General features: G+C 38.2%; 1 pseudogene across 1 annotated transcript; it reads left to right on the top strand.

Moving 5' to 3' along the window:
• The first annotated feature begins 125800 nt into the window (after window positions 1–125800).
• On the top strand, window positions 125801–268380 carry LOC311180067 (elongation factor 1-alpha 1-like; annotated as a pseudogene). Its single transcript has 2 exons — window positions 125801–125870; window positions 267592–268380. The product of its transcript is annotated as an elongation factor 1-alpha 1-like (transcript).
• The last annotated feature ends 19978 nt before the right edge of the window (window positions 268381–288358 follow it).

The following is a 288358-nucleotide window of genomic DNA, read 5'->3' as shown; positions in this document are numbered from 1 at the left end:
CTATTCATTTGGACTAAGGCTATTTGTATACAATGTTGTAGTTTCCATGGAAAAAGTGAATATAACTGTGCTAGATTATTGTGGTTTTAAGGATTAAATGTTAAATCAGCTTTTGTGAATTTGCATGCATGATTTATGCCTGCATGATATTCTTTCTTATTAAAGATTTCTTGTACCTCTTACTAGACTAGATAACCCCCCAAAATATGGAGCATTTGAATTTACCATGTTTTTTTATATTTGAGAATGAATGAAAAAATGTGAGGATTTCAGAGTACAAGAAATTAACTTATGCTTAATTCTCAGCATATAAACAATGAGGTGCCCTTCCCTGAGACCCCCATTGCACTTTCTAGTCTTATCTGTAATTTCTACCCCTAAATGCTAACTCCCTGTTCTGCTGCAGGTATGTAATTACTTCTCAAGAGGTTTTTGCCTCTGGATCTTCATATATACTTTCCTCTCCTCCTGAATCACTTTGGTCCAAGAAATTTTGTTTCTTCATCTCAGATATCTGTCCAAGCATCAACCTATAAATGAGTACTCCTCTGACAAATAAAAGAGCAACAATCCATCCTCAACTCAACACTTGCTATCTGCTTAGACATGTATTTTTTTTCTCCAACATTTACTGACCTCTGAAAAAAAGATATTTCCATTTAAAAATGTATTTTCTGTTTCCATTTGCTTGTTGCTGTAGTTCTATACACAGTAGTTCCTGGCACATCATTGGCAAATGATACATATCATCTAAAAGACTAAGCAGGGCCTACCTGGTGGCGCAAAGGGTTAAGACACAGCACTATGAAGATATCCACAGCCATTGCAGCACAAGTTCGATCCCCGGCCAGGAAGGTGACCCACATGGCCCAGCAGACCTCTCCTGTCTCGCCCACTGCTCCCCTCAGCAATGTATTTGTCAATCCACCTGTTCTGTTCCCCACTCTGTCTCTGGTGAAGCCTCTCATCCCCCACACCTTTGGCCTGTACCCCAGTTCTTGTATGCATAAATAAATCTTTTAAAAAATAAAATAAAAGACTAAGCAGTGAATGCAATGTAGTCCCAAGAATTAAGAGCCCTGAAAGGCAGAGTTCTTCTAGTCTAATCTGTGACTTAACTCTAATGCCAATTCAAGATAAAAGTTTAAAAGTGGCATAAGGGCTGCTAGGCAATGCACATTAGTCACAAGAAGGGATATTACATCTTTAAAGGAAGATACTGTTGTGCTTTTCCTCCTTGATTGCTAAACATATCTGTATTAGAGAAATAATTGTGTTAAGTAGAGTGTCAGAGTCATCGCTTGGGGAAAATACATTTTACAAATGATCCTTCAATGACACTCTCAAGTTGAAATCAATGTTTTTATAGGTTTTCATCACAGGAAGTCACTGTCGTTGGTTCAATGAAGTGCCTGTGAAGATAGAGAAAGGCAGTCAAGGCAACCCCATTACCTGCAGGGAAAGGATATCTCTTTGTAACTGAATTCTAAGGAATTTTCATCTAGGTCATTCATCTATTTTCAAACTGAAGATAAATGAAATTATCCTCAAAATATCTGCCCTTCTACTGAGCAGGTAAAGTCTGGTCATGACTTTTTGAAGTCATTGAAAACTCTTCTTGTAGATTCCCATTTCCTCCCCTTGTAGCTTCTAAATGATCTTCACCAGTACCTGCATGTCCAGGTTTGCACAGAAAACAGACATGAAAACAGAAACATGAAGACAAAGAAACAGAAACACACCGAAATGGGAAACAAACAGATGTAGAAACATACAAGACACTAGAAATATACAGGTCTAGTATATGCAGACATGGAGATGGAAACACACATTTGTGTAAATTGAAACATGGAGATGCTGGATAAAGAAGATGTGCTATAAATTTGCAGCAACATGGATGGCGCTGGAAGGGATCATGCTCAGCGAAATAAGCCAGAAAGAAAAAGAAAAATACCGGATGGTCTCACTCATAGCAGGAATCTAGAAAACTTAAATAAGGGACCAGGAAAACGAATAACTATAAGAAAGTGAAAATCAAAATCAACAAAAACTATGAACCAGAGACACTTTTTGGGGGGTGGGGGGTGGGAGAGGAGGGATTGGGGTCAGAATGGGGGGTTGCAATTGTATGGGGAATATAAAAATAAAATTTATTATTTTAAAAAAGAAGATGTGCTATATATACACAATGCAATACTACTCAGCTATCAAAGAAAATAAACTCATGGCATTTACATCAACATGGATGAAGCTAGAAGGGATATGCTCAGTGAAATAAGTTAGAAAAAGAAAACTGTTGGATGGTTTCACTTATAGGGTGAATATAGGGGACCCAAAGAAGGGATCAGGGGAAAAAAAAAAAAAACTAGCAGACAATCTATCCATCAGAGGCATTCAGCAGGAGAGTGGGAGGAAAAGGGATTAAAACAGGGGAGGGAAAACCACAAGAGATTATCATGACAGTTCATGGTGTCTTGGTGGTAATTTTATGGGGATTACACCTGAGAGGAGAAATCAAAGTTGTACTAAAATGAACAATGATGTAAAAAGAAAGAAAGAAGGAAGGTTGGGAGGGAGGGAAGGAAGGAAGGAAGGAAGGAAGGAAGGAAGGAAGGAAGGAAGGAAAGAAGGAAGGAAGGAAGGAAGGAAGGAAGGAAGGAAGGAAGGAAGGAAGGGAGGGAGGAAGGAAGGAAGGAAGGGAGGAAGGAAGGAAGGAAGGGAGGAAGGAAGGAAGGAAAGAAAGAAGGAAAGAAAGAAGGAAAGAAAGAAGGAAACAAAGAAGGAAACAAAGAAAGAAGGAAACAAAGAAGGAAACAAAGAAGGAAAGAAGGAGAACACAGATGCAGAAAAAGACATGGGGAAGATGAAGATGTGGAAAAATACCCTCAGGGAGAAAATATACACTAAGGAACACACAAATGAAAAAAACATTTAGGCACAGAAACATACCGCTAAGGAAGCAGGCAGATGCAGGAGCTTTCAGGCAAAGAAACTAAAATAAAATTTTCACAATGCAATGTTTACAGGCTCATTATTTTCCAAGTGCTTCAATATTTACTATTTAATTCTTTTGCATTTTCTTTATCTTGAAGTTTACATTTTATCTTATATCTTTTATCTTAAAACCTACTAATTTATTTCACTGCTTTCTTTGGATCAAAATCAGCAGTTGAAAAACACTGATAGAAGGCAAAATTCAAACTTCTTAACATAACAGGCTATACTTTTTTACAAGATGACCAAACTTGTCCTTCTTCTACATAAATTTCCCCTCCCACACAGAACCATGGCTTCCCAAATACACCTGTACTTCTGTAATCTCCACTGTTGTTGTCCACATTTGTTGTCCATATTTGAAGTGTGTCCAGGCCATATTTGAAGTGGGCATTTCTGGGCTTCACAATCTAGTTCTAGTCTCCAGATCACTATCTGGATGTCCCCTATACAGTGTTACAGGAGGTTTTTCTGTGTCTTTGTTATTTGTCTGAACACACAGCAATTACCAGGTACAACAGTCATGCACATAGCGTTTTTTATCTTGTAATATCAGTACCTGACACAATAACCAACACAGAGTTAGGGATCCATTGACAGTAAAGATGATGATTTTTAGAGACTGGGCAAGAAATTATGAAAGTGATTCAGTGATCTACCACTATCTCCTTCTTGAGACATACAGTGGCCTTGTTCAAGATGTTGTTTGTGACTTAACAATGACATGAAAAATTCACTTCATTATGCTTAAGTAGAAAGGGGGAAAGCACTTTGAAAGAACTGGAGTTTTTCGTTACCACAAAAACACTTTATTCTTACAGGATAAGCTCTTGAAGTTTTGACATGTTGTGATATGCTCCTACAAATTCATGACCCCATTGGTCATGTCAGTTCCTAGTCCACTTACTCAATGTGCCACCGGCAATCCTCTTTTCCCCAAGGGCCCACTTTCATTCCTGCACACACACTGTTGAATCTATGTTGAAAGCACTTTCCCGCTCTTTATTTTCTGGGATCTCCTGTACTGCTCAGAGAAACAGGAAATATGCATGGGGGGAAAAGGTGATTTTTTTTTTTACTTCCTTATTTCCATTGATCTCTGCCCCTGATCCGCAGCAGCTCCTTCAACAGAGCTGCTAAAACAATTCCATTTCAGGAGCTGCCTTTCCTCTTCCTATCATCATCCACCGATCTCCGTAAATAGTTTCCATCTGATCTTCAGGATAATTGTGACTCCTATCCCTTAACAGGGATACTTCCTTCCTCTCTATCAGTCTTGTTCTCAATTTTCTGTGGTCCTGAACAAACTCAGAGAAAATTATTGTCTTTCAGTCACTGTCTTACTAACTCTCCAATTTAGACTTACATGTTTTCATACCCACCTGGAAAAAGCACAACCCTAAATATCACATGAAGTGCGTGTCTTCTCAATACATTCCAGATGTTGACACAAAAATAATGTCCCATCTTTAGATTCCCAATATTAAGAAGTAATCCAGCTATATGTATGTTTAACATACTTACTTTTACACTTCTTTAAAATGATAACAATTTCTTCAACCTTTGCCACTGTCAATGTATGCCTCTTAGATGAGTGTGATGTGTTAACATACATCTGAAGAGGTGTGAAACTATACCCATGGATCATGATGGTGTTGAGACCAACATTACCTCAATTAAAAAAAATATGATTTAAAAAATAAAAAGAGAGGAATTCCACCCAATTCATGGTGAAACAGAGAGGTTGTGATCAATATTTCCCCTAAAAATGACTGTAAAATTGATAATCTTCTCAAAGGAAGACTCAGAAGTTCCCCAACATAGTTCCAGGACTTTCATGGAAGACTCAACTTGAGATTAGTGGCTGGCAGCAAGGAGGAGTATGGAGAAACAAAGGAAGGTATGGATTGCAGAGTAGATACCAGATCAGGCAGTGTGGGCTGAGAGTCAGTATCCATACATGATTGAGGATTCTGGGGATGCAAGAATTTCCCTGGAGGAACTTAGCAGAAAGGACGTGCATTCTCACATAGGCACAAGAATGATCTGGAAATTTGGGAACTCCACAACTAGAGTAGGCAAAAAAGTGTTCCCACCAACCCCCTCCCAATGTAAGCAAAGAAAGTGCTCCCATCACCCCCCTCCAAGAAGTAAGAAGCCAAAGAGTCACCAGGAAAAATCAGGCCAGTCTACATAATGGGTGCAATAAGAGAGAAGGATTGGTGAAAGAGAACTCACCAATCCCTTGGAAGCTATCAACTGGCACACAAAGATTACACCACTAGTCCCTTAGTACACAGTAGCTCGGGCTACTGTGGTACTAAGCCATACAACAGGGTACAAACTCACTACAGCATCTCCTGCCTGCCAGTCCCAACTGAGTCCAGGAGCATAAGCTGTGTGGACCAGAGATAGATCCCTAAGCAGAAGACTCAAGTTTCGTAGATCACGATCCTCAGAAAAAAGGCAAATGGGAAGTGGGTGGGAAGCTAGGATTACTGAAGCACCAATTAGAGCATGAAATGGAGAGAGAGAAAAGGTGATGGCAGTGACCAACACCACGTTTCAACAAAACTGAAATTAAGAATGTAAGCCCCAGACGTTCTCCTGGCCCTGCCTCACACCAAGTTAATCTAAAAAGAGAAACAAGCAACATTAAATTCCTAGTGCTCCAACCACAAAAATAACAAAGAAGTCAGCATATGTGTCTATGAAGCAAGGAACATATGAACACGAGATGGAAAAGTAAAAGAAGAAGCTTTGTGACATATAAAAATGGTGCAGAAATATAGGTCATACCATACGTTTTAAAGGAAAAATATTGAAAATATGAAGTGAGCTTCTAGGTCAAAGGCAGATAGACAGATGCAAAATGTTAGGAGATACAAGAACAAAGATAGTTTAACATGAAAATATTAAAATATTAAAATAACCCAAAAAGACCCTGAATGAAATAAGACTAATGTAGAAAGTGTTTTAAATAGAATTGAACTGCAGAAGAATTACAGAAATAGAAGATACAAGTGTACAAATCACTCAATTAGAAAAAGAGAGAGAAAAAAAACACAGGGAAAATGAGGAAATTATGAGAAATATAGGAGTCAGTTAGAAGAGGAAATATAAGGATAATGGCTGTTCCAGAGGTGACAGTGAGAGAAGAGAGCAGAGACCCTATTCAAAGACATAACAACTGAGAATTTCCCAAACCTAAGGGATGAATTAAGAATGGATATCCAGGAAGCAGAGTGAGCACCCAAATTTCTAAATGTAAAAGGACATTCACAAAGACACCTCATTGTCAAATTATCAGAAATCAAATATAAAGAAAAAAAATATAAGAAAAGGAAGAAAATTCACAAAGACACCCAAATTTGGCTTTGCCCAGATTTTACTCAATCACTCTCCAGGCAAGAAACTAGTAGAAGGAATGTTTATACTGAAAAGAAAAGAACTGTAAGTCAATAAAAATCTATTCTACAAAACTGTCATTCAAATATGAAAGTGAAATAAATGCTTTTCCAGACAGAGGCTAATGCAGTTTACCACTTTCAGAACTGCCCTACAAGAAATGTTGAAAAGAATCCCTCTATAAGAAAAGAAAACAAAAAAGAAAATCTCTGAGCAAAAGGAGAGTAGAATATAAAATCAGAACTATGAGAAAGAATACTGTGAGTTAACAACAAAATACTAAAAAGGAGGAATAAATGGACATGGCCTGGTGAAGGGTGAGTATAATATGTACACCTATGGAGAAGTAAAAATGTAATTCCAAAATTAAAATAAGAATTACTCATTTTCAGTGTCTCTAATTTCTCAGTAGTCACCTACCATTCTGCTTTCTCATCTTTTAGTTTCCCCTAGAAATCATTTGATACTGTTCTTGCTTATTAATAATGGACAAATAAATAAGTGAATGGAGCATCATGAGGGCTTCATGCATACAGTGTGCAGGGAACAGCTGATTCAAATTTCAAGTTTTTAAGAAAGTTCCCAAGAGTGATTTTCTTTTTTTTTTTAAAGATTTCTTTTTTTTCTTTTTTTTTTTAAGATTTATTTATTTATGCATACAAGAGCTGGGGTACAGGCCAGAGTTGCGGGGAGTGAGAGGATTCACCAGAGACAGAGTGGGGAACAGAACAGGCAGATTGACTGAAGTACACTGCTGAGGGGAGCAGCAGGAGAGTCAGGAGAGGTCTCCTGCACCATGCGGGGTTCTCCCTGGCCAGCGGGAAATCGAACTGGCGCTGCAAAGGCTGAGGACAGCTTCACAGTGCGGCGTTCAACCACTGTGCCACCGGGGAGGCCCAAGAGTGATTTTCTTAATTCAGGTGAAGAAATATTATCAGATCTTCAGGTATATCACATGGGGAGAGATGATATGGCATGTTCAGAAACATGGCAGTAAAGTAGAATAATCTCAGTACAGACTTAGGTATGAATGTCAGGGGACATCTTGACTGAAATAGAGCCAATATATGGGCAAATAGGACCTACAGACTAGATTCATATGAAAATGGTAACTTAGTCTGCCAAACATGTAATGACTAGTTTTAAATTTCTTCACCATGTACTACAAAGGAAACATAGGTAAAAAACATGTTTCCAATGAATTCAGAAATGAGAGTGGTAGCCTGTTTTGCACATCTACTCAGGAATATTTGGGTACAGATAATGTGTCAAGAACTGGATGGAGTACACTCAAGAGTACATTTGAAAATACAAGATACAAATTTTCAAAGAATTTATGACTGCGATAATGAAAAGAAATTCAATGCATGAAAAATCCCAAAGCAGGGCCTCCTTGGCGGTGCAAGGGGTTAAGACACAACCTATGAAGCTGTCTGCAGCCTCTGCAGCACATGTTTAATTCCCCAGCCAGGGAGCAATCCACATGGTGCAGCAGACCTCTCCTGACTTGCTCATTACTCCCCTCAGCAGTGTATTTCGGTCAATCTGCCTGTTCTGTTCCCCACTCTGTCTCTGGTGATTCTACTCACCCCCCACATCTCTGGCCTGTACCCTAGCTCTTGTATGCATAAATAAATAAATCCTTTAAAAAAATCCCAAAGCAATGGTGCAAAATATACTGCAATAAAAAAGTCATATGTCAGAATTTGCTGAGCATTTGTAGGCCTATAATTAAATATGAACAATGACATTTAATTGCAACCTTTACTCATCAGTATAATGGAAATTATTTTTAATATTAGAAAATCATGACCCAGATCTTGGAAGTGATTATTTGTATGCTAAAGAACTAGCAACAAGCCTGACTGCATGAAATGAAAAAAAAACTTTTGCACAGCAAAGAAGTAATCAGCAATGAAAAACCAATTTAGAGAATGAAAAAAATAAATGAATGTTTTATGTATATATATATATATATATATACACACACACACACACATATAAGGGGTTAATAATCAAAACATATAAAAACTTCATGCAACTCAATGATAAAATCATCATCATTATCATTATCCAATGAAAATTGGGAAAATGACTTCAATAGACATAGACATATTATGAAGTGGTATTTCATGGTGGTTTTGATTTGTATTTCCCTGATCATTAGTGAGTCTCAGCATTTTTTTTTCACATTCCTGTTGGCCATGTGGAAGATGTTTTCTTTACAGAATGTAAATTGGTGTGGTCACTTTGGAAAAGAGTGTAGAATTTTCTCAAAAATAAATAAAAAATATAATTCAACATTTCCTTTTCTGGGAGCTATCAAAAGAAGCAAAAACACTGAAAGAGAGCTATCTATCACCCCATGTTCATAGACTCATTGAAGAATTATTTACTTTTGCCAAGTCACGGAAGCAACTTAAGTATTTATGGGCAAGTGATTGGATAAAGTATTTGTGAGACATAGATATACACAGAGATAGAGAGAGATTACATATAAATAAAGATGATAGGTATAGGTACAGATATTGTTCAGTCACAGAAACAGAAGGAAATCCTGATACTTGTGACAACAAAGATGGGGCTTGAAGGCATTTTGCTAAATGAGATAAATCAGACAAAGAACTACAAATTATATAAAATGTTATCACTGTTTCTGACATTTTAAAACAGAAAATAATGATCATATTTATTGTTACTAGAAAAAGAGAGGGAGAGGGAACTTGGATTAGGAAGCATACAAGGAAGATATTCAAAAGTTACAAACTTCCAGTTACAAAATAAAGTACTATGGTTGTAATGAACAACTTGAACACTATATTTAGCACACCTGAATGGTATATTTAAAAGTTAGAAGTCTCATCACAATGGAAAAATCATGGTTTTTCTCTTTTTTTTCACATCTATGTGGATGATGGATGTTAACTAAACTTTTTGTGGTAGTCAGTTGATAACTTGTAAGTCAAATCACTATGCTGAATACCTTAAACTCACATAGCTGCATGAAGGTTAAATTTCAATAAAACTGGTGGGATAGGAGAAAGGAAATTATGTAAATGTCACAGAAGATACTAATGTCACTGAACAAGCAGACTTCCACTCTTTCTAATGTAACCTTTCTTTTCCTTGAAGAGAAATGTTTCCCTCATGTAAGTGAAAGCATAAGTTAATGCAGCTGATTTTCGAACCATGGATCCAAAAGTTGGTGGGGATCAGTGTAATGTCATGGTCATCCAGGAATCCATGTAGGGCAAAGGATACCGCCCACTGTAGACTTTGTAGAGGGTAAAAGTGACTCAAGTCAGAGGAGCTGATTTATGATAGAACTGTATGGGGAGGCGGCTAGAACTCACTGTTGTGAAGTTAAGCACTAATGATACTAGTCATCATAGCTTAAATAACATTTTAAAGCATTAACCAAAATAATTAGAGCAAGTTGGAATGTAGGCATTATGTGGAGAAAGCAAGTGTCTTAAAGACTTGAGTAAGGCCATTTGGATTCAGTGCTAAAGGCTCATATTTAGTCTGTGTTGACTTCACGATACCATTACCTGGTTAAAATGTTAAAACAACCATGTTATGGAGCCTATTGTAGAACATCTTAATCATGTATCACTCAGATTCTTTTTGGAAATGTTCAGTGCCAAAAAACTCAAGGCATTCTTATAAAGATATCACTATAAATTACATTTGTTTAATTTTTTTAAATGTGTATTAGGATACAATAAATTCCCAAGTATATTGCCCCTAGAGTTGGAATAGAGAAATATAGGACTTTATATACTGCTAAAATGTACTGCAACTTCCTAATAATTTTCAATTTTTTCAATTAGAGGCTGCTGCCAGGAATAAGTTAGTAACACCTAATGATCTAGTTCTATGTTCTGCCCTGCATGTAGAAATAGCCTTTTGAAATGAAAGATGGCTAAGTAAAATAAAGAAAACTTCTATAGGCCCTCAAGTCATATGGTCTATCTATTCAGGAACCCAGGGAATGACACAATGATTTATGGTCTGAATAAGCAGTTAAAGCATCTGCACAGAGTGAAACACACAAATTAATAACCACAAAGAGGAAATGCATACTTTGTACACTGAGATCCTTTTTTTTTTTCTTGTTATCTACTATCCTATCAAGCCTAACAGTGATTTAACAGGATGAAATCATTGTTTCCTTTTTACAAATCCACCTGGGTAGCATTTGAATGAAGAAAGTTTCAATATTCTACCCTTGTGGGAAAAATCCTAGTTACAATGGCATTTTCACAGATATTTTTAACTTTCAACTCAAAGTAACTCTACAGGATCTATATCCTTGTGCCAAAATTACAAGTTAAGGAACCAAGCCTCACATTGACTCTCATACATAGTGGCATACTATGATAATTTAGGTAAGTAAAGCAATGTCTCAATGATGGAATAATTTTTAAAAATCCATGTTTGAAGCTTCTGGGACAGAATATAAGACTATATTATCTTGTATATAAGATATGAGGCCATAAGATTCTGAAATTATATAGTCTGGATCAAAATCTGGATCTGCTGCAATTCTCAGTTACTTTATGTCCCAGTTTTCTCATCTGAAAAATAGATTGTTATAACATCTATTGCACCATAAGATAATGCAGAAAAATAATGAAAAAATAAGGCACAAGTAATGCAAAAATATTTCATTTTATCTGCTATTTGTTATTCTTTGAATACTAAGCATGATGTTACTGATATTATTTTTCTTGTTTTCAAAAGTTATAGTAATGACAGACCCAATAGTCAAGAACTGTAGAAAATTAAGTCCACACTGAGCCCTGATGTGACCAGAGTGGCAGAATAAATACTGACCAGATGTTATAGACTGTGTAAATATATCATTAGTAAGCCATGAAAATGCAGATGTCACGAGCAGACGTCCAGAACAAGAATCCCTCCATCCTCTAGCCCCTACACACTCCTTCTGCTCTGTGCATTGTCATGGTTACCCACCCAATATTTATGATATATTCCTATTTCCCAGTGAGCAGGGAATACAGGAGGAGATTGGCAAAAAGGGAATGCAGCAGGTAGAAAAGGAAAGGATCTGTAGAGAGAGAGACTAAGTTGGTAAAAAACATCAGGAGAAAAATTCAAGTGCATGAAAGAATTTGGAAGATAGAAGAAAGAAGAGATGATATGATGGCCTCCCCTGGTGGTGCAGTGCCTGAGCGCTGGTCTGCAAAGCTGCCCGCAGCCTCTGCAGCGGAGGTTCGATCCCCGGCCGCCTGCGAGGGTCCCACATGGCGTGACAGACCTCTCCTGCCACGTCCGCTGCTCCCCTCAGCAATGTATTTCATCAGTCTACCTGTTCTGTTCCCCGCTCTGGCTCTGCTTAATTCTCTCACCCTCCCGTGCTTCTGACTGTACCCAGTACTGTATAAACAAATAAATGAATCTTAAAAAAAAAAAAAAAAGAAGAAGAAGAAGAGATGATATGAGCAAGGGCATGAAAGGCAGAATGGGGGCTTTGGCTCCCCAGGCCCCTCATTATGTACACTCCTCTGGGAGAATTAACTCTGGAGACATGGTTCCCATAGGAGAAAGTCACAACAAATTCTCTCTTCCTTCCCTCTTGCATTATTTAATGGAGATTTTGATGAAAAAGAAAAGAAAATTTAAAAAATTCTCCCTCTTGAAATGTTTTATTTTTCTTACCCTTTTCGGATCACTTTTTAAGGTATGGATATTAGTGTACTCCAGGACAATGGTAGGCTTCAGGTTCTTATCTGGCTCCAATAAATGCTATATCTGAGACAATGGACTTAACATTTATAACCAATGAAAAGGCATAAGGATACATAGCTCTTTCTAAGTTATTGGAAAGAATAAACTAAATACTTATGTGGCACATACAACTCACAATATGGTTTTCAGAGTGCTGTCATATAGCTTAAGCCATCACCAAGCACAATATCTCTTAGTAAATAAAGGTTTATTAAACATCTTCTGGAGTAAAGAAGAAACAGACAAAAAAAAAGAATAAATAAAATGAATACAGACATACATCAACTTGGTCTTGAAATAGAGATGTAACTTAAGGATAAGACTATTGGGCCTCCCTGGTGGCACAGGCGGTTGAGCACAGCGCTGTGAAGCTGTCCACAGCCTCTGCAGTGCCAATTCGATCCCGACCGGCCAGTGAATGGCCCACATGGTGAAGCAGACCTCTCCTGTCTCACCCGCTGCTCCCCTCAGCAGTGTATTTCATCAGTCTACCTGTTCTGTTCCCCGCTCTGTCTCTGGTGAATCCTCTCACCCTCCCGTGCATCTGGCTTGTACCCCGGTTCTTCTATAAATAAATAAATAAATCTTTAAAAAAATTCAATCTTAGAACAAAGCCAAATTTTTGTTATTTCTTCAACTTCATCCAAAAGAAACCTTCCAGCCAAATGGACATGAAGACTTCAATGCATAGGACATGGAGGAAGCTGATCTCATAGGCTCACGGCAGGGGATTCACAACCTCCTTCCTGGAGAACAAACATTTCCAGTTCACAGATTCTGGCATGGCTAGAGCCACCCCAACCTTGTACTGAATCCCTTGCTCTCAGTCATTAAGTGCTAATGGAACAGAGTATTATTTCATATGTTACGTGAAAAGAAAATGACATCTGGAATTAACTGTGAATGTAAACGATACTGACCTCATAGACAAAGAGGATCAAAAATGGCATAAAACCCCAGGCACAGTTCGCAACCTCAGGCACTGAAGATTGAAGATATAAACTAATTTATTTTAACATTGATGTGCAAAAAAGGAAGTTTTCTCTGAGAACCAGACTTTTATATGTAACTATATTTATGATTTTTATTGACATTTCCTTTTTAGTTGAAAGCAGGCTGGGAGATAAACAGGAATGGTCTTTAAAATCAGATAAACACACGTCAGACCCTGTTTTTCACTAAAAAAATTGGTTGTGTAAGGAAGAAAAACTCAAATTGTAGTACTAAGTTTAGGTTAACAGATAAAATACAGTACTACCAGGTAAATTCAAATCTCAGATAAAATAATGTTTTATTATAAATATATAACAATATAACATGTGGCATTCATACATAAAAATGATCTGCTGTTAATCTGAAATTCAAATTTTATTTGAAATTCTGTATTTCTCTTTGCATATTTGACCACCCTTTTTGGAGACTTTTCTTTGACAACAGGGTCATAAATATTGATCTATGTGATTGTTAAGATTTGGGATGTTTGAGACAAAACACCTTGCATAGGAAATACTCTAAATAATAATTATTATGTATTTTTATTTTAACATCAAAAATGAGGATCATGGGTTACAAATCTGTATACTCCCATTACCTTTCACTCATTTCTTAGATTCATTTCAGTTAAAATATGAAGTGAATTTGGGTAAATTCAGTATGAAAACTTGAAAAGCACTTAGTATTAATAAATAAAATTGGATACATATTCACACATGAATATTACAGTTAAGTAATCCATCTTTGAACTTGTGTGAGTCCATGTATGTGAGGACTTTTTTCCCAACAGGTAAGCTGGAGCTTTCTATGTCACAAGCTCCATGTACAGTGATTTGATCAACCACAGATGTTGGTTGAATCTACAAAGGCAGAACCAACAGACATGGAGGGAATATTATAAGGGGCTTGAGTGTCTGTGGATTTTGGTAACTGAGGGAAATTCTGAAACCAATTCTCCCTTTCATATCAAGGATGACTGTAGTTAAGTGTTTTGGGGGAGTCCAAAGTTATACTCAGATTTTTTGGCTGCATGGGATCATCTCCCCTACCCCCCCACATTATAAAAGATTCAACCTTACATACACACACCTATATATGCACATATATATTTTCTCTACCTTTACCAACATACCTAGATTGGGCATTAGGGTCATCAGACTGTCCTCCATTCTGGGCCCTGCCATGAAAATCTATAGTTATGAATGCATGTGTCATATACTGATGGTGCTTTGTAAGTCTGGGCACATCATAGCACTTGACTTTGCCTGGCTGGGAGAAGGAAGATAAGATTTAAGGAAATCAGATCTTTGTTGACTGTGACCAAAAGAGTAAAATTAAAGACCTATTAAATTTGCACAACCTATCCCTCAGGACACAAACATTGCAATTGTTTTCAAGTAAATGTTCTAATGCCCTACATTTGCTAGTGATTTCCACATTTAACTTGTATGTGTGGTCCTTCTGCTGAGCTCCAAACCCATGCATCTAAGTGCCTATCAGAAACTTCCCATGAACAAAATTGAGTTCATCATCTTTTCTCTTCCACATCCCTAACTTGCCTACCATCTGTTTAATAAAAAACAAAATTAAGAAGTGGGGAATAACAAAATAGACATAACCCTTCCTTAAAAGAAGTTATGTTCACTCAGGTAAGGGCACCTGGTCTCCCCAAGCATCCCCATTCACTGTCTTCAATAGCTGTGCTTTGCTTGAACCACATGATCCTTCACTACAAGAAAAATGTCACATGATAGATAAGAACAAGGGCTTCAAAAGACCCACTAATTCCTTCATATTGGACATAGAACCATACAACATCAGTGGACATTTGATTATCCCCAAAGTTTACCTTTTACAGCCAATGTCACACTTTACCTCTGCTATTGTGAGCAAGTCTCACCGGAAGACGTCTACAAGCTGAAGGGGCAACTTCGTGAATGTACCCTTCAAACTTACATATTTCTGAATTATGCTGTAAAGCTATAACAATTTAAGGGCAATCAAGCAAGCAAAATGCCTGTTCACATCTTCAGTACTTTTTGTATGTCACATTGCTGTACTCTTGCCAATCTGATTGTGTGAAGAGCTTTCTCAATGTTGGCTGAATTCCCGTGTCCTTGTTTACTAGACAGACTGAAACTCTTTTAGATGTTTACAAATCATTCAGAATTCCTTATGTATAAACTTTTTGCTTGTATTTTGACAATTTATCTATGTGGTTGCTTGTTTATTTTCCAATTAATTTTCATGAGTTTTTCTATTACCCTGAAGACTATTTAGTTTGTTATATATGTTGTTAATATCTTTGCCCAAACAGCTAAGCTACCTGATACTTTTAACTTTGTTCTAGTTTTTATGTTCATCGAAAGGAAATTTTTACCGTTAATCTAGACCAATATTTGTTTCCTTCTTTAATAAGTTGTTGTATATTTTGGCTAAGATGTAATTTCCATTTTAGGATATCATAAAGAGTTTGTATATGTTTTATGAAAAATTATATCAATACCGTATCTACATCTTTAACTTGGTTCTCTCCTCTGTTTCATTGCTACCTGTGCAAGTTCCTAGGTTAATTTTATTATGGATTTGAAATAATTTTGATAAATGTCAGGTCAATACCTTCTCTATTTATCTTTTTGGATGTTTTACTATTTTAAGTGTGTTCTAGAACATGTGTGCTAACTCTTATTGCTCACTTAGAAATGTATGGAGTCATAACTTTGATTAGGTTATTAGTAATAGCTTTATGATTTTGAAACTTCTTGTACTTGAATATCATCTATCTCATTATTAGGAAATTCTTTAATATCTTTATTAATATTCTAAATATTTTTTCAAATTGTTTGCACTTTATTACCTTGATTCTTTGGCTCATCCAGTTTTGTTTTTTTTTCTTTTTTTTTCCCATTATAAGAGGTACTTTTCCTGCTTTTACATTTTTTTATGTTGATTCTATAGCATATGACACTGGCACATTTTCTTTTAAATTTTTTTAAAGATTTATATTTACATAGAAGAGCTACAGTGTAGGCCAGAGATGGGAAAGTGGAGGATTCACCAGAGACAGAGTGGGAAGCAGAGTAGGAGAATTTACTGATACAATGCTAAGGGGAACAGCAGTTGAGAGAGGAGAGGTCTGCTGCCCATGTGGGTTAGCTCCCTGGCCAGGCGTCGAACGCAGGCTATCACTGGAATCAAATGGAGATTTTTATTTTGACTAATTTTCAATCCAGTATCTCTAGTACCTATGCTATTTACTCAAGTTATTTTGGGGCAAATTTATTTCAGCCAAATAATTTATCCTACTCATTAACATTCTACTTACTAGAATTTTCTCCCATAAAGATCTTCCTCTTATGTATTTTTTCCTCTCAGAAGCTTCCATAGTCAGTTATGTGAACAGCCCATGATCATCTTCCACTGTCTGCTTCAACTTCCACATTGTTTCCCAAGTTAGAGATTGTAAGTCCCTAAAAGTATGTCCTCAAGATTTCTCCAGGTATCTTAGTCTTCCAGTCTTAGAACAAAGTTCCATTTATTGTACCCAACACTTGCCACTTAATGTTTGACTGAACCATATGTGTTTGGTGAACCAATGAGTGACTACTTGCTATTTTCTTTGTGTACTTGGTTTCCAAACACTTACCAAACTTTTCTGAGAAATAAAACCCTTTGGTGACTCTAATCACTCAGAGGCTTTCACCAATACCATCTCTACCCCATTCCTGCCATATCTCACACATCAACTTCACCAAAGAACTTCTGAGTGGGAAGTACCCAAGAACATATTCAGTGTTTAGTTTGTTTGTAAAGCCTATTCTGTTACTATGGTCCCTGCAAATTATAGATGAACTGGAAATATTTAATTCAGAATTTGTTTAAAATAACACATTTAAAAAAGAATTAAGAAACAAGTTTGGGCTGTAGATGGAGGACAGAGATTTGTTTTCTCAAAACCAGTAGAAGAAACAAGAAATTTTGGAGGCTCCTTGACAGAGAGCATGACTGATGACAGGAAATTACCAGACTTATTCCAGGGAAAGGCAATGCAGGTTTGTATATGCATCTGGGAGCTATTTGACTCATAAGATGAAGCCAGAAACTCAGGGTATATTTTACCATTTATTTTATGTACATCACAAATATACACATTGGTGTATATCTGGGAAGAAAAATATGGAACAGCCTCCAAATAATTTAGCACGTGCAAACATTTTTTTTTTATTCACTTCTATTTTACTTTATTTTATTTATATTTTAAATATATTTCTTACATCATTTTTCCACAATTAATGCATTTTCATCTTGGTTATATTCCCCATACAATTGCACCCCCCTTATTTTGACCCCAATCCCTCCTCTCCCCGACCCTCCCCCCATAGTGTACCTCTGGTTTATAGTTGCTTGTTGATTTTGATTTTTTCTTTATTATAGTTATTTTTCCTGGTCCCTTATTTAGGTTTTCTAAACTCCTGCTATGAGTGAGACCATCCAATATTTTTCTTTTTCTTACTGGCTTATTTCACTGAACATGGTCCCTGCCAGCTCCATCCATGTTGCTGCAAATGGCATGAGTTTATCTTTTTTATTGCTGAGTAATATTCCATTGTGTATATACACCACATCTTCTTGATCCAGTCATCTATTTTTGGGCATTTGGGTTGTTTCCAAAGCTTAGCTATTGGAAATAGTGCTGCTATAAACATAGGGGAGCAGGTGCCCTTTTGAATTAATGTTTCTGTGTCCTTTGGGTTAATACCTAGGAGTGGAATTGCTGGATCATATGGAAGTTCTATCTTTAGTAGGTTGAGGAATCTCCACACAGCTCTCCATAGTGGTTGGACCAATTTGCACTCCCACCAGCAACTTTAAAGAGCTTCTGCACAGCAAAAGAGATAATAACCAAAATGAGGAGAAACCCCACTGACCGGGAGAAAATTTTTGCACACAACTCTAATGATAAAGGACTGATCACAAAAATCTACAAAAAGCTGATGAGACTCAACAAAAACAGAGAAAATAATCTAGTCAAAAAATGGGTCAAAGAACTAAAAAGTAACTTCTCCAAAGAGGAAATGGAAATGGCCAACAAGCATATGAAAAAAAGGTTCAACATCACTTGTAATCAGGGAAATGCAAATCAAAACTACAATGAGATACCATCTTACACATATTAAAAAAACTAGCAACAACAAATGTTGGTGAGGATGTGGAGAAAAAGGAACTCTCCTGCACTGCTGGTGGGAATGCAAACTGGTCCAATCACTATGGAAAGCAAATATATATTTTTTTTAAGATTTATTTATTTATACATGGAAGAACTGGCTTACAGGCCAGAGTTGTAGGAGGTGAGAGGATTCACCAGAGATAGATTGGGGAACAGAACAGGCAGATTGACTGAAATACACTGCTGAAGGGAGCAATGGGTGACTCAAGAGAGGTCTGCTGGCCAGGGATTGAACTTGTGCTGCCGTGGCTGTGGTGAGTCTCACAGGTTGTGTATTAATCTCTTGTGCCACCAGGGAGGCCCCATCTTGCAAATAATTTTTGATACATATATGTACCTTAAATGTCCAAGGTCATGCTGTGTTCTTGCCATACTCTGTAAGTATATGCCTTACTGTTCTTAGTTGGAATCACTGAAAATAGAGCTATGAATCATCTTTATTTATTTCTCACTTATAATTGTTATGCAGATTTGGAATTATTTTCAAGGATAATTTTTCTTGTACTTTTTAGCTATTATTAAAAAGAAAACAATAAATTTTAATTTTTGATGTTGATTATTATCTAGTTTACTAAACTAGAAAATATTTTTTAAAAAGAACAAATACTCATTTTCACAATCAAAATACTTTTTTATGGAGAATATCTAAATATTAACACTGAAGTCCATATATGGTAATAGTGTCTTTTATACAAACAAGGAGACAATTGACAACTAAATCTTAAATTTACTAATGAATTTTGGTAGGGATTTTATTATTTGTAGGTTGTTGTTTTTTCCCTAAACTTGTAACAGTCAAATAAATGTGGATGAATTTCAGAAGGTTTAGGCAGCATCTATTATTTCACAAGAAAATCTTCATGTACTTGAGTCTCCAACTGGCTATATTTCAAAGTTGAAATGCTTCAATGTGTAACATGATAGTGTGTAGGAGTGAGGTAATACCTGGAACTGCCTCTGAAAATGGAAAATGAGATGTGACAGCTTTTTCTATTCAAAGCTGTTCCAGGTAGCTGGTGATGGGACTTTAAATTTGGGTTATTTAGCATGCATAATCTTTCTTGGCATGGTAGTTCATTTCTTTTTCTGCTGAACAATAATACTTTGTGGGACATCCCTGGTGGCTCAGAGGTTAAAAACACAGCACTTTAAAGCTGTCTATACCCAGCCACTGCAACATGAGTTCCATCCCCGGCCAAGGGGATAACTCACATGGTGCAGCAGACCTCTTCTATCTCTCCCGCTGCTCCTCTCAACATTGTATTTCAGTAGATTGATTGGCCTGTTCTGCTCCCCACACTCTTGCTGGTGAATCCTCTCACACCCCACTCCTCTGGCTACACCCCAGTTTTTGTATACATAAATAAATAAATCTTTAATAAAATATTACTTTGTAAGGTATACATTAGTTTATCACCTATTAAAAGGTTTCTTAGTTGCTTTCAATTTTGGGAGTTTTCTGAATAAAGTTACTGTAAGATTTGGGTGAAGATCTCTTGTGTGCAGAAGTTTGGAAATCATTAGGGTAAATCTTTAGGAGTGTGAATTCTGTGTTGTATGGTAAGTACAAGTTTAGCTTTGACTGGAAGGGCCAACCATCTTCCAAAGTGGCTACACTATTTCATTTCCACCAGTGTGATAATTCTTATTTCTCTGTTAAATACATTATCTATTAGAATTGCCAACTGCTGCTGCTGTTTGTTTCAGCACTTGTAATAATTTTGTATTTCTATCTCATTATTGTTTAAACATATAGTTCCCAACTGTCCAATCATATTGAGCACCTTTTTATATGCTTGTCGTTTGTATATCTACCTCAGTGAAGTGTCAGCTCAGAAATTTGCCTGTATTTTATTTTTTAAATTTTTTTTTTTATTAGAGGCATGCTTTATTTATTTATTTTATTTGTTTGTTTGTTTTGTTTATACATGCACTGGGTACAGTCAGAAGCGTGGGAGGGTGAGAGAATTCACCAGAGCCAGAGCGGGGAGCAGAGCAGGCAGAAGGACCGAAGTACACTGCTGAGGGGAGCAGCGGGCGGCAGGAGAGGTCTGCGCGCCATGTGGGACCCTCCTCCGGTGGCCTGGGAGCAGCCGGGGATCGAACCGGCGCTGCAGAGGCTGCGCGCAGCTTCGTAACCCAGCACTCAACCGCTGCGCCACCGGGGAGGCCCAGAAATTTGCCTGTATTTTAAATATTCTTTTTTTTTCTTATTGTTGAGTTTTAAATATATAGTTATATTCAAGTATATAATTATACCTGTATTTTGTTTTTTTTGTTTTTTAAGAATTTTTTTTTAAGAATATTTATTTATGCAAGCACTGGGTACAGTCAGAAGCACAGGAGGGTGAGAGAATCCACCAGAGCCAGAGCAGGGAACAGAACAGGCAGAATGATGAAGTTTACTGCTGAGGGGAGCAGCGGGTGGCAGGAGAGGTCTGCGCACCATGTGGGACCCTCGCCCGGCAGCCGGGGATCGAACCAGTGCTGCAGAGGCTGCGGGCAGCTTCGCAACCAAGCGCTCAACCTCTGCGCCACTGGGGAGGTCCTACCTGTATTTTGGATACAATTATTTTATCTGATGTGTGTGTTATCTTTTCCCCCATCTTGTTTCTAGTTTTCCTTTTATAGATGGTGTTTTTTTCAGAGCTAAAGTTTTTAATTTTAATAAAGTCCAATTTTTTTACTTCTCATTTTGTGGATTGTACATTCAGTGTTCTCAACACCACCTAGTTGGTTTTTATTTTCTATATTTTCTTCAAGAAGTCTAAATGCTGTTTATCTTACTTCTAGGTAAATGATTAATTTTAAGCTAATTTTTTTCAAAAAGTATATGGTTTATATCTATTCACTCTTTTGAATGTTAACTTCTAATTATTCTAGCAACATTTCTTGAAAAAACTTTCTCCATTGAATTATCTTTGTTCATTTGTCAGAGGTCAGTTGACAATATTTGTGTGAACCTATTTCTAAACTCTCTATTCTGGTCTATTAATCTATGTATTTATTCTTTCACCGTTATCATTTTGTCTTAATTTGTGTAGCTCTGTAATAAATCATCAAGCAAGCTAATGTGAGTCTACAACTTTGTTCTTTTTCTTCTGTATGGGATTGGACACTTTGGTTCTTTTGTCTTTTAATTCAAAGTTTTAAATCAGTTTGTAAATATCTATAAAATATCTTTATGAGATTTTTGTTGAGATTACATAGAATCTATAAATCAATAGGGGAAAGTTAATATCTGACAACATTTATTCTTCCAACTATTTTTTTAAAGATCAATTAATTAATTAATTAATTAATATAAGCACTGGGTACAATCAGAAGTGCGGGAGGGTGAGAGAATTCACCAGAGCCAGAGCAGGGAGCAGAACAGACAGACTGACAAAGTACACTGCTGAGGGGAGAAGCAGGCTCAGCAGGAGAGGTCTGCGCACCATATGGGACCCTCGCTGGTGCCCGGGGATTGAACCAGCACTGCAGAGGCTGTGGGCAGCTTCGCAGTCCAGCCCTCAACTGCTGCGCCACTGGGGAGGCCCAATTTTCCAACTATTAACACATTTATTTATTTAGTTCTTCTCTGATGTCTTTGATCATTTTAGCTTTGTTGAATTTAGTTCATGTACATATATTATTGCAAATATATTCAAGTATTTCATTTTTGTACTATTGTAAATGACAGTCTGCTTTTAATTTTCTAATTCTAATTATTTTATTCTGCCACATAGGAAAGTGTTTTTGTATGTTAACATTATTTCCTGCACGATGATAGCAAAGCTATCATTGCTTATTGACTCCAGACTATTTTTGTCATTTCTTTTGCACTTTTGCTTAGGTAATCATATCATTTGTGAAATAAGACAGGTGTGAAAATTTCTTTCTTTCCAGTGTATGAATGTTTTATTTCCTTTTCTTATATTATTACACTAGCTAGTACCTCTAGTACAATGTTGAATGAAAGCGTTGAGATGGAACAACCTTGGCTTTTTCTCTATCTGAAATGGGAAACATCAAATTTCTCACAATAAAGTATGATATTATCTGTAGGGTTTTAGTATATATTTTTATCAAGTTGAGGGAAGTCCCCTTCCATTGCTATAAAATAGATAATTGCTATTAAAATATCACCATTGGGTGTTTTTTTATCAAATGCTTCAATTAATATGATCATGATTTTCTCTATTTTATTGATTAAAAATGTATTGTAACAATTCATTTTTTTTTGAAAATTGAATCAGACTTCCAAATATGAAATGCATCCCATTTGATTAGGGTATATACTTCTTTTTTCACATCTCTATTTGTTGGGGAAAATCCATTTATAGCTTCACTTTCTTTGAAAGCCTTTATCTTGTGTTTTCAGTTTGTGGTGATGGCTTCATAGTATGAGTTAGGAAATGTTTCCTCTGTTTCTCTTTTCTGGAAGAGATTATAGAATATTGGTATAATTTCTCACTTTACTGTTTGGTACAATTCCTTAGTGAAACTATCTGAGTTGCTACTTTTTTAAGTCAATAATTATAAGTTCAATGTTTTTAATAGATAATGCCTTTGCAGATTAGTTCCTTTTCTGAATTTTGATATTTGTGCCTTTTAAGGAACTGGCCCATTTCATCAAACTAACCACACTGCAGGCATAGAATTATTCATAATATTCCTTTATCATATTTTTTTATGTCTATGGGATCATTTGTGATTGTTCTTTCATTTCTGATACTGGCAATTTATTCTTCCTCTTATGTTTTCTTGATTACCTGAATGTACTGTTTATGTTTTATGCCTACAAACATAATGTTTTATGCATACAAACATATGTTATATGTTTTGGGTTATGTTTCGGATTATGGACATATATTATGTTTTATGCATACAAACAATGCATTAAACCTGCACTGTTTATGTTTTATGCATACAGGCCAGAGGTGTGGGGGGTGAGAGGATTCACTAGAGACAGAGTGGGGAACAGAACAGGCAGACTGACTGAAATACACTGCTGTGGGGAGCAGCAGACAAGCCAGGAGGGGTGTTCTGCCAATGTGGGTTGTTCCCTATCTGGTGGGGGATCAATCTTGTGCTGTAGAAGCTGTGGATAGCTTCACAGTGCTATGTTTTACCCCTTGTGCCACCAGGGAGGCCTATATAGTTCTTTGAAAAAAACAATAAAATTGATAACTAACTTGATCTGATTAATAATAAATTTTTGTTAATCTTCTCAAATGATCACTTGTTTCCAATTTCACTTATTACTATAATAATTTCTATGATTTGTCCCTTCTGGCTCTAAGGTTGAAATTACTATTTTTTCTCTTTTCCTACAAGAAATTAAAAATGTTGATCATTTATGTTTATTATTTTGTACTATTTTTTTTGTTTTTTTAAAGATTTATTTATATTTTTAATTTATACAATAGCTAGGGTACAGGCCAGAGGTGCGGGATGGTGAGAGGATTCACCAGAGATGGGGTGGGGAGCAGAACAGACAGAGAGACCAAAAGCACTGCTGAAGCGAACAGAGGGCACGACAGGAGAGGTCTTCTGCGCCATGTGGGAATATCCCTGGCAGGCAGGGAATCAAACCCACGGTGCCGAGTCTGCAGACAGCTTCACAGCACTGTGCTCAACCTGCTGCGCCACCAGGGAGGCCCTGTACTAAATATGTTTAAACTAGTAAATTTCCCTCTAAACATTATTTGCCCTGCATTTCATCAATTTGATGTTATATTTTCATTTTTATATAGATAAAAATATTTTATAACTTTTGATAGCTCTTTTATGACCCATGTGTTAACTATAAGTATGTTGTTCAACATTCAAATATTTAGATATTGTCCAGTTATCTATCTGCTAATAATTCCTATTTGAATTCCATGTGGTCTAAGAGTACACTTTGCTTTATTTCTCCATTTTACATTTTCTATGGTGTTTTTTATGGCTCAAAAAGTGATCCATCAGGTGACCGTGTCATGTGAACTTGAATGAATATCTATTATGCCATTCTGGATGGGGTGTTTTGTAAATATTAATCAGATAAAGTTAGTTGATGTTGTTTAGATTAATGATATTTATGAAATTTTCGAACTGCTTGATCAATCAAACACTGAAAGGGGACCACTGAAGTGTCTACTGCAGAAGTTTTGTTTTTGTTTTTAATTTCTCCTTGAAGTACTATAGGTCTTTGTATCACATAATCTTGCATTATGTCTTCTTAGAGAATTTACCTCTTTATCATTATTTAGAACCCTCTTAACCCTGATGATTTCCCATTTTCTGAAGTGAAGGACAGTATATTATTACCTTACAATCTTATGAGAAATCTCAAACTTTGGTGTGTTCACATCCCCGGATTGTGATCATCATTATTGTTTCTTTTGTTCTCTTCCTCTCCTATGAGATAGGAAGGTTAGAAGGGTCAGGAGGTGTTTAATTATACTTTAGCCTTTGTGCGGTAAGGCTGTGGAAAAGTCTTTTCCCCTGGAGGATAGTTCTTTGCTATGGAGACATTCTGGGTTTATTTCATAATAGTTATGTCACACCTCCATGCCTCCCTATTCCACCCCACTCTTCTAGCCTTGCCAGACACAGGAGAATATTTTTCTTGGCTCTTCTCCAGTGCAGTTCCTGGAAGTGAAACTCATGACATTGTGAGGGACTATCAAAACTCTGGCCTTACAATTTTTTCACTCTTAAAATAATCCATAGCATTTTGTCAAAAATCATCATTTATGTACCAGTTTATTTGTCAAGAGCCTTACAGATGAACAGATCTTGGATGTGCCTTTTATGCACCTCTCTCTCCAGATTTCAGGGTGGTGGGTCTAAATTTATTCATTTGTCAAAACAAAGCAGTTTTTTCAGTTTGTTCAGCCCTTTTTTGTGTAATTATGTGACTGATTACCTTGAAGGTCTGTGCATTTCAGAGCAGAAAACCTATTAATATTTTTCTTTAACACTTACCTGAGGTAGAAACTCCTCATGTGTACAGAATTTGGTACTCAAAGCAGTAAGTTTCTTTATATTGTTTTGCTCTTATCCCTTGATTTATTTCCTGGGAATTTCTGTCTTCACATCAGCTAGACTAAGGATTCTAATGGGCTAGAAATCAAAGTAAATATACCACAAAAAGAAAACAGTACAAGTCAATTATTTCCAAATAACTTTCTTTGTATAATAGTATCTTTGTAATCCAATTCTAACATGAAATTAAAAATTTAAAGTTTGTATTTAAGCAGAACTAATTTATCCTTGTTTTATACAAACTCTCAGTATTGAAACCTTGATTCAACTGCTCTTAATTGAATAAATTGAATTAAAAAACACTTTTAAATGTTATTTTCCATAGTTGACATAGCAATGTATCGAAAAATATGTATGGGAAAGAGACAAGAGTTAGATGCTTTCCTCCTGTGTTATGTTTTTCATATTGTAGTCTAGAGAAGAGGAGATAAGAAAAAAAGAATACTGTCAGTAATAGTAAAACTGGAAACCCCAATAAAATAATGTGCTAAAAAAACATATTAAATGAGACATTAATTTTCTGGCTAGGAATTCCAATACTATGTCAAACAATAGTGGTGACAGTGGACATCCTTGTCTTATTCCTGATCTGACTTGAAATATTTCCAGTTTTTCACAATTGAGTTTTATATTAGCTATGGGTTTTTCATATATGATTTTTATAAGATTTTTGTAAGATTTAGATAAGTTCCATTTGTACATACTTTATCGAGTGTTTTTTTTTATTAATGGATGTTGTCAAACACATTTTTGGCATCTATTGAAATTATCATGTTATTTTTATTATTTTTCTTGTTGATTTGGTGAATGGCATTGATTGATTTTCATATGTTTATAAAACCTACATTCCTAAAATAAGGTCTATTTGATTCTCTTAATATATTGATGTATTTCATTTGCTAAGATTTTATTGGGGATTTTTGCATTTATGTTCCTCAGGATTATCAGTGTAAACTTTTCTTTTTTTTTTTTTTTCACTTTCCATGCTTAGGTTTTTTTTTTTAATTTTTTTTTTTTTAATAGAGGCATTATTTATTTATTTATTTATTTGTTTGTTTTGTTTATACATGCACTGGGTACAGTCAGAAGCGCGGGAGGGTGAGAGAATTCACCAGAGCCAGAGCGGGGAGCAGAGCAGGCAGAAGGACCGAAGTACAATGCTGAGGGGAGCAGCGGGCGGCAGGAGAGGTCTGCGCGCCATGTGGGACCCTCCTCCGGTGGCCGGGGAGCATCCGGGGATCGAACCGGTGCTGCAGAGGCTGCGGGCAGCTTCGCAACCCAGCGCTCAACCGCTGCGCCACCGGGGAGGCCCCGTGCTTGGTTTTGTGTTCAGGATAAAGCTGACCTCATTGAATGTGCTGGGGAGTTTTCCATCATTCTCAAGTATTATTTTATGAATTTGAATGATGTAAAAATGATATATATATAATAAAAATATATATTTAAAAAAAAGAATTTGACTAGAATAACTGTTAAGATCTCTTTGAGGGCCTCCCTGTGGAAAGTTTTGTAGAATTCAATGGAGAAGTCATGTAGTCCTGGATTTTTGTTCTTAGGGAGAATTTTTATTACCCTTTCAATTTCTGTGCTTGTATTGCACTGTTTAAACTGTTTCATATTAAGTCAGTATTTGAAGTTTGTGTGAATCTAAAAATATTCTCCATTTCTCTTAGCTTGTCCAATTTGTTTGCAGCATCTGTTATTCTTTTCCCTTCCGTTTCTGACCCATAATTATTTAGATTTTCTTTCATTATCCATGGCATAATAATGGGAAATCTAGGAAACTTTGAGTATCACGGAAAGGGCTTTTTCCTGGTGTTTCTGACTTTGTTCTACCGCAATTTATCTGTAAGTATAGAAAGGAGATCCCATCATCTTCACTTTGCCTTCATTACTCTCACAGCTTCTAAACCATGAGACATTGTGAGAAAACAATGAGGAAAGTCCCACAGAGTATGCCTAATATGTTCCCTTGCCAGCTCATACAGGTATTAGAGGCACTCAGAAGTGCAAGAAACTGCATGGGAAGATAAAACTTATTCAACCCAAAGATATAATCCTTAGCTATTCTCTTTCAGTCTTTTGGTATTCATACATACAAGATAGAAGATAGGAGCTATTATTTTTGCAGTTTTTTAATTTCAACATATAAAAATCTATAATTAAAAATCCCAAGGTCTATATTATAAACAGCAGGTAAACATAAAACAAAGACAAAAAAAAAAGTTTAGGTAAGAACACAAAGGAACTTGGGCCTCCCCTGGTGGTTCAGCAGTTGAGCGCTGGGCTGCGAAGCTGCCCACAGCCTCTGCAGCACGGGTTTGATCCCCGGCCACCAGCGAGGGTCCCACATGGCACGAGAGACCTCTCCTCACCTCTCCTGTCTCGCCTGCTGCTCCCCCCAGCAGTGTACCTTGGTCCCTCTGCCTGTTCTGCTCCCTGCTCTGGCTCTGGTGAATTCTCTCACCCTCCCGCGCTTCTGACTGTACCCAGTGCTTGTATAAATAAATAAATAAATCCTTTTTTTAAAAAAAAGAATACAAAGGAACTTGAGGTAGAATATAAATTAATATAGAATGCTTGAAAAAATACTTTGACATTAACTATTGTATGTGAACAAACCTATTTCCAATGGCCCAACAATTCTAGTTCTAGTAAGTAATTGCCAAGAAAGAGACATTCACATTTTTAGCAGAAAACATATGAAACATGGTAATTGAAAGATTATTTATAAGAACCCAGGAATGGATAAATATATTATTTATATGGTATACGCTAAAAAGACAAGTGGGCTGTGGTATATTTATACAATAGGATTTTACTCAGTCATGAAAGTAAACAGACTGCTTCTGTGTGGGCCATTTAGATAAGACTGAAATATAACATATTAAGTCAAATAAAGTAATGCAAGATAGCATGTATAATGTACATAAGGCATATTGTGTTTGTTTACATGAAACAAAGTTCTAAAACTAACATAACTTTGCTATGATAGAAAACTAGGAATGGGAGGGAGAGTGATCCAGAGACCACAGAGGGGCCTTGTTCTGATTTGCCCACATAGCTGTTGGTTACAGGGCTGATTCTCAATAATAATTTATTTGTGGTAGATTTGTCTTTTATTTTAATTTTCAGTATGTGGATTTCACTTCACAATAAACAATTTTTTTTAAATGAAACTAGTTAAACATATAATAAAAGGGTTTATATATAACACTAACAGACTTGGGATGATAGAATACAGAGTCCATGTGTAGGAATTTGAGGGTCTGGAAACAAGCATGTTACAGAGATTAGACTTAAATGTTAGGGGAAGTGTGAAACCTCATGATACAGTATACTCAAAAGAGAAGAAAAAAGAGTTTGAATTCTATAAAATGTGATGTGTTTAGGCACTCACTTATAAATCAGATTTATAAGTTGATTTATGATGATGTACACCTGAAACCTATATAAGGTTATAAACCAATCTTATTTCAATAAAAGTATTTTCTAAAAGGGATGTACTTGATTTGCTCAAAATTACATTTTCAATTACAAGTTTCATTTATAAGTTTGAAAGACATCATTCATCTTAAAAATGTGAACAAAGAAGAAAGGTCTACCTCTTTATTTATTACCTGTATCCTATATTCTTCCTGAAAGATTGGGATGTATGCACATCTTCAGAACTGGGCCCAACATAACAGCCCAGATGTCCACATGTACAGGCAGTAGGAAAGGAAGCACCATTGCAAAGGCTTCCTCTAGGACTCTACACCAAAAGTCAGAGAAGCCTGGCCTAGAGACCCTCAAGGTCACTAAAATGTCCATAATCATATGGACAGAAGACAGTGTAGTGCAGGTGGGAGAAGTAGAGCTTGACTTCCAGGGGCTCCCTAGATGTGTGCACACTCAAACATAGTCTACTTCACACAGCCATTTCTGCATTTTTGACTTTGCTCATAACCAATAAATAAATAACCTATTTGTAAATACCATATAGCTTACAGTTCTAAAAATAAATTGTCAGGCAAGGTATATAGGAGGCAAGCTGACTCCCTGCAGCCCCCTCCTTTCTCTCTCTCCAGCCCTCACTTTCAGCCCTCCAGGCAATTGCACACTACTATGCAGAGGGATGAGTTATGTTGGTTGATAAAAGGCCCAAGAACTGATGTTCTTTCTAGGATTTGGGGATCCCATGGGGCAGCTGGTCTGCTCAGGTCCACATGTAGCATAGTGTGAAACTAAAATGGCTTGGGAGAATGTGAAAGTCACCCTTTGGTTACAATTTCTCTATATTCTTTACCTAGGGATCTCATAATAAGCAATTCTCATATTTTATGACAATTTTTCATGGAACAATGACCTGGATATGATAGCACTCAATCCTCCAAATAAATTTTGAATGGCAGCGCATGTGGTGACTTGTGGATGTACACTACTTTGCATTGTCCCTGCTCTATTGTGATTTTTTTTTCCTCCCCCGCTACCAAACTCTGATTGTCTTAGTTTTTCTTTCTTTTTCTTTTCTTTTTTCATTGGAGTAAGAGAAGTTACTTGAAGCAAATATTACAACTTGTTCTCTACGAGCTAATCATGTCCCTGCATTGGCAACTCAGCCTTGCATAAGATATCCTGTATTTTCTGCAAACAAAAAGAGGACATTCTTAAAATGGGGACACTTGTGACAGGATAAAATTTGCATAACTTTGATTTTATCCTTCATATTACACATTTATTTATTTATTTCAATTTTTTTACATCTTTGCTCATTTTTAAACAATATTTGCTTCCCCCAACCCCTTCAGGTGTAGTCACCACAGAGTTTCCTTCACCAATGCACCCACGCACCATCACCTCAGTCCCCCGTGCTCCTTCCTCCCTCCCTTTGATCCCTCTCCCTCCTCCTCCCCTGAAGTATGTCTCTGATTTATAATTGTCTGTTTTTGCTTTGTTGTGTTATTATTCCTGCTATAAGTGAAACCATGTGATGTTTTTCTTTTTCCTTCTGGCTTATTTCACTGAGCACTAAAAATTGAGCTACCATATGACCTGGCAATTCCACTCCTAGGGATCTGCCCAAAGGACACAAAAACATTGATTCAAAAGACACCTGTACCCTATGTTTATTGCAGCACTATTTACAATAGGTAAAACCTGGAATCAACCCAAATGCCCAAAAACAGATGTCTGGATAAGGGGGATGTTGTGTGTGTGTATATATATATATATTGTGTGTGTGTGTATATATATATATATATATATATATATACACACACACACACACATATTGTGTGTGTATATATATACATATATATACATATTGTATATATATATATTGTGTGTGTATATATATACATGTTGTGTGTATATATACATTGTGTGTATATATATATAGTGTGTATATATATATTGTGTGTATATATATATATGTTGTGTGTATATATATATACACACATATATATATATATGAGTATTATTCAGAAATCAAAAAAGGTAAACTCATGCCATTCACAGCAACATGGATAGACATACTACACTTTGAAATGCCCACTGATTCCCTCCAAAATGGTGTGTAATATTTTTCCTTAAAATCATCCATTCATTCATGTTTTTTTATTTTTAATATATTTTATTTTATATAATTCTTACATTATTTTTCATTTTTGCACAATAGATACATTTTAATTTTGGTGATATTCCCCATACAGTTCTGCCCCCTTTATTTTGACCCTAATCCCACTTCTCCACCCCGCCCCCCCCAAATTCATGTTTTTTTTTAAGAGATTATTATTTAGTGTGCTGGCCCAAGGACCTAATTTCCAAGTACTTAATATAATTTGGTGATTTTTTTTTTGATAATCTAAAGTGAAGGGATTTTCTATCAAGGTCCAAAATTCTTATTGTTACTCAGTTATCTTATTCAAACTACCAATACAGTTCATGAAATTACTGGAACTTAAGTGAGACATAAGCTTCTATAAACAGCTTCATCAAGGAATTTAATACACAATCTAAGCAAAATATATCGATCATCCAAGCTCTGGTTCATTTACTCATTTATACAACAGATAAAAGAACTAAGAAATTGTCTTACTAACTGCTGGAATTTTAAAATTACATATATGTCAGCAATGTTATGGTCTCAAATCCAAGAGCCCATATAACAATTAGTTGTAAAAGGACAGCAGAATTAATGATATAATTCAAAAAAAGTTACTATAAATGCATAAATATAGGCATTATCAGTTTTTTTTTTTTTCCTGGATTGTCAGAAGGCTTTAGAAGGACTGTTACCCCAAAACAATTTAAATGTCCACTAGGAGTTTCAAAATTATGAAATGGAAGGGGCAGTCTCAGGGAATGTGTAGACAAAAGTTCTAAAGTCAAAAACAAATGAGGAACTAGGGCCTCTCCAGTTGCTCATCGGTTGAGCACTGGGCTGCGAAGCTGCCAGCAGCCTCTGCAGTGCCGGTTCAATCCCTGGCTGCTGGCGAGGGTCCCACATGGTGCTCAGACCTCTCCTGCCACGCCCGCTGCTCCCCTCAGCACTGTATTTCGTCAGTCTGCCTGTTCTGCTCCCCACTCTGGCTCTGGTGAATTCTCTCACCCTCCTGCACTTCTGACTGTACCCAGTGCTTGTATAAATAAATAAATAATTCATTTAAAAAAAAATAACAAATGATGACTAAAGTCACTGGACCTGGTCAAAACATAGAACATGGTCTCTGCTGTTATGAATGGTGAGGCTGGAAGCACAGACAGGTACTAGTCCTGGGGACCTCCTCTGACATGCTAAGGAGCTTTGACTACACAAGAGGCAGATTCTGTAGTCTGGGCTCCTTAAATTTCACACTTCCTAGACCCTGAGCTATACCAAGGCTATTCCTTTCAGATTTCATAACCAAACCCTGTCAGTAGCCAAGATGTTTTCAAGGGCTATTTTGTTTGTATTAAACAAGTCCTCATGATTCAACATGTAACAACAGTATACTTTCAAAAGTGAAGTCAGTGCCATAAAATAGAAGATTTATGTCACTGAAGTGCAATTTAATCTTGCCTCATCTATATTCCTCTACCCACAATAACTCTGGTCCCACATGGTCAAGCTTTGGCTGTCTGTTTCACAACCTCATACACCCCTTTTAATAACACTTGCAATGGTGTTGGTCCACTCCTTTCATTTCAATTCTCCCTGGGGCTGTGTATCTTCTCACTCTCAACCTCCATCCTAAACCCTGCCTTGAACTTAAACATATAAGCAAAAATAGTCCTCACAACTCTTCAAAACCTATCAAAGCCATCATAAATCTTGCTTTTCATATGAAGCACTTGCCAGTAATGACTACTGAAACAATGATGGTGAGCACTCTGAGGCGAGAGGTTATATCCATAAAATGTTCTCACCACCTGAGATTCAATGAGTATTTGCTGAATGAGATAAATGATCGATTAACCTCTCCCGCTATATTCCAGGAGGGATGTGATCATGCCCGATTTATTCCTGGCATTATGTCTGGTACTAGATAAGCGGTTAATAAATGTTTATTAAATGACCTTCCCCCCTTTTCTCATAGTACAAAACATATGTAATATATGCCATATGTTTCAGTACATGATTATCACCACATGGGCAAGTTATTTCTTCTCTCTCCTATTGCCTTTATTTTTATGACTGCCTGTCTTTTAACCTAACAGGAGGCACCTTTTTCCATTATTCTTTTCTGTCTGTTAATGTAGAAAACATTAAATGAGCATTCACTGAGCCAAGAAATTCTGTTAGATATTTCAAGGATAAAATAATAAATAAGGCATAATGCCTGAAGGAACTCATTAAACAAACATGTAAATACCTAGCCACACACAACAATCTATGAAAGTTTGTAGGAGATGAAGTTTAATTAAAAATGGAGTAAAAATATAAAAATTTATAAATGTCTCTTGATTTGTCTTTGTTGAGCATTCAGTCAGCATTTTGAGGAGTTATTAAAAAGTATTATAAGGATGTGGGATACATGAAAAAACATGGTGAGAAAAATCACCTGAAAAATTGTGACGATTAAATTCACTTAGTACTTTTTGAGAGCTATTAGGATTCACCAAGTACATTTAATGAAGGGAGAAAATTGATTTGCATTGAAGGTTTTAAATAGCCACCAAATTCACAGAAAAAATATTAGTCTTATCTTTCATTTGACAATTGTGTCACTCCCTCTAATCTCTCCTTCTTTCTTCTCCCTCACCCATTTAAATGCCACCTAGACCAAGCAAGCTTATTAGCCACACAAATGGCAAATAAGAGAGAGAGGCCAGAGAAAGAGCACAAAGACTCATTGGGGACTGGGAGGTTCAGTTGCCTGTCTGTCGTCCAGAACCCCTGCTGGGCCATCTCTGCCTCCTTGCATGCCAGCCTCCCTGCCTGTGTACCTGAGAGAAGTTGTCTCCCTGAGAGAGCATTAAAGGTCTGTAGAATTTGTTAAGGGCTCCAGGACTCTATCCTCCTGCCCAAATCCACAGTGAACCTGCCCAGTGTATGACTGCAAATGATACTGCAATTCCCTGATGATGCATGCTCAGCCAAACAGGGTTGAGCTGAAGCTGGGCCACTATGGCCCACACGCTTGCCACAAGTATAAGGCAGCTTCTGGAGGAGAAACAAGAAAGTGGTGAAAGTGCAGGAGGAAGTAACTTGAGAATGTAGGCATTTAAGACCATGGGGGCCCTCAGCCTTGATAATAGCCTGGAAAATGGGAAATTCAACAGGTTGGTCCACCACATCTGTGTTGGCCAAATTAGCACCATATGCATTCCAAGATCCAGATGTTATCTGGTCAAGGAGACACTGGACCCAATTGATGATGAGTGGCAAAAACCAGCCAGAGAGGACCAATCATGGAGCCCTATAGGCAAAAAGACACACCACAGTCACTGCTCCCCCTCATTTTTGAATAAAAAATATAACCTCCTGTTTCCTGCCCCAGGGAATCCTTTTGGGTAGCTATCCTCTTTGGACCTATATTTGCTCAGAGAGGTTTCCTGTCCTTCTCCTTACCTGACAATAAATTTCTTACTTTGCTACCTAATTCTAGTCTTGACATTGAATTCTTTTTTTGCTAAGACAAAGATTAAGGACTGAGTTTTTGGGGTCTGGCTGTTAGACCCCAGCCCAATTCAAAAGGGACCATGCAAGTCTAGGGAAAAAGAAGTAAATTATAAGTTCAAGTTAAGATGACAGCTATTGTCTCTGCCAAGGATGTCCTTCACGTGATTCCTCAAAGTTCTCCTAAGTCCCTGGGTACAAGTCCAAGGTGGACAAGCAAGTGCTCACCTGCCTTCTGTGTTATATAGCGTCACCTGACAACTCAGCTCCAATCCCCATTTCCATTCACTAATTCAAGGTGGCTGCATGTAAGTGGCTCCTCTAACAAATAGTGTCTATACAGATGGACTATGCAGGCAGGTCTACGTAAAAATTTCAATAGGAAAAAGGTAACCCACATATTGAGGCACCCTGGAATGGAATTTTAGAACCCAAATAGGGTGAGGAAACATCAGTTTATGAAAATGGCCAGGTATTGTGCTAGGGCCTGTGTAAGGTAGAGAGGTTGTTGGTATATGTGGGATGGTTCATAGTTTTTCATTAAGGGACTATCAGGATGAAAAATGCATCCACACAAGCCAAGTATAGTCTAAGATCCTGGTACAGCTCAGGAGGTCATCTATATGGTAGGACAGCCTAAAACAGGGAGGACACCCAAGTGGAGTGAGAAGAGAATAACAAACAGGGTGTAACCATTTGTAGCACAGGTGTTAGATCCTAGAGTAAGTCAAGCAGACCTTCATGCAGGAGTGGATTATGTTGGATGTGAGAAGAGAAAGGATATTTGGAAAATGAGAAAAGAATGGCACCAGAATAATGATATTAGTTACAAATAAGAGGAAAGATTAAGCAAAGAAAAAAAGGTGAAAACAGTTCTTCACTGATAATAGAGTTACAAATATCAAAAGCAAGAAAATATAAACATGCTAGTTTTGGATTAGTTTGATATCTGTGTGAGCTTGTGGTTTTCATTATGGATGATTGGTAGATAGATGAATAATAGATAAATACAAACTAGACTGATTAAAAAGATGGACATATTAAACATAGATATACATTCATATATGTGTATATAAAAACATATTTCCTAGTTCTTTCCTTTTTTTTAAGATTTATACATTTATTTATACAAGAACCAGGGTACAGGCCAGATGCAAGGGAGGGTGAGAGGATTCACCAGAGACAGAGTGGGGAACAGAATAGGCAGACTGACGAAATACACTGCTGAGGGGAGCAGCGGGCGCAACAGGAGAGGTCTGCTGCGCCACGTGGGACCCCTGCTGGCTGGTCAGGATCATGGAACCATCACACAAGAGGCTACAGACAGCTTCACAGTGCTGCACTAAACCACCTGCGCCACCAGGGGAGGCCCATATTTCCTAGTTCTTTCTAAGAGAACTTGCAAATGGCAAGATCTCGATAGCACTGAGTATACTAAGCACATGGATTTTGGCTGCTAAATACTATTTTCTCCTAATTGCAATTGGTGATGCTAGGGAAATTGTTAAATCCAGGCCTAGGAAAAGGAAAGTACAAATTGAGTTTGGAACTCTTATTCCACCATAAGGAAAGAAGAATTCAAAATAGATATACACCTTCAAAAGAACAAAGTAGTCAACTTGAGATACAATCATCACACACAAAAAAAATCTACAGACAATTTGAGAATTATAACAGTCATAGTAAAAATGACCCAAAGATAAACTAGGAATCACATATCAATATAAATAAGTGAGTAAATTATTTGAAAATTTGTTGAAGAATCATGTATTTACATAATATCAAAATACCTCACCTCAAAATAATTACCAATTACAAAGTGTGATAGATGGTACACACAACTTTAAAAAGTGATCAAAGTGAATGTCATCAATTATGAACAAATTGGAATCACTCACCACTTGATATGATGAGAATGTACAATATTAATCTTAGATAGTTCTGTGAATAATATGGAACCAAGATCTGATTATGACAAGCTCAACTTGAAGTTCATACTACAAAATAACCTTTCCTGTAATCTTCAAAATGGTCAAGGTTATAAAATTTGTGGAGGCAGTCCATATTAAAGAAGAATGAACTCAGTGACACACATCTGAAGTTTATGTAATGTTATACATCATCTCTTCAATAAACATACAAAACATAAAAAATAAAGAAGAATAAAGATATGTGATCACTGAATACATTATGTGATTCTGAATTAAATCTTTCTACTACAATGTGTATGGGAGAATGGTGACAATTAAATGGAGGTCTATGGTTAGATGGTTGCAATATATATTTTTTAATCTGTCATTTTGATGATAGCATTTTTCTATATTTAAAAGAATGTTTTTGTAATAAATAATATACTATAGTATATGGTCAGATGCTTACTTTCACATAGTTTATGAAAAGCAAATAATTTGTAGTGATACTGCATTTTATTTCAAACAAAGCTATTTAGGTAGAAAGTGAAACAAAGTCAGAGTTTTGTGTTGGTCTCACCCTATTGATATGACTGGGCCAGACTTGGGGTTCTGATTGTGATATAAAAATGCCCTTACACAAAAATTAAAAATTTACTATTTATAAGACCTATAAGTCACACAATATGGTATGTGTTTGTGTTTGTGTGTGTGTGTGTGTGTGTATGTGGTTGAGGAGCATATGCAGATCTAGGATTCTGCATTTATTAAGAATGAGGGTAGGTGGTCTAGGGCTTCTCAGACTTATTGTTTATTGCTGAATTTAAAACTTCAAAGCAGGAAATTGAAGTGCACATAAAGGGAGACGGAAAGAAAAAGGCAAGACATTCAGTCCCAACTGACCGATTATCTAAATAAATCAGTATCTATAAAACAAAATGTGGCCTAATGGGGAGAAGCAGTCTAGTTCTTATCTAGTAATATGAATGGCCATATGTTAAAATAAATCCTCTTTGAAGTGGATACTCTTAATATAGATGCCTAGACCATCAAAGCGAAGTCAATTCTGAGAGCTTAAAATATAGTCAGATACCACATAGTTCACATTATGTGATTGCATCTAAATGAAGTTCTATAACAGGCAAAACTAATCTGTGTCTATTTAGTCAGTTATGGATTGCCTGATGAGCAAAATGGGGGAATTAACTCTGAAGACACTTGAGCAAACTTTCTAAAAACATGGAAATGTTATATATTGTGACAAGGATGTGGATTTTAGGTCTTATCAAAATTGAATAACCAAAATTCATCAGTTTTATTCATTTGTCAATTTATACAAATAAAAATATATAAACCTAATATATATAAACCTAAAAATATATAAACCTAATATATTGTTTTATATTTATTTATTTCTATTTAAATTTTGGACAATACATGTTTTCTCCACTCAGTAGTCATCACTATAGTTCTCCCACTACCATAGCACCCATAGTGCATCAGCATATTCCTTTGCACTCCCTCTTGCCATTTTCATCACGCCAAACTCTGCCCTCTTTTCATGGATATCTTTTATCTGTGTTAAGCTTTCTTTTTTTTTTAAGATTTATCTGTTTATGCATACAAGAACTGGGGTGTAAGCCAGAGGTGCGGGGAGTGAGAGGATTTACCAGAGAGAGTGGGGAGCAGAAGAGGCAGATCCAGTGCAATACACTGTGAGAGGTAGGACAGGAGAGGCAGGAGAGGTCTGCTGCGCCATGTGGGTTGCTCCCTGGATGGCCAGGATAGAACTCATGCTGCAGTGACTGACAATAGCTTGATAGCATTGTCTTTAACCCCTGTGCCACCACTGAGGCTCTATGCTCAGCTTTTAAGGTTTATCATTATCTTATTCTTTATTTAGTTTTTCTATATTCCACATACAGTGAAAACATATGATATTTATAGTTTTCCTTTTGCAGATCCACCCATGTAGATGTACTTTGCTTTCATTTATTGTTTTTGATCACTGAATACTATTCCATTGTGTGTGTATACAATAACTTCTTGATCCATTTTTGAGTCAAAATGCCCAAACAATGTCAAACAGTTTTGAGGCATTTGGGTTGTTTCCATATCTTGGCAATAGGAAATAGTGCTGCAGTAAACATAGGAGTGCAGGTGTCCTTTTGAAGCACTGTTTTTGTGTTCCTTGGGGAGTATCCTAGAATTGGAATTGCTGGGTCTTATTACAGGTCCATTTCTAGTGTTTTGAGGAGCCTCCACACAGCTTTCCATAGTGGCTGGTCTAGTTTACATCCCACCAACAGTATAAGAGGGTTCCATTTTCTCCAGTACATTTTTTCTTTTTTTTAATATGGGTCATTCTCATAGGTGTGAGGTGGTGTATCATTGTGTTTTTGATTTGCATCTCCCTGATAAAATGGTGATGGATTTTTTCCCCATATGCCTGTTGACCATTTGCATTTCATTTTTGAAGAAGTATCTACTTCTCTTCTACAATATATATTTCCAGAATTTTATCTTTTTACATAACCTTCTCAATAACATACTAAGCAACTTTCCTACATTTGCTAATCTCTCTGCTTTCATTATTTCTCCACTTTCTACTTTCATTCTCCACAACATCCAATGAAATATTTCCAAATAACTCAAATATGTTACCCCTTAAAAAAAAACCCTTCAATATTTCCCTCATTTGAGAAGAAATATAAGGTCTTCCTAGTATTACCAGACACCATGTAGACCGGTCTTTGATGCCCCAATTTTATTTCCTGAAACAGCTCCATCTCCAGCGCTCAGTCTACCCCAATAGCCCTTAATCTTCCAAGATAGTTCCCATCACAGATCCTTGCACTTATACTTACTTTTGACTTAATGAATATCCTCCAAGTTTTCAGGGGAAACATTATTACTTGTCTCCTCAATTATCGCCCACTCAAAGAGGGATTTTATGCTGGTCCATTCTAAGTAGTCCATCTACTCTTACCATTCAGCTGTTTTTTGCTTTATTTATAACAAAATCAAAACAAGCTACAACATTGTGTATCATCCTGTGGCACCTTTGCCCTCTCTTTCTCACAGAATGTAAATGCCTCATGGGCTAAAATTTTGTCTTTTTTTAAAGATTTATCTATTTATGCATACAAGAGCTGGGGTACCAGCCAGAGGTGGGGGGGAGGGGTAAAAGGATTCACCAGAGACAGAGTGAGGAACAGAACAGGCAGATCGAATGAAATACACTGCTGAGGGGAGCAGCAGGCAAGACAGGAGAGGTCTGCTGTACCATGTGGCTAGCTCCCTGGCTGGCCAGAGATCGAACTTGTGCTGCAGAGGCTGCAGATAGCTTCATAGTGCTACTTCTTAACCCCTTGCACAACAAGGGAGGCCCAAACTTTGTGTTTCTAATGTCTGCATCTCCAGCATGTAGAACATTTATGGAACCCAAAAGACTTCAATATCTGGTGAATTAACAACCATATGTGACTACCACCTTCTCAAGAATAACATTAAAAGGGCCTCCCTGGTGGCACAAGTTGTTGAGCACAGCACTATGAAGCAGTCTGCAGCCTCTGCAGCATGAGTTTGATCCCCGGTGGCCAGGGAACACCCACATGGCACAGCAGACCTCTTCTGCTGCTCCCCTCAGCAGTGTGTTTCAGTCAGTCTGCCTGTTCTGTTCCCCACTCTGTCTCTGGTGAATCCTCTCACCCCCTGTATCTCTGGCCTGTACCCCAGCTCTTGTATGCATAAACAAATAAATATTAAAAAAAATAAAGGAATGACATTAAAAGATTTTGTCCACTACTGGGTAGGAACAAAATTTTCTATTACAAAGTTATAAAACAACATTAAAATAATTTTCTATATAGTGTAATTCTAGACCATGTGTAATAATTTAGAATGAGGCAATATATGAGGCAAATATATACGGCAAACTTCTGTTTCAAACCACCAGACATATTTTGTTCATCAATTTTCAGTTGTTTTCCATGAGAGGATTTGTTTGTTTGTTTTTAAAATAGCCTCCCATTCTTTATATAACAAGAATAGAAACAAAAAGAAAAATTATAAAAACAATGTATGATTGAATAAATGAATAAAAAATGACATTCTGAAACCTTGTCTTGATCTTTTACATATTTCTGCCATTGCCTTTTAAATTGTAACCATGTTTATTCTGAGGATGTGTACAAGGAAGCTTCCATATTGAAAGATTCTAGCAAATACCTTGTGGTGCTAATTCCTTCTCTTGTCAAGACTATCATTTCACTTAAGCTTGACCCTAAAAATAATATGCAATATTGTGAAAAATATGCATGGTAACTACATGATAATATAGTTTTACTTATTCTTGCAAGGCACTGATAAAAAAAAAACTAGTAGAATCATTGTCAATAGAGTAAAAATAAGCATTTTAATTATTTACCATAATCTTTTTGTTTCTATAGACAGATGACTGAATGCATAAGTGACTGCCACTCCATATTTCCGAACATTAACATGCAAAAATAAATAGTGACACTAATTCAACCAAATGCATGTCAGGGTGTAGACATTAAGTACCCTGGCACCATGATAGGACATGAGTTGTTTTGAGAAACAAATGTACCAGAATAAATATATATAAATATCAAATACTTAAGAAAACATCTGTAGTATTTATTCAATAACAACTCTCAGTTGTTTTGCTTGTTCATAAAAACACATATTTGTCAAATTAAATGCTGAGGGATTTTACCAATCATTTGCTGAGTTTCTTTTGAAATAAAGATTAGAGTGAAAAGTAAGTTATAACACAAAATTTCTGCAGGACACAGCAACTAGGGTCAATGATAAAAAAGATGTACTAGGGGAGGGAAATACTTGTTGTCTCAACTTAGCTTGTGAATATTTTCAAAAATGCTGAAATTACATTCAAAAGTAATTTACCCTCTTCTCAAGTACACACTGAACATTCCTCAGGATATGAAATCTCTTATGTCACAAAAAAAAATCTTAGAAAATTTAATAAATTTGAGATTTATGCCAAATATCTTTGCCAATCACAATCATGTTAAAGTAGAAAATGTAAAATTGGAAAACCAGAAAAAAAATTAAATGTGCAGAAATTAAACAATTCCTCAACAAATTAAAAAATTAAAGGGGAAATTAAAAAAAAAACTTGAAGTGGAACACAGCATATGAAAACATATGGGATGTAGCAAAAGCAGTTCTGGGGGGAGTTTATAATGATAAACTCTTATGTTAAAGAAAATAAAATCAGAAAAACAACCTGGCTTTGTGCCTCAAAGATTAGGGAAAATGCAACAAGCATAGCTCAAATTTATTTATTTATTTACATATTTTATAAATATTTGTTTTTATTTATTTGTGCATGCAAGGACTAAGGTATAAGCAAGAGGTGTGGAGGGTGAGAGGATTCACCAGGGCAGAGTGGGGAGCAGAGAGGCAGATCTACTGAGATACACTGCTAAGGGGAGTAATGTACTGAAATACACTGCTAAGGGGAGTAGTGGATAAGACAGGAGAGGTCTGCTCTGTCATATGGCACAGCTCCATGGCTGGGGATTGAGCTCAGGCCATACGGCTGGTGATATCTTGATAACACTGAGACTTTAACCCCAGTGCCACCAAGGAAGCCCCATAGCTCAAATTTGCAGAAAAAAAGGAGACAAGAAAGATGAGAGAAGAAATGAGTGAAAGAGAAACAAAAAGTAGAAAATATCAACAAAATAAACAACTTTTTTTTTTCTAAGATTTATTTATTTATACAAGCACTGGGTATAGTCAGAAGCGCAAGAGGGTGAGAGAATTCACCAGAGCCAGAGCGGAGAGTAGAACAGGCAGAGTGATGAAGTACACTGCTGAGGGGAGCAGCAGGCGGCAGGAGAGGTCTGTGTGCCATGTGGCACCCTCCTCCGGTGGCTGGGGAGCAGCTGGGGATCGAACCGGCACTGTAGAGGCCTCGGGCAGCTTCGCAACCCAGTGCTCAACCGTTGCGCCACCAGGGAGGCCCCCAAATCAACAACTTTTTAAAGACAATAAAATGAGCAAATTTTTAGCTAGAGTAAGAAGGAACAGCAAAGAAACGGAGTCAAAAATGAAAGAGGAGACAATATAAATGACATTACAAAAATGTAAAATATCTTGAGATACTATTGTGAAAAACTATATGTCAAAAATTATGTAACCTAGAAGAAATGGAAAAATTAGTAGAAATGCACAATCTACCAATACTGAATGAGAAAGAAAGAGAAAATCTAAAACAGTATGATTAATAATATCAAATCAATGAACAAAATCTTTCCAACAAAGAAAATGTCAAGAATAGGTGAATTCATTGGTGAATTCTAGCAAATAAAGAAAACAAATTCCAAACTTACACAACTCTTTCATGGTACTGAAGTGAAGGGAACATTCCTAAACTCATTTTATGAGGCAGGTATTACCCTGATACTGAAGCCAGAGAGGGACAATACAAGAAACTGCAATCCAATATGCCTACATGATGAACACAGAAACAAAAATTATTGAGAAAATAATTAAAAGTCATCAATAAAATTTCTAGAAGAACCTACCTCAGCATAAAGGTGATCCAATAGCTAACATCACACTCAATAGTGAAAGTTTGAAACTTTTCATCTAAAATCAGGAGCAAGATAAAGATGACTCTTTGCTACTTACACCATTTTATTCAACACTGTTCTAGAAGACCAAGCCCAGGTAATCAAAAGAAATTAAATGAAAAAGAAATAAAAAGTCCCCACCAAAATCCTGTAAGAACAAAGAGTATGTCACTGTCTAAAAATAGACATATAGACAACCAATAGAAAATAATTGTGAGCCACGAAATAAAGCATTGTGTATATGATCAACTAATATTTAACAAAGGTGTCAAATATATTCAAAGGGGAAAGGATAATCTCTTCAGTAAATGGTTTTACAAAAACTGGATACTACATTAAGAACAACATTGGACACCTTTCTTACACTATTTACAAAAATTAACTTGAAATGCATTAAAAATTTAAACATATCACAGGAAACTGTAAAATTCTTAGAAGAAAACAGGGAAAATGACCCTTGACTTCAGTTTTGGCAAGTTTTGGGGATAGCACAAAGTAACAAGTAACCCAAAGCACAAATAAAAATAGCAAAAATAGCACAACAATAGCAAAAATAGACAAATGATACCTACCATGTCAAAACAAAAAGCACTTTTGCCCCGAAAAAGAAATAATCAAAATATGAAAGGTCACTCTACAGAACAGGGAAATTGATTCTACAAATAATTTATCTACTAAGCTGTTAATATTCAAAATATATGAGGAACTCATAAAACTCAATGCCAAAAAAGTAAATCAAAGAATGAAGAAAGGACATATATAGACAGTTTTCCAAAGAAGACATACAAATGGCCAACAGGTAAATGGGAAGAAGCTCAACATCATTGATCATAAGGGAAATGCAACTCAAAACCACAACTAACTACCCCCAAAAATGAAAAATAACAAATTTTATTGTAACCAGTATGGGAAACAATATGGAATGTCATCAAAATTAAATACCAGATGATTCTTCAACCTCATTTGATAATACATATCTAAAGGAAATAAAATCAGAAGGTCTCTAAGAAATATCTGTGGCTCCATGTTTATTGCAGCATTTGAAACAATAGTAAAGAATGTAAAGGACCAAATTTTCCATCAATTAATGAGTCTTGTTGGCTTGTAGGATCATTTTTCAGCCTTTTACTTTAAGCCATTTTTTACCTTTGGTGCTTTGACAAGACTCCTGGAAGCAGCAGAAAGTTGGGTTTTGTTTTTTGATATACAGCTAGTCATTTTAATTACTGAATTCAGTTCATGTATGCTAGAAGTTATGCATATACTAGGGATTGTAGCCATTCTGTCTTTAGATTTTCTGGTTCTACTTTTATGTTCCATTTTTTGGTGTGAATTTTTTTTCTCTTTGACTTAGATAGGAGAGCAATTTTCAACATTTTTATAAGGAGGCCTAGTGAACAATTTCCTTCAGCTTTTATTTCTCTTTACCCTTTTTAGGCCCTTGCTGTGTCAACATCCCTACCACATTTGTCTCTTAACCCAGACCATACCCACAAGGATTCCTCCCCACCTGCTTCCTATGCAATGAAACATGACTCTTTTCTATGTCTTCTCTGTATATTATGTGCTACTCTGGTGTCCTACCAGTATTCTGTCTCCATAAGGCACAGGACTCTCTGAGAGTACTGTCCCTCTGGTAACTTTTAAATGATATTCTGGGAGTAAAACAAGGGATTTCCTCTCTCTCCATCTTCTTGGCATCTCTCACAATTGTTTTTCATGAGTTATGCTTTTTTTATGTTTTATCTTAAACTTGATCACAAACTCCCAGTGTTATCTAGATTTTCTTGTAAATCTAGAAGTTTAACAGTTTGGAATTGTATTCATTATCTGATTTGAATTATTTTTAAGGCATGTAAGATTTATAGCTAGATTTTTTTTTTTTTTTGGCTGTAGATGTCCAGTTTTTCAAGTTATCATTTGCAAAAGGATCGTTATTTCATCATTGACTATCTTTACTTCTTTGGCAAAGATCAGTTGACGTTATTTTTGGTGAACTGTTTCTGGTCTCCATTATATTTAACTGATTTATGTGTATATTACTCTCAAATGCACTGTCTTAACAACTATATATTTAGCATATGTACATGCCACCCAGCTGAGAAAATTAGCTGTGACCTCTAGGTACATACCGGGATCCTACTTATATGTTATCTTTGAATCATTAACCAAAAGTTCTAGTAAGCTCAGCAATCTGTAAGAAGACTGAAATCTTGTGATCTCTATTATCTTTGCTATACTTTTAATTTAAAAGTCATATAAACTACTTAAAATAATTTAAAGTGTACAAAGTTTATAAAGTAAAAAGAAAACCCTCACTATCCGACCCATCATTCAATCCCACTGGCAGCTGCCAATTGCATTACTCAAGGCTAACAATGTGAATTATAATGTTGTAATGTTGATTCCTTTTTGCAAAAATTTTAAATTTCCTAATTTCTAAAAATTGTCCATGCCTTAAATATATAGAAAAAATCCTGGAGAATTCAAATAAATTAATGTTTGAAAAAAATCTAACATGTGAAATACCATATTATCTATATTTGCCAAAATGTTAATAATTAATCTCTCTTTTTCTGTGTCTTTCCCTTTCATATTCTGTTATTTTCTATATGGCACACCTGTACTAATACTCTTCACTTTTCTTTTTTTTTTTTTTAAGATTTATTCATTTATTTTATTTATTTATTTATACAAGCACTGGGTACAGTCAGAAGCGCGGGAGGGTGAGAGAATTCACCAGAGCCAGAGCGGGGAGCAGAGCAGGCAGAAGGACCGAAGTACACTGCTGAGGGGAGCAGCGGGCGGCAGGAGGGGTCTGCGCGCCATGTGGGACCCTCCTCCGGTGGCCGGGGAGCAGCCGGGGATCGAACCGGCACCGCAGACGCAGCGGGCAGCTTCGCAACCCAGAGCTCAACCGCTGCGCCACCAGGGAGGCCCACTCTTCACTTTTCAATGTCATACCTTAGAATCATTCTAACTCAAATAGGTATATAACATGAATGTTTGAAGAGAACAGTTTATTTTTTATTTAAAGGGGAGGCAACTTTATTTTTTTAATAACTTTTTTTAAAGAGTCGTTTATTTATTTATTTATTTGTTTGTTTGTTTGTTTGTTTATTTATTTATACAAGCACTGGGTACAGTCAGATGTGCCGGGGCGGGTGGCAGGTGAGAGGATTCACCAGACAGAGCGGGGAACAGAACAGGCAGACTGCCGACGGCAGGAGAGGTCTTCGTGCCATGTGGGACCCTCGCCAGTGGCCTGGGATCAAACTGGTGCTGCAGAGGCTGCAGGCAGCTTTGCAGCCCAGTGCTCAACAGCTGAGCCACCGGGGAGGCCCTGAAGAGAACAGTTTTTAAGAAAAATTAGGTGTGTGCTTACTCCACTTAAATAAAATATAAAATTTTATTTGCTTCTGAGGAGGAGGATTCTTCCTGAGAAGAGCCATGCTGAATGTTTCAACAATGTCTTTTCCACGAACAAATGCCTAATCATGCCTGTACTCTCTGGAGCTCCAATTTGAGTAGGTGATGGAGGGTATCTGGCCATGTCTACTATTTATCTATCTGTATGTCCTATCTATCTATCTATCTATCTATCTATCTATCTATCTATCTATCTATCTATCTATCTATCTATTTATCTATCTACCTACCTACCTACCTACCTATGTATGTATGATCTATCTAGTATACTTCTAATTCACTCTGCTCTTTGTGGGCACTTAAGTTGTATCCATAACTTGGCTATTGTAAATAAATCTGCAATGAACACTGGTGCACATGAATTCCTTGAAATTGGTGCATTTGCATTCTGCACATAGATACTGAGAAGTGGAATTGCTGAGTCATATGCAATTTCTCATATAAAGAGAAACCTCCATACTATTTTCCATAGGCACTGGACAAGTAGGTCTATATCCCCACCCACAGTGTACAAGTGTTCCTTTTCCTTAATGCTCCCCAACACTTATAGTTTATGATATTTTGATATGGACCTTTCTCACAGGTGTGAGATGGTATCTAATTGTGGCTTTGATAAACGATGAGCATTTTTCTCATGTGCCTGTTGGACATCTGCTTATCTTCTTTGGAGAAGTATCTATTTAGGTTTTCTTTACATGGTTTGATTGGGTTAATTGCTTTCTTTTTATGGTGATTCTGGAGTTCTTTATATGTTTTGGATATTAGGCTTTTGTCAGATATATGATGTGCACATATTTTCTCCTATTTAATAGGATGTCTCTTTGTTTTACTAACAGTCTCACTGTGCAGAAGCTTTTGAATCTAATATAAACCCATTAATTTATAATTATTTATGTTTCTCTTGCCATTGGAGATAAATCCCCAAAGATATCTCTAAAAGCAATGTCATATAGTGTTTTACTTAAGTTTTCTTAAATTTGCTTTATAGTTCTAGTCTTATATCAATTTTTTATGCATTTTGGGTTAATTTTTGTGTAAAGTGTGAGATGGTGATCTAGCTTCATTTTTTTAAGATTTATTTTTATTTATTTATGCATACAAGAACTGGTGTGTAGGCCAAAGGTGTGGGGGCATGAGAGGATTTACCAGAGGCATGCACATCTACTGAAATACACTGCTGAGAGGAGCAGTGGGCGAGACAGGAGAAGTCTGTTGCATCATGTGGGTTAGCTCCCTGGCCAGGGGTCCAACTCAGGCCACAATGACTGGCAATAGCTTGATAGCACTGAGACTTTAACTCCTGAACCACAAGGGAGGCCCTAGTTTCATTCTTTTGCATACAGCTGTTTATTTTAATATAACCATCTGTGAAAATGACTCTCCTCCCTCCAGTGTGTACTTTTGGTTCATTTATTACAGATTTATTGTCCATAGAGGTGTGGTTATATTTCTCAAATCTCAATTATATTTTATTGTCCTGTGTGTCTGATTTTGCTGAGTACCATACTGTTTTGGTTATGATAGCTTAGTAGTACAGTTAGAAGTCTAGAACTGGGACTGTGATACAGCCACTCTTCCTCTGTTTTATCAGGATTGTTTTGACTATTTGTCATCCTTTGTGATTCCAAATGAATCTAATATTGTTTGTTCTGTTTCTTTGAAGAATATCATTAGAAACCTAATAGAGATTGCACTGAATATATTTATTGGTATAGATATTATGACCATTTTCAAAATGTTAATTCTGGGCCTCCCTGGTGGCACAAGGGATTAAGACACAACCTATGAAGCTATCTGCAGCTATTACAGCACGAGTTCAATACCTGGCCGGGGAGATACCCACATGGAGCAGCAGACCTCTCCTGACTTGCCTGCTGCTCCCCTCAGCAGTGTATTTCAGTCTGTCTGCCTGTTCTGTTCCCCACTCTGTCTTTGGTCAATCTTCTCACCCCATCCCCCATACCTCTGGCCTATACCAAGTTCTTGTATGCATAAATAAATAAATCTTTTTTAAAAAAATGTTAATTCTACCAACTCATGACAGGGAATATCTTTCCTTTTTTTTGTTGTTGTCTTTTATTTGTTTTAATAATGTCTTATGGTTTTGTTTGTATAGGCCCTTCACCTTCTTTTTAAACTTCTATGTATTTGATTATTTTTATTGTAATTCTGAATGGAATAGTTTTCTAGATTTTTTTTCTCTTCTACTTGTTTGTATACAGAAATGCAGTTAACATTTTGAAAGTTGATATTTTACTGTTCCACCACTTTATTGAATTATTAGTTCCATTGTTTTGTTCTTGATGTTTTTAGGTTTTTCCATGGGTACTATCACTTTATCTGTAAATGATGATAGTTTTATTTCATTCCCAAATTGGATTCCTTTTATATCTGTCTCTTGCCTGATTGTTCTATTTAGGGTTTCTAATATTTTGATGAATAGTGGTAAAATTGGATATACTAGAGGAAAATCTTTAACCTGTCATGATTGAGTATGATGTCTTCTTGGTGTTTATTATCTTTGTTTTTTATGATGTTGAAAAATGTTCTACTCACCCCATAGTGTTGCTTATTTGAGGACTTCTTTTTATCATAAATGAATATGGAATCTTATCACATGCTTTCCTGAATCAATTGACATAATCATGATTTTTTCTTATGTGGAGGTAATTAATTATATTGATTTATTTTCAAATGTTGAATCATTCTTGTGTCCTTGTAATAAATCCCTCTTGGTTATGATGTAAGATCCTATCATGTATTGTGGTATTTGTTTTGCCAAGATTCTGGTTAGGATTTTTGCATATTTATTTATCTGGAAATTGATTTGTAATTCTCATTTTTAGGCAATGTCTTGGTAAGGTTTTTGTATAAAATTGATGCTGACCTCATAAAATGTGCTTGTAAGATTTTCCTTTTTATATATATTTTTGGAAGAGTTTGATAGGATAGGTGTTAATTTATCTTTTAAAGTTTAGTAAAACTTACTAATGAAAGTGGCTGAACTTGGGATCTTATTTTATGAGAGGGTTTTGATTACTGTTTCAATTTCCTTGCTTGTGATTTTCTGTTATTATTTACTTTCTTCCTGATTCAGTCCAGGAGCATTTCAGAAATCTAAAAATTTATCATTTTTTCTGGGTTATTTAATTTTCTGGCATATATATATTCATAATATTATCATGAGTCTATACTTCTGAAGTATCATAATGTCTCCTTTCTTGTCTACTTTTATTGATTAGATTTTATTAGTGAGTCTAGCTAGAGCTTTGTCTATTTTTATTGATTTATTTTTCATAGAACTAGTTTTTGGTTTCATTGATTTTTTTACTTCTATTTCATGTCTGCTTTCTCTGACTTTTTATTATTTCTTTCCTTTTACTGTGTTATGTTTTTTTCTTCTTTTTCTAATATCTGTTGACTATGTAGCCTGAAAAAAACTCATAACATCTCTAAGTTTCAGTTTTCTCATATGAAAAACAGAGATTTGTATATATCTCACAGGAATTTCACAAGAATTAAATGAAAATCTACACTATAAAGTATAAATTATTGTGTGGCGATATTGCTTAATATTAGTGATAAGTAGATTGAGGGAATTACAGGACAAAGGAGCAATTTTGTGATACCTGGAATTCTGTAGTTACTCCAGGGAGATAAAAAAAAAAAAAAAGTATGTACCCTGATTTAAAAAAAAAAAAAGTTAAAGTGTGATCAGTTCCCTTTTAAGGGAATTTTACCCAATGGATGTGCATCAAATTGGAAAAGATAAATGCAAACTCTCTGCACAGAATGCCACTAAAAACATTTGTCTAGATATGGATTTGTGTTGAATGGTCTTTATTTTTATTGATTATGGGGAATTAGTTTATGTCGGAGTAACTGAATTAAGAAGTCAAGATTCCACACTAATTGATCTTGTTCATTTTCCTTATGAGTTATTTCACTGGAATTGTCAAAAAATGAATCCTGTTAAGTGTATTTATTATTTCTGGTGATGAGTATAATAGTGAAGGCAAATAGTAGATTCCCCTTAACTGGCTATTTTCACTGAGGCAAATAACTTTATTATTTATTTATTTTTTAAAAAAGGTTTGCTTATTTATTTGTACAAGCACTGGGTACAGTCAGAAGTGTGGGAGGGTGAGAGAATTCACCAGAGCCAGATAGGAAAGCAGAACAGGCAGACGGACGAAATACACTGCTGAGGGGAGCAGCGGGCACAGCAGGAGAGGTCTAAGGCCATGTGGGACCCTGCCAGAGGCGGGGATGGAACTGGTGCTGCAGAGGCTGCAGGCAGCTTCGCAGCCCAGTGCTCAACCACTGCACCACCAGGGAGGCCCTAAGGCAATTAACTTTATATAAGTATTTCCTCATTTTGTTTCCATAACCTCTTGGAGTATAATTGTTATTGTTTATTATTGAATATCTTGAAATAAGAAATAATTTGAATATCTGAAGGAGCAAGTGAGTTCCTCGTGTAGGTTTCATAGTCTTTTATGTGCCTTGAGAAGAAAAATAGTCATTAGCTAGGCAAGTTTTACCTTTAAAAACTATCTCCTTAGCTACTAGAAATGAGGGGTTTTATAAGGAGGTAATACAGGATAAAACACCCTGGACTCCACACCCTCGCCAATATTTGTTGTTGCTAGTTTTTTTAATATGTGTCGTTCTCACTGGTGTAAGATGGTATCTCATGGTAGTTTTGATTTGCATTTCCCTGATTACAAGTGATGTTGAACATTTTTTCATATACCTGTTGGCCATTTGCATTTCCTCTTCAGAGAAGTTCCTTTTTAGCTCTTCTGCCCATTTTTGACTGGATTATTTTCTTTGTTGTTGTTGAGTCTCATCAGCTCTTTGCAGATTTTTGTGATCAGTCCTTTATCATTAGTGTTGTGTGCAAAAATGTTCTCCCAGTTGGTGGGGAAAAAGGAACTCTCCTGCACTGCTGGTGGGAGTGCAAACTGGTCCAACCACTTTGGAGAGCTGTGTGGAGATTTCTGGACCTACTAAACATAGAGCTTCCATATGATCCAGCAATTCCACTCCTAGGTATTTACCCAAAGAACACAGAAACATCAATTCCAAAGAACACCTGCACCCCTATGTTTATAGCAGCACTGTTTACAATAGCTAAGCTTTGGAAACAGCCCAAATGCCCAAAAATAGATGACTGGATCCAGAAGATGTGGTACATATACACCATGGAATATTACTCAGCATTCAAAAAAATAAACACATGCAATTTGCAGCAACATGGATGGCGCTGGAAGGGATCATGCTCAGCGAAATAAGCCAGAAAGAAAAAGAAAATTACTGGATGGTCTCACTCATAGCAGGAATCTAGAAAACTTAAATAAGGGACCAGGAAAATGAATAACTATAAGAAAGTGAAAATCAAAATCAACAAAAAACTATGAACCAGAGACACTTTTTGGGGGGTGGGGGGCGGAAGGGGAGGGATTGGGGTCAAAATGGGGGGGTTGCAATTGTATGGGGAATATAAAAATAAAATTTATTATTTAAAAACAAAAAAACAAAACACCCTGGACTGAGTTTTGTGGTTAGCATTAGACATTGGACAACACAAGATTATGAAATAAATAGCTAAATGGTCTATAACTGTGTGTTAATTATAACTCAACATCCACTTTCTAATACTCTTACGCAAATGCAAACAACTTTAATGCTCATGGGTGAACTCAATGTTTCTTCAACAGAAGAGATAGAGATGATAGTGGAAGGTCTACCAACCACTGTAGTGAATGGAATTTTAAATTTGTTAAAATAATACAGCAGCCCAACAAGTAGTACCTTTGCAGTCTTCTGAAGACATTTAAATATCCATGAGTGTTGGGTCTGCCTTTATTTTCGTTTTCTTTAAGATTTATTTATTTATTTGTTTGTTTGTTTGTTTGTTTATTTATTTATTTATGCAAGCACTGGGTACAATCAGAAGCTCTTCGGTGGCCGGGGATCATACCGGCGCTGCAGAGGCTGCGGGCAGCTTCGCAGCCCAGTGCTCAACCACTGCGCCACCAGGGGAAGCCCTGGTCTGCCTTTATATATTTGCATTAAGAGAATATCTGTGACAATAAAGGAGAGGAAATATATATAAACAAATTGAAAATTCACTTTGGATAGGATACTTCTCACGATCAAACATTCTTAGTTAGTCTACCTCAGCCTATAGATTCCTGTATTCCTATAATTTTTAAGGGAATATAGTAAAATTCTCATCATAGTGCAAATCACATAATAAAGTTTCAGCCTTAGTATTGGAATAAACATAATTAATATCAATATATGGAGTTAATTAATTACTATAATTAATTCAAGGAGATAATTCTGCTAAAGATTTACAAAAGAGAAATCTTGAATGATTTTGTTTCCGAGACAGAAGAGAGTAATTAGATTTATCTGCTTAATTTATCAGGTGGAAGGTGAGCTATGATAGCTAGTTAAGAAGAAGAATGAGTTAAAAAATGCTGATAAAGATTAGATAGGAATACAAGGAAACTAAAATGAAAAAATCACACTAGGGAGCTAAATCCATAATCTAGTAAAACATAATATTCTTAGATATCCTGGAGTAGTAGTATAATCAGGAAGTATACAGAATTTAAGACAATCTTCACAGACTCAAATCCTTTCTATCACTACAGGGTGCTTTGGCAAAGGATATATATTCATGCTTTCCTTCTTCTTCATTCTCTACTAAATGAAAGTGTTATTTGACAGTAATTTTATGGTGAGAAGTAAATAAATACTTACATAGATTCTTTACAAGTTTGATCCAGTATCTGGCACATCATAAACACACAAAAGCAAATCATAGCTCTGATTATTATTAGTACACAATATAAATCCATTATGTAAAAGCCAAAGGCATAGAACTAATGTGAATAATGTGGAAAGAACATAGGCAAGCCAAAGAGCCTTGGAATCTCTACAGAAGAAACAAAAAATCACAAAAATACAGATAAAAATAGAATATTTTCCATAGCAAAAAAAGTCTTTAAAAAATCTTCACCTATTCTAACAAAATTAGGAAAATAATTCACATATAAATATTTAATGTATTCTTTAATTTGAAGAGAATTAGGTTACTATTTTCACCATTTATTTGAAAATGTGCTCTCCATTAGCTTTGATTGTTATGAAAGAAAAATGAGGTAATATTTCAACAGTTGAATTAACAACTGTGTTTCACAAGTAACAAAAACAGATTTTCACATGGAAAATTACATGTAAAACTATTAGGGAGAAATCTCCAGAAAGAGTGCTAAGTAGGAATAGCATATTAACATTTATTTATGGAATTGGAGGAGGAGTATGTGTTATTATTTAGTTTTAATTACACAATATTATATTAGTTTAGGGTGAAAATATAATGATCAAATATTCATTAATATTGTGAAATGATGATGACAATATGTCTAGTCAAGATCCATCATGGTACATATTTACATGTATTACTCCTGTGATGAGAAACTTCCTGTGGAAGTTTGTACCTTTGATCATCATCCTCATTTTACCTAACCCCCATGTCCATCTCCTACAACCACCAATCTGTTCTCTGTATCTTTGAGACTACATCTTTCTTCTTGTATATGTTTTAGAGTCCACATATAAGTGAGGTCATATTGTGTTTGACTTTTTCTATTTTACTTATTTCACTTAGTAAAATGAACTCAAGGTCCATGCACGTTGTTGAAAATGGCAATATTTCCTCCTTTATATGACTGAATTATATTCCATTATATAGATATATTTTACATTTATTTATCCATTGATCAATTGATGAACAATTATGTTCCTTTAATGTCATGAATATCATTAATAATTCTGCAGTGAACATAGGAATACATATATACATATATGTATATGTAATATATGTGTATATTTAAGAATATACATATATTCTTGAGTTAGAATTGTTTATTTTCTGTGGAAAATACTAAGAAGTAGAATTGGGTGATATATGGTAGCTATATTTTAAAATTATAGAGTACCCTCCATATTTTCTTCCATAGCAACCACAAAAATTTACATATCCAACAGTGCACAAAAGTTCCCCTTATTCCACATCTTTGCCTATACTTGTAATTTCTTGTCTGTTTTCTTCTAGTTATTCTTAAAGACAGGAGGTAAAACTTCATTGAGGTTATTACTTTTATTTCTATGATGACTAGTGATGTTGTACACCTTTTCATGAACTTGTGGATTATTTGTATGTTTTCTTTGGGGAAAAAAATCCATTCAGAGTTTCCGCTAAACTTCTAATTGGATTGTCTTTTTTGCTATTGAATTTTATTAGTTCTTCATATATTTTAGTATTAATTCCTTATCAAATATAAAATTTGCAAATATATCTTCCCATTTAATAAGTACTTTTCCTATTTTGTTAATGGTTTCCTTTGCTGTGCAAAACTTTTCAGTTTGATTTAATGACTTTTTTATTTTTGGCTTTTGCTCCATTGGATTTTGGTATCAATTCCAAAAATATCACCAAGATTGATGTCAAGGAATGTCTCATCTATGTTCTCTTCCAAGAACAGTATGGGTTCAGGTCTTATGTTCAAGTATTTAATATATTTTTGCATTTATTTGTCTAATGTAATATAAATGTTCCAGTTTCATTTTTTTTAAAGATCTATTTATTTATTTATTTATACAAGCACTGTATACAATCAGAAGCATGGGAGGGTGAGAGAATTCACCAGAGCCAGAGCAGGGAACAGAAAAGCTGACTGACAAAGTACACTGCTGAGAGGAGCAGCTGGGCATGGCAGAAGAGGTCGGTTGCATCATGTGGGACCCTCACCAGTGGCTGGGGATCAAACCCCTGCAGCTTCGCAGCCTAGCACTCAACTGCTGCACCACCAGGGAGGCCCCAGTTTCATTCTTTTGCAGATAGCTGTTCAGGTTTCCCAGCACCAATTGTTGCAAATACTTTACTTTCCCAACTTTTGGACTCAGAAATGTTTTGGGATGCTTTGTGGTAAGTTAATTAACTAATTAACCATGGATGTGTCAGTATGTTTCCACACTGTCTATTTTGGTCCATTGATCTGCATGACTTTTTTAGACCAAATACCTTACTGTTTCTATTAGTATAACTTTATAGCATAGTTTGAGATTAAAAACATGATGTCTCAACTTTGTTCTTTCTTAAGATTTATTTTGCTATTTGGGATCCTTTAAAGTTCCATACAGGGGCCTTCCCAGTGAAGCAGTGGTTGAGTGCTGGGTTGCGAAGCTGCCCGCAGCCTCTGCAGTGCCGGTTGGATCCCCAGCTACTCCCCGGCCACCGGAGGAGGGTCCCACATGGCATGCAGACCTCTCCTGCCGCCCACTGCTCCCCTCAGCAGTGTAATTCCGTCCTTCTGCCAGCTCTGCTCCCCGCTCTGGCTCTGGTGAATTCTCTCACCCTCCTGCACTTCTGACTATACCCAGTGCTTGTATGTATAAATAAATAAATAAATCTTAAAAAAAATAAATAAATGATGAATGAATAAATAAATAAAATTCCATACAAATTTTAAGATTGGTTCTTCTATTTCTATGAAAACTATCATTGAAAATTTATAGGGATTTCATTATATTTCTAGATTGCTTTGAGTGATATGGGCATTTTAAAAATATTCATTCTTCCAATTATGAAAAAGTAATATATTTTTGCTTGTATTTTTTGGTTTTTCCCATCAATGTCTTATGATTTTCTGTATGTATGTTTTCACATCCTTAGTTAAATTTATTTGTAAATATTTTACTCTTGATTTAATTTGGTGATTTTTTTTCTCTCTAAAAACTTTATTTTTGTAATTTTACAATTTTATTGAGATAGCAATGGTTGATTTTTTTCTTAATTTTTTTTTTATTTTATACATTTTTTAACATCATTTTTCATTTTTGCACAATGTAATGTGTTTTCATCTTGGTTAAACAAAGAAGTGCAGGTTTCCTTTTGAATTAACGTTTCTGTGTCCTTTGGGTAGATTCCTAGGGTGGAATTGCTGTGCATATGGTAGCTCTATTTTTAGTAGATTGACGACCCTCCACACAGCTTTCCATAGTGCTTGGGCCAGTTTGCAATCCCACCAAAATTGCAGGAGAGTTCATTTTTCTGCACATCCTCACCAACAATTGTTATTGCTAGTTTTTTTTAATATGTGCCATACTCTGCTGTAAGATGGTATCTCATTGTAGTTTTGATTTGCATTTCCCTGATTACAAGTGATGTTGAACATATGCCTGTTGGCCATCTGCATTTCCTCTTTGGAGATGTCTCTTTTTAGTTCTTGGCCCCATTTTTTGACTGGATTATTTTCTTTGTTTTTGTTAAGTCTCATCAGCTCTTTGTAGATTTTTGTGATCAGTCCTTTATCATTAGCGTTGTGTGTAAAAATTTTCTCCCAGTTGGTGGGGTTTCTCTTTGTTTTTGTTGTTGTCTCTTTTGCTGTGCATAAGCTCTTTAATTTGATGTAGTCCCACCTGTTGATCTTTGCCTTCACTATCACAGCTTTGGGTGATGTGTCTGTATAGATGTTACTGAGGTGTATATCATGTAGTGTTTCGCCTGTATTTCCTTCTATATATTTTATGGTTTCTGGTCTTATGTGTAGTTCTTTAATTCATTTTGAGTTGGTTTTTGTGCATGGTATGAGGTAGTAGTCAAACTTCATTCTTTTGCATGTAGTGACCCAGTTTTCCCAGCACCATTTATTGAACAAACTTTCTTTGCTCCAATGCATATTCTTTGCTCCTTTGTCAAAGATTAGTTGACCATAAATCTGTGGGTTTATTTCTGGATTTTCTATTTGATTCCATTGGTCTGTGTCTCTGTTCTTGTTCCAATGCCATGCAGTTTTGATGATTATGGCTTTGTAGTATAGATTGATGTCTGGGAGTGTGATACTTCCATTCCCCCCCCCCTTTTTTTTTCAGGAGAGCTTTGGCTCTTCAGGATTTTTGGTGATTCCATATGAATTTCATCAATATTTGTTCTATATCTTTGAAGAATGACATTGAAATTTTTATTGGAATAGCACTGAATCTGTAAATTGCTTTTGGTAGGATGGCCATTTTGATTATGTTAATTCTTCCAATCCATGAGCAGAGGATCTCTTTCTATGTCTTTGCGTCCTCTTCTATTTCTTTTAACAGTGTTTTATAGTTTTCTTTGTATAGGTCCTTTACCACTTTTGTTAGGTTTATTCCCAAGTATTTGATTTTTTTGTTTCAATAATAAAAGGAATGGATTTCTTGATTTCTACTTCTTCATATTTATTGTTTGTGTACAGGAAAGCTACTATTTTTGTGTGTTGATTTTGTATCCTGCTACTTTACTAAACTGATTGATTAGTTTGATTAGTTTTTCTGTGTAGTTTCTGGGATTCTCTATGTTTATTATCATATCATCTGCAAATAGTGATAGTTTGACTTCTTCTTTCCCTATTTGGATTCCTACTATGTCTTTCTCTTGTCTTATTGCTCTGACTAGGTCTTCCAGTATTATATTGAAAAGCAGTGGTGAGTGTGACATCCTTGTCTTGTTCCAGTTCTTAATGCAAATGATTTTAACTTTTCACCATTGAGAATGATATTGGCTATGGGCTTGTCATATATGGCCTATACGATGTTGAGGAATGTTCCTTGTATCCTGAGAATTTCAAGGGCCTTTATCATAAATGGGTGTTGTACTTTGTTGAAAGCTTTCTCAGCATCTATTGATATAATCATTTGGTTTTTATATTTCTTTTTGTTAATGTGTTGGATAACATTGATTGATTTTCAGATGTTGAACTATACTTGTGTCCCTGGAATAAATCCTACTTGTTCATGGTGAATTATCTTATCTATACATTGTTGAATTCTGTTAGCTAAAATTCTATTGAGTATTTTTGCATTTGCAATCTAGTATTTTGCATTTGCAATCTAGTATTTTTATCTAGATTTATCCAGTTCATTAGATTCTTTATCTAGCTTTGAGTGGTTGTAAAGTTGTAGGAATTTGTCCATCCCTTCTGGATTGTTGCATTTGTTTGCATATAACTGTTCATAGCAGTTTATTATTATTATTCTGATTACTGCTGTGTCTTCTGTGATTTCTCCTCTTTCATTTATGATCCTATTTATTTGTGCTTTCACCTGTTTTTGCTTTTTGAGCCTGGGTAGGGGTTTTCTGTTTTATTTTTATTTTTTTTTTCGAAGAACCAACTTTTGGTTTCATTGATCTTTTGGATTTTTTTTTTTTTTTAGTTTCTATTTCATTTATTTCTGCTTTGATTTTTATTATTTCCTTTCTTCTACTGATTTTAGTTTTTTTGTTGTTCTTTTTCTAATTCTTTGAGATGAAGACACTGTTGTTTCTTTCAGTTCTTTCTTGTTTTGATGTGAGCCTGTATAGCTACATATTTTCCTCTTATTATTGCTTTTGCTGCATCCCATACATTTAGGTAATTGGTGTCCCCCTTGTCATTCAACTCAAATTATTTTTTAATTTCTTTGATCTCCTCTTTAGTCCAGTGGTCTTCCAGTAGTGTACATTTCAATCTCCATAAGGTAGGGGGGTCCTTGCCTTCTTTTTATGGTTTATTTCTAGTTTGATTCCTTCATGGTCAGAGAAGATGGTTGGTATGGTTTCAATCTTGGTGTATCTGTTGATGTTTGTCTTATGTCCCAGTATGTAATCGATCCTGGAGAATGATCTGTGTGTGCTTGAGAAAAATCTGTACTAGGATTTTTTTGGGGGTTTAATATTCTAGAGATATCAGTTAAGCTCATGAGGTCTAGATCCTTATTTTGAGCTTTAGTGTCCTTACTTATTTTTTGACTCATTGATCTATCCATTGTTGATAGTGGTGTGTTGAAGTCTCCTACTACATATGTGTTTTCTCTGATGTCTGTTTTTAGAGATGATAATAGTTGCCTGATATATTTTGGTGCTCCTTCATTTGGTGAGTATATGTTAATGAATGTTATTTCTTCTTGAAGTATTGTCCCCTTGATCATAATGTAGTGACTATTGAGGTCTCTTTTTACCTTTTTGAGTTTGAAATCTATTTTATCTGATATAAGTATAGCTGTTCCTGCTTTCTTTTTTGGTCCATTTGCTTGTAGGATTGTTTTCCATCCTTTAACTTTGAGTCTATTTTTATCTTTTGTAGCTAAATGTGTTTTCTGGAGGCAGAAAGTGGTTGGATTTTGCTTCTTAATCCAGCCTGCAACTCTGTGTCTTTTTATTGAAGACTTTAGTCCATTTACATTTAGAGTTAATATCAATATGTTAGTGTCTGTATTTGCCATTTTGTTTTCTTTTCTCTGGTTTTATTTATTTATTTATTTATTTTCTTATTTCATTCTTATTCATTCCAGAGTTTCTGTTTGTCTGGGAAGGTCCTTATTCTTGTTTCATAGAGGAAGGAAAGCTTTGCAGGATAGAGTATTTTGGAGTTGTTGACTATGTCCCTCCACTCTCTTCTTGCCCATAGTGTTTCTTCAGAGAAGTCTGATGTCAGCCCGATTGGTTTTCTTTTGTATGTTATCTTTTCTTCCCTTTTGTCAGCTTCATTATTTTTTCCTTATCTTAGATTCTTGGGAGCTTTACTATTATGTGTCTTGCTGTATTTTTCCTTTTATCATGGAAGTTTGGTGTTCTTCTTGCTTCTTGTATATCTATTTTCAGCTCCTTCTTCATGTTTGGGAAGTTCTCTTCAATTATTTCCTTGAATATTTTCTCTGTTCCTATGTCTCTCTTCTCTCCTTCTGGGATTCCTATAACTCATATCTCCTTTCCTCATGAAGTCAGATAGTTCCCGAAGTCTTTCTTCATTTTTTATCCTTCATACTTCTCTTTCCTTTTCTGTTTTGGTTCTTTTTATTTCTGTGTCTTGGAGAGTACTGATTCATTCTTCCATTTCATCTATTCTGCTTTCATTGTTTTACCCAGAGTTCTTTAGCTCCTCCATTAATCCTTTGATCTCCTGCATTTCTTTCACTTCCCTCTTTAGGGACTCAATATCTTTTCTTTTTTTTTTTATAGTTTTTTTTTTTTTTATATATATAGAGGCATGCTTTATTTATTTATTTGTTTGTTTGTTTGTTTTGTTTATGCATGCACTGGGTACAATCAGAAGCGCGGGAGGGTGAGAGAATTCACCAAGCCAGAGCGGAAGCAGAGCAGCAGAAGGACCGAAGTACACTGCTGAGGGGAGTAGCGGGCGGCAGGAGATGTCTGCACGCCATGTGGGACCCTCCTCCGGTGGCCGGGGAGCAGCTGGGGATCGAACCAGCACCGCAGAGGCCGTGGGCATCTTCGCAACCCAGCGCTCAACCGCTGCGCCACAGGGGAGACCCTAGGGACTCAATTTCTGATCGTTGATTATTTTTCCGATATCATTTTCGACTTCTTTCAGTTTTTTAATCATGGTGATTTTAAATTCTCTATGGGGAAGACTCATGAGTTCCTCTAAGTCACTCTTGTTGCAGTCTGGCATTTGATTGTCTTTTTGTGGTGTGTCATTTCCCTGGGTATGTGTTTGGTTGCCTGTAATTTTTCTTCTCCCTGCTGCTTGTTTTCTAATGTGCCCCATACATTGGGACACTGTGTCACTGGTATTGGCTGGCATCTCTTTGGTCTGCTCTTTCTGGGATGTCGGGAACTAGTGGTCCAATTGAGTCCAATACTGTTATGCCAAAAGTCAGTAGGGCAGTGATATTACGGATATGTTAATTGTCACTGTCCCTGAAAATCTCCTCCTTTCTATATTTTTTGAATTCCAGAGGTGGGTCTTGAGGTCACACAGAGTGCCCTTGTGGTGGCTGGATTGCCCTCTGCGCTCCAAACTGCTAGATCCCCCTCTGGGCTCTGAATCACTGCCAGGTGGGTCCTGGCTTGTGGGGGCCTTCAGCAAACTTCTGACCAGGGGGACAGCCCTTTCTCAGATCCACACAACAGCTTTAGTGAGGTCCTGATGCACACAGAACTCCCTGTCTTCCAGGGGTTGATTTTTGTGCGTATAGATCCATACCTCTTCAGATGTGTGTTATAATATCATACCCACCATCAAAACACCTATGATCCTCCACCATAGTCCATTGGACATCCTGCCCTCTACATATTTTATTGCTTGTGATGAAATTGTAATAGATATGTTTTTTAATTTCTCACTGATAGTTTATTAGTGTTTAGTAATGTGACAGATTTTTGTGTATTGATTTTGTATCTGCAACTTCATTGAGTTTTTTAAATTATTTCTAACAATTTCACTGGTAGAGTTTGTAGGGTTTTTTAATGTATTAGCATGTCATATGAAAAGAGTAGGTAGACTTGTCTTGTTTTTGATCTTAGTGGAAAAGTTTCTAGCTTTATGTTATTGCATATAATGTTAGCTGTAAGCTTGTCATATATGGACTTTATCTGTACATTGATATATACGTATCTCATTATGTCAGTCCCAGACTATACTGATTACTGTAATTTTTTATGAGGTTTTAAAATCAGGATATCTAAGTCATCCAATTTTGTTTTTTTTTTAAGACTGTTTTAACTTGACTGGATAAGTTATAATTCCACATGCATCTTGGATGAACTTGTGAATTTATTCAATAAGGAAATGAGGAATTTGATAAAGATTATGTTGAATCTGTAAAGCAAAATGGAATTTATTACCATCATAACATTATTAAATCTTCTGATTCATAACTATGGGGTGTTTTCACATTTATTTAGATCTTCTTTAATTTATTTTGAATGTTATAGTTTTCAATGTACAAGTTTTATACTTCTTTCATTAAATATACCCCTAAAACATTTATCATTGATTCTATTATAAAATGAATTTATTATTTTCATTGACCACTGCCAGTATCTGAAAATGAAACTTATATTTGTAATTGACTTGTATCCTGAAATTGCATAACTTTTACATTATTCTTGATTTTGTGTGAGCCCTTCTATTATATTTAATATGTAAGAGCATTGGGCATGGAAATAAAATCTATATTTTTTTTTGTTTCCATTATGCCTGCTTTTATTTAATTTTCTTGCCTATTTCCATGACTAGAACTTCTTGTACAATTCTGATAACTATTTTTTAAAAAAAGATGGAAAATGACAAATAATGGTGATTATGTGAAGACTTTGAAACACTTATGCACTGCTGTTGGGAATATAAAGTGTTTGCCACCAATGCCAGACACAAACAAGTAAAATCCTACATTTCAAAGCATTGTCTATTTCTAGGTGAACCTGATCTTATATCATAGGGTAATGCCAAGAATTTCTGATAGCAGATTTCTATCCCTGCACATAAAATGCCACCTACCAGATAAGAAGAAAACTTTTGCATTTAAGGATCCTTAATGTGTATGTATCATGTGGAGAAAAATGAGTAGAAGGAAAGAAGGGGAAGTAGAGAAAAAAAGGAGGGAAGTAAGCTGAATGGTGGAGCAAGACAGGGAGCAGGGAGAAGGGAGAAGAAAGAGGGGAAATAAGAAGTAGGAAATAGTAGAAGAGAAGAAAAAAAAAAACCTACATTATTGCCAGAGTGTGATCTTGATCACTGGGCCCTCAGCCAAGGCAGCCCTGTTGTTCTCTCATAGAATCTGGGTCTAGCAGTGCATTTTGCATGCAGTTTCATGTCCCCCAACAAATTTGTCCAGATTAACGTCTAGATCTTATGTGCCCAATGTTATTGATGAATCTAAGAAATCTGAATATTGCTCATGACACTTACGAAGCTTAAATATTGTCTCCTGTTCTATACGTACTGCTATGGGCTGATTGTGTCTTCACAAAATTCTTGTGTTGGAGAACTCCCCACCCCACAGGATGGTACTGTGATATGGGGTCTTATAAATAATTAGGGTTAGATGACATCTTAAGCATGGAAGTCCATGATGGAATTAGAACCCATATAAGAAGAGACATGAAGAAGTTCTCCACTCCCCTGCCCTTCCCTCCTCTCCTTTCTTCCCCATCCTCTTTTCCCCTTCTCCTTTCCTCTCCTCTCCTCTCCTCTCCTCTCCTCTCCTCTCCTCTCCTCTCCTCTCCTCTCCTCTCCTCTCCTCTCCTCTCCTCTCCTCTCCTCTCCTCTCCTCTCCTCTCCTCTCCTCTCCTCTCCTCTCCTCTCCTCCTCTCCTCTCCTCTCCTCTCGTCTCCTCTCGCTCTCATCTATTTCTCTCTCTACCATGTGAGGACACAAGAAGAAGGTGTTCATCTTCAACCAAGGAAAAGAGTTCTCAGCTGAACACAACCTTACTGGCATCCTGATCTTGGATTTGTAGTCTGCACAACTAAAAAATGAACACCTGCTATTTATAAACCACCCCTCCCTTCCAACACACAGTCTAAGATATTTTGTTGTGACAGACTGTCTGAGATGACAAAGACAGGACACCTATTGAGGAAAATTTTTGATAGTGAAATACAGAAAGGAAGCTCAGGCAACAACTCACTTTATTTCATCTGTCCTTAGGAAACTCTGTCATATAAAATTAAAATGGGCATCTATATAAAAAAACTTAGAAACACTAATTTGAAAGGAAATTTGGTCTCCCATTTTTATTGCAGTGGTATTTACAGTAGCTAAACTATGGAAACACACTTAATGTCCCAGAATAGATGAGTAGATCAAGAAAATGTGGTATACACAATGGAATACTACTCAGTGATAAAAAAAGATAAACTCATGTTATCTGCAGCAACATGGATGGAGCTTGAAAGGATAATGCTAAGTGTAATGGTCAGAAGTAGAAAGAGAAACATATGACGGTGTCACCAATATGTGGAATATACAGTAACTAAATTAGTAGTCAAATAAAACATGCTGAAAAACTGCTCCCTGGTAGTTGACTACAGAACTGAAGCATCAAGAAGGGGAGTGGGTAGGGGAAGGGAAACAAGGAAGGAAGGATGCACAATGGTATATGGTGTTGGAATATGGGTGAGTTGGTGGTGGGTGCATTGTAGTGGAGGCACCCCAATATGAGCTCAGTTAAAAATAAATTAATTAGTTAAAAAATAAATATATCAGATATAATATTCACACAATAAAAAGCAATCTTTTCAATTGTTCAGCTTGACGAGTTTTGACAATTATACATCCCTTTAATAGCAGAAGTGCACTACAGAATATTCAGGATACAGAATATTCCTATCATCTGTCAGAGTTTTCTCATACCATTTGTAGTTCAAAGTCTTGACTGCCATACCACGAGCCCCAGAAAATCATTGATTTTTTCTGTTACAACAAATTGATTTTGCCTTCCCTGTCCTATCATTTATATGAAATTTACAGTAAAAAAAATCTTAGTGGTTTCTTTAGGGTTTACACTATGCATATTAACTTTTCTGAATGTACTTCCTAATTATATTTTCTAAATCCAAGGAAACTTTACCCCATAGAATTCTAGTGGTGCTATCATTTTATAATTGTTGATCATATTATATTTTGTATTATATAAACCCAATAACACATTATAACTTTGTTTTATGTTATTGCCTTTTCAGAAATTAAGATGAAAAGCAAGTAATTTGTTACATTAATCTTCTCATTTACAATTTCTGGTTTACTTTATTTCTTTTTGTGAAATTGAGGTACCATATGGTGGGATTTCTTTGTACTAATATAGCTTTCTTCCTATTCATCTTCTATGTGATGAATTTCAAATGCATTATATATATAAATATATATATAGTTAGTTCAAATAATGTGTGTACATACACATTATTTTATGCAATGAATTTTCAATAAGACAAAATAGAGAAAAAATGCAATTATATCACCCTTTACAATTACCCTTTCTGGCAATTTTTATCAAGTAATGTGGATTTGCATTAGAAATGTCACTTTTTCTTAACCTAAAGAGCTTCTTTAGTATTTACGTAATTTGATTTGCTCACAACACTCAGGGTTTTTAGTGTGGAAATGACATGTTTTTCTATCTTTTTCCCTCTTGATGTGTTCTTTTTTAAAGAAAACGTAATTGAAAACAGTTTTCAAACTCGTTTTAAATACACAGAAAAATAGAACAGAAAGTTCCCACATCTAGTTTTTCATATTTTAAGCTTCTAATGTATGTTACATTTGTTAAAATGAATCGGTATAATGTATCAGTATTGATACATTAGAAAATGAAGTTCATGCTTAGATTTACTTAGTTTTTACCTAATAAATTCTATTTCAAAATTCCATCAAGTGATTTTATGATCCCATTTTCTCTCTTCAGAATATTGTTTCTCTATTTTTATTGGTTGCTATAGAATTTGCAATATGTCTTTACAACTAATATAAATCCATTTTCAAATAAAACAGTATGATTTCATGGATATTACAGTCTTGTTTTAAGAGAACATCCCCAGTACTTTTTTATCCTAGTCCTGATAAATTTGCTGTTATTCACATCACTTGCCCATATACTGGTATCACATACTTGGGTGGGGGAGACATGAGAGAAATGAGGATAATTATTTTTTTAAAAAACTCAGTTCTTCTCTGCTATGTGTCTTCCTTCACATGTTTCCTCTCTGGGTATCTCCATTGCTACTCACACAGAACACTTCAGTTTGACACTTGTGGTCACTAAATATGTGTGTTTTTATTTTGTCTACACCAATTCATTCTGTGATGTCAGCTGGGTGTCTTACTTAATTCTGACAGTATCCATCTGGAGATAACATCAGATCCCAAAGGTTATGGGCTCAGGCCCACACAAGTCCCCACCCTTCAGACACCAGCCACAAGTCCAGGCTGAAACCTGTGCTTTTGACCAGCTATACATCAGAAGTTCCAACTACCACATCCTTGGGTTCAACAATTTTTCTCGAGAAGCTTGCAGAACTCTATTTATTATAAATGGTATGATAAAAGATACAAATGAACATCTGGATGGAAGAGATATATAAAGAAAGATATGTGGGAAGGAGATCACTGTGGACAACTGTATCTGCAGCCAAAAGTAGCAGATATGAGGTAAAGTCAAACTTAGATGGTAGGCAATGACCAAAGATGAGCAAAGTGGCTCATAAGCTTGCCCACTGATTATTTCCCTGAAAGTCAATGGTACTTACAGACCCAGATGCAAATAAGATAAACAATAGGTCCAATATCTTTAAATGTTTCATTTAAACCATAGTTTTGATTCAACCAAATTAGAGAACTTAATTTTTTAAGATTTATTTATTTTTATACAAGAACCGGGGTACAGGCCAGATGTGCAGAAGGGTGAGATAATTCATCAGAGCCAGAGCGGGGAACAGAACAGGCAGACTGATGAAATACACTGCTGAGGGGAGCAGCGGGTGAGACATGAGAGGTCTGCTTCACCATGTGGGATTCTCGCCGGCCGGCAGGGATCGAACTCATGCTGCAGTGGCTGCGGACAGCTTCATAGGTTGCGTCTTAACCCCTTACACCACCAGGAGAGGCCCAAGATTCTAGTATTGAGAAAAAAGTCCCCCTTTTTCATTAGATTTGAGTTTTATTGGTGTTAAAAATTTAGACTCTGCTACCTATTCATCCTCGCTGATTTTTTAACCATGTTAATAGCTGCCATGCTTTATGCATAGATGTGCAACTCCTACAGGGACCTCTGTATTAGATGATTCAATTATTCCTTTACATATGGGCTGTCTCTTTTTCAGAGAAGGAGACCATAATGCAGAGTGGGATTGAGTGACTTGTCAAGATCAAACATCTAAGAGTGAGTGTTTGGGGTCTCTCTGGGGCATTTTTCTTTCAAGCCCCGTTATCCTCCCTGCATGCTTGTGGCCCTGCTGGTGATGTCAGCTTGCTTGGGTCTTCCGGCTTCCCATGTGATCTGCTCACTGCTTTGCTTTCTCATGGGTTCGTGTCATGATCCCAATTACTGATGCTATGTCTCTCACTGTTTGTATGTAATACTCCTAAGGACTAAGACGGTTTCTTCAATGAAACCAGTTTAGTTCAAGTTTTGTTTCCCTCCAACTGAGAATTTCTGTGTATTTATGTTTTATTTCATATCCTGTGGTACCTGGTGAACAATAGTTCATTGTGTTATTTTGTTGTTTTTCCCCAGGAAGACTCTCTTTGTTTGCATCATTATTTTCTTTGAATGGTTAAATGGGTATTGAGAATAATTTCAAATCTTACTCATGCAGTTATTATTGCTATTGTTTCCCTTTCTCTTCCCATTGTTTTCTTTTCTTTTTTTTTCTTTTTACATTTTATTCCTGTGGTTTATTCCCATTGTCACCCTGCAAACAACTCCAAACCAACCCAACACATTTATTCGTTCTCTCACTGGTGAACTTCTAATTATTCTGCAAAATGCTATTTGGCTTAGTCTTTCCTTTTTTCTACATGCATAACAATGCCTTCCACTCCATAACTACCTCTTACTCTCAACTTCTTTATCATTTTTACCAGACTCCAAACCCACCACAAACTGGAATGTGCGCCTCAGCCACTTGGCATTGCAAATCTCAAAATCTGGGGAATTCAGTGTTCATATAAGTTTGAAAGTAATCAGCAATGCTCCTTATTCAATTAATCAATAACAAGATATATAATGGAACATCGATGTGTAATTTATACTATTATTTATAGCAATAAAATTATTTTGAAACAGAGATATGATAAATTGTAGGGTTTTGTTCTAGTGGAAGTAAATTTTGTTGTTTTCTAAAATGTCAGAATAGGTGCTAATTCCATAGTCAAGAATATAATTTTATTAGGCATTCAAAAGAGAGTAATTTTCTGGGACACATTCATGGCATATGACACAGTGGGTTTAGCATAGCGCTGTGAGGCTGTCTGCAGCCTCCTCAATGTGGGTTTGATTCCCGGCCGGCCAGGGAGATACCCACATGGTGCAGCAGAACTCTCCTGCCGTGCCTGCTGCTCCCCTCAGCAGTGTACTTTGTCAGTCTGCCTGTTCTGTTCCCCGCTCTGGCTCTGTAAAAAAATTACATATAAACATAAAATAGGCTCTAATTTCAGATGTTAAAATGTAAGCAAAATTTTTCACTATAGAATCAAGAAAATACAAAAACACACTGGATCTTTTCCCCATAGCAGTTTCCTGCCTCTGCAAACTGTGCTAGTAAGTGGGCTTGCTCCCAGCATGGAACGTGTCTTGTCTCCAGTTCAGGAGACAAGAAAAGTGTCAGGTCTCCTCAGTATGTGTATCAGGTAATGCGTAGTTCAGAACATTTTAAAGACTTGTGAGCATCTTTGATGTGCCAGAACTTTGCTGTATAAAGATTAAGAAGGAAAAAAAGTAAGCTGTGACCCTGTGAAATCAGCCAGGCTGAAACCACAGAAAATGTGATAGAGGGCAGGGAATTGATTTATTCCAGTAAGGGAATAAAAACAGTATTTTCATCCTCCCAAGAGTAAGAGGAGGAAGAGTCTTCAAGTGACCTTGTTCTCTCCTTCCTCTTTTTCCCTGCTTCTTCTTCACCCTTTCTTTCCCCCCTATTTTCCTTCTGTTCCACTTTCTTGCCTCCTTTTCTCTTTATTTCAAGTGTCCTGGAAATATCAGATAGCATGTACATGAACATATGCAATAATGCAAACCAACTTTCAAACCACCTCTTCCCAGTCTCACCATCTGATTGGCAGCACAGGCTGAGACCCTCAGAGGCAGACTCTCCAGACTGCTCCAGCCGATGGCTTCTATGGTAAGTGACAGTTCCCCGCCTACATAAGTGAACACTGTCTGATGTGTCAGGAAGAGGAATGGGTCTTACCTGATGTACTTAAGGAAAATGGTTTTCTCGGAGATAATTGAGGAGAACATCTTACTTGAAATATCATCCCTCTGGGCTGCCTACTTATTCAAGTTACACTATCTTCCATCCCCCTCCCCACCCGTGTTCCCAGCATCAGTCCATCATGGCCTCTTTTGGCAAAGATGTCATGTAATTTTTCTCCTTTAATGGTGTGATGGGGTACATTAATTGATTTTCAAATATTCATCCAGCTCAGCTGGGGTAAATACCACTTGGTTCTGGAATCTACTAATTTTTTATACCATATTGGATTTGATTCCTTATAGTGTTTCATTATTTTCATTTTAATGTCCATGAGATCTGTAGTAATATTCCCCTCTTTCATTTCTGACATTAGTAATTTGTTTAATCTTTCTTTTTGGTTATTTAGTCTGGCTAGGCTTATAATTTCATTGATATTAACAGAGGATCGGTTTTTCGTTTGGTTGATTTCCTATTACTGATTTTTTGTTCTCAGTTTCATTGACTTCTGCCCTATATATATATTTTTTATTTTCTTTTGGTAGAATCTTAAATAACTGCCTTTAGGCGTTTCCTCTTTCTCATATGTACATTCAGTCTCATAAATTTCTAAGCACTATCTTACTGCACTCAAAAAAAAAATAAAAATATTGTTATTTTGTTTGAAATATTTTAAATACTTCAAAATTTACTTTATTTCTCCTTTGATCCAAGTGTTGTTTAGAAGAAGGTTATTTAATTTTCAAGTATTTTGGAATTTTTAGCTCTAGATTTTTATTTATTTCCATTGTAATCTGAGAGCATACATTTCTATTCTTTAAAATTTTAAGATGTGTTTTATAATGCAGAATGTAGTCTTTCTTGGCCAATGATCCATGTCAACTTAAGAAGAATTTGCATTTTCTGTTGTTTAATGAAGTAGTCTCTAGATGTCAAATATATCCAATTAATTGGTAGTACTGTTGAGTTAAACTGCAACCTTATAGATTTTTCAGATTTTCTTTTTGCTGGGTCTATCCATTTCTTATAGTGGAGTGTTTAAGTATCCATCTACAATAAGGAGTCATCTATTTCTCCCTTCAATTCTATCAGTTTATCTATCTTCATGTATTTTGAGCAAAATACTGAGCAAAAACCTATTGCGGGTGGATATGTTTCTTTAGGAAGCAGATCCATTTATCATTGTGTCATTTCCCTCTCTATCCCTATTCCTTACTCTTAAGTCCATTCAGCCTGAAATAATTATAGCTATTCTTACTTTCTTTTGATTAGTGCTAGCATGGTATATCTTTCTTCTTCCATTTTTTTACTTATATTATATATATGGCTTTATATTTAACATCAACTTCTTGGATGTTATTGCTCAGTCTTGTTTTTTGAGATAACAGGGCTGTTTGTGTGTGTGTGTGTGTGTGTATTACTCTATGAAAACATAGTGCTTCTGTCCATCATTAACTTAACATCCTTTCAGTTTGTTAAGTGCTTTAGATTAGGCAATAAATTATAAGGTCACAGTACCATAAAGGAAAAGAAAAATCAGACTGTCATCAGAATTTATAGAAATCATATAGAATCACCTTAAATATCCTAAATAAAACATAAGTTGTGGGTTTTAAACAAATGAGCCCCCAAATCTTCTAAAGGATTACTATTCACATGAGCCCTTTCTATAAAAATTATTAGATAACAAACTTCAGAACAAAGAAAGTAAAATGAAAAATAAAATCTAATTTGAGGTTGTATATATTTAATTGTAGAACTAAGACTAAATTGTCAATAAATGGGTCAGACCATATTATATACTACTGGATGTACTGACAACACAAACAATATATAATTAACAAAAATGAAATGAAAATGAGTACAGCAGGCTAAAAGAAGAATACACTCATTTGTTAATTCAATGGTATTATTTAGTATTAAAAGCAATAAGAAGCATGGGAGAAAAAAAGTGGATGAAAATAACATTATTACCTACGTCTGTTGTCACTCATAGTAGAAAAACAATAGAGTGACCAAATGAGATCATTAAGAATATTATAAATATATTGATTTTGATTATGATAATTTAGGGGTTACACTTTTACTCCTACGTATGTGCACAAGTTCTAGCCATAGTCCATCAAACCACTCATTCCAATACTTTATATCCTGCTCCCTCCCACCTGTTTCCTCTGGTAACAGTAAATTTTTTCACTAAGGTCAAAATTTGTCTTTTCTCTTTTTTCTATTATGTGTTTTATTTTGTTTGTTCTTGTTTATAATTCACAGATAAGTGAAATGATCCAATATCTGTCTTTCACATTCTGACTTAATACACTTAGTATAATTACCTTGCGATCCAACCATTTTGTCCAAAAAGGCACTATTTCATCTCTTTGAATAGCTGCATAGTATGTGATTGAGTATGCCTTCCACAATTTCTTTATCCATTCATCTGTTAAGGGGTATCTAGGTTGGTTCCATGACTTGGCAATTGCAGACAGTGCCACTATGAATATAAATCTTTTGCAGTAGAGTTCTCATATTTTGAAAGTAAATACCTAGCAGAGGTACTATTGAATCACATAGTATTTCCATTAATATCTTCTTAAAAATATCTCCATATAGGACCTCCCTGGTGGCCTAGGGGTTAAGTCTCAATACCACTACAGCTGAGTTCAATTCCTGGCCAGGGAGCTAACCCACATGGTGCAACAGATCTCTCCTGTCTCGTCCACTGTTCCCCTTAGCAGCGTATTACAGTCAATCCACCTGTTGCGCTCCCCACTCTGTCTCTGGTGAACTCTCTCAGTCCCTGCACCTCAGGTCTACACCCCAGTTCTTCTACGCAAAAATAAACAAAATAAAATAATAATCCCCATACTGTTTTCAATAGAGGCCACACCAATGTGGTTTCCTACCAAAGGTGGATTAGAGTTCCTTTTCCTCCACATCTTCATTAACACATTTTTTCCATCCTTTTTGATGCAGTTCATTCTCACAGGGGTAAGGTGATATCTCATTGTAGTTTTGATTTGCACTTTCTTAGAATAAGTGATTTTGTTTGTTTCTTTAAAGATTTATTTATTTTTATGCAAGAACTGGGGTACCGGCCGGAGGCGCAGAGCAGAGCAGTCAGGCAACAGAAATACACTGCTGAGGGGAGCAGCCAGCGAGACAGGAGAGGTCTGCTGCACCATGTGGGACCCTCGCCAGGTGGCCGGGATAGAACCCACACTGCAGAGGCTGCGGACAGCTTCACAGCGCGGCGCTCAACCTGCTGTGCCACCGGGAGAGCCCTAGAATAAGTAATGTTTAACAAATTTTCATGTGCCAGGAAGCCAACCGAATGTCTTCTTTGGAAAAAAATGTCTATTTAGGTCTTTTGCCCATTTTTTGATTGAGTTGTCTGGATTTTGCTGTTGTTACATTGTATAAACAATTTATAAGTTTTGGAAAATAGTTTCATGTTAGATGTGTAAATGTCATCTCCCAATCTATAAATTGCCTTTTTGTTTTCATGATGGTTTCTTTTGAGTAGCAAAAACTCTCTATTTTGGTGTATCCTCAGTTATTTATTTTTGCTTGTCATTCTCTTGGCATTGGAGTTGTGTCTCCAAATATATATTTCCATAGATGTTCCATAGTACATCTCCTATGTTTTCATCTAAGTATTTTATGGTTTCAATTCTTATGCCCAAATATTTAATCTATTTTGAATTAATTTTTGTGTATGCAATTAAGTCTGGCTCTAGTTTCATTTTATTTTCATGTGGTTATCCATGTTTCTTAACACTCTTTGTTAGAGGCTTTTCTTTCTGCATTGCATGATTGTGGCTCCTTTGTCAAAGATTAACTGCCCATATTTGTGTGGGTTTATCTCTGGTATTTTGATTCTACTCCATTCTGCTATATTCATTTGTTAGGTGTAATAGTTTGGTAGAGTCTTGTGGATTCTCACTTCTATTACATCATCTGCAAATAGTGGCAGTTCTACTCTTTTCCAATTTATATTCCTTTTATGGCTTTCTCTTGCCTAATTGCCCTTCCTGGGACTCCTAATGCCGTGTTGAACAATAGTGGTGACAATGAACATCCATGTCTTGTCTCTGATTTTAGAAATATTTACATTTTTTCACATTGAATGTGCTACTGGCTGACAGTTTATTACATATGGCACTTTTTTGTTAATGTTTATTGATCATTTATGTGGTTTGGTAAAATGCATATACTATCTTCTTAATCCCAACAATAAATTTATATATAATATAATTATATATGTTGCACAAATAAGAAACTGAGAATTATTTGGATTTCATAATGTCCCAAAGACACCAAGCTAGTGAATGGTTATTTTATATTTGTTATTTCATTTTACTTGAGTTTCTCTTTGTTCTTTCATTTGGATTCTGTGTGCCTCTAGTTTAGATTTTTGGTTAGTTTTTTACCATGGAAGTTGCACCTAACATTATGTCTAAAAAAGTCCTTTTGGGGCTGGTATTTGCTCTCTCTTTAAATATGCAGGTTATGGTGTTTTGCTGTTGACTCATAGTATTCCAGTTCATACTTCTGATTTTGTATTCCTTTTGGCATTTCATTTAGTGTCTTGTGTTTTGTTTTATTTCCACCTTTTCCTGAAGAGCTCCTTTCAACCTTTATAGTAGAGTAGAACTGTTGGTGATAAATGCCATTAACTTCTGCTGGCCTGGAAAATTCTATATTTCATTTTCATATTTAAATAATAATTTTGAAAGACAGAGTGTATTTGATTGGCAGTACTTGTCTTTTAAGACTGTGAACACTTCTGGGCCTCCCCTGGTGGTATAGCGGTTAAGCGCTGGGCTGAGAAGTTGCCCACAGCCGCTGCAGCACCGGTTCAATCCCCAACTGCAGGCAAGGGTCCCAGATGGTGCTACAGACCTCTTCTGCTGTGCCCACAGCTCCTCTCAGCAGTGTATTTTGTCAGTCTGCCAGTTGTGTTCCCCGCTCTGGCTCTGGTGAATTCTCTCACCCTCCTGCGCTTCTGACTGTATACAGTTCTTGTATAAATAAATAAATAAATCTTTTTTTTTAAAAAAAGACATTTGAACCCTTGATTCAACTTTGTTCTTATTTGGAGAGTAACTGAGTGAAATCTAAGGAAAGCCTAATTTGGATACCTTTGTAAATTATTTTCTTTTTCTGGCTTCCTATAAATATTTTTCTTTATATTTGATTCTTGATAATCTGACAATGATGTTTGTTCGTGCAGGTCATTTTGCATTTAGAAATTTGGGTATTCCCTCTAATTCCTAGACAGCCACCATGCTTATTTAGAATTTTCTCATATTTTTCTGTCTTATTTCTCATTTTCTATTTGAGTAAGTTGTACATATGTGTCATCTATTTCTAGTTCTGAAATTCTTCAGTCTGTTTAATTACATTTAAAACATTTTACATATCTGTCTTATTTCATTCACATTCTCTATTTGATTTTTTTTAATAATTTCAATCTGTTTGGTGAAGAATTCCCCTTTATCCTGGTTCTCCTTTCTAACATTTTGTACCTATGTACTTTTGACTATCCTTCTACGAGTTCATCTACCATTTTTAATATTGTTGTTTTAAAGTTTTTGTATGATAGGTCCTCTATTTCTGTATCCTTTATATATGACCCAGAACTTCTGATCTTCTCTTTTTGCTTTCTTCTTGTCTTCAGATATTCTTTGCTTCCTTGGCATGTGCATTGTCTTATTTGCAGCTAGGGTGCTGCAAGTTTAATTTTGTTTACCTTGGTGTGAGATGGGTGTATGAGAGGAATTCAGGGTTTAAACATTCAATCTGAGTTATGCTTGTTACCTCTGCACTCTCTTCCCTCTCTCCACGGTAAGCTCTGTTCCATGTTTCAGTTGTCTTGACTCTCCATCCTGCCTCCCTGTTCCTTCATTATACCATAGATGAGGATCTACAATGTATACGTCTACTGGTAAGGGGGGCTAAATCTGGCCCGTGGGGCTCACATTCTGGTACTCAATCAGGCCTTTCAGGCAGGGGAAGCCTTATTGGGTTGTGTGCTCTATTGTCAATCTATGACTGTAGTTAGTGGACTCCACTGGAGCCACCACCACTGCCACCTCCCAAAGGACATAGGCTTCATGCTCTGTACATTCACTTGGTATTTTCCACAAGGGTGATATATTCTTTCTCTTTTTCTCTCTCTTCCCTCTCCAGTCCTTCCTTCTGTTATTGGCCCATATTGATCCCATTCTGGCTCTGACTGAAAACTCATTGATCTCTTATTTCTGGGATGGGGTTGGGGGAACAGCTTTCTTTGACCATGTTGATCACAGAACTTCCAGAAACTCAGGCTGGGCTTGCACTATGTGTGACTGTACACTGTTTCTGAAAAATCCCTCCAGGGAAATTCACAATGCCCTCGAGCACACTATGGGTCCATAGATCATCAATCCCAGCCTGTTCCACTCAGTGGGGTATCTTCTTTCCTTGCCATGCACCCCTTCACCTCTTTCTCTCCTCCCCTATAGAAAGTCACTAACCTTAGTACAAGTCTCCATGAGAAATTCATAGGACAGAGTAACATCACTTCCAAATCTTCCTTTGAGTAAATATTTTTAACTGTTGTTTTAGGGGGAGAAGATGGTCTGAATCTCTCTATTCTGCCACAATGTGGCTAAAGTCCTAATATATTGAATTAGAGGGATAACTGCTTTATACAGAAATATAAACACCAGAATTAAAACACCTTAAGACAATATTGGAGGACCAGTTGTTTTGGGAATGTGATTCTAAGCAGACCTGGTATGAGTTGGTAAAGTCCTACAGGGAAGAGAAAGACACCAATTCGTAACTGGTAGTAATCCTGTAGGCAGTTTGGGCTCAATCTAATGGGTATTTTTGGTATATTATGTAGATCATACCCCAAAGCTGATCTTTAAAAATATTAGGAATGCTACAGAATGCACATATCTATTTTTACCCCCATTTCACTGCAGACTGCTCCTGATGAAATAAATAGTTATTCTGGTGTTCTCAACTGAAGTCAAGAATACTCCTCTAGGGCCTACCTAGTGGCTCAGGGATTAAAGACAGCACTATTAAGCTATAACCAGTCACTACAGCATGAGTTCCATCTCCTGCAGGCCAGGGAGAAACCCACATTGTGCAGCAGACCTCTCCTGTCTTGCCCACTGCTCCCCTCAACAGTGTATTTCAGTAGATCTTCCTGTTCTGCTCCCCACTCTCTTTGGTGAATCCTCTCACCACCTCCCTCCTGAACCTCTGGCTTATGCTTCAGTGTATGAAGATTGACAAAATCTGCTTTAAATTCATTCCAAAACATATAAGTCAATGCCAAAAATGAAAACAAAAGATAAATAATCCATATATTCAAAGACTTCATACACATAGCAAATAAAATCAGAAAATCATTTTACAGGGAGTATCTGCCTCTAGAAAAAATGGAGTACACATACTTTTCCCTATTCCTCCTGAAATGCATGGCTAAAGCCACTGGACAGTATATACAGGCATACCTCATTGTATTGTTCTTTGCAAGTATTTCATATATATATATATATATATATATAAAGATTATATTTATTTATACAAGAGCTGGGGTACAGGCCAGAGGTGTGGGAGGATGAAAGGATTCACCAGAGACAGAGCAGGGAGCAGCGCAGGCAGATGGATTGAAAGCACTGCTGAGGGGAGCAGCAGGCAAGTCAGGAGAGGTCTACTGTGCCATGTGGGTAGCTCCCTGGCCAGGGATAAAACTGGTGCTGCATAGATTATGGACAGCTTCATAGCATTGTGTTCAACCCATTGTGCCACCAGGGAGGCCCACACATATTATATTTTTTACAAATCAAAAGTTTATGGAAAGTCTGCATTGAGCACCATCATGTCATCACCACTTTTCCCAGAGCATGTGCTCAATTGGTATCTCTGTCACATATTGGTAACTCTAACAATAATTCAAACTCTTCATTATTACTGTATTTGTCATGGTCATCTGCAACTGGTTGTCTCTGAATTGTGTTGCCATTGTTTGGGGGTACAGTGAAACATGTCCATACAAGCCAGATAATTTAATCAAAAAATGTGTTGTTCTGATTGTTCCATAATCCCATTATTCCCTGTCTCTCTCCTTTACCTTATCTGTATTTCTTGAGATAGAACAATATTTATATTAGTCCAATTAACAATCCAACAATGGTTTCTAAATGATCAAGTGAAAGGAAGAGTCTCTTGTCTTTCATTTATCAAAAGTTAGAAATTATTAAGCTTATTGAGAAAAGTGTGTCAAAAGTTGAGACAGGTAGAGATGTAGGCCTACTGGGCCAGTTCAACAAGGAGTGCATGCATAGCAAAATTTCTTTAAGGAAATAAAAAGTGTTATTCAGCCTTATTGCTGATAAAAAGGACGTTCTAGGGTTCTGGATAAAAGATCAAATTTTCTAAAACATTTCCTTAAGCGAAAGCCTAATTAAAAGTGACATCTTAACTCTCTTCAATTCTGTGAAGACAGAGAAAAGAGGTAACTTCACACAAAAAATTTGAAGCTAGCAGATATTGTGTTCATAAGGTTTAAAGAAATAATTTGTCTCCATAGCTTATCAGTACATGGGGAAGTGAAAATATTAATGTAGAAGCTGCAGCAAGGTACCAAGAAGATCTTCCTAACATAATTGATGAAGATGGCTACACTAAATAATAGATTTTCAAGGAAGACAAATTAGTCTTATATTTGGAAGAAACTATCTAGGGCTTTCATTAATAGAGAAGAAAAGAATAAGCTTCATTTCACAGCTTCAAAGTATAGGCTGACGTTCTTTTTGTTTTTTTAAGATTTATTTATTTATACATACAGGAACTGGGTCATAGGCCAAGGGTGTGGGGGGTGAGAGGATTCATACCAGACAGACTGGGGAGCAGAACAGGCAAGCCTACCAAAATACACTGCTCAGGGGAGCAGCCAGCAAAACAGGAGAGGTCTGCCTCGCCATGTGGGCGGCTCCCTGGCTGGCTGGGGATCGAACTCATGCTGCAGTGGCTGCCAGTAGCTTGATAGAGCTGTCTTTAACCCCTGCACAACCAGGGAGGCCTTAGGCTGGCATCCTTGTTAGGGGCTAGTACTGCTGGTGGCTCTGGGTTAGAGCCAATGGTCATTTATCATTCCAAAAATCCAATAGTCCTTTAGAATTATTCTAAATCAACTCTGCCTGTGCACTATAAATAAAACAACATGCCTGGATGACAGCATGTCCATTTACAAAATGGTTTACTAAATATTTTAAGCCCACTCTTGAGCTTGAGATCTTCTTTTCAGGAATATATATATCTCATATCTAAAAAATGATGTATATGTACAGGGAGATTAATGTTATTTTCATGCCTGGTAACATAGCATCTAGTCTGCAGCCTATGGATAAAGGAATAATTTCGACTTTAAAATTATTACAAATTAAGAATTTTTTTTTTTTTTTTAATAGCTACAGCTGTCATAGATAGTGATTCCTCTGCTGGATCTGGGCAAAGTAAAGTGAAAACCTTCTGGAAATAATTCACCATTCTAGATGCTATTAAGATCATCCATTACTTAGGGGCCTCACTGGTGGCGCAAGGGGTTAAATCTCAACACTACCAAGTTAAACCACCTACTGCAGCATGAGTTCGAGTTCAACCCTGGCCAGGGAGCTGACCCACATGGCACAGCAGACCTCTCCTGCTTCTCCTGCTGCTCCCCTCAGCAGTGTATTTCAGTAAATCTGCCTGTTTTGCTCCCCACTCTGTCTCTGGTGACTCCTCTCACCCCTTTCCTGCACCTCTGGCCTATACCCCAGTTCTTCGATGCATAAATAAATAAATGTTTTAAAAAAAAAGATCATCCATAATTTAGAGGAAGTCAAAGTTTCAACATTAACAAAAGTTTGGAAAAAGTAGACTTCAACCCTTGCAGGGTAACATTGACAGTTTTAAAATTTCAAAAGAGGAAGTAACAGCAGATGTGTTGGGAACAGCATGAGAGCTAGATTTAGAAGTGGGACCTAAAGACATCACTGAATTATTGCAATCCCATGATAAATATTGAATGATTGAGGAATTTCTTCCTATTAATGAGCAAAGAAAATGGTTTCTTGAGAGGGAATATAAATAGGATGATTCTGTGAACTTTGTTGAAATGACAACAAATAATTTAAAACATAACATAAACTTAGTTGATAAAGTAGCAGCAGGTTTTGAGATGTTTGTAACCAATTTTGAAAGTAATTATACTGTAGGCAAAATATTATTATTTTTTTAAAAAGCTATGGATTTTTTTTAAAGATTTATTTATTTATTTATACAAGAACCAGGGTACAGGCCAAATGCATGGGAGGGTGAGAGAATTCACCAGAGCCAGAGTGGGGAACAGAACAGGCAGAGTGATAAAGTACACTGCTAAGGGGAGCAGCAGGCGCAGCAGGAGAGGTCTGTCACGCCATGTGGGACCCTTGCAGGCGGCCAGGGATTGAACCGGAGCTTCAGAGGCTGCAGGCAGCTTCACAGCCCAGCGCTCAACCACTGCGCCACCAGGGTAGGCCCTGTAGGCAAAATATTATTACACAGCATTGTATGCTACCAACAAATCTTTTATGAAAGGAAGAGTCATTTTACGTAGCAAACTTTAAGAAATTGTCACAGTCCTCCTCCCATACATATCAGTCAATAGCCACCAAACATATCAATCATATCAATTGAGGTAGCCTCTCCACCAACAAAAAGATTATAATTTGCTGAAGATTTAAATGGGAAGAGCAAAATTTTAGCACTAAAGTATTTTTTTAATTAAGGTGCATACCTTGTGTTCTTAGGTTTAAGACTATTGCACACTTCTGAGACCAAAATACATTATAAACATAACTTTCACATGCACTGGAAAATTAAAAGTAAATGCGACACATTTTATTGCAATATTTGCTTTATAGTAGACTGGAAACAATATCTCTCAGGGGGTGCCTGTGCATAATAAACATGAGAAGGCTTTAAAGAGTGAGGGAGAAGAATAAGTAGCAGAAACCCCTCTAGGAGACACCCTGGGTTTCCCTACTTCCTCCCATATCCTAGATGAGAGTTGGAGAATATGACAACTGAAAAATTCCAATGGAGGCACAAAGAGTAAACCCAAAAGCAATCTATTCACACTACCAGAGGGAATAGACAGCATACAGACAGAAAGTTGTTAAATGATGATGATCCATTTTAACTGAATCCCATAAAACAAACTAGTACCAGAGAGGACTTTATTTTTTTTAATATTTATTTATTTATGCATACAAGAACTGGGTGAAAGCCAGAGTTTCAGGGAGTGAGAGGATTCACAGAGACAGAGTGGGGAGCAGAACAGGAGGATCTACTGAAATACACTGCTGAAGGGAACAGCGGGCGAGACAGGAGAGATCTTTTATGCCATGTGTCTTGCTCCCTGGCCAGCCAGGATGGAACTCATTCTGTAGTGGCTGGTGATAGCTTAATAGTGCTGTCTGTAGCCCCTGTGCCACCAGAGAGGCCCTCACCAGAGATGACTTTAGATGCAAGGAGACAACCTGACCTTCCTGGGTGAATCCAGAAGAAGAACACTGGAAGCCAGGTACCTCCTATTTGCCCATCAGAAATGAAGTTGCTTCCCACCCCACACTTCATGAGAATCACAGGAGACTGGCTTTCCATTCCCACCTATTCCTATTTCCCTGCTGGGGCGGTGGCAGAGGAACCCTGCTGAGCACCAAGTCTTTTTCCACAACACCTGTGGTGTCAGAGCAGCATCCAGTGGGAAGAGGTTTAAAAATAAATAGGGAAGGAAGCACAAAGGACAAATGCGGTGGACTGTGGGTGATTTGTTGTTGGATGCACTACGGCGGCAATGCCTGATGGGAGATCCTAATATTATCTCAACTGAAAATAAATAAATTTGATTTATAAAATGTTCAAAATGTATGAATAAATTGTTCCCAAATAGGAAATAAGGATTGAAGTAAGCACATAAAAAGATGTTCAAAGCCAGTAGCTATTAGGGAAATGTAACTTAAAAACATGGTAAGGTATCACTACATACATGTTAGAACAGATATATTCAAAATTATCAACAACATTAAAAGGGAACAAGGTCACAGAGTCTTTAGTTAGAATGTAAAATGATGCTGCTACCAGGAAAAATAATTTGACATTTTCTTATAAAACTAAACATACAATCACAATATAACACAATAAATCACTCCTGGATATTTAACCAAGAGAAGTATAAACATGTTCACATAGAAACCTGTATGAACTTATTAATTACTGCCTTATATTTAATAGCCTAAACTAGAAAGAACCAATGTTTTCTCAGCAGATGAATGGCTAAACAAACTGTAGTAGATATATAAGAACAATGTAACTCAACTGTGAAAAGAAATAAATTATTTATGTACGTAATTTTTATTGATCTCAAAGGCAGTAAGTTGAGTGGAAAACAAGCCAATATTGGAAGGCCACATACATTGTGAGTCAATATTTATAAGTACTTCAAAGTGCAAAATGACCACAAACCAAGGATAGTGTAGAGATGGGTGTTGGTATCACTCTAAAGGGTAATAGGAGGGAGATTTTTGTGATAACAAAATGGTTTTGTTTCAATTATTGTGATGATGGTGTCATACATCTATATACATGCTAAAATGAGGTAAAACCACACTAGCATTGTATTTCTATCACATTCCTGGTGTCAACACTGTACTACAGCTACAATGGATAAACTGGGTGAAGGGTATGTCAGGTCTCTCTGTATGAACTTTCAGCATTCTACAAATGCATGATTATTGCAAAAATTTAAAGAGAAAGAGAATGAGTGGATGAAACTAGTCATTTTAAAGAGTATAATTCTCAGTGAGAATTTAAATTATTAAGATATAGCCACTAAATAAAGAACAATAAAGAAAGTATTTCAGATAATACAAGCAGACTATATTTGTAACCATTAAAATAATGGAAAATACTAAACAAGTGGGTTTTCAAAAAAGTTAGCAAAATAAAATATTACAATTTTTGATAAAAGAAAGAACCCAAATGCCTAAGTTTAAATGTGAGAAGGAAAAAAAATTCCCCCATAAAGGGTCTATTTTGTACAAGTCTATAGAAATAGTAATTAATGATTCCAGGTTCTGGGAAGGAATGACTCAAAGAGATCCTGGGGCATCTTCTATAGTGGAAAAAGGGGGTCATCCTGTCTCTATGAAGCAAATAACTGAATTCATTTGAAAGGATTCACATGTGCTTTGTGATGGCTTATTTCATGTGCCGACTTGACTGGACCATGGGGTGCCCAAATATTTGAAGAAATATTTTGGTGTATCTGTGAGGATTTTTCTGAATAAGATCAAGAATTGAATAATTGACAGAGTGAAGCAGGATGACTGTCCCCAGTGTACATGGGCCTCATCCAATCTTTGGAAAATCTGAATGGAATAAATTGTTGAGTAAGGACTAGCTCTCTCTGCCCCAATTTTTTTTGAGCTGAGACATTGGTCTTCTAACTTTGGGCTCAGATTCAGTCTGAAACTTAGCTCATCTGTTCTTCTGGTTTTCACAATATTAGACTAAGACTGAATCTTGAACCCCATCAGCTTTCTTGGGTCTCCAGCTTTCTAACTATAGATCTTGGGCTCTATATATATATATGTGTGTGTGTGTGTGTGTGTGTGTGTATTATATATACATACTCTTTATATAAGTAATACATATAATATGTGTGTGCATATAAAATTATAACTAGTTGGGCTTTTGATAATAGAGAGAACCCAAATTCATAAATTTAAAAATTATGATGACAAAAAAAACTTCCTTTACCTATAAGTTCTGGGGTTTTTGTTTGTTTGTTTGTTTGTTTAAACTCATATTAGCACATGCTCAAAATGGAATAATTTGAGCAATAAAAAGAATAATAACTATATGGGCCTCCCTGGTGGCCCAAAGGGTTAAGATGCAACCTATGAAGCTGTCCGCAGCCTCTGCAGTACATGTTCAATCTCCAGCTGGCCAGGAAGCAACCCACATGGCAAAGCAGACCTCTCCTGTCTTGCCTGCTGCACCTCTCAGCAGTGTACTTTGGTCAATCTGCCTGTTCTGCTCCCTACTCTGTCTCTGGTGAATCCAATACCCCCTGCACCTCTGTCCTGTACCCCAGCTCTTATATGCATAAATAAATAAATCTTTTTTAAAAAAGAATAACTAAATTATTAAACATATCAGATAGATAAAATGTCAACCTATGCGAATGATACAAAATAAAGGGCAACCCATGTACCTCCTCCAGGTCTACTTCTTGATCTCCTTCCTTCACCCTGTCCTCTCTAGCTTCCCCTCCCTGCCCAGCTCCATCCCTTCTTAGGATGAGTCAGGGTACTTGAACCTCCTCCTTCCCTTCCACAGAATTAATACAGGGCAGGACAATGAATATCAAAGATTTGCACTTCCCCACATATCAGCAATTCATCTATGAATGACAATTAACATGCATTCAACCTCATGGGTTCCAAGGAAAATTTGAAAGACTGTATTGTCAGGTTTTGAATACATGCATCAGAAAGCCAGGGCAAGATTGATTGGAACTTGAGTTATCAGTGTGGCTGAATATCACAGCCTGGAGATGAGAGGGAGCTGGTACAAATTTCAGAGTACAAAAGAGAGAGATAGGAGAGAGAACACAAATTTCCTTCCTTTGTAGGCCCCCACCATAGTGGTGCCTTGGTACAGCTAAGCTTTTATCTTTCCTTAAATCTTGAATGTCTTTGCATTCATTCCTTAATCAATGAGAGGTGACTTTTTTTTTTTAATTGGTAACTAAAGTCACTCCATCTTAGTTGTCCTTACCTCTTTGTCACATGCTAGTTTGCAGTTGTCTGTTTCTGACCCTTGGCTGATATCTGAGTTTTAATGACGTTTCAACTTTAAGTCAGTTACTTTCTGAGAATTCTAGTTAAAAGCAAGGCTCCTGTGGGTTGTTAGGAGTACCCAGGATTGTTCTTTCTCATGGGGTTGGAAGAACCCCTTGTGTGGATGGCATTTTCAAGAGACATAATTTTCAAAAGACATCTCCATGTCAGCAGTCATTATGTTTGATTTGTTCATTTTCAAGGAGTGCACAAAGAAAGGACTTTCTTACCAAGTTAGCAATATCAACGAAAGTTTTAGTAAGTTCCTGGCAGTAACTGAGGATACCATCTTTGAGATGGGCTAGTTTATAGACTCCTTCACTAAATACCTAAGCCTCACATTAACAATTTTAAAAGTAAACAAGTGATGTTTATTGAAATACAAAGATCTAGTTTGTTATCCCAATATTTTAAAATTGGACTTATAGTAACACAATTATTGTAAACTATTATAATTTAGACAGTAAACAATCTTACATGAATAACATTTATGTGTTACACCTAATTTTTGACCCAAATGAATGGTTGTAAGCACATTATTTTGAATAAAAATCTCACTTTCAATTTCAAGTTTTTATTTGACAATTTTCCTTAAACTATAATGTGTATATGGATGCACAGTAGTAACAGTATTTATGTAAGTACATTTATTTACATATACTTAAATTTCTGTAGAAGATGTGAAAGCTTTCTCAGATCTACAGGATTTCCTATTGCAGAGTCATATTTAATACCATTATGATTTTCTTCTACTACACTTTGTCAGCATTTCATTTCTTTCAGGAAAATGAAATGTTTTAACTTTAACAAGGTTATAAATTTAAAGTTATTCAAAGTGTTATACCAAAATATTTAAATTGGGGCATTTTATATATTTTTTAGAATGTTTATATTAATACCTACATAAATCCAAAAAAAGAAGATGTAATATTACTTATTTGACAATTTTTCTCATGTATTTTAACAAATTGCTACAGGCACATTTCCATGAAGATGGGGAGGAGCATTGAACAGCCGTCATTTACCCTTCGCCCAGTTACAAGCATTACCTCATACTACAGCTCCCAGGAGGCCATGAGTAAGACAGCCTGAGTGATGGGCAGTTGGGAAGGAATGAAGTGGATACATAAAGGGAGGTGGAATGAAGAGGAGAGGAGACATGTGGACGGAGACATATAAGGACACTTTGAAAAGATATTTGGGTGAGAGACAATTGTCTAGGCTACTCTTGGTCTTTGCTAGAGACAATGGCAACTGTCAGCTTGACCTCATGGTGAATTATGTAGCATATTTTGAATTTTGAATCTCTCCTTCTGTCCCAGCTATCTAGAAACTGCCTAACCCCTTTCTAATGGTTCCCACCAGAAGATGCCTTTACTGAGATTGAGGAAGTTTGTCAAAATATGTGAAAGATATCTTTGATGTGCATATCATGTAGTGTTTTGCCTATATTTCCTTCTATGTATTTTATGGTTTCAGGTCTTATGTCTAGTCCTTTAATCCATTTTGAGTTGGTTTTTGTGCATGGTGTTAGGTAGTAGTCAAGCTTCATTCTTTTGCATGTAACAACACACCTGCACTGTTGGTGGGAGTGCAAACTGGTCCAACCACTATGGAGAACTGTGTGGAGATTTCTTGACCTACTAAACATAGTTCTTCCATATGATCCAGCAATTCCACTCCTAGGTATTTACCCAAGGACACAGAAACAACAATTCCAAAGAGCATCTGCACCCCTATGTTTATAGCAACACTATTTACAATAGCTAAGCTATGGAAACAACCCAAATGCCCAAAAACAGATGACTGGATCAAGAAGATGTGGTTCATATATACAATGGAATATTACTCAGCATTCAAAAAAGATAAACACATGCAATTTGCAGCAACATGGATGGAGCTGGAAGGGATCATGCTCAGCGAAATAAGCCAGAAAGAAAAAGAAAATATCGGATGGTCTCACTCATAGCAGGAATCTAGAAAACTTAAATAAGGGACCAGGAAAAAGAATAACTATAAGAAAGTAAAAATCAAAATCAAAAAACAACTATGGACCAGAGACACTCTATTGGGGTTGGGGGGCAGGGAAAGGAGGGATTGGGTCAAAATAAGGGGGTTGCAATTGTATGGGGAATATAAAAATAAAATTTAAATTAAAAAAATATATCAGAAAGACTTTGGACAATCCCAAAAAGGAATCACAGATCAAAAATGAAATAGTTAATTATTCATTCATCCAAAATGACGATGAAAGATTTCAAACACAAATACATAGTTTTTTTAAAAAGTCCAGCTACTGCTGCTGACAGAACTTCATCAAAAATAACTCACATGGAGAAGGCTCCCAGAGGAGCTAGAGGTGAGCTGGGAAGTTCGCCTGTGCAAGGCCCCTTCTAGCCAGCAGTCCGAGCCCAGAGTGGGAGTGGGCACCCACAGCCCTGGCAGAGCTGGTGCACAGGGGAGTGTGTCCCCACATCGTCATTTTAGAACAGAGACCTTTCTTCAGTAAAGACTGCTTGAAACTTGCAGAAGGCTCCCAAAAGAGCCAGAGGTGAGCTAGGAAGTTTACCAGTGCCAGGCCCTGTCTGGCGAGCAGTCCCAGCCCAGAGGTGGAGCAGGCACCCAAGGCCTGGGCAGACCGGGCATGCAGGGTAATGTGTCTCCACATCGCCACTTTAGAACAGGGACCTTTCTTCAATAAAGACTGCTTGAAACTGGCAAAAGTCTCCCTGTGGAGCCAGAGGGAGAAGGTTCCCTGCACAGTCAGAGGTGAGCTGAAGGCCCCCACAAGCCTGGTCCCGACTGGCAGGAAGTTGGAGCCCAGAGGGGGATCCAGTGATTTGGAACCCAGAGTCCATCCAGCTGCCCCACCTCCAGGGAAGTTTGTGGGACTTCAAGACACACCTTTATAATTAAACACAGAAGGAGGAAATATTCTATGACAGTGACAATTAACATACTAAAAGTACCACTACCTCACTAGACTTCTGGCATAACAGTATTTGACTCGTTTAGACTGCCAGTTTCCGTACCCCACAAAGAGCACACTCAAAAGATGCCGGCCAGTACCACCAACACAGTGTCCCAACACATACGGCAAATTAGAAAACAGGCAGTAAGGAAAAGAAAAACCACATGGAACCCAGCAACTCCTCAGGATAAAGACACACCACAAAAAGAAAACCACCCGCCAGATTGCAATAATAACAACTTGGAAGAACTTCTGAGTCTTCCAGAAAGAAAATTTAAAATTGCCATGATTAAAAAACTGACAGAAGTCATAAAGGAAAACAATGATAAGGGGAAAATAATCAACTATCAGAAGAATGAAATTGAGTCCCTAAAGAAGGAAGTAAAAGAAATGCAGAAGTTCGAAGAATTAATGGAGGCACTAAAGAATTCTGGAAAAAGCACTGAAAGCAGAATAGATGAAATGGAAGAACGAATAAGTAGTCTCAAAGACACAGAAATATAAAGAACAAAAACAGAAAAGGAACAAGAAGTACGAAGGAATAAGACTGAAGAAAGACTTCGGGAACTATCTGACTCCATGAGGAAAGGAAATATAAGAGTTATAGGAATACCAGAATGAGAGGAGAGAGATGTAGGAACAGAGAAAATATTCAAGGAAATAATGGAAGAGAACTTCCGAAATGTAAAGAAGGAGCTGAATATTGATATACAAGAAGCAAGAAGAACACCAAACTTCCACGATGAAAGGAAAAATACAGCAAGACACATAATAGTAAAGCTCCCAAGAATCCAAGAGAAGGAAAAAATAATGAAGCTGATAAGAGGGAAGAAACAGATAACATTCAAAGGAAAACCAATCAGACTGACATCAGACTTCTCCGAAGAAACACTACGGGCAAGGAGAGAGTGGAGGGACATAGTCAACAGACTCCAAGAAAACAAATGCCAACCAATACTCTATCCTGAAAAGCTCTCCTTCCTCTATGAAGAAAGAATAAGGACCTTCCCAAACAGAAACTCTGGAATTTCATTAAGACTGAACCCCCCACTCCAAAAAATACTACAAGGAGTCCTAAAGCCAGAAATTCAGAAGGACAAATAACAATGAAAGAAGGTCAAAAAAAAGTTATAAAAGAATAAATAAATAAAATCAAAGGAAAGACAAACACAAAGCAAATACAGATGCTAACATATCAATATTAACTCTAAATGTAAATGGACTAAACTCTTCAATAAAAAGACACAGAGTTGCAGGCTGGATTAAGAAACAAAACCAAAACTTGTGCTGTCTCCAGGAAAAATATTTAGCTACAAAAGATAAAAACAGACTCAAAGTTAAAGGATGGAAAACAATCCTACCAGCAAATGGACCGAAAAAGAAAGCAGTGACAGCTATACTTATATCAGATAAAACAGATTTCAAAGTCAAAAAGGTAAAAAGAGACCCCAACGGTCACTACATTATGATCAAGGGGACAATACTTCAAGAAGAAATAACACTCATTAACATATACTCACCAAACGAAGGAGCACCAAAATTATGAGACAACTATTGTCATCTTTGAAAACAGACATTAGAGAAAAGACATACATAGCGGGAGACTTCAACACACCACTATCAACATTGGATAGATCAACGAGACAAAAAATAAGTAAAGACACTAAAGCTCTAAATAAGGATCTAAGCTCTTGGGCTTAACAGACATCTATAGAACATTAAACTCAAAAAAATATGAGTACGCATTTTTCTCAAGTGCACACAGATCATTCTCTAGGATCGATCACATACTGGGAACACAAGAAAAACATCAACAGATACACCAAGATTGAAATCATACCAATGATCTTTTCTGACAATGAAGGCATCAAACTAGAAATAAATCATAAAAAGAAGGCAAGGGACTCTCCTACCTCATGGAGATTGAAAACCACAAACTACACACATGGAGATTGAAGACCACTGGACTAATGAGGAGATCAAAGAAGAAATTAAAAACTTCTTTGAATTGAATGACAATGAGGATGCCAATTTCCTAAATATATGGAATGCAGCAAAAACAGTAATAAGAGGAAAATACATAGCAATAGATGCTCACATCAAGAAAGAAGAAAAAACTCAAAGAAACAATCTAATCTCAAAGCTCAAAGAACTAGAAAAAGACAAAAAAATAAAAAACCATAACCAGTAGAAGAAAAGAAATAATAAAAACCAAAGCAGAAATACATGAAATTGAAACTAAAAAAAAAACAATCCAAAAGATCAATGAAATCAAGAGCTGGTTCTTCAAAAAAAATCAATAAAATAGACAAACCCCTAGCCAGCCTCACAAAGAAAAAAAGGGAGAAAGCACAAATAAACAGGATCATAAATGAAACAGGAGAAATCACAATGGACACAGCAGAAATCAAAAGAATAATCAGTAACTACTATGAACAGTTATATGTAAACAAGTTCAACAATCTAGAGGAGATGGACAAATTCCTACAACTCTACAATCACCCAAAGGTAGAGAAAGAAGAAATAGAACACCTAAACAGACCAATTACAAGCAGCGAAATTGAAATGGTAATCAAAAATGTCCCAAAAAACAAAAGCCCAGGGCCTTATGGATTTACAAATGAATTCTACCAAATATTCAGAAATGAATTAGTGCCTATACTTCACAAACTCTTCCAAAAAATTGAGAAGGAAGGGACAATATCAAACACGTTCTTTGAAGCCAACATTACACTAATACCAAAACAGAACAAGGACAATATGAAAAAGGAAAACTACAGGCCAATCTCCCTTATGAACACTGATACAAAAATTCTCATAAAATTTTAGCTATCAGAATCCAACAGTGTATCCATAAGATAATTCACCACGACCAAGTAGGATTCATACCAGGGACACAAGGATGGTTTAACATCCGAAAGTCAATCAACGTTATCCAACACATCAACAAAAAGAAATATAAAAACCATATGATAATATCAATAGATTCTGAGAAAGCTTTTGACAAAGTGCAACACCCATTCATGATAAAAGCCCTTGAAATTCTTGGGATACAAGGAACATACCTCAACATCATAAAGGCCATACCATATATGACAAGCCAACAGCCAGTATCATTCTCAATGGTGAAAAGCTGAAAGCATTTCCATTAAGATCTGGAACAAGACAAGGATGTCCATTCTCACCACTGCTTTTCAATAGAATACTGGAAGTCCTAGCCAGAGCAATAAGACAAGAGAAAGACATCCAAGGAATCCAAATAGGAAAAGAAGAAGTCAAACTATCACTATTTGCAGATGATATGATGATATACATAGAGAACCCCAAAAACTCCACAGACAAACTAATTCAACTCATCAATCAGTTCAGTAAAGTGGCAGGATACAATATCAACACGCAAAAGTCAGTAGCCTTCCTATACACAAACAATAAATCTGAAGAAGAAATTAAAAAAAAATCCCTTTTATTATCGAAACAAAAAAAATCAAATGCTTGGGAATAAATCTAACAAAAGAGGTAAAGGACCTATACAAAGAAAACTATAAAACACTGTTAAAAGAAATAGAAGAAGACACAAAGAAATAGAAATACATCCCCTGCTCATGGATTGGAAGAATAAACATTATTAAAATGGCCATCCTACCAAAAGCAATATAAAGATTCAATGCTATTCCAATAAAAATTTCAATGTCATTCTTCAAAGAAATAAAACAATTATTGATGAAATTCATATGGAATCACCAAAAACCCCAAATAGCCAAAGCTCTCCTGAAAAAAAAGAAGGGAATGGAGGCATCACACTCCCAGACTTCAAACTATATTACAAAGCCATAATCATCAAAACTGCATGGTATTGAAACATGAACAGACACACAGACCAATGGAATCGAATGGAAAATCCAGAAATAAACCCACAGATTTATGGTCAACTAATCTTTGACAAAGGAGCAAAGACTATGCATTGGAGCAAAGAAAGTTTGTTCAACAAATGGTGCTGGGAAAACTGGGTCACTACATGCAAAAGAATGACGCTTGACCACTACCTCACACCATACACAAAAATCAACTCAAAATGGATTAAAGAACTAGACATAAGACCTGAAGCCATAAAATACATAGAAGGAAATATAGGTGAAACTCTATGTGATATGCACATCAAAGACATCTTTACAAAAACATCACCCAAAGCAGTGATAGTGAAGGCAAAGATCAACAGGTGGGACTACATCAAATTAAAGAGATTCTGCACAGCAAAAGAGACAATAACAAAAACAAAGAGAAACCTCACCAACTGGGAGAACATTTTTACTCACAAGACTAATGATAAAGGACTGATCACAAAAATCTGCAAAGAGCTGATGAGACTCAACAACAAAGAAAATAATCCTGTTCAAAAAATGGGCAGAAGAGCTAAAAAGAAACGTCTCTGAAGAGGAAATGCAAATGGCCAACAGGCATATGAAAAAATGTTCAACATCACTTGTAATCAGGGAAATGCAAACAAAACTATAATGAGATACCATCTTACACCAGTGAGAATGGCACATATTAAAAAAACTAGCAACAACAAATGTTGGCGAGGTTGTGGAGAAAAAGAATCTCCTGCACTGCTGGTGAGAGTGCAAACTGGTCCACCCACTATGGAGAGCTGTGTGGATTTTTCTTGACCTACTAAACATAGTTCTTCCATATGATCCAGCAATTCCACTCCTAGATAAAATTTACCCAAGTACACAGAAACATCAATTCCAAAGAGCATCTGCACCCCTATGTTTATAGCAACACTATTTACAATAGCTAAGCTATGGAAACAACCCAAATGCCCAAAAATAGATGATTGGATCAAGAAGATGTGGTACATATACACCATGGAATATTACTCAGCATTCAACAAAGATAAACACATGCAATTTGCAGCAACACGGATGGTGCTGGAAGGGATCATGCTCAGCGAAATAAGCCAGAAAGAAAAAGAAAATATCGGATGGTCTCACTCATAGTAGGAATCTAGAAAACTTAAATAAGGGACCAGGAAAAAGAATAACTATAAGAAGGGGAGGTTCCACACTCCCTGCCTCCACCTAAGGAAGGATGGAGTTATATGGATAGAAGACTTGGATAAGAGTCTTGAAGTGTAGACTTGGAAGAGACAGGTAGAGCAGAAATGTGAAGAAGGTCTGCTTGCTTCTTAGCTTTGAACTTGCAACAGGGACTTGGAGGACATGGAAGGGGACTCATAGAGTTGAGACTCATAGAGATACTTGGAAGAAACATAAGTGAAAGACCTGTGGGGAGGCTGAGAATGGCAGCCGTTATCTTGATTTGTACTTTGATTTTGTTCTTTTTATCCCAGACTTTCCTGGCCACTTCTGTCCTTTTCTTGTGGTTTCCTGACAAAATATGACTTAGACTTCTGGATGGCTTTTGGGCCTCAGTAGCTCCACTTTGGGCCACCCCAATTTGGCTGGGTATTTACCCATAAATGGGTAAGGAACTGTGGGTGCTTTAATGCAAGACTATTATCCTTTCTTCTCTCTCTGTGTACACTATTCTATCAAAGTTCTGTCACTCTGGGTATGCTTCGCCTTTATGTAACAGATGACAAAAACTCTTTAGAGGTATTGGGGTTCCAAGGCACCCCTCTTTACCCTAACGCTTTCATCCTTCCTCATCCAGAAAACACCATATTTTTCTTCTATTCTTTTGTTCTGCTTACCTTTTTCCATATATATATTTTAATCCTTTAGAATCCTTAATTCCTAACGAAAGTTTAAAAAAAAGTTAAAAGAGAATCCTCCCAGTCTATATTTTAAAAGCCTCTATTTTTCCTTTAATCCCTGGGCATTGTTTTGTTTTCCTGGGATGTTTATTTTTTCAAAAACTGATTAGATTATAACTGCAAAGTGCAGAGAAAAAAAAGTATTCTTCCTTAAAGTTTCAAGGAATGATTCTGTTTCCCTATTATCAGAAGTCCAATGTGAGTGTACAGACTGAGGAAGACTCAAGGACTCCCAAACTTGCATGCTTTAAAGAGATTCTGCCACCTGCCAAGACAAAGCAGACTCTTAGTGTGCAAGATCTTTAATAAAATGATTATGCATAGAGAGGGGAGAAAAGATAATAGTTTCCAATAAAACAGTCAAAGTTACCCATCCCCTGTGAGTTAATGCCCAGCCAAACAGAGTTAGACTTAAGCAGGGCCCTTAAGAACCAAAAGCCTGCCATAAGTCTAAGTCACCTTCTGGTGGGGAAAACAGGAAAGGGACAAAATTGTCAGGTGATGTTAGCAGACATACTGGGCGGCATCCCAAAAGCCCCAGTCATGCACACCTAAATAGGCTCTACTGTCTGTCTCATAGGGAAAAAAACATACTCTTAGTGTGTGAGACCACCAATAGAAAAGAATTTTAATAGAGTTAGTATGCAATAGAATGAAGTTACCCATCAGCTCATGGGTCAATGCCCTCCCAACTGCGTTGGCTGACAGCAGGGCCACTGAGGCAAAAAAAAAAAAAAAAAAAAAAAAAAAAAAAAACTTGCCCTACATCTAAGGCATTTTCTGGTGGGAAACCATAGGAAAAGGGCAGAAGGGGCCAGGCAAGTCTGAAAGGAAAAGAGAAAAATCAAAGTCCAAGTCAAGATAAGAGCTGCCATAATCATCCTCCCCACAGGTCTCTCACCCACGTCCATTCTAAGTGTCTCCTTTTATGCCCTTGGTGGAAGTCCAAGACCAAGAAGCAATAGTGCTTTTTTCTTCATATGTCTCTCTGTTCCATATGCCTCCACCAAGTCTTCTTCTCCCCCCAAGTCCTTTTTATCTTCCCCTCACTACTCAGCTCTACCATTCCTAAGGTGGGTCAGAGTACATGGAACCCCTTTTAAATTACACTGTTACATTAAGTCTGGGACAAAAATATGCAAAATTAAAGTACAAATCAAGATAAAGGCTGCCATTTCAGCTTCCCCATGGGTCTTTCACTCAAGTGTCTCTTTCAAGAGTTCTTATGTGTTTTGCTTTGACTCCACATGTCTCCTCCAAGTTCCTCAAGTCCCTGGTACTAGTCCAAAGTGAGACACAGGAGGGTCTTTCTTCTCCATGTGTCCCTCTCACTGTCTCTCTCCAAGTGTCCCACCTTCCTGTAGCAGCAGATCTGCCCCTCATTAGGTGGGGCATGGAGAAGGGAACCTCCTTTTTTTTTTAATGACGATGCCTCTGTTATATTAGGGTAATTGCTATTTATTTTTTTCTCTTTCCTAGGGATTTTATTTCTTAGTATTTTAATCAGGATTTGCCATAAAATCTTGAACCATATTTGCAGCTTGTTTCACACCTGTGTAAGAGAGCATGTTAAGGTCTCTCATACTTTAAAATTCTTTTCAACTTTTAATTCAATATTTAGCCTCCAATTGGATATTTATGGCCTTGCAAATTGCCCACAGTAGAGGTCTGCCCATTCAGACAGTCCTTTTGTTACAGGCAGGGAGAGCGGCACCCCAGACCAAGTAAACCTGCCTGCTCTAAATACATTCTGCCATCCGTCACATCAACACAAAACATATGAGACTTTAATGAAAAGGAACTTCAATACAATTAGAAAACAATATGGCAAAGGCAAAGAATACAGTTTCTAAATCAAGCACCCAAAGTTACCCATCCTCTCATGGGTAAAAGTCCACCCAAATGGGATTGGCCCAGAGCAAGGCCCCAAAGCCTGCCTCAAGTCTAAAGCACCTTCTAGTGGGAACCACAGAAAAGGATCAGAAATAGCCAGATAAGTCTGGGAGGAAAAGAGCAAAATCAAAATCAAGACTAAAGTTGCCATTGTTATCCTCCCCATAGGTCTCTTACCCACATCTGTTTCACCCCAGTCCATGACCAAAAGGCAAGCACAGTTTCTTCACATGTCTCTCAGCTCCATGTGCCTCCTTCTGGTCTCCTTCTGGCTCCCTACCTGTTTCTTTCCTTCCTAAGTCTCTTATGAAGCTTCTTCTTCTCCCTGCTCAGCTCCACCCTCCCTTGTGTGGGGCAGGGTATCTGGAACCTCCTGCTTTACAGGGGACCACCCTGTTACATTTTGTTCTGCTTCCCAGCCAAAGGGAAACTGTTTATGAGACTTTATCTTGGGTGGCTGTAGAGGGGATAGTTTTCTTATTAAAAAAATATATATATATATGTATACACACACACACACACATATATATATATTACTCCCCACCAAATCTTAAAGTTTTTTTTTTAAGGATTTATTTATTTATTTATACAAGCACTGGGTACAGACAGAAGTGCGGGAGGGTGAGAGAATTCACCAAGCCAGAGCGGGGAGCAGAGCAGGCAGAAGGACCGAAGTACACTGCTGAGGGGAGCAGCGGGCGGCAGGAAATGTCTGCGCGCCATGTGGGACCCTCCTGTGGTGGCCAGGGAGCAGCCGGGGATCGAACCGGCACTGCAGAGGCTGCGGGCAGCTTCGCAACCCAGCGCTCAACTGCTGCGCCACCAGGGAGGCCCCCAAATCTTAAAGTTTTATAGAGACTTTGTAACATTCAGTCATTTATGAAGTTCAGATAGTTAAAACAAGATGACAAAATCTTTTTTCAATGTTGAGTCCTTGAAGAAGTTTTTGAGAACACATATTTTAGGGGAAGGGAAAGAAAAGCCACAGATTATCTGAGTTCAGTTTGTAAGTTAAGCAGGTGGTCACATTTCTTTGTCTTTTCTAATATTTTATACCTTCCAGTTGGCTCTAACAACCTTACATATCCTCTTCTGCAATTCATCCTGCTTGGTAAGCAATAGATATGATTGATTAATTAGGAATAAATCATTTAGTAGTTATTTGGTTGTGTTAGAGTCATATGTCACAATAATATAGACACATAGAAGAGCTAAAATAATATTTTTAAAAATATTTTTTTATTTATGCATACAAGAGCTGAGGTGTAGGCCTGAGGTGGGAGAAGGTGAGAGGATTCACCAGAGATAGAGTAGGGTGCAGAACAGGCAGATTTATTGAAATACACTTCTGAGGAGAGCAGAGGGTGAGACAAGAGAGGTCTGCTGCCCATGTAGTTTATCTCCCTGGCTGGGGATCGAACTCGTGCTGCAGTGGCTACGGATTGTTTCATAGTGCTGAAACTCAACCCCTTAAGACACCAGGGAGGCTCTAAGATGATAATTTTTTAAAAAAATCACAATTGTTTCTACTAATTTTTTCTCATTATTTAAAACATCTATATATAAATTACTCTGGGCTAGGGATCAGATCATTCAGGCATGTACTTATGACTACATGTAACTTAACAAAGATGAAACACTAAAAAACTTATCAGGAATTGATAGGTAACATTGTGTTTGGATAATGGTATAGCTTCATCCCTGCAAGACAATATTAATATCCAAGCCCATTCTATTTTTAGAGGGGAAAAAATGGGTAGATCTAAGGAATCATTAAAGGTATTAGGAAATTCCCAATAATGGTCTGTTATTTAGTTTTAGTCCAAGAGAAATAAGAAATGAAAGGAGTATCTTTATTGTTACGTAAAATAAAGGGGAAGCTACAGTAGGCGAATAAAGAGATTTAGAAGACTTTCCAATATAGATAGTCTTTGTCAAAGATCATTGTCTCAGAAAGTCCAGAGCCACCTTCTGTAGTAGGAAGCAAGTCTTAATTTATTTAACCAGTTGGAGACCTGAAATTAATTTCTTATTTGTTTTTCTTTTGAGCCAGCTCTCCTTGATCCAGATGCAAATATGCAAGTTTGGGTATGTTAAAAGTTCCCTACATAAGTCATTTTTTTAAAAAAATAAGATTCTTCTTAATTAATTCCTGTCATTTAGAGAGCCACTTGCACTTACTTTCTCCATAAGTGTTGGACATTAAAATTGCAGGGGTGTTTATTGGTGGTGCATCAAATACAACTCCTAGTTTTTGGGTTTTTAGAGTTTTGTTTCTCATAATTGAGGTCAAGTTTTGCTCTGTTGGATTTCCTTTTGTTTAGGATCCCAAGTGTGTTGTGAACAGCCTAACTTCCTGTTGCATGACCAGAGGGTGAGCTTGGTCATGTGTGTTTAGAAGGTTTAGCTAACCACTGCTTAACGCAGTTTTAGGGGCATGAGCTATGAAGCATCAACTGTATTATTACCCCCTGGCTGAGCATAAAAACATGAAAATATTTTTCCTAAGAGACCACTTAATGGTAGAAGATCTATTCTCAGTTACCTCTGTATGTTTCTATTCACTTAGAAAAATCTAACAAAACAGCCAAAAGAACCACTTGCCCTTTCACTTCAAAGAAAGTTGAGGCTGCTCTCAGATAAATCAGCCATTTAAATTCTGAGCAAATCATTTGTCTTTGTTAATTCAGAGAGAACACCCAGCAATAAATGCCAAACAACGATTCCACAATAAGCCATTGCCATGGAGGTTAGGTTTCCACACTGGAGTTTGGAATTCCCTTCTCTGCTCTCTGTGTTAGCAGATTATTTCATGCTCACTCCTGGATAAATTCAATTCTTTAAAAACTCAAGGACTGTCAGCCAAGTGGAAGGTCTATGAGGCAGGAGTACTCACCAGGCACCATATTTGGAACTTCCAGGAACTGAATGGGCTCAAAGGGCTCTTGCTAGTACCAGAGTACAAGGTCTACTCAGTGTTCCAGGTGGGTTTAGACAAATTCTTTGGCATCTCTTATATTTCTATCTGTTGACTGAAAATAAATTGAGGCAAGCAAAAATAAGTGTGTTTAATAAAGAAGCAAGATTGAAGAACTGAACCCAGAAACAGCCTCCAGATAGCTCTGGGAAAACTGCCCAAAGTCTGAAACTCTCGGTGAGTCTTTTACACAGTTATACAAGGGTTTCTGTACAAGCAAGATAATTGGTTTGGGGTCTGGTTAATATATCCGTCTGATGTTATCTATGCATTGAAGAAAACAATAAGGGTTGTTAAAATTTACCCTATTTATTTAGAGTTTTATCTTCTGGTAACTGGGAGTTTTAGCAACCCCATAAGCATTGAAGTCTGTCTTTCTTTGAAGTTACTGTTTTGCTCAGAGACAACTGTCCTCAGGTACTGTAGCCTCTTCAACAGGTCTAGACCTTATTCTTGGTGTGTACCCCTTAATTGAGGCCAGAGTGGGAGAATCCTCTTTATTGTTGATTTTTAGTTAACAATAACAATACCACACTTGGAACATGAAACTAAGGTTAGAGTCCTTAGTTGAGGTCAGCTGCATACTGGCCTAGTAGATAATCCCTTGTCATTTCAGAATTTGTGCATAAATTACCATGTGCCATGAAATTATTACCATAACTTCATTTACAGTTATGAGAACCAAGAGAAGATCATCACTCTCCTCAAATTTTACATGTGAATTATATATGTGTATATGTGTGTATTAGATGTATTATATATATATATATATACACACACACACACACACATCTAAAACTCACTAATTAGTGGTAGCATACACCGCTGTTCTTTGGTCAAGTCAAATAGAAACAAGTGACAAGTTTTATTAAATATATCTTCCAAATTAGTCATTAAGTAAGATGCATCACTGTCCTGCCTCCTCAATGGTCAGGAGCTTTCCAGAAAAAAAATAAATAAATAAAAACCTCATCTTTCTACATCATGTGCCAGTCATCACATTTTCAGGCCAATAATTTTCACATCGCCAAACCACACAAATACTGCCCTGAATGAACTATGTTCATGTGTCTCTTGAAAAAAAGAAATCAAAGAAATCCTGAATCAATGTATTCGCAGTTTATATTTAATTTACAAGTGATATTAAAGAACAGGGTAGCAACTTCTGAGATGAACAGCAGCCAGAACCTACTCTGTGGTCATTAATATCAATTTTAAATGATCACAATGATAGCTGTGAGTCATGAGTCATTTAATGGAATAAGATGAAAAGACTATAGAAAAAAATATTTTCTAAATTGTCTCAGTACATTTGGGGGTCAGTAAATCATGATTAATAGTCATAAAAGTACTTTGAGAACCCATATGATAATGTTGTGGCTTTTTGATAAAAGGGCATACACATGATAAAAGGAAGAGGGAGTCGCATATGCTGACATATGCGACTGAAGGCTAAATCTGGCTATGGGGTTCCTAACCCAGGAGTTAGAAGAGCTGTGCTGATAAAAAGCAAGGCAGTGTCCTTAAAAGAAAAGACCGCTTTTTTTCTGGTATTTAATTCTAAAGAGACCTTATCACAAAGGACACTCTATAAGAACATTAATTTTATAACAAATGCAAGATCAGTCCTCAAATAATACTTGGATAATACTTGGAGACATAGCAGGGCTTCACACACAACAAAAACTTGGTGACTGTGGTGCTATGGCAGCTGAGTTTACAAAACTTGGATATGAAAATTCTCAAACTCGGGCCTCCCCTGGTGGCGCAGTGGTTGAGTACTGGGCTTCGAAGCTGCCCCGCAGTCTCTGCAGCACCAGTTCTATCCCTGGCCGCAGGTGAGGGTCCCACATGGCGTGACAGACCTCTCCTGCCATGGCCGCTGCTCCCCTCAGTGGTGTATTTCATCAGTCTGCCTGTTCTGGTCTCTGCTCTGGCTCTGGCGCTTCTGACTGTACCCAGTGCTTGTATAAATAAATAAATCTAAAAATAAAAATTCTCAAGCTCAAAAATCAACACAAATATGGACAATTGTGCTTGGGTTCCATTTGGGGAGGATGTGTTTTCTGAAACCTAGTGTTATTGACCTAAACATGATCAATGGGGTATGTTCAACCACAAATTTCCCTCTCTTCTTTCAAAAGGATTTTATCTTTAAAATCAAGATGAAGGAGATAGGGATTCCATCTTCTTCCTGCTGAGATGAAACAGCACAGACAACTAAAAAAGGTAACTCTTTGGTTTAAATTCCTGTGTCAGTGTTGCGGTCAGTGAGTGGGTTTCTTGGAACCCCTCTGAGAAAGGTTTCAACAAAGTTCCCAGTTTAGTGGCACATGATGAATTTTTTAAGGCATGGTAAGTCCTTTAAGAAAGAAGATGTTTGCAAAAGGCAAACAGGTGAAGCTTGCATTTTCAAGGGCAAGCTTATTAGGAATAAAAGGTGTCTGCATAGATACAGATGGGCAGTTCTTAAGAGGCAAGAAGCTGTGTTTTGCCAGAGCAAGGGGTATCCTTATATAGTGTTCTTATATATCCTTACATAGTGTTCTTTCAGGGAATTCATTCCTTTGTAGAATTTTATCTATTGTGAAATATATCATTTCAAAGGGCTATTTGGAGTCATCTGTAAGAACTGATGCTTCTCTTTGTAATGTCTGACATTTCTCCCTATCCTCACCTCTGGTTTTCATCCTTACAAATCTTTGAAAGTCCATTTAATGATTGATTAATCATTTCTATCCCTACCTCTGGTTTCTAGCCTTGTGAAGCTTCCATCCTAAATTTTCTACTCTAAGCTTCCATCAGTCACAGCCATTTTGGTGATCTCTCTGAAATTTCCATTTCATGTTCCCAATTTTTATGGTTTCAGAAAGACAGTTCTAGTTTTCAGTCATCTGAAGCCAAAAAAGTTGGAGAAAAAACTGGAAAGATTAGCTTAGAAAGTCATAGTCAGATATTAGAAAAAATTCAGACCCAGACCAATTTATAGTAAAAGCAAAAACCTCAAAAATTATTTAAGAGGATGGGAATCTAATATCCACAAAACATTGCCATGAACATATCACTTTCTCCACCTTCACTTCAACTCTACCAAATGATTACTGTAAAACGCATTTGCAAGTTGGGCCTCACCGATGGCAAAGCGGTTGAGCACTGGGCTGCGAAGCTGCCCACAGCCTCTGCAGCGCCAGTTCGATCCCCGGCCATTGGGCGAGGATCCCACATGGCACACAGACCTCTCCTGCTGCCCGCTGCTCCCCTTAGCATTGTACTTCATTAGTCTGTCTGCTCTGCTCCCCACTCTGGCTCTACTGAATTCTCTCACCCTCCCACGCTTCTGACTGTACCCAGTGCTTGCATAAATAAATAAATAAATAAATAAATAAATAAATAAATAAATAAATAAATAAATAAATCGATCCTTACCCAAAAAAAAAAAACAAAAACTCATTTTCAAATTAAGTCTACTTTCAATAAATTTGACTATTTTTATTTTTGCATAAACACTATCATGTTTTCAATAGTGTGCTATAGAACAAGGTAAATGATGTTATTGGATTTATGTAGATAAACACATTGCCATGAGAAAATAATAACTATAAGTTCATATTTTGGGGTTGCCAGAAAGAAAGGAAATATTTCAGTTATGTTCACAAAAAGATATAACTTGTCACTGCTATACATTGTAATTCAGATCAATTTTTTAATTAATTTCAATAAAGTCATTAAAATTGTATTATTCCTTCACAGTTCATTCAGTAGCAAATCTTCATGTCTTATTAGAAAATTTTGTAAGTCCTGTTTTTCCATAGCACCACATTTTTTATCTTCAATTCCATGATAAACCTGCATTTCAAGAGTATTTGTCCGTCTTTTTCCTATGAATTTCTCTGAATACAAAATACAATAAATAATAGCTTCTATAAATGCCAAAAACCTTTAAAATTGTGTCAGTGTAATCTAAAAAAGGAAGATTCCATGTACCCTTAGAAAGGGTAGAGCTGAGCAGGAGGGTAAACTAAAAGGGATCTGTGAGAGAAAACTTGGAGAGAAGACTTGGAGGAGGCACATGGAACATGTGAAGAAGAAGCTTTACTTGCTTCTATGCCTTGGACTTGCACCAACAACATGGGAGACATGGAAAGAGACACTTGGAGGAGATATGGGTGAGAGACATTTGGGGAGGATGATAACGGCACACTTTATCTTGATTTGGACTTTGGTTTTTCTCTTTTCATTCCATATTTGCCTAAACTCTTCTACCTCTTGCCCATGGTTCCCTTCCAGATGGTACCTTGAACTTGTGGTAAGTTATCAGACCCTGCTTTGGCCCAATCCTGTTTGGCTGGGCATTTACCCCTGAGAACATGGGTAAATTTGGGTGCTTCATTGGAAACTATATCCTTTCTCTCATCTCTATGCACATAATTCTATTAAAATTCTTTTCTATTTTGGGCGTCCCTGGTGGCGCAAGGGGTTAAGCACCCCACTATGAAGCAATCTGCAGCCTCTGCATCACGAGTTCGATCCCCGGCCAGCAGGGAGCAACCCACATGGCAAATCAGATCTCTCCTGTCTTGCCTGCTGCTCCCCTCAGCAGTGTGTTTCAGTCAGTCTCTGTGTTCTGTTCCCCACTCTGTCTCTGTTGAATCCTCTCACTCCCCACATCTCTGGCCTGTACCCCAGCTCTTGTATGCATAAATAAATAAATCTTAAAAAATTATTTTCTATTGAAGATCTTATGTGCTAACACTATGCTTTGTCTATAAATGGCAGAACCCATTTAGAGAGTGTAATTTTGAGGGTGTCAGGGAACCTCTCAGTCTTCCCACTAACAAAATGACCATAATTAAGGTCTGACTAAAACACAATTGACAAGGAAATTTACTTAATTTTGTGACATACAGTATTTTAGAATAACCAGAATTGAACAGTAATAATGTTATACCAGAACATATTAGACTTTAAGTTTCACATTGTTTTCAGATCACTTATGTTAATACATACATACATGCTAATAAGGCATGTATTTCTCCTTATGAGAATGTTTCCCATGAAGTTTCAACATTCCAATTAATTAAATCTCTTTCCACAAGAAGAATAGCTTTATGGAGTGTTTTAGGAGTCCTTCCAAGACCTCCCATATTATTTTAATGAATCAAAGACTGTTATTTTTTATAATTTTGATTTCCTGGGAAGTTTTGTCACAGGCAGAGCACACACAGATTTTTGGAATACAATACTTAATTACTCACAGCGCAAAACATTTTAAAAGAAGATATATTTCCATGACAATGCTCAACAAAGATGACAGGATTAGATTTCTCTGCAGCTAACCAAAGGTCTAAAAGCACCAGATCTTTAGATTATTTAAGCAGTTTGTCAAAAGCTGAGCACAGTTTAAGAATACTTTTATCACTTAAGATGATGAAAGAAATTAATAGTATGGCTTTATATTAATACACTACTAATATTAAAGCTTAATTTAAAAACAAAAACTTTATAACAAGTCGTTTGACCATACAAATTTCTTTTCTTGAGGTTTCTCTCTCAAACCTTCTACACCTCTTAATTTCCCATTTCTTACATCCGTTTATTTAACTCCTAACCCTTACAACCTTAACTTTCTAATTCTTAGACTGTAACAATTTTAAAATTTGTTACACCATAATCCACTTAAATTAGAAGATTCACAAATAACTTCCTAATTTCTAGAACACATGTTTTTATTTGACGTAAAGCACATATTACTCATAGATACTACATTTGTGCTCATTTGCAATAAGGAGCAAAAGGAAATACAAAAGTTCAATAATTTCAGCCAAAATTATCTGGATAGTCAATGAATCTTCATTATTAAACAGTAAAAACTTAATTTTTACATAAAAGATTTGGGAAACTGCTTATAATGACAGCAGGGTCAGATTCAAAATGGAATCACCCATGTTAATCTTTCATCAAGATTTAATATATCTATGAAATGCTGGTTTTAATTTTTCAAGGGTGGGAGAATCCTTGATCCCATCCATCTGTCATCGTGCCTAAAATAATCCTTTAGTTTTACTAACTCTTTCAAATAAGATATCGCTCCTTAAATTTGCATTTCAAAGAAAGGTTCTTTTGGATCTAAAGAGGGTGAAGGGCATAAAAATATAGATTATTTTTTCTCAAGGCCAAGTATTTCTCAATACCTAGTAGAGAATTTGGAATATAGTAAACAACCCCCTAACTCCACAGTTTCTGGAGCCATACCTGTCTGATAAAGATTCCAAAAGCAAGGCAAGGATAACCAATTTCTTGAAGAATTTGTCCTGTGGCCTATATGATGAATTTTTACTATGCCCATTACAATTTTTCCCAGTATACTTCAATATCAAGGAGAAATGTGGAAGTAAGATTCTAACATGTCAGAATAAATGCCCCATTAAACAATTATTAAAGCCTGTAGGGCAAACACTAAGACCATTTCAAAGATAACCAAAGAAAAGTCAGACAGTTTCTCAAAGAATTAGAGATAGTGATGGGTTCCAGGAAGCCCAAATTTGCACACTCTAGATGAGTTCTTCCATCTACCATGTAAAGACAAAGCATACTCTTAGTGTGAAAGACGTTTAATAGTCTAGTATACATAGAGAGGAAAGAGAGGATGATAGTTGTCCAATATAAACACCCAAAGTTACCCATGCCCTTGTGGGTCAAGCTCAGTCAAACAGGGTTGGCCCAAGGCAGGGCCACTGAGGTCCAAAAACGTGTCACAAGTCTAAGACACTTTCTGGTGGAGAACCACAAGAAATGGGCAGAAAGGAGCCCAGAAAGTTTGGAATGAAAGGAGCAAAATCAAAGTACAAATTAAGGTAAAAGTCTGCCATTGTCAGCTTTTCTACAGGTCTCTCACCCACATCTCTTCCAAGTGTCTCTACCTGCCTCAACTCCATATGTCTCCTTCCATGTCCCCCGAGTCCGTGGTACAAGTCCACAGCTCCTGTCTTCTCCACAAGATTCCCCTCTGTGTTCTCTCCAGGTCTTCCAGTCTTCCCTTCCCAGCTTAGTTCCACCCTTCCTTAATGGGGCAAGGAACATTGAATCTCCCATATGGTGACACTCTCTGTAACAATAGACCTGAGATGGATTAAAATATTTTCTTTGCTCAGCCATAATAAGACCAAGCTCAGTCTTCACAAAGACAGGGCACTTTATCCAATCCTAAGATATTTTTTTATTATGAACCTGTTAAGATTCAGATAGTGAGGTTTGGTTCTTGGGTTCCTCTGAGAAAGAATTCAGCAGATGTTCCTGTTCATCAGCACATGAAAAGTTTATTAAGGCGAGGGAAAAAGGAAAGAGAGATGCTTGCAGAGACCCAGTCAGGCAGTTTTAAAAGACAACAGCTGCTGTTTTGCAAAGGGAAAGGTTTGTGAAAATAAATACCTGCATGGATAGAGGTGGGCATGAGAGCTGCATTTTGTCAGAGGAAGGGGTGTTCTTTGGGTTTAGGTTTAGTTTAAGATTCATTCATTCACTGTCCCTACCCCACCTCTCATGTTTGTCCTAGTGAGTACTTCCATCCTAAATTTTTTTCTACTCTAAGTCCCCATCAAAGCCAAAAGATGGCCTCCCCTGGTGGAGCAGCAGTTGAGCTCTGGGCTGTGAAGCTGCCCGCAGCCTCTGCAGCACCAGTTCGATCCCTGGCCACTGGTGAGGGTCCCACATAGCGCGCAGAACTCTCCTGTGGTGCCCGCTGCTCCCCTCAGCAGTGTATTTCGTCAAGTCTGCCTGTTCTGTTCCCCGCTCTGGCTCTGGTAATTCTATCACCCTCCTGTGCTTCTGACTGTACCCAGTGCTTGCATAAATAAATAAATAAATAAATAAATAAATAAATAAATAAATAAATAAATCTTTAAAAAAAAAAGATATTTTGGCATGAATGGTTTATGAAGAAGACCAAGAGAGAGAGGTTGTCTTTTCTTATTTTTCATTCTGTTGTTTACTGAACCAATCAGCTCATTCAAAACTCTTTAAACTTTAAATCTAAAATTTTAAATTTACAGGGATAAAGGGCATGGTTTATAAACTCAAGAGTTCCTTCTTGTCATACTAATACTATCCACACTAATACTAAGACTATCCAAGATATGTATACACTTTTCCATTGTATCTTCCTTTTTTAAAAAAAAAAAAAAGATTTATTTTATTTATATAAGAACTGGGGTACAGGCCAGATGCAAGGGAGGGTGAGAGGATTCACCAGAGACAGAGTGGGGAGCAAAACAGGCAGGCTGATGAAATACACTGCTGAGGGGAGCAGTGGGCAGGACAGGAGAGGTCTTCTTGCCAAGTGGGTTGCTTCAAGGCTGGTAGGGATCGAACCAGCACTGCAGAGGCTATGGACAGCTTCTCAGTGCTGTGCTCAACTGCCTGAGCCACCAGGGAAGTCCTGTATCTTCCTTTCTAAATTCAATTTTTTCATATCAATTCTGATGAGACCACTCTGAATTTTTCACATGTGCAGCAAGCGATTTAGATGTTTTCCAATTTAATAGTAATTTACCCCACATAAGTAAACAGTCACAGCATTCAGGAGTTAAAAAGTTCATTTCCAACATAAAATACAATAAGGAAAAAACACAATATACATTAAAAGTTTCCAGCTAAGCTTTTGGAGCCAGAGTGTAACCCATGCCTACCAAATTTGTAGCCTTTGGCTTCCAAGACTCCTATCAGTGAAACAGAACAGAAAAATTATCTTAAGGCAATAGTCCATTATCTAAATTTAACTTAGAAATTTTTAACAATTTATCATAAAACAGCACTCTGCATTTATGAGTTAGAAAACAAAGCACATGACAATATTTTGGGAACAAAGTCTTAAGACAGAGGTGGAAAGACCATAACAATTCTCACTTTTCACAAGAGAAAATGATTCAAGAAAGAAAAATGCATTTGTAATCCATTCTAATGTGTCCCACCTGAAACATCTTCAATCATGAGTCAGGAATTCCAAGATCCAGAAAGGACTCACCCTCACCACACTAAGCTTTGCAGTATGAGTTCGAAGCACCCACTGCTACCTTCCTGTACTTTCTGTCCTCTCCCTGCTTCAGACACTCTTTCTCAGGTGGTCTGTTTCCCTGCTATTTTGTTGCCAAATCGTTAATTGCAAATAAAGTTTCAATATATCTATAAAGAGTTCATTAGATAATCAAAGTATTGATTCAAACCTGATAAATCTTGTGAGATTTGTTTACTAGTGGCTATGTGGTATTACAGAGGAATATAATTCTCTTCTTTTCATAGGTTCATGGCTCTATCTGCCCAAATTCTCCAGAATGCATCCTAGGGGACTTTCGCTATAGTATCACCATTCTGCTCAATATCAAAAGGGCCCACAAAAGTAGACTAACCTGAGGGGACTGTGGGTAAGCAAACAGATAGGTCATGGGTCAGAATATCTACAAACATGCCTCATCCAAAGCCTATTTCTGAGGTAAAACAACAAAAAGCAGTTAATCCTTGAAAAGAGGGTAGTCTTTCAAAACAAGCCCAAAGAGGAGATGTTCCCTGACCATCAGTACCTCCAATTATTTACCTGTATAGATATTTGTGTCAGCTCTAGAGGGTGTGTACTTACTTCCTTGGTGGGAATTAAAAGATGTAGTCACAACTGAGAATAGTCAACTATTTGGAGAGGAGAGGCAGTGCCAGTTCCCCAGAAAAGAGCTCAGGAAGATTCCAGGCTGGCTGGCAGTCCATCCCAGTCCCAAGGGATGGTTTCTCATACCCGAGCAAAAAGGGATCTCCAAAGAGCCCACCAACCATGTTATTAACCTAACTGGCTCATATTGTTCACATTCAGAGAGCCAAAATCTGAACCTCCAAACTGTGTCCACAAAGGAAGTCTTTTATTAATATGCGGCACTACCATAATTGAACAGTAGTTAGTATTCTAAAGAAATCATCACCTCAAGGGGTGAGTGATGGAATGTTACATAGGAAAGGGAATTGAGGATGTGTGTGGCAAGGCCACGAGGGGTATGAGGAGGAATGTCATCCTCAGTTCCAGGGAGGCACCAGGCAGTCTAGGGACAGTCACAGGATTATCAATGACCTCGCCGGAATAGTGATTCTTTTCTTTTGTTATCGATGTAAAGTGGTCTGCATGGGCTCATCAGGCACTGATGTCATCAGCATACCCCCCCCCCAAAAAAAAATATGTTATTAAACATTAAGCAACTCATAGCAGGAATTTAGAAAACCTAAATAAGGAAAAAGACTAATTATATAACAAAGCAAAAATCAAAATCAACAAGCAACTATAAACCAGAGACACCCTCTGGGGAGGAGGGGAAAGGAGGAAGGATTAGGGTCAAAATAAGGTGGTGGGAATTGTATGGGGAATATAACCAAGATGAAAATGCATACATTGTGCAAAAATACAAAAAGATGTAAAAATATATAAAATAAAATAAAAAAAATTAAGTAACGCATTACTGTGGCCCTGAGCGTTGTGACATATGGTATTAAAATAAACTTCAAGGGCCTCCCTGGTGGCGCAGCGGTGAGAGTTGGGTTGCTAAGCTGCCCGCAGTCTCTGCGGCGCCAGTTCGATCCCAGGCTGCTCCCCGGCCACCAGAGGAGGGTCCCACATGGCGTGCAGACCTCTCCTGCCCCCACTGCTCCCCTCAGCAGTGTACTTCGGTCCTTCTGCCTGCTCTGCTCCCCACTCTGGCTCTGGTGAATTCTCTCACCTCCCGCACTTCTGACTGTACCCAGTGCTTGTATGTAGAAATAAATAAATAAATAAAGAAAGAAAGAAAGAAAGAAAGAAAGAAAGAAAGCTTGCCTCCCTAAAAATAAATAAATAAATAAATAAATAAATGAAATAAACGTCAAAGTCAAAGGGTCAGACAGAAGTCAGAACTGATCACACTAATACCCCACATCACTGTTGCTCTCTGTGTCAAAGGGCCATAAAATCAGTGGACATGTCTTCCTACCTGAATTAAATTTCTAGGGCTACTATAGAATTGGGGAGGGGGGCATTAAACAGCAGAAAATTATTGTCTCATATGCCTAATAGTCAGGAATCTAAGATAGAGTGTGGGCATGAAGGGCACATGCCATTTGAATCACCCCCATTTAGATGCATCTGCCTTGGATAACAAGTTCCAGTATGCCATGAACCAGGCTTTCTGAACCAGGCAACTACTGGAAACGAGGGGAGAAGCAAAGCATCCAGGTGACCCTATATAACATAGAGGGCAGGCAGGTCTTCCCTCTTGCTTCTGTGGCCCAACTTGCACCCTGAGACTCCTTGGAAAGAGACTTGGAAGAGATGTTTGAAGCAAAGACATGTAGAGACACTTGGAAGAAATACTTAGAATAGACAAGTGTGAGACATATGGAGAAGCTGTCCTTGGAATAGACAATGACAGTCATCTTGATGTGGTGTATCCTTCTTTCCCAGCTCTCTAGCATCTGTCCTACACCCTTTCTGGTAGGGTTAACACCGCCAGAAGTTATCTTAGTCTGTGGCAAGCTTCCCGACCTCAGTAGCCTGTTTTGGGCAAAGCCTGTTCAGCTGGGCATATGTCCACAAGGGAATGGGTAATTTTCAGAGTGTTATTAGGAATATCCCTTCTTCTCTCTCTATGCACACTTAAATACCATTTTTTTTTTCACACTAAGTATGCTTCCTTTGCCTTTGTGCTCTGAATTCCTTTCAGAGAATTAATCTTTTAACAGATTGGGGTCCTTCGGTACCCCTCAGTTATGAGCTAATGGACATGGCCCTACTCCCACTGCTGGCACGGGAGAGCTTCCATGCCAGTCCTCTCTCCTGAGAAGCTCTTGGCTTCCCTGTGAAACTTTTTGACTTCTTTCTTCAGAGGTCAGCTACTGGATGCTTCTTCTTTTTTCTTTCTTTGGAGCTCAGGAACAGAGTCGGTGAATCTCTTCTTCCCTCAGAGGCCAGGAACAGCCACCCTTCTTTCTTAGGAGGCCTGGAGCAGTGTCTCTCCCTAACTTGTTCCTGCCTGCCTTATATCCTCTTCCAGGGTCCTGTACCTACAAGTCTGATTGAACCATTTTCAATTATGTGGCTGATTGGATCATACCAGTCAGCTCAGCTCACACCTGATTGGTCCATTGTACGACCCAGACACCAAATACAGGAGTGTAAAGTGAGGGGAAGACTGCAGCAGCACAACAAGGCGGTTCTGCTGGGAGTACCCCGTGTTAGCCTAGTCTCCATGGGCCTCTGCTGCCTGCAGCTGAAGGGAGACACAGCACTGAAGCTGCCGCAGTGGGTCTCCATGCTCCTCCCTCAGTCCTCACCCAGGGGCTGCGTGCCTGGGGTGGTGTGTTAGAGGAACTACTGCTGTACACCATTGCTGCTGGCCTCTCCTGCAGCCTGAGCTCCAGTGGGAACACTAGTGGTGGGTGTTAAAATGTCTGTCACCTGCTGCTGCTTCCCCTACCCACAAGCAGCTTCAGCTGGGTCCAGGCATTGGAAGACGGGCTGCCCACAGGCAACAACTCTGGTGGTGGTGGGATGGGGGGATCTGCCACCACTTTTCCAGAGGCTTCTCACACATAACTTGCAGTGCAGGGGTTAAGTGGGTCACTGGTCCTGCCTGGAGTTCTGAATTATTTAGTCTAAAACTCCAGATGAGGCTATTCTCATCCTTAGTTGTAGACCAGTGAGAACATACATTGTATTAGTGTGCCGAGATGGTACAGAAAGGAACAAATTACTGAACAAAGCTTGACTAACCAGGTTGAGAATAGGTTCTTGCTGCCTGTAGCTGTCTTATCTTTGAAATGGAAAGATAGAGTGCAGCCCTAATTTTTCTGTGAGAACGTGAGGGCACAGCAAATGTACTTGGGCATTTTGAAGCATAGAAAACACTTATTCTGTATTGGAACATCCATGGTGAACAGCATTGGGCTAAAAATAGCCAATTCTCAGAACTCCCCCCACCGTGGTTGCCTCCACCTCCCGCCGCCCCCCACCATTATGAACTCCAGCGCTTTTTCTCTCCCAGCTCCACCTTCCCCACAGGGCATCAGAGAACATTAGCACATATGATAGTTGTAAACACAGTGTTTAAAAATGATCATTTCAATCCTGGGTTGGTGGTATTAACCTAAAAATAACCAAGTGTAATTGTTTTTAGGAGTTTCTTTCTTGTAAATGGCAATAAACTCTGGCTTTGTGTTTGTCTAATTAACACAGTTTCTGTTGAAACTACTTGGATGGAGCTGTCTTAAATATTTAAAAATATTCTTTGTATGGGCTATAAATATCTACATTGAAATGGGTGCAAGTCACTTGCCACTTTTCTGGAAGAAACATCTGTTGTTAATTTAAGTCACTGTTTAATTATTCAGGCTCTCTATTAACAGTGCGATTTTCCTTTAGCAGAGTGTGATCAGGTATGAAGACTGGTGAGGAATTGATGTCTCTATTGATAAGTTCTTTTTGTTGAAATTTTCCCATTCCTTTGCACTTGACCTTATGCCATGGAGTACTGCTGTGATCCTGCCTTCTGTCCCATCTTGTCCTCCTTTGAGGCTGATTACCCTGTATGTCCAGTAATAGTCAAAGTAATCTGTGAGTAAATGGTACATCAGGGTGTGTGCTGTTTTAAGGAAAGTAAAAATACTGGTGGCAGAAGAAAGTGTAAAATGTTCCTTCCCATTTAAAGTTTAAAAATCAGGTTAATGCTGGTTAATTAATGCCTCCACTCTAAAAGATCAAGCCAAAATAAGTCACCAGTCTTGTGATTGGTGATTTTTTTGACCAATGTCCTTTGTGGAAACAGGTTTAGAGGGTTGTCAGGGCTCTAACTGGTCTAATTCACTGAGTCAGTTTTCAGTTAAAATTGTCTCACCTACATGTGAGTCTGTGCCTGTTACTATGGCAGGAGGGAACTTGCTCATCATAGGAGAAGGTGTCTGTCTATGGTTGGGGTCTGTGTGGGTTCAGAGTTAGTGTGAGGGAATCACTTCCACCTTCACATAAATCAAGTGTATCTTGTGTTCTAACCTCTGTTTCTCACCCTTGTTTCTGCGAGATTTACTTTTAAACCAAATAGAGTCCATCTTTAATAGCCACATTTGCGGAGGCAGCCTAACTCAGCAATTCCATTTTCTCCTTATTTATGAGTAAGAAAGACATTGGAGATCATCTATTGATTTTTACAAAGATTTCACACTGCAGCTTTTTGTCTGAAGATACCTGTCAAACAATCAAAAAAAGACAAATGAACTTAAGAATCAATCCAAAACTTTTAAAACTAGTGACCCAAGTTCAAACAATCTGCCTGCTTGATCCTTTAAAAATTCACCATTCTCTGTCCCTGGGGAATCAAACCTTGGTTATGGGCCCAGATTAATTATCCCTAATTTCCAATAAGCACTTTCTTGATAATATAACAGATTGATTATTTTTCAGTAGACATTGGATAATAGAATTACCTGAAAAATAGCTTTTGAAATATACTACAGTTTGTACCCATTTTATGGTTTGTGAGACCATTTAATCCAAACTGTGGTAGCTCTGGAACTGCTCAGAACAAAAAGCCTCCAGAAGTATCTAGGACATAGAGAAATCCAAAGGAATGTCAGAGCAATGACAGCCTTGCCCAGCTCCTAAGCCTGACCTAAGACTGGGCAGGTCCCACCCATAGACGGATTTGCCAGATGAAACACAGTCTACCCAGTTATAGTGAATTTCAGATCAAAAGCAAAAACAACAAAATGAGTATAAGCTTTTCCCAAATATTTCATAGTATACACTCACATTGTAAATTACTTGTTTTTTTTTTTTCTGAAATTTCAATTTAACTGAGGATAATTTTACTTTGTATGTTCTAGATTTCCAGAACAGGGCAGTTATTTCTACAACTCTCTGGACCCACTGTCTGAGTTTATAGCACCAATATATGAAAGGGGATGAAGTGTCTGAGGTGTACAGATTTAAAGCTTTAGGCAACTATTCGTTGCCCTCTGACTTATGGATCAAGTTAAGGATAATTAAAAACAGATGTGTCCCCAAATATGCTTCTAATTACCATGATCTTTAAAGACATTTTACTGAGTTGCAAACTGAAATTTGGGGAACAACTGCCAAGAATTTTGGGGTTTCCCACACTACATGTCACAAGGAAAACAACATACACACTGAGTCTCCTTGGCCTATTACTGTGCCTCCAACATCCTGCAATTACATGACACAATTGGTTGCTGTTATTTATCTTAAGGAGTTTATAATCTCTTGGAAGGAAATTATAAACTTCCTTCTTATTCTGAGTCTTTTTTTGGCACAAGCAAAAACATAGATGTTTTGGTTTGGTTTACATTAAAGAGAAAACAGCATTTCTAGAAACCTTATAACTATAGTTATAAGAGCACTCCTTATTTTTGTAGAAAGTAATTATTATAAGAGCAACTCTAAAGCAAATCCACATATATCACATAGTTTGAGAATATTGATGCTTGCTGAATTACTCTATTCCATATTCCATTAAACAGTTTGAGATAAGATTGTTTTAATTCTAATATCATGTCTTTCTTGCATCTATTTCTAATCTTTTATTTTTTTCACTTTCTCTCCTCTAACATCTCTTCTATGGGAGACTTTGGTTTAAATAGTCTGTCCAGGGCCTCCCTGGTGGAGCAGCGGGTTGAGAGTAGCGCTGTGAAGCTGTCCGCACCCTCTGAGCAACCGGTTCGATTCCCAGCCGGCAGGGAAGAAACCCACATGGTGCGGCAGACCTCTCCTGCCTTGCCTGCTGCTCCCTTCAGCAGTATCTTCGGTCTGTCTGCCTGTTCTGCTCCCCACTCTGTCTCTGGTGAATTCTCTCACCCTCCCGCACATCTGGCCTGTACCCCAGTTCTTATATAAATAAATAACTCTTTAAAAAAAAAATCTGAAAAAAAAGTCTGTCCAGTGCTATTGTTCCAATAAATAGACACTAATATTACTATTTTCACTCTAACTGACTTTTATATTATAGTATTGAATGGTAGCATATTCAGTGATCATTATGTAGCAGGCATCATGTCAAATACTTCATGCATGTTTCATCCATGCTTATAAAAATTTGAACTTCGTATATTTGAATTTCACAGCTGAGGAAACTAAGGTACAGTGCATTAAACTTTCTAACTATAGTGAAAATCATCTTCTTTAAGTAAAAGTGAAAAAATATAAACATCAAAATGTAAGTCAATTAATTCTTTAGGAAAAATTCTTAACTAAACCTGAATTGGCCTCCAATGTCAGCAGTTTTAACTAAACTGAGTAGTTTAACATAACCAAAGCATGTATCTGATTCACATCATGTATACAAATATACATGTAATATCTACATTCATATTTGGTACTTTAATATCACTTCTTTCATGTAGGGTAAGGTCATACTTACTAAAATGCATTTAATGGACTGGTTTTCTATAATATTAATATATACCATGTGAAAAAAGGAAATTATATTGAAAGGATTTACTTAGTAAAACAAAATTGAAAGAGTTTCTTTTGTTCTGAGACTTTAAAGATTTTCCTCTGTGTCTGTGTATGTTTTAGTTTCTATAGTTGCAAAGCAAGCAAACTCCACTTCAGTCACATAAAATAGGAAAACTTGTATTATACCCATGAATTTGTGGGTTAGAAAAAGGAGGCAGCAGAGCAGAAATTACTATCTCTGCTCCATCATGGGTGGAGTTGGTAGGAAGATTCGTGAGTTAGTATGATACAATGGCTGGAGAATGGAGTCATCTTGAAACTGGGGTATAAGGGTCCTAAAGTCTGCCAAGGACAGTGCCCAATAGAGGACAGGTCACTGTGAGTTCTTCACCCATGTGCACAATTACAAGACCACTCAGGCTCAGGGTACAATAATGAGGTTTATTTAAAAAAAACAGGGAAACACAGTTAATAAGACCACAGGTGCTAGCTATCTCACCCTAGTCAAATGTCATAAAGCATTTCTCTCAAGAATTTTATAGTTTCAGCTTCTCATTTGCATCTTTGATCCTTTTTTTTTTTGTAAATAATATATAGTAAGGGGGGCCTCCCCTGGTGGCCCAGCGGTTGAGCGCTGGGGTGTGAAGCTGCCCGCAGCCTCTGCAGCACCGGTTTGATCCTCGGCTGCCGATGAGGGTCCCACATGGCACGGCAGACCTCTCCTGCCATGCCTGCTCCTCCCCTCAGCAGTGTACTTTGTCAGTCTGCCTGTTCTGTTCCCTGCTCTGGCTCTGGTGAATCTCTCACCCTCCCGTGCTTCTTACTGTACCCAGTCAGAAGTCATATATATAGTATATATAGTATATATAGAGAGTGTATATATATATTATATATAAGTCATAAATGTGTGTATATATATGTATATATATACTATATATATATAGAGAGAGTAGGGGTACAACTTCATTTTATTGTATGTGGATATCCATTTTCCCAACTTCATTTGTGAATGAGCCATTAAACTCTGAAACAATTTAATGTGACCACCAGCTATTTTGCTCCTTTGAATAAAAATCCCAATATTTTGATGAGATTTCTACACAGAACACATGTCTCATGTAGTGTTATAAATATTGCCATGTAGGGTCTCCCCGGTGGTGCAGCGGTTGAACGCTGGGTTGCAAAGCTGCCCGCAGCCTCTGCAGCGCTGGTTCGATCCCCGGCCACCGGGCAAGGATCCCACATGGCGCGTAGACTTCTCCTGCTGCCCGTTGCTCCCCTCAGCAGTGTACTTTGTCAGTCTGCCTGCTCTTCTCTCCCCTCTGGCTCTGGTGAATTCTCTCACCTTCCCGTGCTTCTGACTGTACCCAGTGCTTGTATAAATAAATAAATAAATAAATAAATAAATAAATAGATAGATAGATAGATAGATAGATAAATATTAAAAAATGAATAAATAAATACCGCCATGTAACAAAAATTAGGCCAGTAGGAGAACAAAGTATTATGTGCATTTCTAGAAAGACTGATTATAAATAATACATTTTGTTGAGGAAACCTTTTTAGCACACTCCATTCTGTCAGTCTGAAACACAGATGGACTGTCTAGAGTTATAGTAGACACCTTGAACAAATAAATGACCAGGGATGGAAGCATCATGATAGGCAGGTTAGAGCCCTAGTTCTTGAATTTGGTGATGGTTCATATGGTGATGGGATAACTGTGGGAACTACTATGATGCAAGAAAAAAAAAATAACAACAACGAAAAACACATACTTTTTTTTTTTTGGTAATGCAATTTCAGAGATCTATAAATTATTTACAACTTGTAGAATGGAAACTTTATTCTGATTGTAAACATACTAAATTTGCTTAAACCTCCTTTTTTTTCATGTGGAGATAGGGAAAGAATCATACGAGAGGAAAATGTGGAGAGAAAATACTGTTTTTCAACAAAAGCTGTCATTCAGCTGAAAAGTGAATTAAAACTATCAAAATTTTTAAAAAGAAAAAAAAAGCGGTTTCCATACTACTCTCAAAAGTGACAGCAGAAAACTTGGTCTCAGAATGGTCACACAGACCCACCCCTTGAAGTTGCCTAAAGGGCACTTAGTCTTACCATCCTTTTCTTCAACAGATGCCATGGGAAGCCTTGCACTCTCATCTATCTCTTGGAACCCAGACAACACTGGTCATGAGTTGGATGCAAAATCATTCCAAAAACAATTTCAACATCCCTTCAAGAAAAGCCAACATGTATTTGTAGAACAAACATGCTTTCTAAAAATAGAGACTGCAGTGTAGTGGGTTACAACATTCATTATTATGATGCCTATTGATCTTTTTTTTTAATTTTTAAAAAAATATTTTATTTATTTATTTATACAGAACCAGAGTACAGGCCAGATGCATGGGAGGGTGAGAGGATTCACCAAAGACAGAGAGAGGAACAGAACAGACAGAGGAAATAACTGCTGAAGGGAGCAGTGGGTGTGACAGGAGAGGTCTACGGTGCCATGTGGGACCCTCGCCGGCTGGCCAGGATCAAACTGGTGCTGCAGAGGTTGTGGACAGCTTCACAGCGCAGTGCTTAACTTCTTGCTCCACCAGGGGAGGCCCGGCTATTGATCTTAACACAGATGCTCAGAGTTCATTATATTAAACAGGCATCATTGAACAACTTCTGAGCCCTGGTTCCATGTAAGGGAATATGGATTCAAAGTCCACTCATTTTAGCTTCCTCCCCTTACAGCTGCTCTTGGTTCATTGGACTAACTGGACATTTAGTCAGAGCACAAACAATTAAACAATAATGAGTACCATTTGTTTCTCCACTTTGACTTTTCTTTATATATATTTTATATCATTGTTCATTTATAAACAATATTTGCTTACCCCACCCCCCGCCCCAGGTAGTCCCCATAGAATTTCCTCCACCAATGCACCCATGCACCATCACCACAGACCCCTGTGCTCCTCTCTCCCTCCCTCTGATCCCTCGCACTCCCATTCCTTGCAGGATGTCTCTTGTTTATAATTGTGTTTATTTTTGTTTTGTTCTGTTCTGTTTTATACTGTTACTACTTTTTTAACCTGATGTCTTATTTGGTTCCCCTATATTCTTCCATATAAGACATTAACCAAAACAAAGAGACACCCCACTGATTGGGAAAAAAAAATCTTGTTTCTCCATTTTGATAACAGTTTTTGGATACATGGAATGGTAGCTGGAACTAGGAGGTGGTAACTGACCTCAGAGATACTGAGAAGTCATCCCCCATGGCCTGGTCTCTCTATATAATGACAATGAGTGGACTTGCTTTCTTGGTCACCTGTTTATGTGTCCCTGCAGCTTAGGCTTAGGCAGCACCCTGGATGTCCCTGTGGTCAACTCAAAAACAGTCACCACTGAATGGTAATTTCTGCCATAGTGCCAGCACACCACATTCCAAATTGGTTGTCCATTTTCTCCTTCAAAGATTCACAGTCATTCTGGCAGTAGTCAAGCACTCTCAGACCATTAGCTTCAGCTGAGATTTGTCAAGGAATTGGAGAAGGCAGCCCAGATGCAAAGGGAGAAGCACCGATATTGAACCAGGCTGATTTGGATCCCTGTCACAGATTTGTCACTTACATATTCTGTCATTTAACAATAGTCACTAAACTTTTTTGAGAATTTCTGTCTTAATGAAATGGGGCATATAAAATCCACTTTAGATTGAAGTTAGGATTGACTTAAATGGTTAAAGAATATCTAAAAAATATCTGCCAGGTGACAACAGTCATTTCATAGGGACTGCCTTCTTCAACAGCCATCTGATGCTAGCAGGTCAGAGGGCAGACATTCCCCTCTGAGTTTTACTGTCCTCTAAATGCATTCTACTGTGATTACCGTTCTAGATATGTGTCTCTTCCTTTGAATAAATATGATCTCTTTGGCATGGATCATATTGCTTCATGTCTGCAGCACCCAGTAAAATGCCTACACATAATGCAGTTGATACCCTAGACATTCTTATGGAACTAACATACACCAAACACTTTAGGTTTGACCAGCTATGAAGGCAGAATGAATTAGGGTATTGAGGCTTTCATTTCCACCACCCTCCACTCCCATACCTCTGAATATATGCTTCCTGCAGTATCCTTGGTACATGTGTGTCATCATTTATTTTGTGTTGGTGATTCTGTCATCTATAGCTAAGGTATTAGAGGATATGTGATGTCTCCCACATCTACACATGTAAAGCAAGTAACATGATGAACAATGTTTTTAATGATAACAGCAAAATGCAAGTCTCCATGCCACTCATTTATAAAACAAACAGATTTAGCTCTCTCTGTGTTAGTTAAAATATTCCTTTCAAATCCCATACCTCTAACTTCACAACAAACTTTTGAGTGTCGAAATACACTGATCCTTCCCCACTTCCTCAGGTTAAATATTAGAATCTCATAAGTTTCAAACTTATGAGAACATCATTCTGCACATGTGTAACCTTTGCCCCATTTCAGATACTTAAGTTTTCTGGAAAGTGTATCCGCTCACTGTTGCTCCAAGTGTAATAGCTGCCTACAAAACATCTCACATGTCCAAGAAAACTGCAAAGTTTTATAAGCCAGTGATATTTCAAAACCAACTGTCTTGATGACTCTCCAATGTCCAGCCTGGCAACTCTTCAGATGAATTTAAAATATTCCTTTCAAATGTTGAAAAAAATTTAAAATGTGTCATCTGGTGTTTTTCTTTTGGGAAAAATAATGGTAGAAAACTTCTATATTTTGAAATTCTATCCTAAGGGATGTTAATTGAAAAGACTAGTACAAAGGGTTGGAGAGATATGGCACTATTCAGTACTCATGCATGTGAAATCCAGGCAACAAAGGCACGATATCTGCCAGAATCATGCAGAAGCTGTTAAGGACTTGATTTAGATAGACCATCCCCATGGAAGCTTCCTGCGTACAGGATCCCTGATCTTACTCCCTTTTCATTGAAGTCACCACCTGCAACCCCCACCCCACTGACTGACCCCTGCTTGTCCATTTTCCCAGCTGATGTCTGGTCCTTCCCCAGGTTCCAGCTTCATCAATGCCACTTTATGCTTCTATTCTCCATCCTGGGAATTCCCTTAAAAGGCATTACCTTTGCAAATCAGCCTGCAGGGCTCCATATTATTCACAAAAGCTCCTACTTTCCTGACTTGCACTTCACCCATGAACTGAATTCTCATTTTTTTTTCCTTTCTCTCTTTGTCCTTTCCTCTACTTCCATCCCTTAACCTCCCTTGTGCCCCTGGCTTCTCCTAGTTTCACATCCCTCCGCCTCTCCCACTGTGGCCCTTCCTCAAGTAAGGCTCCATCAACTTCTTAATTCTTTCAATTTCTTAATTATCCTGTTTCTTTACATGTTCACCTTCCTACTCTTTTCTACATACTCAACTGTCCCCATTCCCAAAGGCCACCATTATACGTGATTCTTTTTCAATCTTCTACTTGCCTTTTTATGTGAAGTTGACAAATGGATGCAAGGCCTTGGGCATTTTAACAATATTTTTTCCCTTGATTACTATATTTTAGTCTCAGAACAACAGGAGAGGTGTTAACAGTCTCCCATTCCAGGCAAAGGTCAATAAAACTCCCACAGTCAGTTAATACCAGACTTGCATACCTGCCCCACTGCCAGAAGCTCTGCTCTGGTCCCTCTCTTATGGCCTATGACATGGTTCAGGGTTCAGGACCTCAAGACAGGAGATCTCATGTGCAGTTTTTTTCGTTCTCCAGTCCTGTGCCTGCAGAGCTGCACACTAAACGCAATCTCTCTTTCTCCGCCTATTTTTTACCTCCTTTCACTTTTTCTCTATTTTTTTAATGATCCCTTCATTGTTGGGCAAGAGGAAAAAATGCATAATGTATGTCTTTGTTCTTGTTTTCCTGAAGTAGGCATCAAAATCAAGGCATGATACAAGTGGGGTCTCATGATTCTGTGTTTCAGGGCGATCCTGTGTACTGGGGGGTGTTCAGCAGAATCCCTGGTTTCTATCTTCAAGGTATCGATAGCACCTCCATACCCCCAGTTGTGACAACCACAAAAGTCTCCACACATTGCCACATGTGCCAGGGTTTAGAATACATGTCATGAAGCGGGTGCATGTGATGTTGTGATATTTGCTGAATATTCTTGGTAACTCATGTATAAAGATGCTAATTTTTTAAAGATTTATTTATTTATTTATACAAGCACTGGGTAGAGTCAGAAGCTCGGGAGGGTGAGAGAATTCACCAGAGCCAGAGCAGGGAACAGAACAGACAGACGGACAATACACTGCTGAGGGGAGCAGCGGGTGGCAGGAGAGATCTGTGTGCCAGGTGGAACCCTCGCCTGGCGGCAGGGGATCCAACCGGCACTGCAGAGGCTGTGGGCAGCTTCACAACCCAGCGCTCAACTGCTGTGCCACCGGGGAGGCCCTAAAGATGCTGATTTTTACAGTTCTATCTGTTCTCTTTTGGCTAGAAGGAGTGGTGGTGCCCTCTGGTTAAGGGAAGAGAGAATTGGAGTGGGGGGATAGTGTCAAAACCAGGAGCTGGATGAGTTGAGTGGACCAGGAAGAGATGAGCCAGGCAGGGTGCTGAGGGACACTGTGCAGAATGGGACAGAGGGTGTAGGTTTGGAGATGGAGAGGGATGTTTTAAAAGGGCAGATGACAGCTCACCCGTTCTATTAGGGGAGGAAGTCAGAAAGTGCCAGGACAAAGGTGGCGACCAAACCAGCCAGGAAGTCTACCCTGCACTCAGGACTGCCTGGCCAGGAAAGGAATCATTCATTTCTGAGATTGAAGGGTGAAGGCAATCAGGAAGGATACAGGATAAAAGTGAGTGAGTGAGTAAGAACAGAATGAGAGGGAACTGGTCACTGACCAAGGTCACTTTACATGTAAACCAACATCCTCCTATGTGTGAAGGAAGAAAGGTGCATTATGAATGTAGAAGGAAGGGGAGATTTGAATTAGTCTCTGAGATGGATGAGTGAGACCATAGAGTGACAGAAGTCAGGGAGAGTCTGGGAGGTTGGGGTTTAAATTTGCAAAGCTGCTCACCTTCTCCCCAGGGGCCCTGACCTAGGGATTCTCAGAGTGGCATCTGGCTTATCCCTGTATAGTTTCTTCTCAAATGTATTTTCCCACTGCAGGAAATATGGTAACTGAATAAGCCAGGAACTCTTTGCTCTTTTAAGCTCCACAGACAAAAACAGAACAACTCCAGGGGGCACAGAATATGTTTTGGAACCACTGGAATGACTAAATGTTGATGGATGCTGGACCTGTTTCAAGTGAAAGTTTAGAAGGTAAAGATAAGATTTTCCTGCATATATCTGATTCTACTATTTAATGTAATCAAGCATAGACAGTAGGAATGAAGGAAAAAAAGAGATAGACCACATATAAACTGAAACCCAACATTGTTCCTCATAGAACAACATATGTCCTTTTTTAAATAAATGGAGATCCCAGACTCACAATTTTTCTTATAGGCACAACTACCACGTTGAAAAATGTAGTGGGAATACATCTAAATTCCTGAGTTATGTACACTCTAATATACACATTATAATGTATGTTTATATGCACTTTCTGATTATATAGTCAGAGCACACACACTGCCATCCCTGCTGCATACATTCACCTCCCCAAGACTTGTGGGATGTAACCCCGTACCTACAGACTTATATGGGCAGCATTGTACACACAAATGATAACTCCATACTGATATGTAGAAAGTCACACATCCACATACACACATATATATATATATATATATATATATATATATATATATATACACACATACAAATTGAAATTCACCAATGCAGGCACCAGCCCCCTGTACTCCCAATCGCCTCTGCATAATTTCTGATTCTCTCTCTCTCTAACAGTGAACATACACACACACACAAAACCCTTTACATGTAGACTCTCCCATTGGTGTATGCCCATATACAGCTCCTCACCATGTCTCTTGCACATAAACACATCATTTATAGCACTCTTGTCCTCCTACCTTGGCATACCCACTTCCTACATCTTCCTGCCCCATACTGGCATAAACCCCCTTAACACTCCTGCCTCTACATTAATATATACCCTCCTTACGGACCTCTCCTGGTGGTGCAGTGGTTGAGCACTGGGCTGCAAAGCTGCCTGCAGCCTCTTCAGCACCAGTTTGGTGCAGCTTCAGTTCAATCCCCGGTCACCGGGCAAGGGTCCCACATGGCATGCAGACCTCTCCTGCTGCACCCACTGCTCCCCTCAGCAGTGTATTTCATTGGCCTGCCTATTCTGTTCCCTGCTCTGGCTCTGGTGAATTCTCTCACCCTCCCACACTTCTGACTGTACCCAGTGCTTGTATAAATAAATAAATCTTAAAAAAAAAATATATATATACCCTCTTTACTCATGTCCTCCATGCTGCCTTACTCATTCGTACCCCCCACCTTACCACATCCCTTCCTTACATACTCCCACCCTCAACCCTACCTCTCCTAATAAAATCCTATCCCCACCATAACATACCCCCTCACATTTGCATACTACTCTTTCACATAAACACCACGTGAAATCAAATTTCTTTTTTTAAGATTTATTTTTATTCATTTATGCATATAGGAACTGGAGTGTAGGCCAGAGGTGCGGGGGTAGAGGTGAGAGGATTCACCAGACAGAGCGGGGAACAGAATAGGCAGACTGACTGAAATACACTGCTGAGGGGAGCAGCGGGTGAGACAGGAGAGGTCTACTGTGCCATGTGGGTTAGCTCGCAGGTGGGGGATAGAACTCCAGCTTCAGTGGCTGACCATAGCTTGACAACACTGATTTTAACAACTGTGCCACCAGGGAGGCCTGAGAAATCATTACATTAATACAAAACTGTGTGATTAAAAAGTATAAACATAAAACCTGCACTCTGAAAAGATGGAGCAGACTTACTATTCTCTTCTCCCATCATTGAACACAATTAAATCCCCTGGATATTTTAGGTTAACAACAACAAACGTAAGAAAACTCTAAGGCAGAGAGAAGAAGGCAGATTGACTAGAGATCTGTGGGTTCAAGGAGGGACAGGTGGTGAGTTCCCTAGAGTTTCTTTTTATGCATCTGTCTCAGACGTGGAGCTGGAGAACTCAGGATCTTGAAACAACCAGGGCAAAATAACAAAGTCACCTCCAAGATGCTTTCTCTGACCAGAGGCCCAACCTCTGGAAGAGGGGCAGCCTGACAGCAAACATAAGCATAGTCACTTCCCTCTGCCTCCTGTGGAACAGCAGGGGAAGCCTAGTGAATATTTAGAGCTGCCACAGTGCCCAGCAGTTGCAAGGTCCCCAGCCCCTGCATAAGTGAAAGTCACATGGAAAACAACAAGGCATCCACTCCTCCCAGTGAGGGACGGACTTTGCAGGGGCCTAGTGAGGAAACAGCTCTCCCTCTCCATTCAACAGTAACACAGAGGGTCTCCCTGGTAGCCTGGGGATTAAGTCTCACCATAATCACCACTGGGGCCTAAATTCAATCCCCGGTTAGGGAGCTAACACACATGGCACAGCAGATCTCTCCTGTCTCGCCCACTGCTCTCCTCAGCAGTGTATTTCAGTAGATCTGCCTGTTCTGCTTCCAACTCATTCTCTGGTGAATCCTCTCACCCCCCTCACCCCCCGCACCTCTGGCCTACACCCCTGTCCTTCTATGCAAAAAAAAATAAAAGCCAGTAACACAGAACCCCTGGCCACCAATGTGTGTCATTGGGGACTCACAGGATGCCTGGATTTCTATCCCAACTTGGAAATAATGAGGTGCTTCCTCACTTCCCATGCCAGAGTAATCCTGATAAAACACAGATTTAAATAAGATGTAGAAATTCATAGCACAATAACCAAATTGTCCATATTTCAACTGAAAATTATTGATTATAACAAGAACCAAGAAAATACTACTTGAGTTAGAGAAGACAACCTACAGACAACAAAACTGAGATAGCACAGTAGTTAAAATTCCCTGAGAGGCGATTGAATGCAGCATTATACAAATGCTCCAATAAGCAATGCTAAAAACATGACTGAAACAAATGAATGGAAAGTTTCAGCAAAGATATAGAAGATACAAACAAGAATCAATGGAAATTTAAAAACTGAAAAATATAGGGTCTCCCCGGTGGCGCAGCGGTTGAGCGCTGGGTTGCGAAGCTGCCCGCGGCCTCTGCGGCGCCGGTTCGATCCCCGGCTGCTCCCCGGCCACCGGAGGAGGGTCCTGCATGGCGTGCAGACCTCTCCTCCCGCCCGCTGCTTCCCTCAGCAGTGTACTTCGGTCCTTCTGCCTGTTCTGCTCCCCGCTCTGGCTCTGGTGAATTCTCTCACCCTCCCGCGCTTCTGACTGTACCCAGTGCATGTATAAACAAACAAACAAACAAACAAATAAATAAATAAATAAATAAAACATGCCTCTATAAACAAACAAAATAAATAAATAAATAAATAAAAAATAAATAAAAACTGAAAAATATAGCTGAAACTTTCGAAGATGAGTTTAATAGAAAAATGGAGAGGACAGAGGAAGATATTAATGAATTTGATGATAGGACAATAAAAAGTATGCACTCTGAGCAACGGAGAATAGAAGCTAAGAAGAAAAATAAACACGGCCTCCTGACATGTAGAACTACACAGAATATCTAACAATGACATTCTGACATGTCACTGAAGTCTCAAAGAGAGAGGAGAGAAAATATGCAACTCACAAAGTATTTGGTAAACTATTGTCTGCATATTTCCCAAATTTAGAAGGAGACATAATCCTAGACAAACCAAGAAATTCAAACTAAGATACACTTAAACCAAATTGATGAAAACCAAAGAAAATGAAAAAAATCTTGAGAACAGCAAAAGATCGGAGGAAAACTTACTTTTAGGAGAAAACTAGTAGGTGGCAATGGCTTTGTCATCAGAAGCTGCGGAGGCCAGAGGAAAATGGCATTTCTCTTTCAAATATCAGAGAAGAGAACTGACCAGAATCTTGAATCCATTTTGATAAGTTTGATAATTCATTTTGACATCCAATGCAATTGTTAATAACTCAAGCAACCACTTAAAAAGTCATATGCAGAAATATACTCAAAAACTCTGCAAGATACAACAAAATGGAATTCTAAGTAATGTTCAAGGGGCACGCAAGAAAGTATGCCAAAGGAAAGAGACACAAAATACAGAGAATAAACAAAAAAATAAAAGTACTAGAAAGGAGTGAAAAAACGGTGTGGTTTATAGTAGAGTATAACTAATACATGGATTAAACAAGGACCCTGCATCCAAGAATAATATAAAAAAGACTCTATCTGCTTTTCGTATGCCATCAAGAAACTCAAAGTCCGCAGTTTACACTATGCTTCACTCTTAATGTTGTACATTCTATGGGTTTAGACAAATGTATAATGATATGTATCTACCACTATAGTACCTTAGAGGAGTAAGGGTAAAATTGATATTGATAAAAATTAAAGATGACATGCACAAGTAGAGGTACATCGTATTCATGACTTAAATAGCCAAATGGAGAAGTTGTCAATTAATGACAAATTGCAAGTAAAATCTCAAGAAGAATGCTCTCAGATCATTGCAAGTGAGTAAGCTCTCCTCTGGTACCCTAAAAGGAAGGTGACAACAAGAAATTTGCAGAAAGAAATCAGACAAAGAAAAAATTGTTCTGTCCAATTCTATTTATATTTATGTTTTAAACCAATGACACTAAGAACTTAAGAAGTCAGAAGAGTAGGTTTACTTCGTAACAATCTTTTGGTTTATACAGGACTGTTTTTTTTTTTTTTTTTTGGTGTATATTTTCTGGATGTGTCTTAGGTCACATTTGATGGGAAAAATCAAACCAAACAAAAAAGAAGTTTCATCCTGTTTCCAAAACTCTAAGAAGCAGTCTGTATACTCCCAAGATATCCCTCAAATCCTCATTATTCTATGATCTAAGACAGAGTATTTTGGAAGACAAGTACTTGACTTTGATAATAATATCAAGTAATGTGAAAAATAGCTACGCATATTTAATTTTCTCTAAGCAAATATTGTAATAATATTATAATTCACTAGTTTTTTGTGGTTATAGAGGGTGGCTCTCACGTAAGATGTTTATTTATAAATCTATGTGGTGAATTTATTATACTCATGTGAGAGATGAGAATGCTGAGATGAGGGCAGGAATTGACTTCCCCAAACCCCCATCTACCCTGGGGCCAGAGCCCCAGGAGGCCTTAGTAGTAATGAGAATAACACACCATTCATTCAGTTCTTTGTATTAGTCACGGTTAACAATGCACTTTTTTATTCCTTTTAATACTCAGGGGAGTTTGTTAGCTTCATAATTTTCATAATAGATATTTTTTAGAGCAGTTTTATGTTTACAAACAAAATTGAGAGGAGGAAGTTAAATAAATTTCCCATATGACCCATATGTTTATAATGGCAACTACATTATAAACATCCCCCATAGAGGATACCCTTTGTTATAATCAATGACCTTACATTGACATATCATAATCACCCAAACTCCACAGTTTATAATTTTGTTCATTCTTAGTGTTATACTTCCTTGGAACTTGGACTATATAATGACGTATATATTCCATTATAGTATCGTAGATATTTGCTTTGCCCCAAAAATCTCTTCTACTCTACCTATTCATCCCTCCACACTATTAACCCCTGGCAACCACTGATCTTATTACCTTACAGTATAAAATATTTTCAGATTGACTTTTCACTTAGTAACATGTGTTTAAGTCTCCTTCACCTTTTTTCATGGTTTGATTTTTTTTTTTAGCATTGGAAAATATTCCATTTTCTGGATGTACTAAGGTTAACTTTGTGACTTCAATGTTTTGTCAATTATGAATACATAAAGCTGTTATAAATATCCATGTGCAGGCTTTTGTGTGGGCATACATTTTTAATTGGTTTTGGATAAATACAAGTAGTGTGATTATTGAAGGTAGACATACGTTTAGTTTTTAAATAGATGCAAAACTCTTTTCCAAAGGGCTACACCACTTTGCATCCCCACCAGCAATAAACAAAAACTTATGTTATTCCAGGTCCTGGGCAGCACTGTGTGTTGTCAGCATTCTTGGTTTGGCAGTTCTAATCACTGCAGTGGTAGGTCATTGCTATTTTGATTTGCAATTCCCTAGTAATAGAAGATGTGGAGAATCTTTTCACATGATTATTTGCCATCTGTGTATCTTCCTGAAACAGTGTCTGTTAAGGCATTTTATCCATTTTTAAAATAGATTTATTTTCCCTTTTTATTTTATATATTTTTTATATCATTCTTCATTTTGTACAATGTGTACTTTCTCATCTCCGTTATGGTCCCCGTGGAATTCCACCACCAATTCACCCAGGTACCATCACCATAGTTCCTTATGCTCTTCCCACCCCTGTTTTTTTTTTTTCCAAAGAAGTCATTTTTTAAAAAAAATATTTATTTATGCATACAAGAACTGGGTTACAGGCCAGAGGTGCCGAGGGTGAGAGGATTCACCAGAGACAGAGTGGGAAACAGAACAGGCAGACTGACTGAAATACACTGCTGAGGGGAGCAGCGGACAAGTCAGGAGAGGTCTGCTGCATCATATATGTGGCTTGCAGGCTGGCCAGGGATCAAACTCATGCTGCAGAGGCTGTGGATAGCTTCACAGTGCTGTGTTTAACCCCTGAGCCACCAGGGAGGCCCCCCCCACTTTTGTTTTGATCCTACTCCCTTCCCCACTCTGTAAAATGTCTCTGGTTTATAGTTGCCTATTGATTTTGATATTTATTATAATTCCTTTTATTTTCCTGATACCTTATTTGGACCCTCTATATTCCTTTTTTATCTTTATAAGGGTTTATCTTATTTAAATCTTTTGGAAGGATTTTAATTATGATCAATTCAAAAATTTCAAGCTACCCTCTCTACACAGAATGACCAGAACAAACATATACTTGCTTAAGTGTCTCAAGCTTCAAGTTTACCAAACTACACTGAAATCCCATTGTCATGGGAGAAAAGCCCAGCTTGACCTGACTCAGGTCAGGGCAGGCTAGTGGGCCTGTTGTCTCCAGAGAGCCATGGCCAGAGCCAGCCTTGCTGGGGCTGGAGGAGGGGGAACATTCCCAGGATTTGGGTTGAAGTTGGTACACCTGAGCCCCAACAAAGCCACCTTGCAGGGATCTGATTATACTTCCATTTCTCTCTGCACGAAAGTCTGCTTCCTTTGCATTTGTGCAATGAATGGCTGAATCTCTTTCAGGGCATATACCATTTAGTGATTAGAGGCTCCTGGGTAACCCTAGATTATGAGCTAATATTTTGAGTTCTACCAAACTTACCAGCCTTGCAAAGAACTAATTACTAGTTTTTAATTTTTTTAAGACACAACATATTCTTAAATTAAGTGTAGTAGTTTCTGAAAGTTTTTCCTTTATTTTACAAAAAAATACAGCGTTAAAATCAGTATCTGATTAAAAATCTGATTAAAAATATGTCAAGGCACAGATTCCTAATGGTCAAGAGTATTGTTCTGTATTCTAGTGTAGAAACATTCTGCATGATTTTTGAAAATAAGATTTTTGCAGATATGTTTTTTGCAGATACTTTTTCCCAATATATAAATTCTGTTTTCATATTCTTGACTGCTTTTTCACCCAGGAGACATTTTTTTTTAATTTTAAGGAAGTCCAGTTGACCATTTCTTTCTTTCATGGATCCTATCTTTGGTATTTGATCTAAAAAGCCATCACCACACCCAAAATCATCTAGACTTTCTCCTATGTTATAGTCTAAGAGTTTGATTGTATTCTATATTTATATTTCATTTTGTGTTAATGTTTTGAAGCATGTAAGCTCTGTGCCTAATTTATTATTTTCACATAATGATATGTAGTTGTTCTGATATCTCATTTCTGAAAAGAGAATGATTGCTTCATTGATTTCTCTTTATCCCTTTTACAAAAAATCAGTTGACTGTTTTTTGGGTCTATTTCTGGGATTTCTATTCTGTTTTGTTGATCTATTTGCCTATTCTTTACCAAATATACACTATCTAGTTCCTGTAGTTTATATTGTCTTGGTGTCCTATAATGTCAGTTCTTCTAATTTGTTACTTCTTTATAATATTGTTCTGACTATCCTGGGTCTAGTTTCATAATTTTATTATTTCCATTTTACAAAAGGAACTAATGTTCAGAAAAATTACTTAATTTGTTTCTGCCATCCAACTGACAAATGACATATCTGAATTTATTGTCCTTTCAAACTTGGGAAAAGATTCATTTTTAATCAAAACAAGCCCCATGCAAATGAAAAAATTAGCAACAATTAAATGTACATCTTTCCACTTTCTCAAGCTGTTCATTTTTCCATCTCAGTAATTTTATGATAATAGTAGAGGCAACACTTTCTTGACTTTAATTCTAGGAATACAGAATGTTCTAAAACTTGAACTGTTCTAATGATTTCTACATTTCATAACTCTTAACCAAAATGTGCTATTGTTTTTACACACTTCTGCTCTATACTATCCCAGAGGAATATCTAGAAGCAACAGAACAAAGAGACCACACCAACTATTAATAATTCTCTCTACAAAACAGAAAAATATACTAAAAACTGAAAAACAGCATGTACCAAAACTGGCAAACTAAAGGAGACACAAATTAGAGAAATGAATGATGAACTTCATAGGGTTTGTGAATACTCATAATTCTGTGCATTTTGATGACAAAATCTTAGCTACTGTAGACAAACCAATGGGCCAGTATCAGTTCCATCCCAATATACAAAGATGTGCAAACACACCATGGATTTATGTATAAATAAAACTTTGAATAAGTGAAAATGATCCACACGTCTTTGCTGCCAGCTACCAAGCAAAACAATCTGAATTTTAAAATGTCCTTGTTTCTATAAACAGCCTTTATTGATTTTATTCCATGTGTCCTTGTGCTTGACCTCAAGAAGACACGATGGATCAGCATGACCATTGCCCTCAGAATATTCACCTCCATAGAAACTCAGACACATAGATAAATCATGATATAAACACAACACAAACCACCATAGGAGAGTGATTCATGGGTTGATCAAATGTGATATGAGTCAGGGAAGTTTTTTGAAGGTTTAAGCCACCAAGTTTTGCTTTCTCTAGTTCTGCTCAGCTGCAGATGTGGAGAACTTGAGCCCACAGACTTAATTCCAACATCTGCTGGGCAGTCCGGGCTAAGGAAAGAAACTTAAGTGGGATCTCATTGTCACACAGAAAGGAATTTGGAATTTCTTTGTGACATAGCCATGAACTTAACCACAGTTCCTAAACTTACATCTCTTTGTTTCCACTCATCCTGGAGGGCCAGATGGACCTTAGTTACTCTTAGTAACTCCCCTTCCCCATACCCAAATGTCAAAGCTATTGACTCTGATTTTTTCCAAACCATCATCCACAACATAAAGCTTGACACTCTGGGAGGCAGGAGGGAGGGTTGGGCCTCCCTCCTGGTCAATAGGACCCTGGCAGTTAAATGCAAACCATAAGTCACTGGTTGTTATCAGGCTGCCCATTCATTCCAAACTCAAGTCAGACTAATGTCTTTTCAAACTTCAAGATTCACACGTCCTCTATTTTGCAAGTTCCTTCAATTCTGTACAACTCCAGACTCAGATCTGTTACCCGATTCATGACCACTAGTTTCAACTTGCACTGCTAAACTGACCAATTGACTGTTGGACTGCTGTCCTCAAATCAAAGGTCACAGGTCATGGAACATATTTTTAGCCTTTCTAATTTGGTCCTTGATGCATCTGAGGCTAAGTTGCTTCCATCTATAAGAAAGTTGGGGGATGAATGGCATTTCTATATTGCTTCTCACCTGACCACTGGCTTTATTCTTTTATTCCATTTATTCTCTAAGTTATTGTGAAGGTTTGCCTGGCTCTAGGTTGAGTGCCAAGTACACAGTGGTGAACATCACATATCATTGCTCCCAATAAAGTATGTTGCTTAAAATATCACATTTATTATATTAGTGCTGTAGTTACAAATTTATTATTTAACACTATAGGTTAGAAGTCTAACTTGAGTCTCACCAGGCTAACATCAAGATCTTAGCAGCACCACATTCTTTGGTGGAACTCTAAGGGAGAATCCACTTCCTTACTCTTTTTTTTTTTTAAAGATTTATTGATTGATTGATTGATTTACAAATACATACATACAAGCACTGGGTACAGTCAGAAGCGCGGGAGGGTGAAATAATTCACCAGAGCCAGAGCGGGGAGCAGAGCAGGCAGAAGGACCGAAGTTCACTGCTAAGGGGAGCAGCGGGCTGCAGGAGAGGTCTGCGCGCCACGTGGGATCCTCCTCCGGTGGCCAGGGAGCAGCCGGGGATCGAACTGGCCCTGCAGAGGCTGCGGGCAGCTTCGCAACCCAGTGCTCAAACGCTGCACCACCAGGGAGGCTCCACTTCCTTACTCTTTCCAGCTTTGATGACTCCCACAGGTAGCAGCAGGAAGGCACAGTGCAGGATCTCTAAGATTGGAGCAGATGGGTAAAGGAGAGTCCTGGAGCCCTCGGTGGCTTTTCAGGATTTTATTTAGTTTACCAGGTACATGGCAGGCAGGGGTGCTGGGGGATCAGGAGGCTGACTGGCCTCCCAGGCCCCAGCAAGTCTTCACTCTTTCTGGGCTCTCTGGTGTTCTTTTGTGGTCTCGTTCTCTCTCTTCTGCTTCTCTTTCTTCTGGTGGTTCCATTCCACTCTCTTGCTTGTTCTCCTTCTGGTCATTCTCTCTGGCATCCCATGATGCCTCCCTTATGAGCCCAGTCTCTCAGCCCATGTGTACCCATCTACATATGCCCACACCCTATTCCATGTGCCCGCCATCAGGCATGCATTCAGGACTGCAGGGATCCATCATCAAACCTAATGGCAGGAGGGCAGAAAAACCTGACAATCATTTATCCTACACCCCATATTTCTCGGTTTGTGTCTATAGGGAAAATGGAGGTTTTTTTCACTTCAAGCCACTAGCATTTATGGCCACCACCTGCGGTTTTGCTTTCCCCTAGGTTCCATTGTACACACATATTGTTGTGTTTGTGCAAAAGGTGTTTGGGACCTCAAACATGGGGCACACATGGGCACCCAGGACTGAGCACAGGGCATGCACAAGTGCACATGGCTGTAACTACAGATACCGGAACCAAGAAAGGGCTCACATACCTATAAGTAAGGATACTTGGGCTTGAGACTTAGACTGAGAGAGAAGAGTGGAGATGGGGGTTGGGGGTTTGGGAGTCTCAATTTCTGCCTTCCTGGCAAGTCTGGTCCCCCAATTCAGCATTCAGCATTAAAGGCCTGTCAAATATACCAAAGGCTCCAAAGTTCCCTTTTCATCTGTCTGAATTATCTTTTTTTTAAAAAAAGGATTTATTTATTTTATGCATACAAGAACTGGGTTACAGGCCAGAGGTGCGGGAGGTGAGAGGATTCACCAGAGACAAAATGGGGAACAGAACAAGCAAACTGACTGAAATACACTGCTGATGGGAGCAGCGGGCAAGACAGGAGAGGTCTGCTACACCATGTGGGTAGCTCCCTGGCCAGCCAGGGATCGAACTTGTGCTGCAGAGCCTGCGGATAGCTTCACAGTGCTGTGTTTAACCCCTTGTGCCACCAAGGAGGCCCTACCTGAATTTATCTTTAAGGCCCAATTATAGCATCTTTGTGGTCTTGAGTCATGTCACCAGGTTGTAACTAGCTAGATAATCCAGGATTTCTCCATCCAAAATCTTTAACAGTAATAATATCTGCAAAATCCCTTTCTCTTAAGTGAACATTTAACGCCTCCAGATGTTAGGAAATCCAGGGATGGGAGGGGATAGTGGATTATTCTGCTGATTCCAGTAGTGATACAACCCAGGTCCACATTTGAATTCCTTGTCTGTGCTGGTTTTGTTATAATTTCAAACTAATTGGTACCCTGACTTCATCTCATCAGATTAAATTTTCCTTATGCTGAAACTGAAATTGGAATTTTGTTAGTGTCTGAAAGTACCAGACCTACCATTCACCTTTGCATGATTAAGAGGCTTAAATGTTTTAACCTCCCATGAAAATCTGTACTTTGGGGCTTCAGATGCAACTGAACATGGCTTGAAATTATCACATTCTAGTCATCATCTAAGAGCAAAGAAAAGTGGACTCTAGTACAAATAACCCTAAATTATATGAGTAATGGAATTTCAGTAAAACTGATGCAATTACTTTGTGAGGTGGTTCTGACTGACTTGGTGGTCCCACGTGCTGCATTGTTGTTACCTGAGTACAGAAAACAACTTTCCTCAGCTGAGGAGGGATAGCAACAACAGGACTCCTCTCAGTTGAGTTGTATTGGAGGACCATGCCAATCTGTATTTGACAGAAATAGTACACTTAAATACACACAAATAAAACACTTAAAAGCCTTTTGGGCATTGAATAATCTTTCTACACCATGTGTAGTGAGACAACCAGGTGCAGGGCAGGTAGAGGGACTGGAGACTGGCAGGCTCCCAGCCCCCCATGAATCTTTACTCTCTCTGGGCTCTCTGGCCTTCTCTCATGGTCTCTTTGCTGGTCTCTACTGTCGTGTCCTCTGCTCTCTGCTGACTGCACTTTGTGTCGCTGCCCTTATATGCTCCATTTCCCGGTTCACAAGTGCCTGCACCATACTCCAGGTGCTACCATCAGGCATGCGTGTAAGCCCACAGGTGTTGATCATTGATGCTAATGGTGGGAGAGGGGAAAACCTGATCTCTTCCATTTACCCTACAATGTCTTTCCACTATAAGGATGACTAAGAAATCATGAAATCAAAAATGATAAAGGTAACATCCAAAATGGAGTTGGGAGGTGTAGGGTAAGGAAAAATGTCAGGCTTTCCTGCCTTCCTGCCATCAGGATAGATGATGGATCCTTGCTGTCCTTAATGCATGCCTGATGGCGGGCACCTGGAATTAGGGTGTGGGCATAGGTAGATCGGATTCACCTGGGCAAAGACTGGGCTTTTAAGGATGGCGTCATGAGGACACCAGTAGAAGCCGAGAACAAACAGAAGCCGAGAGAGAAGCAGAAAACGCCAGAGAGCCCAGATAGAATGAAGACTTGCTGGGGGCTGGAAGGCCTGCCAGCCTCCCGGCCCCCCAGCACCCTTACCTGCTGTGTACCAGGTAAATCCCAATAAAAAGACCTGCAAAAATCCGCTAAGGACTCTGATTCCTCCTTTACCCAGTCTGCTGAATCAGAAAACCCGTACCGTGTCTATTCCTGCCTTTACAGGCCATTAGAGAACTGAAATTTAGTCTAGTGCCAGCATGCACAGGGCAGGTTCACTGTCAATTCAGGCAGATGAATAGAGTCCCAGAACCCTCACTAGATTTTACAGGCTATTAATGCTCTCAGGGAACCAGGTGAATAGGCATGCTAGGCAGGGAGGCTGGCATGCAAGGAGGCAGGTACAGGCTGGGCAGGGGGCTGGAAGGCAGGAAGGCAGTCAACCAAGCCTCCTAGACCCCCATGAATCTCTGTGCTCCTTCTCTGCCTTGCTCTGGCATTCTCAGTCTCAAGTTCTCTCATGGTATCCCCTCAGGGTGGTCTTCTCCTAGCAGTCCCGTCTCAGAGTGACACAGCCCTTCTATCCCCTCACCCCCCACCCCCCAGCACAGATGCCCACACTTCAACATTGTAGGGTAAAGAAAATGTCAGGCTTTTCTGCCCTTCCGCCATCAGGATAGCTGATGGATCCTTGTCCTGAATGCATGCCTGATGGCGGGCACCTGGAATAGGGTGTGGGCATAGGTAGATGGGATTCAGCTGAGCTAAGACTGTGCTTTTAAGGGCGGCGTCACGGGGACGCCAGCAGCAGTAGCAGCAGCAGCAGCAGTAGAAGCCGAAGCAGAAGCCGAAAGAGAAGCTGAGAAGCAGCAGAACGAACGCTAGAGAGCCCAGATAGAGTGAAGACTTGCCAGCACCCCTGCCTGCCATATGCCTGGTGAACCCCAAATAAAAAACCTGAAAAACTACTGAGGACTCTGACTCCTCCTTTACCCGGTCTGCATGGGATCAGAGAACCTGCACTGTGGCCAGTCCTGGCCTTTACAAACATGCACACACCCTTGCTCTCTGTGCCCAGGTGTTCACAATTATAGGTGTACTTGCCCCACACCTACACCGTGGGGCCCCAGGCATCCAATGCTATCGGCAGGAGGGTGCAAAAAGACTTGATTTTTAACTTATTTATACTGCACTTAGTAACTTGTAATTACAACTGCATATATTATCCCTGCTAAACCACCATTGTTGGGGAATTTGGAAAATCTATACCAGTATAATCATATCCTACTGGCAACACTGCCCGAGCTGGGACCCTGTGTGCAGCTAGGGCAGGCAAAACCAAATCCTCTCCAAGTCCATATGTAGGATGAACGGAAGTTGCCAGGTTTTTCGCACCGTCCCACCATTAGCATCAATGATCCACACCTGCGGTCTCACATGCCTGCCTGACAGTGCACCAGGAGTGTGATGTGGGTGCACGTGAGTGGACCTTGAGCCAGGAGATGAACATATAAGGACAGGGCTGTCGGGGATCGCGTGCGGAGTACAGTGGAGAGCGTCAGAGAACCTCCAGGAGAGGAAAGAAGATAGATTCGCAGGGGGGTTCAACTTGCTGTCTTGCTGCTGCCTTGTTTCCCCAGACCTATGGGGATGATGCCAAGGGCTCCAAGTTTCTCTTTCAAGCTGCCTGAACTGATGATGGACCTACCTGGCCTGGGATGGTCACAGAACAAATGGTGAAGACAGCAGGATGGCTCAACGCAGAGGGGGATGGAACCCTTTGAAATCTGGGGAGGGATTGCGGGGTGGCCACACACAAGCAGATGGTACCTGGTGACCTCCTCTCCCAGTGGGCACCTCCACAGGAATGGCCATAGGCAGACGGATCCCCGTGGCAGTTGGAACGGGCCCTGTGTAGAACAGAGGAGACTTTGGGTAGATACGTGCAGGCGAGGCTGGAGGGACAGTGGTTTGGGTGTTTCCCACAGCTCTGCAAGAGTCTGTGCAGAGAGCAATCCAGGGCCCAACAGCTGCAGGATGAAACCTGGAAACTGCGACAACGTCTAAGATCTTTCCTCTTTTCTGGAGTAAAGATCCGGAGAAACCATCCCACTACTCAGGAGAGGCCAGACTCCTCTGGAGAGGAGCTGGCGGCTGGCCCCATGATCTGGGCTGTGGTGGTATCTCAGAAAATGAAGCCATAGTGGCCCATGGCCACAGGGGGTGAGGCTGCTGGACCACCACAAATTATGGAATTTACCACGTACCAAACATACACCCAAGCAGAACTGGTGGATTTGGGCAAATAGTTCTGTCAGAAACCAGGGGAATCCTTGGCAGCCTGGCTGCTATGTTTGTGGGGCCTGGGGGCCGTGGGATTACCTGCACAGCGCAGGAGGTGGAGAGACCAGCTTCAGTGACCCTGCACCCGTCGTTGAGACACAGGCTGCCTGAACAGCCAGGGGTGGCCAGGGTGATCACACCCTGTTGGACTGGATAACGGCTGCCCTATGGACACTACGGGCTGATGCAGGTGATGTGCAGATGGCAGACATACCCCGAGCTGGTACAGGTACTTCAAGAGTTGGGGGTGCTGTAGGCCGTGTTTAATGTGAATGCTTACAGTTCTGGCGAGGAGCATTTCACAGCAGGAATGAGGGATTTGGAACTAACAAGTGCCCCCTCGTCCTCACTTGGATCCCTTGTGGCGATTCTAGCACCCTATGCGGGACATCAAATACACGAGATCACCACAATGATAGCCAGCTTGGGTGATGTTGAGAGCTGGTGCTCTCAGACTAAGAGGGCAATACAGGTAGCTGTTGAACAACCAAAAAGAGTGCCAAAGAGGGCAAGGTAGCCTCTTAAAGTCACAGAGCCTGTTAGAGTTACCACTACCCAAATGTGGACAGATTTATTAAGAGCAGATGTAGATCGCACTAAAATACATGCGAAGCCCAATGCCTATCTGTTAGGATTATGGGAGCAACTGCAGGAAGACCAGAGGTTCATGCCCATAAGGACTGCTGTTAAGGGGAAGCCTGGAAGCTCCAGGCTTTGGGACACGCCCTGCGCCTGGAGGACCACTTGTTGCGGACCCCAGTGGGGAGACACCCGTTCACTTTCGAATAGGGTAAGGGCCAAGGAATCCGTCCACAGGGGACAGGCGGGGACCGGAGGCCACATGTGGAACTTGCCGTCCACTGGTCCCCAGCTAATGTGCAAAGAGTTTTGGCTTTGGTCGATGCAGAAGCAGAGTGTACTATTATTTGGGAACCCAGAAAATTTTCAGGGTTCTGCTTGTAATACTGACGGCTCTGGAGGCCAAAGTGTGAAGGTGACTACAATGAGAATACCCCTAGGGACTGAGCAATTACCTCAAAGTAGTATAAAGTATATGTGTCGCCCATCCCTGGGTACATCCTGGGGGTGGGTGTACTACATGGCTTGTGGCTGGAGACCACAGCCGGAGAGTTTCGCCTTAGGTTGCTTGTCATAAAGGCAGTGTGCCAACCTGCTATGCATCTGCCCATACAGCTAAAATACCAAGCAGTGTTGGTTGCCAGGAGGCCACAGGAAATTATGGGCACAATATCAGAATTGGAGAAAGTGGGCCTTGTGTTTACTGCCCACAGTCCCTACAATTCTTCCATGTGGCCAGTGAAGAAACCTAATAGCTCTTGCTACATGACAGTGGATAATCATGAGTTAAAGTAGATTCCCCCCTTGAATGAGCAGTGCCTTCAGCAGCAGACGTAGTGCATCATCTGCTGGTGCCATCTTGTTTTTTGTCCCCTAGGTTTGTGCCCTGCCTGGGCTTAGTTCTATTCTGTTCTATTTTGTATGGCTATATTCAGTTGCATTCTGTTTACTTTTGTGTGTCATGACTGCAGTTTTCATATTTGCCAAGGGAAACTTATATGTAGTGAAAAACCTTAAGGGGTGGATTGTAGGGTAAATGGAAGTTATCATGTTTTTTTCTTCCCTCCTGCCATTAACAGCTATGATTGACACCTGTGGTCTTACATGCATGCCTGGTGGCAGCATCTGGAGTGTGATGTTGGCATGCATAAGTGGGCACACCTGGGCCAGGAGACTGAGTATATAAGGACAGGGCCACAGAGGACAATGTGGCGGAGTACGGTGAAGAGCATCAGAGAATGGCTACGAGAAGAAAGAGGGTATAGAGATTTGCAGGGAGGCCCAAGTTACTCTTTCACTGCTGGCTTGTTTCCCCTAACCTGTGAGGATGGTACCAAGGTGTAAGGGCAGAAAGACACAGTGCAGGTTTTCTGATCCAGCAGACCAGGTAAAGGGGGAATCCTGGAACCCTCAGTGGCTTTTGCAGGCTTTTATTGGGAATTACCAGGTACACAGCAGGCAGGGGTGCCGGGGGGCTGGGAGGCAAGTCCTCACTCTATCTGGGCTCTCCAGCGTTCTCTGGTGGCCTTGTTCTCGTGGTTCTTCTGCTTCTGCTTCCCTGCTTCCTTCTCGGCTTCTCTCTTGGCTTCTGCTGGTGTTCCAGCAACGCCGCCCCTAAAAGCCCAGTCTCAGCCCAGGTGAATGCCATCTACAAATGCCCACACCCTATTCCAGGTGCCCGCCATCAGGCATGCATTCGGGGCCACAGGGTTCCGTCATGTATCCTAATGGCAGGAGGGCAGAAAAGCCTGATACTTTTTACATTACCCTACACAAGGGCTCCAAGATTCTCTGTCAAGCTGCCTGAACCAATACTGAACCTACCTGGCCTGCAATGGTTGCAAAACACCATATATGTTCAGTTTCCTATCAAGAATAGTGGCTTAACTTCACTCTTATTTCCAGCAATCCCCCCTTCAAGAAGTCAAGAATCATGACAGGATGGGAGTCGTAGTCCTTGGTGACTGGGATATCTTTGGTATGGAAGTGGGTATGGAATTCATTCAGGAAATACTATTCCCCAGTAATACAACTTGCCTGAATGACTGAATAATGGGCTCTGGATTGAACTTTTCCTAATGAAAATATTTGTTTTTTTCACTTGCAGGTAAATCTCTGACTCACTGTAGTATTATAGACCACTGAGAAATTTTGCATGTGATGCTTATACTACCCCACCCCCCCACCATATGTAGTTGAAACTCAGCTATAAGCTCACTGTGTTTTCAGGGCTTTGTAACTTCTCAAATTTTTTTCTTCATTGTATTTTTGTTTTTCTTCTTTGTAACATGTAGATCTAACATCTCTATCTTCGTTTAGTAGCTAGGATTTAACATGATAATGCTAGTATACATGCCTGGTATTCAATAGATAGATATTAAATGAATGTTCTTTAAAAGAAATTCTACATATTAGATATGATCATTGAGCTTTCAGATAAAATAAAACAGAAAACATTAAAGCATCAATGATATGATTTCACATAAGCATAATTATCAGTGTTATACTTGTCATAATTGACTGACATTTTATACTAGCATTTTCTTTTTCACAAGATGGCATTAAAATATAGCTACTCAAATAAATTAACATTTTCATTCTCATGGGTAAAGTTAATCAGGATCAGCAAGTTAATCAGTGTGGAGTTTGAACTGCATAACCTTACATTGGAAAGAAATAAAATGATTCTCTGCTAAGAAAAATAAGAAGCAGTTCTCATTTCTTTAACTTGTCTTGAAAGATGTCATAATATTATGACTAATAACAAGAAATACATATTTTGCTTCTCTTCTTCCCCCATTTTTGGCACAGAGCTCCTAAACTCCTTAGCATTTTCCAAACCATAAAGGTGCCTTCGTTAAGTTGCTTTAAGACTTGGCTCATTGACATAAGACTCAACCTTGAAACCCTATGATTAGAGGGCTGGAGCTTTAAGTCCTGCTCCCTGGAAAGCAGGAAAGGGCTAGATGTTGAATCAGTCATTAATAGTCAATGATTTAATCCTTCATGCCTTCATAAAACTCAAAAGACTGAAGTTCTGAAAGCTTCTGGTTTGGTGAGCATGCTGGGATTTGGCATGCTAAGAAAGGCCATGGAAACTCTGCCTCCTTCCCTCACACCTTTTCCTGTGCATGAGTTCCATCTGGCTGTTGATTTGTATTCTTCAATATCCTTTGTAATAAACCTTTGAAATAAAACAGTAATCTAGTATTAAACAGGTTTCTTGAGTTCTCTGAGTGGCTCTGGTTAATTGTAACCTCGGGCTAATTATAACCAAAGTATAGATAACAAATTGTACTAACTTGGCATCTGACTTAAAGTTAGAAAACCACTTATTTATAGCTGGTAGGTCAGATGCACAGATGATAACTTGGGTTTTCAATTGGTGTGAGAAGTAGGGGTGGAGCAGTCAGTCTTGTAAGATCCTTTATCCTATAGGATCTGATACTATTTCCCAGAAGATGATATCAGTACTGAGTTGTGTGGTAGTTGGAGGAAAATTTTTCAACACATTGGAATTGGAGCTCAGAGCTTTAGATATATTTATGGTCCAAACCAGGTATTGCACCTTATGACTCAAAGAGCAGATTGAAAGGGGAAAATACAGTAAATGGGAAAAATTAAAGAATTCAGAATATAATGATAATGCATGAGGATAAAAATTTGACAGAAAATGTATTGACATTTGTAACTGTTTTATTTGAGATATATCATGGAGATCAATAATATTTTGTAAAGTGAACACATTGATCTGAACTCTGGAAACCTCCAACATGTGCCATCCCTGTCATTAATTCTCCCAAAAGTAAGAACTCATATATATGTCATCACTCTGTAGGTTAGTTTTTCTTCACTGGGACATTGCATAATTGGAGTTATGCAGTTTTGTGACGGATTATTTTAGTCTCTTTATGTGATTAACTTTTATTGAATGGTGCATGTAGCAAAAGTTCTTTTTGTTATGTAGCATTTCATAGACTAAGCACATCACAATTTGTATGTCTAGTTCTGTGTAATTTTTCATATTTTAACTCTATTGAAAGCTTTTAATCCACTGTAAAATTGATGGATAAAGAGTAAGTGGATGTTCTGCATTAGCAAATGTTGCCAAAGTATTTTACAAGTTGGCTGTGCCACTTTATACTCCCAACATATTTCATGGAAGTTACCGTTGTTCCACAACTTTGTCAACACTTCATATTGTTTTTTTTCTTTCTCTTTGTATTTTGTTTAATCTTTGCCATCCTGGTGTGTGTGTGGTGGTATCTTATTGAATCAGCATAGACCTATTTCTGAGGTCTTACTTTATTCCATCATCCATTGTGCTTATACCAAACTGTTTTAATTACTGTAGTTTTATAGTGATTTCACTAATATTCCAAGCTCTATTTCAATGATGTTTAGAGACTAGAAAAATGATTGCATATATGCATGTATCAACAAATGATGCAATCCACTGTGATTTATATCTCCAATTGTTTCCCCCTCAAACACAAGTTAAGAGGTGATCCTGCGGATTTCAATAAGGGTTTGTTAATTTTGGATTAGGTGAAGTAAAAATGGTTCTCAACATCAATGTACTCTATTATCTGCCCTCCTGGTTTTTGTTTGTTTGTTTGTTTAGGAATAAACCTTTTTTTGTTTTGAAAATAAACAATTGCCTTTATTTAAAGCCAACAATAGAATGTTTTGAAATCTGCTTAAATTTTTCAACTTGTGTTCTTCAAGATTTTTTTGATCATTATTGGTATTTTCATATATCTGTTTTAGAATTACTTTGTCAAATTATAACACACACACACACACACACACACATGCATGCGCACGCACGTGCGTGCACACACACACTTTGGTATGTAACTTAACCTGTAAGTCAATTTGGGAAGAATTACAACGTTAAGTCTTCTACTTAAAAACATAGAACCTGTGTTTATTGAGGCCTTCTTTACATATCTGTCTTTTCATTTGTTCTTAGAAATTTGTTCTTAGTATGATCTATTTTAGACAGCATTGTAGGGTATATAATTTTAATTTTTTTATTTTCTGATTTTTATCATAAGAATTTGTAATATAATTAAAATTTACTATATTTTTATTATTAGGTATCCAGTGACATTGCTCAACTAATAGATCTCAAAGTTTATTGATTCTTTTGTAATTCTTATACATGCAGTCATGTTACCTGTGAATATGGTCATTTTGTTTCTTCCTTTACATATTTGTATATCATCTTTCTCATACTGCACTTATTTGGGACATTGAGTGTAATGGAATAAAGAGGTTAGTATCACAAGAAATCTTGGTCTTGTTCCCAAATTCAAGGTAAATATTCCAGTATTTCATCACTTAAATATGATATTTGCAATAGTGTTCTGCAGCTGTGGTTAGCTGAAGAATATTGATTTATATCTCTAGGCTGTAAATGTTTTGACTAGCTATTTCATCATTTTTAATTGTATTAAATTATTTTCTGCACTTATCAAGATAATCATGACTCATACTTTTTATTCTGCTATATGGTAAACTACATTGATTATTCTGTGTTTATTTTTATATGTTGTTGTTTCTTATAAGTTGTACTGCTTTTTAATGTAGATACCATACAATTCACCTTTTTAGATTGTACAGTTCAATAGTTTACAGAAATATACAGTCCTCATCAAAATCAATATTAAAATAGGGCCTCCCTGGTGGTGCACAGCACTATGAAGCTATCCACAGCCATTGTAGCATGATTTTGATCCCCGGCCAGCCAGGGAGCTACCCAAATGGTGCAGCAGACCTCTCCTGTCTCCCCTGCCACACCCCTCAGCAATGTATTTCAGTTAGTCTGCCTGTTCTGTTCCCCACTCTGTCTCTGGTGAGTCCTCTCACCCCCCATCCCCCACCCCTGGCACCTCTGGCCTGTACCCCAGTTCTTGTATGCATAAATAAATAAATCTTTAAAAAATAAATAAAATAATTTTGTTAAATCTTTACCTGGTTCCTTGGTTATCAATGCTATGAATGGACTGGCTTTACCTACAGGCAGCATATTTGTGTATAAGCTACAAGATGAAATCTGTTCTCACTTTATGAACAAGATTTTGATCTGTAGTCAGCTAGAACCAGAAAATTTTATATTATGTTCACTTTGCATCTTCATAAGTATCTAAAGAGTATATAAAATTAAATATTTAAGGTACTGATAGAGTATGCTTTATTTTGCCCCCAAATAACTTTAATCACAATATAAATTTTTTTATGACATCCCAATGTGGAAAATGCACCAGAGGTATTTATGCTGTTCAGGATTGTGCTATCCAGGTAGTTTTGCCACCTTCTACACCAAACATGAAACCCTGCCCAGCAGAGAGATCACAATAGAGTTGATTACTATGAATGAGAGAAGGTCTGTTTACCTTTGAACTTGCAGAAATTCTGAAGTTGAATTTTTTAATATGTGCTTCTTTTCCCAAACTTTCTTGTACAGAAAATTCACAAACTTTATAACACATACTAGGATTCCAAAGAAGATTTTTCTGGTAGGCTCCAATAAAAATTTCTGTCTAGTCACCAGATTTAAAAGTATAGAGATTGGCACCAGAGTCTGAGAAGGTTAGTACACTTTATCAGCATGATTAAGAACACCGCCCTACCTTTGTTTAAGTGTATGTTGTGGTGTGATAAGACAAGGACTAATAAATAGCCTCATTTTATTTTGACGTTCTTAATGGGAATTAGAAGTACAGTGGATCCTTTTTCTAGAAGGAACTTGAAAACTATTTTTCTATCTTAAAATCAAGTATGTCTTATAAAAATTGTTATATTTTCTGGGGACCACCACCCCCTGGCCTAGAAGCAAGAGCACAAAGCTATTGTTCTCTGCAACTGCTGTGGACAATCTGCCTGCAGGAAATGCCATACCTACTGACAACCAAGATTCTAGATAAAGGATATTTTAACAATGAGTACCCATCCTTTGCATCTCTGCTGTGCATTCATTACAAAAGAATTAAAATCCTTCTTTGCCTTCCTTAAGTATCAGTGTATCTTTAGATTGAGTTAACTTAGAGCTAGAAGCCCTTCTTATCAAGAATTACCTTCTTAATCAAAATCAACAAAAAACTATGAACCAGAGACACTTTTTGGGGGGTGGGGGCCGGGAGGGGAGGGATTGGGGTCAGAATAGGGCATGTGCAGTTGTATGGGGGAATATAAAAATAAAATTTATTATTTAAAAAAATAAAAAAAAAAGAATTACCTTCTTAGTGTCAATGACTCTGTTCTTATATAAATTAATTAACACTGTGTTTATTGGAACAGCTTCACAGAGTAAAATCTGGCAGACTGCTTGTTGGGTTTGAATCCTCATTTTGATTATCTAATAAACTCTGTCCAACTATATTTGAGACTACTTCCAGTTAATGATACATTTATTTTCTGCTATCCTAGTATATGTAAATGACTATTTTATGCTCTCTCTTATTTTCAAGAGTGGTTTGGGGTGGATTTTCCTGTTGTAGTTTTGTGTTTATTGGTTGCTATGGGTTGTTCAGAGGATGAAGTTTCAAGTTCAGTGAGCAGGCAGTACTCCCACAGTCATGGTCTAAATATTGCAATGTTGGATAGGTATTGGTGGCACCACAAGAAGAGGCTATTTTACTCAAATGTAACTCCATTTTCTGGAATTGGGTTATAGCTGTACATAATAGGAACATCCGAAGTGTTAGGATCAATCATTCGCTATATTAGAACCATCTGGCTAAGGGAACAAACAGTATAATATCTGAAGTCAGAGGTCTGTAGCCTCCTTGGCAATCTGTGTGTTTCACCCCAATTTGTAAACTCTGAGTTTGTTTGAAAGCAATTAAGTGTGACACGAAAGATCAATGTTCAAGAATAGACTAAACTTCATATATAAATATGGGTTTTGTGAGAAAAACAAAGTATTATCCTGTGTTTCTTTGTAACAATGTAACTCAAATATTCAAATATATTTGAAGTCAGGAACTTTAGGCAACCATCTATAGAATTTTTTCCCGGTCTTTCTTCTGTTATCACAATAACTCTCTGTGTGTTCAGCGTCCCAATTCCAATCTTTACAATCCCCACCCTGAATACATACACTATAGAACAAATATCTTCAGCCTACTTAGGCTGCTGTGAGTGTCCAATCAGAGGGAGATGGTTAGCATGATATAAGAGATACTTTTTTTTGCTTGTTTGGGTTTTTGGCTGCTGACTGTTGTGTGCTTGACACTTATTCTTCTTGATTTACAAAAGAGTTGATTTGCCGCTTAAATAAATGATTAATAAAAACAGTGAGCTCTCCTTTTCCCAGATGGCGTGGCTGGTGGTTGACCCAGTCTCAGCCTTTTGGAAAATGAGTAGAAGTTTAAAGGGTCTTAAAAGCAGAAGTGGTCTTCAAAGCCACCTCACTGACCTGCCTCAGTGACCATACTGCTCTTGGCAGACAAAACTTATGCTCAATCTTATCTAGATCTTCTCAAGATATAGTGTGAACTCCTTGGCACACTGATAAGTAAATTGTTCCCTGTTCAATGTGCACAAAATTATTTTCTCTTTTGAGAAGTGATTTTTGTTTCATTGCAACTAAAGTTCACAAAGTTTAAAATTCACCTATTTTAAAAAAATGTAGAGGGCCTCCCCTGGTGGCACAGCGGTTGAGCGCTGGGCTGCAAGGCTGCCCAAAGCCTTTGCAGTGCTGGTTCGTTCCCCGGCCACCGACAAGGGTCCCACCAAAAAAAAAAATAAATAATAAAAAATATACAATTGGGTAGATTTTAGTAATTTTATAAAATTGTGTAAGCATCATCACTATGTCATTCCAGAATATTTCATTATCTTCATAAGAAATTCCATGTCTATTAGCAGTAACACCTTACTTCTTCTCATTTTGTTTCATTCTTTGTTCCTTCTGTTCCTCACACTGGATTATCTCAAACTTCTTTAAATTTCACTGATAATTTTATTTATTTTCCAATTCAAACATGCCTTGGAATGACTCAAGTAAATTATTCATTTAATTTATCGTGCTTTTCAAATCCAAAATTTCCATTTACTTCTTATGAACAAACTCTGTCTCTTTTTGGGTGCCATTTGGCAAGATATTGCTCTCAAACTTTTCAGGGTTTATTTGCACTTGGATCCTTTCATCCAATGCAGGCAAGCACAGGGCAGGTTCATTATTGATTCAGGCAGATGGATAAAGGAGAGTCCTGGAGACTTCAATGGATTTTTTTTTTTTTAATTTTGTACAATGTTTGCTTTCTCCTCTCTAGTGTAGTCCCCGTAAATTTCCCACCAACTCACCCATGCACCATCCCCATAGTCCCTTGTGCTTTTTCCTCCTGTTTTGATCCTTCTGCCTCCTCCTCCCCTGCAGAATGCCTCTGATTTATAGTTGCCTGGTAATATTTTTGTTGTTGTTATTATTTTTTCCCCTAATCCCTTATTTGGTTCCCCTGTATTCCTCCTATAGGTGAAATCATCCAATATTTTTCTTTTTCCTGCTGACTTATTTCACTGAGCAATTTTTATAGGCCTTTATTTAGTGCTCTCTCAGGGAAACAAGTACACATGCACACCAGGCAGAGAGGCTGGCATGCAAGGAGGCAGGCCCGGGGCCAGGCAGGGACTGGAAGGCAGGCAGGCAGGCAACCAAGCCTCCCAGCCCCGGGGAATCTTTGCTCTTTCTCTGGCCTCTAGCATTCTCAGTGTCATGCGATGGTTTCACCTCATACTGGTCCTCCTAGAGGTCATTGTTCTGTCTCAGAGTGTGCGACCCTTTATCCCTGGCCCTTGGAACAGGTGCACATACTTCACGTGCACACTCCTGTGCTCCCTGGGTCCTCAATGACAGGCTTGCCTGCCCCAGGCTTATTGTTCTTGGCCCAGGCATCAACATTAGTGGCAGAAAGGCAAACACAAAAAATGATTTTTTTTTCACTGACCCTACATTTTAGTTCTCCAGGCAATTATGATAGGTGACTTAAAGTTTTGTCTAGTAAATTTAACTACTGAACTTCCTCAGGAACAATTTTTATTCATTGTATTTTTCCTTTTTATGCACCCTGATTTCTTGTTTCCTTGAATTTTTTTCATGATTTTTTGAAAACCGGTCATTTCAAATAATACAAAGTGGTAACTCCTAAAATCTCAGAACCCTCTCCTCTTTAGATTTGTTGATGGTGCTTTTTGATGGTGGTGCAGTTTACTGTCATTGTTGTTCTTATGGTTTTATTTATACTTTTCCTAATTGTATAAAATCTGTATTCTTTGTCATATGTATTCACTGTCATGTGACTTTGCTCAATTAATAGTAATACCATGATTAGACAGAGACTTGGTTAAATAGTTTCAACCAATGAATTTCCTAGCCTGTGCTGAAGACATGCATGTCTTCATCCCTCTGACAGGAAGTTTACAGCTGTGCCCTAACTTAAGCTTCCTGCTTGCTCAGAGTCTCAAAGTTAGCAAGAGATTAGAAGTTAGAGGCTTTTCAACTCTACATTCACCATATACATAGTGTGTCTTTCTTATTCTCAGGAACTTGCTCAGACTGCAAAACCCTGGTTGTTCTCATTTCCCATCTCTGCCTGATGCAACATTACAGTTACCACGGACTGTTTTTGACAAATATCCTAGGGAAAAGTTGTTCAGTGAGTGAGCTGAGTCAGAACAAATACAGTTAAATAGTGGTTAGAAGTTTCCAGGAACAACCATATATGTTAAATACCATCAACTCTCTTGGAATGGGGTTTAAGGAAGTTCAAAAACCTCTTTTGTTCAATAGCTACTAAGCTGCTTATTTTCATAGCATCTGTGATGGTGAGTCTGTTCATTTTAAATGTTCTCAGAAAACTTAGAGGGGAACAGTAAGAAGGCAAGTGAAAATGTGACCAATCTCCCTGCACGTGTAATTCCTGTTTTACTGCAAACTTTGGTCAATTTCCAGAGTTCTGAAAAAGTTAAATCTTCCATTTTGCCAATGTTCTTGTTGCTTTGATGGAGGAAGAGGAAAAACATTAGCAGTCCCTTCTCTACTACTCTGAAAGTACACGTGAAATCATTCTCTGATGCACACAAATAGGAATATGTCCAAGGATCATAAAATTGTATAAATATTTAGCCAATTGATTTAGCTACAAAGAGTTGTTTCCAGAAAGCCATAATTTCCCCATAGTCTCAACACAAACTAAGAACTTTAAATGAACTCCTACTTTAAATCAACAGGTGTCTTTTTAGAATATCTATTTTTGCTTGTATGAATGAGAATTCTGTACCATGCACTATATATTCTTACATATAGCAAAATATAGGAGATAGATATAATTACTTAATATCAGTTAACTCCTTTTTGTGACTGAACTGTAATAACCCTGAAACATTGTGTTAATTTTCACAGCATTCATCACAAATTTAATTTTATTACTCGAATCACATGAATTTGTGTCTTTTGAAATTCAGAAGTTGTTTAATATTGTATTTTTATGTAGTTCAATATAATATAAATATATGCGTGCATGGATTGTGTTTTAACCCACAAGATTTTGTGCAGTTCTTCACTGTTCCCCTCATCACTGTGTTTAAAGAGCTTAACATTTTCTGACAAATTCTAGCTAATCACTGGTAATGAATAAAGTTTCTATGTAAGAAATGATAAACAGAAGTAAATCTGTAGAAAATAAAATTAGAATAAAATAGGAACGGAACAATAGCCCATGCTAAAGAATTTAGCAAATAAAATTTGGAAAATAAAAGTATTTTTACATGACAATGAGTTTGGGTCCTCCATTATAGTGGGAATTAAATGCTAGTAAACATAATAATGACAAAAACTATATACTTTAGGAAAATAGAAGAAAAGTGGGGATGACAAAAATCAGTCATGTAAAAACCCTTTTACGGAAAACTAGAAATAAATGGACAAAAAGACCCAGCTGCAGAGATAAAGAATGAGGAAACCTAGAACAGAGAATTTATGACAGTGTTGACAGCACAGTCAGATGATAAAGAGGACAGATATTATTGCCATTGAAAAGAATTCATTAAATTGGGCAATGGTTGGTAATTTGGTTTAAAATAGATTCAGCACAGTGGGTTGAAGATCCTGAGAACAGTGCTTAAGCAGATTCTTGGGTACATATGTAAGACTCTTGGAAAAGAAGATAGTGAACTGAAGGAAATGTGTAAATTCTTCTTTTTCTGGGTCTGTATGCTAATCATGATCTATGATAAATCTCTTGGTTAATTGTTTCCTCCTGAATTGTGAAACTATACCCCATAATCCCTGCCTGTATATACTTATTTGTTTGCTTCAATTTCTTCTTGACGACTCCATTGAAAGTGTATTTAACGATTTATTAAAATACTATCTCTGTTATAAGTGTTGTTTCTTAGATTTCCACATTAAGTATTATTTACATATTATATTGTCTGTGATTTAATCCCATGTAAATGATTCATCGTCCAAGGTTAGTGTTCTTGCATAATCAGATTGATTTGTGATGAGTCCAAATGAACTTCTATAATGATACTGTCAAAAATCCCATATAAAGAAATTCTTAAAAGAAGCAACATTCAAATATGTGAATTCTTAATAATAATCACTATTAAATAATAATAATATTATAAGGAAAATACTAATTGAAAAAAGATTAAGGCAACTCTTGTAGCCACTAAATGCAAGATAATATTTTGAAATTAGGAAAATTAGTAAATTTATGAATTATTAGGAGCATTATAACAGCATAAACCTTCTGAAGTATATTAAGAACTTACATTGTGTTTAACTCTTTACAATTATGGTAATTCCACATACCAACCACTGTGCAACATGCTGATTGCAATTTTTGAGAAAGGAATCTTTTCTGTAATTAACTTATCCTAGGGTAATTCCATAAAAGCAAACAGTCACATATCTAAAGATATTTACTGTAGTGTTATTTATATTAGCAGAAAACATGGTTTAGTTACATTTGGTTCTGAAAATTTAGTAAATTAGAAGAACAGAATATTATACAAACATTACAATAATTACAGAGAATGACTAAAATATTTACTGTAAAATTAATTGAAAAGAAATGAGTTAGTTTTAAATATTTAAATCTTTAATGGAAAAATGCACTCTAGTCTTTTACTTCAGTATTGAATAATGCATTTTCAACAATTTACAACAGCAACAGCTAGGGAACAATTTCTTGTTTAATTGATACACTCTCTGCTAGGAAATCTTGATCTGTTTAACCCATTTTCCAAAATCAGTAGGTTTGGAATGTCTCTTCTGTGTCTGGTCTTTTTGTAGTCTGTATCATTTTGATGAGTTGTCAGTTATTGACAATATTATAGTGAACATTGAAAGACAAAGAAGGAAGATGCTATCTGACAAGTTGCTTCTACTGTTTAAAACACAGTTATTTACTTTATGGTCCACTTTCTTTGTGTTTGGTGGTGTCCTGTGGATGGAAATCCTGTCTTTTGTCTTTTAGTGAGCCCACTGTGAGAGCTGGGCTTGAGTTGACAAAAGTTTCCAGCAAAATAGGATCACTCCATAATCCGAGTCTACATCATGTCATGTTATGAAAATTATGTCTATGCTATATTTTGTGACATATGTGTCTTAGACTAACAAACATTTTTAGTTATTCTTCACACATTAATAAAGATTTTGATTTTTCTTCCTATTTCCACAGCCAGAATCCCTCTCATATCTTTGCATCATATCTAAATAAATACTTTTTGTTATTGTGCAATGGTAGAATGATCAGATTAGAGTGTTGCTCTCAATATTCTAACAACCAAATCCAAGGCAGTTGGAAAAATGACATCCCCATTTAACAGAGCTTCTCAAGTTCTAGGGAAAGACCCCACCCTACTGAATTGCTATGTATATAAGCACCTTCCTTCTTCCTCAGAAACACTAAATCCAGGCATTACATCCCTACCTTGCATTCTCCTCCCTACGTTTCTTAATATGTGTATCCTCCAAGGTCCAAGTAAGAAATTCAAAAGAACACTAGGCAATTAAGCAGATGATATTTAATGTACAGAATTGGTTACACAGATGTTGGAAGACTGAATAAGCAGAAAACAAAGTGACTATAGATCATAGAAACCCTCATTTGAGCAATCAGTCATTTTTTTTTTGGCAGGATTAAGAAAATAGATGAAATCCTGAGAGTGCTCAGGCTCTGAGTAAGGCTCTCGAAGGAATGGGAGGAATACTACTGAAAAGGGAGCACTATTGAGCACTGCTCCGGAAGGTACCACAAAACTTGTCCTACAGCACTTGAGAAAGTTGGAGGCTGGGACCAGCTGCTAGGACCACGTCCCGTCACCGGAAGACTCTGATAGGAATAAGCAAATGACAATATGTTCTCCTCTTCACTCCCTGCCTTCCCAGCTCCTTTTCTAATATCCCAGTCAGTAGGTACTATGAAGAAGCCAGGTGGCAGTGGAGAAATATAATCCATAGTATCCCTAGTATCACAGAGCAGGGAGAGAAGCCTGGGTCTGTCACTGAGAAAAGAGCAGATGAGGGCCTCCCTGGTGGCTCAAGGGGTTAAGCACAACACTGTGAAGCTATCTGCTGTCCTCAGCCTCTACAGCATGAGTTCGATCCTTGGCTGGCCAGGGAGCCACCCACACGGCGCAGCGGACCTCTCTTGTCTCTCCAGCTGCTCCCCTCAGCAGTGTATTTCAGTTAGTTTGCCTATTCTGTTCCCCACTCTGTCTCTGGTAAATCCTCTCACCCCCCACACCTCTGGCCTATACCCCAGCTCTTGTTTGCATAAATAAATAAATCTTTAAAAAAAAAGAAAAGAGCAAATGAACAGAGGAGCTGATTCTAATCCATCCATGAAGACAAAAAATGAAGAGACAGAAGAATATACCATAAGTACTGAAGTCCCCCAATGAAATCTCAGTCCAGAGAGTGAGAGAAAGAGTATTAGTAAACAGAATTAAAAACAAAAAGGGAGAAATTACCACATTTGACATTTAGGACATCATGCATCAATGGGACAAAATTGAAATTACCGAAACTTATTCACATATATCAACATTAAATTTGTGATAAAGGAGTCATGACCATACAATGGGGAACTAGTGTTTCTAATGAATTGTGTTAGAAAAACTGCAAACTGTAAAAGGAAAAGGTTAGATCCCTCTCAGACTCCATGCACAAAAATAAATTCAAGGTGGATTTAAGACTTAAGTACATAAACCTGCAACAACAAAATATATAGAAGAATATTACATGTAAAGGAGCATGAAAGTAACAATATAAAACCTAGAATAATTTGAATCTATTAACATAAAAGGTAACTGTCAGTATTGTCAGTACAGAAAGCAAACTATACAGTTTAAAGGACAAGGGAAGAGAGTTCTAGTTTTTAAAGCCAACTGCATCCTATATTGGCACTGGGAAAAATCTCCATGGTATTGTATAAATCTTGAGACCAGGTGTTCCAAGAAAACAAACCTCACCACCCTTTTGGCTCGCCTTGTATAGAAAGCATGCTCAGCTGTGTAAGTGACTCATTTATTAAAGCCTAATAATCCCCAAAGCTGCAGGTTAGAATAGATTGGAAAACACTGGAAAAGTAATGTGTGTTGGGAAGACTCTTTGTGCATTTTGGCTCATCCAAAGACTTGAGTATTTATCTGAATATGACCTTTATTGTTGTTAGAATTACCTAGCTTTCTGTGTGACTTTCAGACATAATATGAATTCTCTCAAGTTTTATCTACAGAGTGTCAGTGTGACAATAGCAGTGCTCCCTATTATTCAGGGTTCTCCATGGAGTCATAAAGGGTCATGGCCATGCAATTAGAAGATGATGATAGATGATAGATAGCTGCATATATATTTATATGTATATGTATATGCAAAATGATTAGATAAATTGATAGATAGCTAAGTAGATAGATGATAGATAGATGATAGATTAAAAAAATCTTTAAAAATATGAAGTACTAGTAAAAGGCATGTGACTAATTTTTATATGTGGTTAAATTGATACCACCATTGGCTCATTATAATTAATGAGCCAAGGTCAGGACTGAGATGTGCAGTTATGTTTGTTCTTGTGAAACGACAGTGTTAGAATAGGAAAAAAAAAATGGTGCTAGAGACTTAGCAGTGAATGTATTTTTCCCTTTTTTTGGCAAATGTTTACTTTGACATGTTTCAAATTTAGAAATAAGTGCAAGAATTGCACAATGTGCTCCCATATACATTTTACCCAAGTTCAACAGTTGTTTAGATGTTGCTCCATTGTGAAACAGCAAAAATCCAGGGAACCAGAAATGACCAAATTGGTGAGTCTTCACCCACATGCTTCAGAATACAAGAAATGACTCAAAAACAGCAACAAAACTGTTTATTTGCACAGGCAGTGAAAAAGAGATAATGTCAAATGTCAAAACTCTGAAACAACCAAAAATTGAAATCTTAAATAATGTAATTGACAAGAGAAGTTGCTCAATATTGTAACTTACAACATTTCAGAACAGCATTCAAAATTGACAGGTGATATTTTAATAGAACATATCAGAGCCTTAAGAAATTTTACATAATTTAAGAACAACTATATTAATAGTCACGTGTATGCCAAGATTAACATTTCCCTCACATGGCAATACTTCTCATTAAGTTCCAATTTATCAAATAAATGTCAAATAGGTCAAATATCTCTAATTTATTTCCCATTATGAAAGGGAAAAATTATATGATGTGTCTGAGGTGCTTTACCAATTTTCCCTAAAGTTTCCTCTGATTATTCAAAAAAAAAAAAAACAACCAGTTTTTCTTAATTTACATTCTGGGAAGTTTTGTCATAAGTATTAGAGAAAACACCATTTGATTACTCCATAGTAATAATTTTAAATATCAAAGTTCCAGTTGTACTCAATCAACACAATGCTGTCAGCTAAATCTTAACTTATTACTTTGATCCCCCAATGGGATCCTTAACTTAAAAAAAAAACAACTTAATTTTCCAACTTCCATTTTACCCAAAGTTCAAAGACTCAAGGAGTTCACCTTACCCTGCCTCTTTGGCAGCAAGTACTCTACACAAATGGCACAGAAAAAGAAAAGAAGAAAACATTACACTCAATACCATAATTTTATATGCATATATATATATACAATTAATATACATATATGTATGTGTGTGTGTGTGTGTTACAAACCAACCCAGTAAATTATAAATCAGTTCTTATTACCCAAAGCTTATCCCAGACCAAGCTTCCTGGAAACATTAGAACAGTTCCCATTATATTTTTCAGTTCAAAATTTCTATAGGTGATACTTATGACAATTTTTGTCCTCCAACACAATTAGGTACAAAGGAGAAGACAGATATATTATCATGTGCACTGAGGACTCCTTTAGTTTTATTTAGCCACATGGAATATCTGATGCAACTTCAGTTTTACTCATATTTGCAGAGACAACAGTGCTTTCTTTGCTTCCTTTCAAGAACAAATGCTAGTTCTCGGAGGCTAGATGCTTTTCACCACTGCCTGATGGAAAAGTGATTTACTTGCATTAAGAAGTCACCTTGTTTGTTCACCTGAACCATACAAGTACATTAAAAACATTTTAAAAAAATAAAAAAGGGGGAAATAAAACATTTTACAAAACAAAAAGGGGAAAAAAATAAACTTCACAAAAATCAAAGTTACATCAAAAGCCAAAATCAAAACCAACTTCTTTCCATGGAGTCAAAAGAAAATTCCCAGAGCTGGAGAGTGATGGTAATGGAGATCAAGTGGTTTCAAATGCCATCCTACATAATTTACACCTCAGAACAGGAGAGTTTAGAGTAATTATCAAGTAAGGCTCAAGCCAAATTCATCATTTCAGGGTTACCCGTATCCATTAGGAAGTCAATCAAGAAATATCATACAACTGGTGCTAAAAGAGAAGAAAATAAGTTTTGCCTTTTTCTTTTTTTTCACTTTGTAATAATTATACATTTATATTGTGTCAATAATTATGAGCTAGCAAGCATTTTTAAAAGCCTTTTTCCCCTTCAGAACATTTTGTATTCAAAAGACTCATACTGTACATGATATAAAGGTACAAGAAAGTCATTTATTTTCATATAAAACTTTTTTCACAAAATAATAGGTTGACTTTTTTATGTAGGGAATGACCTCACTTTTAGAAATGTGTTCATAAATATGAATTTTTTTAAAGATATTTTGTGTGGCCATTAGAATGGATACTTTGAATTTTGAATTCTTTTTTAAAAATATTTGAATGATGAATTTATATATTCTTCATTATTGGTATTGACGAATATCCCCTGGTAATTGTTCAGGGGGGAAGCAATTAAACAGCAGCTCATTTTATTTTTTTTTATTTATTTTTTTTTTTGAGAACTGTCCAATGATATTTATTTTTTTATTTATTTATTCTTTTTTTACCTTGAATTATTTTATTTTATTTTTTTAATAATAAATTTTATTTTTATATTCCCCATACAATTGCAGCAGTTTTGCCTTTTTCTTAAATAAATATCTCAGGTCTTTGAGACAGAAGGTTCTTAAAAACCAATGGATTTTACTCTCTGGGTCATTACCATACAAGACTGTCTTCCTGTTGTGCCCAGGATTTTACGCCTGAAAGTTTAGAAGAAGTGTGAGTGTTTAGCAAAACATTATAAGGACCAAGCCATTTTTCTGACATTTAAGCTTCAGGATCTCCACCATGTCAGATCTTGAGTAAGAAAGAAACCATCACCGGGTATGAAAGGTGACATGTGAATCTTTGACAGAATAAAGTTATAAGATTTTCATGGATATGTTTTGATACTAAATTCTTACTCTATGTTTGGTTCAGTGTTCAAAATTGAAGCTTGGAGTGGTCTTCCAAAGACAAATTCAAAGGGACTTAAATATAACCTACTTTTAGGAGCCACTCTTATCTGAGGGAGAGTGATGGACCATACCTGATCCCAGAGCACATGGATTTCTTGGCATAGTTTCACCAAGGTCTTCTTTAGGGTTGATTCATTTTCTCATTTGCACTATATATGTGGCCTCCAGGAAGTGTGTAGCTTCCAAGTAATGTGTAACCCATTGCTTGCCATCTGAGTGACTTCTGAAACAAATGCAAGTCCAGTGACGCTCTGAATAGTGTTGGGCAATTGAAAGTGAGGAATTGTTTGACAATTCAAGTGAGAAAAGTTGTTTGGCAACTATTTTTTCCAGCAAAGACAAGATCTCTAGTTCTTAATGTATCAATGTGAGAAGTTTCCTCCCTACTTCTTTGTATCAAAAAACCGGCCTCTGGTTTTCCCATATCTAATCTATGGAGTTACATAAAAGCTTGTGTATGTGGCAGTTCACCTCATCTACCTGATCTTTAACAAAGTCATCCAGTTGTAAAATGGTAGAATGATTCACAGATCTGCCAAAAGATCATTTTTCCTCTAGCAGGCCAAGTGGTATTACAGAAAAAAATATATGTGCCTCCTAGATATTGACTTACAAACTAACCGTGCTTCAATCAGCCAGAATTTGCACAAGTGGACTCGACCAGAGTGGGAAATATACCTTCCCTCAAACTAAAAACAAAGTTGTAGACAACACACACACACTAAGTTCCCCAGGAGCAAAAAATCCTCTATTAGAGGTTGAAAATGATCTCCATAGTACATTTCTACAGAAGCTCCCATAAGACAAAAATCAACCTCTGTTGATTTTTGCAAGGAGAAAAAGGAGAAGGAGAATAATTGTCCAAATTAAACGACTCTGATTGGTGAGACCTGTGCACCTCAGAATGCAGGATGTGACCCCAAAACAGAAAACAAAAACAATGTTTATTTATACAGGGAGTGATAAAAAGGAAGAATGGGGAGATAGAAGAGAAAAAGAAAATTTACTGACCAACACATGGACAAATGCCATTTGTACTGCCACACACTGTCCAGTTAGTGGGGCTGAGGCTGTCAGAAACTACACAGGGAGAGGGAGGGCAGCTGCCCACTTAGCTGAGGTTAGGATACAAGCAGGAGGGGGAGTGATTTGACAAGCCCCAAGAGTCTGTCTTTTGAAGTTTACCAGGCAGTCCTGCTTCAGGGGTTGGTTCCAACAACCCTCATTCAGGAAGTCAGGGGTGGGCTTTGGAGACTCACTGCTTTCTTGTAATTGGAGACTATGTTGCTAGTCCCTATAATCCTAAACATTGCAGTATGCACCTTTTTAAAAAAGATTTATTTATTAATGCATACAAGAATTGGGGTACAGGACAGAGCTGCAGAGGGATGAGAGGATTCACCAGAGACAGAATGGGGAACAGACAGGCAGACTGAAATATAATGCTGTAGGGAGCAGTGGGCGAGAACAGGAGAGGTCTGCTTCACCATGTGGGTAGCTCCCTGGTAGTTCACAGTACTGTGCTTAACCTCTTGCACCACCGGGAAGGCCCTGCAGTATGCACTTCTTACCCAAAGGACAATCTCCTCTCCGTTCACCATTCAGTTATCAAAATCAAAACATTTAGCATGGGTGCAGTGTGAATCTAATCATTGACATGAGGCTAAACCCTGGATACAATAGTAAATCTGGTCCACAGTCATATACACTTCACACCAATATTCTTCATGTCACCTGTGGTTATTTTTCTCCTAATCCCTGGTGCTTTTCGCCAGCATATTCCTTTACACACCTCTAAATGAGTATAGGCCTATGATTCTCTCTCTCTCTCTCTTTCTCTCTCATCCATCCCCCAAGTCCCCACCTTGAGATTTCTGCAGAGCAATTACCTATTTGGAACAGTATATAGAGTGACTTCAAATTGTCTGACATTTCCTCATGATCATGTTATGTCTTATTGATGCAGAAGTAATGGCAATTCCTCTTCTTCACAGAACTGACATCAAGGGCAACAGCAGAACAAGTGTTCCTGTTGGTGATGTTAAATGATCATGCTGTTAAGGGGAATTCAACAGGTTTCTCCACTTGAGGTTACTGTTTAGGACCTGACTTGGTGTTTGTTCAAGGCACTAGAACAGTGTGCATTCTGCTGTCTGGAAACTAAGGCTGAATACTACCTAGCAGAAGTTGAAAACCTAAGGAAGCACAAAACACACTGATTCAAGCCCTGAGCCTGATACCACAGAGTCAGGCCTCAGGCTGGGGGAGTTTGCAGTTATCAGATGTCTTAGGAAGTGGTCAGGTGAGAAGAAACCAGGAATAGGACATAAAGCCCTTTGCTATCCAGAGCACCTGCATGAAGGCAGCAGTGGGGCATGGAGAGGACTGGTAGGTGCACTGATCTGTGAAGAGGTATAGCACACTTCATCTGGAGACTAGCAAGAAGTAGAGGGTGAGAAAAGGGAGTTGGATTACCCTGATTCCCAGGATGCCCATGCAGGTGAGGGCCGATTCCCTTAATTTAGAACAGTAACCAGGGGAGGCAGGCCCAGTTGGACGGAAAGAGTTAGAGAAAATGTGATGTGTTGTGCATTAATAAATGCTAACATGATATTTTCTACGTTATTCACAACCACATGTGAAAAACAAGGTTCAGAAGACTTAAAGGAAAATCAAAGAGCCTAATTAAAAAAAAAAAAAAAAGAACAGTTGCAGATGTTTTTTGCAGATGGCACTCCATTAATAATAATAATAATAATAATAATAATAATAAGATTTTAAAAGGAGTATAGAAGGGGAAGGAAAAATCTAAAAAATAAAAACATAAAATATTACCAAGAAAACAAGAAAAAAAAAATAAAAACAGCTGCAGACTTCCCTTTCCCTAAGTTGGAAGCATTTTCCACTACAAGTTGACTGGCATTGCCTTGTCTGTCTGGGGTATTGTTTGTCTGGGGCTGAAAACTGAATTGTGGGCAATGGTTCTGCACAAGAACAAGTATAAAACCTCACTGAGATTCCATAGGGCCTCAACATAAGTGGTTCCATGATATTACAGTGCAAGTATGATGACCTCTATCCTCTTTCCCTACTGATTCCCTGTCTAAGCCATGCATAGGCTATCATACCTTGCCACAGTAGGTAGCACCAACTAGCAGGCCCCTCTGGGTCCTGAGGCTCTAGTACCCCCTCACTGCACTTGCTGTGACTCTGACTTTACCCAGGAGGTCTGGTCAGGACTGGTTTTGATCAAACCCTTTCAGTACCCACTTCCCAAAACCCTTCCCACAGGCCATTGGTGTGGTTCTGCTAGACTAAAGCAGCTGCTAGACTTAAGTGGCCTGCTCATCCACCATTATGGTTACCTTCAGTTCTGCATTCCTATACAAAGGTCAGAACTGTCCAGTCAGTCATATGAGCCAAACCTTGCAAGGTTCCTTTCATATCAATCAAGAGCAGAAAGCTTGATCACTGTGGGAAGGGTATGCATCAAGAGGTATGACTGGGAATGCCCTGGGAGCTGAGGACAGATGCATAAACTTACACCCAACTCATACATCATGAGGTATGACCAGGAACGCCCGGGGGACCGAGGACTGATGTATGACAAGGGACCCCAGAAGCTGATCAGTGGAATGCCTTGTTGATAAGATTAGGACTGGGGCCTGGGGCCTGGGGTCTAGTTTCAATTACAACACTTGGTCATCAAGCTGATAACATGGTCAGCAGACTCATGTCCCCTCAAACCCTAGATGACATTCTTAGATGACATTTCACCCATACTTTTCTCCTTGTCCTCCTAACGCACGTAGCTGATGCTCTATGATTATCTATCAATAAAAATGGCCAGGATCTTGCTCTCAGCAGCATCCTGCCTTGTGCAGCCTGCTCCATGACTCCCGTGTTTTTATCAGTGTGGTGTTGCACGACACAACAACCTGGCACTTCCTTTCCAAGAGCTGTTTTTAATTTGGCTTCTATTGTAGGGGAGAAACTGACAATTGAGGGGCAGGCGCAGGCCAGCTCTGCAGCTGTTGCAGCTCTGTGAACCTGGGGATGTTTGTTGCCTCTAACGTCTATCTTGTCCTTTACAACATGTGAAGGGCAACAATTTCTCCATCAATCACATATTTGTTATTATAATGATTGAGATCACATCTGTAAAGTCTGAGGGGCTGACACATGTAAGTAGCCAAGAAGGGTTTGTGGAAGAAAAGACCGTTTTGAAATTTTTAACAGGCTACTATACCATGAAAGAATCAAACATTTCCTGACATTAAGAGGCCTTTGTACTAAAAAAAAAAAAAAAAAAAGTAATAACCAGACATTTAGTTGTTAAGAGAAAAATTTAATTTAGTTGAAAGAAATCTATTTTTACTATGTCATCAAAAAAAAGTGGTTGAACAATAGATTGATTGTATTCATCTACAAGGGTTGCTGTAATGAAACACCACAGGCTGGCTCACTCAAAACGTCAGAAATTTATTGTCACAAATCTAGAGGCTGAAGTCCAGCATCAGGTGCTGCCAGAGCTAGTTTCCAGTGTTTTAATAAGAGAACAACAGACAAGCCAAAAGGCAGTTAGTTGGAAATTATAGATAATTGCAACTTAGGGTAAACAGAATAAGATGGAGACCTAAAATATGTCAGAAGAGGACAAAAGTCAGGGTTTCTTTTTTATAGAGAGTCAAAGAAGGGTAAAATAATGAATGACATGATGGTTGGGTGGAGAAGTTACAAATGAAGTGTTTAGGTGGAAGGGTCATAAAACAAAGATAGGCATAAGTTCATTTTTATAAGTCCTTTCAAATAAGATAGTCTTATTCTTGCTGACTTCCTATGTGGGAAAAAAAAAAGAGTTAATTTTTGGCACAAAGGAAAAAAAAATAACCTGCAGAAATTTTGAGCCAGCCACACAGCCTTCATAGACCAACTGTGACGCAGTGGCACCCACCAGCGCGCAGCAGACTCACCACCCCAGAGACTGGTCCAGACTCCAGAGATATTTCCTGGTGATATAGCTTTAATCTCTTCAATCCTTGCTTCTCCCACCCCCTACACAGTATATACATGCCACAGAGATAACAATCCCCTGATTTGAAGTATGCTTAGTCTATTCTTCCAGGATGTTAGCAAATTAACATATGCCCATGAAAACAAATACTTTGTTATTCTAATATGTTTGATTTAATGTGATTTTTTTTTTTTTTTCTTTTCCACTGAGAGTAGCCCAGCAACCCTAATGGTAAATAAGCTGGATCTTAGCTCAGGAAGGGTGGGGGAAGCATCTGGCTGGGACATTCTTTCTACCAATTTGCTTGCTTTGCTCCAGATTAACCCTTAGCCTTCACAAAATAAAATTTTCCTTCATTCACGTAGTGTTATTTTTTCTGTGGATGCTTAGAATGTTGGTCATTTGGCCCTGTTGATGTAAGACAATTTCCCTGATATGGCTTTGCCATTCCATTTTAAAATGGCTCTATTGAACTTGAAAGATAATGCTAAGTGAAATAAGTCAGAAGGAGAAAGATGGACTCAGCGCTGCCCCTGCAGCCTGGGATCCATTCCTGGCTGGAAGACTAGACCTGAACACCTGAAATTAGGGTATCATACTACCTGATGGGGGTACCCCCAAATTAACTTAGTTAAAAATTAATTCATGGGCCTCCCTGGTGGCACAGTGGTTGAGCGCTGGGTTGCAAGGCTGAGCGCGGCCTCTGCAGTGCCGGTTCGATCCCTGGCTGCTCCCCGGCCTCCAGAGGAGGGTCCCACATGGCGCGCAGACCTCTCCTGCTGCCTGCTGCTCCCCTCAGCAGTGTACTTCGGTCCTTCTGCCTGCTCTGCTCCCCGCTCTGGCTCTGGTGAATTTTCTCACCCTCCCACGCTTCTGACTGTACCCAGTACTTGTATAAATAAATAAATAAAATCTTAAAAAAAAAAGAGAAGATAATAATAATAACAAAAAATAAATAATAAAGTTAAACACAGAAAAACAAAATTATTAAAAAAAAATCTCTAGCTTGAAATACACAATACAGGAGAAGAAAATATGTGATGCAAAAATTAGCAGGATTGATTATCTTGACAGTAAATGTCATAGCATATGCGCAAGTATGCATTCTCAGTCAGCAGGAAGAATGACAGTGTTAGAGAATAATCTCCATGAAAGGGGTGGTTCCATAGAGGCGCATAGAGCAGAGACTAGTGAAAAAGCCCCACTTGCTTCTTGACTTTGGACTTGCACCAGAGACTAGGGGGGCATGGAAGGAGATGCATAGGGTCAAGACATGTAGAGACACGTGGGTGACAGAGATCCGTGTGCTGACTGAAAGCAACTTTAACTTCATTTGTACTTTGATTTTGCTCCTTTCGTCTCAGACTTGCCTGGCACCCATCTACCCCGTTACCTATGGTTCCCTGCCAGAAGGTACTTTAGACTCATAGCAAGTACTCAGGCTTCAGTGGCCTACTGTGGGCAATCCTGTTGGGCTGGGCTTTTATACACAAGGGGCTGGGTAACTCTGAGTATTTTATTGGAAAATCATTATCCTTTATTCCCTTCTCTCTCTATGCATATGTAGTGGCAGGAAGGACACCGAGCAGGATCTATATGATTCAAGCAGACCAGACCAGTAAAGGAGAGTCCTGGAGCCCTCGGTTGTTTTCTCAGGCTTTTACTGAGCTGTTACATGTAGTGTAGCAACCAGGTACAAGGCAGGAAGGGATGCTGGGGCCAGGCCTCCTGGCCCCTGACAAGTCTTTACTCTTGGCTTTTCTGTCTCTCCTCTCTCTCTCTACCATCTTTGCTTCTCTTGGGGAATATCTCAATACTGCACCCCTGGCCCACAGAAGAACACAACTTATAAAATGTAACAAATGCAGGTGCCCACCATCAGGCATGCAATCCTAATGGTGGGAGGGCAGAAAAACCTGAAAATCACTTACCCTACAGCATACTATCTTATTAAATTTCTTTCACACTAAGTGTATACCTTGTCTTTATGCCATGGGTGGCAGAACCTCTTTAGGGCATGAAGGTTTGGGAGTCCCAAGTTACTGCTCAGTCTACATACTAACAATAGATAAGCTTATGTTGTCATTTTTTGGAATCTGTGGGTTTGGAGTGCGGGGTCCTTGGGTTCACTCTGGAAAAGGTTTCATCAGATCTCCAATTTCAGCGACACGCAGCAAGTTTCCCAGGCCAGTTTCTCCACAAGACAGAGACTTTAATTATATTTAAAGGGAAGGTTTATTAAGGAAGGGATAAAACAGTTAAAGACACTTGCATAGACACAAACAGACAGGATGATCTGCCCCAGAAGGGACAGATTTTATAACAGAGCCTTGCATGGTTGCAGGCAGGCTGCCTTGACAGGTCCTGGACAGGCAGGAGGCTGCTGCCCTGTAGAGGGAGAGAGTTGGTGAAAAGAAGCACCTGCGTAGTCACAGGTGGGCAGTGGGATTATTGCCCCAGCCAGTGCAGAGACAGCCCTGATATAGTGTTCTTCTGTTTGGGAGGGGCTCACTCCTTGTGAGTCTTCAGTTGGTTGCTAATTTTGGATAACTATGTAGAATCTGAAAGGGACCAGAGATTCTACAATGGGCTCAATCTCCATATCTTTACCCTTGGGCCTGTGCTCTAGACAGCAGTCTGCTACCTGCTTGGATTTTATGCTTTGTAATCTAAGTGTCCGCACTTCAGGATACTAGATACTAGTGTCATCTGCACCTCAGGATACTAGTTTCTGCAACTGTGTTGATGGTTATGCTAATCTCTTCTGCCCACACCTCCTGTGTGAGCCAAGTTTCTGGTCTTGTAGCACCTCCTTTTTTATTTTTATTTTTTTCTATTCTTGTCCTCCATCAAATGCTGTGAAAGGAAACAAAATAAAATATTGACAAGTTGTGGGCCGCAGTGAGTCCTGTCATCAACCATAAGCTTTTATTTGAATGCAGCCCAAAGCTCTACCTGAGAGATACCCTTACACGTCTGTGTCCTTAATTTTTGCCCTTCTTACACATAAATTACCTACTGTGGAACCGAGTTGTTACACGCTTGACCATTGATTGTATCGCCATTTTATGTGTGACCGCCATTTTAGAGTTTTTTCTTAGCTATAAGTTTAGGTCTCCTGGAAAATGATGCAACATTCTTGGACTATGTCTCATCCTCGCCTCATCCTGGACACCCAATGATGACAGCCTCGGACCACTCCAGCGACCAATGAAAAGAAGGCAACTAAATAAGGAGAGACTGATATCTTTGTCCAATCAGTTTGAACTCGGAGCGTACCCACGCTCCAAGCCAATGAGTAATTGCCAGCTTGTTTCAAAATTTAAGCCTGCTTGTAACACTGTAAATACCCTGTGTTTCCCCAGTTTGGGGCTCTCGATATCTGCCGCTGCATCAGTGCATGTCATGGGCCCAGACCCGAGCCTGCAATAAACTCCCTTTTGTTCTTGCAGCGGTTATCCTTGATCTCTTGGAGAACGTGTTGTTCAATCTTTAGGTACAACACCTACCAGAGATCACAAGTTTGTAAATTGCCCTGTCTGAGAATTAACATATGCCCAGGAAAATGAGGCTCATATAAAAGAAAAAAGAACAATTCTTATTTCTGTCATGTGTTCATGTCAATGGACCAAAAAAAAAAAAAAAAAAAAGAACGAAAAGGACCACCTTTTCCACATCCTATATAAATAAAGCCCTATCTTAGGGGAGTTATTGAAGCACGTTGCCAAGACCCCATTCTACCTACCCAGTCTTATCTTTTGTGTTAATCCTCATTTTGACCTCCTGGAATAATGCTTCCTCTGTCCAGTGCTGCATATTATTTAAGTTAACAACATGAAACAAAAGTCTCACTGTTTCTTTTCCCCCTCTTCTCCCTGCCCTCATTCCTTTCTCCTTTTGTACTTTCTCATAATTTAATTAATCCAGATTTCTTATTTTAAAGGATTGATGGAATCCCCACCTTGTTCTTGTATGAATGTTAGGTATTCACAGATACTTCGATATGAATTCACCAGAGCTAGAGCGGGGAGCAGAACAGGCAGAAGGACCTAAGTACACTGCTGAGGGGAGCAGCGGGGGGGCAGGAGAGGTCTGCGCGCCATGTGGGACACTCACAGGCGGCCAGGGATGAAACTGGTGCTGCAGAAGCTGCGGGCAGCTTCACAGCCAGGCGCTCAACTGCTGCGCCACCAGGGAGGCCCTGAATATTATATATTTCTCTATGGAAGAGGTAAAATATATTCAGTCTTCCGAGGTGATTTTTTTTCAGTCAAAGATAAGAGAACAAAAACAAAAATGAAGACTTTCTTTAACTCCTCCCAGATGTTTATCACAATTTTCTTTTCATCTGCAAAGTCATCATGCAAATTTAATGTACTTTCTCCAGGGGTTTTTACATCACACTAAGTATTTTCTAAGATTATTATTGCCTTTCTTGTCACAAAAGAAAAGCTCTCCTAAGGAAGATAAATTACACAAGCCCTTTTAATATAAATTGAAATGTAAGTATATTCAGCTGCCTGGTGACTCCTATTTATATTCTTTCCCCTGGATCTGATTCTGATTCTTCACAGTTCCAATGGGGAAATGAAGAAGAAACTTTAAAAAGCACCAAGAATACCCTGTTCTCTTAACCGATGTTCTTGTCTTAATGATTTTTTTTTTTTTTCTCCTTGGTTGGTTAAACAAATAAGTGCACGAAAGAATTCACATTGGCCCAGAGGAATGTTTGGGGCCTTTGCCTGAATGTTAGCAAACAGGTCAAAGTTTCTGGTTTCCTGTCTACGGGAACCAGAAAGCTAGGGTGTGTGCTCCCCAAGTGCCCAGATTTTTGCATAAATGCTACCTGAGATCTGGCTTGCCACAGTCTGTATCCTTCAGCAGGCCAGGCTGAGCTCACGGCTATACCCACCCTGACTATAAGTTGAAGGTGTCTGCCTGGGGCCTCTGCAGAGGAGGCCAGATGGGGTGGGTCTGGCCTTCTAGGCTCTGTGATCTCATCCTGAATGACAGGGGTGGGGCTGGGCAAGGTAGAGAATGAACACAGGCCTAGGGAAAATAAAGATGATTACTTATTGGAAACCTTTACTCAACTTACCTTCCTTTCTTCCCAAGCTGCCCCCACCAATACACTTATTCAACATAGAGGGGAAATAGTTGCTGATTAATTGCTTTGTTACAGCTAAAATCTACCTCTGATTCCATCTTCACCTAATTTGTGTGTTACTTTGAAGCTCTAGGGATTCTACAAAGTGACTATTTTAGGTGTATTTTCTTTTCTGGGGCCATTAATTAACCAAACCCTTTAAAATTCTACTCTGCTGTGAAATATTTTTTTTTAATTAGTTTATTTATTCATACAAGCACTGAGTACAGTCAGAAGCATGGGAGGGTGAGATAATTCAACAGAGCCAGAGCAGGGAACAGAACAGGCAGACAGAAAAAATACACTGCTGAGCTGCTGAGGAGAGCAGCGGACTCAGCATGAGAGCTCTGTTGCGCCATGAGGGACCCTCGCTGGTGGCAGCTTTGCAGCCCAGCGCTCAACCGTTGAGCCACCAGGGGAGGCCCGTGTGAAATATATTCAAATTATGATTTACTTTATGTTGTAGTATCATTACTAAATTAAAAACTAAGACCCACTCTTGCCCAGCAGGGAAGTTTGGGAAGGTTGATAGAGGGAATTGATAAGGTTGCTATGGGAGCCACCTTATCCCCCCCACACAACCTTGACCTTGAATGTGGGGAGCAAATAAGTAACCCCAAGTAAGAAAACCCATAAAATAGAGCATAAAAGAGACCTTCAAATCCTCCATCCATACACATCTCTCCAGTCTCATCTCCCTCTCTGCTCCCTTGCAGGATAATTCAATAATCCTCCTTTTCTGTTCTCCACTGTCTCTGGAGACTTTTCACCCATGTGCCTCTAGCCTCCCTCCACTATTTCCCTGGTACACTTTGTAAAAAGGACCAAATAAATAATCTAAATATTTAAACTTTTCACATTCAAAAATTATTTAAATGATCTGATCAAAGACTAAGTATTTTGTGGGGCCTCCCTGGTGATGCAGGTGGTTGAGTGCAGCGCTGTGAAGCTGTCCGCAGCCTCTGCAGTGCTGGTTCCATCCCCGCCAACCTTGGAGCAACCCACATGGTGAGGCAGACCTCTCCTGTCTTGCCCGCTGCTCCCCTCAGCAGTGTCTTTCGTCAGTCTGCCTGTCTGTTCCCTGCTCTGTCTCTGGTGAATCCTCTCACCCTTCCGCACATCTGGCCTGTACCCTGGTTCTTGTATAAATAAAATAAATCTTTAAAAAAAAAGACTAAGTATTTGATAAATTTGACTACAGTTACCTACAGGTGTGCTATAGTTTGGCACTTAATAGAAACTGAAATGTATTGATTAAATTAATGGTAGAAATAATTAATGAGAAATCAAAATCAGGAAGATTTTAAAACAGTTCCTGTTATGATATTTATCTCCATGAAAGGGGAAAAATGTCACAGCATTAGAATGGGAACCCTTTTCCCCATCTGTATATATGCGTAGTCATCTTGGATTAAAACTCCCAGCATGTCATGAAGCAGACTTCCTGAATGGGATGGAGGAAGGAACAAAGTGGATACATCAATCAAGGTGGAAGGAAGGAGAGCAGAGAAAAGAGTGGGTGAGAACCAAGTGGAGATACTGAGTGTTCTTGCTCTCTCTCACTCGCTGGCATTCTCTTGTTTCTCATTGTATTGAGTCTTGTAAAATTATAATTTATGTAGGTTAAAATGGTTGAATGTCATCAATTTCATATATATTGGAAAATTATTCCTGGTTCTTTCCTCTGGACACTCTAAGTCCTTCACCATTACTTTATGTTTGAGGGTATTCACTGGGGAGTGTTTGATGAATTTTATTATGGAAAAACTGATTATATGCATTGTGAATGCTACATTAACTTCTATCCTATTGCTTGGTAAGTTAACGTGGGGGAAAAAAGCTTAGGTAAAAACTGGGAATGTTAAGACATTTATCAGTCATTTATAAAAAAAACTTAATAACTAACTTAACTGTGGTTTCATGGCCCCTGCAGTTTCAACCACTCCCAATAATGTAATCTAAACTGATCAATAGGGAATTTTCTGGTTTGCACCATTGAGGTAATCTTTTCAATTCCCCAAAGGAAGATGAAATAGTCTTCCAAAAGACCTTTTCCATCCCCTGTATAGGTAGGTTGTTTAAGCCTGAAATAATTCCCTCTTTTCTGTAGAAAAAAATCAACAGGTATGGGGCACAGAAAATTTCTATAGATACTTTTTTTTTAAAGATTTATTTATTTGTTTATTTATTTATTTATGCAAGCACTGGGTACAGTCAGAAGTGTGGGAGGGTGAGAGAATTCACCAGAGAGAGCAGGGAGAAGAACAGGCAGACTGATGAAATACACCGCTGATGGGGGCAGCGGGCATGGCAGGAGAGGTCTATCGCGCCATGTGAGACCCTCGCCAATGGGCGGGGTATTGAAGTAGTGCTGCAGAGGCTGCGGGCAGCTTCGCAGCCCAGCTTTCTACCGCTTCGCCACCAGGGATGCCCTATAGATACTTTTAACTTAACAATAAAACAAAAATCAATATTGGCTATAAAGATGCCCTACAGTTTTGTCTTTGTTCCAAGTTCTCATGCAACCATCACCAGAAGAAACAACAATGGAATATTTGATGAGACCCACATGCACACACACACACACACACACAATCTTTTAAGATAATGATTTCATCATGTAGTTCTTGTATTTCTCACATATAGATTGTATCCAACCACTAAGATAAAGGATGATCCCCTCAATGTAAACAATGTATACCCCTTCACACACAGTTTTTTAGGGAATTAGTAGACATTTGCTTCTGAAACAAATAATTTGTTGCACTACTGTGACTTTTTTGCTCTTGTACTCAGTCCTCATTTCACAACTATAGAGACTGTAACCTACCTCAGGCTGAGGGACACAGATAACCCAACCCTTTCCCTGGCATAGCCTCCCCACTCTAGCCCTCATCCTTGAGTCTCGTCATAACAGTGATTATTATTTGGGCCTCCTTGCAGTGCAGGGGTTAAAGTCTGAGCACTATCAATCTACTGCCAGACTTCTATCCCCAGCCATGGAGCTGACCCACATGGCACAGCAGACCTCTCTTGTCTCACCTGCTACTCCCCTTAGCAGTTATTTCAGTCAATCTGCCTGTTCTGCTCCCTATTCTGTCTTTGGTAAATACTCTCACTCCCCACACCTCTGTCCTACACTCCAGTTCTTATATGCATCAGTAAATAAAAATAAATCTTAAACAAGTGATTATTATTTGCAGGCAATATGGCAATATCTTTTATCTTGCCCTATTTCTACCTATAAAAAATTCATTTGAACAACTTTTGGAGCACCTTTCTACTATCTAGATGGATACACCTGGTTATTGAATAGTTGAAAAACTGTAGCCAATTATGTCTTTAAAATTAACTTGATTGAATTTTTGTTTAACAGAACTTACAATAATCTGCTCAATCTAAACCCTCCCCCCATTTTTATAGAAGAAAAAAGCAGATTCTTTATTCCTCCTGCTGTCTAAAAATAACTACTATGAGAGTTCTTACCTAAGCTAATAATGCCATAAATTTCCACTTCTAAATTTTTTTTAACAAAGTCTGGCTATCACTTCCCTTCACTGGGGAACACTAGGTGGAGTGACAGCTGACAGAATCCATGTGTGCAATTGAGGTGTGTATATGGCAGGGCTTACAAAAGGATCCTGAGTACAGAAAGGAAGATCAGCTCTGCCCTCAAAGCTTGCATACTTCATTGATTAAGGGGTGGGGGTGGGGATGTAGTATATCTGTGACTAGAGACAAGCGTTAGTTTATTCTTGGCAAAAATGTAATATAAAGAAATATCGCTCAATATAAATGGGCTATTCTGCAAATACATGCAAGTTGCAGTATTATTTGTTAAATGGTTAAGAAATGAAAAGGCTTGAGAAAGACTAGTGGCTGTGGTCCCAGATATCAGTAAACAATTAACATTACCATAGTTGAGTCCTTGGGAGGATCATCAAATTGATCAGTAAATAGACCTTCCCACTCTCCATCTCCTGAATCCTAGGTTGTCCATTAGTCCCTTATAGATGTCAGACTCAGGAATCAACTTTTCTTCTTTCTTCTTACTTCACATCTTTGCCTTCTAGCTGGCTCATTCCCTAGGTATGGTAATAAATCCTATGGAACTGCTATTGCTTCTGAGTAGCTTCACAGCTGAAGGGGTTGTTATAAAAGTCTGGGCAAATCATTCTGTCTGTTATAGGTCATCTGTCAATTATATGTGTGCCAACTGTAGGTCACGCAGAACACCACAAAGAAACAGTGACAGGTTGTCAAAGGACATTGGGAAAAGTTAATTGGGACAATGTAAAATCTCTTCTTTCTTGTTCTCCGTTGTATTTATATCACCAACCTTAGAATCAAACAAGAGTCCATCCATTCAAAGTTGGATGCCCTTAGTGCATGACTTTAGATAATAAATAAAGACTTTTCCCCCAATTTCTGGATTAAAAATTGAAAAAAAATGGAGATACTGTTGATTCGAAGGAGTTGGGTACATGCTGGAATTCTTGAACTTTGAAAAGATAAAAAGAGGTTTTTATACCAATTACAGTAGAAAAAGGCATGTTTGGTGTCTGAACTGACTCCTTACTAGGAGGTTCTTAAGTGGTCCCAACACAATGGTTCTCATTATTGACTCTAAGAATGCAAATCATGCACATAGGAAAAGACCCGGTCTAGTGCCATAGTGCAAGAAATAAAAAAAGGTACTTTGCAAGCTCCAGAATTATATTTCATTTCATTTCATTTCATTTCCATTGACTTTTAGAAACAGGGCCTCATGTGTGGAGGGCAAGACCAACTCAGTGGTGCAAACTTAGTGGTAGCCTTGTCTTCTCTATCTTTGTGCAGAACACAGAGACAGTGCTCAGAGATATCTGGTTGCTCTCCTACCCTTTATCCCATGACTCATGATGGATGCCTGTGGCAAGATGCTGCTTGTACAGTTTTACCCCCTCACTTTCTCTGTGACAGATGAGGAATGCAGGAACCTTGGCAAGCAAAGCATTGCAATTCAGCAAGCTCTTCAACTTGTCAAGCAGTGAAGCAAAATCAATCACAGAAGCAACCCCTCACTGTGGTTAGGAGATTAACATCTTTACAAGATAATAAAGGCAACAAATTACATATGCCAGCTCTGAGGAACAGGAGACCAATAAAGTGATTCTTGGATAAGCAACCAGGCCCTGTGCCCTGGCCCATCAGATTCAGAAAGGAAGCTGGGACTGGAGGAAGCCACAGACCAGCTCCAAGGTCTGTATGCTAAGAAAGTAGTTTGCCCACAAATGCCCCTGAGGGTCATTGCCAGTTGTTGACTGATACTCTCACAGGGAGTCATCTGAGTGGGCAGCAAGCATTTTGAATCACCATCCTACCACCTACCTATCTATGGTAGCCAGAAGTTTATCACACTCAGCTCTTTAGGAAAATCTACTATGGGAGTAAAGTTGACTGGCAACCTGCAGAGGCAGGATCTTTGCATCTGTAATTGTGTTCCACTTGGAGCCTGCTTCTGGGCAACACCAAGTTAATGACTGATCACAGTAGGTTATAGACACCAAACCCTTTCTTTCTGATTTAGGATTCCTTTAACAGGAATCATTTGCTTGGGGATTCCCACACGATCAAGATTTCCTCAGAATGCATTTCAGTCAGAATCTCTTTGTCGTTTGCTTTAGTCCTCTCTGCTCTCACAAACACCAGACAGTATCTTGGCAGGAATTCTTTCCTCCCTTTTTATTCTGTCTTTCCTCCTCTGTACATCACAGATTTTTCCTACAAACCATTTGCTTGTCTATTCTGACTTGATATCTGTTTCTTGAAGCCCCCAGAGTGAAACACCACCCTTCCACAATGTTCTCTTAGCATCTGATAACTAGAGTTTCATCAGTTCCTTTCCACCCATTTATTCATCCATTCAAAAATATTTATTAAAAATCAACTATGTTGGGCTTCTTTGGTGGCGCAATGTGTTGAGCACAGCACTGTGAAGCTGTCCGTAGCTTCTGCAGTGTGGGTTCAATCCCAGCCAGCCGGCAAGAATCCCACATGGTGCAGCAGACCTCTCCTGTCTCATCCACTGCTCCCCTCAGCAGTGTATTTCGGTCGTCTGCCTGTACTGCTCCCTACTCTGTCTCTGGTGAATCCTCTCACCCTCCTGCACCTCTGGCCTGTATCCCAGCTCTTGTATAAAAATAAATAAATCTTAAAAAATAATCAACTATGTTAGTAAATAGAAAGGAAGTTACAGAGTACAATCTCAGCCTTTTGCAATGGACATAACAAAGAAAAATGTGAAAATTACTGTGTACTACACAGTGCTACGGAAATACAGAAGAGGAATGAGGTATTTGAATTATTTGAGAATGAGTAATAGAGGGAAATGCATTCAAAAGAGAGGAAAACTTATTTGGCTTGCAGAACTATTAGGAAACAATGAGAGTATAGAATTTATATAAGAATCTATAATTTTCTAAAGAATGAGACCCTTTTTAAGATTTATTTTATTTATTTATGCACACAAGAACTGGGGAACAGGACAGAGGTGTGGGGGGTGAGAGTATTCACCAGAGACAGAGTGGGGAGCAGAACAGGTGGATGGACTGAAATACACTGCTGAGGGGAGCAGTGAGCGAGAAGGAGAGGTCTGCTGTGCCATGTTGGTTAGCTCCCTGGCTGGGTATCAAACTCATGCTGCAAGGCTGCTGATAGCTTGATAGTGCTGAGACTTAACTCCTTGCTCCAACAGGGAGGCGCATAAACCATTTTTTAATGCACACAGAGGGTGCTTCAACTTTAGGCTGAGATTGAATAAGGATTCACTGTATCTTGGAATGGATTTATCCTCTTGCCTAAAACAACAAGAGAGAGAGAAAGAGAGAGGAAGAATACTTAAAGCAACCACTTTCAAGTAGCAGAGTGATCCTTGGGATAAAGAAGGCATAGAGGTAAACCCTATATGCACCTCACTCTATAACCTTCACAGAGTTTTCAGGTCATGCCTCAGAGAGTGAACACTGGCAGAGCCCAGTACATCCTCTGAAGTGAGGAGATAAGGCTAAGAGGCAAGAGACACAAAAGTGGTTTGAATTTTCAGGGAAGAGTACTAGCCATGAGAGGTCTGCACAAGGGAAGAGCCCTAGAGAACTGAACAGGGTTCTCTGAGCCCAGGCTTCATGATGTTGGCTTATGAGGACTCTTAATGGGAGAAGAGTTTGACAGATCCTGTAAAACTCTCCCAAATCCTGTGTGGAAAATAATTAAGGCCAGGGAAAGAGCCACACAAGAGGTGAAATGATACAGCATATGGTATTCACCCATAACTGAGAGTACTATCCATGTTTACTAACCAGAATGAAAATTCATAGCTTACCGATTTGGGCTGAGTTCTCAGAGGATCTTATTTTAGCAGTAGTAGAATAATTGGCACTGGATGAGCACTAAATTTATTAAATCTTCTACTTAATAAATACTAAAGGTAAATCTCAAAAGGCCTAAAATGCTTCTAAGTAACCTAATGAATATCATTACAAAACTTATGAATATTTAAACAAAAGCATTCAGTACCAGAAAGATAATTCACAATGTCTAGTGTTCAGTCAAATATTTCTGGGGAGAAATGGAGAAAAAAAGGAAATTTTAAACCATTTTGAAAAGAGAAATCAAACAAGTAAAACCATCTCAGAACTGGACCTCCCCTGGTGGCGCAGGCAGTTGAGCATTGCACTGTGAAGCTGTCCTCAGTTTCTGCAGTGCCAGTTCGATCCCGGCTGGCCTGCAAGGGTCCCACATGGTGCGTCAGACTTCTCCTGTCTCGCCCGCTGCTCCCTTCAGCAGTGAATTTCGTCATTCTGCCTGTTCTGTTCCCCACTCTGTCTCTGGTGAATCCTCTCACCCTCCCGCTCATCTGGCCTGTACCCGGTTCTTGCATAAATACAAAAATAAATAAATCTTTAAAAAAAAATCTCAGAACAATCACAGTTATTAGAATTATCAGAAAGGGACATAAAAATAATTATTAAAGTGTAGTCTATATGTGAAAAAATTATAGGTACAGGGGTGAAAGGAAGTCTAAAAATGAAATTTCTAAAGATAATAGTTATTATTTCAAAGATGAATAGTACAAAGTTAGAATTAAAGAGAGATATTGCAGGAAAAAAATACTAGTAGTGAACTTGAAGACATAATAATTTAAATATCCAAATTGAAACATAGAGGGAAAAATTATAAAATGAAGAGAGTAGCTGTGCAACAACTTAAAATGGTTAAAGAATGTATTGTTAGAGTATTTACGGGAGGGAAGTTAGAAGAAATAGCTCAATACATAAAACCAATATTTCCAAATTTGGTGAAAATTGTATACTCAATATTCTAAGAAACTCAATAAACTTCAAGCAAAAGGTGCATAAAGATAACCACATCAAGGAAAATATGAACAAAATGCTCAAAAGTAGTAATAAAGAGAAAAAAATTAAAGACATTCAGAGAAAAATAAATCATTGAAAACTGAAGAGACCCAAGTAAATGGAAAGTCATATTGTATTTGTGGAATTGGAAGACCAAACACTGTTAAAATGGCAAAACTCCCCAAAATGATCTAAAGATTTAGGGCCATTTTGATCAATGCCTTTCTGTGGTTTATGCAAAAATATTTTTTTTTTTCAAAAATGTGGAGAAGGTAAACTAAAATTTATACTGAAATATAAGGGATCTGGAAAATCCAAAGCAATCTTAAAAGAATGGAGAACTCAGGTTTCATTCTTTCAAAACATACTACAAAGCTAAAATAATTAAGACAGTAAAGTAGTGCCATAAAGACAGACATATCAAACATTAGAATAGAATTGAGGGTCCAGAAGTAAACCCAGACTTGGAATTTTACTATATATGATAAGGATGTCAAAAGCATTTTTATCAACAAATGGTGATGAGCGCTGAATATCTACGTCTAAAATAATACATTTTTACCCTACCCTCATACTACATAAAAATTTAACTCAAAATGAATCAAAAACTTAAACCTGAGCACTAAACTCCTACTAGAAACATGGTTATAAATCTGCCCCCCTGCCTGCCTTTCTGCAATCCTAAACCTGCCCTATAAGGTTGATCAAGTTTCAGTCCAGAGGCGATGAACTCCTCTGTTCCTGTTGGCACATGAGCTTGTACCTGCTATCCCAGACTCCCACTGTGCTGGAAAAGTCTGAGGCACAAGAGTAATAATCTGATTTCCAGTTTTAAGAACCAAGTGGATTGTCACGCAGAGTCAGTGGAAAATGTATATGAGTTAGGGAGTTAATTAGTATTGCAGTATTCCACAGAATATTACTGTGTTCAATGAGCGGGAGCATCTTTGCTGTCAGCAGCGAAGACAAAGGAATGGAGAGGTGGGAACCCTCTGGATCTACAGGTGGATTGGGCATGGTGGGAGTGGGAGGAAAGAGAAGAGTCATCAAGAATAAAACTAAGAGATTGTTATAAGCCCCGAGGTGGAAGGCATTCCATTTAATAAAGTTTCGAAAGAAGGGGACATAGACTTATGAGTTGGGGACCTACAGATTCATGTCACTTCCTTGTGGTGTGAGTAAGAGCTAGAACTGAATTCAGGAATAGGACAGAACATAGGTCTTGGACACTTGGACTGCTACCTTTCCCTAAGCCCCTCTTTTAAAAGAAATTGCAGCATGATGTTTGAGAATGTTCTTTTGGGGAATGGTAGAGTTCAGATTATAGGAAGAAAAGCTGAAGCAAGGAAGATCATGAGGAGGCTGAAGAAGTCAGAATGACTAAATCCTCCCCACTGAGTTATTTCTCTAAAATAGAGTTACCCATTACCTGACATCAGCGTTCTTTTTGCCAAATCTCTTCATTTTGAATGCAAATTCCAAGATGTGCTTTCAGCTAGGGGTAATTATCTAATTATCTATTATGCAGTGTGCATCGTCTTGTTTTCTCTCCTTTCTCCCCTTTGTTGAGTGTGTGGCTTTTGGCAGACTGAGAAAGATATGACTCAATTGCCTGTCAGCACAGCTTTAGTGAGGAGAGAACATCATGGAAAAGGAACTAGGCTGTTTCAGGGCAGAACAGTAATTGATTACTAATTATTGAAATATTATGTCTGAAGGAGGAAAGGCACAGCCTACTTTCCAAAGCTCCAGGTAATTAGCAAACATGTTTGAAACACTCTGAAATGGCCAAAGGAGTAAAATGTCTAAGAAGAGTGAGGTTTTTAACCTTCAATTATTCATTTAAGGTTTTTACATGATGAGCTTTTCACTTTCAAACATGAAGGATAGACTTGGTGTCAGGACCAAGGGACATCCCTCCACATAGCCAGCCAAATTAGGGTATCACAGATGGATCTCAAAGTTTCCTTAATGGTAGAGGATAATGGACAACTAAGACAGGAAAGCAGTGAACTGAGCCCAGCAGTGCTCAGAAAGATTAAGGGCAATCTTAAAATCACTAGTCTAATCAGGCTGCTTTTCTGTGTGAAGTTCTCCAATGGCTTCCCTTTGTCATGAGAATTCAAGATTCTCAGTTGCCATGGTTTCAAGGCTCCTGCTGGTCTGAAGGATGCTTCCTCCTTTGGGGCCTCACAAGGACTGACCACTTCTCACCTGCCAGCACCTGCAAGAAAGGTGTCATGTACCTGCAAAAAAAAAAAAAAAAACCCTCTTCTGCCTGCCAACTCTCTCCTTTTTTTCTCAGCTCAAATGAACATCAATCATTGATATGAACTTCCATCAGCTCCTGTGTTGTTGCGGTTTGTTTTTATAAATGAGCTGTACTATTTTAGTAGTTTTAGATTCAAAAAAAAAAAACTATGATGGTGGAGCATCTTCATATACCAAACCCAGTTCCTTTTAGTATTAACATCTTATATTCATATGGTGTATTCATTATAGCTAGTGAAATGATACTGTGACATTGTTATTAATTAAAGTCCATTTAATGGACCTTATTCAGATTTTCTTAGTTTTCACCAAATGTCTTTTTTCTTTTTCCAGCACCCCACTCAGGACACCACACTATATTTAGTTTTCATGCTTCTTTTGTATTCTTTTGGCTGTGACGGTATCTCAGACTTTGCATGTTTGGGTGGCCTTTACTGTTTTTGAGTATTGCCCAGGTATTTTGTAGTGTTCCATTCTCCTGGATTTTGTGTTCTTCAAATATTTAGGAGCCAGGGTTGTTTTAGACACAGATTACACAAGGAAAAGGCCATTTTCTTCTTATCATATCAAGGGTGTCTACTATCAACTTAACACTGTTGGTATTAATTTTGATCATCTGTCTTCAGGACTTTATTGGATTCACTACACTTTCTCCTCCCTTGACAGGTTATACTCTGTGGAAAGAAATAACTGTGCATAAAACACACTTAGGGGGCCTCCCCGGTAGCGCAGCGGGTTGAGCACAGTGCTGTGAAGCTGCCGCAGCCTGTGCATTACGCGTTCTATTCCAAACCGTCTAGGGAGCTACCCACATGGCACAGCAGACCTTTCCTGTCTCACCCCCTGTATTTTGGCCCATCTGCTTGTTCTGCCCCCCACTCTGTCTCTGGTGAATCCTCTCACCCTCCCATGCCCCAGTTCTTGTATAAAAATAAATAAATCTTTAAAAAATAAAAATAAATACACAAACACACTTAGGAGCAGAGAGTGTATTCCATCTCCTTGAATACACAGCAGTTACATTAGGTTGTTTAGGATTTTTCTGCATCAGAGATTTGCCTCTTATCCCCCACTAATATATGAAAATGTGCATGTGTGTGTGTGTGCACATATGGGTATGTAAGCACTCATCAAATCATTTATTTATATCAATATGGACATGGATATTTTATTCCATTTTATTTATTTTGTTTCTCATATTTTGGTCATTGGGAAGCCTCTCAACTTCTCAGTCCCTTAGACTACTCTCATGATTTTAGAATTTTTTGCGTGTGTTTCTCTTAACACTTCCTTACTTTCTGGTGCTTCACAATACATGTTCTAGGCTCATCTTTGATATTTCCTTCCTGAGTCCTAGAATCAGTCATTTTTTTCTTAAAAGCCCTTGTATTGGACAATGGCATTAGAAGCTAAGATCCCTACTGAGGTACCATTGCTCTAGGCCTTTCAGATGAAATAGGAAGAAAATACAGAAATGTGTACTAACCCATATGTGCACTAACACATATCTCTAAATAAGTCTATAGGGTTCCATATCACCACCTATATTTACAGTAAGTCAAACCCTCAGTCACACTGATGTCTCTAAGCCTAATCCATTACCAAATGAATTATCTGGCCTCCTCCACTTGCTTCTCTGTAAGCTTTATTCCAACAGTAAGAAATCTGTCTCCCATTTCCTTCCATCCATTTTCTTAACTATTGAATTCTGGCACACTTGTGTATAGGACCAAATTTTTTACCCAGTCACTGAGTGATTACAGTACAGTGATTATGTACACTTTCTTTTACCTTCAGTAGTACTGAGTAATTATTTTCAAAGTTAAGTCAATGCCTCCAACATAACTTTACTCATATGGTTATAAAAAATTGGATGGTTTTTACATGCTCTGCATTCCATCCCCAACTCCTGAATTATTTTTTTAAATTTGCATATTTATGGTTAACTACCATTACAGTGACACAGAACAATGGGACCAGTCTAAAGAATTTGCTGTATTTCACCCATATAGCTCCTTAACCTCCTGAATCTCAGGCAAAAATACTAAACCTTTACTTTATCCAGAACATCAGCTAATTGTTGCCATGCATGCATTGTAACCTTTCCAGACATACTCTTTCACTTAGAAATATGTATTTGTGATTTATCTATGTTTCTGTGTGGCTTGATAGCTCATTCATTTAGCAATATTAATATTCCTATCACCTCTGTTTTTCTGAAAGATTTATTTATGCATAAAAGAACCAGAGTACAGGCCAGATACACGGGGGGGTGAGAGGATTCACCAGGACAGAGCGGGGAACAGAACAGGCAGACTAACGAAATACATTGCTGAGGGGAGCAGCAGACGAGACAGGGGAGGTCTGCTGCGCCATGTGGGACCCTCACTGGCCGGCTGGGATTGAACCTGCACTGCAGAGGCTGCGGACAGCTTCACAGCACGGCACTCAACCACCTGCACCACCAGGGAAGACCCTCTTCTTTTTTTTTAAGCTTTATAATGTAGAAGTTTAGACTATTAACTTTAGACCTTTCTTTTTCTGTAATTTGTACATTCAATACGATAAAATTTTCTCTGTGCACTACTTTATGGCATTTCACACATTTTCTTAAACTATGGTTTAGTTTACATTTACTTAAAAAACCAATGATAGTGATTTTATTTATTTCTCTTTGCAGTTCTATCCATTTTGTCTCATGCATTTTGACACCATTTTGTATATACTTAGAGTTATGTCTTTTTGGAATATCAATCCCTTTTATCATTATGTATGCTGCTTTTTATCACTGCTTATTTTCCTTCTTCAGTTTTCTAAAATTAATATAGTTACTCCAACTTCTTTTGATTACAGTTAGCACAGTATGGTTTTCCATTCCTTTTCTTTTAAAATTTATAAGACATGGCATTTAAAATGGGTTTATTATATACAATTGAGTCTTTTTTGTGCATTCAGATGATCTTTGTCTTTTACTTGGTATATTTTGACCATTAATATTTAAGGTAATTATTGATATTTAGATAATATCTATGGTGTCAGTATTTTCTTGTCACAGTATTTGTTTGTTTCTTTCCCTTTGTAACATATCAAATACATTTCTTTCATGAAATTTTTAATAGATGCCTTCATTTGCAATATACATGTTAATTAAAAAGTTTGCCAACTAACTAAATAATTCTATACTTTTTCATGTGCCATACAGATATCTTTTTTTCTTTATTGAAGTGCCATCTTAGAGGATTTCAAATTCTCCCTTTCTTTCCTCTAGGGTGTTACTATTATTATTAATTTCAATTACACATATTCAATATATTGATATTATTGTTATTTTTAAAGTAATGTTTAGGGCAATTAAAAATAAAAGTAAAATATCTCACTTTACCGGTATATATTTCTTCCATGATAGTCTCAGATTATCTGTGTAGATTGAGATTCCTGATCTATATGACTTACCTTCAGCCTCAAGACTTCTTTTATGGGTTTCCCTAGTGGCTCAGGGGTTAAAGATACAGCGCTATCAATTTATGAACAGCCAGGGAGCAACACATATGGCACAGCAGACCTTTTTTGTCTCTCCTGCTGCTCCCCTCAGTAGTGTATTTCAGTACATCTGCCCGTTCTGCTCCCCACTCTGTCTCTGATGAATCCTCTCACCCCCATACCTCTGACCTACACCCCAGTTCTTGTATGCATAAGTAAATAAATCTTACCAAAAAATAAGACTTCTTTTAATATTTCTGTAACATCATGTTTCTTGTGATGAGTTTCCTCGGATTTTTTTAATCTAAGGAAAGAGTTACATATTTTAGAAATTTTTCCATCTTCTAATAGATATGTCATCTAATGTTGGCCTATAATTGTTCATAGCAATTTCTTATGAATCTTAGTATAGCATAGGAAGCATCCACTAGTTGTTTCAGAGTCCTGGGAGGATACCAGCAAAACCGATTAGGAGCTGGACTCTCTGGCAGCAGCTGGGTACACATGCAATCAAAACCCTTCCAGGAAAAACCTGGGAAATGGGCATTTTCCTACTTACCCTGTGATCAGTCTGAGCAATAGCCACAGGGAATGTCCATGCACCCAGGTAACTACAGCTTCTTTATGGTTACAGTTCAATGGCTCTTGTGGATACAAGCCCTGGTAACTCATCATCTTTGATTCTGAAAATAAAATTTATTCATGATCCTTTTCTCATCACAGTGTTAACTATTTCTGGCTATACTTTTCACTACCTTTGTTTGATTTGGGTTTCAAGGTAATACAGGCCATATGCCATGAATTGAAAATTTCTGGGGCTACCTGGTGGCACAGGGGTTTGGGACCCAACCTATGTAGTTTCCACAGCCTCTGCAGTATGAATTCAATCCCTGGCCAGGGAGCTGCCCATATGGCACAGCAGACCTCTCCTCTCTTGCCTGTTGCTCCCCTCAAGCAGTATATTTCAGTCAATCTGCCTGTTCTGTTCCCTAATCTGTCTCTGGTGCATCCTCTCACCCCCCACACCTCTGGCCTGTACCCCAGTTCTTGTATGCATAAATAAATAAATAAATAAATAAATAAATAGATAGATAGATAAATAAATAAATAAATCTTTTTTTTTTTTTTTAAAAAAAGAAAAGTGTTTCCTCTGACTCTATATTTTGAAAACTAATGGTTGGTATTATTATTTCTTCTTTAAATGTTTGGTAAAATCCCCACTGAAAAAAATCTATGCCTGGGATTTTTTTCAGTGGGTGTTCAATTACAAACAATATATTTAATAGGCAAAAAACTATTTTATCTTGGTTCATTAAATTTTAGCAGTCTAGTTTTTGGTGAATTGCTGTCTTTTATATAGTTTGTTAAATTTCAGTGTGTAGAGTTGTTTATAATGTTTCTTTACTATGTTTTCAGAGTGCATAGCATCTTGTGATATACCCTCTTTCATTTTTAATATTAGAAGTTTATCTCTTCTCTTTTTTCTTTATGACTATATTGCCATAACTTATCAATTTATTTTTTTATTGAGAGCCAACAATTTTATATTCATGTTTTTCACCTATTTGTATTTTCAATTTCATTGAATTTTGGTTTATTTTTTATCACATTTTTCCCATTGGCTTGCATTGGACTTATTTGGATTAATTTTTAAGTTTCTTAAAGTAGAAGCATCTATTATTAATTTTATACATTTATTCCTTTCTAATATAAGCATTCAATAGTAAAATTCCTCTCAAGTTACTATTTTAGCTGTGCCATAGATCTTGATAACATTCCCATCAAAGTATATTTTAACCGACCATCCTTTTGTAGAAGTAAAATATAATTAAGAAAAAAAGCTCAGTCTAGCTAGAGTTTATGAGTATCTTCCCTTAGTCAAGCACTCTCTGCCTGTTATCTTTAGGCAGAAAATATAATTCTGAGCAAGACACTGAGCCATCATTAAAAACTCCCAGTTCAGTGGAGAAGGAGACGTGTGTAAACACTCATGACACAAATCCAAAAGCAAATCCAAAAGGAACTCATAAACTTCCATAAGAGAGTTATTATTACATATTACGAATGATGAAATATACACCACAAGATCTATTCTAGTTGTAATGCTTTCAGTCCTTTAGCATTTTCACAGTCATTACAGTCATCTGAAATTTCCAACTCAACCATTTTTTTGCCCACAATGTTGGCCACTTTCATCTTCTAAAATCATTTTTCTGCATGGATCCAGGGATGACATATATTTATATACATATATATATATGCATATATGTGCGTGTGTATATACATATCAATGTATAGATATGTGTGTATATATTTATTTATTTATTTTCCTCTATTTTGTCACTTCTTTTTCAGGCTAAACTGACTTCATTTTCTCTTCACATTTCTGAATACCGAAATTTTCCATACCTCAGTTTCGGGTACTTTTCCCTCTGTTCTTTCTGATGAGGTGAACTCATGTAGTTTCTTGTTTTATATATCATCTCAAAATTTGTTCAGTTTTTTTTTTTTTTAATTTGGTCCTTGATATCTCTTTTGAACGTGAATCATATATCTCGCCATTTATACTCCATATCTCCATAGATGTTCAATGGACCTTCCTAGTGTACTCTACCTGAAAATCAGAGGCAATGCAGTACAATAGTTCCAATGACTGACTTTAAAGTCTGATTGACTTGTTGAAATTTTGTATTTCACTTGATATACTTGGGACAGAAGAGAATATACTTTGACAATTGTAAAATGGGGACAATAACATCACCTAAATGGGTTTTTTAATAAAAATTAAACAAGTTAATCTACACAAATCCATTTAAATAATTCCCTGTCTTTAGAAGTAATTACATATTATATTGTTGATAATATCAATAATTTCATCACCATTTCCCCATTTGCTCAGGACAAAACTCTGGAGTTAAACTTCACACCACTCTGTCTTTGACCATTTATTGCATGAACACATCTTTCAAAATATGCCTGATTTGCCTATTTTGAGTACCTATTCTTCACTGTTTTTCATCTTTCATATGGACAACTGTTTTTCTTCTCTCCTTCCTGCTTTCTGTTCAGTACACAGATGCAATAATTGTCTCTTAGAAATGTAAATCAGGCCATTGTAAACCTTCCCATCACACCTAGAATAAGATCTGCCATCTTTTCCAAGATGGGTAAGACACATGTCACCCAGTGAAAGTGGCTCTAGCCACTTTCCTTAGACCATCTCTCTCTAGCTTATAAACTCAGTAAATTGTCTTTTAGTTGGTCTATAATTGGCCATGTGTCTTTGTAGAAATTACTTTTAGTCAGGAAGATAAAAAAAAAATCTAGTATACAAAGCAAACACCAAACAAATGAGGAGGTGCATCGGCTTGTAAGGAGGTGTTTATATGGTGTGATCAGAAAGGACCTTTTGATCCTCTTGTCACTTAAGTAGAGATCAGAACAGTTGGAAACATGCAGGTCTGGTGATGATCATAGGAACAACATGCCAGGGAAGGAACAGTGTAGTCCTCCTGCAAGAGGAGAGTCCTCACCTGTAGCATTTAGCTCGGAGACACCTGTGTTTAGAATAGAATTCATATATGTTCAACTCTTAACAAATACACTTTAAGTATGCTTTGGATTAATAAAGATTCAAAAGATAAATTGTGATTATTTCAAAATTTCCAAAATGCATGTGATTCTGTTCACATTAAAGATTCTACTCACACACCTCAGGAAGGGACACACATTTGCTAATGGTAGAGTAAAATTGAAATAAATATGATTCTTTCATTTGTTTTTACCGTTCTACCACCCACTCCAAACAATTTTTCTCTTGGAGGATGACTAGAATTTATATGTGGAAATTAGCTTGGAATTGCTGGAATAAGGATGAAGAACATCTTTCGTTCATAGAAATGCTGCCCCACCCACAGGAAACAATGGGATTTATTTAACTGTCATTACATAATACTTATTACATAGAGTTTTAAGCACTTTGAAATATAACCCATTCATCTCTTATAACAAACATATGAGCTTTAGTGCTATTATTGTTTCTGTTTTGCAGAGTAGGGAGATGCAAGTTGTCTCTCAAAATTCATGGAATCAGCCTATAAAATAGTGACTAATGACAAATCATGCTTGTGACTCTAATCAGAAAGATTTTCTTAGTTTAAAAAGTACAGATTTCGCTTTGAAGAATTAATGGAAAATGTATCAAGTAAAAAGGTGTCTGAGTGAAAACTAAAGGGGAAACAATACAAAATTGAATACAACTGGGCCTACTTGGACAATACTGTAGGTGCCTAATTCTATCCCATCACCATACTCAGGGCAGGGCTGGGACATGTCCAAGGACATGGCAATCCCACAAGTCAGAGATAAGCACTCAATCATTCACTAGGGGAGAAATAGATTTGTAAAGAAGTCCAGAATAGACTCTACACTTTAAGAACCTATAGAAGAGTCAGGCCAATATAAACACAGTGAGTACTGGCCCCAGGATTTGGGACACATTTTAGAGTAATGTCATGACAACCAGGATGGGAAATTTGTGTGTCTTTGCTTGTCATCTTAGGCAGGTAGATTTCACTTAGTAAATGAAAAGGAACCACCACTATAATAGGTTGAATTTCATGGACAGATCTTCCTTGGCTACATAAAATAAATAGTACCTTTTCACCCTGCCCCATAGTCTGAAACTTACTTGCCTTTACAGGTGCCAATTTAAGTCCATTGATATAGAAAAATTTAGTAAAAGAGTTTTCAGCTTTTGTTTAAATAGATTGTGACCAATTCAATTACATAGGCATTTTCCCTAAATTTCCATGTTTGGGATTTTTTTAAGTAATCTTGCAAGTACTTGGCATTATGTCATACCCAAATTATGTTTATATTGGTTTAAAGCAGTCAGAAGAGAAAAAACTGTAAAGATGCCAATGTTTGATGTATCTAATGTAATGATTCCATCAGGGTGTCATAACTTTTTTATAAGAACCTACGACAATTATTTTCCTCAGACAACTATTAAGTATAGAGTTGGGTAGCAGTTGCCTGCCATTATCTACAACAGTATTTACAATTTAAAAGGAGAGTTATCATAGGGTTTATGGGTAGGCCATGCAGGTAATGCAAAAGATTTTCAAGTCAAATTTTTAAAGATTTTAGATTGTTGCAAGAAAGGGCTGAAGCTAATCAGTGACTAATTGGGTAAAGCATGAGCCTTGAGCCTCCCAGTTGAACTAGACTTTTGCAGGGGAAGAATTGCCATATGAAGGCACAGCATCATCTCAAAAAAAAAAAAATAGATAAACCATGACAGTTCTGGATAAACACCTAAACTCAACATAACCAGCATTACTATAAGCATGTAATAAATACCTGGGGGGGGGGGCTTTTTAATTACACTTGCTGTTGGATTGCCATGCTTAGTTGCAAGTCACTGACAATCTGTCATGCATTAAGCTGCGATCTTGGGTATTGAAGGAGCCTGAAAATATGTATTTTTTAAACATTTATTTTATTTATTTATGCATACAAGAGTTGAGGTATAGGCCAGAGGTGCGGGGAAGGGGGCTGAGAGGATTCACCAGAGACACAGTTAGGAGCAGAACAGGTGGATCTAATGAAATACACTGCTGAGGGGAGCAGCAGCGGGTGAGACAGAAAAGGTCTGCTGTGCCATGTGAGTCAACTTCCTGGCCAGGGATCGATCTATGCTGCAATGGCTGTGATAACTTCATAGAGCTGAGACTTAACTCCTTGAATCACCAGGGAGGCCCTGGAAAATATTTTAAACAAATTGTGGACTTCATGGTGAATACTTAGGGTGAAAGGGAAGGAACTTGGGTGGTAGATGGTAGAAGTTTTTAAGTACTAATGATTTTCTGTGTTATAACAGGAAGTCAAAAGTTATCACTTCAGTTTAAGGAGAACGTTCTGTCAATTGGAATTCCCTGAGTTTAACTATAGATCTTGTAAAAGAATGGAGTCTGTGGTGGAATGGAAACAGGGCTATAAAACTGCCTGATAGGATATTGGAAATGTTTACACCGAGTTGGCCATATGTGTCAATTGCTTTTTGTGTGATTTTGATTCCATGTTTAAGCCTTCTTAATAATCTTGTTGCTTTAAAACTCAAATAGCATCACAGTACTATTATTCTTGCTGAAAATATCAATAATCTCTTTTAAAAAGATCACTTGATTTTGCTAGTTTTTTCTCAGCATTTGCCAGTTTTGTGAATTTTTTATTAGTCATTTCATTGTTTATTCTGCATTATTTTGTTTTAAGCACAGAAAGGTGAAGTAATTAAATGTGGTTTTAGCATCGTGTCTCAATACCCAGTATGTCTGAGTAAATGTTTACCTTCCAGAACCAGCCCAAACAAATGAAAACAACAGCACTAAATATTTCCTTTGCAGAATGATCACTAAGGCTCTCTCCTGAAGACTTAATCTTAATCTTAAATATTTGCTGTCCTGAATTAAGGAATGTTATGTCTGTAATCTTATTATCTGTTTTTCTTCATGCTCATTATAAATGCCAAAGGATAATTCTTCCTAGAAAAAATCAATCTTTTGTGATAACATGCAATGTGTTTTTAATTAATACAGTTGCCTGATGCTGGCAGACTAGAAACATCTTATCGTCACATGCTGGGGGAATTCACGCAGGGTCCTGTCTGTGCATGCTGAGCCCTTGAGCCAAAGAAAAATCTCCTGTCATTAACTTCTCTTCTTAACTAGGCTACTTATTAAGAACCAAGTCATCAGTCATGCTGGATAAGCATATCAAGATATAATGAGACGCCAGAAGCTGATGAAATATTCTGGCAAGAGCAATGACCAGTTATGTTATAATAACTTGTGGTTCATCTCCAGCATGGGAAGGGGGGAGAAGTCACTTGAGATTGCTCAATATTCTTGGACAAAATGTGACTGTCAGCTCAAGCTAGAGGTAAAGAGGAGGATTTTTGTTTATTTGATTTTTTTTTTTTTTTGAAGCTGATAGATAAATGGTCACTCAGCTGGAGTGGAATCTCAGGTTGAGTCTCTTGTCCTTTTCAATGGCTCTGACACCCAGTACAAGTCACCTGGCCTCTCTAAGTTTTCTTTTTCTCCACTGGAAAATGAGTGCAGGAGTGCCCACTTCATGATGAATACACAAGATAAAGTGTTGAAAGCACATTGTAAATTGTAAGAACAAGAAATTTTTTTTTTTACTTTCTGAAATTGATGATTATTTTATCTTTACAGAAAATTCCCCCGAAGTGAGAACTAGAAATAAACATTCCTAAATTGTCATTAAAAGAACAAATTATCAAGTTATTCTTGTTTTTTTGACTCCCAAATTTCAGGTTTCTGTGCATAAACTTAATTAACAAAGGCTCCTTTCTTTATCATCTGAATGTAGCCAAATAAAATGGAGGCATGATATACAGGGAATTTTTTGATAATAGAGTAGAAAGGTATTTATTGTTTCAGAAAGCACTTCCTGAAAACATTTATAACCATGTAGCTAATCAAATGACAGGTTTAGAGATCAGTATATTAGAGGGAGGGCCTCCCTGCTGGCACAGGCGGTTGAGCGCAGCACTGTCCGCAGCCTCTGCAGTGCAGGTTCTATCCCCGCAGGCCTCAGAGCAACCCACATGGCAAGCAGATCTCTCCTGACTTGCCTGCTGCTCCCCTCAACAGTGTATTTCATCAGTCTGCCTGTTCTGTTCCCTGCTCTGTCTCTGATGCATCCTCTCACCCTCCCACACATCTGGCCTGTACCCCAGTTCTTGTATAAATAAAATAAATCTTTTTAAAAAAATAAAAAGAAAATATATTAGAGGGAAATAGAAGACATTGCAACCTGTGGCAAAACACCCTGGATCAATTTTTCTTTATATGCTTAAACATAATTTTTGTGTTAATATATAGTCAAAATAAAAATTTCCTACTCTGCTGTCACAATAACCAGCAACTGACCAATTAGAGTAAAAATAACTTAAATTATATATTTATAACCTAGGTTTCTTCATCTCTGAAATGGATTAATATCATAGTTATTCAACACTTTTACTGCTTGAAAGATTCAATTGTTTCTACATTATAAAATACTGGACTGAACAATGAATTCAATGAAAGACCTTAATATGATGGAAATAAATAAAATAATATTACTACAGATAGATAATTGTATAAAGATGTTATAATTACAATAGTGTAATCATATCCAAGATCATGGAATTTATAAAGATAATTGAGTCAAGCCAGGTGAAATAAACCCCCAAAATTGTTAATTGACAGCATATATTGTTTTCTCTCTTTTTCTTGGGTACACCAAAGAAAGGAATAACTTCTACATAATTTCCACCTTATTTTCTAAGGGGGTGCTGTGGAACTCCTTGCATTTTTTCATAATCTCTTTCTTCTTCATAAAGTATTGATTCCCTAGTCACTTATAGCCATAATCTTCTTCTGTGAAAGTCTAAATTATACACAATGTTTTCCACAAAGCTTTCCTTTGCTCTAAATATTCTCCCTCTTTCCTGTGGATTCCCTCTGGCATTTACCTTGCTATGGTGAACTCCATGAGGTCAAATTTAAAATGCAATGTCTCCCAACATTCCTGGTTGATATTTACCTGTGTTCGGTGTAACCCACTTAAATGGATCAGATGGTGAGAGAGTGATATTCTAAAGACTGTATCTGGGTATGCCTTGCAGAGTGAATAAGAGGAAATGTCAATGGTATTGCCCATTCAACAAAGGGAAATTTGATTTAGGGCCCCAACAGGATGCCATTTTTCCTTAATAAAGAGTCAGAAGGCACAAACTGGCAAACAAAACAAGAACAGATGAGAGACTGATATAAGTGGCTTGCAAGTATTATTTTGCATAGAGTATTAAAGGAAAATAACTTTCTCATCTATGGTAATAGTCACTTTATAATTCAAAACAAACTAAAGGAATAACATGGACCACACAAAATGCTATGGGCATGAGATAAGCAAAGATACCCACAACCAGCTCAGCGGACCTTGACCTGCACAAACAGTATAGGAATCCCAGCCTGCACCAGAACACAGTCCATTGCTTAGTCAAGAGTGGAATTTAGAAAACCTAAATAAGGGACCAGGAGAAAGACCAATTGTAATAACATAAAAATCAACAAGCAACAAGCAACTATAAGCCAGAGAGAGACACACTGGGTGGAAGGGGGTGGGGGGTAGAAGGGATTACAGTCAAAATGAGGGAGATGGGAATGTACGGGGACTATAACCAAGATGAAAAAGCATACATTGTGCAAAAATGAAAAATGAAGTAAAAAATATATAAAATAAAATATAAAAAATATATAAAAAAGAGTTCTCAGCTACCTGCTACTGAAAAGTGAAGCAGAACATAATGTTAAAACTCTGCCATGTAATATTTATAATATTCTCTGAATTAAAATGAAAAAGAAATGTTCAAAGGGAAGGAATTAGCATTTCGTTCCATGGGCTTCATCACTATTGACTAAGGTTTATATTGAATTTATGATGCACCTAGCTAAAGAACTCCTTTAAATATTGTTCATTCCTTCTCACACTCATTTATTTGTTTAACTTAAACCTAATGAGTACTTATCACCAGGTAATGTGTAGTTGCCAGGGATACAGAATGAAAAAGAAATGTCTCTGAACATATAGAACTGACTTTAATAAAGGTAGAGGATACTAACCAAATTATCCCATTTATTTTGTATTTGGTAAAGGAGTGTTTTTTTTATGAAGTTTTCCCACATATTCAGCTGTGACATTTAGTAGTGATAATAAGGTGAAAGGAAACAGGAGCTGTGGTATGACAACACTGAATGAATGACCAGGTTTTGTGTTTAGAGTTGGCCCTACTCCCACTCCTGCTACTTACCATCTTACAGCACATGGCTAGTGTGTTTCTGATGCCAGAGATAACATCATAGAGGAGACTGAGATATTAATATCCAGGGAAAATTTCACCCAAGAAATTAAAAAAAAAAAGCTTAACTTTGTGTTCCAAAGTCCCCAAAATCACTCCCTCCACTCCCAATGCCCCACAGCAATCCTTGCATCAGATATTGTAACTGTTAACGCATGATCAGCTATTCCTATTATTCTAAGGATATTCAGTCAAATGACCTTTTATCTAATTTTATTGGACTCACCAAAAAAGATCACTATTAAAGAAAATAAACTCAAACAACAAGCAGAAAAACAAAACATTACAAAATAGTCAGGCAACAATATGCTAATAAGTCTATTAATAGAAACAAAATATTTCATGGAATCAAGAGGATAATATATATACACACACATATATAGATAACAGATAAGTTTCAGTGAAAAATGTATCAACATTTATAAACATGAACATTATTAGTAAAACTAAAAAGGACAAAAATATCTTCCACAGTTGACCCAAATAAACGGGATTAATTGGATTTAGGAAAATAAATGATGTGAGATGAGTAATAAAATAAGTAAATTAATAGAAAAACTAAATGAAATGTCATTTGAAAGTAAATGACAAAAATCAAAAGTGTGTAAGGATATTTAAGAGAATAAAGAGTAGCTTGTGATATACAATCTGAGAGTCCCTGCCCAAAATCCATTAAGTTGGGAGATACTGAAGTTAAAATATGTGCCTGCATCACAGTATCATAAAGGAGCCACAGATTTCTTAAGACTGTTGTTCTAAGAAAACACTACTAGGTATGAAAAAAGATACTATACAACAAATGAAGCCTTTGGACACTGAACCACTATGGTGTTGTGGTGGGCAGGATACTAAGAAGTATCCTGCATACTTGGATATATACCAAGGTTCTAGCTATGCGCTGTGTACAGCATTTGGGATGACGTGGCAAGAACCTTCATGCAGCCTCCAAAGAAGAGCCCTAGTAAGAACGGGAAATGTCTTCTGTCAACAATGTGTATACCTGGAAAGGACTCTGATCCCAGATGAGAGGCCAACTCTGGTAGACATCTTGATTTCTGCCCAGGGAAACCGAACAGAGGATAAACCCTGGCCGTCTGATCCATGGAAATGATGATATTATAAATAAGTATTTTTAAAGACACAAAAATGTGCTCATTTATTACACAGTAGGAGTTAGCTTAAGAAAACTACTCAGCTTATGAAACTGATGATTCCTTGTCATAATGTATAGTGACTGGACCCAGGAACTTGAAGTAGGACTGGGATCTGTTCAAGGGGTTGGCATCATTGTGGACCAGTGACTGTTGTGTTCCCTTCTTACCCTAGTTCCCCTTTTCAGTGGAAGAATATGCAGTAGTCATTCTATTTCTGCTCCACGTTTGTAAGCTAGGTGAACAAGAGAAAAATACACCTCACCCACGAAACCCCATCTGATTTAGCCTAAAAGGGAGAGCTTTGGGAGATTAATGTAATTTGCATAGGGAGAATTTTGCCCCATTTTTGGCCAGCAGTTTGACTGTGGTGGTTTTAAATCTGTCCAAAATTCTTTAAGCATATGTATTAAGTGATCTGAGCCAGTGACCCTGGACAGTCCTTTGCTAGCAACCCATGTGGAAGGAATGATGCTGCATGCCCTCAGAACACTAGAGCAGTCCCATCTCTTGCATTTCCCTGGTGCTCTGCTCAGTCCATGCAAGAAGCCCCACCTTAGTGGACAGAGACATGCAGATAGCAGACAACTTTCTGAACATTGCCAGCCTCACCTTCCACCAGCAAAATCAATGGTTGATAGTTGCTCAGAGTGAAACCCAAGATGGAGAGATCAACTGAACCTTGGACTTCCAAAAAGGTATACAGCAGTGACTTTTAAGGGGAGGATGTAGCTTTTACCTTCCAAGTGTTAACAAAACTTTGGGGGATCAAAAGAACTACAATGAGCCACATTCAGGTGACAATGCTGGGTTCTGGGAGCAGAGGGAATGCACTTTATCCTATGGCTCCATTAGGAATGTGGACTCAAATAACTGTGATCCCTTCCCCGTAATTCCTGCTTCTCAGATATCTTTCTTAGCACCTTTCATTGATTCTTTGGATAAGATCCCTTCGTGGAACGCTCCTTTGAGCGTTCCTTCATGATTTGCTAAAAAGAGTACTAATCAGGCCTCCCCGGTGGCGCAGCAGTTGAGCACTGGGTTGCGAAGCTGCCCCCAGCCTCTGCAGTGCAGGTTCGATCCCCGGCCACCCCACCGGGTGAGGGTCCCACATGGCACGACAGACCTCTCCTGCCTCCCGCTGCTCCCCTCAGCAGTGTACTTCTTCGGTCTGTCTGTTCTGTTCTCCACTCTGGTTCTGGTGAATTGTCTCACCCTCCCGTGCTTCTGACTGTACCCAGTGCTTATATAAATAAATAAATCTTAAAAAAAAAAAAGAGTATGAATCAATGGTAGGATAATAAACTGAAAAGAAATAAAATATGGGTAGAATTATTTCCGTTTCATTCAAGACTCCTGGTCATGGTCACCAAGAATTACTCACAAAGGCTGAGAGACAGTGGGCTCCCAGACCCCAGATGATGATCAGGGCCAAATACTTCCTGCAAATCACTTACCTCCTCATCCCCACAGCTCTCTCCAGGCCCAGTCTAAAGACAAGCAGCAGACACAGCCCCCATCCGCTCTCCAGACCCCTCTCTCTGACTTCTCCCGACATAAGTAGGGCAAGAAAAATCTTTTCTCTGCCTTAATTCCATTTCCTCATTCTCTGTCTCTTTTGTTATGAATCCACAACCAACATAAGCAATGTTATTTGTAAAATTCTATTTTAAGTTTAGAGCCTTGGGACATTTTTTCCCCTAACAATGCTTGATTTTCAAAGCCTTTGCCCCTCCAAAGTGTTAGAAGTAGAAATAGGTTGTTATAATTTACTAACACGAAAACACCTAATTGATAGTGTATTAGAAAATAAAATCCTTTGTTTTTACCCATAATAAGAAATTATGAGGAAAACTGTAAATTCAGAACTCAATCATGGCAGGTATGATAATGTGAAAGAATGACTTCCAATTTGTCCCATCTTTGTAGCAATGTGGTCACATAAATTTTTTCCTGGGATCCTCACCATACCATGCAAAGAGAACCCCTTTCATGGAAAGAATTAAGCCCTTCCAGACACCCCAGCATGCCCCAACTGGGGCCAATGCAAGGTCTATTCTAGTTCTTCCAGAAAATACTATTGGTAAGCAAAAGCATGTGTCTAATAGAGATCAAGATCTTCTCAGCAGTGCTCACCTTTTTCTTCCCCAGAGTGACTCCTCATGGTGCCACCATAGAGGTAGAAGAAAGAAGTCAAAATACAAAGGTCCAGATTTTCAAATCATCCCATGAACTCTGTCATGGATAAGTGCATGCCACTATACAACCTGGTGATTCTGTTTATGACCAGCAGTCAGAGCCCATCTTGGAAGGACTTGGTAAGCATTACCCAGCCCTGCCTAGCTGGGGGAACATAAAAACAGCAGACACCTGAGGCAAAGAGCAAGTGAGGAATCGGGTGTTGGAAGAGCAACTGACTTCAGACACAGTCTTCAAAACCCAGCCGAACCATGTGTCAGAGTTTCTCTTGCCAGGATATTGCATTCCAAGAAAAGCAAGTAATTCTTATAAACTGATAAAATGAGGCCCGAAATGATTGCTTACATGGACATTTTTAGAATTGCTAGAGTTTCATGGAGTTGTTTCACAATGAATGTATACGTGTGACATTAAATCCTGTATATCAGAAATAAAAACAAATGACCACAAAATCCTGTGCAACCTTGAAGCTTTGATGAATTTTAGGCAGTTGAGAAATGCACAAAGTAGAAAATATGCAAATATTTGTATCTTCCCTGAATTCATGAGTAATAAAATGTGACTATTTTCACTTACACAGAGGTATCTGTGCATTATCTTGTTTTCTTATCTGGGATCTGGCTGTCACGACAATAGACTTCCCTTTTGACTTTATTCTCTAACTGGGTGACTTGAAGAGATTCACCCTGCTCTTTCCCTATCTGTGTCCTGACCAGACATATTGCAGTAAGGGTACATACTAGTGACTTAATTTTTAACTTTATTATCCATTTGAAAGTCATATATCCAAATAATGCCACACCCTGAGATACCGGGGATTTATGACTTCAACATATGAATTCTGGAGAGACACAAATAACTGCAATCTCTTTGCTTTAGTTGAAAGCACACAAACAAGACCCAAAACCACTTATCATACCTTGAAAACTTTTTTTCTACAGAAAAATCTGCTCTCCTCCCAATTCTTAGCAGCCATTGCATGCTCAGCTCTGTCAGGGCAGCACACCCTGAGGCCAGATATCTTGAGGATTGACTGACCAAGCACTGTCCAGGTGCTGGAGATGTGGCAGGGATGAGAGAGAAGAGATCCCTCCTGCTACTTGTGTTCTTCAATGGATCGAGAACAAACAGGGGGCAAGTGAGTTAGTGAACGAGATATCCTGAGGGATGTCAAAGGACAGTAAATGATTACCAAGGTCCCAGGAGTGATCAGGAAGGACTGACCAGTATGACCACCTATGACTAGACTGAGTGACCTCGACCCATTGGTCAAGGCAGAGGGAGAAGAAAGGCTCTCCTCTGAGTGCGGAGGAGAAGACCTGCGCTCAAAGAATTCCCAGGGGACATTAGGCATTGGGTGTTTCCAAGGAAAACCAAGTCATCGAGGGTTTCAAGAAAAGGAACAACATGACCTGTAAATGAAAGGCAAGGCTGTGAGAGCAGCTGAGGTGGGCGGACTGGCCCTACAGTTACAGAAGGGCTGGGAGGGTCCCAGCTGCAGACAGAAGTGCTGGCCTCAAACAAGAGCAATCAGTTAATTCAGCAACAGAATGGGCTTATTTGTAAACAACAAAGAGGGCAGATTGGGAAGCACTTCCATGGTGAGACCCACATCTGAGATTAATAAGCCCCATTACAACTTCTGAGGGTGTGATTCCCAATCCCGCAGGAGATGGAAACAGCATTGCTCCCCATAGAGTGCAAGGAAGTCTGTACTTTGCTGGTTCATGCATGTTTAAGCTCTCCCTTTCTGACCTCCTAGCCTCATTCAAACTATTAATGTTCAAACCATACCTGCAGGTCCACCCAGTTTCCCTTTATAAGCCTAAAGTTTACTCAATAATAAAGCAGGGCAGACAGGAGCAATACAAGCGCTGATGATGGCAATGCCTATGATGTTCTCCGTGGGCACTTCCTAAAGGGGAACTGTCTCTGGCATAAGAGACTAACAGAGAAGGAAAGGGAACGAGAAAGATGTCAAACCGGACCCACAGAATCATTATGTTGGCCTGCAAAATATTTTTTAGTTAAAATTGCTCCTAAATTAAAAAAAAAAATCAGGCAGTGCCATCCCACAATCTATATTCCACAATTCTCTTGAAGAATCATGAGACATGGTCAGGCTGTCATGGGGAGGCTCCTTTAGAATACTGCACACTGCTGCACTGGCTACAGTATTCATTCAGATCACACCCAGTCATGGGGTGACCACAAACCATTCTGGATAATGAGGAATATGGGCACTTTTTCTGCTCTAGGAGATGTCTCTGGTCCCACAGAACAGTCCCTGCTCTTGCAGTTGCACTCTGACTCCCAGTGCCACAGAACATACAGCATCTAACAGGATTACTGCAGCTTAAACCCATGTGCTCAGGCTGTCATTCTAGATCCACCTTTGCTCTTTAAACTGATACACATGCTTTGAGCAACACTGCTGCCTGCTCTGGAGTGTGGCAGACATTGTGACAACAGGTGACCTTTGCAGACTACTCAGGCTATTCTAGTTCTCCAGACTTGCAAAGGCCTTGCTAAGTATGGCAGGAGACTTATGACTCACACCCTTGCTATCCCAGTTCCCTGAGTCCCTGTTGAGCACCAGGTGACTCCTGCTGTCCATCCCCCTCTTTGTAAGGCTACCTTTCCATGCAGAGCATTCACCTGCAGTTTCTGGAAGCAGTAAGCCCTTCTGGAGACTATCTCTTTGCTCCTCAGCTAACAAAAACGACAAAACAACCTCTTTCTACAGACTAGCAAGGTCCCTCCTCACAGGTTCCTACAGTCCCTGTTCAGTGACTTGTGCCTCCTGCCAACAGTACCCACCTGACCGCAGGTATTCCAGCCAGATGCTATGTGCCTCTGCAGGTTCCCTAAGTGCCTCCCAGGCTGCAGCTGTCCCCACTCAGCATTACATGGGCCTGCAGCAGCACTGTGCTCTCTGCCACTGTCTGCCACCTGATTGCTTTCAGGACTCAAGGGCTTTTTTTGTTTCTTTATTGAGGGGACGTTCGTTGACAACACTGTACATGACTTAGAGGAATAGGCTCACACCTCAGGTATGTGAGCACAAGACCCCCACCTCAAAGTACCTAGAGCCTTTACCCTCAGCCTTGGGGTCCCCTCCCCTCTCTCTTCCCACCTCTCCTCTCTCTTCTTGAAGAATTAATTCTGGAATCACATTTCTAGGGTGTGTTTTTGGCTGCAAAGCTGAGGCCAGGTTTCAACTTCATTCCTAATCTTAGAGATATGTGACTTCCTTAATTTGTCTAGTTCCCTGATCCTTTTAACCACTTAACAATTTCATGTATATTTCAAATGCATATAAAATTAAAAGTAATTTTATAGAGTTTATTATTAAAGTCGATATAATAACTTATGCAAATTGCTTCAGTAGCACATATTTTCAGGCAGTATATCAGTAATGAGGAAAAATTACAAAATGTGGTGAGGGAATTTTGTGTATATATTCCTTAACCTCCAAAGATAACTCATATTTGAACTAAAATGAAGATATATCTTAAGATGTTTTCAGAAGATAATTATTGTACAAATTTTTATTAACACAATTATGCATCAACACACATGAGATTAACTGAAATGATTATTACTAAACTCTTTATAAAACTGATTATGGGCCTCCCCAGTGGCGCAGTGGTTGAGCGCTGGGTTGTGCGGCTGCCCGCAGCCTCTGCAGCGCTGGTTCGATCCCAGGCTGCTCCCTGGCCACTGGAGGAGGATCCTACATGGCGCACAGACCTCTCCTGCCACCCGCTGCTCCCCTCAGCAGTGTACTTCGGTCCTTCTGCCTGCTCTGCTCCCCGCACTGGCTCTGGTGAATTCTCTGACCCTCCCGCGCTTCTCACTGTACCCAGTGCTTGTATAAATAAATAAATAAATAAATAAATAAATAAATAAATAAATAAACAAACAAGCAAACAAATAAATGAATGAATGAATAAATAAATAAATAAATCTTTTTAAAAAACTGATTATGCATTTTGCATATTATATATATCTTTCTAATTCAGTATTCCTTCAGTGGGCACTTAGGGTATCCAGGTAGTTAGCTTTGGTGCAAAAAAATATAGAACAGCATATACTTTTCTGAGTGGATGGTTTCACATTCTTTGGATTGATGCCCAGAAGTGGGGTTGCTGGCAATTTCCATTTTTAGTTTTTTGAAGATATATGAGAGTCACTTTCCAAAATGTTTTCATTCCCATCAATAATACATTATGTTCTTTCTCCACATCTTCTCCAGCACTTGTTATTGGGGGTCTTTTTAATATGTTCCTTTCTCACAGGTGTGAAATAATATCTCAAGTGGTTTTAACCTGAGTCTTTTCATTATCCTTTGGTGAATTTTCTATTCAGCTCTGCTGCCTATTTATTAGGTTGTTATTAAATTGAATATATTTTTGGTATATCTTGGCTATTAATCCCTTGTTGAAATCCAACTTTCTATGTTTATACTTGCATTATAGGGATTTTATAATTTTATTTTTTGTTAAGTGAGAGTTAACTCATTTAAAGAACATCCTCAAGGGTTAATAAACTCCACTAGAGTGTTGATTTCAGTTTCTAATCACTTTTAAATTAGTCAATAGTCATTAATGTTCCACAGTCAAATGAAAAATCTATTGAACTTGGCCACACAACCCATCAAGATTATTTCTGTATGATTCAATGACTCATGGGAGGAAACTTCATCATTCAAGATTTACTACACAGGATTTTATAAAAGTACAGGTTTTTCATTTAAGAAAATGTGACCTAAGGAAGAGTCTCTTGGAATGTGCTGTTGACTTGCAGTTGTGACAGGATGGAAAGACAACTTCTTCCAGTGAGAAATGTAGACTCACTATTTACATTTTGCACCAGAAAGGGTGTATCAGTTAAAAGTTGAAGGACAGGGCCTCCCCAGTGGCGCAGCGGTTGAGCGCTGGGTTGCGAAGCTGCCCGCGGCCTTTGTGGCACCGGTTCGATCCCCGGCTGCTTCCCGGCCACTGGAGGAGGGGCCCACATGGCACGCAGACCTCTCCTGCCGCCCGCTGCTCCCCTCAGCAGTGTGCTTCAGTCCTTCTGCCTGTTCTGCTCCCCGCTCTGGCTCTGGTAAATTCTCTCACCCTCCCGCGCTTCTGACTGTGCCCAGTGCTTGTATAAACAAAACAAACAAACAAACAAACAAATAAATAAATAAATAAAAAAGCATGCCTCTATAAAAAAAAAAAAAAGAGTCTTAAAAAAAAAAAAAAAGTTGAAGGACAAATAAAACCCAAGCCTTGCTCAGATTGGCTGCCCCCCATGGAATGGGCATCTGGGTCTCCTGCTCCAGTGTGCTGAGGGTAGGATGTAGGGAGGGATGAGCAGTCAGTGACCAGTGTCTATATAATAAAGGCCTGTTGTTACTGTGGTTGCCACACTAAAGGGACAACCCTTCAGTCAAGGTGTCTTTTAAAAACATGCCATACCTTGGGCCTCCCCAGTGGCACAGCGGTTGAGCACTGGGCTGCGAAGCTGCCTGCAGCCTCTGCAGCGCAGGTTCGATCCCAGGCCGCAGGCGAGGGTCTCACATGGCGTGCAGACCTCTCCTGCCACGTGCGGCTCCCTCAGCAGTGTACTTCTGTCCTTCTGCCTGTTCTGCTCCCTGCTCTGGCTCTGGTGAATTCTCTCACCTTCCCCCGCTTCTGACCATACCCAGTGCTTGTATAAATAAATAAATAAATCTTTTAAAAAATTTTTAAAAATTAAAAAAATAAAAACATGGCATTCCAGCACTCTCAGGAAGAATTCTGACTCCACAAGGAATGGCCCTTCACAAAATTCCCAGACCAGAGATTTTGAGTTGTTAATTCAGAATTACCTTTGTTGGTGGGAGGCAGAGGGTGAAAGCATGGGTCTTAGTTGGAAACAAAAGTGTTATATACCCAACTATCTAAAGAAAAGTCGCAAAAGCTAATATTCAGCATCCCTCTCCCAGAGGCCAGACCCTCAGCCACAGCTACCAGTTCCTGCCCCATCTGGCTGTTGACCTCAAACAACAAAATGGGTTTATTTAGAAACAGCAAGAAAGCAATTTGGAAAGTGTAGTGTCAGAGACACAAGTGCACACCCCAGAATGTAAGTTGCCACCCACTTACATAGCCTTTAGAGAGGTCTTACTAAACAGGAAGGAACCCTCTCTTTTTCCTGCTAGGTGGGGAAGCAATATCACCTCCCTTTAGAGATGTGAGGCATCTTGTGTCCTTTGCTGAGTGTGCATACCTGGGAACCCTCTCCTAGTCGCCAATCTCATTTAAATATAGTCTCTGCATATTAATTTCCACATGAAGAAGAGGATGACAGTAAATTCCGTTCTGGAAAAGTAATGATTCTGACACAAATTTCCACGCATTTCTCCTTCCCTGGCCCCCAAATAGAAATTTTCCGACACTGACACCAGTTGGATGTTCTACAGTGCAACTCCACTCTGCCCCCACCTGCCTGGAAGCATCATGGGAGATTTGCCACCTTCAGCCATTACTAGTCCAGGTTGTCACCTGTGCTTCTGACCAACTAACTATAAATCAGAGGTTCCCAAGCTTCCTCCTCGGGTTCAATTAATTTGTATCAGTAACTCACAGAACTTATAACATTTTGTTTAGATTCCCAGTTTATTATGAAAGGACATAACTCAGAAACAATGAGATGGGAGAGAGGCACAGGGCAAGGTGTGAGGAAGGGCCCAAAGTTGGTGGATGGGGGAAAGGCTTGTAATTCAGCATCTAAATGACTCTTTATGACATTTTCAAAAAATGTAAAGTGGCCAGCTTGGAGATACCTGGATAAATGTGTGTAGTGGGGAGAATGTGCCAAAGGAAGTGTTCACAGTGATATGGTGATGAGTAGAGTGAAGGAAACTATTGTGGACCAGAAATTGGAGGGTCAGAGAGGCCCTGGAGTCCCCGGTGTGCTAGGCCCCAGCTAGTGCCCATATGATCAAACAAGGCAGATAGAGCCAGGCCCTGGAAAATGCTACAGCAATAGGCAGCTGATGTGCTCACTCCTGCTCTCTTCCCTGATTCTGGCTCTGTGGGATTTGGTTCAAAGGAAGGTCTGGGAGGAAGTAGCCATTTCTCAACCTGACCAATGGCACATGAACACACTCAGATAGCTGAAAAGAAGAATCAAGGAGTGGATCTCGTCATATGTGAGGAAAGGAAACATTTTTAACCCAGTACGCTATTAAATTTTTAAGTTGTTGTTAATCTTTTTATTAAGATAATAGTGTCGCAAATCCCATGTACCTACATCCAACTTCATGCATTTTCTTTTTTTTTTTTTTAAGATTTATTTATTTATACAATCACTGGGTACAGTCAGAAGCTTGGGAGGGTGAGAGAATTCACCAGAGCCAGAGTGGGGAGCAGAACAGGCAGAAGGACCGAAGAATACTGCTGAGTGGAGCAGCGGGCAGCAGGAGAGGTCTGTGTACCATGTGGGACCCTCGCCAGCAACCGAGGATCAAACTGGAGCTGCAGAGGCTGCGGTCAACTTTGCAGTCCAGCACTCAACCACCGGGGAGGCCCCAGCGTCATACATTTTTAACTGATAGATACCTTTCAACTCTATTCCACCCAGTGCTCCTTGCATTATTTTGGAGTAAATCCCAGCTAGTACATCATTTCACTGATAATTTATTCATTATGTACCTTGAAAAAACAAGTATTCTTCTTTTACTCTAACTACCATATTGCTTTTATCTCTTAAATGTTTAATCCTATTAACATTTAGTATTGATTCACTGTTCAAATTTCAAAAGTTTGGACAAACTATTAAGAAATCAAACACTAACATGAGGGCCCTGAAAAAGAAAGCATGAAAAGCAGATTCTGGTGTGTAAGTGTGAGGGCCAAAAGGAAGAAACTGCGTGCAGAGTGAGAACAGCTCACACCTAGAGGAGAACTTGGGATTCAGGGAGGAGCACCAGCTTGAAGATGAAACCGGCTCAGGGGCAAGGTAGAATGATGAGTTACTTTTCTGGAAAGGAGAAGGCTGTGTGTGTACATCTGAGTGTGTGCATCTGTGTGTGCATGGGCAGAGTGCATGTGTGTGTATGTATATATGTAGAGTGTATGTGGGAATGTGCAATTCTGTGTGTACATGTGATTTCCTACACATCTCTGTGTGTACATGTGTGTGCATGCCTTTGCTTATAGAGTAAATGTGGTGTGTGTGCATGATGTGAAGAATGAATATGGGTGTGCCTCTGTGAATATCTGTATTGAGTTTGAATATGTGTATCTGTGTGTGCTGTGTGGAGTGCAAGTGGGGTGCGTATCTCTGTGTGTGCACATATGGAATGCATGAGAATATGCATCTGTGTATGTATGCAGGGGGTGTGTGTGTGCAGCATGTATGTAGGTATGTGGGCATCTGTGTGTACATGTGGTGGTGTGTATCTTTGTGAATGCACATGTGGAGTACATGTGGGTGCACACATGTGAGTGGATCTGGGGTGTGTGTGTGAGAGTGCACAAGTCCATGGAAGGGGTTCAAAAACAGTAAGAGTTAAATCACCAAATTAGAGATGTTTATTGACTTCTCTTAAGAAAATAATTGTGATGGCAAATCTAATAAATTAAGTAGAGAAAATTAAGTATTTTGTTAATATAGGTTGATTTTATGATTTAAAATTTACAACACTTACTCATTACAAAAGCAGTCATGGAGTTTTTATGAGCACAAACACTGACATTTCAGTATGACAGATGCAGTTGTGTCTCTGCTAGATGGAGGACCCTAGATGTTTCTATCCTTTGATTACAAAGAACTAAGACTATTGTGGTTATATACAGATAAGCACTTGCAAATGGTTAAAGTTTATTTAAAAAAAAAAAAACTGAAATACTGATCTAGATGTAATTAAAAATTTGAAAGAAGTACAGAAAAGATACTGAAGTAGGGCATTCCTGGTGACTCAAAGGTTTAAAATGCGACCTATGAAGCTATTTGCAGCCACTACTGCACAAGTCCGATCCCTGGCCAGGGAGGTACACATATGGCACTGCAGACCTCTCCTGTCTCACCTGCTGCTCCCCTCAGCAGTGTACTTCAGTCATTTTGCCTGTTCTGTTCCCCATCTGTCTCCAGTGGATCCTCTCACCCCCCACACCTCAGACCTGTAGCCCTGTTCCTGTATGCATAAATAATTTTTTTAAGATTTATTTATTTATTTATACAAGCACTGGGTACAGTCAGAAGCTTGGGATGGTGAGAGAATTCACCAGAGCCAGACCGGGGAGCAGAGCAGGCAGAAGGACGGAAGTACACTGCTGAGGGGAGAGCGGATGGCAGGAGAGGTCTGCACGCCATGTGGGACCCTCTGGTAGCCGGGAGCAGCTGGGGATTGAACCGGCGCTGCATAGGCAGCAGGCAGCTTCGCAACCCAGCACTCAACCGCTGCGCCACTGGGGAGGCCCAATAAATATTTTTTTTTAAATCACTGAAATAGAGTTATTGAAATTATCTAGCAACCATTTGCATTTCTTATCTTGAAAATGTTAAATTTAGAAGGACTCAGTCATTTGGAGAAAATATTTATCTAAGATATCTTGGCATAGTATGAGAAATTCAGGTTTAGTACATAAAAATTTGATATCTCTATGCCAGTTTCTCAGATAATGAAGCATAGTTCCCATACATAGTTTGGTTTGTTCTCCCTGTGCCATTCTAATTACAGACTGATATTTCTTTGCTGATACCCTCCCCACAGTTGAAAGCAAGGGAGAGTTATGGTCCTGTTTTGCCAAATTATTCTTTTTTAGATAATTTCAAAATATTTGCAGGGCCTCTCCTGGTGGCGCAGGTAGTTGAGTGCCGCGGTGTGAAGCTGTCCGCAGCCTCTGCAGCACAGGTTTGATCCTGGCTGGCTGGCGAGGGTCCCACATGGCGCAGCAGACCTCTCCTGTTGTGCCCGCTGCTCCCCTCAGCAGTGTATTTCGTCAGTCTACCTGTTCTGTTCCCCACTCTGTCTCTGGTGAATCCTCTCACCCCCACACCTCTGGCCTACACCCTGGTTGTTCACACAAAAATAAATAAATATTTTTAAAAATAAGAAGAGAAATTGCAGGATTCCCACAGTTATTAATGATGACATAAAATGCTACCATAAAACGGTATCAGGCTACCTCCTTGATAGCCTCAGGGTTAAGTCTCAGCACTATCACCTCAATCCCTGGCCAGGGAGCTAACCCACGTATGGTACAGCAAACCTCTCCTGTCTCGCTGCTGCTACCCTTAGATCCACCTGCTCTGCTCCTCACTCTGTCTCTGGTGAATTCTCTCTCAACTCCCCCTTCCCCACACCTCTGGCCTACACCCCAGTTTTTCTATGTAAAAAATAAAAAGTACCTACAGAGAACTATTCAGTTTTTATTCATTCATTCTCTCTCATTCCAAAAACTGTTTTAGAAGGCGTAGGGAAATATACTAGAACATACAATTAAATAGATTAAAAAATTAAATTTGGAAATAATAACAAGTCAGTGTAACTTTTGTAATAGAACGTGCATGCTACTAGCTCTACACAATGATGAGAGGAGACACCACCAATATATCAGAGTTTTCTAGAAGGAAAACAAAGTAAACTATTAATGACCTTTTCCATTAAAAAAAGATTGTTCATCATAAACACAGATCTAAAAAGAAAGTAAAACATAGAATAATATAAAAAATAATTTGATACAAGAAACCCATTATCACTAGTAGCCATTAGAAAAAAACATGCAGGTCTCCATTGAAGAAGTAATTCTTTTTTTTTTTTACTTATTTTTTTATTTTATATATTTTTTACATCATTTTTCATTTTTGCACAATGTATGCATTTTCATCTTGGTTATAGTCCCCATACAATTCCCACCCCCCTTATTTTGACTGTAAATAAGGGGCCAGAAAAAAAGACTAATTATAATAAAGCAAAAATCAAAATAAACAAGCAACTATAAACCAGAGACATACTACAGGGGGTGGGTGGGTAGGAGGGATTATAGTTGAAGAAGTGATTCTAAGCTGAAAGTGAATCACAGTCTGGGTTTCAGAAAAAAATACTGCATAGTGACTCCTACTGGGCACTCTGTTAGACATTTCACATAGATTATTTCATTTAAAACAAACCTAGAGGGAGAGAATTTTCTGTGTTCTACATGAAGATGTTAGAACCCAATAAAACTTGGAACTGTTCATAATCCAAAACCACAGACAAAGTAAACAGAAAAGTCGGTGTTTGAAGCCAACCAGTTCACCAAGCTGTTCATCCATGTTTAGTTACAAAATAAAGTGTCATGCTGCAGCAGATACTAAAAATATTATCACTGTTTTTGGTAAAATAAGTATTGTGCATATTTTTGGTAGCAAGGAAAAGATATCACTTAATAAGTTATGTTTAGGGTATACATTCCTTCTCATTGCTTTTTGCTTTTTATTAAAAAAAAAGAAAGAAACAGGTGATGGATGCTGCTGCAAGATCATGTTCAGACCTGAGCCCTTCCTTACAAGAAGTCAGGTCTGGGCACATCAGTGCATCAGGGCATGTGATGTAGCATGGGAAGAATGAACTTTGCAGAATAATACAAATCCCATCAGTCACTGCCTCTTAAAGTGAAAGAACAGCTATGGGATTCTTTCCTGAATAAGCTTTGATTCAAGTTAAACTCCAACTGCTGCCATATCCTGTCATCAAACTACACCCTGTCAGGTGTAATATAATTAAAGGACCATCTGCTCATCATATCATATGGAAATTTTCCCTGTTCAGTCCACAGGTTTAATCCCGCCATCTCCAACTTAACAGTGACTGTGAGCCTTCTCTTATAATTAATTGAATTTACTAGCTTTATTGAGACATGATTGACATAATGTTGTGTATATTTAAGAAGCATGACACTCTGCTTTGATACACATTTATATTGCAAAATTATTGCCACCATAGTTTTAGTTAACAACTCTATTCCATCACATAATTACCATTCCACAGAGCTTTGCCCGGTGGTGTAGCAGTTGAGCGCTGGGCTGTGAAGTTGCCTGCAGCCTCTGCAGCCTGGGTTCGATCCCCGGCCAGGGTCCCACATGGTGCAACTGACCTCTCCTGCCCACCCGCTGCTCCCCTCAGCAGTGTATTTCATCAGTCTGCCTGTTCTGCTCCCCACTCTGGCTCTGGTGAATTCTCTTACCCTCCTGTGCTTCTGACTGTACCCAGTGCTTGTATAAATAAATAAATAAATCTTTGAAAAAAAAATTACCATTTCATTTTTGTTATGAGAAGATTTAAGATTTATACTCAAAAACTTTCAAATACATGATACATGACAGTTAAAATCATTACTCTGTACATTAAATCCCCAGAAATTGTTAATCTTATAACTGAAAGTGTATACCATATAAGTAATATCATAACAGTACTCGTCATTCTCTGTGTGGCATTTCAGTTAGGGTAATGTTCTCCAGTTTAATCCAAGTTGTTACAAATGGCTTCAGTTTTCCTTAGAAAGAAAAATTAATTTTAACTTAATAGCTTTATTCTTTTTTAATTTTTTAATATGTATTTTTACATCATTTACATCATTGTTCATTTTTATTTATTTTTTTAAACTGCTTTTTTTTTAAAGATTTATTTATCTATTTATACAAAAACTGGGGTGTAGGCCAGATATGCAGGACAGTGAGAGGATTCACCAGAGACCAGAGTGGAGAACAGAACAGGCAGACTGACAAAATACACTGCTGAGGGGAGCAGTGGGCAGGACAGGAGAGGTCTGCACGCCATGTGGGGCCCTCACCAGCGGTCGGGATTGAACTGGCACTGCAGAGGCTGCGGACAGCTTTACAGCATGGCACTCAATTGCCTGCACCACTAGGGGAGATCTATCATTGTTCATTTTTAAATGATGTTTGCTTTCCCCCTCAATTATAGTCCTCATAGAATTTCCTTCACCAATGCACCTGTGCACCACCACCACAGTCCCCTGTGCTCTTCCCTCCCTCCATCTGATCCTTCTCCCTCCTCCTCCCCTGCAGGATGTGTTTGTTTTTGTTTTGTTCTGTTGTGTTTTGTATTGTTATTTTTTTCCCTTGATGTCTTATTTGGTTTCCCTATACATTCCTCCTATAAGTGAAACCATGCAATATTTTTCTTTTTCCTTCTGAATTATTTCTCTGAGCATGATTCCTTCTAGCTCTATCCATGTTGCTGTGAATGGCATGAGTTTATCCTTTTTGATTGTTGAATAGTATTCCATTGTGCGTATATACCACATCTTCTTGATCCAGTCATCTTCAATAGCTGTATTTTTAACATAAATTCAGTGAGCCACATATAAAGATAGTTTTGTTTAAATAAAAACTAAAATTTCTTAATTTATGATAGTCAACACAGTTTAATCAAGCCAAATACATTTGTAAGAAATATTAAGAGTAAAATAATGTTACAAGATATAAAAAGCAACACTATATGAAAACTTTGCTAGGCCGTTGACAAGTAGAAAATGTGTAGGGAAGGGGTTGCTGTGGTGATGGTCTCATGCCACATTCCTGAGGAAGGGAAAGCACTGAGAAAGAGGAGACTGAGATGATTATGAGGCAGGTAGATATCACCTCCACAAGTGCTTTAAGTAAATGAGGTTGCAAGAAAAGAGAAATGAAAGGCATATTAAATTACTGGCAACAAAAATCATAACATAAGAAGGTTTTAAAATATTTTTTAAAAGTTTATCATTTGTTGGATATGTTAGTTATAATATTTATAGAGACTGATCTGTACTCCCTCCAAATGATATGTTAGATACCTAAATCTCAGCACCTTGGAATATAGCTATGATTGGAAATAGAGTCTATAAACAGATGATTATGCTAAAATAAGGCCCTCAGGATGGCTGCGGTCTGATCTGACTAGTGTTCTTATTTTTAAAAGATTTATTTATTTGTGCATACAAGAACTGGGGTACAGGCCAGAGGTGTGGGTGGTGGTGGTGAGAGGATTCACCAGAGACAGAGTAGGGAACAGAACAGGCAGATTGACTGAAATACACTGCTAAGAGGAGCAGTGGGCAAGTCAGCAGTGGTCTGCTGAGCCATGTGGGTAGCTCTCTGGCCGGGGATCGAACTTGTGCTACACAGACTGCAGATAGCTTCACTGGTTGCGTCTTAACCCCTTGCACCACCAGGGAGGCCCTGACTAGTTTTCTTTTAAGACAAGGAAATTTGGATACACAGATACAAGACATCATATTCACAGAGGAAGGTCATTTGAGGGTGGGAGGAGAAGCAGGCTGTCCTCATGTCACGGAGAGAAGCTGGAAGAGAAACCAACCCTGCTGACACCTTGATGTAGAACTTCCAAAACTGTGAGAAAATACATTTCTGCTGTTTAGGACACTGTGGCATTCTTTTTGGCAATCTTAGCAAGCAAAATCAACATGAAAGCAGAAGCATTCTGCAGTTTTAAGGAAAATATGGAAAAGTGATGTGTTTGTATGGTAAGAGGGAAAGAGCATGGAATTTATCTCCAATAAAGATCAATTTGTTTCATAGCCCTTTCCTCACTAACTGTGTAAATTTGAAAGAGCCACATGGTATTCCTGAGAATCCTGCCTCACCTCAATTTCAAGCAAACTATACTCTGATCAGCACTTCCACACTTTCCAGCTTATTTTCTCTAGTTGTCTAATTCTAATAATCTCTCTAATTCTCTGAGCCCTATAACCCTTAACTTTTATAACTTCTTCTTATGTTCCCTACCTCTTTCCTGTACACTCATCGGTCTTGACCCTATGCAATTCCCTGCGCAGTCAGGACCATCAATCCCTTAGATATACTTTCAACATTCTTTCTCTCTTCACTTCATATACTCATTTGGGAAAATCCCATTGTGGTTAAATATGACTTCAATCATTTATGCAACTTAATGTGACTGAAAAATGCATAGGATGCTGATAAATGCTATAGATAAACAAGAGGACCAAACATCATGACCTGTAGCTCTGAAGTATTCTCTGTATTTCTGCTCATAAAGTAGCAACAGTCAGGCTAAGCAAGATATCCTTGGTTATGTGGTCGCTCAAAGGTTTTCTCTCTTTTTATATCTTACATTTTTATATTTTATTGTGATAAAACTGCAAAATATTAAGTTTACCATTTTAACCATTTTTGGTGAACAATTTGATGGCATTAAGCACATTCATAAGGCTGTGCTACCATTATCACCATCCATTCAGAACACTTTGTATCTTGTAAAATTGAAACTCTGTACCCATTAAATACAACCCCTCACCATTCTATATTTTATCTCTGTGAATTTGGCTATTTTAAGAACTTCATATAAGTGGAATCATACTACATTTACCCTTTGTGACTGGCCCATATCATTTTGTACAGTGTCTTCACTGCTCATTCATGTTGTAGCATGTGTCAGAATATTCCATTGTATTCAGAAGCAATATTTTGTTTAGCTGTTCTTCTGACACGAACATTTGAGGTTTTCCACCTTTTATTTATTACAAATAATGTTGCTATGGACACCATTTTATAAATATCTTTTCAACATCCTGTTTCTTATTGTTATGGGTATATACTCAGAGGAGCGATTAAGGATCCCTTGATAACTCTGTTGGTTTGCTGTTGTTGTTTTCAATAACCTCTGCACTCTTTTCCATGGTAGCATACCCTTTCACATTTCCACGACCAAAGTACAAGATTCTCATTTCTCTATATTCTTGCCAATGCTTATTATTTTAATCTATCGTTCATAATAATGATCCTATATGTGGAGGTGGGATCTCAATTTGGTCCTTTGTATTTCCCTAACAAGTAAGTTCTCCTTTCATCAGTCACCTGTAAATGACCAATTTCTGTAATTTTTCTTATTCTTAACCCATAAAACTCACAAAAGACAGATGATAGATGGTAGAGTCAGTTATTTAGAAGGACTCATTTCCTAGTTGAAGAGGTGGGCTGACCCTTTGCAAGGACACTCACATCAGTGGAGATGTCCTACTAGGAACCACTCTAGCAAAACATGTGAAAAGAGAGTTTGAATAGTATGTTCCCACCCCTTCTCTTCCCCTGACTTCTGTCTTTAATAGCAAAGGTAGGATATAGTGTTCAATCTGCAAGAAAAAGAATTGGGTCTCCCTAGTGACACAAGAGGTTAAGACGCAACCTATGAAGCTATCTGCAGCCACTGCAGCACAGGTTTGATACCCGGACAGGGAGCTACCCACAGGGTACAGCAGACCTCTCCTGACTTGTCCACTGCTCCCCTCAGCAGTGTATTTCAGCCAATCCACCTGTTCTGTTTCCCACTCTGTCTCTGGTGAATTCTCTCACATATACCCCACCACCCCTGTACCTCAGGCCTGTACCCGTTCCTGTATGCATAAATAAATAAATCTTTAAAAAATAAAAAATAAAATAGAATTATTTCCCTGTCATTCTTATCTCTCCGTCATAAATAAGCAAATGTTAAAATAGCATTGCACATTGTTTTTCTAGATTCCACATGCTCCTTTCTCTACTAGAACCATTACAATGCTGGCTTTTGTTCCCATCAGTTCACTGAAAGAGCTTTCACTATTGACGGAAGAGGCCTATTCATTCTGAAATTCAATGGACAGTTCTCATTCATTTTCTTTTCATCTTTCATGAAATTCTTTCCTTTCTCCTGAAAGTCTTCAGAATATTTCCATTCATTCCGCCTACTGACTACCCTCCCCCAGTCTTCTTTGTGGAGACACATTGCCTTACTACTTCATAAGCTGAGATATTCAATTTTCCCTGGATGTCCTCTACTCTTGTTGAGCATCTTTCCATCTATTCCCAAGCCTCTGTCACTGGTGCCCACCTCTCTGAAACACAAGTTGGAAATGAGTTTCCATCTCAATTCCAATCCTTTAGTGCAAATGAACAATTTAGGGATCATATTCAATAAAGTCAAAACATACAATAATGTTTCCCCACCACAAATTAATCGTTCACCAAGGTTCGTGGTCTTTGTTATCCCCAAATATAGTTGCCCAAGCTAGAAACTGGTATTACCAGTTCCAATTCTTTTCTCCATTGTTTTTTTGTCCAGAACTCTTAGCTTTTTGCTCTTCAGATTATTTGTTTTTTTAGTTTCCATTTTCTCCACATAGACCCTCTTCATATTTTCTTTGATTCTGCTTCCAGTTTTACTTGTTACATTTTAAGATTGTTACATTTTAAGATCTTAACATGTTTCTCTGGCTCCTTGTTGTTGAGAGGAAAATCCACAAACTTAGGACCCAGACTCCTGCTGGTTGACTCACCATTCTAGCTCCTTTCTGGCAAAGGACCACAAGTGACTCTTTCATACCCAGTGAGGCAGAAAGCAGGTACAATTCTCTGACATATTTTTATATCCCATTTCCCTACAGAATCTTAGTCACATTCTAAAAGTGGTCAGTTCTCAATGATTCTGGACATTCTACTTGGAGGTCTCCTCTCTCATTTAAGTCATTTAATTATCCAGCAGATACTTAGGGATCACTGGCTATATGCAATCTCTGTGAAAGATTCTGGGAAAGCAGGACCAGAAAAGACAAACAAGAACTCTTCCCTCATGGATTTCTTATTCTAGAGACTTCCAAACCTTTTCTTAGGGTCCTAGAGTCCGTTTCAATGTTCTTTGGTTTTTGCAGTACTGATTAGTCCTCATGCCACTATCCATCTATCCTCCATTTCTTCTCTGAACCATGGGATACTGACACACTGGAATTGACACATGTCCCTTTCTTATGCAATAAGCTTAAGTTATGAAGTGAGATTATTTATATGGGATATTCCTTTTTCTTGATGTGGGCCTGTATTATTATATACTTCCCTCATAATACCCTTTGTATTATTATTATTATTATTATTATTATTATTATTATTATTATATACTTCCCTCTTAATACTCTTTCATTTTTGTTTGTTTCCAGGTATGTTTTCATTTTCCTTTGATTTCTTCTTTAACCCAATAATCACTCAGTAATACATTGTTGAGTCACCACATATTAGAGTTTTTCACCAGGTTTCTTATTGTGGTTGATTGCTAGTTTGATACAAGTATAATTAGAAAATTTCCTGAAAATGATTTCAGACTTGAGAGGGGAGCAGCACCCACCACTGGGGCAGACCAGGCGTGCAGAGGAGCACGTTCCCGCATCGCCATTTTGCAGCAGGGACCTTTCTTTGGTGGAGACTGTGTGAAACAAGCAGAAGGCTCCCCGAGGAGCCAGAAGTAAGCTGGGAGGCTTGCCCATGCCAGGCGCCTTCTAGCCTGCAGTCCCAGCCCAGAGGGGAGCGGCACCCACCGTTGGGGCAGACCAGGTGTGCAGGGGAGCGTGTCCCCAGCACCGGCATTTTGCAGCAGGGAACTTTCTTTGGTGGAGACTGTATGAAACAAGCAGAAGGCTCCCCGAGGAGCCAGAGGTAAGCTGGGAGGCTTCCCATACCAGGCACCTTCTAGCCTGCAGTCCCAGCCCAGAGGGGAGCGGCACCCACCGCTGGGGCAGACCGGGAGTGCAGGGGAGTGCGTTCCAGCATTGCCATTTTGCAGCAGGGACCTTTATTTGGTGGAGACTGTGTGAAACCAGCAGAAGTCCCCCAGAGGAGCCAGAGGTGAGCTGGGAAGGTCGCCCAAGATGCCGACCAGTACCAGCAACACAGTGTCACAAGGAATATGGCAAATTAGAAAACAGGCAGTAGGGAGTAGAAAAGCCACATGCAACCCAGCAACTCCTCAGCAAAAAAGCACAACACAAAAAGAAAACCATCTACCAGATTGCAACGACAGTAACTTGGAAGAACTTCTGAGCCTTCCAGATAGAGAATTTAAAATTGCTGTGATTAAAAAACTGACAGAAGTCATGAAGGAAAACAATGATAAGGGGAAAATAATTAATGACCAGAAGAATGAAATTGAGTCCCTAAAGAGGGAAGTAAAAGAAATGCAGGAGATCAAAGAATTAATGGAGGCGCTAAAGAACTCTGGGAAAAGCAATGGAAGCGGAATAGATGAAATGGAAGAACGAATAAGTACTCCTGAAGACACAGAAATAAAAAGAACCGAAACAGAAAAGGAAAGAGAAGTACGAAGGAAAAAGAACGAAGAAAGACTTCGGGAACTATATGACTCCATGAGGAAAGGAAATATAAGAGTTATAAGAATCCCAGAAGGAGAGGAGAGAGATGTAGGAACAGAGAAATAATTCAAGGATATAATTGAAGAAAACTTCCCAAATGCGAAGAAGGAGCTGAAAATTGATATACAAGAAGCAAGAAGAACACCAAACTTCCATGACGAAAGGAAAAATACAGCAAGACACATAATAGTAAAGCTCCCAAGAATCCAGGACATGGAAAATATAATGAAAATGACAAGAGGAAAGAAACAGATAACATTCAAAGGGAAACCAATCAGACTGACATCAGACTTCTCCAAAGAAACACTACGGGCAAGGAGAGAGTGGAGGGACATAGTCAACAGACTCCAAGAAAACAGATGCCAACCAAGAATACTCTATCCTGCAAAGCTCTCCTTCCTCTATGAAGAAAGAATAAGGACCTTCCCAGACAAACAGAAACTCTGGAATTTCATTACGACTAAACCCCCACTCCAAAAAATTATTACAAGGAGCCCTAAAGCCAGAACCTCAGAGGGACGAATAACAACAAAAGAAGGCCAAAAAAAGTTATTAAAAGAATAAATAAATAAAATCAAAGGAAAGACAAACACAATGGCAAATACAGATGCTAACATATCAATACTAACACTAAATGTAAATGGACTAAACTCTTCAACAAAAAGACACAGAGTTGCAGGCTGGATTAAGAAACAAAACCCAACCTTTTGCTGTCTCCAGGAAACACATTTAGCTGCAAAAGATAAAAATAGACTCAAAGTTAAAGGATTGAAAACAATTCTACAAGCAAATGGACCAAAAAAGAAGGCAGGAACAGTTATACTCATATCAGATAAAACAGATTTCAAACTCAAAAAGATAAAAAGAGACCCCAGTGGTCATTACATTATGATCAAGGGGACAATACTTCAAGAAAAAATAACACTCATTAACATATATTCACCAAATGAAGGAGCACCAAAATATATCAGACAACTGTTGTCATCTCTGAAAACAGATATAGGAAAAAACACATACGTAGTGGGAGACTTCAACACACCACTATCAACAATGGATAGATCAATAAGACAAAGAATAAGTAAAGACACTAAAGCTCTAAATAAGGATCAACAGTGCTACGGCTTAACAGACATCTATAGAACACTAAACCCAAAAAAATCTGAGTACACATTTTTCTCAAGTGCACATGGATCATTCTCCAGGATCGATCACATACTGGGGCACAAGACAAACATCAACAGATACACCAAGATTGAAATCATACCAACCATCTTTTCTGACCATGAAGGCATCAAACTAGAAATAAACCATAAAAAGAAGGCAAGGCACTCTACTACCTCATGGAGATTGAAACCCACACTACTGGAAGTCCACTGGACTAACGAGGAGATCAAAGAAGAAATTAAAAAATTCTTTGAATTGAATGACAAGGAGGACACCAATATCCTAAATGTATGGGATGCAGCAAAAGCAGCAATAAGAGGAAAATATATAGCAATAGATGCTCACATCAAGAAACAAGAAAGAACTCAAAGAAACAACCTAATCTCGAAGCTCAAAGATCTAGAAAAAGAACAACAAAGAAACCCCAAAATGAGTAGAAGAAAAGAAATAATAAAAAGCAAAGCAGAAATAAATGAAATTGAAACTAAAAAAAACAATGCAAAAGATCAATGAAACCAAGAGCTGATTCTTCGAAAAAATAAATAAAATAGATAAACCCTAGCAGGTTCACAAGGGAAAAAAGGTAGAAAGCACAAATAAACAGGATAATAAATGAAAGAGGAGAAATCACAACGGACACAGTAGAAATCAAAAGAATAATTAATAACTACTATGAACAGTTATATGGAAACAAGTTCAACAATCTAGAGGAGATGGACAAATTCCTACAACTCTACAATCACCCAAAGCTTGATAGAGAAGAAATAGAACACGTAAACAGACCATTTACAACTAGTGAAATTGAAACGGTAAACAAAAACCTCCCCAAAAACAAAAGCCCATACCTGATGGATTTACAAATGAATTCTACCAAACATTCAGAGACGAATTGGTGCCTATACTTCACAAAATCTTCTGAAAAATTGAGAAGGAAGGTATAATACCTAACACGTTCTATGAAGCCAACATTACACTAATACCAAAACCAAACAAGGACAACACAAAAAAAAAAAAAAAAAAAAAAAAAACTATAGGCCAATCTCCCTAATGAACACTGATGCAAAAATCCTCAATAAAATTTTAGCTATCAGAATCCAACAGTGTATCCATAAGATAATTCACCACGACCAAGTAGGATTCATTCCAGGGACACAAGGATGGTTCAACATCCGAAAATCAATCAACGGTATCCAACACATCAACAAAAAGAAATATAAAAAACATATGATAATATCAATAGATGCCGAGAAAGATTTCGACAAAGTGCAACACCCATTCATGATAAAAGCCCTTGAAATTCTTGGGATACAAGGAACATACCTCAACATCATAAAGGCTATATATGACAAGCCAACAGCCAGTATCATTCTCAATGGTGAAAAGCTGAAAGCATTTCCATTAAGATCTGGAACAAGACAAGGATGTCCACTCTCACCACTGCTTTTCAATATACTACTGGAAGTCCTAGCCAGAGCAATAAGACAAGAGAAAGACATACAAGTAATCCAAATAGGAAAAGAAGAAGTCAAACTATCACTATTCACAAATGATATGATAATCTACATAGTGAACCCCAAAATATCCATAGAAAAACTAATTAAACTCATCAATCAGGAGAGCCAAAGCTCTCCTGAAAAAAAAGGAAGGGAATGGAGGCATCACACTCCCAGATTTCAAACTATACTACGAAGCCATAATCATCAAAACTGCATGGTATTGGACTAAGAACAGACACACAGACCAATGGAATCGAATAGAAAATCCAGAAATAAACCCACAGATTTGTGGTCAACTAATATTTGATAAAGGAGCAAAGAATATGCATTGGAGCAAAGAAAGTTTGTTCAATAAATGGTGCTGGGAAAACTGGGTCACTACATGCAGAAGAATGAAGCTTGACTACTACCTCACACCATACACAAAAACCAACTCAAAATGGATTAAAGAACTAGACATAAAACCTGAAACCATAAAATACATAGAAGGAAATATAGGTGAAACACTACTGTATATGCACATCAAAGACATCTTTACAGCCACATCACCCAAAGCAGTGATAGTGAAGGCAAAGATAAACAGCTGGGACTACATCAAATTAAAGAGCTTCTGCACAGCAAAAGAGATAATAACAAAAACTAAGAGAAACCCCACCAACTGGGAGAACATTTTTTGCACACAACACTAATGATAAAGGACTGATCACAAAAATCTGCAAATAGCTGATGAGACTCAACAACAACAAAGAAAATAATCCAGTCAAAAAATGGGCAGAAGAACTAAAAAGAAACTTCTCTGAAGAGGAAATGCAAATGGCCAACAGGCATATGAGAAAATGTTCACCATCACTTGTAATCAGGGAAATGCAAATCAAAACTACCATGGGATACCATCTAACACCAGTGAGAATGGCACATATTAAAAAAACTAGCAACAACAAATGTTGGCGAGGTTGTGGAGAAAAAGGAACTCTCCTGCACTGTTGGTTGGAGTGCAAACTGGTCCAAGCACTATGGAGAGCTGTGTGGAGAACTTGACCTACTAAACATAGAGCTTCCATATGATCCAGCAATTCCACTCCTAGGTATTTACCCAAAGGACACAGAAACATCAACTCCAAAGAGCACCTGCACCCCTATGTTTATAGCAGCACTGTTTACAATAGCTAAGCTTTGGAATCAACCCAAATGTCTGAAAATAGATGACTGGATCAAGAAGATGTGGTACTTATACACCATGGAATATTACTCAGCATTCAACAAAGATAAACACATGCAATTTGCTGCAACATGGATGGCGCTGGAAGGGATCATGCTCAGCGAAATAAGCCAGAACAAAAAAGAAAAATACTGGATGGTCTCACTCATAGCAGGAATCTAGAAAACTTAAATAAGGGACCAGGAAAATGAATATCTATAAGAAAGTGAAAATCATAATCAACAAACAACTATGAACCAGAGACACTTTATGAGGGGAGGGGTGCGGGGGGGGGAGGGATTGGGGTCAAAATAAAGGGGTTTCAATTGTTTGGGGAATATAAAAATAAAAAAAATTAAAATTAAAAAAAATGATTTCAGACTTTTTGAATTCATTGACACTTGTTTTATGACCCAATAAGTAATCTATCTTTAAGAATATTCCTGTGCACTTGAGAGATATGTGTATTTATCTTTTTGGGAGTGATGTGGCCTATAAATATCTGTCAAGTCCAGGGATCCAATTCTTATTTTAAGGAAATTGTTTCCTTGTTTTTTTGGTTTTCTGTGTTTGTTTTTGGTCTGGTTGATCTGTTCATTCATGGAAGTAGCATTGACATCCACCGCTAATAGTTTGTTGCTGCCAATATCTCTTTTTATTTTTTCTTCAAAGATAAAAAAAAAGAGCTTATTTCCTTGATGCAAGGATCATACAATTCCAGGATATGTTGTGGGGACAACAAAAAACAGTGAAAACTTCAGACAATGAACTAATTGGGCCTTATGGGGACAGAGTTTTTCTTTATTTTTAAATTCCAAAAGCAGTATTTTTTTTTTTTACTTTCTTGTTAATTTTTGAACAATATATGATTTCTCCCCTCAGGTATGGTCCCCTCAAGTGTCCCACTGCCAAAGCACCCATAGTCCATCACCATATTCACTTGTGCTTTTCTGCCACTCTCCCCGCTCCCCCCGCCATTTTCATCCCTGCCAATTCCCTCCCTCATGGATTCCTCATATGTATAGATAGTCTTTGAGGTTTGTCTTTGTCTGGCCCTTTGTTTGTTTTTTTCTATATTCCACATATAAGTAAAATTAACTGGTATCTTTTTCCTTCTGACTTATTTTGCTTAGCATCAACACTTTCAGCTCCATCTGTGTTGCCATAAATGGCACGTATTTATTTTACTGGATTGCTGAGTATATATGCCACATCTCCTTGATCCATTCATCCATTTTGGGACATTTCGTTTGTTTCCACATATTTGCTATTGCAAAGAGTGCTGCAATAAATATAGGGGTGCAGGTTTCCTTTCAAATTGTGTATTCTTTGGGTAGATTACTAGCAGTGGAATAGCTGAGGCATATGGCAGATCCATTTTTAGTGTTTTGAGGAAACTCCAAACAGCTTTCCATACTGGCTTAATTCCTACCAGCAATATAAAAGTGTTCCTTTTTCCCAATATTCTCATTAGCACATGTTGTCTCTGGATTTTATTTATTTATTTATTTTTTAGTATGGGCCATTTTTTTAAAGATTTATTTATTTATTTAACAAGAACCGGGGTACAGGCTAGATGCGCAGGAGGGTGAGAGGATTCACCAGAGACAGAGTGGAGAACAGAACAGGCAGACTGAGGAAATACACTGCTGAGGGGTATAGCTGGCGCAATAGGAGAGGTCTGCCATGCCATTTGGGATCCTCGCTGGCCTGCCAGGATTGAACCAGTGCTGCAGAGGCTATGGACAGCTTCACAGCACTGCACTCAACCCCTGCACCACCAGGGGAGGCCCAATTAGTATAGGCCATTCTTACAGTGTCAGGTGATATCTCATTGTAGTTTTTATATACATTTTCCTGATAATAACTGATGATGAACATTTTTTCATATACTGGTTGACCATTTGCATTTCTTCTTTAGAGAACTATCTAGTTAGTTCTTCTGCACCATTTTTATTGAGTTGTTTGATTTGTTTTTGTTGAGTTGTGTGAACTCTTTGTAGATCTTTAGTATCATCCCCTTATCAGATGTATGGTATGCAAATATTTTCTCCCATCCACTGGGGTATCTCTTTGTTTTGGTTACTGTCTCTTTGGCTGTTCCAAAGCTTTCTAGTTTTATATAGTCCTGGCTTTTTATGTTCTCCTTTGTTTCCCTTGCTTATGGAAATGACTTCTCAAAGGTTTTCTGAAGTTTATGTCATGGAGTGTTTTGCCTATGTTTTCCGTATATTTTATGTTTTCAGTCTTAGATACAAATTTTTTATTCATTTTGAGTTGATTTTTGTGCAAAGTGTGAGATAGTAGTCCTGTGTTCATCATTTGAATGAGTCAATCCGCTTATCCCAGCACCATTTGTTGAAGAGACTTTCCATGTTCCAGTATTATATTCTTTTCTCCCTTGTCAGAGATTAGTTGACCATATAATTGTGGTTTTATTTCTGTGCTGTCAACTATGCCATTAGTGTGTGTCTGTTTTTGTTACAGTACTATGCTGATTAATTATTATGGCCTTGTGTAGTTTGAAGTCTGGAAAAGTAATACCATCCATTCTTACCTTTTTTAGTCAGGAGAACTTTGGCTATTAAGGGTCTTTTTTGATTCCATATGAATTTCATCAATATTTCCCCCATTTCTTTGTAGAAAGACATTGAGATTTTAATGAAATTGCATTGAATCTGTAAATTGTTTTGAGTAGGATGGTGATCTTTTTAGAAACTTTTGAAACTATCTGTTTTATGCATTTGATGATCCTTCATTTTATTCATAGATATTGATAAGTTATATCTCCCTGATGTATTGATCACTGAAACATTATATGGCATCCTTCCCTTTCTTGGTTCCTTTTCAGGTGGAAGTCTATTTTATCTTTTATGAGTTTGATTGATTCTACGTATGGAATATCCATTACCTTTTCTGCCTTCCCTAATGAAATCAAATAGTTCTCAAAATTTTTATTTTGTTTTTCTCTTTATATTTTTCTTTTTTCATCCATCTGGGACATTTGTAGAATATCACTTGAAGGTCTCAGATATTATCCTCCAATTAGTCTGTTCTGCTTCCATAAGTCTTTCAGAATATTTAATCTCCTATATTTATCTTTTTATATCCTGCATCTTGGTTAGTTTTTTATTTGAAGCTGCAATTTCCATTTTCTCTTCATTAATTTCATTTCTCAAGCCATTTTTTTGAGTTGCTGTATTTCTGATCACCTTTTCTGAACTCATTTATATCACTTTTACTTGCTTTTTTGTGTATTCTTACATATATTTGATTTTCTTTATTATGGCAATTTTGAACTCTCTATCTGAATGGAAAATCAACTCTTCCATGTTTTTGTGGTTAGGTTCTGGAGAACTGTTCTCTCCTATTAGGCTATATTCTCTTAAGGTCTCCAGTAGCCTTTTGCTGTGGGTTTTTGTCTGCTAATTTTACTTTTTTATATTTCCCTATTTTTTAAGTTTCTGTTGGAATGACCAGAAATTTGAACCACTCCTACTTTTCCAACAGCTGGCACTGTGGTTTTATGTGATAGACCATAGATAGATAGATAGATAGATAGATAGATAGATAGATAGATAGCTCCAACATCCATAGGACCAGAGACCTGAGTTATTGAGTCAGGGATTGGGGATGGCCTACACATGTCCAGACACTGATGTCAATGTGCAAGGGGGTGGAGGTGGGGCCTGCCTCATGTTTGTGACATGCACCCTCCTCTCTGGGGTTCCAAACCCAAGTCTCTATTATTTACATACTGTCAGAATGCTTTACAAGGTCAGTTCCTATCAAGGATTGGGGAGGAGAAATGCAACCCAATATACTGTCATTGTTCTTTTCACTAGGGACAGATCTATGGGAAACAATCCAGCCTCCACATGTATTTCCCCTCCTTTAAGTGTGTGTGCCTCCATGCCATTAACTCCCCCACCCCAAAGGCTATTTTTTGTGGGATATTACTGATGTGGATTTTGGAGTAAGTGGGTATGGAATGCGGGGTCCTTGGGTTCACTCTGGGAAAGGTTTCACCAGAGCTTCCCTTTCAGCAGCACATGACAAGCTTCCCAGGGGAGTTTCTCCTTGAGACAGAGACATTAGTTATATTTAAAGAACAGGTTTATTAGGAAAAGGGTACAGAAGAATGAAGGACACTAGCATAGACACAAGTGGGCAGAAAGAACTGCCCCGAAAGGCACAGGTTTGCTAAGTGAGGACTGCATGGTCGCAGGCAGGAGGCCTTGAGGAGAGCTGCCTCCACTGAGGGAGGTCAGTGAAGAGAAGTCCTGGCACGGTGCAGGTCAAGGGCAGGCAGGAAGGCTGCTGCCCTGCACAAGGAGAGAGTTGATAAAAATGTAACAGGGTGGTCCCCAGGAAAGGGGGAGGTTCCAGAGACATTCAATGGACAATGCTGCTAATTGTTGCTTCTCTTACACACATTGTAAACCCTGAAAAAAGACTGTCTCCTAAGACTACACCTGAGATCTGTGCCACCATAGATATGGTGTAATAAAAATTAAAAGGGGGGATTGTAACAGGGTGGTCCCCAGGAAAGGGAGAGGTTCCAGGCTCCCTGCCCCACCTAAGAAGAGTGGAGCTGAGCTGGAAGAGAAGAAGCTGCAGAGGAGACTGAGGAAGGAAACAGGATGGAGCCAGAAGGAGACCTGGAGGAGGCAAATGGAGCCTAGAGACATGTGAAGAAACTGCGCTTGTCTTTTGGTCGTGGACTGGGTGACACAGATGTGGGTGAGACCCATGAGGAGGTGAAATTGGCAGCTTTTATCTTGATGTTGATTTTGCTCTTTTCCTTCCAGGCTTGTCTGGTTGTTTCTGACCCTTTTCTGTGGGTCCCTTTGGAAGATGCGTTAGACTTGTGGCAGACTTTGGGCCCTTGTTCTGGGCCGATCCCATATGGATGGACTTTTACCCACGAGGGGACTGGTATCTTTGGTTGCTTGATTTAGAAACTAGATTCTTTGCCTTTTCCTATATTGTTTCCTAGTTTTATTAAAGTTCCTTCCCATTAAAGTCTCATATGTTTTGTGTTGATGTGGTGGATGGCAGAACCCATTTAGAATAGGCAGGTTTGCAGGGTTTGGGCTGCCCCTCTCCCTGCCCTGTAACAGTGCCTGAATGCTTAACTTACATGATTGATTTGGGAGTAAAGCAAGGAACTGCCTCTGACCATCTTGGGCAAAACTTTCTATTATTTCATTTTATTACATTTCATGTCTTAATGTCACAACTCAAGGAAATACTGTTACAGGGTAGGATCAATACTTCCTGACCTCTGCCCCATTATTGCAAGCCTCTAGTCACTATCTGTCACATACCATTTTCAAACTATCTGCATAGCACTTTTTGGTGCTTGTACTTTGACTGTGCATGAGAGAGAGACAGAGATGACAGAACACAGAGGAAGGAACAGATAGGTGATAGACCCAGAGAGAGAGAAGGAGATAAAGACAGAAAGAGACAAAGAGAGATGGCAAGAGGGACAAAAAAGGATGTAAAGATAGGAGGATAGAGAGACAGAAAGATATAGTGACAGAGAGGGAGAAAAGGAGAGAATGAGAGGAGGCAAAACTTATACCTCTTGTCATTTTTCATCTTCACAAGAAAGAATGTTGTTTTATAATACAGACCTCCCCTGAGTCACAAGTCAACACTCAAGTTCAGTAAAGCACAATTGATTATGAAACATTTGGAGCATTCTTGTTCTCTGATGATCCAATCTTAGCAACAGCACCATGATCTAGGTAGCACAGTGCAATCCTGGGTTCAGAAGGACCCTTGGTGAATATTTGTTTAGTAAATGAGGGTATGCTGATATGTTTGATAGTTGGCCAAACTATAAGAACCCTCCTCAGACTTCAGCATCATTTATGAGTTAGATGAACTGCTGAGCTAACTTATCTTACCCAGAAAGTTCAAATTCACTTATGAACTTTGAGAGGAAGGTCAAACTTTGAAACTTCACAAGCAGTGTTCCCTTGCCCTTGTGAGACAGAGGGAAGCCATCCAAGCAATGGTGTGTGCCAAATGATGATGTTGTCCAAGGCATGAATGAAGCTCTAAAGAGATAAAAGTGCTAGAGAATTTTATCTAACATTATTAATGATATCTTAAATGTAGAGAAAATTGTGGTACAAAAACATTCAAATGTGATAAGAAATAATGAGGGACAGGAGAAAGCGCATGTTTATTTGAATCTTAGGCATCATTTGTTTCAAGATTTAGGGTTATCAATAGGCAAAGTTTGAATTTTGGGTTTCCTTCAGTGAACTCATTTCCTCAAGGCTAATTAAAATAGCTGTTTGGCAGCTTCTGTATTGCCCATGAAACTCCTCATTCTCAGCTTTTTTTTCTTTTCACATTCCACACTACACCTGTTTACAAAACACTGAGCTAACTTGCCAAAGAATGTAGAAGAAAATGCCCAGCTCTTCTCTCCACCATCCTTCCACCCCCACCCCATTATCATTTTAACACTATAATACTTAAGCGTTTTCTTAGACATCAGTGGTAAAATGAGATTTTAAGCTACAGATAATACCATTTCATTTATTTGCTTGCTCACTTTTCAGAGGCAAACAAAATATAACTTTTATATTGAGGGGCAAAGTGTCTGATTGTCATGTTTTATTCTTGATTTTCTTTGACATTCCCTTTGATAGTAAACACTATTTTTTCAGCATTATTTCTGGTGTCTTACTCTCTCAAGGGCAGTTAAAGTTCAGTGCATTCAAATAGTTTTGGAGGGCCTCCCCGGTGGCGCAGCGGTTGAGCCCTGGGTTGCAAAGCTGCCCGCGGCCTCTGTGGTGCCGGTTCGATCCCTCCTGCCACCCGCTGCTCCCCTCAGCAGTGTACTTTGGTCCTTCTGTAACAGGGTGGTCCCCAGGAAAGGGGGAAGTTCCAGGTTCCCTGCCCCACCCAAGGGAGGGTGGAGCTGAGCAGGAAGAGGAGAAGCTGCAGAAGACTGAGGAAGGAAGCAGGATGGAGCAAGGAGACCTGGAGGAGGCACATGGAGCCTAGAGACACGTGAAGAAACTGCGCTTGTCTTTTGGTCGTGGACTAGATGACACAGATGTGGGTGAGACCCGTGGGGAGGTGACAATGGCAGCTTTTATCTTGATGTTGATTTTGCTCTTTTCCTTCCGGGCTTGTCCAGTTGTTTGTGACCCTTTTCTGTGGGTCCCCACTGGAAGATGCTTTAGACTTGTAGCAGGCTTTGGGGCCTTGTTCTGGGCCAATCCCATTTGGATGGACTTTTACCCACGAGGGGACGGGTAACTCTGGATGCTTCATTTAGAAACTAGACTCTTTGCCTTTCCTGTATTGTTTCCTAGTTTTATTAAAGTTCCTTCCCATTAAAGTCTCCTATGTTTTGTTTTGATGCGGCGGATGGCAGAACCCATGTAGAATAGGCAGGTTTGCGGGGTTTGGGCTGCCCCTCTCCCTGTCCTATAACAGATTTGGCGTCTAACGTGATTTAGGACAGAGCCATCCATGGTTAGTCAGCCTCATGGGGAAATTGGGCTTCCCTATGGCACTGGCTACCATAAGCACAAATGTGATTTTTGGTTTCTCCGGTGTGTTTGTTTCATATGTCGATTTGCTGTTGAAAAACTGGCTTGGGCTTTGTGAAGATTCTGTATGTTTGTGTGTAATTTGTTTGTAGTGACTTGCTAAGAGATTTTAATTTGTGGAAATTTTTTCTGTGCCAGTTTTACTCAAAAGATTAGGCAGTACATTGGACCATGTGGCCAGATCAAAGATGGCGTCTGAGGCCACTTGGTGTGCTCTTGTAAAATTCAGAGGTTCTTGTTGCTAGGATTTGGAACTTTTTTTTTCTTTCTTTTTGTAATCTCTGCTGTCTCATTAGCATTTCTAAAGGCAATAATGGTTCTTCAGTGGTATGTTGCTTTGTCTTTGGCTACTTCCTGCTCTCTGCCTGATGCATTTTGCCAGCCAATTGTGGAGCAGTGGTGTTTAAATTAGCAAATGTATGCCTGGGTGTTAAGGAAAGAGTAGCCTTAAGCAGTAACTGGTAATTGCTGGTATCCTTGATGGATTTTTGGAGATAACTTGAATTTTTGCAAAGTCTGTATCAGAAAAATCAACAAAGATTTGCTACTGTGAATTTTGTCTACACAATTTGTTTTGGGCATGTTTGCCATTTTGAATACTGGATTTGTTCAATTGCTGGTGTAAGACAAGATTCTAAGTTTCTGCTTGCTACTGAGGAAGGTCTGTTATGGAAAGCACTCTTTAGGGTGCATCATGTAACTGTACCAGGTTTTCATACCTGTGTTGTTGTTGTCCCTCCCTAGTGTGGGGGAGGTGTAATCTATGCTTAGATGTTGAACCTGCTGTTTCAGCTTCTGTCCCAGAGTGGCTAACAGAAGTAAGGAGATGACTCCTTTTAATTGAAAGTTAATTACTGATAATTTGATTTTGTTTTTTCAGGTTTATTCCAGGAAACCCAAGGAGTACCTGCTTGGTAGCTAACAAGAGATGACTCCTTTCGCTTAAAAGTTAACTGTTATTTTTATTCTTTCAGTTACTGTACAGAATACCCCAGGATTGACTTCTAATAAAAAGTCTTCAACACTAAAAACCCTAAGGTGATAAACAAGGTCATGTAACTCTTGTGATTAATAAAACTTTTCCTTCCTATTTCCAAAGTCTTAGGTTTGTAGGATGACAACTGGAAATTTTTCTGCCAGCAACAGTCCACATTTTTTTTTGGACTTTGACATTTTTTTTTCTGACCCTATGGAGTAAAACTGCAGTTACATAACATATTCTACGTGGCATAACTAAAAAAACTCTCTTTGTCTATATATTGTATGTCTGTATGTCCTTGTGTCTGACTTGGCCTAAAGAGGTTGAAAAATTGGTATACGTGGTGCCCATAGACGTTGAAAAAAAAAAAAAAAAAAGAGTCTCAGTTATGAGAAAAACTAAAGGTTATGGTTTGATTGTCAACATTGTGCTACTGAACTAAGCCGGTGCCTTCATAGACATTGAATATTGTTGTTTCTGTTAATTTTCTGATATTTATGGCAAAGCTTCCCAGAAATCTAAATTCAAGTACAAATTTGGTAGCCTGTCATTTGGCTCATACAAGGAAATTTTGTGGAACCTCAGTAGTGCTCCTGAGACACTCCACAAAGTTTCTCCCTTTCCTTCTGGAAAGGCATTAGATAAATTTGTTCTATTTGGCTTTTACCTAATGAAGTAAAACTGGAAGGGAAGCATTGTCACTTGGAAATATGGTAAAACTTTGGTATGTACAAAATGTTAACAGTAGTTTTCTAAAATGTGTATAAAAAAAAAAAAACCTCTCAGTATCTGGTATGTATGTAAATTGTCAATGGTGATTGTCACCTTGTAATATTGTATAATTCAATTGTTTCATATCTACAGAAATTGTATCTGGAAATATAGGGAGAAAAGGTCTCAAAATATTCCTATTGATGGAACTGTTGAGAGTAAAAAAAACTTTCCTACAAAGGACTGAATAGACCTGGAAATACACCTGACATTTACTAAGGTTTCTTTGACATAATACTGGTAATTTTTTTATGCATTCTGTCCTGAATCCACAAACTTTTGTTTTGTTTTGTTTTGAGTAACCAGAATCTGCAGCAAGGTTGCAATTTTTTTTCCAGCAAAGCTAACTTGTCACATTTTCTCTCCCCTTAATACCAACACAGCATACAAATAGTGGTATTAATTTTTGCTACTTATCTCAGAGTCTGTTTTTGCATAACTTCCATAGGGATTTTGTCTGTTTTAACAAAAAAATTGGACATAAGTTTGATTGTGTGGTTTTGTGTGGAGTTCTTCCAAAAAGTTAAAAAAGTGCTGAACCAAGAAGAGGAGAACCTGTTTGCTTTGTTCGTAGTGTTCCACAGACCTCCAAAGAAGGTGAGGAAGCTTGCCTCCATTGGCAGGACTAGACAACCCGGCCAACGAAAATTCCCTGGTACCCTCGAGAAGAGGAAAACCCAGGTGGATTCTGATGAGACCAACTTTGTACCTGAAGCCTATGTCGACTGGATGCCACCGGTTCGCTCTGATCCTATATGGGGTATTTCAACAAAGCCAGCTAAAAATTGCTGTTAGTTATTTCTGCCCTGTGATTTTATGCAAAAATAGGAAAAATGGTTTAAAAGTAGATTTAGTTTGCAAACTTTTGCTATGCTGTTAAAAGTTTGGGATCAAGGTTGAGAAAATTTGTGTTTTACATCAGTTGAACCATTTTAACATTTTTTCCCTGTGATTTTGATATATTTGCTATCTTGTTTTAGCCAATGCTCCAAATTTTTTTCTTTTGGCTTGGATAATGGACTATTTTTAAGTAATAAAACTGTCATACTGGACATTCATGGACAATGCTGCTGACTAATTGTTGCTTCTCTTACACACATTGTAACCCTGATAAAAAGACTGTCTCCTAAGACTACACCCTGAGATCTGTGCCACCATAGATATGGTGGAATAAAAATTAAAAGGGGGGATTGTAACAGGCTGGTCCCCAGGAAAGGGGGAAGTTCCAGGTTCCCTGCCCCACCCAAGGGAGGGTGGAGCTGAGCAGGAAGAGGAGAAGCTGCAGAAGAGACTGAGGAAGGAAGCAGGATGGAGCCAGGAAACCTGGAGGAGGCGCATGGAGCCTAGAGAGACGTGAAGAAACTGCGCTTGTTTTTTGGTCGTAGACTGGGTGACACAGATGTGGGTGAGACCCGTGGGGAGGTGACAATGGCAGCTTTTATCTTGATGTTGATTTTGCTCTTTTCCTTCCGGGCTTGTCCAGTTGTTTGTGACCCTTTTCTGTGGGTCCCCACTGGAAGATGCTTTAGACTTGTAGCAGGCTTTGGGGCCTTGTTCTGGGCCAATCCCATTTGGATGGACTTTTACCCACGAGGGGACGGGTGACTCTGGATGCTTCATTTAGAAACTAGACTCTTTGCCTTTCCTGTATTGTTTCCTAGTTTTATTAAAGTTCCTTCCCATTAAAGTCTCCTATGTTTTGTTTTGATGCGGCAGATGGCAGAACCCATGTAGAATAGGCAGGTTTGCGGGGTTTGGGCTGCCCCTCTCCCTGTCCTATAATACTTCTGCCTGCTCTGCTCCCCGCTCTGGCTCTGGTGAATTCTCTCACCATCCCACGCTTCTGACTGTACCCAGTGCATGTATAAACAAACAAATAAACAAACAAACAAACAAACAAATAAATAAATAAATAAATAAAGCATGCCTCTATAAAAAAAGAAACAAACAAACAAAAAAAACAGTTTTGGAAGAAGACTACATTTTAAACTAGAATCCAAGCCCTTAGTAAAATACTGCTTTTTCTCCAAAGTTTTCAGGCAGTTTAGACTCTCAACAAAAGTTCCTTTGATCCACACCAGCATTCCCTTGCAAATAAATTTTTGTCAATCAAATCAATGTAAAATTGTATCTCATAGGAGTTCGATTGACTTGCTCACAATCACTGGCTCTGTAAGTGATCTTTTTATTGGTTAGTCATGTTTTTCTTTTCAATGAATTGATAATTGGAATTTTGTGTATTTCACTATTTGTTGGTTTCTCTTTTTCTCATTGATTTGAACAAATTAGAAAGATAGTAGATGTGAGGTCGGTGCAGGGGGCCTGGTGAGGACCCCAGGCTGCAGTGATAAACAGATGTTTTTAATTTCATTGGGGTGAAATTAGATTTCTTTTGTGATTAGTGGTTGGGTGTGTGCTAGTGTATGTGTGTGCTTAAATCCTTTTTAATCCCAAAGTCAGAATGATTTTAATTTATGTTTTTCTAAAAGTTTCAAACCTTTGATTTTTACATCTAAGTATTTAATCCATCTGGACTTAATTTTTCTATGGTGGGAGGTAGAGATCTATTTCATAAATTTCTTGTAGAAATACAGTTTCTTAACTCCATATGTTATGTAGTCCCTTCTTGGAAAAATTACTTCCCTTGTCACTATCATCATTCATCAAAATTCCATATGAGATCTAATCAGTTTCTACACTCTGTACTCTGTTTAATTATCTCACTGTCCCTGTTACAAAATTAGATCAATTTGGGTAATATCTATCTTTTTTTTCTTTATAAATTTAGAGCACTTGAAGACTGAGAATGTTCTGCCTTTGTATTTATCTCCCTAAGAAACGTCTTATCTAATACATTATAGAGTCTGAGTGTCTCTCTAGCAATTTTAATATGTGCTACTTCTCCCATCAAGATGTGGAGTCAAATTCTACTATTCCTTAACATAGGAATGTGTGTGTTTAACTGACCTTTGGGTATGGAAGAGGTGATATTATCAGGGAGAAGAATGGGTACCCTGGGATCCACAAATCTGTCTGCCCTTGTCTTTCTAAAATACCGATCACTTCAACCAGGTATCTGATAAGAATTAGAAAGTGGCTGACAATTGGTCTTATTTGCTATAGGAATCATCACTAGATAATTTTATTGCGAGTCACTGCAACATGCTGGAACCTGCATGACAATAATAAAAGTGTGGTCCACTAATCTTGATTAATGTTTTTATGAGAAAAAGGCAGGAGCCTTTCAGTATGATCTCATATGTTACTAACATTTGTAAGTTTTAGCATGAACAAACATTAAGCTTTGAATCATGAAATCTTTTTCACTAAATGCTGTGAGTAATTGGAGTTCCCCTACAACTCTTCCAAAGGACCTATTATTAATGCTCAGAATGGTCTTAAGGAAGCCAGAATGCCCCTGTCTCTGACCTCAGGATTTTTCACCAATATGGCCAACCATGTAGGACTTCTTTCTCTATCTGTGAGTTCCTGGAAGATTTTTTTTTTTAACTGCAAATGAGTACCAGCAATTTCCTTACACATTTATCCAATTATTTTAGGTTTTTTAATTTGTTATAATCAGTAAATGCTCACTAGGGCTCAACACTCCTCTAAAATAAAATTATTCAAAAATCACTGGCAAGAAGCAGCAATTGTGCCTGCCTATGACTGTGCAAGTACCTCTCTTTTTCTTTCTATTTTTCCTAATAAACTTGTCCTTTTAAAATGTAAAAAAAAAATCAAAAATCAAAATATAAAGCAGCCCCTCCTAAAGACTAAAAATAAGAATGGAAAGGAGTTACATTTGTAATACTTTGTCTTGGTTTAGAATTTCACTTTTAGCTTATCAGTAATTCACACACATGTCTTTGTTTTAGGCATTTGATTTTTTTTATTTATGCATACAATTTGATTTTCTTTATTTATGCATACAATAACTAGGGTACAGACAAGAGATGCAGAGGGTGAGAGGATTCACCAGAGACAAAGTGGGGAGCAGGCAGATTGACTGAAATACACTGCTGAGGGGAACAGCAGGCAAGGCAGGAGAGGTCTGCTGTGCCATGTGGTTAACGTTGCTCCCTGGCCAGCCAGGAATCAAACTCGTGCTGCAGCGGCTGCAGATTGCTTCATAGTGTGGTACTTAACCCCTTGTGCCACCAGGAAGGCCCTGTTTTAGGCATTTTAACAGGCTTTATAAGAATCATAAGAAAAAATTCTGGCTTTTCCTAGTATCTACCTTTCTTTTTTTTTTTTTTCCCTAAGATTTATTTATTTATGCATACAGGAACTAGGGTGAAAGCCAGAGGTGGGATGGTTAGAGGATTCACTAGAGAGACTGGGGAGCGGAACAGGCAGATCGACTGAAATACACAGCTGAGGGGAGCAGCGGGCAAGACAGGAGAGGTCTGCTGTGCCATGTGGGTTGCTCCCTGGCCAGCCTAGATAGAACTCGTGCTGCAGTGGCCAGCGATAACTTAACATCACTCTCTCCAATCCCTGTACCACCAGGGAGGCCCATATCCACCTTTCTTTGTTACTTTCCTTTGCCGGAGTACTCTAACCTCTTCTTGATCTCCACATGCAGGTTTTGGATATGTCTTTTTCTAGAATTCTTTCCTAAATTCCCTAACAGAATTATAAGCTTATAAGACAGTTGTGGACTTACAGTAGCAACCTGGGTTTTTCATATAACAGTCATTGAAGAAATTAATACTGGTTTTGTACCATGTATGCCAGCTCCATTGTAAGCCTGGGGAGAGAACAGTGAGGACAGGGAGACTTCCCATTCTGATGGAGATTATGTTGTGGTGAAATCAACAACAAACGGTTAACACATTCACAACATCACACCATATTCACACAGTAAGAAAGAAAAGTTTTGGAGTAGACCCCATGTCATGAAGTTAAACAGAAACCCAGGTTACTCTCAAAGATCTACTGTTCTAGGAAAAAGGAACATATGTGCAAGTTCCAGGGAGAACTGAATGTGCCAGTTCAACAAAGCAATTGGAACTTATGAGCAAGAGAATAAGTGGGCAGAAAGAATTTGGGGCATGAATCCAGGTTCAAGTCATGGAGAATTTTATATATAACATGGTCAGTACTTTGGATTTTCTTCTAAGTCATTAGAGAGCATTGAGTAGAGAGAAACATGATGTAGCACATAATTTTAGTAGCATCAATATGGACACTCATAGCTGCCACTTTTGTCGAGATAGTCCGTCTGTTTTCACATTCTTTCATGAATTTTGTAAAATTGCATCTATAGTATAAAACACTGGGACTATGTCAGACAAATATCTAAAAGCTCAAGTGGAAACCCTCCTAAAGGCAGTGAAGAGTTAGAAAAGATTTTTAGGAGTTAAGTAAGACAAACTTTATATTTCAGATGGGTTATAACAGTGGACCCATGGAATTCACAGACTTTACTGAAAGCCCTGGAAAGTGCATGGTGATTGGGTCCCCCAGGAATTATATAATCCCATTTCCAGTAAACATATTCTCAATTGAATTAAAATGATTATTTACCACCTGTCCAATGAAAGGAGGAGTAAAACCTATTAAAGGAAATACATTATCTACAGGCTTTCTGATTTTCAAATATATAATGTTATTCAGTAATATTGTTATTTCCATTGAAAGCACAAGAATATGTAATAACTGAGAGAAATAATCAGAAAATACAAATGGATCCACCCAGTTTTTAAAACTAATTTGCAAAGACTTTTAAAATATTTATACTTAATGTTTGAGAAAGTTATAAAAAAAATGGTGGAAATACAAAATTTCAATTGAAAGCTGTAACCCATAGAAATGATCAAATGATAGCATAATAATCGAATGATAGTGCAACACAGAAGTTGTGGAAGATATATAATAACTCAATAGATTACTAACTGCTAGCTTAACTACCAAATTCAAACATTTATTAAGCACATTTTATTTTTATATTTTTTAGCATGGAAGAACTTTAATAGGATAAATGTGCATAGTGAAAGAAGAAAGGATAATTTTCCAATATAAAACACTCCAAATTACCTATTCCTTCATTGGAAAATTCCCGACTAAGCAGAGCTTGCCCAAAGTGGGGCCACTGAGGCTTGAAAACTTACAAAAAAATCCAAGGCCCCTCATGGCAGGGAACTATAGTAAAGGGACAGAAGGGGCCAGATAAGTCTGAGATGAAAGGGATAAAATCAAAGTACAAATCAAGGTAATGGCTGCTATTGTCAGTCTCCCTGTGGGTCTCTCACCTACATCTCTTCCAAGTGTCTTTATATGTCTTGATTCTATTCCATGCCCCTCACATCCTTGGGGCAAGTCCAAAGTTGAGAAGCAAGTGCACCCTCCTCACAAATCTCTGCTGCACATGTCTCCTTCTATGTCTTATGAAACACACTTTAGATGAGCAATCTGTATCTCATGCCTTCAATTTGCAAAAATGGCTTCCAGTTAGATAGATAAGGAAAGCATAAATTTAAAGGTGTTAAATTAACCTATTTTTCAGTAAGGAAATGGAACTGAATCCAAGTAGCTTGCCTTCCAGCTTAACCACTTAATTTTCTGCTCTATTAGGACTTGACTAAGCCATAGGAATTCAAAATGGGTATCTTGCACATATGAAGAATATTTCTGCAGCTTGAAGAATATTTTCTTAAGTATAATTCAACAAAAGGGAAACAAGTAACTCAATCAAGAAATGGGCAGAGGAGTTAAATAGATACTTAAAAAAAAAAGACATACAGATGTTTATTAAGCATATAGTGTTCAACACCATTTCCCATGAAATTCTGATCAATACCAAACTGAGATACCATTTCACTCTATGACAATGGCATAATATATATACACATAAAAAAAATAGGACAATGGCATACTATGTATATATATATATATATTCTGAATTTTTGTTTTTCCAATTCACTCTTTGTATATATGTAAATATACACATGTCTAACAAACAATAAACAAGTATAGTAAAGTGGCAAGAAACAAAACAAGTACATAAAATCTGTTCTGTTTCTATATGCAAAGAGTGAATTAGAAAAAATAAATTAAGAAAATAATCTATTTTCAAATAGCGCAAAATAGGTGAAATCCTGACAATAAGCATAATCAAGGATGCCAAAGAGATATACAATAAAAACAAAAATACATTTTTAAGGAAATAAACTACTCAGAAAAATGGAAAGATATCCCAATCTCATGGAGAATATATTTACAGATTTGAAGCAATATCTACCAAAATCCAAATGACATTTTTCAAGTAAAAAGAAAAAACAGCAATAAAATTTGTATGAAACCAAACAGCCAGATATTCTGTGAGAAAAGAAGATAAATGAAGGTATGATGTTGCCTGACTTCAAATTATACTGCACAGAAATAGTGTTAAAAACCGTAAGGTATTTGAACAAAAACAGAAGAATAGACCAATGAAATAGTATAGAGAGCAAGAAATAAGCCCTCAGAAGTATGGACAATTAATAGTTGATAAAAGAATCTTAAAGGAATTTTTTTTTTTAAGATTTATTTATTTATTTATTTATTTATTTATTTATTTATTTATACAAGCACTGGGTACAGTCAGAAGGGCGGGAGGGTGAGAGAATTCACCAGAGCCAGACCGGGGAGCAGAACAGGCAGAAGGACTGAAGTACACTGCTGAGGGGAGCAGCGGGCAGCAGGAGAGGTCTGCGCGCCATGTGGGACCCTCCTCTGGTGGCCGGGGAGCAGCCGGGGATCGAACCAGCGCTGCAGAGGCCGCGGGCAGCTTTGCAACCCAGTGCTCAACCACTGCGCCACCGGGGAGGCCCAATAGTTGATAAAAGAATCTTGATGATACAATGGAGAAAAGAAATTCTCTTGAACAAATGGTGTTGGGAAATTTGGACAGCCACATTTTAAAAACAAATTAACTATCTTAAAATTAGATACTTCCATGTACAAAAATTGATTAAAATGTATTAAAGTCTTGGATATATGGCCAGACATCATAAATACTAGGGGAAAAATGGGTGATACATTTCAGGATATCAACTACAAAAATGTATTTGGAGACAAACCTTCAATGGCAAAATAAACAAAGCAAAACTAAACAAATTAGTTTAGTTTGTATCCAAATTAGTTTATTTTTGATAAGATTGTGTCCAAAAGAGACAGCCATAAATAAAATAAAAAGTCAACCTATAGGGAGAAGATATTTGCTTATCGCACATCTGACAAGAATTTAATTTCCAAAATATATAAAGAACTTATAAAATTCAAAAATAAAACAAACAATCCAGTCAAAAAAAAAAAATGGACAAAAGACCTAAATAGACATTTATCCATAGAAGACATGCCGATGTCCTAAGAACACATAACAAAATACTCAGCAGCATTTATTATTAGGAAAATGAAATGAAAACCACAATGAGATATAGCCCATTCTCACAGGGTTGAGGTTATATAAAAAAGATTAGAAACAACAAATATTGGTGAAGACATGGAGAAAAGGGCACAACATGGCCTCCCTGGTGGTGCAGCGGTTGTGCGCTGGGTTGCGAAGCTGCCCACAGCCTCTGCAGTGCTGGTTTGATCCCGGCCACCAGGCGAGAGTCCCACATGGCGCACAGACTTCTCCTGCCGCCCGCTGCTCCCCTCAGCAGTGTACTTCATCAGTCTGCCTGTTCTGCTCCCTGCTCTGGCTCTGGAGAATTCTCTCACCCTCCCATGCTTCTGACTGTACCCAATGCTTGTATAAATAAATAAATAAATCTTTAAAAAAAAAAAAGAAAAGGGCACAACCACTGTTGTTAGAAATATAACTTAGTGTAGCCTCTATGAAAAGAGGTAAAGAAATTCCTAAAAAATCAAAAATGTAAATATAATTGATCCAGCAATACAACTGCATAGTATTTACTTAAAGGATATGAAAACACTAAGACAAAAAATTGAGCAGTCATAGTAGCATTATTTGCAGTAACCACAACATTAACCAAATGTTTTGACCTAATTAGTTCTAAAATTTAGGACTAACCTAAATGTTCATCTTTAGATGTGTGGATAATAAAATTGTGGACTATACACTCAATGAAATACTACTCATCTCTTTAAAAATGTGAAATTTTCATCTTGTGGAACAAAATGTAGTGATTATGATAAGGGAAATAAGTCAGAAAACAAAAGAGAGTTACAGGAAGGGTTGCTGCTTCAAGAGAATATATTTATTGAAAACATACAAATCTGCCTGGTCTGCTCCCGCTCTGTCTCTGGTGAATTCTCTCACCCTCCCATGCCTCTGGCCTGTATCCCAGTTCTTGTATAAAATAAATAAATCTTTAAAAAAAATGTGCTTGCCTAGGAAAAGAGCACCAAAATACATCAGGAAACTACTATCAACTCTGAAAACAGACACTAGAAAAAAGACACAGTTGTAGTAGGGGACTTTAATACCACTCTCACCCTTGGACAGATAAACTTGACAAAAAATGAATAGGGACACAATAGCCTTAAACAAAGAATTAGGCCAATTGGACCATATATATATATATATATATATATGGCACTGCACCCACCCCCACATAGAATGTATTATGTATTGATACATTTTTCTCAAGTGCTTGTGGGACATTCTCCAGGATTGACCATATATTGGGTCACAATACAAGCATCAGCAAATTCAAAAATATCAAAATCATACCAAGCATTTTCTCTGACCATAAATGTATCTTTTATGACAGCAAGGCACAGGGCAATTTATCAATTAGGGCAGATGGGTACAGGAGAGTTCTGGATTCCTCAATGCCTTTATATAGGCTTTAATGCTCTTTCTATATCAATTGTTGTGGGGCATTCCCTCTGGCTGACAAAGCAGGGAGGCTGGGGCCCAGGAGGCTGGCAGGGCTCCCAGCCCCTGGGGAATCTTTACCCTTTCTCTTTGGGCTCTTTCTGGTATCATCTGTGCTCCTCCTTCTCTATAGTCACTCATCCTCTTACAGCCATTCCGCATAGCCATGTCTCCCTGACACCCACCCTTATAGCCCAGGCTCCAGGCTCATGTGTACCCACTTATGCATGCCCACACCATACGCTAGGTGCCCACCATCAGGCAAATGTACCCCAAGCCCACACTCTCAAGTGTGTCCTGCCTTCAAGGCCACAAGTCATAGCCACAGAGGCCAGTGGCCTAAAAGCCTGACGAATCATCATTTACACTACAGTACCAAACTGGACATCAACCACAAAAAGAAAAGAGAAAACCTCCAATACATAAAATTTGAACAACACATTACTGAAAGACTACTGGGTTAATGAGGAAATCAGAAAAAATAAATAAATAAATTCTTCAAAACAAATGAAAATGAGTACACAATCCTCAAAATCAATAAGCAACTATAAACCGGAGACACACTACAGCCAGGGAGGAGGGAGTAGGATCAAAACAAGGGGGGTGGGAATTGCATGGGGACTATAACCAAGATGAAAATGAATACATTGTGCAAAAATAAAAAAAAAATGATGTAAAAAATATATAAAATTAAAAAATAATATAAATACATTTTTAAAATTTGTAAAAAAAGAATGCATGGGATGTAACAAAAACAACATAAGAGGAAAATATATAGCAATATAGGCTGACAACAAGAAATAAGAGAGGAAGGATGGGTAGGCTTACTAACAAAAACTGGAAGGGCATATTAGCAAGCAAAGTTCGGGTGAATCCCATAACAAGAACCAGAAGGGCAGATTAGCAAGTAAGGTCAGGTGGGCCACATAACTAAAAAAACAAAAAAGCAAATAAACAAACAAATAACTACAAGCTATTGAACTAAAGGTATATGTTTGCAACTTTGAAATACAAAAAAAATAATGGCCTTTCACTTTGTGGTGATGGTTTGTGGGTTATTACATAAAATTACATTTGTAAAATATTTGACAATAAACAAAATGCATCCATTTAAGAAGAAATGGCATTCTGCTTTTAAATAAAGAATTCCTTTGTGTCTTTACAAGAAAAAAAAATAAATGAGAGAACTCAAGTAATTTTCTCTCTCATGTAGAGGAAGGAGAAAATGAATAAACAAACCCCAAACCCAACAGATGAAAGGAAATAATAAAAATTAGAGTAGAAATCAATGAAATGGAAATTAACAGGACAGTCCAAAAGATTAATGAAACCAAAAACTGGAGCTTTGAAAAAATAAATAGGCTGGGCCTCCCCGGTGGCGCAGCGGTTGAGCGCTGGGTTGCGAAGCTGCCCGCGGCCTTTGCGGCGCCGGTTCGATCCCCGGCTGCTCCCCGGCCACCGGAGGAGGGTCCCACATGGTGCGCAGACCTCTCCTGCCGCCCACTGCTCCCCTCAGCAGTGTACTTCGGTCCTTCTGCCTGTTCTGCTCCCCACTCTGGCTCTGGTGAATTCTCTCACCCTCCAGCGCTTCTGATTGTACCCAGTGCTTGTATAAACAAAAAACAAACCAAATAAATAAATAAATAAAACATGCCTCTATTAAAAAAAAAAAAAAAGACTTAAAAAATAAATAGGCAAACATCTAGCTAGTTTCACTAAGAAAAAAAGGGAGCAAAACCAAATAAACAGGATCAGAAATTAAAGAAAAGTTACACCATATATGACAGATAGTCAGAGGATAGTAAGAGATTATTATGGATATTTATATGCTAATAAACTCAGCAGATTAAAAGATATGAAAACATTCTTCTAACTATACAATCCTCCAAGACTAAATAGGGAAAAAATGGAAAACCTGAACAGACCAATCACAAAAAAGGAAATTGAAACAGTAATCAAAACACTTCCCAAAAAGAAAGCCCAGAAGTAGGTGGCTTTAAAAGTGAGTTCTATCAAACCTTCAAAGATGAGTTAATTCCTACCTTGCCCAAACTCTTTCAAAAAATTCTATTCTATGAGGCCAATATAACTCTAATACCAAAAGCACACACAAAACAAAACAAGAAAACTATACACCTATCTCCCTAATGAATGCAGATACAAAAATTCTCAATAAAATTTTAACAAATTAAATCCAACAATGCATTAAAAGAATAATACACTGCAACTGAGTGGGATTTATTCCCATGACATAAGGATGGTTCAACATCTGGAAATCAATCAACGTGTTTCACCACATCGACAAAATGAAACATAAAAACCACATGATCATAGCTATAGATGCTGAGAAAGCATTTGACAAGATACAATATACATTTATGGTGAAAACCTCAAAAACTGGGGATAAAAGGAACATATCTCAACATAAATGAAGGCCAAATGTGACAAACCACCAGATAACAATGGTGAAAAACTGGAAGTTTTTCCACTAAGATCTGGTACAAAACAAGGATGTCCACTCTCATCACTACTATTCAACATAATACTGGAATTCTAGCTAGAACAATTAGACAAAAGAAGGATGTAAAAGAAATTCTAGTGGGAAAAGGAGCAGTACAGTTATCACATGACATGATAATATGCATAGAGAACCCCTAAGACTCCTCTGAAAGCTAATTTAAACAATACATCAGTTCACAAAGTGGTAGGTTATAAAATCAATATACAAAATCAATGCTTCATTTATGCAAACAAGATATTAGGGCAGAAATTTTAAAAATTATATCTTTCACAATAATAACCTCAAAATGTGATTACCTAGGAGTGAGCCTATCAAAGAAGGTGAAGGACCTACATAAAGAAAAACTATAGGATATTGTTAAAAGAAATAGAAAAAGATACAAAGTAATGGATAGATATTCCCTATGCGTAAGAATTTTATATGCTAATATATATGTGTATATATATATATTTAAAGATTTATTTATTCATTTATACAAGAACCAGGATACAGGCCAGATTCATGGAAGGGTGAGAGGAGTCACCAGAGACAGAGCAGGGAGCAGAATAGACAGACTGAAGAAATACACTGCTGAGGGGAGCAGCAGGCGAGACAGGAGAGGTCTGCTTGCCATGTGGGACCCTCACTGGTGGCTGGGATCGAACCGGTGCTGCAGAGGCTGCGGACAGCTTCACAGCATGGCACTCAACCACCTGCACCACCAGGGGAGGCCCCTGCTAATATTTTTTTTGCAAACTTTTGTATCTATGTTCATCAAGGATATTGATCTATAATTTTCTTTTCTTGTACTGTCTTTGCCAGATTTCTGTATTAAGGTAATATTGGCATAAAATATATTAGGCTAGATTCCTTCTTGCATTAAAAAAAAAACAATTTGAGCAAGGTGGAATTAGTTATTTAAAAATCTGATGAAATTATATGTAAAATCAGCTTGTGCTAGGCTTTTATTTTTATAATTTTTTTTTTATAGAGGCATGTTTAATTTATTTATTTGTTTGTTTGTTTGATGGTTTGTTTATACATGCACTGGGTACAGTCAGAAGCGTGGGAGGGTGAGAGAATTCACCAGAGCCAGAGCAGGGAACAGAGCAGGCAGAAGGACCGAAGGACACTGCTGAGGGGAGCAGCGGGCAACAGGAGAGGTCTGCTCGCCTTGTGGGACCCTCCTCCGGTGGCTGGGGAGCAGCCGGGGATCGAACTGGCGCCGCAGAGGCCGCGGGCAGCTTCGCAACCCAGGGCTCAACCACTGCGCCACCTGGGAGGCCCATATTTTTATAATTTTTTTTATTACTGTTTCAATTTCCATGTTTGTGACTGGTTGCTTAGTTCATCATTTCTTCTTGTGTTAATCTTGGTGGAATATGTTTATCTATAAATTTATCCATTTCTTCAAGTTTACAATTTTATTGGCATATAGTTCATAGTAAACTTATAAATAATTCATATTTCTGTGATTCTGTCATAACATTGCTTTCATTTGTGATTCTATTTTTTGTTTTTTCTCATCTTTGTTTTGTTAGCCTAACAGTTTAGCTATTTGTTTTTACCTCTCAAAGAACCAGTTATTGGTTTCATTAATCTTTTGTATAGTTTTTTTTTATCACTATTTCATTTATTTCTGCTTTTAGTTTAAATTTTCCCTTCCTTCTACTAACTTATTTTTTTAAAGATTTATTTATTTATACAAGCACTGGGTTACAAGACAGAGGCACAGGAAGGTGAAAGAATTCACCAGAGACAGAGCAGGGAGCAGAACAGGCAGAAGGATTGAAATACACTGCTGAGGGGACCAGCGGGCCAGATAGGAGAGGTCTGCCCCGCCATGTGGGAATCTCCCTGGCTGGCCAGGAATCAAACTAGCACTGCAGAGGCTGCAGACAGCTTCACAGCAATGCGCTCAACCTGCTGTGCCATGGGGGAGGCCCTCTACTAACTTACTTATGTTTATCAAGTTGCTAGAGGTGGCTATTAGATTATGTATTTGGGATGTTTCTTGCATTTTAATATGGGCCTCTATTGAAATTTTCCTCCCCCTTAAGGCCACTTTTGCTGATTCCCATATATTCTACTAACTTGTCTCTTAATTTTTTTTTTTTCATCTCAGGGTATATTTAAATTTCTGCTTTGATTTCCTGTTTTATCCAGCTGCTATTAATTATTGTGCTGTTTAATCCACATGTAGTCACACTGCATCCTGTTTTTTTTTTTTTTTCTTATAGTTGATTTCTAATTTTGTCATTGTGGTCAAAGAAGACACTAGGAATAATTTCAGTCTTTGTGTTTTTATCGACAATTTATGTTCCAAGATATGATATATTCTTGAAGATATTTCATATGCACTTGACAAAAAAAGTATGTGCAGCTTTTTTTGTGTGGAAGTGTTCTATAGATGTCCTAGATTGCGGGTGCACAGAAGTGCCCTCCTGACTGGCCATTTTAGACTAGGGACCCTATGTGTCCGTCCATCCGTGACACGCCTGGACTGCATGGAGCTGGGAAAGGGCTGCCCCCACAGACAGAGGTGAGCTGAAAAACTCCCACAAGCCAGGTCCATCTGGCAATGCCAGAGCCCAGAGGGGGATCTAGTCACCACCTGAGCAGACCGTGGACACAGGGTAATGCTCTTCTGACTCACCATTTTAGATCAGGGACACTTTCTATCCCTCTGTCCAGAACACACCTAGACTGTGTGGAGCTGGGAAAGGGCTGTCCCCATAGCCAGAGGTGAGCTGAAAAGCCCACACAAGCCGGGCCCCGTCTAGCCACCAGTCAGAGCCCAGTGGGAGATCCAGCAATTGGGAGCCCAGCAGGTGATCCTGCCACCTCAGGGTAGTCTGTGGGACTGCAAGACCCATCTTGGAATTAAACACAGAAGGAGGAGATTCTCTGCAACAGTGACCACTAACATATTCATACTTTGTCTGCCCTACTGGATTTCCGGCATAACAGTTTTTGACTCAATTGGATCACCAGTTTCCAACATCCCAGAAAGAGCACACCAAAAAGATGTTGGCCAGAATCAGTGACACAGTGTCCCAACGCATAGGACAAATTAAAAAAACAAGCAGCAGGGAGAAGAAAAACTACAAGCAACCAAGCAAGTACGCAGGAAAAAACACACCACAAAAAGAAAACCACCCACCAGAATGCAACAACAGTGACTTGGAAGAATTTCTGACACTTCCAGAAAGAAAATTTAAAATTGTCATGATTAAAAAACTGGCAGAAGCCATAAAGGGAAACAATGATAAGGGGAAAATAATCATTGATCAGAAGAATGAAATTGAGTACCTAAAGAGGAAAGTGAAAGAAATGCAGGGGATCAAAAGATTAATGGAGGAGCTAAAGAACTCTCAGAAAAGCAATGAAAGCAGAATAGATGAAATGGAAGAATGAATAAGTACTATTGAAGACACAGAAATAAAAAGAACCAAAACAGAAAAGGAAAGAGAAATATGAAAGAAAGGGAATAAAGTAAGACTATGGGAACTATCTTACTCCATGAGGAAAGGAAATATAAGAGTTATAGGAATCCCAGAAGGAAAGGAGAGAGACATTGAAACAGAGAAAATATTCAAGGAAATAATTGAAGAGAACTTCCCAAACATGAAGAAGGTGCTGAAAACAGACATACAAGAAGTAAGAAGAACACCAAAATTCCATGATGAAAGGAAAAAAAAAAAAAAAAACAGCAAGACACATAATAAAAAGCTCCCAAAAAATCTAAGACAAGTAAAAATAATGAAGCTGACAAGAGGGAAGAAACAGATGACATACAAAGGAAAACCAATCAGGCTGACATCAGTCTTTTCCAAAGAAACACTAAGGGCAAAGAGAGAGTGGAGGGACAGAGTCAACAGACTCCGAGACAACAAATGCCAACCAAGAATGCTTTATCCAGCAAAGCTTTTCTTTCTCTATGAAGAAAGAATAAGCACCTTCCCAGACAAACAGAAACTCTGGAATTTCATTATGACTAAGCCCCCACTCCAAAAAATACTGCAAGGAGTCCTAAAGCCAGAACCAACAGAAGGATGAATAAGAATGAAACAAGACCAAAATAAATAAATAAATAACAGAGAAAATACAATCAAAATGGCAAATACAGACTCTCACATATCAATATTAACTCTTAATGTAAATAGACTAAACTCTTCAATAAAAAGACAGAGTCGCAAGCTGGATTAAGAAACAAAACCCAACCTTTTGCTGTCTCCAGGAAACACATTTAACTGCAAAAGGTAAAAATAGACTGAAAGTAAAAGAATGGAAAACAATCCTACAAGCAAATGGAACAAAAAACAAGGCAGGGACAGCTATACTTATATCAGATAAAACAGATTTCAAACTCAAAAAGGTAAAAAGAGACCCTGATAGTCACTACATTATGATCAAGGGGACAGTACTTCAAGAAAAATAACTCTCATTAACATACACTTACCAAATTAAGGAGCACCAAAATATATCAGACAACTATTATCATCTCTGAAAACAGACATCAGAGAAAACACATATGTAGTTGGAGACTTCAACACACCACTATCAACAATGAATAGATCAATGAGACAGAAAAACTAAACAAAACAAAACAAAACAAAAAAACAATCCAAAAGATCAATGAAACCAAAAGTTGGTTCTTCAAAAAAATAAATAAAATAGATAAACCCCTAGCCAGGCTCACAAAGGAAAAACGGGAGAAAGCACAAATAAATAGGGTCACAAATAAAAGTGGAGAAATCACAACAGACACAGCAGAAATCGAAAGAATAATCAGAAAACTATGATGAACAGTTATATGCAAACAAGCTCAACAATCTAGGAGAGATGGACAAATTCCTACAACTGTATAATCACCCAAAGCTAAATAAAGAAGATATAGAACACCTAAACAGCCCAATTAAAAGCAGCAAAATTGAAATGGTAATCAAAACCCTACCAAAAAACAAAAGCTCAGGACCAGATGGATTTACAAATAAATTCTACCAAACATTCAGAAATGAATTATTGCCTATCCTTCACAAACTCTTTCAAAAAATTGAGAAGGAAGGGAAAATACCAAACATGTTCTATGAAGCCAACATTATACTCATACCAAAACCAAACAAGGACAAACAAAAAAGAAAACCACAGGCCAATCTCTCTAATGAACACAGATGCAAAAATCCTCAATAAAATTTTAGCTATCAGAATCCAACAATGTATCCATAAGATAATTCATCACGACCAAGTAGGATTCATGCCAGGGACACAAGAATGGTTCAACATCTGAAAATCAATCTATGTAATCCAACACATCAACAGAAAGAAATGCAAAAATCATATGATAATATCAATAGATGCTGAGAAATCTTTTGACAAAGTGTAACACCCACTTATGATAAAGGCCCTTGAAATTCTCAGGTTACAAGGAACATACCTCAACATCATAAAGGCTATATATGACAAGTCAACAGCCAGTATCATTCTCAATGGTGAGAAATTAAAAGTATTTTCATTAAGATCTGGAACAAGTCACAGATGTCCAATCTCACCACTGCATTTCAATACAACACTGGAAGTCCTAGTCCTGTCAATAAGACAGGAGAAAGGCATACAAGGAATCCAAATAGGCAAGGAAGAAGTCAAACTATCATGATTCACAGATTATATGATGATATACCTAGAGAAACCCAAAAACTCAACAAAAAAATTAATTTAACTAATCAATCAGTTTAGTAAAGTGGCAGGATACAAAATCAACACACAAAAATCAGTAGCTTTCCTATACACAAACAATAAATCTGAAGAAGAAGAAATAAAAAAAAAAACATCTGTTTTATTATTGAAACAAAAAAAATCAAATACTTGGGAATAAACCTAACAAAAGAGATAAAGGACCTATACAAAGAAAACTATAAAAAACTGTTAAAAGAAATAGAAGACATAAAGAAATGGAAAGACATCCCCTGCTCGTGGATTAGAAGAATTAACATTATCAAAATGGCCATCCTACCAAAAACAATTTACAGATTCAATGTTATTCCAATAAAAATTTCAATGACATTATTCAAAGAAATAGAACAATTATTGATGAAATTCATATGGAACCACCAAAAACCCCAAACTGCCAAAGCTCTCCTGAAAAAATAAAAAAAAAATAAGAGAATGTAGGCATCACACTCCCAGATTTCAAACTATACTACAAAGCCATGATAATCAAAACTGCATGGTACTGGAACAAAAACAGACACATGGACCAATGGAACCAAATAGAAAATCCAGAAATAAGCCCACAGATTTATGGTCCACTAATCCTTGACAAAGGAGCAAAGAAAATGCAATGGAGCAAAGAAAGTTTGTTCAATAAATGGTGTTTGGAAAACTGGGTTGCTACATGCAAAATAATGAAGCAGGTGTACTACCTTACACCATGCACAAAAACCAATGCAAAATGAATTAAAGAACTAGACATAACACCTGAAACCATAAAATATATAGAAGGAAATAGAGGCAAAACATTACATAACATTCACCTCAAAAACATCTTTACAGATACATCACCCAAAGAGTGAAGGCAAAGTTAAACAGCTGGGACTACATCAAATGAAAGAGCTTCTCTACAGTAAAGGAGACAATAACCAAAACAAAGAGAAACCCCACTGACTAGGAGAAAATTTTTGCACACAACACTATGATAAAGGACTGATCACAAAAACCTACAAAGAGCTGATGAGACTCAACAAAAACAAAATAAACAATCCTGTCAAAAAATGGGCAGAAGAGCTAAAAAGAATCTTCTCCAAAGAGGAAATGCAAATGGCCAACAGGCATATGAAAAAATGTTCAAATTCACTTATAATCAGGGAAATGAAAATCAAAATTACAATGAGATACCATCTTACACCAGTGAGAATGGCACATATTAAAAAAAAAAAATAGCTACAACAAATGTTGGCAAGGATGTGGAGAAAAAGGAACTCCCCTACACTGCTGGTGGGAGTGCAAAATTGTCCAACTAGTATGGAAAGCTGTGTGGAGATTCCTCAACCTACTAAAGATAGAGTTTCCATATGATCCAGCAATTCCACTCCTAGGTATTTACCCAAATGACAAAGAAACATTAATTCCAAATGGCACCTGCACTCCTATGTTTATAGCAGCGCTATTTACAATAGCGAAGCTATGGAAACAACCCAAATGCCCAAAAATAGATGACTTGATCAAGAAGATGTGGTACATATACACCATGGAATATTACTCAGCAATCAAAAAAGATATACTCATGTAATTTGCAGCAACATGGATGGAGCTGGAAGGGATCATGCTCAATGAAATAAGCCAGAAAGAAAAACAAAAGTACCGGATAGTCTCACTCATAGCAGGAATTTAGAAAAGCTATATAAGGGACTAGGATAAAGACTAATTATAATAAAGAAAAACTCAAAATCAAAAAGCAACTATAAACCAGAGACACACTATGGGGAGAGGGTCGGGAGAGGAAAGGAGGGATTAGGACTAAAGTAAGGGGGAGTGTGAATTATATGGAGAATATAACCAAAATGAAAATGCATACATTGTGCAAAAATGAAAAATTATGTAAGAATTATATAAAATAAAAAATAAACAAAACAAAAAAAGAAAAGAAAAGAAAACTTGTTTCTTTATTTATATTATGTCTTTTTTATCTATCCATTGTTAGAACTGGTATATTAAGGTTCCCCATTATTATTGTGTTTTTATCAGTATCTCCATTAGTTTTTGTTATTAAACTCCTTATACCCTGGACTCGAACAATTGATGCATTTATATTGTTAAGCATAATTTGTTCTTGTTGTATTAGATTTTAATCACAATACTGCTTCCTTGTTAAGCCTATTTTATCAGCTATAGCTATAGTTTTCCCAATATTTTTGGTTGCCAACTGCTTGTATAACTATCTTCCAACTTTTAATTCTAAGTCATGCTTATCTTTGTTGGTGAGTTTCGTACAAACAACATAAGTTTGGACTTTGTTTTAAGGCTATTCAGCCACTCTACATCTTTTGACTAATGAGCTTCAGTCATTTACATTTAAGGTGATTGTTAATATGTAGGTGTTTATTGGCATTTTGTTATTTTGTTAAAATTTGTTTTGTCTAAGTTTTGTTAATTATGTTTGTGTTTTCCTATTATGTTTTATTTAGGTTCTACCATCTTATGTTTTACTTCTATTACTTTTCTTTAAGAATTCTATTGTGGTTAGTATATGATGGACTATTTTTGTGAACCACTGGAAAGTCTGGTTTCTGGCTGGTTCTAATGGGTCACTTTGCTATTATTGTTCTTTGCCTCCTACACATATGTAATTTAGTGTCATTTACTTCTATAGTCAATTTCTGTTGCTTTATAATAATCCCCTTAGGAATTATTTTTCATATGGCATTTGGTGTTGAATAAGTTTGTTTTGGTTTTGCTTTTCAAGGAAGCTCCTTACCCTTCTTTCTATCTTGATTATTTATCTTTCTGAGTTCTGCCCTGGAAGTCTTTTTCTTTGACTACTTTGAATATTTACTTCCAGTCCCTTTATGCTTATAATGTTTTTGTTGAAAAATTTACTGATAGTCTGATTGGTGTTCCTTTAAAGGTTATTCTTTTAACTCAATATTTTTAATGTTCTCCCCTTATCATTCATTGGTTCTTGACAGCTTCACTGTTATTTGTCTTGGAATATGTCTAACTGCTGGGTTATTTTGTTTTTGTTATTTTTAACTCTTTGGGACTTTACTGTTGCAACTTCTGGTTCACTTCCCATAATGTGATTGTTTTCAGTAATTCTTTCTTTTTTAAATGTTTTTATTTATTTATTTTTAGAGATTTATTTAATTTTTTTGTTCATTTCTTTATTTATTTATACAAGCACTGGGAACAGTCAGAAGCACTGGAAGGTGAGAGAATTTACCAGAGCCAGAGTGGGGAGCAGAACAGGCAGACTGATGAAATACACTGCTGAGGGGAGCAGCAGGCACAGCAGGAGAGGTCTGTTGTGCCATGTGGGACCTTTGCAGGCAGCCGGGGATTGAACCTGCGCTGCAGACGCTGCGGCCAGTTTCGCAGCCCAGCGCTCCACGGCTGTTCCACCAAGGGAGGCTATTCGGTAATTATTTCTTTAAGTTTATTTTCATTTGTTCCCTTTTTCTCTTCCTTCTGGGATTCACACGATATGGACATTATTTCTCTTTAAGTTGTCCCAAGAGTGCCTACATTGTTAGCATTTTATTTTATTATTTTTTGTGTACCTTGTTCTATACTTACGTTCCAGTATTATGATTTTAAGTATATTAATTCTCTCCATTTTTTTCTGTTTTTCTGCCATAAGGTCCTCAATTGTTAAGTGCTGTTTTTATTTTTTAATCAGCTATAAAGTTTCTTAACTCCATTATTTCTGAATGTAGCTGTTTCATATTTTCATTATCTTTATTCTGTTGTTGCTATATCTCCTGTTGCTTTTTTAAGTACAATCAAAATTGCCAGGACTGTTGCCCTGAATTCCCCTTCTGTCACGTTATGCAACTCCCTGAATTGGAGCTCCTTTTTAGCTTGTTTTTGTTGCTTTTGTTATTTTTCTGGCATTTGTCCTGTGTTCTTTTGTCTTTTCATTTTCAATTTAGTATAGGTTTTAGTAAGAATGACTTTAATGGTTGTTTCTGTACTTGTTGCAGTATAGAGGGTATTGATAAGGGGTAGTGGCTTTGAAAGAGGTCTGGAACAATAGACATCAAAGTTTCATATCCAGTAGTCTCAGGACTTTGAAATTCTGTTTTAAAGCATTTATTTGTGGGAGGTGGAAAATTTTATTAGATATCTCAGCCTGAGATAAGGAATGGAAGATGTTTTGGATATCTTGGCCTGGAGTGGGATGGCAGGTGTTTCATATCTCTCAAGCCAACTTTAATAGTAGTCTCTTCTAGAACAAAGGCCAGGTTCTTGGACTAATTCAGACTACAGGTGTTTTGTGTTACAATTTCAAACTCAAGCAAGTAGACTTTGTTCTGTGTCCTCACCTCTGTACATTTCCTGCATCCAGTGTACCTCTGTATATCTACCTTCATCCAGTGCACTGCTGGGTCTTAGGAATCCCATCGTTGGGAGATGTCCAAGTCAATGGATATAGGGGTCTCTTCACAGCAACCATTTCTCCCTCTTCCCTGTTATTACTCTATTTTTATATTTTTAAAGATTTATTTAAGCATACAAGAGCTGAGGTACAGGCCAGAGATGGAGGGGGGTGAGAGGATTCACCAGAGACAGAGTGGGGAACAGAACAGACAAACTGACTGAAATACACTGCTGAGGGGAGCAGTGGGAGAGACAGGAGAGGTATGCTTTGCCATGTGGGTTGCTCCCTAACCAGCTGGGGATGGAACTTGTGCTTCAGAGGCTGCGGATTGCTTCATAGTGCAGTGTGTCACCAGGGAGACCCGCCCTGTTATTACTTTAAACAAAATTCACTTACATTTTTTTCTACCCTTTTAGTGAGGATCATGCACTAGTTTTGTATGCTGATAATCACTTTTTCCATAGTTTTTTTTTTTTTAATTTGTTTTGTATGTGTTTTGTTGTATCAAAAGGGTATGAGCCATGGGTCTTCACTTTGCTGCCATCTCACAGGAATCCTGTTTTCTCTTATGATCTTTGTCTGATTGAAGCAAGTCCACCCACATTATAAAATGTAATCTGTTTTACAGGAAGTCTGCTGATTTCAATTTTAATGTCATCTAAACACCTTTGTGGAAACACCCAGATTCTCCAAAAATCAGGATACTCTGCTCTAGCCCAGTGGACACATAAAATCAACTATCACAATAACCAAGTAAGATTTGCTTAAGCAATGCCAGGTTAATTCAGAGTAACAAAAACAATTCAGCAGTATATTACATAATTAGATGAAGGAAAGCATACCATTATCTTACCTGGTGCCAAAAGTGACAAAAATCTCACTCCCTCATATGATAAGAACACATAAAGAGTAGGAATAAAAAAGATTTATCTCAACTTTAAAAAGGTCATCTATTTTAAAAGTGCACAGCTAGCATCATAAAGATGAAATACTGAAGGCTTTACCACCTAATATAAGCAAAAGGAAAAGCATTTTCACCCTTGTTACTTGTATTGAGCACTATAATGGACGAGTTCTAGCTTAGATAATTAGATAAGAAAAAGAAATATAAAGGCATCCAAATTGGAAAGGAAGAAGTGACCATCTCATTCGACAGATAACAGCTTATATATAGACAAACCTAAATGATGCACAAAAAAGCAAAATCTGTTAATCTGTTAACACTAATTAGTAGCACACTTGCAAAATTCTAAAGCATGCAAAATTTGTATTTCTATATGTTAGCAATGAAAATTTCAAAATGACAAGAAATTAGCAAGGATATAAAATAATGGTAATCCAATAAAATATATTATTAAAAAAGAAAATACTTGCAAATCATATATCTCAAAGCAGTCTAGTATATAGATAATATAAAGTATAAACAATAAAAAGACAATCCAATTTAAATAGGCATTTTTTATTTATTTATTTATTTGTTTGTTTGTTTGTTTGTTTTGTTTATACATGCACTGGGTACAGTCAGAAGCCTGGGAGGGTGAGAGAATTCACCAGAGCCAGAGCAGGTTGCAGAGTAGGCAGAAGGACCGAAGTACACTGCTGAGGGGAGCAGTGGGCGGCAGGAGAGGTCTGCGCGCCATGTGGGACCCTCTTCGGGAGGCCGGGGAGCAACCGGGGATTGAACTGGCGCCGCAGAGGCCGCGGGCAGCTTCGCAACCCAGGGCTCAACCGCTGCGCCACCGGGGAGGCCCTAAATAGGCATTTTTTAAAGACTGCAAATAACCATTAATTACACAAAAAGATGTTTAACATCAGCATCATTATGGAGATGTAAGCCAAATTTACAATGAAATATCATTTTATAAAAACAGTTTTATTAAGATGGAATTAGCATACTATGAAATTCACCATTTATTTTTTACCAGAGAATGCAATTTCTGGGTCTCATGGTAGTTGCACATTCAGTTTTAGAAGAAACTACCAAACTGTAGTCCAGAAAGGCCCTGCCACTTTATATTATCCCCAACAATGCATGAATGATCCAGTTTTCCCATATCCTTTTCTGCATTTGGTACAATCATTTATTTATTTTAGCCCTTCTCACAGGTTTATAGTGGTATAATATGATTTTGATTTGCATTTCCTTGATGATTAATAATCTTGAACTTCTTTTCATGTTCTTTCATTTCAGTTAAAAGTATATTAATTGTATGGGGAATATAAAAATAAAATTTATTATTTAAATATATATATATATTTATTTCTTTTGCCCATATATTGATTGGATCTTTGGGGGTTTTTACTGATAAGTTTTGAAATTTTATATATTCTAAGCACGGGTCTATTGTCAGATGCATGTTATGATAGTCTGGTTTGTTTTTCCATCATTTTCTCTTTCAACTGCACATTTTTCCATTTTGTAATTGTCTATAAAATATGTTCTGGCACCTTTAATTTGCTGGTGTTCTCCACTCTTAATATTAGAACATTATAGATATTCATGCAATATTTGTTGAACAAGTGCAAAATACATTTCTCTAAGTTTAGGTGTTTAAGTCTCTGCTCTCTCTTTGTTGCTCTAATAGGTGGTTTTGAGTATTCCATCAATATTTGAAGTTTTGACAATTGCCTTCTCTGCACAGCAGTTTATATTTTTTACTTTATTAAAAATGCAGTGCCATCAATCAGAACTCCTCCAGCCTTTCTCCCACACAACACATTCTTCTCCTTTGGTTATTTTAGTTATGTTGTCAGTGTACACTGGTTTATTATTTTTTTGTCCATTCATCATTTTTCTCTCCTGATATTGCATGTGCAATAATCCAATATTAGTTTTTTACCTTCTGACTTTATTCATTTCACATAATCCTCTTAAGTTCCTTCCATTTTGATGCAAATGTCAAAATTTCATTTTTTATTGTTGAATAGTCCGTTGTGTATATACCACATCTTCCCTATCCAATTATCTTTCTATGGGCACTTAGAAAGTGCATGGGGGCATGGCATAACCATTCTTCATAATTTAGCTATTGTAAAAGTGCAATAAATATTGCGGTGGGTATAACTCTTTAAGTTAAAGATTCTATAACATTCAGGTATATACTAAGAAGTGCAATTGCTAGATCATACAGTAGTTCTGTTTTCAGTTTATTGAGTCGGTTCCATAATGTTTTTCAAAATGGTTGCATCAATTTACATTCCAACCAACAATTTCAGAGGGTTCCTTTTTCTCCACAAACTCAGCAACACATGTTTTTACTGGTCTTTTTAATGTAAACCATCTTAATGGGTATGAGATAATATCTCAATATGGTTTGTTTGTTTGCATTGCATTAATAATAAGTGAAGATGAGCATTTTTTCAAGTGCCTATTTGCTAATCATATGTCCTATTTATTTATTTATTTATTTTAAAAATATATTTCAAATTTATTTTTTTTTAATAATAAATTTTATTTTTATATTCCCCATACAATGGCAAACCCCCCATTCTGATCCCAATCCCTCCCCACCCGCCCCCCACCCCCCCAAAAGTGTCTCTGTTTCATAGTTTTTTGTTGATTCTGATTTTCACTTTCTTATAGTTATTCATTTTCCGGGTCCCTTATTTAAGTTTTCTAGATTCCTGCTATGAGTGAGACCATCTGGTATTTTTCTTTTTCTTTTTGGCTTATTTTGCTGAGCATGATCCCTTCCAGCGCCATCCATGTTGCTGCAAATTGCATGTGTTTATCTTTGTTGAATGCTGAGTAATATTCCATGGTGTATAAGTACCACATCTTCTTGATCCAGTCATCTATTTTTGGGCATTTGGGTTGTTTCCAAAGCTTAGCTATTGTAAACAGTGCTGCTATAAACATAGGGGTGCAGGTGCTCTTTGGAATTGATGTTTCTGTGTCCTTTGGGTAAATACCTAGGAGTGGAATTGCTGGATCATATGGAAGCTCTATGTTTAGTAGGTCCAGAAATCTCCACACAGCTCTCCATAGTGGTTGGACCAGTTTGCACTCCCACCAACAGTGCAGAAGAGTTCCTTTTTCTCCACACCCTTGCCAACATTTGTTGTTGCTAGTTTTTTTAATATGTGCCATTCTCACTGGTGTAAGATGGTATCTCATGGTAGTTTTGATTTGCATTTCCCTGATTACAAGTGATGTTGAACATTTTTTCATATGCCTGTTGGCCATTTGCATTTCCTCTTCAGAGAAGTTTCTTTTTAGCTCTTCTGCCCATTTATTGACTGGATTATTTTCTTTGTTGTTGTTGAGTCTCATCAGCTCTTTGCAGATTTTTGTGATCAGTCCTTTATCATTAGTGTTGGGTGCAAAAATGTTCTCCCAATTGGTGGGGTTTCTGTTTGTTTTGGTTATTGTCTCTTTTGCTGTGCAGAAGCTCTTTAATTTGATGTAGTCCCAGCTGTTTATCTTTGCCTTCACTATCACTGCTTTGGGTGATGTGTCTGTAAAGATGTCTTTGATGTGCAAATCACGTAGTGTTTCGCCTATATTTCCTTCTATATATTTTATGGTTTCAGGTCTTATGTCTAGTTCTTTAATCCATTTTGAGTTGATTTTTGTGTATGGTGTGAGGTAGTGGTCAAGCTTCATTCTTTTGCATGTAGCGACCCAGTTTTCCCAGCACCATTTATTGAACAAACTTTCTTTGCTCCAATGCATAGTCTTTGCTCCTTTGTCAAAGATTAGTTGACCATAATCTGTGGGTTTATTTCTGGATTTTCTATTCGATTCCATTGGTCTGTATGTCTGTTCTTGTTCCAATACCATGCAGTTTTGATGATTATGGCTTTGTAGTAGAGTTTGAAGTCTGGGAGTGTGATGCCTCCATTCCCTTCTTTTTTTTTTCAGGAGAGATTTGGCTATTCGGGGTTTTTTGTGATTCCATATGCATTTCATCAATAATTGTTCTATTTCTTTGAAGAATGACATTGAAATTTTGATTGGAATAGCATTGAATCTGTATATTGCTTTTGGTAGGGTGGCCATTTTAATAATGTTTATTCTTCCAATCCTTGAGCAGGGGATGTCTTTCCATTTCTTTGTGTCTTCTTCTATTTCTTTTAACAGTGTTTTATAGTTTTCTTTGTAAAGGTCCTTTACCTCTTTTGTTAGATTTATTCCCAAATATTTGATTTTTTTTGTTTCAATAATAAAAGGGATTTTTTTTTTATTTCTTCTTCTTCAGATTTATTGTTTGTGTATAGGAAGGCTACTGACTTTTGCATGTTGATATTGTATCCTGCCACTTTACTGAACTGATTGATGAGTTGAATTAGTTTTTCTGTGGAGTTTTTGGGGTTCTCTATGTATATTATCATATCATCTGCAAATAGTGATATTTTGACTTCTTCTTTTCCTATTTGGATTACTTGTATGTCTTTCTCTTGTCTTATTGCTCTGGCTAGGACTTCCAGTATTATATTGAAAAGCAGTGGTGAGAGTGGACATCCTTGTCTTGTTCCAGATCTTAATGGAATTGCTTTCAGCTTTTCACTATTGAGAATGATACTGGCTGTTGGCTTGTCATAGATGGCCTTTATGATGTTGAGGTATGTTCTTTGTATCCCAAGAATTTCAAGGGCTTTTATCATGAATGGGTGTTGCTCTTTGTCGAAAGCTTTCTCAGCATCTATTGATCATATGGTTTTTATATTTCTTTTTGTTGATGTGTTGGATACCGTTGATTGATTTTCGGATGTTGAACCATCCTTGTGCCCCTGGAATGAATCCTACTTGGTCGTGGTGAATTATCTTATGGATACATTGTTAGATTCTGATAGCTAAAATTTTATTGAGGATTTTTGCATCAGTGTTCATTAGGGAGATTGGCCTGTAGATTTCCTTTTTTGTGTTGTCCTTGTTCGGTTTTGGTATTAGTGTAATGTTGGCTTCATAGAACATGTTTGGTATTGTCCCTTCCTTCTCAATTTTTTGGAAGAGTTTGTGAAGGATAGGCACTAATTCGTCTCTGAATGTTTGGTAGAATTCATTTGTAAATCCATCAGGTCCTGGGCTTTTGTTTTTGGGGAGGTTTTTGATTACCATTTCAATTTCGCTGCTTGTAATTGGTCTGTTTAGGTGTTCTATTTCTTCTTTATCTAGCTTTGGGTGTTTGTAGAGTTGTAGGAATTTGTCCATCTCCTCTAGATTGTTGAACTTGTTTCCATACAACTGTTCATAGTAGTTACTGATTATTCTTTTGATTTCTGCTGTGTCTGTTGTGATTTCTCCTCTTTCATTTGTGATTTTGTTTATTTGTGCTTTCTCCCTTTTTTCCTTTGTGAGCCTGGCTAGGGGTTTGTCTATTTTATAAATTTTTTCAAAGAACCAGCTCTTGGTTTCATTGATCTTTTGGATTGTATTTTTAGTTTCAATTTCATTTATTTCTGCTTTGGTTTTTATTATTTCTTTTCTTCTACTGGTTTTGGGGTTTCTTTGTTGTTCTTTTTCTAGATCTTTGAGCTTCGAGATTAGGTTGTTTCTTTGAGTTCTTTCTTGTTTCTTGATGTGAGCATCTATTGCTATATATTTTCCTCTTATTACTGCTTTTGCTGCATCCCAGACATTTAGGATATTGGTGTCCTCCTTGTCATTCAATTCAAAGAATTTTTTAATTTCTTCTTTGATCTCCTCATTCGTCCAGTGCTCTTCTAGTAGTGTGGTTTTTAATCTCAATGAGGTAGGAAAGTTCCTTGCCTTCTTTTTATGGTTTATTTCTAGTTTGATGCCTTCATGTTCAGAAAAGATGGTTGGTATGATTTCAATCTTGGTGTATCTGTTGATGTTTGTCTTGTGCCCCAGTATGTGATCGATCCTGGAGAATGATCCGTGTGCGCTTGAGAAAAATGTGTACTCCATTTTTTGGGGCTTTAGTGTTCTATAGATGTCTGTTAAGCCCAAATGCTCTAGGTCCTTATTTAGAGCTTTAGTTTCTTTCTTTATTTTTTGTCTTGTTGATCTATCCATTGTTGACAGCGGTGTGTTGAAGTCTCCCACTACGTATGTGTTTTCTCTGATGTCTGTTTTCAGAGAGGACAACAGTTGTCTGATATATTTTGGTGCTCCTTCGTTTGGTGAGTATATGTTAATGAGTATTATTTCTTCTTGAAGTATTTTCCCCTTGATCATAATGTAGTGACCATTGGGGTTTCTTTTTAATTTTTTGAGTTTGAAGTCTGTTTTATCTGATATAAGTATAGCTGTTCCTGCTTTCCTTTTTGGTCCATTTGCTTGTAGGATTGTTTTCCATCCTTTAACTTTGAGCCTATTTTTATCTTTTGTAGCTAAATGTGTTTCCTAGAGACAGCAATAGGTTGGGTTTTGTTTCTTAATCCAGGCTGCAACTCTGTGTCTTTTTATTGAAGAGTTTAGTCCATTTACATTTAGAGTTAATATTGATATGTTAGCATCTGTATTTGCCATTGTGTTTGTCTTTCCTTTGATTTTATTTATTCTGTTAATAACTTTTTTTTTGGCCTTCTTTCGTTGTTATTCGTCCCTCTGAGATTCTGGCTTTAGGATTCCTTGTAGTATTTTTTAGAGTGGGGGTTTAGTCTTAATGAAATTCCGGAGTTTCTCTTTGTCTGGGAAGGTCCATATTCTTTCTTCATGGAGGAAAGAGAGCTTTGCGGGATAGAGTATTCTTGGTTGGCATCTGTTTTCTTGGAGTCTGTTGACTATGTCCCTCCACTCTCTCCTTGCCCGTAGTGTTTCTTCAGAGAAGTCCGATGTCAGCCTGATTGGTTTTCCTTTGAATGTTATCTGTTTCTTCCCTCTTGTCAGCTTCATTATTTTTTCCTTGTCCTGGATTCTTGGGAGCTTTACTATTATGTGTCTTGCTGTATTTTTCCATTTGTCGTGGAAGTTTGGTGTTCTTCTTGCTTCTTGTATATTAATTTTCAGCTCCTTCTTCACATTTGGGAAGTTCTCTTCAATTATCTCCTGGAATATTTTCTCTGTTCCTACATCTCTCTCCTCTCCTTCTGGAATTCCTATAACTCTTATATTTCCTTTCCTCATGGAGTCAGATAGTTCCCGAAGTCTTTCTTCATTCTTTTTCCTTCGTACTTCTCTTTCCTTTTCTGTTTTGGTTCTTTTTATTTCTGTGTCTTCAAGAGTACTTATTCTTTCTTCCATTTCATCTATTCTGCTTTCATTGCTTTTCCCAGAGTTCTTTAGTTCCTCCATTAATTCTTTGATCTCCTGCGTTTCTTTTGCTTCCCTCTTTACAGACTCAATTTCATTCTTCTGATCGTTGATTATTTTTCTCATATCATTGTTTTCCTTTATGACTTCTGTCAGTTTTTTAATCACAGCAATTTTAAATTCTCTTTCTGGAAGTCTCAGAAGTTCTTCCAAGTTAATGTCGTTGTGATCTGGAGGGTGGTTTTCTTTTTGTGGTGTGCTTTTTTCCTGAGGAGTTGTTAGGTTGCTTGTGGTTCTTCTACTCCCTACTGTCTGTTTTCTAATTTGTCATATGCATTGGGACACTGTGTTGCTCGGACTGGCCGGCATCTTGGGTGAACTTCTCCGCTCCCCTCTGGCTCCTCCAGGAGCCATCTCTGGCTTCTGAGGGAGCTTTCTGCTGGTTTCAGACAGTCTTTACTGAAGAAATGTCCCTGTTCTAAAATGGCGACGTGGGACTCAGTCCCTGCGCTTCTGGTCTCAGGCACACACTTCTGCATGCCCGGTCTGCCCCGGCTGTGGGTGCCTGTTCCCTCTGTGGGTTCAGACTGCTGGTTGGAAGGGGCCTGGCGTGGGCTAACTTCCTAGCTGGCCACTGTCTCCTCCGGGAGCCTTCTGCCCTTTTCAATCAGTCTTAAGAAATTTCCCTGTTCTATGGGGTGTTAGTGACTTTTTTTTTCGTGGTCTCTAGGTGGCGCCAGAGATCTCTCTTATTGTCCTTGGGGGGGGCTGTTTTTCGCCCCTCCCACCCCGTGGGACAAGGAACAGAGTGGGAATGGTAGGGTAAACCTCAACGGCTTTGGGGTGCTGTGTCTGCCTTGTGCCCCACCGTCGTGGAGAACCCACGCCCCGAATTTCGTGCCCCGGGTCTCAGTTCCAAAGCCCTCAGGTCCAGGACTCGGGCTGTAGCCCAGTTCAGTGGCGCGGGAATGGCGCCTTTTGCACCCCGCTCCGGTGCCTGGGCGCCCGGTTCCTGCTTACTCACTGAGGGACTTTCATCCCAGTGAGGGCCTCCACGCGTCTCCCCGCAAGCCTAGGTCGCAGGCATGGGGACCTGGGCAGCCGTGATCCCGATCTGTGTTTGCTTTTCAAGTGCGCCAAGCGCGCCGCTTTTCCACGCAAGCTTACCGGCCGGCCCGGGGCTGTGTGCGGGTCTCCAGAGACTTTGTTATTCTCTAATGGCACTGGGAGCCGTTCGCTCACCTCCGCGGTGAATCCTGCAGGGTTCTCCACAGCTCCCGTTCACGGGGTGTGGTGGCTGAAACAGTTCCTTTTCACTCACAGTCCCGCTTGATACGTAGTTTTTTCTTGTTTGTCGTTTTGGTTTTTTTTTTCCTCCTCTCTGCTGTCGGAGAGTGCCGACTCTGTGGTTGGGGGAGGGGAGCAGGGTTCTGCGCTTTCCTCCCTTCTAGTCCTCTTTTATGGCAACTTTCTTCTTCGGGTAGTTTGCTGGAGTCACCCGTTTATCTTCCGTGTCCCAGTTCTCACTGGGACCTGCCGCTTTTCCTCCCTATTAACTTTTTTTAATGGGAGATCTTACTCGCAGCGTCTCCTCGCCGCCATGTTGCTCCGCCCTCACCATATGTCCTATTTAAATCACTGTATTCAAATCTTCTTTCTAATTTTTAATTGGGTCATCTTTTCATGAGTTCCTGAACTCACAATCATGGCAGAGTGAGTAATTGGATAGGAAAGCAAAACCCAACTTTCTATTATCTCCAAGAGACATATCTGGGCTTCAAATATAAACATTGGTTCCAAGTAAATGGTTATAAAACAATCATACAAGCAAATGAAACCCCCAAAGGCAGGAAAATCATGTTTATATCAGGTAAAATATATTTTCAGTTAAAAAGATTGACAAAGACAGGGATTTTCATTATATAATGATTAAGTGAAAAATATATCAGGGCAACATTCATCTATCTATCTGTCTATCTAGATACATACAAACACACACTACACACACACACACACACGTGTGCACAAAGGAGCATCAAAATATATGGCAATTATATTTTTAAAAAGACACCTATTGGGCCTCCCTTCTGGCACAGGGATTAAAGTCTCAGTGCTATCAAGTATCACCAGCCAGTATCACCAGTATCACTAACTCATGTGGCATGAGTTAGATCCCTGGGAATTTCAACACCCCACTCCCATGAATTAACAGATCAACTAGACAGAAATCAACAAGGAGGCTAGAACATTTAAAGAGGAATTAGGTCACATGTGTCTAATAGACATTGAGTAGATACTACATTACCAAAAGCTGAATACATATTATTCTCAAATATGCATGGGCGTACCAGGGGTAGACCACATGTTAGGTTACAAAATAAGTTTCAGTAAATTCATGGTAACAGGTCCACATCATGAACTAATTAAGTGCTCAAATATGTAATTTAAATTTACATTTTAAGGAATTTGAAAATGAAAAATAAACAAACCCAAAGTCAGTAGAAGGAAAGAAATTAGGGGGAAAAAAACAAACATAAATTAAATTGAAATTTTTAAGATAGTTCAAAGATCAAGGAAACAAAACAAAGTTGTTTGAAAAACCAAACAGAGTAGTCTAGTTAAATTGACAAAGAGAAAGAGGGGGAAAACTAATAAATAGAATCATATAAAAGATGAGAAAAACAGCAGACATCAGAAATACAGGGCTCATAAGAAAAAACTATAATCATCCATATGCCAATAAATTGAATAACCTTGAAGAAATGAAAAAAAAAATTCTTAGAGGTGTATATCCTTCTGAGATTGAATCAGGTAGAACTAGAAAACCTGAACACATCGATTACCATAAAGAAAAATAAAACAGTAATCAAAACTATCCCCAAAATCAAAAGTCCAGGACCAGACAATTTTGTTCCTGAATAACATGAACAAATACCAATGCTTCTTAAAACCACCCTGGAAAGTGAGGAAGAGAGAATGCTATCAAACATATGTATATTTGGGGAATTAGACCCCATGGCGGGGTTGGGGAACAAAAACAAAAATAAACAAAGAGGACTATATCAAACCAAAAGATTTTTGCATTATGAAAGAAACTTCCAGGGCCTCCCTGGTAGCGCAAGGGGCTAAGCATCACACTGTGAAGCAATCCTCAGACTCTGCAGCAGGAGTTCCATCATTGGCCAGAGAGGGCACAACCCACATGGTTCAACAGACCTCTCCTGACTCACCTGCTGTTCCCCTCAGCAGTTTACTTTGGTCAGTCTGCCTCTTCTGTTCCCCACAGTCTCTGGTGAATCCTCTCACATCCCACATCTCTGGCCTGTCCCCCAGCTCTTGTGTGCATAAATAAATAAATCTTTGGGGGAAAAAAAAAAGAAACTTTCATTAAATCTACAAGATAATCTACTGAATGGGAGAAAAATATTTGTACATCATACATCTGTGGTTAATTTCCAAGATTTATAAAGAACTCAATAAAAAGAAAATAAAAAGAAAAAATTCCAAAAAATGGATAGAACTGTTGAATAGGCACTTCTCCAAAGAGATTCAGATGGTCAGTAGGCAAATGAAAAAAAACATTAATCGTCTCTTATCATGAGGAAAATACAAAACAAAAGCACAATGAGATATCGCCTTACCCCTATGAAAATGACCTGTATCAAAAAGACCAGAAACGTGTGTTGAGGAGGGTATGGAGAAAAATGTACCCTTATACACTGTTGATGGGAATGTCCCTATAGAAAACAGCATGGAGTTTTCTCAAAATATTTTAAAAAATCAACAAACATACCTACAGCTTTTACACAAGTTTACCACCAGGTTTCATGAAATCCACAGCTAACCTAATCCAAAATGGAATAGGAAAAGAGTCATACCAACATCATCATCATGGGACACATTGATTCAGAACAGTCTAACAATACTGGCCATCTGATCCACAAATGTGTTGGGATAAGCAAAAGTTGATCCCACCAAATTTACTATCAGTAAATTTTACAAGGAGGTTGCTGAGATGGGAAAGGTTCATTCAAGTAGGTCTAGGTCTTGAATAAATTGAAAGCTGAATGGGGGCATGGCATCACCATTTATATCTTGCTGTAGAAATTTGGGACCAGCAAATATGTGTTACCACCACTGATGCCCCCAAGACACAGAGACTTCATCAAAAACATGATTATAGGCACAGCTCAGGCTGTCCTGATTATTGCTACTGGTGTGAATTTGAATCCAGTATCACTAGCATCTCCAAGACCCATGAGCATGCCCTTCTGGCATACACACTGGGTATAAAACAACTAGCTGTTGGTATTAAAATGGATTCCACTGTGCCACCCTACAGCCAGAAGAGACATGAGGAATAAGAAAGTCAGTATCTACATTAAGAAAATAGGCTACAATAAAAGAGGACCAGAAGGGAGGGAAGCGCAGAACCCTGCTCCCCTCCCCCGCCCACAGAGGCGGCACTCTCCGACCGGCAGAGACAAGGGAAACAACAAACCAAAACGCCCAACAAGAAAAACGGATGCAGCAAGCGGGACTGTGAGTGGAAAGGAACTATTTCAGCCACCACACCCCGTGAACGGGAGCTGAGGCGAACCCTGCAGGATCCGCCGCAGAGGTGAGCTCCAGGCGCCATTAAAGAGAGCTCCGCCCACCAGGAGGAGACCAGCACCAGCACACAGCCCCGGCCGCCTGGTAAGCTTGCGCGAAAGCAGCGCTCGGATTGCAGCTGCCCAGGGCCCTGCGCCTGCGACCTAGGCTTGCGGGGAGACGGCGGAGGCCCTCCCTGAGTGAGCAGGAACAAGGTGCCCAGGCAGGGGAGCGGGATTCAAAAGGCGCCATTCCCGCGCCACTGATCTGGGCTACAGCCCGCGTCCTGGAACTGAGGGCTTTGGAACTGAGACCCGGGCGGGCGGAGGCCCTCCCTGAGTGAGCAGGAACAAGGCGCCCAGGCAGGGGAGCGGGATTCAAAAGGCGCCATTCCCGCGCCACTGATCTGGGCTACAGCCCGCGTCCTGGAACTGAGGGCTTTGGAACTGAGACCCGGGGCACGAAATTAGGGGCGTGGGTTCCCCACGACGGTGGGGCACAAGGCAGACACAGCACCCCAAAGACGTTGAGGTTTACCCTACCATTCCCGCTCTGGTCCCTGTCCCACAGGGTGGAAAATCAGCTCCCCAAAGGCTCTAGGAGAGATCTCTGGTGCCACCTAGCGACTTGACCCCAGCACAGGCTACTGAAGGAGCTAGTGGCCAGCTGGGGAGTTAGCCCACACCGGGCCCCTTCTGAACAAGTAGTCTGAGCCCACAGGGAGAGCGAGCACCCACAGCCGGGGCAGACCAGGCGCGCAGAAGAGTGTGCCTGAGACCAGAAGCGCAGGGAGTGTGTCCCACATCACCATTTTAGAACAGGGACATTTCTTCAGTAAAGACTACCTGCAGAAGGCTTCCTCAGGAGCCAGAGGTGAGCGGGGGAAGTTCGCCCACGCCAGACCCCCTCTGGCCTGCAGTCCAAGCCCAGAGGGGAGCAGGAACCCACCGCCGGGGCAGACCAGGCGCACAGGGGAGTGTGTCCCCACATCGGCATTTTAGAACAGGGACCTTTCTCCAGTAAAGGCTGCTTGAAACTGACAGATGACTCCTGGAAGAACCAGAGGGGAACAGAGAAGCCCACCCAAGATGCCGGCAAGTCCCAACAACACAGTGTCCCAACGCATACGGCAAATTAGAAAACAGACAGTAGGGAGGAGAAGAACCACACGCAACCTAGCAACTCTCCAGAGAAAAAGCACACCACAAAAAGAAAGCCAGCCCCCAGATTGCAACGACAATAACTTGGAAGAATTTCTGAGCCTTCCAGAAAGAGAATTTAAAATTGCCGTGATTAAAAAACTGACAGAAGTCATAAAGGAAAACAATGATAAGGGAAAAATAATCAACGATCAGAAGAATGCAATTGAGTCCCTAGAGAGGGAAAACAATGGTCAGAAGAAAGAAATTGAGTCCCTAAAGAGGGAAGTAAAAGAAATGCAGGCGATCAAAGAATTAATGGAAGAACTAAAGAATTCTGGGAAAAGCAATGAAAGAAGAATAGATGAAATGGAAGAACGAATAAGTAATCTTGAAGACACAGAAATAAAAAGAACCAAAACAGAAAAGGAAAGAGAAGTATGAAGGAAAAAGAACGAAGAAAGACTTCGGGAACTATCTGACTCCATGAGGAAAGGAAATATAAGAGTTATAAGAATCCTAGAAGGAGAGGAGAGATATGTAGGAACAGAGAAAATATTCAAGGAAATAATTGAAGAGAACTTCCCAAATGTGAAGAAGGAGCTGAAAATTGATATAAAAGAAGCAAGAAGAACACCAAACTTCCACGACGAAAGGAAAAATACAGCAAGACACATAATAGTAAAGCTCCCAAGAATCCAGGACAAGGAAAAAATAATGAAGCTGGCAAGAGGGAAGAAACAGATAACATTCAAAGGAAAACCAATCAGGCTGACATCAGACTTCTCTGAAGAAACACTACGGGCAAGGAGAGAGTGGAGGGACATAGTCAACAGACTCCAAGAAAACAGATGCCAACCAAGAATACTCCGTCCCGCAAAGCTCTCCTTCCTCTTTGAAGAAAGAATATGGACCTTCCCAGACAAACAGAAACTCCGGAATTTCATTGCAACTAAACCCCCACTCCAAAAAATACTACAAGGAGTCCTAAAGCCAGAACCTCAGAGCGACGAATAACAATGAAAGAAGGCCAAAAAAAAAAAAAAAGTTATTAAAAGAATAAATAAATAAAATCAAAGGAAAGACAAACACAATGGCAAATACAGATGTTAACATATCAATATTAACTCTAAATGTAAATGGACTAAACTCTTCAATAAAAAGACACAGAGTTGCAGCCTGGATTAAGAAACAAAACCCAACCTTTTGCTGTCTCCAGGAAACACATTTAGCTACAAAAGATAAAAATAGGCTCAAAGTTAAAGGATGGAAAACAATCCTACAAGCAAATGGACCAAAAAAGAAAGCAGGAACAGCTATACTTATATCAGATAAAACAGATTTCAAACTCAAAAAGATAAAAAGAGACCCCAATGGTCACTACATTATGATCAAGGGGACAATACTTCAAGAAGAAATAACACTCATTAACATATACTCACCAAACGAAGGAGCACCAAAATATATCAGACAACTGTTGTCTTCTCTGAAAACAGACATCAGAGAAAACACATACGTAGTGGGAGACTTCAACACACCACTATCAACAATGGATAGATCAACAAGACAAAAAATAAGTAAAGAAACCAAAGCTCTAAATAAAGACCTAGAGCAATTGGGCTTAACAGACATCTATAGAACACTAAACCCCAAAAAAATGGAGGACACATTTTTCTCAAGCGCACACGGATCATTCTCCAGGATCGATCACATACTGGGGCACAAGACAAACATCAACAGATACACCAAGATTGAAATCATATCAACCATCTTTTCTGACCATGAAGGCATCAAACTAGAAATAAACCATAAAAAGAAGGCAAGGAACTTTCCTACCTCATGGAGATTAAAAACCACACTACTGGAAGACCATTGGACTAATGAGGAGATCAAAGAAGAAATTAAAAAATTTTTTGAATTGAACGACAAGGAGGACACCAATATCCTAAATGTATGGGATGCAGCAAAAGCAGTAATAAGAGGAAAATATATAGCAATAGAAGCTCACATCAAGAAACAAGAAAGAACGCAAAGAAACAACCTAATCTCGAAGCTCAAAGATCTAGAAAAAGAACAACAAAGAAACCCCAAAACCAGTAGAAGAAAAGAAATAGTAAAAACCAAAGCAGAAATAAATGAAATTGAAACTAAAAAAACAATCCAAAAGATCAATGAAACCAAGAGCTGGTTCTTTGAAAAAATCAATAAAATAGACAAACCCCTAGCCAGGCTCACAAAGGAAAAAAGGGAGAAAGCACAAATAAACAGGATCATCAATGAAAGAGGAGAAATCACAACGGACACAGCAGAAATCAAAAGAATAATCAGTAACTACTATGAACAGTTATATGGAAACAAGTTTAACAATCTAGAGGAGATGGACAAATTCCTACAACTCTACAATCACCCAAAGCTAGATAAAGAAGAAATAGAACACCTAAACAGACCAATTACAATTAGCGAAATTGAAATGGTAATCAAAAACCTCCCCAAAAACAAAAGCCCAGGACCTGATGGATTTACAAATGAATTCTACCAAACATTCAGAGACGAATTAGTGCCTATCCTTCACAAACTCTTCCAAAAAATTGAGAAGGAAGGGACAATACCAAACACGTTCTATGAAGCCAACATTACACTAATACCAAAACCGAACAAGGACAACACAAAAAAGGAAAACTACAGGCCAATCTCCCTAATGAACACTGATGCAAAAATCCTCAATAAAATTTTAGCTATCAGAATCCAACAATGTATCCATAAGATAATTCACCACGACCAAGTTGGATTCATTCCAGGGGCACAAGGATGGTTTAACATCCGAAAATCAATCAACGTTATCCAACACATCAACAAAAAGAAATATAAAAACCATATGATAATATCAGTAGATGCTGAGAAAGCTTTCGACAAAGTGCAACACCCATTCATGATAAAAGCCCTTGAAATTCTTGGGATACAAGGAACATACCTCAACATCATAAAGGCCATCTATGACAAGCCAACAGCCAGTATCATTCTCAATGGTGAAAAACTGAAAGCAATTCCATTAAGATCTGGAACAAGACAAGGATGTCCACTCTCACCATTGCTTTTCAATATAATACTGGAAGTCCTAGCCAGGGCAATAAGACAAGAGAAAGACATCCAAGGAATCCAAATAGGAAAAGAAGAAGTCAAACTATCACTATTTGCAGACGATATGATATTATACATAGAGAACCCCAAAAACTCCACAGAAAAGCTAATTCAGCTCATCAATCAGTTCAGTAAAGTGGCAGGATACAAAATCAACACGCAAAAGTCAGTAGCCTTCCTATACACAAACAATAAATCTGAAGAAGAAGAAATCAAAAAGACCATCCCTTTTGTTATTGAAACAAAAAAAATCAAATATTTGGGAATAAATCTAACAAAAGAGGTAAAGGACCTATACAAAGAAAACTATAAAACACTGTTAAAAGAAATAGAAGAAGACACAAAGAAATGGAGAGACATCCCCTGCTCATGGATTGGAAGAATAAACATTATTAAAATGGCCATCCTTCCAAAAGCAATATACAGATTCAATGCTATTCCAATCAAAATTTCAATGTCATTCTTCAAAGAAATAGAACAATTATTGATGAAATTCATATGGAATCACAAAAAACCCCGAATAGCCAAAGCTCTCCTGAAAAAAAAAGAAGGGAATGGAGGCATCAGACTCCCAGACTTCAAACTATACTACAAAGCCATAATCATCAAAACCGCATGGTATTGGAACAAGAACAGACATACAGACCAATGGAATCGAATAGAAAATCCAGAAATAAACCCACAGGTTTATGGTCAACTAATCTTTGACAAAGGAGCAAAGACTATGCATTGGAGCAAAGAAAGTTTGTTCAATAAATGGTGCTGGGAAAACTGGGTCGCTACATGCAAAAGAATGAAGCTTGACCACCACCTCACACCATACACAAAAATCAACTCAAAATGGATTAAAGAACGAGACATAAGACCTGAAACCATAAAATATATAGAAGGAAATATAGGCGAAACACTACGTGATTTGCACATCAAAGACATCTTTACAGACACATCACCCAAAGCAGTGATAGTGAAGGCAAAGATAAACAGCTGGGACTATATCAAATTAAAGAGCTTTTGCTCAGCAAAAGAGACAATAACAAAAACAAAGAGAAACCCCACCAACTGGGAGAACATTTTTGCACCCAACACTAATGATAAAGGACTGATCACAAAAATCTGCAAAGAGCTGATGAGTCTCAACAACAACAAAGAAAATAATCCAGTCAAAAAATGGGCAGAAGAGCTTAAAAGAAACTTCTCTGAAGAGGAAATGCAAATGGCCAACGATGAAAAAATGTTCAACATCACTTGTCATCAGGGAAATGCAAATCAAAGCTACCATGAGATACCATCTTACACCAGTGAGAATGGCACATATTAAAAAAACTAGCAACAACAAATGTTGGCGAGGGTGTGGAGAAAAAGGAACTCTTCTGCACTGTTGGTGGGAGTGCAAACTGGTCCAACCACTGTGGAAAGCTGTGTGGAGATTTCTGGACCTACTAAACATAGAGCTTCCATATGACCCAGCAATTCCACTCCTAGGTATTTACCCAAAGGACACAGAAACATCAATTCCAAAGAACACCGGCACCCCTATGTTTATAGCAGCACTGTTTACAATAGCTAAGCTTTGCAAACAACCCAAATGCCCAAAAATAGATGACTGGATCAAGAAGATGTGGTACATATATACCATGGAATATTACTCAGCATTCAAAAAAGATAAACACATGCAATTTGCTGCAACATGGATGGCGCTGGAAGGGATCATGCTCAGCGAAATAAGCCAAAAAGAAAAAGAAAAATACCGGATGGTCTCACTCATAGCAGGAATCTAGAAAACTTAAATAAGGGACCAGGAAAATGAATAACTATAAGAAAGTGAAAATCAAAATCAACAAAAAACTATGAACCAGAGACACTTTTAGGGGGGCGGGGGCGGGAGGGGAGGGATTGGGGTCAGAATGGGGGGCTGCAATTGTATGGGGACTATAACAATAAAATTTATAAAAAAAAAAAAAAGAAAATAGGCTACAAACCTGTCATAGTAACATCTGTGCTAATTTCTGGTTGGAATGGTGACAACATGCTGTAGCCAACTGCTAATACGTTTTATTCGAGGGATGGAAAGTCAGCCACAAGGGTGGCAATGCTAGTGGGACCACACTGTGGGAAGCTTTGGATTGCATCCTGCCACCAACTGGTCAAACTAATTAACCCCTGCACCCACACCTCCAGGATATCTACAAAATTGGTGGTATTTGAACTGTCACTATGGACTCAGTTGAGACTGGCATTTTCAAACTTAGTATGGTGGTCACCTTTGCTCTAGTCAGTGTTATTGCTGAAGTAAAGTCTGATGAAATGCACCATGAAGCTCTGAGTGAAGGTCCTTTTGGGGACAATATGGGCTTCAATATCAAGAATGTGTCTGTCAAAGCTATTTGCTGTCTCTGTGTGACTGGTGACAGCAAAAATTATCCACCAATGGAAGCTATGGGATTCATAGCTCAGTTGGTTTTTCTGAACCATCCTGGCCTAATCAGTGATAGATATGTCTTCAATACCCATACTCGATTGTCACACAGCTTACATTGTGAGCTGGGGAAAAGCTGGAAGATAATCTCAAATATTTGAAATCTGGTGATGCTGCTCTAGTTTACATAGTCCCTGGCTATCCCATGTGTGTTGAAAATTTCTCTAATGCATCTGGGGCATATTGCTATTTGTTACATGAGATAGACAGTTGTGGTGGAGTAAACAAAAAGGCACCCAGAGCTAGCAAGGTGAACAAGACTGCCCAGAAAGCTGAAGGTTAACTGAATACTATCCTCAAAACCTGCCATGTCAGTCTTAATCAGTGGTAGGAGAATGGTTTCAGAACTGTTTCTCTCAAATTGTCATTTAGGTTTAATATAGTAAAAGATTGGTTAATTATAATAATATATCATAAGACCTTCAGACAGAAAGGAGAAAATTTTGTGGACCATTTTTGTTTTCTTTTTATTGTGGCAGCTTCTAATTTATTAGTTTTTAAAATATGTAACTTTTTAATGGAAACAACTTGACCAAAAACCTGTCACAGAAGTTTGAGACCCATTAAAACAAAGTTTAGTGAGAAATATTAAAAAATAAAAATAGATCTATAATATTATATCTATATAATATATTTATATATAATATAGATAATAGCTCTATAATAGACCTATAGTAGTTATAAATAATATATCTACAACAGATATATATATATAATATATATCTATAATAGATCAAAAAATAGATCTATAATCCAGCAATCCCACTTCTAGGCATCTACCCAAATAATACAAAATCACTAACTCAAAGGAATATATACACGTCTATGTTCATTGAAGAACTAGTTATAATAGCCAAGTTATAGAAGCAGTCTAGTGAATGGATTAGGAAGAAGTCTCCCCCACTACCCCCCCTCTCTCTATATATATACACACACACACACAGAGATTGTATATCTGTATACATATATATATACAATATATTGTATATATTACACATAGTATATATACATCCTCACAATGGAACACTACTCAGCTATAAAAAAAGATGAACTTGTGACATTTGCAACAACATGGGTGGAGCTGGAGGGCATGATACTCAGTAAAATAACCCATAAGAATAAATGAAAGCTGATAAAAGGGTCCAAAAGTTTAGCTATAGAGTGAATAATGTCTTATGATCTAATGTATGGTGAAAAATGTGCCAATTAACTCACTCAATGGCAGTGGTACTTTCTTGCATGGTTTTGTTCATGTGTGGAATATAGAGAAATAAAAGAAAGAGTAAGACAAAACCAAACCAAAAACAAGCCCTAGAAATCTGACTAAAATTCATTCTACCAGAGGGGGGGAGGGCGATATCTAGCAAAGGGGTAAAGGACCCAGTGGACCACTGTGGAGGACTGTGGGTGTCTTGGTAATGTACATCTGAAGAGGCGTGAACATATACCTGTGAATCATATACAGTGTCATAAACCAATGTTATCTCAGTATAAATAAATAACAAATAAACAAAGGATCTGAATAGACATTTTTCTAAAGAAGATATAGCAATGGCCAACAGTTACTTTAAAAGGTACTCAATATCACTAATAATTAGGAAAATGCAAATCCACATCAAAACAAGATATGATCTCATACTTGTGCATCAACTGTAGAAAGAATTTTTCAGAAAATTTAATTCCTAACGCCAGGAACTTTTAGAAATTAGATAGGAAATTAGATATCTTCTATCACTATAGAGAAAAAGGTTCTCGTTCCAGAAAAGCTGATCTTTATTGCAGTTTTCCTGTTAAAACATCCAAAAAACTTTTCCTCCTGCTTGTCTTTATATCCAGGCAACTAAAAGTGAACCCAATTTATTACTATTGTAAATGTTTGCTAAATGCATCAGAGTGAGAAATGACTGGTATTATGAGAGGCCTCATTAAACTTCACTTAAAATTTTTTTTAAATATTTACTTATGCATACAAGAACTGGGGTGTAGACCAGAGGAGTGAGGATTCACCAGCGAGAGTGGGAAGCAGAACAGGCAGATCTACTGAAACACATTGCTGAAGGGGGCAGTAGGCGAGGCAGGAGAGGTCTGCTGCACCATGTGGGTCACCTCCCTGGCCGGCCAGGGATCAAACTCATGCTGCAGTGGCTGGCAATAGCTTGATATGCTGTTTTTAACCCCTGTGCCACCAGGGAGGCCCACTTAGAATTTTTAAGATAAATAGTGAAAGCAAGTTTTAGTATATAAAAATGACAATGTAAACTTAAAGAGAGTGACTTTCCCCTGGCTTTTCAGTAGCACTTACGATAAATTGCTTTCCTGAATGGTACAAGAAGAACCATGGTCTCTGGGAAACACTTCATGTTCTTCCCAGTTTCTGGTTCCCTGTGCTACATGTGTTCCAGGATTTACTGAGGGAATTCATTCTTATGGAAATTACAACAGATGTATTACACATTCAATAGACAGTCTGAGAATTCCAACTTGCCAACAAAGGGAGAAAGAGGAAGTAGTAACAAACTCAGAAAAACACTACACATAGTAAATCAGAAACAATGCAGTCTTCACATGGATTGGGTATAAAATTTTCAAAGGTAAGGGATCAGTGCTACTCATCTTCATATCTCAGAAGTTGACCAGATGCCTAGAGTAAAGTAAACTTCAAATACATTTTTCATTAATTACCTGAATAGTTACTTAATTTTAGCTACCAATTCAGAACTGGTGATAAGGATATTTTATTTTAGATCGTGTGACTTAGGAATTACTGTATTCATTAATTTTGTAAAGAAACAGTATAAAAAGAACACAAAGATTACACTATAGGGAAGAAGAAGGATGCAACAAAGGAGTTAGGGCATATCCTGGATCCATTCCATCTGGTTATGTTCAACCCAGGAGAGAGAGGACAGGTAGGTGAGGAAGGGTTCCAAGGTACAATGACATTGAGAACCATCTCAACCAGGTATCCAGGTGATAAGTCTAGGCATGCTCAAAACCATAGACTAGAGTCAAAACCAATGTTTTAGTTCATAAAACTGGTGTCAGGAAAATTAGATTATTTTGAAGTAAAGAGAAAAACACATTCTAAAAGCAAATCATAGATATGACTAAATAAACATCACCTCAGTACTAAGCTGATATTAAGAAAAAGACCTATGTTCCTATCATATTATGTTGTGCTATTTTTAAATTGTTGACTTGAAGGATTACATTTGAGTGTGCATGACCTTGGATGAGTTATCTTATCTCTTCATTGTCTACCATTTGCAAAATAGAACCAATCACAATTGTTTTGATACAGTGGTTGAAAACATTAAATATACTTAAATCCATAACATATGTGAAAAACATTTGGCTGACTAAATTATTATAAAATGTAGTTCATTAAGGTTTACATTATTTCAGACCACTTTCCACTACTATCTATAGGTCTGATTTGTTTTTTCTATAGAGATTTTGAGTCTAAGTTATCTTTCATTTACAAATCCCATATTCTATAATTATGATACATTTCTATTTTTACCACTATTTCCAATTATTGTGTGAATGGCTGTTGTCATTTGTTATAATGAAATTTAACTGGGCTAGTTATGCAAGGAGGTCTATTTGATATTTTCCATTCACAGATTTTGTTATAAAGTTGGATAAAATTTACACACTGAGGTTTTTACTATGCTGCCTTAGGATGTTTGATGACATAGTAATATAACTAGCATTCATTTATGGTTTTTAAGGAAGGAAAGGAGGGTTGGAACATACTGGGGGACATTGATGATGTTACACTTAGAGTTAAGATTTTCCACTCTGCTCAGATGTAGACATTGCATAAGCATCGCTGGTGCTTTCCTGCCATAGGTTTTTCTGTTTGCTTGAAAAAAGTAGTTATCTTATTATAACCATCCTTATATTCCCGTACTTATCAGTTTTCCACATCAATGTGCATAGATTATGGGAGAAAATCTGTATTTCTTTTTTTTAATATTTTTTTTTTATTTTGTCTCATTTATTTTTTTTTTTTTTTATAAATTTTATTGTTATATTCCCCATACAATTGCAGCCCCCCATTCTGACCCCAATCCCTCCCCTCCCGCCCCCGCCCCCCTAAAAGTGTCTCTGGTTCATAGTTTTTTGTTGATTTTGATTTTCACTTTCTTATAGTTATTCATTTTCCTGGTCCCTTATTTAAGTTTTCTAGATTCCTGCTATGAGTGAGACCATCCGGTATTTTTCTTTTTCTTTTTGGCTTATTTCGCTGAGCATGATCCCTTCCAGCGCCATCCATGTTGCAGCAAATTGCATGTGTTTATCTTTTTTGAATGCTGAGTAATATTCCATGGTATATATGTACCACATCTTCTTGATCCAGTCATCTATTTTTGGGCATTTGGGTTGTTTGCAAAGCTTAGCTATTGTAAACAGTGCTGCTATAAACATAGGGGTGCAGGTGTTCTTTGGAATTGATGTTTCTGTGTCCTTTGGGTAAATACCTAGGAGTGGAATTGCTGGGTCATATGGAAGCTCTATGTTTAGTAGGTCCAGAAATCTCCACACAGCTTTCCACAGTGGTTGGACCAGTTTGCACTCCCACCAACAGTGCAGAAGAGTTCCTTTTTCTCCACACCCTCGCCAACATTTGTTGTTGCTAGTTTTTTTAATATGTGCCATTCTCACTGGTGTAAGATGGTATCTCATGGTAGTTTTGATTTGCATTTCCCTGATGACAAGTGATGTTGAACATTTTTTCATCGTTGGCCATTTGCATTTCCTCTTCAGAGAAGTTTCTTTTAAGCTCTTCTGCCCATTTTTTGACTGGATTATTTTCTTTGTTGTTGTTGAGACTCATCAGCTCTATGCAGATTTTTGTGATCAGTCCTTTATCATTAGTGTTGGGTGCAAAAATGTTCTCCCAGTTGGTGGGGTTTCTCTTTGTTTTTGTTATTGTCTCTTTTGCTGAGCAAAAGCTCTTTAATTTGATATAGTCCCAGCTGTTTATCTTTGCCTTCACTATCACTGCTTTGGGTGATGTGTCTGTAAAGATGTCTTTGATGTGCAAATCACGTAGTGTTTCGCCTATATTTCCTTCTATATATTTTATGGTTTCAGGTCTTATGTCTCGTTCTTTAATCCATTTTGAGTTGATTTTTGTGTATGGTGTGAGGTGGTGGTCAAGCTTCATTCTTTTGCATGTAGCGACCCAGTTTTCCCAGCACCATTTATTGAACAAACTTTCTTTGCTCCAATGCATAGTCTTTGCTCCTTTGTCAAAGATTAGTTGACCATAAACCTGTGGGTTTATTTCTGGATTTTCTATTCGATTCCATTGGTCTGTATGTCTGTTCTTGTTCCAATACCATGCGGTTTTGATGATTATGGCTTTGTAGTATAGTTTGAAGTCTGGGAGTCTGATGCCTCCATTCCCTTCTTTTTTTTTCAGGAGAGCTTTGGCTATTCGGGGTTTTTTGTGATTCCATATGAATTTCATCAATAATTGTTCTATTTCTTTGAAGAATGACATTGAAATTTTGATTGGAATAGCATTGAATCTGTATATTGCTTTTGGAAGGATGGCCATTTTAATAATGTTTATTCTTCCAATCCATGAGCAGGGGATGTCTCTCCATTTCTTTGTGTCTTCTTCTATTTCTTTTAACAGTGTTTTATAGTTTTCTTTGTATAGGTCCTTTACCTCTTTTGTTAGATTTATTCCCAAATATTTGATTTTTTTTGTTTCAATAACAAAAGGGATGGTCTTTTTGATTTCTTCTTCTTCAGATTTATTGTTTGTGTATAGGAAGGCTACTGACTTTTGCGTGTTGATTTTGTATCCTGCCACTTTACTGAACTGATTGATGAGTTGAATTAGCTTTTCTGTGGAGTTTTTGGGGTTCTCTATGTATAATATCATATCGTCTGCAAATAGTGATAGTTTGACTTCTTCTTTTCCTATTTGGATTCCTTGGATGTCTTTCTCTTGTCTTATTGCCCTGGCTAGGACTTCCAGTATTATATTGAAAAGCAATGGTGAGAGTGGACATCCTTGTCTTGTTCCAGATCTTAATGGAATTGCTTTCAGTTTTTCACCATTGAGAATGATACTGGCTGTTGGCTTGTCATAGATGGCCTTTATGATGTTGAGGTATGTTCCTTGTATCCCAAGAATTTCAAGGGCTTTTATCATGAATGGGTGTTGCACTTTGTCGAAAGCTTTCTCAGCATCTACTGATATTATCATATGGTTTTTATATTTCTTTTTGTTGATGTGTTGGATAACGTTGATTGATTTTCGGATGTTAAACCATCCTTGTGCCCCTGGAATGAATCCAACTTGGTCGTGGTGAATTATCTTATGGATACATTGTTGGATTCTGATAGCTAAAATTTTATTGAGGATTTTTGCATCAGTGTTCATTAGGGAGATTGGCCTGTAGTTTTCCTTTTTTGTGTTGTCCTTGTTCGGTTTTGGTATTAGTGTAATGTTGGCTTCATAGAACGTGTTTGGTATTGTCCCTTCCTTCTCAATTTTTTGGAAGAGTTTGTGAAGGATAGGCACTAATTCGTCTCTGAATGTTTGGTAGAATTCATTTGTAAATCCATCAGGTCCTGGGCTTTTGTTTTTGGGGAGGTTTTTGATTACCATTTCAATTTCGCTAATTGTAATTGGTCTGTTTAGGTGTTCTATTTCTTCTTTATCTAGCTTTGGGTGATTGTAGAGTTGTAGGAATTTGTCCATCTCCTCTAGATTGTTAAACTTGTTTCCATATAACTGTTCATAGTAGTTACTGATTATTCTTTTGATTTCTGCTGTGTCCGTTGTGATTTCTCCTCTTTCATTGATGATCCTGTTTATTTGTGCTTTCTCCCTTTTTTCCTTTGTGAGCCTGGCTAGGGGTTTGTCTATTTTATTGATTTTTTCAAAGAACCAGCTCGTGGTTTCATTGATCTTTTGGATTGTTTTTTTAGTTTCAATTTCATTTATTTCTGCTTTGGTTTTTACTATTTCTTTTCTTCTACTGGTTTTGGGGTTTTCTTGTTGTTCTTTTTCTAGATCTTTGAGCTTCGAGATTAGGTTGTTTCTTTGCGTTCTTTCTTGTTTCTTGATGTGAGCTTCTATTGCTATATATTTTCCTCTTACTACTGCTTTTGCTGCATCCCATACATTTAGGATATTGGTGTCCTCCTTGTCGTTCAATTCAAAAAATTTTTTAATTTCTTCTTTGATCTCCTCATTAGTCCAATGGTCTTCCAGTAGTGTGGTTTTTAATCTCCATGAGGTAGGAAAGTTCCTTGCCTTCTTTTTATGGTTTATTTCTAGTTTGATGCCTTCATGGTCAGAAAAGATGGTTGATATGATTTCAATCTTGGTGTATCTGTTGATGTTTGTCTTGTGCCCCAGTATGTGATCGATCCTGGAGAATGATCCGTGTGCGCTTGAGAAAAATGTGTACTCCGTTTTTTTGGGGTTTAGTGTTCTATAGATGTCTGTTAAGCCCAATTGCTCTAGGTCTTTATTTAGAGCTTTGGTTTCTTTACTTATTTTTTGTCTTGTTGATCTATCCATTGTTGATAGTGGTGTGTTGAAGTCTCCCACTACGTATGTGTTTTCTCTGATGTCTGTTTTCAGAGAGGACAACAGTTGTCTGATATATTTTGGTGCTCCTTCGTTTGGTGAGTATATGTTAATGAGTGTTATTTCTTCTTGAAGTATTGTCCCCTTGATCATAATGTAGTGACCATTGGGGTCTCTTTTTATCTTTTTGAGTTTGAAATCTGTTTTATCTGATATAAGTATAGCTGTTCCTGCTTTCTTTTTTGGTCCATTTGCTTGTAGGATTGTTTTCCATCCTTTAACTTTGAGCCTATTTTTATCTTTTGTAGCTAAATGTGTTTCCTGGAGACAGCAAAAGGTTGGGTTTTGTTTCTTAATCCAGGCTGCAACTCTGTGTCTTTTTATTGAAGAATTTAGACCATTTACATTTAGAGTTAATATTGATATGTTAACATCTGTATTTGCCATTGTGTTTGTCTTTCCTTTGATTTTATTTATTTATTCTTTTAATAACTTTTTTTTTTTTTTTTGGCCTTCTTTCATTGTTATTCGTCGCTCTGAGGTTCTGGCTTTAGGACTCCTTGTAGTATTTTTTGGAGTGGGGGTTTAGTTGCAATGAAATTCCGGAGTTTCTGTTTGTCTGGGAAGGTCCATATTCTTTCTTCAAAGAGGAAGGAGAGCTTTGCGGGACGGAGTATTCTTGGTTGGCATCTGTTTTCTTGGAGTCTGTTGACTATGTCCCTCCACTCTCTCCTTGCCCGTAGTGTTTCTTCGGAGAAGTCTGATGTCAGCCTGATTGGTTTTCCTTTGAATGTTATCTGTTTCTTCCCTCTTGCCAGCTTCATTATTTTTTCCTTGTCCTGGATTCTTGGGAGCTTTACTATTATGTGTCTTGCTGTATTTTTCCTTTCGTCGTGGAAGTTTGGTGTTCTTCTTGCTTCTTGTATATCAATTTTCAGCTCCTTCTTCACATTTGGGAAGTTCTCTTCAATTATCTCTTTGAATATTTTCTCTGTTCCTACATCTCTCTCCTCTCCTTCTGGTATTCCTATAACTCTTATATTTCCTTTCCTCATGGAGTCAGATAGTTCCCGAAGTCTTTCTTCGTTCTTTTTCCTTCGTACTTCTCTTTCCTTCTCTGTTTTGGTTCTTTTTATTTCTGTGTCTTCACGATTACTTATTCGTTCTTCCATTTCATCTATTCTGCTTTCATTGCTTTTCCCAGAATTCTTTAGTTCTTCCATTAATTCTTTGATCGCCTGCATTTCTTTTACTTCCCTCTTTAGGGACTCAATTTCTTTCTTCTGACCATTGTTTTCCCTCTCTAGGGACTCAATTGCATTCTTCTGATCGTTGATTATTTTTCCCTTATCATTGTTTTCCTTTATGACTTCTGTCAGTTTTTTAATCACGGCAATTTTAAATTCTCTTTCTGGAAGGCTCAGAAATTCTTCCAAGTTATTGTCGTTGCAATCTGGGGGCTGGCTTTCTTTTTGTGGTGTGCTTTTTCTCTGGAGAGTTGCTAGGTTGCGTGTGGTTCTTCTCCTCCCTACTGTCTGTTTTCTAATTTGCCGTATGCGTTGGGACACTGTGTTGTTGGGACTTGCCGGCATCTTGGGTGGGCTTCTCTGTTCCCCTCTGGTTCTTCCAGGAGTCATCTGTCAGTTTCAAGCAGCCTTTACTGGAGAAAGGTCCCTGTTCTAAAATGCCGATGTGGGGACACACTCCCCTGTGCGCCTGGTCTGCCCCGGCGGTGGGTTCCTGCTCCCCTCTGGGCTTGGACTGCAGGCCAGAGGGGGTCTGGCGTGGGCGAACTTCCCCCGCTCACCTCTGGCTCCTGAGGAAGCCTTCTGCAGGTAGTCTTTACTGAAGAAATGTCCCTGTTCTAAAATGGTGATGTGGGACACACTCCCTGCGCTTCTGGTCTCAGGCACACTCTTCTGCGCGCCTGGTCTGCCCCGGCTGTGGGTGCTCGCTCTCCCTGTGGGCTCAGACTACTTGTTCAGAAGGGGCCCGGTGTGGGCTAACTCCCCAGCTGGCCACTAGCTCCTTCAGTAGCCTATGCTGGGGTCAAGTCGCTAGGTGGCACCAGAGATCTCTCCTAGAGCCCTTGGGGAGCTGATTTTCCACCCCGTGGGTCAGGGAGCAGAGCGGGGATGGTAGGGTACACCTCAATGGCTTTGGGGTGCTGTGTCTGCCTTGTGCCCCACCGTCGTGGGGAACCCACGCCCCTAATTTCGTGCCCCAGGTCTCAGTTCCAAAGCCCTCAGTTTCAGGACGCGGGCTGTAGCCCAGATCAGTGGCGCAGGAATGGCGCCTTTTGAATCCCGCTCCCCTGCCTGGGCGCCTTGTTCCTGCTCACTCAGGGAGGGCCTCCGCCCGCCCGGGTCTCAGTTCCAAAGCCCTCAGTTCCAGGACGCGGGCTGTAGCCCAGATCAGTGGCGCGGGAATGGCGCCTTTTGAATCCCGCTCCCCTGCCTGGGCACCTTGTTCCTGCTCACTCAGGGAGGGCCTCCGCCGTCTCCCCGCAAGCCTAGGTCGCAGGCGCAGGGCCCTGGGCAGCTGCAATCCGAGCGCTGCTTTCGCGCAAGCTTACCAGGCGGCCGGGGCTGTGTGCTGGTGCTGGTCTCCTCCTGGTGGGCGGAGCTCTCTTTAATGGAGCCTGGAGCTCACCTCCGCGGCGGATCCTGCAGGGTTCGCCTCAGCTCCCGTTCACGGGGTGTGGTGGCTGAAATAGTTCCTTTCCACTCACAGTCCCGCTTGCTGCATCCGTTTTTCTTGTTGGGCGTTTTGGTTTGTTGTTTCCCTTGTCTCTGCTGGTCGGAGAGTGCCGCCTCTGTGGGCGGGGGAGGGGAGCAGGGTTCTGCGCTTCCCTCCCTTCTCGTCCTCTTTTATGGCAACTTTCTTCTTTGGGCAGTTTGCTGGAGTCGTCCGTTTATCTTCCGTGTCCCAGTTCTCACTGGGACCTGCCGCTTTTCCTCCCTATTAACTTTTTTTAATGGGAGATCTTACTGGCAGCGTCTCCTCACCGCCATGTTGCTCCGCCCCTCCTGTCTCATTTATATCTTTTTTTAAATATTTTATTTTATATAATTATTATATAATTTTTCATTTTTACACAATATATGCATTTTCATTTTGGTTATATTCCCCATACAATTGCACCCTCCCCTTATTTTGACCCTAGTCCTTCTGTCCCCGCCCCTCCCGACACCGTGGGTCTCTGGTTTATAGTTGCTTATTGATTTTGATTTTTACTTTGTATTAATTAGTCTTTTTCCTTGTCCCTTATTTAGGTTCTCTAAATCCCTGCTATGAATGAGATCATCCGGTATATTTCTTTTTCTTTCTGACTTATTTTGCTGAGCAGGTTCCTTCTAGCTCCATCCATGTTGCAGCAAATTGCATGTGTTTATCTTTTTGATTGCTGAGTAATATTCCATTATGTATATGCACCACATCTTCTTGATTCAGTCATCTATTTTTGGGTATTTGGGTTGTTTCCATAGCTTAGCTCTTGTAAATAGTGCTGCTATAAACACAGGGGTGCAAGTGCCCTTTGGAATTAATGTTTCTGTGTCATTTGGGTAAATACTAGGAATGGAATTGCAGGATCATATGGAAGCTTTATCTATGTTTAGTAGGTCAAGAAATCTCCACAAATCTCTCCATAGTGGTTGGACCAGTTTGCCCTCCCACCAGCAGTGCAGGAGAGTTCCTTTTTCTCCACAACCTTGCCAACATTTGTTATTGCTAGTTTTTTTAATATGTGCCATTCTCAGTGGTGTAAGATGGTATCTCATTGTAATTTTGATTCGCATTTCCCTGATTACAAGTGATGTTGAACATTTTTTCATATGCCTGCTGGCCATTTGCATTTCCCCTTTGGAGAAGTTTCTCTGTAGCTCTTCTGCCCATTTTTTAACTGCATTATTTTCTTTGTTGTTGTTGAGTCTCATCAGCTCATTGTAGATTTTTGTGATCAGTCCTTTATCATTAGTGTTGAATGCAAAAATTTTCTCCCAGTGGGTGGAGTTTCTCTTTGTTTTGGATATTGTCTCTTTTGCTATGCAGAAGCTCTTTCATTTGATGTAGTCCCAGCTGTTTTTATTTGCCTTCACTATCACTGCGTTGGGTGATGTGTCTGTAAAGATGTCTTTGATGTGCAAATCACGGAGTGTTTCGCCTATATTTCCTTCTATGTATTTTATGGTTTCAGGTCTTATGTCTAGTTCTTTAATCCATTTTGAGTTGGTTTTTGTGCATGGTGTTACATAGTAGTCAAGCTTCATTCTTTTGCATGTAGCGACCCAGTTTTCCCAGCACCATTTATTGAACAAACTTTCTTTGCTCCATTGCATATTCTTTGCTCCTTTGTCAAAGATTACTTGACCATAAATCTATGAGTTTATTTCTGGACTTTCTATTTGGTTCCATTAGTCCATGTGTCTGTTCTTGTTCCAATACCATGCAGTTTTGATGATTATGGCTTTGTAGTATAGTTTGAAGTCTGGGAGTGTGATGCCTCCATTTCCTTCTTTTTTTTCAGGAGAGCTTTGGCTATTCGGGGTTTTTTGTGATTCCATATGAATTTCATCAATAATTTTTCTATTTCTTTGAAGAATGACATTGAAATTTTTATTGGAAAAGCATTGAATCTGTATATTGCTTTTGGTAGGATGGCCATTTTAATAATGTTAATTCTTCCAATCCATGAGCAGGGGATGTCTTTCCATTTCTTTTTGTCTTCTTCTATTTCTTTTAATAGTGTTTATAGTTTTCTTTGTATAGGTCCTTTACCTCTTTTGTTAGATTTATTCCCAAGTATTTGATTTTTTTGTTTCAATAATAAAAGGAATGATTTGTTTTTTAATTTCTCCTCCAGATTTATTATTTGTGTATAGGAAGGCTACTATTTTTTGTGCATAGATTTTGCACAAAAAAATTTGCACAAAAATCCTGCCACTTTACTAAACTGATTGATTAGTTTTATTAGTTTTTCTGTGGAGTTTTTGGGTTCTCTATGTATATTATCATATCATCTGAGAATAGTGATATTTTAAGTTCTTCTTTTCCTATTTGGATTCCTTGTATGTCTTTCTCTTGTCTTATTGCTTTGACTAGGACTTCCAGTATTATATTGAAAAGCAGTGGTGAGAGTGGACATCCTTGTCTTGTTCCAGAACTTAATAGAAATCCTTTCAGCTTTTCACCATTGAGAATGATACTGGCTGTTGGCATGTCGTATATGACCTTTATGATGTTGAGGTATGTTCCTTATATCCCCAGAATTTCAAGGGCTTTTATCATGAATGGGTGTTGAACTTTGTTGAAAGCTTTCTCAGCATCTATTGATATTATCATATGATTTTTATATTTCTTTTTGTTGATGTGTTGGATAACATTGATTGTTTTTGGATGTTGAACCATCCTTGTGTCCCCGGAATAAATCCTACTTGGTCATGGTGAATTATCTTATGGATACATTGTTGTATTCTGATAGCTAAAATTTTATTGAGGATTTTTGCATCAGTGTTCATTAGAGAGATTGGCTGTAGTTTTCTTTTTTGTGTGTTGTCCTTGTTTGATTTTGGTATTAGTGTAATGTTGGCTTCATAGAACATGTTTGGTATTATCCCTTCCTTCTCAATTTTTTGAAAGAGTTTGTAAAGGATAGGCACTAATTCGTTTCTGTAGTTTGGAAGAATTCATTTGTAAATCCATCAGGTCCTGGGCTTTTGTTTTTGGGGAGGTTTTTGGAAAATCTATATTTCTTAATCAAAGAATATTTGAATAAGTCATGTGAAAGAGGACTGGTTCTGAGAACTTTTCATCCAACAAATATTTCTGAGCTCTTACTAAGTGCCAAGTATTTTTTTAGGTGCTGAAAGAGATGTTAGCAGAAGTCAGCCCCCTAGGGATGATAATAAAATCATATAAGCACTGCCTCCTTGGATTACCTCCTCCTTCTAGTCTAAAGAGTGGATATTAGGGTCGAATTGCAGTAGTCCCCATAAAAAACATGAAGGAAAATCTGATGTAGTTGCAGAAACTTTAGTTTTGTAATTTAGCCCTGTGTTAATTATTTCCACATTCTCTATCTAAAAAGCAACTCAGAACTTTTGTTGAAAGCATTGACTGTATAGGGGTTTATTATAAGTTGCGGAACAAATTCTGACACTGATTTGTGTTTCTTTCACATTATTTTAGGAAACTCATTTCTGTATAATAAAGTCTATGTCTTGTCTTAATGTATTTACTGGGATAAAGGACAATTTGAAAAGCTTTGTCTTTGAAAAGCAGGCTAGAATATATAATAGAAAAACAAAATATCAAAGGTTGTAAAAAACAGGGTTTTATTTATATTGATTTATAAATGAGAACGTTGAGAATCACAGGGATTAGAGAACACTTAAAATTTTGCTACTTGTTAGCAGTTGGATAAATTGTAATTCAGTATTCATGACACATTTCATTATTTTCAAAACACCACACAAACAATCTAACTAAGAAAATAGTAAAAAGGAATTAAATCCATTAGTCCATACCCTTCAGAATAGTTTTCAAGAAACACTATTTCTGCAGGATATTGTAATAGTTATGCTATTAATAGATGTTCACTTGTCCAAAGGACATGGAAAACTCTAATAAAGTTAAACAGGCTGTTTCCCTGTAGGGCTTCCCAGAGTCTTTGGTACAAGAAGGTATACTCTGAATTTTGAAAAGACAGAAGTAGTGTACAGAACATTTTCAATTTGTTTAGACTGTGGAAACTGTTCTTTTGGGAGTATTTTGAGGAACTAGTGTTCTGAATATTAAATTAAAAAGAAGTATACGTGATTTATTTGACATAAACTCTTTGTGAAATGATTAAAAAGAGACAGAAAAATGTATCTTTTTTTTTTTTAAAGATTCATTTATTCATTTACGCAAGAACCTGGGTACAGGCCAGATGCACAGGAGGGTGAGAGGATTCACTAGAGACAGAGCGGGGAATAAAACTGGCAGACTGATGAAATACACTGCTGCGGGGAGCAGCGGGTGAGACAGGAAAGGTCTACCGTGCCGTGTGGGACCCTTGCCGGCTGCCCGGTGGTACTGAACCAACGCTGCAGAGGCTGTAGACAGCTTCACAGCACCGCACTCAACTACCTGTGCCACCAGGGGAGGCCTGAAAAATGTATCATATTATTGCAACACAGGTCTTTTTGATATTTAAGAAACCTTAAGTACAAAACATTTTATAAAGTCTTCACATTCTGGGCCTCCCTTGTGGCCTCGGGCCTCAGTGCTACCACCACTACAGCCCACCAAGGTGGCCTGAGTTCGATCCCTGAGTTCAATTCCTGAGTTCGATCCGTAACTAGGGAGCTAAACCACATATGGTGCAACATACTTTATTTTGTCTCGTCCACTGCTCCCCTCAGCAGTGTATTTCAGTAGATTTGCCTGTTCTGTTCCCCACTCTGTCTCTGGTGAATCCTTTTACAGCACACTGGCCCCTCTGGCCTAAACACCAGTTCTTCTACGCAAAAATAAATAAAATCTTAAAAAAAAAAAGCAGAAAAACCTTCATATTCTAAGTACAAAACAACCCTAACCCAAAAGTAAGAGATTGTCATGCCAATTTGACATTCACAAATGAGGAGGAAAATGTTTAATTTTTATATATTTATGCTAATATTTATCATGATAGAAATATCTCACAAGGCAAATATAAAAAAACTTATTTGTGATTTTATATAGAATGACAATTCATATATTAATACTAAAATATAAAAAAAATTGGCTTAGTTAAAAATAACTAAATTTTTTTACTAATTATGAAAACTACATTAACAATTTAAGAACAAAACAAAACATTCACTGAAATAAAGTTTAACTCTACTGATTTTTAAAAATATTTTATTTTATATAATTCTTACATAATTTTTCATTTTTGCACAATGTATGCATTTTCATTTTGGTTATATTCCCCATACAATTGCATCCCTCCTCTTATTTTGACCCTAATCCTTCCTCTCCCTGCCAACCCCCTGTCCCATAGTGTGTCTCTGGTTTATAGTTGCTTGTTGATTTTGATTTTTACTTTGTATTAATTAGTCTTTTCTCTGGTCCCTTATTTAGGTTTTCAAGATTCCTGCTATGAGTGAGACCATATGGTATTTTTCTTTTTCTTTCTGACTTATTTCGCTGAGCATGATCTCTTCTAGCTCCATCCATGTTGCTGCAAATTGCATGTGTCTACTGACTTTTTGATTACTCTGAACAGCTTTTATTTATTATCCAGTAACAAATCTATGCACCAATGTTTATCTTCTATTTCTCAATGTTACATTGGAACACTCTTACTTTAAGTACATTTAACAAGCTGGCTATATATGGGTTGGAAATGGTTTTAGACGATTAAATCTGGTTTGAGGCAAATGTTTGAAAATTTTTAAACTGCAGAGATCAAATGCATACATTTCTTGAATGTGGACATATGCATACACTTACTGAAGGCATCACTGTTAAGACAATAAACATACCTCCTCTTAGCCCCTTTAAAAAAAAAAAAAAAAACAGGGTGAAAAGTTACTTTATGCCTTTGCCGCCATCATGTGGATATTAGGTTTACTAAGTGTCAAACAAGTTCAAGCCTTTAAAATAAGTTGTATTGAGATGTACCATTTATTTCAAGACTTTCTAACATGTCTACAAAACCTGAAAGCGTATGAGACTTTTTCTGTGTGTAAGGATTGATTTCTGGGACCTTTTTTTTTTCCTTTTTTTAAAGATTTATTTATTTATTTATACAAGCACTGGGTACAGTCAGAAGCTCGGGAGGGTGAGAGAATTCACCAGAGCCAGAGCAGGGAACAGAACAGGCAGACTGACAGAGTACACTGCTGAGGGTAGCAGCGGGTGGTAGGAGAGGTCTGCGCGCCATGTGGGACCCTCACCCAGTGGCCGGGTATCGAACCGGTGCTGCAGAGGCTGTGGGCAGCTTCACAACCAAGGCTCAACCACTGCGCCACCGGGAAGGACTTGGGACCTTTCAATTTAGACTAATGCTGTAAAAATCAAGCAAAAGTTAGAAATCATTTACATGAGTTATACAAGCAAAAATGAAAATATTAAAAACACAAAAAAGGGCCTCCACTGGTGGCACAGGTGGTTGCACACTGTGCTGTGGAGATGTCCACATTCTCTGCAGCGCCAGTGCAATCCCGCCCAGCCGGTGAGGGTCCCACATGGTGCGGCAGAGCTCTCCTGTCTCGCCCACTGCTTCCCTCAGCAGTGTATTTCATCAGTCTGCCCTGTCCTGCTCCCCACTCTGTCTCTGGTGAATCCTCTCACCCTCTAGCACATCTGGCCTGTACCCTGGTTCTTGTATAAATAAATAAATAAATATTAAAAAATATATAAATAAAAACACAAAAAAACTTTTTTTGGTGGAAAAATGTTACTCTTAACAGCAAATACTACATGACAATAAGAAAAATGTACTTACTTAATAATAGTAGATTCCTTGATGCCACCTAATTTCAATATTAAGGCCAACATAGTATGCTTATTGTTGCATTTGCAATGTTGGGTATTTTTTTTTTTTGTCTTAGTTCTTGGTGTTTAGTTTTTTAAGATCTGTGAAGATTTCTCAAAATATTGTACATGAGATATAAACCTCTAAGCTTTAAATCATAACTGAATGCTCAAGTAAAAAATAACATTTCAATATGGTAATTATTGTAATCTCAAGGCTTTAGAGGAAAAAAGAACCTATCACTTCCAATACTTGTTAAAATCAAAAGGAATACTTTTAAATGTTGTGCAAGAACTCAGAGCAACATGTCTCCCTTTAAATATTATTGGAAACTGAAAATTTAAATAACTAGTGAGCCACTTTGTTTAAACAAAATTTCAATGCATTTTGCAAAATTGGGGTGGGAGGAGTCTACCAATAAATATGGAGTGTTCCAAGCAGCAGGCACAATTCTCCACTCCTAGTTTTCACTCTGAAATCCAGATAATGACTCCATAAGTAATATCTTAATTCAACAATGCTTATTATTAAGGAAGTCCAACTGTCATGTCCCAGTGACTGTTTTTTCTAGGTATTGCACCTAGATGACATTATGCACATGGCATCTGGTGTGCTGTTGGCCCTCATAGACAAGCTAGATGGGTGGGACACTGCAAAGAGATCATGTCTCCTCTAGAACAAAGATATTTCAAACCACCTTAATGAAGTCTCAACTGCCATTCCTAAGAGATTGTTTCATTTTTATTTTAGTATTATTTGTGTATTGGATGGATATTAAATTTCATCAAAACTTAACTCAGTTGCCACTCAAGGTATATATTCTGAAGAACATTCAGAAAATATTTCACCCAAATCCCTATTTGTGAGATTTTTTTTTTTTTTGAGAACTAAAGTGAGAAAAGAAACAAAAGTTTTAGGAACTCCACCCACACCATGGCAGAATAGAAAGATATGGATCTCCCCCTCCCAAAAACAGAAGTATAAAACATTAATATTTTTTCAAAGAAAGATTCAGACGTGTGCCAAAAGGGTCTCATGACTTTCCCAAGTATGTTTTAAACTGAGTGTCATGCAACCATCCCAGGCTGGGAAGGTTCATTGTCAGTTCTGACAGACAAAAGAGAACTTGGAGCCTTTGGTGTTTTTGCTGTCCTTTCATGCTGAGACAGGGGGAAGACAGAGCAAGAGAGCCCCCAACACTGAGAAACACAGCACAGCAACTTCCCTGCCTTCCCCCCTTTACACTATTAAGTGCCTATAGCCACACAACTAATACATGGTTGCAAATGCAAGGCCCATCTGTTGTTTACTAGATGTCTGAATGGTGGAAAACATAGCATTTCAAGGTAGGGACTCTCTGTCAATTCACTCATTTTCCTTACACTGAAGTTGGTGGCTTGTTATGGGGATGGAGAGGGAAGGACCAAAAGGGCCATGGCAAGGGCAATGAGTATCACAGTCCATGGAACAGGCTGAGGGACTGCCACCCATGGCCCTACTAGGAAAAGTGAATTTACAAGAGGCACTTTTCAGAAAGGGAGTGTGCATAAATGCAGAACCAGGATACCTTGCTAGGAGTTCCATGGTCAGTGCAGACCAAGAAAACTCTCCCCACACTTCTCCCAACAGAAAGAGAACATAACAAGTTAGACCATACCAGGATCAATCTTTGGGAGAATGACAATGAACAGAATTGGTGGGAGAGATATATCTCCCACTCCCTTGGAAAGATCCAGGTGAGAATTTTGTAGTGCTTTACCATCCAGGCCCTTTACTGGCAGTGGTAGCAACATTAGCTGTGGTCATTGCCAGGTGACATGGAGGCACACAGCCTAATTTGGGTACCTTCTGCTTAACGGTGCAAGACCAACTGAGCCACATGACTTGCAACCTGCAGATCACACCTAGCTACACTTGCACGTTCACTCAAGTTTGGCGGAACACAACCTGCTATATAGGACAGCAACAAGGAGATTGGATTAGAGTTTAGGATACTTCAGCCAATTTGTCTTTCTGTACCTTTTAATAGATGAAATGTGAGCAAGAAGATTATGAGTCAACAACAAACCCTGAAAGGCAGGAAGAAAAGGTTGGAACCTATATAATTTCATAAAAGATAAAGCAATCAAACAAGAAAAATATAATGACAATAAACTGTATATATTAATAAGCAACCTAAATGTGAATGGTCTTTCTTTTTTTATATATTTAAAGAACAGGTTTATCAGGGAAAGGGAAAGGAACAGGTTTTGCTAAGAGAGGCCTGCATGGTTGCAGGTGGCCTTGACAGGTCACGGGTAGGCAGGAAGCTGCTGTCCTGCAGAGGGAGAGAGTTGGTGAAAAGAAGCATCTGCATAGTCACAGGTGGGCAGAGGGACTGCTTCAGTATGAATGGTCTTAACTCATCTATTAAAAGGTACAGAATGTCTTACCTATAGTAAATAGTGCTGCAATAAACATAGAAGTGCAGGTTTCCTTTTGAATTAATGTTTCTGTGTCCTTTGGGTAGATTCCTGGGGTGGAACTGCTGTGTCATATGGTAGCTCCATTTTTAGTAGTTTGAGGACCCTCCACGCAGCTTTCCATAGTGGTTGGCCCAATTTGCTTTCCCACCACCAGTGTAGGAGAGTTCCTTTTTCTAAACCTCCTTGCCAACATTTGTTGTTTCCTGCTTTTTTAATGTGTGCTATTCTCACTGGTGTAAGGTGCTATCTCATTGTGGTTTTCATTTGCATTTCCCTAATTATAAGTGATGTTGAAATTTTTTTTCATATAACTGTTGGCCATTTGCATTTCCTCTTTGGAGAAGTGTCTGTTTAGCTCTTCTGCCCATTTTTTGATGGGATTGTTTACTTTGATGGGATTTGTTTTTGTTGAGTCACGTGAGCTTTTGGTAGATCTTTGTGATCAGTCCCTTATCAGTTTTATTGTGTGTAAATTTTTTTCCCAATCAGTAGGGTATCTCTTTGTTTTGGTAAATGTCTCCTTAGTTATACAGAATTTTTTTAGTTTCATGTAATCCTAGCTGTTCACCTTTTCCTTCACTTTCTTTGCTTTGGGGAATATGGCTTAAAAGATATTACTATGTATGTCATATAGTGTTTTACCTATATTTTCTTCTATCTATTTTATGGTTTCGGGTCTTATGTTCAGTTATTTTATACATTTTGTGTTGGTTTTTGTACATGG

This window comes from Talpa europaea, assembly GCF_964194135.1.
Source record: "Talpa europaea genome assembly, chromosome: 11".
Classification (NCBI taxonomy): Eukaryota; Metazoa; Chordata; class Mammalia; order Eulipotyphla; family Talpidae; genus Talpa; species Talpa europaea.
Note: the sequence above shows the minus strand (reverse complement) of the source record. Positions and strands in the feature narration are given on the sequence as shown.